Source organism: Elephas maximus, chromosome 13 (assembly GCF_024166365.1).
Source record: "Elephas maximus indicus isolate mEleMax1 chromosome 13, mEleMax1 primary haplotype, whole genome shotgun sequence".
NCBI lineage: Eukaryota > Metazoa > Chordata > Mammalia > Proboscidea > Elephantidae > Elephas > Elephas maximus.
In genome coordinates, this window is record NC_064831.1 from 21,182,250 (window position 1) to 21,470,607 (window position 288,358).

Below are 288,358 nucleotides of genomic sequence, written 5' to 3' on the forward strand. Positions count from 1 at the left end.
TGTCTACCATGGAAGACCCTGCTGGTATTTGAAATTTGAGTGGCATAGCTTCCAGTATCACAGCAACACACAAGCCACTACAGTTCAACAAACTGACAGATAAGTGGTGACTAAGAAGTGTACACACATAAAAATACATTAAAGCTACAAGTCCAGGGCAAAGTTGCAGGATACAATAACAGCACATAATAATCTGCTGTATATCTGTATGCTAGCTACAATACACCAAAAAGGAAATAAGGAAACAATTCCATTTACAATAGCACCCAAAAGAATACAATTCTTAGAAACAAATTTAATGAAGTCAATGAAAGACCTGTACACTAAAAAGTACAAAATATTTCTGAAAGAAAGAAGACCTAAAGAATTGGAAGGGCATCCATATTCATGGTTTGGAATACTTAATGCTGTTAAGATGGCAATACTCCTCAAAGCAATCTACAGATTCAATGCCACCGCTATCAAAATTCCAACGGTCTTTTTTTGCAGAAATGGAAATGCTGATCTTAAAGTTCATAAGGAATTACAAGGGACCCAAATAGCCAAAATAATCTTATTAAGAGAGAACAAAGTTAGAGGACTCACACTTGCTGATTTCAAAAGTTCCTGTAAAGCAACTGTAAGTAAAACAATGTGGCTAGACATATAGAGCAATAGAAAACAATTGAAAGTCTGGAAATAAACCCATACATCTCAGGTCAATTGATTTTTCTGCAAGAATGCCAAGAGCATGCAGCGTGGAAAGAATAATCTCTTCAACAAATGGTGGGACAACTAGGTATCCACGAGCAAACAAATGAAATTTGACTCTTACCTCACACTGTATATAAAAATTAAAATGGATCAAAGACCTAAATGTAAGAGCTAAAATTTTATAGTGCTTAGAAGAAAACATAAGGGTAAATTTTTATGACCTTAGATTGGGCAATGGTTTCTTCCAAAAACTCAAGCAACAAAAGAAAAAAAATTAATTGAACTTAATAAAAATTAAAAACTTTACGTGCATCAAAGAATACTATTAATGGAGTGAAAGGACAATGCACAAAATAGGAGGAAATATTTGCAAATCATATCTGATAAGTGTCTGGTATATAGAATATATAAAGAACTCTTATAACTTAAAGACAAAAAGACAAATAATCCAATTAAAATATGGGCAAAGGACTTCAATACACCTACTCCTCATTTATTGCCATGGTTAGGTTCCAAAGACCAAGTTGTTATGTGAAAATTAGTCTTACGCAAAAAATGGAGGATGACTATATCAGATCACAAAATGGAGTATGAAAACATCATTACATAACTCCCAAATTACATCATTACTTAAATGCCACATTACATCATTACATAAGTGCCAAACCACTGAGAATCATTGCCCAGCCAAGTTGACACATAACCTTAGCCATCATAGCCAGTGTTACTCTCACCTCGAACCTCAGCATTCGTTACTGCTAGACGTACACCATTACTGTGCAAAATAGCAATATAGTAGATTTTTTACTATTGTTGTACATGTGAAATGCAGGATAAAGAGAGAGCTGATAAGTGATGAGTAGGTGTACACATTTCTCCAAAAAAAAAAAAAAAATACAAGTGGCTAAACAAGCACAGGAAAAGATAGATACTGAACATCATTCATCATTAGGGAAATGAAAACCAAAACCACAATGAGATACTACTTCACTCTAGCTACGATGGATATAACATTAAAAAAATGCACAATAACAAGTACTAGCAAGAATGTGGAAAAACTGAAAACTTTGTACATTGCTGGTGGGAATGTAAATGGTGCAGCCATTGTTGAGGTAGCCTGGTGGTTCCTCAGTGAGTTACACATAGAATTACTATAACCAAAACCAAAACCAAACCCAGTGCCGTCGAGTCGAATCCGATTCGTAGTGACCCTACAGGACAGAGGAGAACTGCCCCATAGAGTTTCCAAGGAGTGCCTGGCAGATTTGAACTGCTGACCCTTTGGTTAGCAGCTGCAGCACTTAACCACTACGTCACCAGGGTTTCCAGAATTACTATATGACCCAGCAATTCCACTTCTAGATATATACTCAAAATAATTGAAAACAGGTGTTCAAACAAAAACTTGTACATCAATGTGCATAGAAGCACTATTTACAATAGGCAAAAGATAGATATTACCCAAATATCTATCAGTTGATGAATGGATAAATGTGGTATATCCTTATAATGGAATATTATTTAGCCATAAAAAGGAATGAACTCTTGGTACATGCTATAACATGAATATACTACTAAATGCTAGAAGAAGGAACAAACTGCCTTGTAAGAAGCACAAACAGACTGCTCCTTAGAAGCAAAGGTGGGGAGACTTCATCTCACAAACTTTGGACATGTTATAAGGGGACTAGTCCCTGGAAAAGGACATCATGCTTGGCAAAGTAGAGGGTCATCAAAAAAGAGGGAGACCCTCAGCAAGATAGATTGACACAGTGGCTGCAATGATTGTGAGGATGGCACAGGACTGGGCAGTGTTTCGTTTTGTTGTACATGGGTCACTGTGAGTCAGAACCAACTTGACGGCACCTAACAGCAACAACATAACACAGATGAGCCTTGAAAACAGTATGTTAAGGGAAAGAAGCCAGACACGAATGGCCAGATATTGTATGCTTCCATTTATATGAAATATCCAGAATAGCCAAATCCACAGGGACTGAAAGCAGATTAGTGATTTCCAGGGCTGGGAAGAGGGGAGAAAGGAGGGAATGACTTCTTAACGGGAACAAGGTTTCCTTGTGGCACAATAAAAAAGTTCTGAAACTAGACTGTGGTGATGGTTGCACAGCATTGTAAATGTACTGAACTTGTACATTTTAAAATGGTGAATTTTATAGGCATATTACTACAATAAAAAAGTTATATCTGAGGATGGTAAAAAAATAAAGAAAAAAAATTATATCCAATTGTATTGAACTGTGGTCAGTTTAGGCTGACCCTTGGTTTCAGACAGTGAGGCCTGCCTCCTGTGGGACGTTTTTAGTTTATGCATCAAAACCCAAATTCAGAGTTGCAGGTGTCTGCTGCCCAATAGATCCACTGCTTAGATCTGCTTATAATTTGTGTTGCCGTGACCAGCCCACAGAAAAGTTCACTTATTTTTTTCTTTATTTATTATTGAACTTTAGATGAAGAGTTACAGAACTAGCTTCTCATTAAACAATGGGTACATATATTGCTTTGTGACATTGGTTACCAAACCTATGACATGTCGACACCCTCCGTCCTTGAACTTGGGTTCTCTGTTACCAGCTTTCCTGTCCCCTCCTGCCTTCTAGTCCTTGCCCCTGAACTGATGTGCCCCTTTAGTCTCGTTTTTTTTTTTTTAAATTGTGCTTTAAGTGAGAGTTTACAAATCAAGTCAGTCTCTCTTATACACCTTGCTATGTACCCCTAGCTGCTCACCCTAATGAGACACCACACTACACCTCTCCACCCTGTATTCCCCATGTCCATTCAACCAGCTTCTGTCCCCCTCTGCCTTCTCATCTCTCCTCCAGACAGGTGCTGTCCACATAGTCTCGTGTCTACTTGAGCCAAGAAGCTCACTCCTCACTGGTATCATTTTTATGTCGTATTAAAAAAAAAAAAAAATTTATGTCTTATACTACAGTCTAATCCCTGTTTGAAGAGTTGGATTTGGGAATGTTTCCAGTCTTGGGCTAACAGTCGTCCCTCTAGTCTCAGTCAAACCATTAAGTCTGGTCTTTTTACGAGAATTTGGGGTCTGCATCCCACTGTTTTCCTGCTCCATCAGGGATTCTCTGTTGTGTTCCCTGTCAGGACAGTCATCTTCAGTAGCTGGGCACCATCTAGCTCTAACAGCCTCAGGCTAATGTAGTCTCTGGTTTATGTGGCCCTCTCTGTCTCTCAGGCTCATATTGACCTTGCGTCTTTGGTGGTCTTCATTCTCCTTTGCTCCAGGTGGGTTGAGACCCATTGATGCATCTCAGATGGCCTCTTTCTAGCTTTTAAGACCCCAGATGCCACTCACCAAAGTGGGATGCAGAATATTAATACATTTTGTTATGCCAATTCACCTAGATGTCCCCTGAAACCATGGTCCCCAGACCTCCGTCCCTGCTACTCTGGCAATCAAAGTGTTTGTTTGTATTCAGGAAACTACTTTGCTTTTGGTTTAGTCCAGTTGTGCTGACCTCTCCTGTATTGTGTGTTGTCTTTCCCTTCACCTAAAATAGTTCTTGTCTACTATCTAATTAGTGAATATCCCTGTCCCTTCCCCCCCCACCATAACCATCAAAGAATATTTTCTTCTGTGTTTAGACTATTTCTTGAGTTCTTATGATAGGGGTCTCATACAGTATTTGTTCTTTCGCACTTGACTAATTTCACTTGGAGCTCTGGTGGTACAGCGGTTAAAAGCTATGGCTGTTAACCAAAAGGTCAGAAGTTCAAATCCACGAGCTGCTCCTTGGAAACCCTATGGGACAGTTCTGCTTTGTCTTGTAGAGTCACTATGTGTCGGAACTGACTTGACAGCACCTAAAAACAACAAAAACAATTTCACTCAGCATAATGCCTTCCGGATTCCTCCACGTTATGAGATGTTTCACGGATTCATCATTGTTCTTGTTGCATAGTATTCCATTATGTGAATATACCATAATTTATTTATTCATTCTTTGGTTGATGAGCACCTTGGTTGCTTCCATCTTTTTGCTATTTTAAACAGTGCCGCAGTGGACATGGGTGGGCATTTATCTGTCATGTGAAGGCTCTTATTTGTCTAGGATAGATTACAAAGAGTGGGATTGCTGGATCGTCTGGTAGTTCTATTTCTAGCTTTTTAAGGAAGTGCCAAATCGATTTCCAAAGTGGTTGTACCATTTTACATTCCCACTTTCAGTGTATAAGTGTTCCAGTCTCTCTACAACCTCTCCAACATTTATTATTTTGTGGTTTTTGGATTAATGCCAGCCTTGCTGTAGTGAAATGGTATCTCATTGTGGTTTTGATTTGTACTTCTCTAATGGCTGATGATGGTGAGCATTTCCTTGTGTATCTGTTAGGTGCCTGATTGTCTTCTTTAGTGAAGTGTCTGTTCATATCCTTTGCCCATTTTTTAATTGGGTTGTCTTTTTGTTGTTGAGGTTTTACACTATCATATAGATTTTAGAGATCAGACACTGATTGGATTTGTCATAACCAAAAACTTTTTCCCGATCTGTAGGTAATCTTTTTACTTTTTTGGTGAAGACTGTGGAATAGCATAAGTGTTTGATTTTGTAGCTTTTCTTCTGATGTTTGTGCATTGTTACTAATGTTTTGCATACTGTTTATGCCAGGTGTCAGGGCTCCTAGAGTTGTCCCTATTTTTTCTTCCATGATCATCTTTATTGTTTTAGCTTTTGTATTTAGGTCTTTGATCCATTTTGCGTTAGTTTTTGTGCATGGTGTGAGGTATGGGTCTTTTTTCATTTTTTTGCAGATGGATATCCAGTAATGCCAGCACCATTTGTTCAAGAAACTGTCTTTTCCCCGTTTAACAGACTTTGGGCCTTTGTCAAATATCAGCTGTTCCTATGTGGACAGATTTATGTCTGGATTCTCAATTCTGTTCCATTGGTCTATGTATCTTTTGTTGTACCAGCACCAGGCCGTTTTGACTACTGCAGCAGTATAATAGGTTCTAAAATCAGGCAGTGTGAGGCCTCCCACTTTGTTTTTCTTTTTCAGTAATGCTTTACTTATCTGGGGTCTCTTTCCCTTCCATATGAAGTTGGTGTTTTGTTTCTCCATTTCCTTAAAAAATGTCATTGGGATTTGGATCAGGATTGCATTGTATCTGTAGATGGCTTTGGGTAGAATAGACATTTTTACAATGTTGAGTCTTCCTATCCACGAGCAAGGTATGTTTTCCCACTTATGTAGGTCTCTTTTGGTTTCTTGCAGTAGTGTCTTGTAGTTTTCTTTGTATAGGTCTTTTACGTCTCTGGTTAGATTTATTCCTAAATATTTTATCTTCTTAGGGGCTATTGTAAATGGTAGTGATTTGGTGATTTCCTCTTTGACGTTCTCTTTGTTGGTGCAGAGGAATCCAACTGATTTTTGTATGTTTATCTTCTATCCTGATAGTCTGATGAACTCTTCCATTAGCTTCAGTAGTTTTCTTGAGGATTCCTTTGGGTTTTCTGTGTATAAGATCATGTCATCTGCAAATACAGATACTTTTACTTCTTTCTTACAAATTTGTATGCCCTTTATTTCTTTAGCCTAATTGCTCTGGCTAGGACCTCCAGCACAATGTTGAATGGGAGTGGTGATAAAGGGCATCCTTGTCTGTTTCCTGTTCTCAAGGGGAATGCTTTCAGACTCTCCCTGTTTAGGATAATGTTGGCTGTTGCCTTTGTATAAGTGCCCTTTATTATGTTGAGGAACTTCCCTTCTATTCCTATTGTTCTGAGAGTTTTTTATCATGAGTGGGTGTTGGACTTTGTCAAATGCCTTTTCTTCATCAATTGATAAGATCATGTGGTTCTTGTCTTTTGTTTTATTTATATGATGGATTACATTGATTGCTTTTCTAATGTTGAGCCATCTCTGCATACCTGGTATGAATCCCACTTGGTCATGGTGAATTATTTTGTTGATATGTTGTTGAATTCTATTGGCTAGAATTTTGTTGAGCATTTTTGCATCTAAGTTCATGAGGGATATAAATCTGTAATTTTCTTTTTTTTGTGCTGTCTTTACCTGGTTTTGGTATCAGGGATATGCTGGCTTTGTAGAGTGAGTTTGGGAGTATTCCATCCTTTTCTATTCTCTGAAATACCTTTAGTAGTAGTGGTGTTAACTCTTCTCTGAATGTTTGGTAGAATTCTCCAGTGAAGCCATGAAGGCCAGGACTTTCATTGTGGGGAGCTTTTTAATTACTTTTTCTATCTCTTCTTTTGTTATGTTTAGGTAGGTAGTGTGTTTCTGGAAATTCATCCATTTCTTCTAGGTTTTCAAATTTGTTAGAGTCAATTTTTCACAGTAATCTCCTATGATTCTTCTAATTTCAGTGGGTCTGTTATGATATCGCTCATCTCATTTCTTATTCAGGTTATTTGCTTCCTCTTCTGTTTTTCTTTAGTCAGTTTGACCAATGGTTTATCGATTTTGTTAATTTTTTTCAGAGAATCAACTTTTGGTCTTGTTAACCCTTTCAATTGTTTTTCTGTTCTCTCTTTCACTTAATTCTGCTCTAATTTTTATTGTTTGCTTTCTTCTGGTGCCTGAGGGTTTCTTTTGTTGCTTTCTTTTTTTGTTCAGGTTGTAGCAATAATTCTTTGATTTTGGCCCTTTCCTGTTTTTGAAAGTGTGCACTTATTGCTCTGAGCACTTCTTTAGCTATATCCCAAAGTTTCTGATAGGAAGTGTTTTCATTCTCATTGAATTCTATGAATTTCTTTATTCCGTCCTTAATGTCTTCTATAACCCAGTGGTTTTTGAGCAAGGTGATGTTCGGTTTCCAAGTGTTTGATTTTTTCCCCCTGCTTTTACTGTTATTGATTTCTTCTTTTATGGCTTTATGGTCAGAGAAGATGCTTTGTAATATTTCAGTGTTTTGGATTCTGTTAAAGCTTGCTTTATGACCTAATATGTGGTCTATTCTAGAGAATGTTCCATGTGCTCTAGAAAAGAAAGTATGCTTGGTTGCTGTTGGGTGGAGTGTTCTGTGTATGTCTATGAGGTCAAGTTGGTTGATTATGGCATTTAGATGTTCCATGTCTTTATTGAGCTTCTTTCTGGATGTCCTGTCCTTCACTGAAAGTGATGTGTTGAAGTCTCCTACTATTATTGTGGAGCTATCTAACTTGCTTTTCAATGCTGTTAGAGTGTAAGTATCCTGAAGCCCTGTTCTGGGTGTGTAAATATTTAATATGGTTATATCCTCTTGGTATATTGTCCCTTTAATCATTATGCAGTGTCTTTCCTTATCCTTTGTGGTGGATTTTACTTTAAAGTCTATTTTGTCAGAAATTAATATTGCCACTCCTTGGTTTCTGGGGTCTTAAAGTCTAGCAAGTGGCCATCTAAGATGCATCAGTTGGTCTCAACCCACCTGGAGCAAAGGAGAATGAAGAACACCAAAGACACAAGGTAAATATGAGCCCAAGAGACAGAATGGGCCACATAAACCAGAGACTACATCAGTCTGAAACCAGAAGAACTAGATGATGTCTGGCTACAACTGATGACTGCCCTGAAAGGGAACACTACAGGGAATCCCTGATGGAGCAGGAGAAGAGTGGGATGTAGACCTCAAAATGTCGTAAAAAGACCAGACTTAATGGTCTGACTGAGACTAGAGGGGCCCTGGAAGTCATAGTCCCCAGATCTTCTGTTGGCCTAGTACTGGAGCCATTCCCACAGCCAAATCTTTAGACAGGGATTGTACTGTACCGTAAGACAGAAAATGATACTGGTGAGGAGTGAGCTTCTTGGCTCAAGTAGACCATGAGGCTATGTGGGCAGGTTTTGTCTGGAGGAGAGATGAGAAGGCAGAGGGAGACAGAAGCTGGCTGAATGGATGAGGGTAATACAAGCCCGGGAGGAGGAGTGTGCTGTGTCATTAGGGGGAGAGCAACTAGGAGTACATAGCAAGGTGTATATAAATTTTTGTATGAGAGTCTGACTTGGTTTGTAAACTATCACTTAAAGCACAGTAAAAAAAAAAAAAAATAGGTTAGACAAAAAAAGAAATTATATTACCACTCCTGCTCTTTTTTGATTGCTGTTTGCTTGATATTTTTTTTCCATCCTTTGAATTTTAGTTTGTGTCTTCAAGTCTAGGGTGTGTCTCTTGCAGGCAACGTTTAGACGGGTCCTGTTTTTTTAATCCATTCTGCCACTCTCTTTATTGGTGCATTTAGTCCATTTACATTCTGTGTAATCATGGATAGGTATGAGTTTAGTGCTGTCATTTTGATGTCTTTTTTTGTGTGTTGTTGACAGTTTCTTTTTTCACTTAATTTTTTGTGCCGAGTAGTTTTTCGTTGTATATTTTTTCTTGTTTTTCATTGTTGTTGATTTTGTTTTTGCTGAGTCTTTATGTTTTTCTTGTATTTTATTTTAGTGTGTAGGGTTGTTAGTCTCCTTTGTGGTTTCCTCAATATTTACCCCTATTTTTGTAAGTTTAAACCATACTTTTATCTCTCTATATCGCCTTCACCTCCTCTCCATATGAAAGATCTATGACTACATTTTTCTGTCCTTCTTTATTGATTTAATGTTGTCATCTTTGACATAATGACATCACTGTTTCCCTGTTTTGAGTGTTTTTGTAATCTTGATTTATCTTCATCATTTCCCTGTCTGGGTTGATATCTTGTTGCTCTATCCTGTGTTCTAGTCTTGGGTTAATACCTGATGTTATTGTTTTTCTAACCGGAGAACTCCCTTTAGTATTTCTTGTAGTTTTGGTTTGGTTTTTCAAATTCCCTAAACTTCTGTTTATGTGGAAATGTCCTAATTTCGCCTTCATATCTGAGAAACAATTTGCTGGATATATGATTCTTAACTGGCAGTTTTTTTTTTCCTTTAAGGCTTTGTCTATGTCACCCCATTTCCTTCTTGCCTGCATGGTTTCTGCTGAGTAGTCCAAGCTCATTCCTTTGTAGGTGACTTTTGATTTATCCCTAGCTGCTCTTAAAATTTTCCCTTTATCTTTGGTTTTGGCAAGTTTGAATATAATATGTCTTGGTGACTTTCTCTTGGGATCTACCTTATGTGAAGTTCGATGAGCATCTTGGATAGATGTCTTCTCATCTTTCACAATATCAGGAAGGTTTTCTGCCAACAAATCTTAAGCAATTCTCTCTGTATTATCTGTTCTCTCTCCCTGTTCCGGTACTACAATTATTTGCAGGTTATTTCTCTTGATAGAGTCCCACATAATTCTTAGGTTTTCTTAATTTTTTAAAATTCTTTTATCTGATTTTTCTTCGTATGTATTGGTTCCAAGTGTTTTATTTTCAATTTCACTAATTCTGACTTTTAATTCCTCAATTCCCCTCTGACTTTCTATTGAGTTGTCTAATTCTGTAATTTTATTGTTAATCTTCTGAATTTCTGATTGTTGTCTTTCTGTGGATTCTTGCAGCCTATTAAATTTTTTATTATGATCTTGAATAAACTTCTTAATTTCCTCAATTGCTTTATCTGTGTGTTTCTTGGCTTGTTCTGCATTTTGCCTGAGCTCCTTCCAGATCTCTTGAAGAGTTGTGTATATTAATCTTTTGTATTCTACCTCTGGTAATTCCAGGAATAACTCTTCATCCAGAAGATTCCTTGATTCTTTGTTTTGGGAGGTTTTTTTAAGCAGTAGTGGTCTGCTTCTTTATGTGATTTGATATTGATTGTTGCCTTTGAGCCATCTATAAGTTATTGTATTAATTTATTTTATGCTTGCTTACTGTGTCTTAGCTTCTTGCTTTTTTTTTGGTTTGATATGCCCAAATAGGCTGCTTGAGTGAGCTAGCTTGATTATTTGTGCTTTTTAAGCTCTAACGTCCTGTCACCTGATGGCTAGAGCTTTTACCAGGTATATGAGCCTAGGAGTCCATTCACTTTTCTTGTATGGATTCAGCTCTAGTGTCCAGGTAGTCAGTCACCAAGTGTGTGGTGTAGGCTCTGTCCTACAGTCTTAGAGGGCAGGGGTGATTGGTATAGGCACAGATATCTAGTTGCAGCAGGGGGTCACACTTTGAGCAAGGCATTGGGCTCACAAACATCCCCTGAGTGTCTGTGAGGAAAGTGTATCCTTGTTCCCTAGAGCACACAGGTGGGTTGGTTGGGCATTCAATGCTTTTGGCTGTAAGTACTGGGAGGCACCACTTATCCTCAAACCCCTGTTGTGGTGGCTAGGTGGTGTGGGTGGAGCCATCTTTCCTCAGGCTTGTGATGTGGGTAGGTGAGGACCCTGCTTAATAGGCAGAGCAGTGTAGAACTTCAAAAACTCACCTCTTCATTATAGAGCTGAAACTGTTGAAGTCAGATCTCATGCACACACATTGTTGCAGTCTGCCAACAAGGGCCTAAGCTGCTGAAATGGTCCCATACAGGTCCATGCAGGGGTGAAAAGCATTCAAAGTCTGTGGACCGTTTGTGTTTGGGTATGAGCCGCTTCTGCTCTGATTTTCCAGCTTAGAGAAGCTGACAGATTATTTTTCCCCCGTTTGTTAATTTGTTCCTTCTCCAAGGCCGGGAGAATGGCTCAGGACACACAGCAGGACCTATCTCAGGCACAAGGAAATAGACAGCTCCTGAAGCCACCTTGGGAGCTATGGGCATGGTAAATTAGATGCAAGTACTTATATTTTGCTGAGAGCGCTGTTCTTCACTGATCCTGGAGGCATGAGGAGACGCTGTGTGGCTCACTGTCTCTCCCTAAGGAAACCGCATCCTGAATGCTACCTCCAGCCCTGCCACTGTTGTGCTAGCGGATCCTGCCTGAGGTGTGCCAGTTCCCACCTAGTGAGGTCCAGCAACTGCTCGCCACTTCTGAACCATCTCTCCCTCCCCCTGCCACTCAGTCCGATTTCCTGACTTTGCATTTGATGTTCAGGGCTTCTAGCTTGTCATATATATAATCAATTCACTTTTTGGGGGGTGGGTCTTTTTTGTAAGAGGGATCACCAGAAGCGTCTGACTACTCTGCCAACTTGACCCCACCTCTTCACTTTTTTTTTTAAAGAGTGGCTGTTTTTAAAATCATCTCTTTCTATATTTCTTTTTGTTCTACTTTATGGGAGAGGGTAGGGAAGATCACAAATCATACACTTTTTTTTTAAGATTAAAATTTTCCTTAACCTAGTGAATAGCTAATTGCTAGCTGTCTTAGTTATCTAGTGCTGCTATATCAGAAATACCACAAGTGGTTGGCTTTAACAAAGAGAAGTTTATTTTCTCATAGTAAAGTAGGCTACGAGTCCAAATTCATGGTGTCAGCTCCAGGGCAAGGCTTTCTGTCTCTGTCAGCTCTGGAGAAAGATCTTTGTCGTTGATCTTCCCCTGAACTAGGAGCTTCTCTGTGCAGGAACCCCAGGTCTAAAGGATGTGCTCTTCTCCTGGTGCTTCTTTCTTGGTGGTATGAGGTCCCCAACTCTCTTCTTGCTTCCCTTTCCTTTTATCTCTTGTAAGATAAAAGGTGGTGCAGACCACACCTCAGGGATTCTCTCTTTACATTGGATGAGGGATAACCTTAGTAAGTATGTTACAATCCCACCCTAAAACTCTTTAACTTAAAATTACAATCACAAAATGGAGGACAACCACAGAATACTGGGAATCATGGCCTAACCAAGTTGACATATATTTTGTGGGGACACAATTCAATCCTTGACATTCTACCCTATGGCCCCCCCCAAATTCATGTCCTTGCTACATGTTAGACATATTCACCCCATTGTATCATAGCAAAAGTCTTAAATCAAGTGCAAGTCCAAAATCCAAAAATTCCTCTTCATCTGTGAAATCCAGAATACAAGTCATCTGCTTCCAAAGCACAATGGCAGAACAGGCACAAGCTAGACATTTCCATTACAAATGGGAGAAATTGGAGGGAAATAAGGCATAACAGGATCTAAGCAAGTCAGCAGAACACATTACATTAGCTGTCAAATCTTGAAAATAATCCTCTGTTCTCTGAGACCATTTATACGATAGCCCTGCCCTCCAGACTCTAGGTATTGGTCACATTCTCCAGATTCTGAGTGGAGGTACCTCAGCCCTGGACTTCAGCTCTGCCTTCCAGACCCGCTGGGACAGCAACTCTGCTCCCTTGGCTTTAGGTGCACCATTCTTTTCGTCCATCTGAATGGCGACTCCACCCTTAGAAATACCAGAGGCCATGGCTCCACCCTTTGAAACCCCAGAGGTCAAGGTCATACCTTTTGAGACTGAGGCAGCTTGGCTTCCTGTGTTTCCTGTCTCTTCAACTTCTGCTTTCTGGTTTCTTGGCTTCTTGGCCCTTGGGCCTCACACCGTCATCTGTCCTGCTAGGGCAAGTGTTCCAAAGGTCAGAAGCTCCACTGATAAGTGCCTGAGGGTACCCCACACCACCAGAAAGACTCCTGTGCACAGGTGCTCAGTTCTCTCACTCCGTGGGTTGGCTTCAGTGTTGTTTGCCTCTGGTCTCCTGGTTCTGCTGCTGCTGGTTTGCTGCTGCTGCTGCTGGTCCCCTGTTGCTGTTTTCCACCACCTACACCTTCTCCTGTGTTAACAGTTCTCCTCACTTCCTTCTGAGTCTTTTATCCATTCAAAATTTCAAAACTGCTTCCACATTTTAGGTATCTGCAGTAATCCTCTTTCCCCAGCTACTCCAGTTATTGCTCAATGGGTTCATGGACAAAGTGGCCATGGTAGCAAGGATGGAGGTTATGCATGAACCCAGAAACATGGACTTCCACTAACCACGGCTGACTTGGCTACAGCCACTGCTGACAGCCCAATTTGCCAGCAGCAAAGACCATCACTGAGTCTCTGATATGGCACCATCCTTCAAGGTGATCAGCCAGCAACCTGGTGGCAAGATGATTACATTGGACCATGTCCATCGTGGAAAGGGCAGTGTTTTGTCCTTACTGGAATAGACACTTACCCTGGGTATGGATTTGCCGTCCCTGTATGCCATGTTCCTGCCAAAACTACCATCTGTGGATATACAGAACACCTTATCCACCATCATTGTATCCCATACACATTGCCTCTGATCAAGAGACTCACTTCACAGCAAATGAAATGCAGCAATGGGCCCACGCTCATGGAATTCACTGGTCTTACCATGTTTCCCATCATCTCAAAGTAACTGGCTTGATAGAATGATGGAATGGCCTCCTAAAGACACAATTATGGTGCCAACTAGGTGGCAATACCTTGCGGGATTGGAGCAATGTTCTCCAGGAGGCTGTATATGCTCTAAAACAGTGACCAGCATATGGTGCTATTTCTGCCATAGCTGGGATTCATGGGTCCAGGAATCAAGGGGTGGAAATGGGAAAGGCACCACTCACTGTTACCCCTAGTGACCCACTTGCAAGATTTTTGTTTCCTGTCTCTGAGATCTTATGCTCTGCAGATCTAGAGGTTTTAGTTCCAAAGGGGGGAATGCTCCCCCCTTAGGAATCTAAGAATATCACCTGGCCACTTTGGGCTCCTTATGCCTCTGGATCAACAGGCAAAGAAAGGAGTTACCATACTGACTGGTGTGATTGATCCAGATTACCAAGAGGAAATCGAATTGATATTACATAATTGAGGTAAAGAAGAATACATCCAGAATGCAGGAGATCCCTTAGGGCGTCTCTTATTACTACCATGTGCTGTGATTAAAGTCAATGGAAAACTACAGCAAACCAATTTCGACATGACTGCTTAATGGCCCACACCCTTCAGGAATGAAGGTTTGGGTCACCTCCGTATGCAAAGAACCACAACCAGCTGAGCTGCTTGCTGAGGCCAAAGGGAATGTGGAATGGGTGGTGGAAGAAGGTAGTTCTAAATACCAGTTACGGCCACGTGACTAGTTGCAAAAACAAGGACTGTAACAGTTATGAATATTTCTGATCTGTATGTGTGCGTCAGGTATTTTGGCTTCTTCACTTATAAAATATAAGATGTAAATGGGGCTAGTGTGTTTTTGGTTGTACATGGGTTAATTGTATCATGTTAGGCACAAGTATGACTTTGTAATTGTGTATATTGAGAGATTATGTATGGTTTGGGGATATGCATACAGATGCCAAGTTCACAAGGGGTGGACTGTGATGGTTAAGATGTTAAGGTGTGTCAGCTTGGCTGGGCCATGATTCTGAGTGTCTTGGCAGTTGTATAATGCTGTTGATCACTTCCCTGTTGAAATTTGACATGTGATTACCTCCATGACGGAATCTGCTGAATGGTACCAGCGGGGTGGGGCCTGTGATGGCTCGCTGCCCCCTCAGCCTTCATCTCTCCAACTTCTGCTGCCTACTTCCTTCCTGCTTGCCTGGCCAAGGTTGTTGGCTTGTTCTGGATCCAGCAGCTATCTTTTGTCTGACCTCTGATTCTTGGGACTTGAGCTAGCAGCTTACCTGTCCATCTTGGGATTTGTTTATCTCCACAGCCTGCGAGCAAGAGTCCTGCTCCCCAACCTGCTAGTCTTGGGTTTGCCAGCCCCTGCAGCTACTTGAATCAGGAGATTGAATCTTGCCTGCTGAACTGGAGGATTCCTTGACCTTCACAGCCTGTGAACAGGGGCCCTGCCCTTCAACCTACTGATCTTGGGTTCATTAGCTTCTGCAGCTCTGTGAATTGGGAAAGGCCTCTATCCTGATCCAAGGACTTAGGATGTTCCATCCTCTAAAATTGTGTGAGCTGTTTCCTTGATATAAATCTCTCTATATATATTTGTATGCTTTACTGGTTTTGCTTCTCTAGAGAACCCAGCCTAAGATAGCAGCTCTACACAAATCTCAGAGGAATACTTAATATTCTGAGTGATGGAAATTTTTAAAAACCTCAAGGGGCTAATGTCAATAAGATGAATTTCTTAGCATTACAAATAATTTCTTTAGTTTAAAAAATTCTGACTGTGGAATATGTCAGAGGCACTATGCTGGAGGTTTATATACTTTATTTCGCATAACCTTCATGTCTGCTATGAGGAAAGTGATATTCCTGTTTGCAGAATAGAAAACAGAAACTGAGTTAAAATAATTTGCCTATCGGTCTGACTTGTCTACACCACACCTAGCTCTTGGTTAGACTTGTTCATATTTAGTTTTATAAGTTTATTACTCTCCCCATCCAAAGATGGAAATTATTTCTTCATTCATTCAGTCACCCATTATAGAATATTTGTGCAAGTAACTGTATGATATTCCATTATTTTTCCTAAGATTACTTTTTCTTGAAAGCTCTGAAAACCGTATATAGATTACCTGACTGGGTTAGAATTGGAATGCCAAAAACTAGTTATAAAGTTATTGCAAATATCCCAAGGAGACACAATGTTGGCCCAAACTAAGATGTTAGAAATCAGGATGGAGAGAAGTGAATGAATTTGAGAGATGTTTATAGGGTAGAATTGAAGGTGTGCTGGGTAATTTGAGATGGTGGATAAAGGAGAGGGAAGAGTCCATGCTGACTCAAATTTCTAGCTGGGCCATTGGGTGCCATTCACCAAGACAGGGCCTAGAGGAGGAGAATCAGATTTCAGAGTCCAGTCCCATTCATAATAACGACTTTAAAGAGCCAGTGAGATAATCCAAATGGAAATGTCTAATGGGCAGTTGTATACATAAGTGGACAATTCAGGAGAATGAACCAGGCTAATGGCAAAAATAAGGGAATCATCACTATATGTACAGTAATTGAAGCATATGGGAAGTAATGAGATTGCCAGAGTCTCTAGATAAGAAAAGAGTTTAAGACAGAAGAATGAGAGTAAATGAGGTTTCCAGTGAAGCTTTTTACTTCAAAAAAGATGCACTCTAGTAAAATTAACTGACTTTATTTGCATATTTTTGAGGTCTCTCACCTGAATTCAGCTGCTAACCAAAAGGTCGGCAGTTCGAATCCACCAGCTGCTCCTTGGAAACCCTATGGGGCAATTCTACTCTGTCCCGTAGGGTTGCTATGAGTCAAAGTTGACTTGATAACAACAGATAAACTAATAATAATGAAAAAATTGGATGTTCTCCTGATATATATTTTTAAATTTCAAAACAACTTTGGCCTGACTTAGATTGACTTGACCTTGAGCATGCTCTACACATTTCGGATAAAAAAATTTTATACTTTTTTTTTTTATTGTGCTTTACTTGAAGGTTCACAGAGCAAATTAGTTTTTCATTAAACAATTAATACACTTTTTTTTCTACTTTAAATATTGTTTTGAAATTTATAGTTAGAATTCATTCAGCTTTCAAAGAACTGTACCATCAGTTTCCTGGGGATGTTCGCCATTACTGAGGGGCTGAAATTCTTCACAATTTATATGTATGTATTATTGAAAAGTAGAACTAACTTTGACATGACAAATAATATTTTGTCTTTAAGTAAGGGTTTTACAAAAAACTTTATAACTCTTATATCACTAATTTTACAACATTTTCCTGAATTGAAAAGTGTGTTTAACTTAATTTATAAAAAACCAACTGCCAACTCATGGGCACCCCATGTGTTTCAGAGTAGAGCTGTTCTGCGTAATGTTTTCAGATGCTGATTTTCAGAAGTTGATTGCTGGGCCTTTCTTCTGAGGTGCCTCTGGGCTGACTCTAACTGCCAGCCTTTCGGTTAGCAACTGAGGACATTAACACTTTGCACCAATCAGGGACTCCAGATGAATTTATAGATGGCTAAGAAAAGGCATATAAAGAAATTAAGTGAACTATCCCAACACACATAACCAATCCTCAATACTTTGCTTTTCAATGCTGCATGCTTGTTTTCTACTTGAAGCACTGGATTGTGCTTTACAGGAAACGTAAAGTAAACTCTTAGATCAAGAATGTGACTTGATTCATTAAAACATATTTGTAAGTACTGTGCACTTTTAGCTCTACTTTATGAAAATTCATAAAGATTTTCATCCCTCAGTCTTCTTCTTGACATAGGTCCATTTCAGTTATAAAATAATCAGCATTTACTTTGCTGATTTAAGGTTTTTATCCAAAAATTCAGCCATGGCTCCTTTGTCTGCTGATTGAAGTAGTCTCTGAATTAGCTGATCCAGGCCCTTCTTACCACATAAAAAATTTTAATATCATGAACTTCATATGCTATCTTGTGGTCAGTGACTCTATCCTGGGTGAAATTATATGTCTGTGTTCTATCTGACTGGGCTTTTGTTCCCACCTGCAGTTTCCTAGCACTTTGTTGTTGACACTTGTCTTTCTCAACAACCTGCTGGTAGAGTTTAGATCTAAACACACACAAGGCAATTTCTTTATTTTTGTCCGTGATCATTCTTGTTGGCATTCTACTACCAGCCCTGTGGAGATATGGACAAGTCTAACAGCACTATTGGTTGTATTAACATGCTGTCTTCCTGCTCCTTTGGCTTGAAATATATCTACTCGCAAATCCTTGGTGTCCACTTGCACATCTATCTCACCTGGTTAATGAAGGTCGATAATTGACATTGTTCCTGTGTGAACACGCTGCATCCTTGATGACAGGCCAACCTCAGGAGTTCATTGACCTGGGTAAATCCCAGCTTCATACTTCAAATGGTTGTAGACATTCTCACCAGATACCACTGCATGATGTAGCTCACCATAATCAGCTGGCATATAATTCAGAAGTTCAAAATTCCAGTGTTTATAGCATGAATAACTCTGGTACATGTCAGATTCTTTGCAAATATCACCTCCAGTAGTTCTTCTAGATGTCTCCTCTAAAATCACATCATTTTTATCATATTTATCTTTTGGCACTAGACTCTGGAAAGTCTCATTGTGTAACACGTTGGTTTTTTCATCAATAGTTTGCCTCTTCTAATGCAAGTTCTTGTAACTGATTTTCAGCTTGTTTATTTAGATTTTCAATTGCTTGTTCAGCCTCCAGAATTTCTTGATAAATGGCTGCTAGTGATACCAACTCAGCATGCCTTTGGTTCAAGGACCTTTGATCACCTTCATTCACACAGATACGCTGCAAACACTGATCAAGTTTTAAGTACTCTTTGTTGAGGTCCTCCATATATTTCTGTAGTGCTTTATGCTTCCATAGCATCCTGGTATCTCGATGACAATGTCTTCTGGACCGGTTCTTATTTAACAGAGAATGGAGAATGTGATTCCTGTTTTGTCCAAAAATCAACATCCTTGTGTCAAGATGTATCTGTATAAACTGTTGAGAATGAAGGTGGATGTGACGCTGGTGGTAACCATTAAGAAATGTTTGTCTAAAAAGCCAAACGCACAGCATCTCAGCATCTGAGAACAGCAAATCTTCTCCATCACCTACCACAGTTAACAGGATTACTCTGAGACTCTAGGAACATTTCTCGGCATCAGAACTTCAGAACTGACCATACACGTGTTGTTTTTGACATCGGTTACCAACCCCATGACATGTCAACATTCTCCTCTTCTTGACCTTGGGTTCCCTATTACCAACTTTCCTGTCCCCTCCTGCCCTCTATTCCTTGTGTACCCAGGGCTGGTGTACCCAGTCTCATTTTGTTTTATGGGCCTGTCTAATCTTCAGATGAAGGGTGAACCTCAGGAGTGACTTCAGTACTGAGTTAAAAGCATGTCTGGGGGCCATACTCTTGGGGTTTCTCCAGTCTCTGTCAGGCCAGTAAGTCTGGTCTTTTTTTGTGAGTTAGAATTTTGTTCTACATTTTTCTCCAGCTCTATCTGGGACCCTCTACTGTGATCCCTATCAGACCAGTCAGTAGTTGTAGCCGGGAACCATCTAGTTATGCTGGACTCAGTTTGGTGGAGGCTATCATAGTTGTGGTCCATTAGTCCTTTGGTCTAATCTTTCCCTTGTGTCTTTGGTTTTCTTCTTTCTCCACTGCTCCAGATGGGGTGAGACCAGTGGAGTATCTTAGATGGCTGCTCACAAGCTTTTTTTTTATTACTTTTTTTTTTTTATTGTACTTTAGAAAAAATCCTCACAACTGGACCAATACGCCACATCATGATAAACAAAGAAAAGATTGAAATTGTCAAGATTTCATTTTACTTGGATCCATAATCAACACCCATGGAAGCAGCAGTCAAGAAATCAAAAGATGCGTTGCATTGGGCAAATCTGCTGCAAAGATCCTCTTTAAAGTGCTGAAAAGCAAAGATGTCACCTTGAAGACTAAGGTGCGCCTGACCCAAACCATGGTATTTTCAGTCACATAATATGCATGGGAAAGCTGGACAATGAATAAGGAAGACTGAAGAAGAACTGATGCCTTTGAATTGTGGTGTTGGTGAAGAATATTGAATATACCATGGACTGCCAAAAGAACAAGCAAATCTGTCTTGGAAGAAGCACAACCAGAATGCTCCTTAGAAGCAAGGTTGGCGAGACTGCATCTTACATACTTGGACATATTGTTAGGAGGGATCAGTCTCTGGAGAAGGACATCATGCTTGGTAAAGTCCAAGGTCAGCGGAAAAGAGGAAACCCTCAACAAGATGACTGTAAGGATGGTGCAGGACTGGGCAGTGTTTCGTTCTGTGGTACATAGGGTCGCTATGAATTGGAACTGACTCAGCAGCACCTAACAACAACAACGTACTTTAGATGAAGGTTTACAGGACAAACTAGTTTGTCATTAAACAGTTAATATACATATTGTTTTATAACATTGGTTAACAACCTCACGACGTGTCAACACTCTCCATTCTCAACCTTGGGTTCCCTATTACCAGTTTTCCTGTTCCCTCCTGCCTTCTAGTCCTTGCCCCTGGGCTGGTGTGCCCCTTTAGTCTCGTTCACTCACAAGCTTTCAAGACCCCTGATGCTACTCACCAAAGTAAGATGTAGAACATTTTCTTTACAAACTATGTTATGCCAATGGAGCTAGATGTCCCCCAAGAAAAATTTTATGCTTTTAAGAGAGAAAACTTTGATTTATATTTGGGTCAACTTAGTGCTTCTATTGCGTCTTCTATTCAAGCTGGTAAGAGCTAGGCTCATGTTGTCAGCAATTATTTATCAAATTAAATTAAATTAAATAGAACTACTGTATTTTGGAGTTGGAGGGTGAAAGAGTGAGTGGAAGGAGTAGACAGGAAGCCTACTCGCTTCTAGAAAATATTTTTAAATCATAAATATTTTAATACTAAAAGAGAGTTTCAGATGTATGTTTTAAAAATTGGATTTCTAAGACCCCTAAACATAGGTTGTTGTTAGTTGGCGTGGAGTCCATTCCGACTCAGCAACCTCAGGGTTTTTCAAGCCTGGCCTTTAGAAGCAGATCACCAGGACCGCCTTCCCGGGCTCCTTGGTTAGGATCATGTTTTCTGCAGGATTACAATTTATCTATCCCATCGTCATGATTACTGATTTTATTCTTTAGATATCTCTTATAAGGAAAATATTTTATCGTTCTATTATTTAATATCAGTAATAAGACTTCTAGATAATAAAGCCAAAAGAAAACCAAACCTGCTGTCATTGATAAATGTTTTATCTCTTCATTTTTGGTAGACTTTTTTGTTTGTTTGTTTTAACCAAATTTATTTCTCAGGTATTTACTCTGGCAAGTGAATAACCAAAAGATTCCTTTTAAAATAGTTTTGAATTTTAACAAGTGAGTGAATCTAAAGAAAATATTAACCAAATAAGACCCCGAGTACTGGATAGGGCAAAATCACAAGGATGAGAGTGGGCGCCTAGTTTGGGGGACATTTTGCCACCAGCCCCAGCCTCTGGCCTTTGCCTTTGACTTTCCAGGGTGCCCCTAGGTCCATTGTTAAGGGCAGAGTTCCTCCTTGTTCTTTCTGTTCAGGGCACCTCTTCCAGGCCAGCCCTGAGCAACCTCCTCACCCCGAGCAAGTGTGGCGGAGCACAGCTAGATCCCTCAGCAACCATGGGTTGTGCACCTGATCTATGCCAGGAGGTGAGGGGAGGGTGGTAGTCACGCAGGGGTTCTTGGCCAGCGTGAGTGCAGTGCTTAGGGAGGGGAGCAAAGATGTGGCCTTTCAAGAGGGAAAGTCAAGGCCACTCTCCTTGGCTGGACAGTTTGATGGTCAGCCACTCTGCAGGCATCGAAGCTGTCTGCGGACTGCTTCACACTGGTCTGTAACCCCCTCTCAGCCTCTGCCCACCATGTTCGTTGCCCAGTGCCCAGGACTGAAGCCAGACTGCTTCATTAGAGTTCTTTAATAAAGTTGTATAAATGCATTGTAATACATTGGATCCCTGGGTGGTGCAAATGGTTTGTGCTGGATTACTAACCACCAACCTAAAGGTCAGCTGTTTGAATCCACCTAATGGCTCTGTGGAAGAAAGACATGGCAATCTGCTTCCATAAAAGATTACAGCCAAGACAACCCTATAGAGCAGTTCTACTCTATAACACATGGGGTTGCCATTTGGTATGGTTTTAAGTAGTTATAACCAAAAAAACCCTATGCCTTCCAGTCGATTCTGACTCACAGTGACCCTATAGGATAGAGAACAGCCCCATAGGGTTTCCAAGGAGTGACTGGTGGATTCAAACTGCAGACCTTTTGGTTAGCAGCTGAGCTCATAACCACTGCACCACCAGGGCTCCTAAGTAGTTATAGTATTGGATATTATAAGCAGAGCTATGTTATTTTCGGATCATTATTTAAAGTGTACCACCTTCTTCATGTAGATAATTTATTATGGAGGTCATTCCAAATAAGAACAAAAAAGACACCAAGGGATCCATGTTTTCAATAGACTTAAAGTTTCGAATAATTTATTTTCAAATGCAGTATTTACAATTATCTGCTTAATAAATGCATTATGTTTTTGATTTCAGTATTTTCATGTTTCAAAAATTTTGGGTGTATTTAAAGCTACTTGAAACATTTTATTCCTGTCTAAAGGTTTTAAGTTATGAATGCAAAAAATTCCAGTGGCTCAGTTAGAGGCCAGAAGACCAACTAGCTAAAAGTAGTATCTTACGAACTGGTGGTGCAAACAGGAGGTAAATCTATCTTTTGTTGACAACTATTTTTTTTTTATTTTCTCCTTAGAGTAAAACATGTACATGTGAACCTTTCATTCCTGAAGTAAAGTTCCTGAATCACTGCATTCTAGCTTTGCTTTTCATTCAATAGCTTTATTAAGATATGTAATTGCGTTACAACACCATGCAGTTTACCCCTTTAAAGTGTACAGTTCAATGGCGTCCAGTATGAACAACTTTTAGTTGTTTATCCATCACCACAATCAATTTTAAAACATTTTTATTAGCCCAAGAAGATACCCTGAACACTCCTTAGTCACCCTCCCCCACCGCAATGCCCTTCTCCCCCTGCCCACTGACCTACTGTCTCTATAGATTTGCCCATTTTGGCTGTATTATATGAATGGAATCACAAAGTTCACCCATGTTGCAGCATGTATCAATACTTCATTCATTTTCATGGTCAAATAATGTTCCATTGTATAGACAGATAGACCACATTTCATTAAATGCATTTGGTTGTTTCTACTTTTGGGCTATTATGAATAATGCAGCTGTGAATATTCTTTTACAAGTTTTTGTGTGGACATGGTTTCATTTATCTTAGGTATATACCTAGTAATAGGTCATATGTTAGGAGTCCCTGTATGGTGCAAACAGTTAAGTGCCAGCTTTCAGTTAGCGGTTTGAATCCACCCAGAGGAGCTTCCAAGGAAAGGCCTGGCAATCTAATTCTGAATGATCACTGCCATTGAAATGCTAATGAGTACAGTTTTACTCCGAAGCAGCTGGGGTCACCATGAGTCTGAATCGATTCAACAGCAACTGGTTTGGTTTGGGATTTTTTTTAGGTCATATGTTAACTCCTTTAACCTTTTGAAGAACTGCCAGATAGTTTCCCAAAATGGCTGTACCATTTTACACTTCCACCAACAGTGTATAATGGTTCCAATTTTCAAGACCAGTTTGATATTATCTGTCTTTTTTATTATAGTGGGTATAAAGTGATATCTCACTCTGGTTATGATTGGCACTTCCATTATGACTAATGATGTTGAGCACCTTTTCATATACTTATTGGCCGTTTGTCTAACTTCTTTGGAGAAATGTTCAGATCTTTGCCCATTTTAAAATTTGGCTACTTGTGTTTTTATTATTAGATACTAAGTTCTTTCTATATTCTAGACGCACTTTTTTTTTAATCAAATATGTGATTTACAAAATTTTTTCCCATTCTATGCAATGTCTTCATTTTGTCGGTGATGTCCTTTGAAGCCCAAATTTTTAAATTTGAAGTTGTTCGATTTGCCTATTTTTTCTTCTGTTGTTTGTGCTTTTGGTGTCGTATTTAAGAATCTGTTGCTAAACCCAAGGTCACAAAGATTTACTCTTGTGTTTTCTCCTAAAAATTTTATAATTTAGTTTGTACATTTAGGTCTTTGACTCATTTTGATTTAATTTTTGTATATGGTGTGAGGTAGGGGTTGAATTTCATTATTTTACATGTGGATATCCATTTATTGAAAAAGCTGTTTCTCCCCCCTTTAGTTATCTTGGTACCCTTGTTGAAAATCAATTGACTGTAAGTGTGAAGTTTTATTTCAGAACTCTCAGTTATATTCCATTGATCTATGTATCTATCCTCATTCTAGCTGTTTTGATTCATTCCTTTGCAATACTTGTACTTTCTTATTGCAATCCCATTTGATGATGGTACTCACTTAAAGGAGAAAGACAACTGGGCAGGAAGTGACAGAGAAATGCTGCTTTGAATTTCTATCAAAGACTCTTTTTTTTTTAATAGTAATAAATATGTTGTATTGGCTCTCCAGTGTATGGAGGCTTGAGGAGATGCGATGGCTTCTTAAAACAATTTCTGTATTTTGCAGACAATCATACATTTTCTCTCATGTTATTAAATTGAATATTCAATATGTATATTTAAAAAGCCTTTATTTAAAAGTGCTGATATGCATGGCACACAAAGCTCTGCCTAATACTAGGAGCTGCAGATGGAATTTGTATATTCTGTTGTAATAAAACACAATTTTACTTTGCAAATTGGAAAGGTTCTGTACTGTCTACTTCCAGGATATTACTGGGTGCATACACATAGTGGGTGTTCCGTAAATGCATGCTAAAAGAATGAATGAATCTTTCAGAAGTAGATTTCTCTTAATTTCCTAAGCAAAATATGTGCAAGTATATACACATTATCAGTATAATTTAATTCCCTTGATATGGCCATCAGTTAATTTTATTCTTTCCCAGATAACAACCTTATGTACTTATAAACTAATTTGTCTTGGTCATTATTATAAACTGCTAATCTAGTGGTATTTATTTCATACCAGTAAATCCACAGTGAAACACCCCCAGTGTTCTGTGAAGAGATGGCTTTCAGAATCCCTTACGAATAGGAACTGAGTCTAGCTGACTGAGAAATCAGTGACATTTCACAGGGGTCTGTGAAAAGAGGCGGTTTCATTAACTCAGATGGCATCTCTTGTAGGGGCCACATTTCCACCCAAATAAACGATGGAGCATATGTTTTCTGACTGCCTTTGCTACTAACAGACCTTCTTTGTCTGTAGTTCAACCAAATCTGATGGACCATTTCTTTGAATGGTCTCGTGGTCAGAGTGTAGAGAATTGGATTCAAAGCACTGTTGATAGGCAGAATAAAAATCACTACCCAAGAGTTTATGGTACCTGAAAGAGAAAAATGAAGTAGTTTTAGCGTTTATATATGGCCTAGTTTATGATGTCTAAAAACACTTTTCCTTGTTTTTTCCCCATACTCCTTTAAAGTCTTAATTGTTTTTTTCCTTTGATGTTACGTAATTAAATACCAAGTGTATATGTGTTTCCAGAATGTCTTTCCAGAGTCCCAGTGTTGGAGGGCCATGGTGGTGTTGCAAAAGAACAGGAGCCTTTGCTAGGTAAATTTTCTTGAATATATCAACAAAAGTATACCATTAGGTAGAAATATATCCCTCAAAATCATTACATATTGTAACATGGTTCCACTTCATGAAAAACAATATTGTTTAGTATTTTAATCATACTGTTTTCAAATGTATAATTACTGGAAAGCACAAGTAGTGTTTCTCAGAATATGTACACTTATCCTTAATATCTTTTCTGCTATTTATTTTATTTTAAAAATAGATATGGCATTTTTAGGCTTTTGACCATTTATTTCAGCAAAACATCTTCAGCTAACACTACCTGGAAAATCATTGTAGTATGCATGCAACTACCAAATACTTGGATTTTTATTAGAATTTAATTGGTGATATTTTATTTCTTGTTGCTCAAAAAATGTAAGATACTATCACCAGCAACCATGGGATAAAAACAATTATGTGTTTATAACTTTTAAAATGTGAATATATGCTTTATTACAAAGGAAGGCAACGGGATATCTGCACATTCTTTTTAAACACCAAGAGTGTTTTTGTCTTTGATCTTCTACTCTCTAGGGCAATGCTCTCTAAATTGACATGTATTCCAGAAGAAATCTAGTCACCTTAATGAGTGTCTAAATGTGCACACACACACACACACACACACACACACAAACCCGCACCCACATATGACAACAGAAGTAAATTTCAAAGGTGTGATATCCTGATGTCATGTATTCACCATTACGGTATCAGGACATATTCATCACCATAAAAATCTCTTCATAAAAATCTCTTGTGCTCCACCTGTTCATCCCGCCTTTTCTCCCACCACACTCACCCCTCCCAAACCCCCTGGCAACCACTGATCTTTTTATTGTCCCTGTAGTTTTGCCTAGGGGTCGCTACGAGTCCGAATTGGCTTGACTGCATTGTTTTTTTTTTTTTTTCTTTTTAAATAGTTTTGCCTTTTTTAGAATGTCACATAGTTGGAATCATACAGTCTAGTCTTTTCAGACTGGCTTCTTTCACTTAGCAATATGTGTTTAAGGTTCCTTCATGACTTTTTGTGCCCTGATATCTCATTTGTTTTTATTGCTGAATAATATTCCATTGTATGGACGCACCTCAGTTTATCCATTCACTACAGAAGAACATCTTGGTTGCTTCCAAGTTTTGGCAATTATGAATATAGCCGTTATAAACATTTGTATGCATGGAATATTTCTCCGTTTATTTAGATCTTTGATTGATTTCTTTCATTAGAGTGTTCTAATTCCTCACATAGATCTTGCGCGTTATTTTGTTAAATTTATACCTAAGTACTTCATTTTTGGGGGAGGGAGTTGGCACAGTGGTTAAGAGCTCGGCTGCTGATCAAAATGTCAGCGATTGGAATCTACCAGGCACTCCTTGGGAACCCTGTGGGGCAGTTCTACTCTGTCCTATAGAGTCACTGTGAGTCGGAATCAACTCGACGGCAACGGGTTTGGTTTTGGTTAATGTAAATGGTGTTGTGTTTTAATTTCAAATTCTAATTGTTTTTTGCCAGTATATAGAAAAGTAATTTACTTCCATTGATTAACCTTGTATCTTGCCAACTTGCTGTAATTGCTTATTATTTCCAGAAGTTTTTATTTTTTGTTGATTCTTTGGAATTTTCTATAGACAGTCATGTCATCTGTGGACTAAGACAGTTTTATTTCTTTTTTTCCAATCTGTATACTGTTTCTTTCATTTCTTGTCTTATTGCATTAGCTGGGACTTCCAGTACAATGTTGAACTGGAGCGGTTAGAGGGGGGATATCCTCCTTGCCTTTTTCGCCCTGAATCTTAGGGAGAAAGCATCTAGTTTGCCACAATTAAGTATGATGTTAGCTGTAGGTTTTTGTTTGGTGTTCTTTATCAGGTTGAGGAAGTCTTCTGTTCCTAGTTCGCTGAGTTCTTATCATAAATGGGTGTCAGATTTTGTCAAATCCTTTTTGTACATGTATTGATATGATCATATGATTTTTCTTTAGCCTGTTGATGAGATGGGTTGTGTTAATTGATCGTGGAATGTTGGACCTTGCATATGTAGAATAAATTCTACTTAGTTGTGATGACTAATTCACTACACTGTAACACATGGGGTTCCCATGAGTCAGAATTGACTTGATAGCAGTTTTTTTTTTTTTTTTAATTCAATTTGCTAATATTTTGTCAAGGATTTTCCATCTATGTTCATGATATGTTGGTCAATAATTTTCCTTTCTTGTAGTATCTTCGGGTAATGCTGGTATCATAGAATGAGTTAGAAAGCATCACTCTGCTTCTACTTTATGGAAGAGATTAAAGAGAATTGGTGTCATTTCTTTTTTAAATGTTTAGTAGAATTCATCAGTGAATCCATCTGGGCCTGGCACTTGCTGTTTTGGAAGGTTATTAATTATTGATTCAATTTCTTTAATAGATATAGGCCTATTTAGATTATCTGTTTTTCCTTGTGTGAGTTTTGGTAGATTTTATATTTTAAGGAATTGGTCAATTTCATATAAGTTATCAAATTTGTGGGTATAGAGTTGTTCATAATATTCCTTTATTATCCTTTTAATATCCATGGGTTGAATAGTGATGGCCTCTTATTTCATTTATGATAGGAATAATTTGTGTCTTCTTCATTTTTTATTGGTTAGCTGGCTAGAGGCTTATCAATTTTATTGATCTTGTCAGAGAATCGGCATTTGATTTTGTTGATTTTCTCTGTTAATTTTCTATTCTCAATTTCAATGATTTTTGCTCTAATTTTTATTATTTCTTTTCTTTTGATTACTTTGGATTGAGTTTGGCCTTCTTTTTCTAGTTTCCTAAAATGCAAGCTTAGATTATTGATTTTATATCTTTCTTACTTTCTTTTTATTGTGCTTTAGGTGAAAGTTTACAGAGCAAATTAGTTTCTCATTAAACAATACACGAATTGTTCTGAGACATCGATTGCCAACCCCTTGATGTGACAACACTCTCCTCTTCTCCACCCTGGGTTCTTTGTTTCCATTTGTCCAGTTTTCCTGTCCCTGCCTGTCTTGGCTTTGCTTTTGCAATCCTATACGAGATTGAATAACAAAGCACATACCTCACGTGTGTTATTATTTGCCCTATACCTGTTGCCAATGAGGTGATTCCAACTCATAGTGACCCTATGTGACCCTATAGGACAGAGTAAAACTGCCCCATAGGATTTCTAAGAAGTGGCTGATGAATTCAAACTGCCGGCCTTTTAGTTAGCGGCCGAGCTCTTTAACCACTATGCTACCAAAAAGTCCCTTATTTGTCCTATCCAGTTTCTATATTTGTCCTATAGACCTGTTTAATCTTTGGCTGAAGAGTGAACCTCGGGAGTGACTTTATTACTGAGTTAAAAGGGTGTCTGGGGTCCATACTCTCAGTTTCTCTAGTCTCTGTCAGACCAGAAGGTCTGGGTTTTTTTGTGTGTGTGTGTGAATTTGAATTTTGTTCTACATTTTTCTCCTTCTCTGTCCGTGATCCTCTATTATGATCCCTGTCAGAGCAGTTGGTGATGGTAGTCAGGCACCACCTAGTTGTTCTGGGCTCAGTCTGGTGGAGGTTGTGGTCCATTAGTCCTTTAGGCAAATCTTTCCCTTGTATCTTTGGTTTTCTTCATTTTCCTGTGCTCTAGCCACGATGGGACCAGTGGATGTATCTTAGATGGCTGCTCACAGGCTTTAAAGACGCCAGACGCTACTCACATTTTTGGATGTAGAACATTTTCTTTATAAACTACGTTATGTCAGTTGAGCTGGATGTCCCCTGAGACCATAGTCCCCAGCAACTCGGTCTAGTAAATCAGTCCCTCAGGAAGTTTGGATGAGTCTGTGACTTCCGTGACTTTACCTTGGTCAAGTTATGCTGACTTCCTCGGTATTGTGTACTGTCTTACCCTTCACCAGTGTTAACACTTGTCTACTATCTAGTTAGTGTTTTTCTCTCCCTACTCTTCCCATTCCTTGTAACCATCAAATGTTGTCTTTCTGTGTCTCTTTCATGAGTTTTTATAATAGTAATCTCATACAGTATTTGTCCTTTTGTGATTAACTTATTTCACTCAACATAATGCCCTCCAGATTCATCTATGTTGTGAGATGTTTCACAGATTCATCGTTTTTATTGTTACATAGTATTCCACTGTGTGTATATACCATTGTTTGTTTATCCATTCATCTGCTGATGGACATTTAGGTTGTTTCCATCTTCTTGCTATTGTGAATAATGCTGCAACAAACATTGGTGTGCATATGTCTATTTATGTGATGGCTCTTATTTCTTTAGGATATATTCCTAGAAGTGAGATTGCTGGATCATATGGTATTTTTATTTCTAGCTTTTAAGGAAGTGCCATATCATTTTCCAAAGTGGTTGTACTATTTTGCATTCAGACTTGCGGTGCATAAGAGTTCCAAGCTCCCTGCAACTTCTCCAACATTCGTTATTTTCTGTTTTTTTATTCGTGCCAGTAATGTCAGGGTGAGATGATATCTCACTGTAGTTTCGATTTGCGTTTTTCAAATGGCTAGTGATCTCGAATATTTCATGTGTTTGTTAGCTGCCTGAGTGTCTTTGGTGAAGTGTCTGTTCATATCCTTTGCCCATTTTGTAATTTTTACTTTGTTGTAGGGGTGTTGGATTTTCCCACAGATTTTAGAGATCAGATCTTTGTTGGACATGTCATAATCAAAATTTTTTCCCAGTCTTTAGGTTCTCTTTTTACTCTTTTGGTGAAGTCTTTTGATGAGCATAAGTGTTTAATTTTTAGACAATCCCAGTTATCTAGCTTATCTTCTGGTGTTTATGTATTGTTATGGTTTGTATCCTATTTGTGCTGTATATTAGGGCCCATAGTGTTGTCCCTGTTTTTTCTTCCATGATCTTACAGTTTGTGGTTTTATATTTAGATCTTTGATACATTTTGTATTAGTTTTGGGTATGATGTGAAGCATAGATCCTGTTTTACTTTTCTATAGATGGGCATTTAGTTTTGCCAGTACCGTTTGTTAAAAAGACTGTCTTTTCGCCATTTAATGGACTTTGGGCCTGTGTCAAAGATCAGCTAACCGTAGGTAGATGTATTTTCATCTGGGTTCTCGATTCTGGTCCTTTGGTCAACTCGTCTGTCATTATACCAGTACCAGGCTGTTTGGACTACCATGGCTGTATAGCAGGTTCTGAGATTAGGTAGAGTGAGGCCTCCTACTTTATTTTTCTTCTTTGATAATGCTTTCCCTATAGGGACCTCTTTCATTTCCATATAAAGATGATGATTAGTTTTTTCATCAAATTAAAGAATGCTGTTGTTATTTAAATTAAGATTGCATTGTTTGTAGATTTTTTTGGGTAGAATTGACATTTTTACAATGTCAATTCTACCCATCTGTGAATGTGGTCTCTTTTTCCATTTATGTAGGTCTATTTTGGTTTCTTGCAGTATTGTTTTGCAGTTTCTTCCTGTAGTTCTTTTACATCCCTGTTAGACTTATTCCTAAGTATTTCATTTTTTTTAGGGGCTATAATAAATGATATTGCTTTCCTGATTTCCTTTTTGTAGTTCTTTTTATTGGCGTATAGGAATCCTACTGATTTTTGTATGTTTATATGGTATCCTGCCACTCTGCAGAAACTATCTATTAGTTTCAGTAGTATTCTTGTAGAGTTTTTAGGGTTCTCTATGCATAGTGTCTTCCTTATTCATCGTCCAGCTTTCGCATGCATATGAGATATTGGAAACACCATGGCTTGGGTCAGGCACACCTTAGTCCTCAAGGTGACATCCTTGCTTTTCAAAACTTTAAAGAGATATTTTGCAGCAAATTTGCCCAGTGCAATGCATCTTTTGATTTCTTGGCTGTTGCTTCCACAGGTGTTGATTGTGGATCCAAGTAAAAGAAATTCTTGACAACCTCAATCTCCTCTCCATTTATCATGATGTTGCTAATTGGTCCAGTTTTGAAGATTTTTGTTTTCTCTATGTTGAGGTGTAATCCATAATGAAGGCTGTGGTCTTTGATCTTCGTGAATAAGTGCTTCAAGTCCTCTTCACTTTCAGCAAGCAAGGTCGTGTCATCTGCATAATGCAGGTTGTTAATGAGCCTTCATCTTCCCCTCATGCCCCATTCTTTTTCATATAGTCCAGCTTTTCAGATTATTTGCTCAGCATACAGATTGAATGGGTATGGTGAAAGGATACAACCCTGACACACAGCTTTCCTGACTTTAAGGAAGACCGAAGAAGAGTTGATGATTTTGAACTGTGTTGTTGGCAAAGAATATTGAATCAAAAGAATGAACAAATCTGTCTTGGAAGAAGTACAACCAGAATGCTTCTTAGAAGCAAGGATGATGAGACTATGTCTCACATACTTTGGACATGTTGTCAGGAAGGATCAGTCCCTGGAAAAGGACTTCATGCTTAGTAAAGGAGACGGTCAGTGAAAAAGAGGAAGACCCTCAACAAGATGGATTGATACAGTGGCTGCAACAATGGGTTCAAGCATAGCAACAATTGTGAGGATGGCCCAGGACTGGGCAATGTTTCCTTCTGTTGTGCATAGGTGCGCTATGAGTTGGAACTGACTCGATGGCACCTAACAACAACAACAGCATGTATAGTATCATATCATCTGCCAATAGGGATAGTTTCACCTCTTCCTTCCCAAATTGGATGCCCTTTATTTCTTTTTCTTGTCTTATTGCTCTAGCTGGGACTTCTATCACAATGTTAAATAAGAGTGGTGGTGAACAGCATTCTTGTCTTGTTCCCATTCTCAGGAGGAATGTTTTCAGCCTCTCTCCGTTGAGAATGATGTTGGCTGTTGCTTTTGTATAACCCATTGTCATCAAGCTGATTTCAACTCATAGCGACTCTATAGACAGAGTAGAACTACCCCATAGGGTTTCCAAGGAGTGGCTGGTGGATTTGAGCTAAGGACCTTTTGGTTAGCAGTTGAATGCTTAACCACTGCACCACCAGGGCTCTGGTTTTGTATAGATGCCCTTTATTATGTTGAGGAATTTCCCTTTTGTTCCTATTTTATTAAGAGTTTTTATCAGGAATGGGTGTTGGACTTTATCGAATGCCTTTTTCGCATTGATTGAGATGATCACATGATTCTTTTCTTTCATTTTATTTATGTTGTGGATTACGCTGTTTGATTTTCTAGTGTTGAATCATCCTTGCATACCTGGTTGAATCCCACTTGGTCATGGTGTGTTATTATTATTTTTTATATGATGCTAAATTCTATTGGCTAGAATTTTTTTGAGAAATGTTTGCATGTATATTCATGAGAGATAATTAGTCTGTAATTTTCTTTTTTTTTTTTTTTTGGTGTCTTTGCATGATTTTGGTATCAGGGTCAGGGTGGCTTCATAGAATGAATTCTGAAGTATTCCTTCCTTTTCTATGTTCTGAGATAGTTTGAATAGTACTGGCACAAGCTCTTCTCTGAATGTTCGGTAGAATTCTCCAGTGAAGCCATCTGGGCCAGGGCTTTTTTGTTGTTGTTGTTGGGAGTTTTTTTTTTTTTTTTTTAATTACCTTTTCAATCTCTTCTCTTGTTATGTGTCTGTTCAGATTTTCATCCTTAGTTGGTGATAGTTTAAGTAGGTGGTGTGTTTCTAGAAATTTTCCCATTTCCTCTGGGATTTCAAATTTCTTGGAGTATAGTTTTTCATAGTACTCTCTTTTTTTTTTTCTCTTATGATCCTTTTTATTTCATTTGGGTCTGCTGTAATGTCCCCCGTTTCATTTGTGATTTGGTTTATTTACTTCTCCTCCTGTTTTGCTTGTCAGTTTGGCCAACAGATTGTTGATTTTGTTGATCCGTTCAAAGATCCAGCTTTTGTTGATTTTTTCCTATTGTTTTTCTATTCTCTATTTCATTTATTTCTGCTTTGGTCTTTATTACTTCCTATCTTCTGGTGGCTGTAGGCTTTTCTTGCTGTTCTCTTTCTATTTGTCTACATTCTAGGGCTAACATTTTGATTTTGGCCCATTCTTCTTTTTGGATGTGTGCATTTATTCTTATAAAATGACCTCTGAGCACTGCCTTTGCTGTGTCCCAAAGGTTTTGGTATGGTGTGTTCCCATTTTCATTTAATTCTATAAATCTTTTGATTCCATCTTTGATTTCTTCTGTTATCCAATTGTTTTTAAGGAAGGTGTTATTCGGTTTTCATTTTTGACTTTTTCCCCTTGCTCTTCCTGTTATTAATTTCTACCATTATGGCATTATGATAAGAGAAGATGCTTTGTGGTATCTCAGTGTTTTGGATTATGTTGAGGGTTGCTTTGTGGCCTAAGATGTGGTCTGTTCTAGAGAATGTTCCATGTGCATTGGGAAAGAATGTATACTTTGCTGCTGTTGGGTGGAGTGTTCTGTATATGTCTATGAGGTCAACATGGTTGATTGTGTTCTTTAAATCTTCTCTACCTTGGGTGAGTTTCTTTCTAGATGTTCTGTACTTTACTGAGAGTGGTGTGTTGAAGTCTCCTACTATTATTTTGGCACTGTCAATTTCTTCTTTCAGTGCTGTTAGAGTTTGTGTATTTTGGAACCCTGTATTTAGGTGCATAAATATTTATTATTGTGATGTCATCAAGATGGATTGTTCCTTTAATCATTATATAATGTCCTTCCTTGTCTTTTATGGTGGATTTTGGCTTAAAGTCTATTTTATTTGACATTGGTCTTGCCACTCCTGCAGTTTTTTTTGGTTGCTCTTTGCTTAATATTTTTTTTTTATCCTTAGATTTTTAATGTATTTTTTCCATCCTTAGATTTTTAATATATTTTAATATAATATAGTTAATATATTTATGTCTTTGCGTCTAAGATCCCTGTCTTGTACACAGCATATTGATGGATCATTTTTTTTTTTTAATTGTGTTTTAGGTGAAGGTTTACAGAACAAATTATTTTCTCAGTAAACAATTAATGCACATGTTGTTTTGTGACATTGGTTGTGAACCCCATGACACTCTTCCCTTCTCAAACCTGGGTTCCCCATTTTTATTTGTCCACTTATCCTGCCTCCTCCTGCCTTCTCATCCTTGCCCCTCAGCTTGTGTGTCTGTTTAATCTCATATACATGGTTGAACTGTGTGTATTATTGTTTGTTTTATAGGCCTGTATAATCTTTGGCTGAAACGTGAACCTCAGAAGTGACTTCAGTGTTGAGTAAAAGGGGTGTCTGGGAGCCATACTTTTGGGGTTTCTCCAGTTTCTTTCAGGCTAGTAAGTCTGGTCTTTTATTGTGAGTTAGAATTTTGTTCTACAATTTTCTCCAGCTCAGTCCTGGACCCTCTATTGTGATCCCTGTCAGTACAGTTGGTGATGGTAGCCAGGCACCATCTAGCTGTGCTGGACTCAGTCTGGTGGAGGCTGTGGTACTTGTGGCCTATTAGTCCCTTGAACTAATATTTTCCTTGTATCTTTGGTTTTCTTCATTCTCCTTTGCTCTAGACCAGGTGGGACCAATAGAGTATCTTAGATGGTCGCCCACAAGCCTTTAATACCCCAGACTCTACTCACTGCATATTCAAATATGAAACACTTTTTTTAAATAGACTATGTTATGCCAATTGAGCTAGATGTCTCCTGAGACCACAATCCCCAGCCTTCAGCCCCAGTAACATGGTCCCTCAAGGTGTTTGGATGTACGTGTCTATGAAGCGTCTATAACTTTGCCTTAGTCAAGTTGTGCTGACTTCCACGATATTGAGTACTCTCTTATCATTTACCAGGGTTACCACTTAACTATTGGATGAGTCATGTTTTTTAATCCATCCTGTCACTCTGTGTCTTTGTGGGTGCATTTAAGCCATTTACATTCAGTGTGATTACTGATAAGTGTGAGATTAATGCTGTCATTTTATGGCACGGAGGTTTTCTTCATTCATTCTTCTTACTCTCCTTTTATTCATGGAATTTCTTTTCATTTCTTTTGTTACGGCAGATTTTGTGTTTAATGAGACTTTATGTTTTTCTTCTTTATTCTGATGAGTAGGTTTCTTTACTTCCTTTGTGGTTGCCTTGAAATTTACCCTTATCTTCCTAAGTTTGAACGAGTCTTGTATTACTTGACATTTCCTTGGCTTCCTCTCCATTTGAAAGTTCTATGCTTATGCTACAGATCCCCCCTTTTATTGTTCTGATGCTGTCATCATTTACAGATTGACATCTCTAGTTCCCTATCTTGAATCTTTTAGTTTTGTTTTATCCTTGAGAGCTCATTACCTAGGTTGGTATTTGACCGATACTGACCTGTGTTCTAGATTCAAGTTGTCATCTGATGTTGTTTATTTTCCCATGGAGGACTCCCTTTAATAATTCTTGTAATTTGGTTTGGGTTTATGAATTTCCTTAATTTCTGTTTATCTGAAAATGTCCTAATTTCACCATCATATTTCAGAGAGAGTTTGCAGGTTATCTTATTATTGGTTGGCAAGTTTTTCTTTCAAGTTTTTTATATATCATCCCATTGCCTTCCTGCCTGCATGGTTTCTGCCAAATAACCAGAGGTTAGTCTTATTGTTTCCCCTTTGTATGTGACTTTTTTCTCAAGCTGCTCTCAAGATTCTTCCTTTGTCTTTAATTTTGCTGAGTGTGATTATGATATGTCTTGATGACTGTCTTTCACGGTCTGTCCTATATGGGGTTCGTTAAGCTTCTTGGATGGTCAGCTTTTCATCTTTCATGATATTAGGGAAGTTTTCTGTCAGCAGATCTTCAGTGATCCTCTCTGTGTTTTCTCTTTTCTCCACCTGTTCTGGAACTTCAACCACATGTAAATTTTTGCTCTTGATTGTATCCCATATCACTCTCATAGTTTCTTCATTCTTTTCTCTGATTTTTCATCTAACAAAGTGGTATCCATGCATTTGTCTTCAAGTTTGCTGATTCTGTCTTTCATTGCTTCAGATTCGTTCCTAATGTCTTCTATTGCGTAGTCCATTTCTGAAATTTTGTTGTTTATGTTTGGATTTCTAATTGCAGTTTCTGTATGATTTCAAATTGTTTATTTATTTTGACATTGTGTTCTTGTATCATTTTCCACATTTCTTCTATTGCTTTGTCTGTATTTTCCTTGATTGGCTGCATTTTGGTGGGTTTTATCTGTGTTTTCCTTGACCGCTTTTGTAAGCTTTTGAAGAGCCCTGAATATTAGACTATTGAATTCCCTATGAGGTAGTTCAGTGCCTTTTCTTCCGCTGGAAGGTCATCTGGTGCTTTATTTTGATCACTTACAGGAGCCATCTTGTGCTTTTTTAAAAATATGTTTTGATATTTTCTGCTGTCTCTGAACATTCGGGTTTTATTTTCTTTGTTTAATTGATTGTAGGTTTCTTTGTTTCATCCTGCTTTTTGTTTTGTTTGGTTGTGTTTGGGCAGGTGGGCTGCATGTGCTTTGTTGCTTGCTTGTCTGTAGGCACAATAATTCTTACCACCTTATCTGGGTGTGTAATAGTGGTCACTCTGCTATGGTGCAACAGGACAGGTCCAGTGGGGGAGGGGAAGGGGGGGAGATGTGTTTTTTGTCTACAGGGTGAACTGGGCTGGAGCCACGGGTTGGAGTGGGGCTGGTTCCCTTCAGTGCCATGTAGTGCAGTGGGGTGGGGCCTGAGCTGACTGACAGGAGATCTGGGGTCTGTGTTGGTTCTCCACAGGGCCACAGAGGACAGTAATGCAGTGGCCGAGCTGGCAGGGAGGGCTCCTGGACCTGGGCTGATTTTCCTTGGTGCTGTAGAGTATGGCAATGTGGGGGCTTAGCTGGCGGAGAGGTATGTGGGGTCTAGCCGGTGGGGCTGAGGAGACAAGCAGGAGGGGGGTGAAGGCAGGGGCAGATGTGGCTAGATGGAGGAGGGGAATAGGTTGGGTTAGTACAGTGGTTCCTGGAAGATGGGGCTGCCAGGATGGGACAGTTAGGAGGGTGGGGGTTGCAGGCATATGCTTCTGTGGTTACTGGATGAGAGAATCAGGGCTCCTCCTTGAGTTGCAGCCAGCAAATGTGGTCTTACTTAGCCCTGGGTGTGTCCATGCCATACCTCTATCTTCTATTGGGAATTCCATGGAGATGCCTTTCTGTGTGCAGGTTTGTTGAGTTTATTCCAAGATGACCATGCTGTGCTATGCCATTTGGCTGGGAACATCCACTGTCTATTTCTACTCCTTCATTGTTTTCTATCAGTTTCATCTTACCATCAGTGGCTTCTAATGTAATATTTTATCCCTTCATTTAAGGCTCAGGGTTCCAGGGTTGACATCTCTATCTGTTTTACTTGGTTTTTCAGGTCTTTGATGCAGAGGGATGGCTTAGTGTGTCTGACTAGTCTGCCATCTTGGCTCACCCTCTGCCTTCCTTATTTTCTAATGCATGCATTTGATGCTATAAATTTTCCTCTACCTCACACTTTGTGATAAGTTGTATTTTAATTTTCATTTACTTAAAAATATTTTAAAATATCTCTTGAGAATTCTTTAGCCCATATGTTATTTAGAAATCTGTTGTTTACTTTTTGAATATTTTGTGATTTTATAACTATTTTTCTGGTACTGATTCCTATTTTAATACCATTGTTTCTGAGAGCACACTTGGTATGATTTTTATTCTTTTAAATTTGTTAAGGTGTATTTTTGAATTTGTTAGAACTTATGGAACTTTACAACACAAAGGGTGAACCCTAATGTAAACTATGGATCTTAGTTAATAATAACATGTCAATATTGGTTAATCAATGGCAACAAATGTACCACATTAATACAAGATGTTAATAATAGGGAAAACTTTGTATGTGAAGAGGAGAGGGGGTATACGGGAACTCTGTACTTTCTATGCAATTTTTCTGTAAACTTAAAGCTGCCCTAAAAAAGTAGTTTATTAATTAAAAAAAAAAAAGAAACTAAATTCCTACAAAAATTCATCCCTAACATTCTGAAACAAAATCAACTATTTTATAATCGTTTTGGCCTGTTTTCCTTCCTGATCATCTCTAGTAGGGATAAATCATAGTTTCAACACTTTGTGTGCAATTTATTTGAGTCACTTTTCCTCTGTTCTAATTTTTTTTTTTTTAATTGTGTTATCAGGAATTTATGAAAAGAACTGAACAGCTTCCTCACAGTAAACACTTTATTCATGAACAGAGCCTGAATTACATATGCCGCTGACTTACAATGCTTTAAATGAGTCAGTGTTCAGGATCTTAACCTTCTAACTTAAAGGAACATCACACAAACGAGCTTATTTCGCTCCAGAAAGAAAAAAAAGAGTTGTACCTGGTATTTCTACTTGAAGCAGTGACATAAATTTCAGTATAAAAATGGGTATCCAGCATAACGCATCAGTAAATACAATAAAGAAAAACCGCTTGGCAAGCATCATCTCTTTGTTAACTTGATTCCGTATTTCAGTTGCTGTAATGGCACTTTGATGAATGCTATAAAACATGCTTCCGTAGGAAAAAACTATGATGATAAATGCTGCCAAGTTAATACCTATTTAGAACACAAAGAATATTATTAATGTATATAAATATTTTTTCAAAAAATACTCTTAGGTATTAAGAGGTATTAAAAAGAAGATAGGTCATGTTTGTTGTAATAAAGGATTATTACAGTTGCACAGAAATCATAAAATTTCTTTGAGTTGAAGTATCATTGCTAGGAATGATGAAAGGTTTGATTTTAAAATGAAATTATAGTGACTCAATGAAAATCCTCAGCCTGTTAAGCTTTCTAATATTTCTTTCGTATCAATTACTTTGTACTGTAGTTTGGGAATAATTTTACACTGCTGGTTCAGAACACTGTATGTTTACTTTCTTTGGCTACTTTGGCTACTTTGAATTTGAAAAGATAACAAATACTATTAAGTTCAAATAATAAAGGCAAAGAACCGAAAAATATTTTGCCTGATATTATGAGGGCAAATTCATGAAACACAAGTGTTTATTGTCTTATTAAGCTCTGTACCAGGTTGAAATTTATAAGATAAAGGAATAATTTGGACAAAAAAAAATCCCTCTAGGGGATACTAATAGAATCCACCTCCACTTTCACTGAGAAATATTGATTGAAAGATCTGAAATAAAAATTTATAAATATTAGAAAGTATAATGAGTTTCACATTCCTATTTATTGCACCATTTGAATAAAAGGACTTTTAATATGAGATTTCTTACCAAGAAAAATGGCCACTGAATAAATCTGGGCTCCAGTACTTTCTGTATCTTCCGAATGAAGAGGAAAACATACTCCGTTGGTGCCATAGTAGTTTTTGAAAAATTCCTTGTTGCTCAATGGAATGAACGCCACTATAAACCCAACAGTCCAAATGAGAATCAGAACCATAATTGTTCTGCATTTTCCAGGTCTTAAACATCTAAAAGGATATACAATGCAAATATATTTTTCCAGTGTCAGAAAGGTTAACAGTAACACGGATACTTCTGTGGACAAAATGGCCAAAGATCCCACAAGCTGGCAGTGAATGCTCTCGGTCCACAGCTGTGCATGCTTATTGTATTCTCCACGGAACTTTAGGTCGAAGGCTCCAATCACAAATAAATAGATTCCCATTAAGCAGTCGGCACCTACAGGGATCAGTAAGTTTCAAAATTTTGAGAAATAAATAGGTACAACGGAATTATCAACAAGCAGCAATATTTTTAATATTAATAAAAAATAGCCAAGTTTCTTCTGTTCTGGGAGAGGGGTAAATTTTATACTCCTAAGAATTTGTTTATGGGTGAGAAGCTCTTGATGAATTCTGCTTGATAACCATTTTTATATTATCCTCTACAGTTAATTACATAATAAATTTTTTAATGTCTGTTTTCCTCTAAAATACAGGTCTCTGGGAGCAGGAATCTTGTCTGTTTCATTTCCTATTTTAGTTCTATCACCTAGAAGTGTTGAATAAATAAAAAAAAATATATAATTATGTTGAGTATTCAGTTAGGCACTGAGACGGAGGTGTCATTACTTGGTTCAGCTCATCCACTGAAAGTCTCCTAGGCTAACAAGTTCAGGACATCATTCAAATTCCAGAAAAAGTAATTCAGAAGTGGCTATGATAAATCAATGACGACAGCTTTTGAAGTCTATAATTTGGAAGATATGAGTAATTATGAAGTGATTTTCAGTCAGTAAAATTTTGGGGGGATAAAATTATTTATACAAAACTGGTCTCTGTAAAATCACTCTCTATGCTTCCATAGCTTCCTGCTCTTACTTCTTTCTCTGCACATTTTTAGATTTTTTCACCCCAGAGAATCAGCTCTCATTGTGATATACTATGTGGTGTCTTTGCTTTTTAAGTAAACATTACCTATCAGAAGGTGCATGAGGTTTTTTAACTGCACAAGCATCCTACCCAAAGTTCCTAAAAGTGCATCACCATATCATATCTTGATTGCTAAACACTAAAGTTATACTCTAGCTGTCACTAGAGAAATTGAGCTTACTCAAAATTTGGTAGATAACAATACAAAATAGTAAACTATTTCTGAGTTGTCTCTCAGATAGCTTGCAATAAAAAAAATTCATTAGATAGTAGACTTTAGGAAGGATGAGGTGGGCCATTGGACAGCATACATAACAAAAGTTAACATGCGGATGCTGGTACTTGAGGGAGTGTGGGTAAATTTTTGGCCTCTTGACCCAGGCTATAAACTCTTTGTGGACTGGTTTCTTTCTTACTTTTCTTTGTAGTTCTTATTTAACACGATACTTTGCAATCATATTTCAAAAACTTAAAAAAACGAATACCACTCGAAAACATTTTCTTCCTATTTAAAGTTTTCAAATTATGAATGCAAAAGATTCTAGTAGCTCAGAGACCAGAGGAACAACTAGCTATTAACTCAACAGTTTTGAACTAGCCATGCAAGCAAAAAAGTAAATACTCTTGATGTTAAAATTTGACTATAGAAGGCTGCAATTTTATTAGAAATAAAAGATTATAGTTGCTTTAATAAAATATTACGACTTCAGAGCCACTGTATGAGAGAAAAACCAATAAATAAGAGCATCATTGTTCTGTGTAATGTGGCTGAATTGACTTGTTTTAAGAACTTCTTGTTTTCTTTCCTAAAGCAATTCTGTTTTCATTGTAGAAAATGTGGAAATGACACCAAAGACGAAAAATTTAAATCTCATAACTCTCCCTATCAGTTTACTTATTTTCCAATAGCAAATGCTTTTGGATATTTTAAAACTCTAATTTCTCTTCAACCAGGAGATACTCACAGCAGAGAGAAATGATTGACATGGCATGGAGCTTATTTTCAGAGCTGATATAAGGTCGCATACAAATAACAAAGATGTTTCCAAAGCATGTAACTGCAGATACAACCCAGACAAATATTCTCTGAATAATGCTTGCCAAGAGATTCTCTACAGATGAGATCCCGTCAGTGTTTGGTTTACAGCTGCGGACGTGAGGTGCATAGCCACAGTACTGGAATTTCTTAAAATATCTGGTGTACAAAGAGAGGGCAAAATAAGATTTTTATTTTACTTCAATACATTAATTTATTTCCCTACATTTCTCTCTGTAGAGAGAAAATGTACTAACCCAAGCCTCAGAGGAATGTAAAACATTAGGAATGGTGTCATAGTTATCTAGTTATGCTATAACAGAAATACCAAAAGTGGGTGGCGTTTACAAAGAGAAATTTATTCTCTCACAGTCTAGGAGGCTAGAAGTCTGAATTCAGGGTGCCAGCTATAGAGGAAGGATTTCTCTCTCTGTCGGCTCCAGGGGGAGGTTCTTGTTATCAATCTTCCCCAGTTCGGGAGCATCTCAGGCACAGGGACCCCGGGTCCATGGGATGGCTGTGCTCCTGGTGCTGCTTTCTTGGTGGCGTGAGATTTCCCTGTCTCTCTGCTTGCTTCTCTCTTTTATATCTCAAAAGAGACCGGCTTAAAACACAACCTAATCTTGTATATTGAGTCCTGCCTCATTAACATAACTGGTTCCAATCCTGCCTGATTAACATCATAGAGGCAGGATTTATAATATATAGGAAAATCACATCAAATGACAAAATGGTGGACAACCACACAATACTGGGAACCATGATCTGGCCAAGTTGACACACATTTTTGGGGACACGATTCAATCCATGACAAATAGTGAAGCTTTAAACTTAAGTTTAATTCTTACTGACTTGATTTTATTGTAAAAGAATGTGTGGGTGAAAGCTGGCATAATGAATATATAACTGTTAGACATGTCTTAGAATATAAACTGTTCAAAATAATTAATCTATCCAAGGAAACTTACATTGGATTTTAGTGTTTAGTGCATGTAAATACACTGGTACATAGCTCCTCTTATTGTTGCAGCTGATCTAAGTTAAGTGATTTCTCCTCTTGTGCTTCCATGGCTTCTCTATTACAGAATTTATTATGTAATCTGTCTACTACTCATCTGTCAGTTTGCGGTACTGTAGTGGCTTACATGTTGCTATGACTCTGAAAGCTACACCACCTGTATGTCAAATACCAGCAGGGACATCCATGTTGGACGGGTTTTAATGGAGCTTCCAGACTAAGACAGACTAGAAAGAAAGGCCTTGTGATCTCCTTCTGAAAATTAGCCAGTGAAAATCTTATGGATCACAAGAGAATATTGCCTGATGTAGTGCTGAAAGATGAGCCCCTTATGTTGGAAAACACCCAAAATACACAGTGGCCGTAACAATAGATTTGAACATATCAACCATTATGAAGATGGTGTAGGACTGGGCAATGCTTTGTTCTGTTGTACATGGGGTCACCGTGAGTCAGAGTTGACTCAGTGTAACTAACATGTTATCTGTTACTATTTGGTAACATGCCTATTTCTTACACTAGATTTTGGTACAGTAGGTATTCAATAAGTATTTATTGAATGAATTCTTTCATCAATAGAGAGACCACCCTTGTTCATAAAGACACTAGTTGGATAATCAATAATTGCTAGCAACATTAACATCATTTATTGAGCTTTTTCTAGGTATCAGGAATAAATTCTCACAACTCCATGAGGTAGGTATTAGTATCACCATATAAGAATATGAAATTTCAGTGAAGTCGAATTATTTGGTAAGAAATTTTCTTGTAAATGTAGAAATTGGAATTCAAATTAGATCTGTTTGTCTCTAAAGCCATGTGCTCTGGTAAAGAAGATAAAAGATCATTATAGTACAAACAGCTATAGTAATGAAAGATAAAAGCCTGATGATTACAGTATGTGGTCCTTTTAAATTCAAGTTCGGTTGCAGATATTTCCATCCTGTCCTATCCTGATCTGCCCACCATTTTCTCTGTGAGCTACTGAAGCGGAGGAGAGCAAGACATGAAGAAGGAGGAGGCAGTGATTGCCATTTCACTTTGTTTCACGTGTGTTAGGCTGAAGCTCTACTTTCACCAACAGAATTATAATGGATATTTGTTTGTTAGTTTGGCTGCCCAGCATCCAGTCACTTTTTCAGTTATAGCGTCCTCATTTCCTGTGAGGGAATTACTTCTCCATTTTGTGAGAAATCACAATAAGACCTTCATTGGAGGCATCCCCAACCACAGTATCCTAAGCAAGATCAATTAAGACTCTCTCCTGAAACTCTGCCTCTTACTGAATGGATTCCAGCAGTGCCTGGATCCTTAAATCCTTGCTTCCTAGATCCATGTTTTCTGCCCAAATCTAGTCTGTTTCTTTAGCTGTTTTTTTGATTCTGGGAGCTATACCATTTTCTTCTAATAATTCTATTTTGTTTAATTTAGCCAGAATGTTTATGTGGTGTGCAACCAAGGAACGTTTTATAAGCATTCTCTTTGAGGAATTATAGAAAACAAAAATGGAGTATCCTGTATTAGACTTAAAATATAAGCAATATTTTAGAGTTGACGGCTTACATAACACTTTCTAAATTGTCCAGTATTAATTACCAGGGCATTGAGATCTTTCTAGTACCTGCTATAAGATTGCATTTTATTAAAGTGTTTCTAAAGCATGTAATCAATGGTATAACCAGACACATTTTTTTGGATGAGAGAATTTTCAAGGTTTACCATTTTTCCATGCACACTCGATCAGACACCTGACAGACATTGGGGGAAATTTTCCCTGGGGAGGATTTCTCCCTGCTTCCCTTCATTTACGTAAAACATTTATTTATAATTATTTCATGTTGTTTACATAAATTTCTACATCTTCGCCCAGTAGAAGTTGTACTATGTGTACAAATTGCTAGCTTCCTAGGCAAACAGCGATATCTGGTGTCAGAACTGAGGAGAACTTCTTACAGAACTGAGGTGGGTTTCCTCCACACTCATGTTTCCTTTCATTCAGAAAAGTCCCCTATGAGATTTGGTCAAACTGTGGAAAACTAAAAATCACCCTATTGCAATATCAAAGTTAAAAAATTAATTATTGTTTAGGCAAAATAGTCAGAATATATTAATAGATGTGCTGGGTTATAGTAATACAAGTAGATACATAAAACATATTAAAATCAAAGTGAAGAACTAGAAAAATATTTACTTACATGTGGGAGAGATTCCTAAGAGGTCTAAACATCCTTCGTTGGATATTTGAAATTTCAATTCCTTCCAAGCTGCTAAAAATATCAAATTAATAATAAAAAATTAGCATGTATGTTATATATGGTATAATAAAAATGCTACAATAAAAACAATAAAATGCTTTTAACCCTTATTTTGAATAAAATGTTCACACTTCCCCAATTCCTCCTCTTTTTGGTTCTGTTATTTATATGTCTCCCCTATTTGATTTTTTTTTTTTTTTTGAAGTCTTCACAGATCATGGCACAATGCTGTATACATAGTAACTGTTGTTAGTTGCAGTCCAGTTGGCTCCAACTCGTGGTGACTTTGAGTATAACAAAATTAAACATTGCCTGGTCTTGTGACATCAGCATGATCTTTGATGTGTTTGAGCCCATTGTTACAGCTATTGTGTCAATCTGTCTTATTGAAGGCTTCCCTCATTTTCACTGACCCTCTACTTTACCAACCGCACGTGTCTGTCAGTTTGTTATACTGTGGTGACTTGGGTGTTGCTGTGATGCTGGTAGCTATGCCACTGGTATTTCAAATATCAGTAGAATCACCCAGGGTGGACAAGTTCCAGCTGAGCTTCCAGACAAAGACAGACTAGGAGGAAGGACTTGGTGGTCTATTTCTGAAAGGATTAGCCAATGGAAACCTTATGGATAGCAGCAGAACATTGTCTCGTATAGTGCCAGAAGATGAACCCCTCAGGTTGGAAGATGCTCAAAATACACCTGGAGAAGAGCTGCCTACTCAAAATGGAGTCGACCTTAATGATGAGTCTGGAATCAAGCTTTGGGACCTACATTAGCTAAAGTGGCCGGACTCAAAATGAGAAGAAACAGCTGCAAACATCCATTAATAATTGGAACCTGGAATGTACTACATATGAATCTAGGAAAATAGGAAATTGTCAACAATAAAATGGACTGATAAAGATAAATATTCTAGGCATTAGTGAGCTGAAATGGACTGATACTGGCCATTTTGAATCGAAAAATCATATGAGCTACTATGCCGGAAATGACAAATTGAAGAGGAATGACATTGCATTCATCATCAAAAAGAACATTTCAAGATCAATTCTCAATTACAGTGCCATCAGTTATAGGATAATATCCATACGTCTACAAGGAAGATTTTTTTTTTTACAAGGAAGATTAGTTAACGTGACTGTTATTCAAATTTACACACCAACCACTAATGCCAATGATGAAGAAATTGAAGTTGTTACCAACTTCTGCATTCTGAAATTGATCAAACACGCAATCAGGATGCATTGATAATTGGTGATTGGAACGCAAAGGTTGGAAACAAAGTAGAATGATTGGTAATTGGAAAATATGGCCTTGGTGATAGAAACGATGCTGGAGATTGCATGATAGAATTTTGCAAGGCCAACTACTTCTTCATTGCCAATACATTTTTTTCACTAGCGTAAATGGTTACTATACACATGGACCTCACCAGATGGAATATGCAGGAATCAAATTGACTACATCCATGGAAAGAGACGATGGGAAAGCTCAATTTCATCAGTCAGAACAAGGCCAGGGGCTAACTGTGGAACACATCATCAGTTGCTTGTATGCAAGCTCAAGGTGAAGCTGAAGAAAATTAAAACAAGTCCACAAGAGCCAAAGTATGACCTTGAGTATATCCCACTTGAATTTAGAGACTATCTCAAGAGCAGATTTGACGCATTGAACACTAACGAAGACCAGACTAGTTGTGGAATGACATCAAGAAGAAAGCATGAAGAAAGCAAAAGGCCATTAAAAAGATGAGAAAGAAAGAAAAGACCAAAATGGATGTTAGAAGAGACTCTGAAACTTGTCCTTGAAAAGAGACTAACTAAAACAAAAGGAAGAAATGATGAAGCAAAAGAGCTGAACAGAAGATTTCAAAGGGCAGCTTGAGAAGACAAAGTATTATAATTAAATGTGCAAAGACCTGCAGTCGGAAAACCAACAGGGAAGAATATGCTCGACATTCTTGAGCTGAAAAAACTAAAAGAAAATTCAAGCCTCGAGTTGCAAGGATTCTATGGGGAGAATATTAAATGATGCAAGAAGATGGAAGGAATACACAAGGTCACTGTACCAAAAAGAATTGGTCGAAGTTCAACCATTTCAAAAGGTAGCATATAATCAAGAATCGATGGTACTAAAGGAAGAAATCCAAGCTGCACTGAAGGCATTGGCAAAAAACAAGGCTCCAGGGATTGATGAAATCCCAACTGAGATGTTTCAACAAACAGATGCAGAGCTGCAAGTGCTCACTCATCTTTACCGAGAAATTTGGAAGACAGCTACCTGGCCAACTGACTGGAAGAGATCCGTATTTATGCCCATTTCAAAGAATGTGGAAATTATTGAACAGTATAGACAAGTAAAATTTTGCTGAAGATCATTCAAAAGCTGTTGCAGCAGTAGATTGACAGGGAACTACCAGAAGTTCAAACTGGTTTCAGAAGAGGACTTGGAATGAGGGATATCATTGCTGATGTCAGATGGATCCTGGCTGAAAGCAGAGAATATCAGAAAACTGTTTAATGGTGTTTTATTGACTATGCAAAGGCATTTGACTTTGTGAATCATAACAAATTATGGATAACATTACGAAGAATGGGAATTCCGGAACACTTAATTGTGCTCGTGCAGAACATGCATATAGATCAAGAGGCAATCATTCGAACAGAACAAGGGAATACTCTGTGGTTTAAAATTAGGAAATGTGTGTGTCAGGGTTGTATCCTTTCACCATACTTATTTAATCTGTATGTTGAGCAAATATTTTGAGAAGCCGAACTATATAAAGAAAAAGGGGCATCAGGATTGGAGGAAGACTCATTAGCAGCCTGTGATATGCAGATGACAGAACCTTGCTTGCTGAAAGTGAAGAGGACTTGAACACTTATCGATGAAGCCTTCAGTATGGATTACACCTCAACATAAAGAAAAGAAAAATCCTCACAACTGGACCAATGAGCAACATCATGATAAACAGAAAAGATTGAAGTTGTCAAGGACTTCATATTACTTGGATCCAAAATCAGTGCCCATGGAAGCAGCCATCAAGAAATCAAATGACACATTGCATTGGGCAAATCTGCTGCAAAAGTGTTAAAAAACAAAGATGTCACTTCAAGGACTAAGATGTGCCTCACCCAAGCCATGGTATTTTCACTTGCCTCATTTGGGTGTGAAAGCTGGACAATGAATAAGGAAGACTGAAGAATTGATGCCTTTTGAATTACGGTGTTGGTGAAGAATATTGAATAGACCATGGACTGCCAGAAGAATGAACAAATACGTCTTGGAAGAAGTACAGCCAGAATGCTCCTTAGAAGCAAGGATGGCAAGACTTCATCTCATATACTTTGGACATATTGTCAGGAGGGACCAGCCCCCGGGCATAAGGCTTGGTAAAGTAGAGGGTCAGTGAAAATGAGGAAGGCCCTGAACAAGATAGATCGACACCGTGGCTGCTGCAATGGACTCAAGCATGACAACAATTGTGAGGATGGCATAGGACTGGGCAGTGTTTGCTCTTTTCTACACGGGGTCACTGTGAGTCAAAACTGACTTGATGGCACGTAACAACTATTACTTTAGCAAACATGATTCCCATTTCTGGTGATTGGTCTTTCCTGATGAACATTGATCCAAGCAGAATGAAATTGTTAACAATTTCAAATTTTTGTCCATTTATCATAAGATTGTTTATGAGTTCAGTTGTGAGGATTTTCATTTTCTTCATACTCAAGTGTGATTCGTTCTGAAAGTTGTGGTCTTTTTCCTCTGTCATTAAGTGCTTGAGGTTGTCTTTATTTTTAGCAAGCAAGGTTGTGTCATGTGCATATTAAACATTTTTAATGAGTCTCCCTCCAATCCTGAGGTGGCAACATAGTGACTATGTATTTGTGGAATAAATAAAGAAGCATTATGTTTTGCATGATATTACAATAGGTGGGAGATATTTTATATCCTTAAAATTTTTCTAGTAATTTTAAAATAATAATAAAATGTTTTTTAAGAAAATATTCTATTAACGGAAAACAAATTGAGTGAACTGACACTTATCTTTTTTAATGCAATTCTTGTACTTAATAGAATTTTTAAATGATTTGCATAATCTAGACGGTTCCACCTTATGTTAAGGGTGCCTATAACAATTCTTAGTTACCCTATGCTAACTGAGGAATGAACATGCAAGATGCCTGCAGAGGATCAAAGCAAAGAGACCAATGTAAGTTGCTTGTGACACATAGCAAACTATAAAATGAACCATCATTACTTAATTTTTGGTTTATAAGTACATAAACCTCCATGCGTCCCTCAGTTTGTCGTACTGTGGGGGTTGCGTGTTGCTGTGATGCTGGAAGCTATTCCACCAGTATTCAGATACCAGCAGGGTCACCCATGGAGGACGGGTTTCAGCTGAGCTTCCAGACTAAGACTAGGAAGAAGGACCCAGCAGTCTACTTTTGAAAAGCATTAGCTGGTGAAAACCTCATGAATAGCAGCAGAACACTGCTATTGTTCTGCGGTGCATAGGGTCGCTATGAGTCAGAACTGACTCGATAGCACCTAACAACAACAAGTACATAAAATAAAAATAATAGCTGTCTATTTATTCTTCTTATAGTCCAGCAAGCACTGTTTTGGGGAAGAAAGTTTATCATGGGAAGCTTCTGATTTGAAAGAGCTTATAAAAAATAAACTCTTAATATTTACAAAAAAAGAAAACTGTTGCCACTGAGTCGATTCTCATAGTAACCCTGTAGGACAGAGCAGAACCACCCCATGGGGTTTCCAAGGCTGTATTCTTTTTTTTTAAAATTGTGCTTTAAGTGGAAGTTTACAAATCAAGTCAGTTTCTCATACAGAAACTTATAGAGATGCCTTGTTATGTACTCCTAGCTGCTCTCCCCCAATGGTCAGCATCCGAGTGCTTAAGCATGGCACCACCAGGGCTCGTTATTAGTATTTTGAAAATTATTAACGATAAAACTACCTCCTCAGGTGTTTACTTACAGAGACTTGAGCTTGACAAGATAATCAAATTGGTCTCCTTGGATATTCTGGATTGGGTTATAGGAAAGATTCCTGTTTAAAAAAAAAAAAAAAAGTTAGCATTGCTAGAAATTGCCTGAGTGAAGAGAAAGGGTATCGTTGACTTTGGGTTATTTATTTAATTATCCAAAAAAATGTAATAATAGCCCTGGTCTCATGGTGTTGATTGGACATTTAAATGAGTTAATAGGGATAGAAGAGAATCATGCTGGCTCTCAGTAAGCACTCTGTGACTGTTTGTGGTGGAGAGCTCAGACAACATGAGCACAAAGGCCCTCAGGAGGGCCACCAGAGAGATGGGAGGGTACCCAGAGAGAAAGGGAGGGTGCCCAGAGAGAAGTCACACCTACCTCACAGTTTGCCTGGAATCAAGAGTGGTTTAAATATAATAAAAAGAATCTTAGTCAAAATTTGAATTAACAGAATCACACCTAATATTGTTTTTGTAATAAATCATATCAAAGAGTGACATATCCTACTAATGATTTGCAAGGGATGGAATAAAAAAAGGCTATAGCTAGGGAAAACGGTCATAGATCAGAGTGACAGCACAGCTGAATTTAAAGGGAGAAAGTTTCAAAATCTTTGATGAGATCATTGATTAAACGGGACTTCTTTATTTTAGGACATTTATTGTACATTAGAGCATTGGTCAGGTGAGATGGAAGGAGCTGCAGGTGGAGAGATGGTTACATAAAGAAGGAAAGAGGAAGACTGAAAATGAAAAATGAGTTATACACACACAAAAAAAATGAAGTGGAGAAATTGATATCAGTCTTACAATTGTGAGAGATCCTTCAGGTCCTTAAACACATGTGGTGGAAGATTTTCAATCTTATTATTTCCTAAATCCCTAGGGAAATAATGGCAAACATGGCATATTATTTTCTGAAGACTTTATTCATTTTTCTAAAATTCACTAGTAAGCCATTATATGACTTTCTAATAATGCTATTGGTGAGTTATACTCCTCCCTCCCTTCCTCCCTCCCCCCTCCCTCCCTCCCTCCCTCCGTCCCTTCCTTCCTTCCTTGCCTCTCTCCATTTGTCTTGAAGTAGGAGTATGTTTTGGGGTCTTAATTTTTTTCTTTTACTTGGGTTTATTATGATTATTAAGCAGTGGATTATTTCACATGTGCCTACACAGGATCTCACATACTCCTAGGAGCAGTATACTTTGCATATATGAGTAGAGGTGGGGCCGCCTAACATGGTGTGGCCTTGTAGCTTGGTTATAAGAAGATTTGAGAATAGCAGCCCTTGAAGCAATGTTAATCACTCTGTGAGAAAAGTCTCCGATGCTTCTAAACAATATGAAGTTTCAGTAGGTTTCAAGCTATACACCTACTCCTCACTTATCAATTGTCTTGTTATCTGACATTTCACATTTACGGTAATAGTAAAAAACCTACTATCTGACTAGTTCGTGCATTAACGATGCATGTCTGGCAGTAATAAACACAGAGGTGTGAGGCGAGAGTAACACTGGCTCTGATGAAAGGTTATGTGTCATCTTGGCTGGGCCATGATACTCAGTGGTTTGGCAGTTACATAATGATGTAATTTGGCAGTTATGTAATGATGTAATTTGGCAATTTATGCAGTGATGTAATTTGGCAGTTACGTAATGATGTGATTTGGCAGTTACGTAATGATGCAATTTGGCAGTTATGTAATGATGTAATTTGGCAGTTATGTAGTGATATTACTTGGCAGTTATGTAATGATATGATCATCCTATATTTCTGCATAATGCCGATTTTTGCATAATGACCTGGCCTTTGGAACCTAACCATGTCAATAAGTGAGGAGTGAGTGTACATCTCTGAGCACTCTGAGGTGATCAAGAAATACTAAGAGGAAGGTAACCACCCTCCCTACCTATCTGATTGTATTAGTTACCACAGGAGAGGCTGGAGGACAGACCTACTTGTTACATAAACTGGGATGCTTATAAACTGAAGTTATTCAATTTTGAAAGGCAAGATAATTTTAAATTGAGTTTTTAAGACTAAAAATAAGTGGCTAACATAATCTGATATTATAAATGACTTCCCTGTAAATTTTTTTTTTTTCATACTGGTAGCTGAACCTTCAGACAAATTTTATGTTATTTACATATTTGTAGGAGAATTGCCTAGGCAAATTGGTTATTTTCATTCAACCACCATATGAGTCTTTCTAACATTTCATTTTCTTCTTAAAATCCTTCAATAGTTCACTGTTGCCTAGAAGATAAAATCAAAACTGCTGCTTGTTGTCGTTAGGAGCCGTCAAGTTGGTTCTGACTCCTAGCGACCTTACAGAACAGAGTAGAACTGCCCCATAGGATTTCCAAGGAGTAGCTGGTGGATTTGAACTGCTGACCTTTTGGTTAGCAGCTGAGCTCTTCACTACACCACCAGGGCTCCAAACTGCTTAGTGTGGCATAAAAAGCCTTTAAGTATCTGAATATCTTGCCATTGTCTATCTTTCCAGCCCCATTTCCTTCCACTTTCTACTCAGTCAAAATGAACTTTACCTGAATGCACCTCAGTATTATAACCTCCAGAGTCCTTGGAAACTCTGTGGGGCAGTTCTACTCTGTCCTGTAGGGTCGCTATGGGTCGGAATTGACTCGACGGCACTGGGGTTGGGTTATGCTTTTACATGGGTGCTTCCCTCTGTCTGTAATAAACTTTGTTCCTTGCCCTTCTGGCAAACTCTATTCATCCTTCAAAACTCTGCTCAAATGTCGCTCCTTTCTGAGACCTCTTATGCTCAGAGCGGTTACATGTTCTTTCCTGTGTTCTCGTATATACTCCTTTTGTACACTTCTACTGTAGCATGTATAACCTATATTGCACATAACATTATCTTTAAACTGCTTCCGTACTTATGTAACTAGCTTAGTTTTGGACTAGCTGTTATTTCCATTCCCTGTCAGAAGACTATTGATAGACCGAATCAATCTGCTCTATATTTAGGTAAAAGTAGGGCACAATTCTAATTCTTTGTATGGGAAACCAAATAAAATATTGATCATGTTAGAAAGGCGATATGCAAAATAGATTTAGAGTTGCCCATCAGAACATCCAAATATCAAAATAAAACTTCAGATATCACACTCAGTAGTTTCTGGTGGGAATGCATGGTTTTGGCTATCAGAGCCACTTGTGGGGTACAGTTCTTACAGCACGAATCATGTAATAGGATAGATCCTAGGTGACATTGGAAAAGATCATTATCTCAGCTTTAGCTTAAGAAGGTCGGTCTAAACTTAGACTTGAGGCCTACTTCTTAATTAACCTGTTGTTGTTAGGTATTGTCCAGTCATTTTTGACTCGCAGTGACCCCATGTGACAGTAGATCTGCTCCAAAGGGTTTTCTTGGCTGTAATCTTTATGGAAGTGGATTGCTGGGTTTTGTTTTGTGAAGCCATTGGGTAGGTTTGAACTGCTACCTTTGTGGTTAGCAGCCAAGAGGTTAACCGTTTGCATCACCAGGCTTCCTCATTATCAACTAACCAAAACCAAACCGATTGCCATGGAGTCGATTCCAACTCACAGTGACCCTATAGGACAGAGTAGAACTGCCTCCTAGGGTTTCCAAGGAGTGGCTGGTGGATTCGTATTACCACCAGACAAATGGTTAACCACTGAGCCGCCAGGGTTCCTCATTATCAACTAGTTTATTTTAAAAGCACAAATTAAAACAAGCATATGATGAAGATTTTCTGCCACCAGGACTACTTAAATTTCTCTGTGACATATGAAATCCTCTGTGACAAGTGGATCCTGATTATTGACAGTTTTTTTGCTCTTATTAATTCTTCTGCTAAGATCAAACCCTCTCTCAATGGACAGTCATCTTCTTTTTCTAGGTCTAGATCTATCCATTAAAAACTATCTCCTCTTAGAAAACATGCCATTTTTGTCCTTGTAAGTCTGTTCTTTCAGGCTAGGGTTTAATATGGTATTAAGCAGGCTTTAGGCAGCACTAACTGCTGACGCTGGTAACCCATTCTGCAATTTTTGTTAATCTTTCCTTGGATTAGCGCTGGCTATTGACTAAGCTATTTGTGTTGCATGTTCACTGCTGGTTACTGATATGTAAAAACTGCAACTTTCACCAAGAACGTCAGGATGTGGAGGAATTGTTGTCTGATGTTCAGGTAGTGATTTCAAGTTGGATAAAACTAGGGAAAGTATGAATCTCTTGACAAACTTATTTTTTTAATATGTTATGAATATAATTTTTACTTTCTTTAATAAAAATTTTATTTTTTCCTATTTTTTATAAGTGTGATTAAATTATGTAGCTTTTTCAAGGGAATGAAATTTATTTATTTAAAAAATTAAAACATCCACATTGTAGACCAAGACCAATCAAAAAATAGACAAGCAAAATGAACATAAACCCTCATAATATCCTTCCAGATAGATGTTTATGTTCAGTTGTGTGTGCTATGTATAATTTTTAAAAGGATCATGTCAACTATTTTGTTAGGTAGCTTGCATTTTTACTTAATACATCAAGACTATTTAATGGAAGTATCTTATTTCATTGTTTGGATGTTCAGTAATACTAACCAATTCCTTTTTGTTGACATTTGGGTTGTTTTTCAAAAAAAGGCTTTGAATATCATCTCTGTGCACTTGTCTGATTCTTTTTTTTAATAATATTGAGTTTTTGGTGAAAGTGTATTTTAATGGCTGGGTAATACCTTTGGGTCACCTGTCCCTACTATTGAGAATAAAATAATTTAATATATACTGATAACATGATTCAGTTGTCATATACCAGAAGTTGTTGCCACAAAGGAGTGCCTGGGTAGTGCAAATAATTTACCTACTTGGCTGCTAATCGAGTCTACCTGGAGGCACCTTGGAAGAAAGTCCTGCTGATCTACTTCCAAAAATCAGCCATGGAAACCCGTATGGAGCAGAGTTCTACTTGGACACACGTGGGGTTGCCATGAGTTGGAGCCGATTCATTGACAACTGGGTTTTTTTGGTTGCCACAGATGCTTGATTCTAATCTCTATTGATATTTTCCTGTGGATGTTGTAGATTATTGTTCCTGCCTCCCCCAAAATGTTCTAGGCTAAAATCCTTATGGAAAAAATATTGAGGTTTCAACGGCTTGCTCATTGATGTGTTGGAACAGAACTTTTCCTGAGAAATTTTCTTGCTCGTGGCACATGTATTCCCTCCACCTGCCTCAGTGTCCAGGTGAGGTGTCATAACACTATAGGTATGTCCTTTAATTTTTATAAAATGGTTTTTAATAAATCCAGATTCTGTCTAGAGAACACAAAATCAAACTAATTGTTAGTCAAACTTTAGCAAAAAACTCAATTGAGAAGAATAATGCTAAAAATTAGAAATTGCCAAAAGACACACTCCCTATTGTTCTGTCTATATTTTATTCTAACAAGTGTTGTTGTAAGGTGCCCTGGAGTCAGTTCTGACTCATAGTGACCCCATGAACAACAGAACGAAACACTGCCTGGTCTTGTGCCATCCTCACAATCGTTGTTATGCTTGAGTCCATTGTTTCAGCCACTGTGTCAGTCCATCTCATTGAGTGTCTTCCATCTTTTTCACTGCCCCTCTACTTTACCAAGCATCATGCCCTTCTCTAGAGACTGATCCCTCCTGATAACATATCCAAAGTACAGGAGACAAAGTCTCACAATCCTTCCTTCTAAGGAGCACTCTGGCTGTTCTTCCTCCAAGACAGATTTCTTCATTCTTCTGGCAGTCAGTGGTATATTCAATATTCTTCGCCAACACCGTAATTCAAATGCATCAATTCTTCTTCGGTCTTCCTTATTCATTGCCCAGTTTTCACATGCATATGAGGAAATTGAAAACACCATGGCTTGGGTCAGGTGCACCTTAGTCCTCAAGGTGATGTCTTTGCTTTTTAACACTTTGAAGAGGTCTTTTGCAGCACATTCGTCCAATGCAATTCATCATTTGATCTCTTGACTGCTGCCTCCATGGATGCTGATTGTGGATCCAAGTAACAAGAAAGCATTGGCAACTTGAATCTTCTCTCTCTTTATCGTGATGTTGCTTATTGGTCCAGTCGTGAGGATTTTTGTCTTCTTTGTGTTGAGGCATAATCCATACTAAAGGCTGTGGTCTTTGATCTTCATCAGTAAGTGCTTCAAATCCCCTTCACTTTCAGCAAGCAAGGTTATGTCATCTGTATATTGCAGGTGCTTAATGAGTCTTCCTCCAATCCTGATGCCTTGTTCTTCCTCATATGTTTCAGCTTCTTGGAATATTTGCTCAGCGTACAGACTGAATAGGTAAGGTGAAAGTATACAACCCTGATGCACACCTTTTCTGACTTTAAACCATGCAGTATCCCCTTGTTCTGCTAGAAAGACTGCCTCTTGGTCTATTTACAGGTTCCTCATGAGCACAACTGTGTTCTGGAATTCCCACTCTTCATGATGTTATCCATAATTTGTTATGATCCATAGAGTGGAATGCCTTTGCATAGTCAATAAATCACAGGTAAACAGCTTTCTGGTATTCTCTGCTTTCAGCCAGGATCCATCTGACATCAGCAGTGATATCTCTCATTCCACATCCTCTTCTGAATCCACGTTGAATTTCTGGCAGTTGCCTGTCAATGTATTGCTGAAACTGAGTTTGAATGATCTTCAGCAAAATTTTTCTTTTATGTTATATTAATGATATTGTTTGATAATTTCTGCGTTCTGTTGGATCACCTTTCTTTGGAATGGGCATAAATATGGATCTCTTCCAGTTGGTTGGCCAGGTAGCTGTCTTCCGAATTCCTTGGCAAAGACAACTGAGCACTTCCAGTGCTGCCTTTGTTTGTTGAAACATCTCAGTTGATATTCTGTCAGTTCCTGGAGCCTTGTTTTTCCCCAATGTCTTCAGTGGAGCTCGGACTTCTTCCCTTAGCACCATAAGTTCTTGATCATATGCTGCCTCCTGAAATGGCTGAATGTCAAGTGATTCTTTTTGATATAACGATTCTATGTATTCCTTCCAACTTCTTTTGATGCTTACTGCATCATTCAATATTCTGCCCATAGAATCTTTAACTATTCCAAGTAGAGGCTTGAATTTTTTCATTAGTTCTTTCAGCTTGAGAAATGCCTAGACTGTTTTTCCCTTTTGGTTTTCTAACTTCAGGTCTTTGCACATGTCATTACAATACTTTACCTTGTCTTCTCGAGCTGCCCTTTGAAATCTTCAGTTCTTTTATTTCATTATTTCTCCCGTTTGCTTGTTCAAGAGCAAGGTTCAGAGTCTTTTCTGACATCCATTTTGGTCTTTTCTTTCTTTGTGTATGATGTCCTTGATGTCATTCCACAACTCGCCTGGTCTTCAGTCATTGTGTTTAATGTGTTAGATCTATTCTTGAGATGTCTCTAAATTCGGGGTTTGGGTCTCGTGGACTTGTTCTAATTTTCTTCAGCTTCAAGTTGAACTCACATATGAACGATTAAAGGTTTGTTATGCAGGCTGCCCCTGGCCTCGTTCTGACTTATGACATTGACCTTTTCCGTTGTCTCTTTCCACAGATGTAGTTGATTTGGTTTCTGTGTATTCCATCTGAGAAGTCCACATGTAGAGTTGCCATTTATGTTGTTGAAAAAACGTATTTGCAATGAAGAAGTCATTGGTGTTGCAAAATTCTATCATGCGATCTCTGGCATCATTTCTATCACCAAGGCCATATTCTCCAACTAACGACTCTGTTGCTTCCAACTTTCTCATTCTGATCACCAGTAACTATCAATGCATCCTGATTGCGTGTTTGATCAATTTCAGACTGCAAAAGTTGGTAAAAATTTTATTTCTTCATCTTTGGCCTTAGTGGCTGGTTCATAAATTTGAATAATAGTTGTATTAACTGGTCTTCCTTGTAGGTATATGAATATTATCCTATCACTAACAGCACTGAACTTCAGAATAGATCTTGAAATGTTCTTTTTGATGATGAATACAATGCCATTCCTCTTCAGTTTGTCATCCCTGGCACAGTAGACTGTATGATTTTCTGATTCAAAATGGCCAATAGTAGTCCATTTCAGTTCGCTAATGCCAAGATATCGATATTTATGGGTTCCATTTCATTTTTGATGGTTTCCAATTTTCCTGGATTCATACTTCGTACATCCCACATTCTAATTACGAATGGATGTTTGCAGCTGTTTCTTCTCTTTTCAGTCATGCTTACATTAGCAAATGAAGGTCCTAATAATTATGTACTATATATACTTTTTTTTTTTTTTACTTGGGCCTTTTTATATACTTGGACCACATGGTTTTGTTTCATCCTAGAATTGTTTTAATGCCCTTTGACATTACATCACTGATCTTAAAAATGGACATTATAAAAATAGGTGTTTGAATGATCGCTTCCATTATTACAGGGAGGGATATTATCCATGGCAGTTTCTGATTTCCTTAAGAATCCAGGAGAAAGGTTATCCTTTGGTTTCAGAATCAGCAGGGGGGTGCCCTTTTGTCTTGTCTCTGAATCCTAAGCCTCTGGGGAGCTTAAAGACAAATTTGTTGTCCCTCTCTAGCAGTGGGACAGAGTGGAGTAGGATGTGTTTTATACATAAATTTTACTCTGGCTCTATTCTTTCCCCGTATCTGTGCTTCCTTTACCCTACTTCCCTCAAATATTTATTTTATATTTTTCTTTTATGTATATTAGTGTAAGATATCTGAATTCCTTTGTAGTCTACCACCACCAGTTGTCGTTGAGTCGGTTCTGACTCATGGTGACCCCATCAGCCAAGGATGACATAAATAATACTTGGGAAAAAGGAGATTATTAATATTTCTTAAATGTATGGAAGCGTATATGCATAACAAATATGAAATAAAGCAGTAGAGCAAGAAACCGTAATGATATATGTTTAATCAAACTTACAATTCATCTAGTTTCTGGAGAGATGCAAAAGTATTTTCATTTAAGTGATTAATTTTATTTTTCCTCATTATCCTGAAAGTGTAAAAAAAGCACATTGTAACTTCTTGAGTTAACAGATAATGAGTTGTTAGGGAAATGATTAATAGTCTGCAAAAACAAAGATAATTATTTATAGTACATTTTTCACATCAAGATACTTTGAACCAGTATGGAAAATGATCCAATTTAATTTTCATCTTAAATTTCCCAAATCTTTTAATGGTGATAACAATAAAATACAATTCAAATTGTTAAGTGCATAAGGAAAAGCTTGGGAAAGGAAATAATGAAAACCACAATTCTTGTGAATATAGACTGAATATCATGCGACTGATTGGGAGCTGTTTTCGAGTCACCTTTTCTGTCAGCATAGCACATGCCCATCTAGCAAACTGCCTACCGCACACGCTGTAGCGTGCATACACATTTGTTAGTTGATGTGATTCAGGGTGGAGCTGCCTGGTGAAGTCTAATCTAAGCTGGACTGATTCAGAAAATCTCTAGTTTGGGGTGTTGAATCATACTGTAACCCTCGACAGTTTATTTCTGCACTAGTATAAAGGATGGAAACCCTGGTGGCTTAGTGGTTAAGTGCCACAGCTGCTAACCAAAAGGTCGGCAGTTTGAATCCACCAGGTGCTCCTTGGAAACTCTATGGAGCAGTTCCACTCTGTCCTATAGGATCGCTATGAGTCAGAATCGACTCAATGGCAGTGGGTTTGGTTTGGGTTTTTAGTATAAAGGACAAATTCATAGAAAAGTTTTAACGGGTTTCTAATTCTGTAAATATTTTCAACACTCTGGAAGTTGGCCTTGTCCCATCCTTAGGTACTTAATTCCACTCAGCACTCCAAACCATTACCACCTCCTCTCTGGCCCTGCACCGGAAAAGCGCATGCATCTGCCGAGAGGAAGCCAAGTGATTTCTTTTTTCTTCTTTTTTTTTTTTTTAAGGTGAAAAATGTACTTAACATTATTTTTATTACACAATAATACATGCTTATTGTAAAAAAAAAAAACAAACAAAACTCAAGAACAACAATTCACATCACACAGAAGTATATAAAGAGAAGACACCAATTTTTACTCCAAAATTTTCAGTCTGACTTCCAAGAGCAAGCTACTATTAATCATTTTCTATGTATTGCTGCTGAAATTTTATGCCTATTTAAAGATATTTAAACATGTACATATAGAACACAAATGATTTCTTCATACAGAGATTTCCTTAAAAATGAATATGAGTAGAACCCAAAATAAATCCTGATTTTTTCAGGTATATATTTAATCTGTGCCCTTAAGGCACAACTGGGTTTCCTTCCGGGAATTAGCATGAGGTTTTTTTTTTTTTTACTGTGGTAAATATATAAATTTATATATAAAACATTTGCCATTTCAACCATCTTAACATGTACAGTTCAGTGACATTAATTACATTCCTCATGTTATTCACTCATAACACGAGCTATTTGGCATGACTGGCATAAGGCACCCTGCATCTGAAGATTACTGAACTCTGTCAGCAGAAGAGCTCAAACTTTTCAGTAGCTTTGAACCCACCGGAATGGGGGGCATGTTGGAGAAACTAGATTGCTGTAACAGTGATAGCTACTGCATTGCGTATACACAGGGTCCTACGTACCCTAGAATGGCGGTTTCCCAGCATTTTCAAAGGCAACCCCCAATAAAGAATTCATTTTACATCAGGACATAACATACACACACTCACACTACCCAAGGGTCATGAAACAACATCTTTATCATTTGCAATGCACTCTGATACTTTGTACTCAACTCAATTCTATTCTATTTCATCTAAAAAAGAGCTGGTCAGGACATACTAAATTGATCTTGCTATATTGCTTTCATCTCTCGTGAGTTGCAACCCACAGTTTAAAAAATATTGTTCTGGGAAAATAAGCAGGAATGAGGCAGTTGTATTTTTATATCGAAGGAATATCTAGCTTTCTTTGTTTTCATGGAATGTGCGTTTAAAAGGTGCCAGCGAGGCAAAGGGGAATTACTCTAAGGTTTATCCTGGTGTTCACAGTCATGTCTCTGGAGGTCTGAGAATTCTGCAGCATTTTTCCTCCATTTTGATTATATTTCATTTTTTCATTATTATAAAGAAAAACTTGATCTTTGCAGTAATAATTGCAAAAGACAAATATTCTTAAAGCCTAACACTTTAATTTAGTGCTTCTCAAACTGAAATCCAAGAACAGGTGCTTGATATTCGATGAAAAAAATTTTTTTTTCATTAAAATGGGTCTCAGACAATAGAGTGCCATTGTGGTAATTCATATATTGTTGTGAATCTGTGGTACCGCTTGGTTTGAACTTCAAAGGTTTTGACTGTATACTTCACTTTCTAAAAACTTCAAGTTGAGAATTTCTATGGGTGTTCATGCTGGCTTCTGTCCACATAAATGACTCACTTTGCTTGTAAAGGGATATAACATTACTTGGAAAGGATAGGACATTACTTACAAAACAGTTAAACTACTGCAGGAAATGAAAGTCACATTTCTTAAATTATGGATATAGTTGCCTTCAAAGTCCCTGGAAAATAAAAACAAACATTACAAAGCTGATTTTAATCATAAGCAGAAATAAATTGGTTAAGAATGATTTGCCTTTCTGATAAAATATCTTTTTTAACGTACTGTTTATTTCATATAGATTTTCACCTGTAGCCTTTTATGTGTTAGCTGAAATAGTATACATATTGAATGTTTCTTTTTCTGTGTTATTAGTAAAAATATTTTGGGATCCTTCTGTATAACGTGTTCATACAGGCACATATGCTATCCTGAGAAATGTGAACAGAGTAAGAAGCCAAACTGAAAATATTTATGATGGTAGATGCCCATTTTATTAACAGGTATTTATGAGCTGCATTGATATGAACCTTGTTAAACTTTTGGTCAGAGTTACTGTTATGACAAAATGTGTATCAACCTGGCTAGGCCATGATTCCCAGTACTGTGTGATTGTCTACCATTTTGTCATCTGATGTGATTTTCCTATGTGTTATAAATCCTACCTCTATGATGTTAATAAGGCAGGATTAGAGGCAGTTACGTTTATTAGGCAGGACTCAATCTATAAGATTAGGTTGTATTTTGAGTCAATCTTTTTTCAGATATAAAAAAGAGAAGCGAGCAGAGAGACGTGAGGATCTCACACCACCAAGAAAGCAGCGCCAGGAGCCGAGCACGTTCTTTGGACCTGGGGCTCCTGCATGAAGAAGCTCCTAAACCAGGGGAAGATTGATGATGAGGGCCTTCCCCCAGAGCAAACAGAGAGAGAAAGCCTTCCCCTAGAGTTGGTACCTTGAATTTGAACTTCTAGCCTCCTAAACTCTGAGAGAATAAACTTCTCTTTGTTAAAGCCATCCAGTTGTATTTCTGTTATAGCAGCACTAGATAACTAAGACAGTTACCTTTCCCTAAGTAGTATGACCCTATGTTACTACAGCTTACATGTGATTCTATTATTGCTGCATATATTGCTACTGCCATAAACAATGTTTAACCCCCATCTCCCCACGCTTCCCAGAGAAAAGTTTCAATAAATTTTTGTCACCAGAAAAACCCTTATTTGCTTTATTATAAGATCTAAAGTCAAGGGAGACTGACAGGCTGTCTTTGGATTCTTCACCCTCAGTTCAAAGAGCTGCATATATAGATCCAACTAGAGCTCCTCTGCTGTGTGACACTGAATCACCATGGAGTCTGGTCTGAGAACCAGAATTTGCCATCAAATTTATGTTTTACTGTCTCTTTTTCATAGTTATCATGAAGTTAAATTTTTTTTTTACAGGGTTTTTTTTTTTGGTGCAAATATGCACAGCCATACACTATTTCAACAATTTCTACACGTACAATTCAGTGACTGATTACATTCTTCAAGTTGTGCAAACATTCTCACCATCCTTCTCCAAATTATTCTACCACCATTGACTTAAACTTACTGCATCCTAATCTTCTCATCTAACCTTTCGAGTTGCTGTTGTCAATGTGCTCTCACATAGATGATTCTTTAAAAGAACACAATGCTCAAGGCAGACACATTTTACTTATTAAAATAAACTATTTTTTGGTTCAAAGAAGACATGAAGTTAATCTTTTATTGCCCTCTTCCCTTATCTGATCAGTAGGTAGCTAGTGGAAGTTTGTGGAGCAGCAACAGTGAGTTAGCTGAGGTTTTAGGGATACCTTCAGAAGTAAATAGCCCTTAAATCTACCAGGTCTATCCTAACACTTAGTTTACTCATTACCACAAAACATAGTTATTCAGGAATAATTGTGACTGAAATATATGAACTGAAGTGTATGCATTTACTAAAAGCTGTAAGGTAAACATGGCAAGTGTTAATAGAAGTACCTATACTCTGCTGGTAATCTACCTGTGGGATACCAAACTAAACCTGTTGCCGTGGAGTATATTACGACTCATAGTGACCCTACAGGACAGAGTAGAACTGCCCCATAGAGTTTCCAAGGAAGGCCTGGTGGATTCGAACTGCTGACCTTTTGGTTAGCAGCCGAGCTCTCAACCACTGCACCCCCAGGGCTCCACCTATGAGATAGTTGGCTTTACTTATTTATAAATACATAAATATATACACTGCATTAAAAATGTGTGTTGACAAATCAAAGAGTATCTAGAGGCATAGTGGTTAAGAGCTCAGTTGCTAATCAAAAGGCTGGCAGCTCAAATCTACCAGTTCCCCCTTGGAAATTCTGTATGGCAGTTCCACTCTGCTCTACAGGGCTGCTATGAGTCGGAATCGACTCAATGGCAATGAATTTGGTTTTTTGGTTTTGGTTACGTCTACACTACATTAAAAATAGATGTTTACAACTCAAGGCATGTCTGGAAGACCTAGAAGGTAGGATTAAGGGACCTGGAAATCAAGTCAATTGAAGACGATGATGTATTTATAACAGAAAAGAGCTAAATGGAGACATATATTTGAAGTCAGGCTGGAGAAGATATAGGATTTTTCAATGCTGCATTAGATTGTAAAATTAGATTTGCTGGTTGGAGGACACAAAACATTTCAAATTTAACCTCAAAATTTCTAATGACCTGTGATGTCCAGAGAATAAGCTTCTTGATACTAGAGATATTTAGCAGAGGCAATATATCATATCTCAAGAATTTTGTAGACAGGGTTTTTGTACTGTTTTATATTATATTTATTATATTATATTATATTATATTATATTTATTATATTATATTATATTATATTATATTATATTATATTATATTATATTATATTATATTATATTATATTATATTATATTATATTATATTATATTATATTTTATATTATATTATATTATATTATATTATATATATTATATTATATATATTATATTATATATATTATATTATATTATATATATTATATTATATATATTATATTATATATATTATATTATATATATTATATTATATATATTATATTATATATATTATATTATATATATTATATTATATATATTATATTATATATATTATATTATATATATTATATTATATATATTATATTAATTATATTATATTAATTATATTATATATATTATATATATAATATTATATATATAATATTATATTATATATATAATATTATATTATATATATAATATTATATTATTTATATAATATTATATTATTTATATAATATTATATTATATTATATAATATTATATTATATTATATTTATTATATTATATTTATTATATTATATTTATTATATTATATTTATTATATTATATTTATTATATTTATTATATTTATTATATTTATTATATTTATTATATTTATTATATTTATTATATTTATTATATTTATTATATTTATTATATTTATTATATTTATTATATTATATTTATTATATTATATTTATTATATTATATTTATTATATTATATTTATTATATTATATTAATCTTAAATCTGGATCATCCTCCTAAAGGAAATTTTCTGTTATTCTCTTTTAAAAAAAGCTTAAGCTTTTTTTTGTTGTTGTTATTAGGTTTGGCCAGGGCTCTTGGTTTCTGTTAGAATGTATGATGTCAATGGCAGAGACTGGCCATTTTATTACTAACTGTTACCACGAATCTACAGCCAGGTGGTGATGTTCTTCTCTTCAGCCTCACAAATTACCCTTTAGGTGAGTTGAAGTTCTTGTTTAGCTTCTCATGTAACTGTTTTTTTTTTCCCTGTTAAATTAGCAAAAATATTTAAGGTAGTACTAATTTACTGATACATCTAGACACAAATTAGGGGATTCTGAATAATTCAAAACAGTTTACTTTAACTTCAAGCTTAATTTGACCATGGGTTGCAAATTTGCTTTGACTTTTTCCCTAGAATTAGAGGTTTTTGGTCCTTGATATATAAGGGTCTGGTTTGCACACACGTATTAGCTGAGGCATACAAACCTGCTTCTTCCTCCTTAGCTTCAAGCCCTAATGAAGTTGACAGGGGGTGTTTTTCTTCCTGTGTGTCTAGGCCGCCTCTCCTATTTAATGAGCCTCTCAACCATTTATTTTTCCCTTTATACATGTCAGAACTAGCTGAAATGAACCTGTGGTTCTTTGATACGAAGTAAAACAAAACAGAAAACCCCAAAACACCGATAATCTTGCCTGTTCCTTTCAACTTCCTCTCTTATGCTGCAGTGGTATTTTAAATATGCAAATTTCTCTAACCTCCACTTCCTTCCCATCTTTTAAACATTTCTGACTCCAATTTAACAGAAAAAATTGAAACAATGGGAAAGGGGGACACTCTTGACTCTCTGCCTCTACATTCATAAACTTACCTTGTCTCCCTCTAGTCTCAGAGGAAGGGATGGCCCTTTTCTGGCTTTAGGCTAATACCTCCATCTCTTCTTTGAATTTGGTTTGAGTATGTGTGTGTCTTAAAATATACATTCAATTTTGGTGAATGTTCTTTGGGCATTCTTTGCTTTTAAGTTTTTATCTGTTTGGATTAGATACAAGGATATATGTGTATCTATCTGTCTGTCTGTCTGTCTATCTATCATCTGTCTCTATATATACACCAAACCCATTGCTGTAGAGTAGCTTCTGACTCATAGCAATTCTATAGGATAGAGTAGAACTGCCCCATAGGGTTTCCAAGGAGTGGCTGGTGGATTCCAACTGCTGACCTTTTGGTTAGCAGCTGTAGCTCTTAACCACTGCACCACCAGGGCTCCACAGGTACATATATAGGTACACACGATAATAGCATAAATACATAAGGATTTTGTTCTCCAGAAAAAAAATAAAGTGTAGAGTTAGGCAGTACAGGGCTGGCATGGTAGCTTCACAAAGTTGTTAGAAACCCCAGATCTTTCGTATTCACTGTTCACAAGTCCTTGTTTTCATTGCCCAAGATGATACTAAAGCTAAGTCATCATATCCATTTTTTCTGGATGAGGAAGGAAAGGAAAGGAAAGGGTCTACCTCTTACTCTTCAAGGAGACTTCCCAGAGCTCTCTACTTCTACTTATATCTCATTGGTTCCATGGTCATATCTAGAGGCAAAAAAGGCTGGAAAAATATAGACTTTCAGCTAGGCATATTGCTGTCCTAAGTAAATCACTTCTGGGGTAGAGAAGGGACACTCTAGTTTGATAAACATCAATTAGAGCTAACTTATTAATTATATTGTTTAGTTCTCCACCCCCACATGTCTGTCAGTTTGCCCTACTGTGGGGCCTTGCATGTTGCTGTGATGCTGGAAGCTACGTCACCAGTATTCAAATAACACCAAAGTCACTCATGGAAGACAGGTCTCAGCTGAGCTTCCAGACTAAGACAGACTAGGAAGAAGGACCCAGCAGTCTACTTCTGAAAAGAATTAGCAAGTAAAAACCTTATGAATAGCAGTGGAAGATTGTCTCCAGAAGATAAGCCCCTCAGGTTGGAAGGCACTCAAAATACGAATGGGGAAGAGCTGCCTCCTGAAAGTAGAAATCAACCTTAATGACATGGATGGAGTCAAGCTTTCAAGACCTTCATTTGCTGATGTAGAATGACTCAAAATCCGTTAACAATTGGAATGTGGAAGGTACAAAGTATGAATCTAGGAAAATCGGATCATCAAAAAGGAAATGGAGTGCATAAACATAGATATCCTAGGCATTACTGAGCTGAAATGGGCTGCAATTGGCCATTTTGAATTGGATGATCATACGGTCTACTATACTGGGAACGATAGCTTGAAGAGGAGTGGTGTTGCATTCACTGTTAAAAAGAGCATGTCAAGATCAATCCTGAAGCACAGTGCTGTCAGTGATAGGATAATATCCATACACCTAATGGAAACTCTGATGGTGTAGTGGTTAAGAGCTACTGCTGCTAGCCAAAAGGTCTGCATTTAGAATCCATTAAGTGCTCTTTGGAAACCCTATGGGGTAGTCCTACTCCGTCCTTTGAGTTGCTATGAGTTGGAATCGACTCGATGGCAATGGGTTTTACAAGGAAGACCAGTTAATACAACTATTATTTAAATTTAGACACCAACCACTAAGGCCAAAAATGAATAAATGGAAGATTTTTACCAACTTCTGCAGTCTGAAATTGACTGAACATGCAATCAGTATACATTGATAATTACTGGTGATTGGACTAAGAAAGTTGGAGACAAAGAAGGTTCAGTAGGTGGAAGATATGCCCTTGGAGACAGTAACGATGCTGGAGATCACCTGATAGAATTTTGCAAGATCAATGACTTCTTCATTGCAAATACCTTTTTTCACCAACATAAATAGCAACTGTATGTGTGGACCTGGTCAGGTGAAATACACAGGAATAAAATTGACTACACCTGTAGAAAGAGGTGATGGAAATGCTCAATATCGTCAGTCAGAACAAGGCTAGAGGCCTACTGCAGAATAGACCATCAATTACTCATAAGCAATTTCAAGTTGAAACTGAAAAAAATTAGAACAAGTCCATGAGAGCCAAAGTACGACCTTGAGTATATTCCACCTGAATTTAGAGACCATCTCAAGAATAGATGCATTGAACACTAATGATCCAAGACCAGATGAGTTGTGGAATGATATCATACACAATCAAGGATATCATACACAAAGAAAGCAAGAGGTTTTTAAAAAAAACAAGACAAGAAAGAAAAGACCAAAATGGATGTCAGAAGAGACTCTGAAAGCTGCTGTTGAATGTCAAGTAACTAAAGTGAAAGGAAGAAATGATGAAATAAAAGAACTGAACAGAAGATTTCAAAGGGCAGCTCGAGATGATAAAGTATTATAATGACATGTGCAAAGACCTGGAATTAGACAACCAAAAGGGAAGAATATGTTAGGTATTTCTCAAGCTGAAAGAACTAAAGAAAAAATTCAAGCCTTGAGTTGCAATATTGAAGGATTCTATGGGGAAAATATTAAACCACACAGGAAGCATCAAACGAAGATGGAAGGAATACACAGGGTCACTATACCAAAAAGAATTAGTCAATGTTCAACCATTTCAGGAAGTAGCATCTGATCAGGAACCGATGGTACTGAAGGAAGAAACCCAAGCTGCACTGAAGGCATTAGGGAAAAACAAGACTGTAGGGATTGACAGAATATCAATTGAGATGTTTCAACAAACAAATGTAGCACTCGATGTGCTCACTCATCTATGCCAAGAGATTTGGGAAGACAGCTACATGGCCAACCAACTGGAAGAGATCCATGTTTGTTGTGTCCATTCCAAAGAAAGGTGATCCAACCAAATGCGGAAATTATCAAACAATAACATGAAAGTAAAATTTTGCTGAAGATCATTCCAAAACAGTTGCAGCAATATATTGACAAGGAACTTCCAAAAATTCAAGCCAGATTCAGAAGAGGACGTGAAATGAGGGATATCATAGCTGATGTCAGATGCATCCTGGCTAAAAGCAGAGAATACCAGAAAGATGTTTACCTTTGTTTTATTGACTATGCAAAGGCATTCGACTGTGTGGTTCATAACAAATGGCTAACATTTCAAAGAATGTAAACCCTGGCACACTTACTTGTGCTCATGAGGAACCTGTACATAGATTAAGAGGCAGTTGTTCAAACAGAACAAGGGAATACTGCATGGTTTAAAGCCGGGAAAGGTGTCTGTCAAGGTTGTATCCTTTCACCATACTTATTCAATCTGTATGCTGAGCCAATAATCTGAGAAGCTGGACTATCAGAAGAAGAATGGGGCATCAGGGTTGGAGCAAGGCACATTAACAACTTGCATTATGCAGAGGACACAACCTTGCTTGCTGAAAGTGAAGAGGACTTGAAGCACTTACTGATGAAGATCAAAGACCACAGCCTTCAGTATGGATTTTACCACCACATAAAGAAAACAAAAATCCTCACAATTAGATCAATAAGCAGCATCATGATAAATGCAGAAAAGATTGAAGTTTCAAGGATTTCATTTTACTTGGATCCACAATGAACACCCACAGAAGCAGCAGTCAAGGATCAAAAGATGGGAGGTGAGACCAAGATGGTAGAGTAGTCAGATGCTTCTGGTGGTCCCTCTCACAACAAAGACCTAAACAAAAAAAAAATGAATCCATTATATATGACAATCCAGGAGCCCTGAACATCAAATTCAAAGTTGAGGAATTGGGCTGAGCAGCAGGGGAAGGGAGAGATGGTTTAGAAGCAGCGAGGAGCTGCCGGACCTGACCTGGCAGGAAATGGCACCCTGCAGGCCAGATCCACTGATGTGGCGCTAGCAACGTGAGACAAGTAGTGGCATTTGGGACACATTTTCTACATCCAGAGAGACTGAGCTGCGGAGAGTTCACTCATGCCTCTGGGGTCAGCGAAGAGCAGTGCTCTTGGCATAAGCACTTGTATCTAAATTACCATGTGGACCAAAAAACACCCCTTTGGGGGAAAAAAAAAAAACTCTTTCATTTAACTGACCACTCCCCGCGCTGCACTGGGTCCCCAGCTGGATTCAGTGATAATTGCTTTCCCTGGGCTGGAAATAAGATCTGTTGTGCCTGCTGAGTCATCCTCCTGCCCTTGGAAAAGGGAAAAATTAATGCACAGGGAAAAAATAATCTGCCAGCTCACCTAAGCTAGGAACTCAGGGCAGAAACAGTTCCTTTGCCTAGGCACAGGCATAAGTGGTCCATGGACTTTGAACACTTTCCCCCCTGCATAGACCTGTGTGGGCCCATTTCAGCAGCATAGACCCTCATTAGCACAGTACAACAGGGGTTATACCTGAAGTCTAACTTCAACTGTTTCAGCTATATGGTAGACAGGCAGGTTCGTGACATTTGACACAGCTCTGCCTATTAAGCAGAATCCTCACCTACCCATATCAGGGGCCTGAGGACTGGTGGCTCCACCAATGCCACCTAGCCACCCTCAATAGGGCTTCAAGGATAAGTGGTGCCTCCCAGTCCTTATAGCCAACAGCATTGAGTGTTCATAGTCTGGCTGCAAAACCCACCCACCTAGGCACTCTAGGGAACAGGGACACACTTTCTTCACAGACACTCAGGGGCAGTTGTCAGTCCCCTGCCCTGCAGCCAGATACCTGTGCCTACACCAATCACCCCTGCTCGCCTAGGACTGTAGGTAAGAGCCTGCACCACACACTTGGCGACTGACTACCTGGACACCTGAGCTGAATTCATATAAGAAAAGTGAAAGTACTCCTGGGCTCACATACCTAGTAACAACTCTAACCACCTGGTTACAGGATGTTAGAGCTTCAAGGCACCAATAACAAACTAGCTTGCTCAAGCGCCTATTTGGGCATATCAAAACAAAACAAAACAAAAAGCTAGGACATAGTAAGCAAACATAAAATTAATAAATACAATAGCTTATTGATGGCTCTGAGACAGCAATCAACATCAAATCACAAAAAGAGGCAGACCACGATGGCTTCAGCAAGCTCCCAAAACAAAGAATCAAGAAATCTGGATGAAGAGAACTTCCTGGTACTACCTGAGGTAGAACACAAAAGATTAATATACAGAACTTTTCAAGACATCAGGAAGGAGATCAGGCAAAATGCAGAACAAGCCAAGGAATGCACAGAGATAGTATTAGAGGAACTTAAGAAGATTAGAGAAGGCCATAATAACAAATTTAATAAAAAAAAAAAATAGGCTGCAAGAATCCATAGAGAGACAGCAAACAAATTCAGAAGGTTAACAATAAAATTTCAGAATTAGACAACTCAATAAAAAGTCAGAGGAGCAGAATAGAGGCAATGGAAGTCAGAATTAGTGAGACTGAAGATAAATCACTTGACACCAAGATATTTGAGAAAAGAATCAGGTAAAAGAATTTTAAAAAATGAAGAAACCCTAAGAATTATGTGGGACTCTATCAAGAGAAATAACATATGAGTGAGTGGAGTACCAGCACATACGGATAACAAATAATACAGAAGATTGTTGAAGGTTTGTTGGCAGAAATCTTCCCTGATATCTCGAAAGAGGAGAAGATATTTATCGAAGATGGTCATCGAACCCCACACAAGGTAGATCTCAAAAGAAAGTCACCAAGGCGTATTATAATCAAATTTGCCAAAACCAAAGACAGAGAATTTTAAGAGCATCTAGGGATAAAAGAAAAATCCCCTACAAAGGAGAGTCAATAAGAATAAGCTCAGACTACTCAGCAGAAACCATGCAGGCGAGAAGGCAATGGGATGACATATATAAAGCATTGAAGAAGAAAAATTGCCAGCCAAGAATCATATATCTAGCAAAACTGCCTCTCAAATATGAAGGTGAAATTAGGACATTTCCAGGTAAACAGAAGTTTAGGTAAATTGAAAAAAACAAACCAAAATTATAAGAAATGCTAAAGGGAGGCCTCCAGTTAGAAAATCAATAACATCAGATAATAACCCAAGACTAGAACACAGGACAGAGCAACCAGATATCATAAAATCACAAAAATAAAGCTAAAACACTCAAAACAGGGAAACAGAGACATCATTATGTAAAAGATGACATTAAATCAAAAAAGAGGGACTAAAAAATGTGGTCATAGATCTTTCATATGGAGAGGAAGTCAAGGTGATATAAAGAAATAAAAGTTTGGTTTAAACTTAGAAAAATAGGGATAAATATTAAGGTAACCACAAAAGAAACTAACATTCGTACACATGAAAATAAAAAACAAACCAGCAGGCAAAAAAAAAAAAAAAAAAAGACTCTGCAAGTACAAAAGCAACAGCAATGAAAAAGAGGAAAAGACAATATATAAAGAAAAACTACTCAGCACAGAAAATTAAGTGGAAAAAAGAAACAACAACACAAAAGACATCAAAATGACAGCACTAAACTCATACCTATCCATAATCATGCTGAATGTAAATGGACTAAATGCACCAATAAAGAGACAGAGAGTGGCAGAATGGATAAAAAAAAAATGATCCGTCTATATGCTACCTACAAGAGACACACCTTAGACTTAAAGACACAAACAAGCTAAAACTCAAAGGATCAAAAAAATATATCAAGCAAACGACAATCAAAAAAAAAGCAGCAGTGGCAATATTAATATCTGACAATATAGACTTTAAAGTCAAATCCACCACAAAGGATAAGGAAGGACTTTATATGACTATTAAAGGGTCAATATATCAGAAGGACATAAACATAATAAATATTTATGCACCCAATGACAGGGCTCCAAAATGCATGAAACAAACTCTAACAGCATTGAAAAGAGAGATAGACAGCTCCATAATAATAGTAGAAGTCTTCAACACACCGCTTTTGGAGAAGGACAAAACTTCCAGAAAGAAGCTCGATAAAGACACAGAAGATGTTAATTGCACAATCAACCAGCTTGACCTTGTAGACTTACACAGAACATTCCACCCAAAAGCAGCCAAGTATACTTTCTTTTCCAAAGCACATGGAACGTCCTCCAGAATAGACCACATATTAGGTCATAAAGCAAGCTTTAACAGAATCCAAACATCAAAATATTACAAAGCATCATTTCTGACCATAAAACCATAAAAGTAGAAATCCATAACAGAAAAAGCAATGAAAATAAAAAGTCAAACATATGGAAACTGAACCACACCTTGCTCAAAAACTACTGGGTTACAGAAGAAATTAAGGATGGAATAAAGAAATTCATAGTGAAAACACTTCCTACCAGAACCTTTGGAACACAGCAAAAGCAGTACTCAGAGGTCAATTTATAGCAATAAATGCACACATCCAAAAAGAATAAAGGGCCAAAATCAAAGAATTATCCCTACAACTTGAACAAATAGAAGAAGATCAGTGAAAGAAGCCTTTGGTCACCAGAAGAAAGTAAATAATAATTACAGCAGAATTAAATGAAATAGAGAACAAAAAAACAATTGAAACAGTTAACAAGATCAAAAGGTGGTTCTTTGAAAAGATCCAGAAACTTGATAAAACATTGGCCAAACTGACAAAAGAAAAACAGGAGAGGAAGCAAATAAGCCAAATAAGAAATGAGATGGGTGATAACACAACAGATCCAGTTGAAAATAAAAGAATCATAACAGAATACTATGAAAAATTATACTCTAACGAATTGGAAAACCTAGAGGAAATGGACAAATTTCTAGAAACATACTACCTACCTAAACTAATACAAACAGATAGAACAACTAAATAAACTTATAACAAAAGAAGAGATTGAAAAGTCAATTAAAATGCTCCCAACAAAGAAAAAAGCCTTGGCTCTGAAGGCTTCACTGGGGAATTCTACCAAACTTTCAGAGAAGAGTTAACACCACTACTACTAAAGGTATTTCAGAGCATAGAAAAAGATAGAATACTCCCAAACTCATTCTATGAAGCCAGCACAACCCTGATACCAAAACCAAGTAAAGACACCACAAAGAAAGAAAATTACAGATAAATATCCCTCATGAACTTAGATGCAAATATCATCAACAAAATTCTAGCCAACAGAATTCAACAACATATCAAAAAAAAAAAAAATTCACCATGACCAAGGGGGATTCATACCAGGTATGCAGGGATGGTTTAACTTTAGAAAAACAATCGATGTAATCCATCACATAAATAAAACAAAAGGCAAGAAACACATGATTTTATCAACTGATGCAGAAAAGGCATTTGACAAAGTCCAACACCCATTCATGATAAAAACTCTGAGCAAAATAGGGATAGAAGGGAAATTCCTCAACATAACAAAGGACATTTATACAAAGGCAACAGCCAACATAATCTTAAATGGAGAGTCTGAAAGCATTCCCCCAGAGAACAGGAACCAGACAAGGTCCTAGCCAGAGCAATTAGGCTAGAAAAAGAAATAAGTAAAAGTATCTCTATTTGGAGATGATATGATCTTATACACAGAAAACCCTAAAGAAACCTCAAGAAAACTACTGCACTTAACGGAAGAGTTCATCAGAGTATCAGGATACAAGATAAACATACAAAAACCGGGTGGATTCCTCTGCACTGATAAATAGAATGTCAAAGAGGAAATCGACAAATCAATACTATTTCCGATAGTCCCCAAGAAGATAAACTACTTAGGAATAAGTCTAACCAGAGATGTAAAAGACCTATACAAAGAAAACTATAAGACACTAGTGCAAGAAACCAAAAGAGACCTACGTAAGTGGAAAAACATACCTTGTTCATGGATAGGAAGATGCAACATTGTGAAAACATCTATTCTACCTAAAGCGATCTATAGATACAATGCAATCCTGATCCAAATTCCAGTTGAATTTTTTAATGAGATGGAGAAACAAATCACCAACTTGATATGGAAAGGGAAGAGGTCCCAGATAAGTAAAGTATTACTGAAAAATAGCAAAGTGGGAGGCCTCACATTCCCTGATTTTAGAACCTATTATACCGCCACAGTAGTCAAAACAGCCTGGTACCTGTGCAACAACAGATACATAGACCAGTGGAACAGAATTGAGAATCCAGACATCAATTCATCCACCTACGAGCAGCTGATATTTGACAAAATTCCGAAGCCCTTAAATTGGGGAAAATACAGCCTCTTTTTTTTTTTTTTTAACAAATGGTGCTGGCATAACTGGATATCCATCTGCAAAAAAAAAAAAAAAAGAAAAAAGACCCATACCTCACGCCATGCACAGAAACCAACTCAAAATGGATCAAAGACCTAAATATATAAAGTCTATGGAAGAAAAAATAAGGACAATGCTAGGAACCCTAATACATGGCATAAACAATATACAAAACATTACTAACAATCCACAAACACCGGAAGAGAAACTAGAAAACTGGGTGCTCCTAAAAATCAAACAACTATGCTTATCCAAAGACTTCACCAAAAGAGTAAAATGACAACCTACAGACTGGGAAAAAGTTTTTGGCTATGACAAATGTGAAAAATCAGTGTCTAATCTCTAAAATGTATAAAATCTATAAGATACTACAAAATCTCAACAAGAAAAAGACAAATAACCCAGTAGAAAAATGGGTAAAGGATATGAACAGGCACTTCACCAAAGAAGATATTCAGGCGGCTAACAGATACATGAGGGAATGCTCACAATCTTAGCCATTAGAGAAATGCGAATCAAAACTACAGTAAGATACCATCTCACCCCAACAAGGCTGGCATTAATCCAAAAAAACACAATAAATATTGGAGAGGTTGTGGAGAGACTGGAACACTTATACACTGCTGGTGGGAATGTAAAATTGTACAACCACTTTGGAAATCAATTTAGCTTTTCCTTAAAAAGCTAGAAACAGAACTGCCATATGATCCAGCAATCCCACTCCTTGGGATTCCTAGAGAAATTAGAGCCCTCACACAAACAGATAGATGCACACCATGTTTATTGCAGCACTGTTTAAAATAGCAAAAAGATGGAAACAACCAAGGTGCCCATTAATGGATGAATGGAGAAACAAATTATGGTGTATTCACACAATGGAATACTATGCATCGATAAAGAACAATCATGAATCCATGAAATATCTCATAACAGGGAGGAATCTGGAAGGCATTATGTTGGGGTGAAATCAGTGAGTTGCAAGAGGACAAATATTATATGAGACCACTATTATAAGAACTCACGAAAAGGTTTAAACAGACAAGAAAACATTCTTTGATGGTTATGAGAGTGGGGAGGGAGGGAGAGGGTATTCACTAATTAGATAGTAAATAAGAATTATTTTAGGTGAAGGGAAGGACAACATACAATACAGGGGAAGTCAGCACAACTGGACTAAACCAAAAGCTAAGAAGTTTCCTGAATACAACCAAACACTTTGAGGTACAGAGTCACAGGGGCAGGGTTCTGGGGACCATGATTTCAGGGGACATCTAGGTCAACTAGTATAACAAAAGTATATTAAGAAAATATTCTGCATCCCACTTTGGTGAGTGGCGTCTGGGGTCTTAAAAGCTAGCACGCAGCTATCTAAGATGCATCAATTGTTCTCAACAAATCTGGAGCAAAGGAGAATGAAGAACGCCAGAAACACAAGGAAAATATGAGACAGAAAGGGTCACATAAGCCAGAGACTCTATCAGCCTGAAACTGGAAGAACTAGATAGTGTCTGGCTAGCACCAATGACTGCCCTGACAGCGAACACAACAGAAATTCCCTGCTGGGGCAGGAGAAAAGGGAGATGCAGACCTCGAATTCTAGTAAAAAGACCAGACTTAATGGTCTAACTGAGACTGGAGGGACCCCACAGGTCATGGTCCCCAGACTCTGTTAGCCCAAAACTAAAACTATTCCCAAAGTGAACTCTTCAAAGATTAAACTGGAGTACAAGACATAAAATGATACTGCTGAGGAGTGAGCTTCTTAGCTCAAGTAGACACTCAAGACTATGTGCGCAGCTCCTGTCTGGAGGCCAGATGAGAAGGCAGAGGGGGATAGGAGCTGGTTGCTTGGACACGGGAAATACAGGGTGGAGAGGAGGAGTGTGCTGTCACATTGCGGGGAGAGCAACTAGGGTCACATAACGTGTATACATTTTTGTAGGAGAAACTGACTTGAACTGTAAACTTTCACTTAAAGCACAATTTTAAAAAAAGTGGAAAAAAAAATCAAAAGATGCATTGCACTGGACAAATCTGCTGCAAAAGACCTCTTTAACGTGCTGAAAAGCAAAGATGTCACCTTGAAGACTTAGATGTTCCTTACCCAACCCATGGTGTTTTCAATTCCCTCATATGCATGGGAAAGCTGGATGATGAATAAGGAAGACCAAAGAATTGACGCCTTTGAATTGTGATGTTGGTGAAGAATATTGAATACTCCATGGACTGCCAAAAGAATGAACAAATCTGTCTTGAAAGAAGTACAACCATAATGCTCCTTAGAAGCAAGGATAGTGATACTTTGTCTCACATACTTTGGACATGTTATCATTTCAATCCCTGGGGAAGGACATCACGCTTGGTAAAGCAGAGGGTCAGCGAAAAAGAGGAAGACATTCAGTGAGATGGACTGACGCAGAGGCTGCTACAGTGGACTCAAGCGTAACGATTGCAAGGATGGAGCAGGGGAAGGCAGTGTTCGTTCTGTTGTACACAGGGTTGCTATGAGTCGGAACTAACTCGTTGGCATGTATCAACAACAAGAAGTTCTCCATATCCTCAAGTTTTCTGTTTTACTTCATCTCTCAGGCACTGAAAAAAAGAGATTAATATTTCTTACTGCTTATGTATGTCTATTTTTCTATGTGGTTTTGGTTGCTATATAAATGCTATTTGATGCATACAGGCTCATAATATTATATATTTTATTGGTAGTTGTGCATTGTAGCATTAAAGTGTCATTCTTGTGTTATTTAATGTCTTCCTTTCAGTGGTTCCAAACAAGTATATTTTAAACCGCTACATCTAGTTTTCGTAACATTTATGTGTCTTGCTTTATTACCAGGTTACGTTTCCAGCTTCAGCTGCCACAGAGTCAAGTCGATTCTGACTCCTGGCAACCCCACATTTCACAGAGTGAGACTGTGCTCCTAGGACCTTCACGGTTGTGACCTTTCAGAAGCAGGTCGCCAGGCCCGCCTTCTGAGGCTCCTATGGATGGGTTGGAATTGTCAGCCTTTCAGTTAGTAGCATTTAGCTGTATGCCCCACCCGGGGACTCCTACCAGCTGTCACTTAATCTATGATCTGAAAAATCAAGCAATTGACCTTTTGAGATTTTCCTACAAAGTAGGAGACTGAGGGAGTTTTTATATGAATAAAGTCATGTATATGTAGTTTATCGATTGAACTCTTTAAGAGTTATTTTGGTTTTTATTTCTTCATTGTCTTCTGTATTCTAAATAGGCAAATTTACTGGAGATATGTAGATAATACTTAATATCACCAGCAAAGCTACCAAGTAAAAAATTCTATGCAACATATTCTATTGTGATAAGATTTAAAGAATAAATACTGAATATCATATTCTCATTATTCGGAATTTAGGGATGAAACAAAAGTGGCTATTCTTTGTGTAGCAGATTAGGAGAACAGATGAGTGGGGGAAAGGCGCCATGTTATGGGAGTGTTATCCATTCTATATTCCTTCTGCCTTCTTTCTTTCTGACTTGAAAAAAGGTTGTTTTGAGTTGTTTTATTTCGGTGAGCATTTAGAGGAGTTAGTGTAGATAATATGGATAAAAATCATGCTCAAATAATTTGAAAAAAATGTAATATGATATTAACAATTTATCATTATAAAAAACCCTGATATCTGAAGTGGATTAGGCAAAATAGAAAAATTAGTTGACCTTAAAAAGAGATACAGTAACTTACAGCCAATGTAGTCTTGGCATGTGCTGACAAAGAGGTTTGTCAGGCAAATGGGTGAGGGCGTTATTCATCAGCACTCTGAAAAAGAGAAGAAGCAAAAGTCATATTTCTGTGAATCTTTTCTCATCTTAAGTCAAATGTGGTATTATTATGATTATTATCGTTATTACTATGAAACCATGAATATCAACTAAGTTAGCTGTCTTCTACTTCTAATTTGCTCTGTAAGTCCTGTCATATTTATGTGATTATTAGTAATAAAATTTGACAAGTGTTAGTTATAATGTGGGAGGGAGCAGCAATGTTAGTAACTGAAATACAGCCCCTTCAACAGTGGGTAGTGGAAAAGAGTAACTTTAGATGAATGTTAGTTTTCTTTACCAAGATTAACATAGGACACTAACGGTTGGCTTAAGAATACTTCCATAAAAGATGGCAGAGGTTATATTCAGTTTTGATGGACTGACATTCTAGAAGACAGAAGGCCTTACAAAATTGTTCAAATTTTCAAAACTACAGAACAGCCTTGTAGATATAATGAAGAAATGGTTTTCAGCTGAAAAGGCCTTTTTGGGGTTTTAACAATTTCAAATTTTGTAGTATTAAAATTGACGCAGTAATTTTTATTCATGTCCTTTGCTTCAACTGAAATATTTGTTTTAGTTTAGTACTTACAAGAGAATAAGAGAATTTAGTCCATAAAACGTTAGTGGGGAAATTTGATTGAGGTGATTATCTTCAATTATCCTGCCAGCCAGAAGAAAAGAAATTGATTCATTTATATACTTTTAGATTATAATAACTAATATCATAAAATACCACATAAATAAAACATACAGCCACTCTAATCTGTGGAGATCTTCAAAAACACCTGGCTTCAAGAAGGTTATTCTGTTATGACTGAGATACCTGAAAATGGAGAAATGAATAGAATAAAATTGTACCTTCTTGATGCTTTACAGTAAGAAAAGCTAACAAAAAAAAAACCATCTTAAATTTCCCTATATATGAATCTCGTCATGGTATTCCTCCTCCACTGAATCTCTGAAAGTTTCTTACCATTTACCTTATCATGTCTAGCTTCAAGTTTTTTCATAATTAGTTAATATAATAACATATATTATTGTAATATAATATATAATTATAACATAAAAATATTATAAAATAATATTATATAATACATTATATAATCATATAATATAACATAATTAATAATAAATTAAAATCTATCCATTTATCTATTCATTTACTCATCACATTGTTCTGAGTGCCTGCTCTATGGCACTGGGCTCGCTATGGCATTCCTTTCTTTGAGGGGCTTAGAGTCTAGAGGGAGACTGCCTGTTGAACAGGTTATTATTACAGCAACATAGGAGAAAGGAGGAGCATGTATGATGTACGGTTGCTCTGCCACCGCTGAGGAGAAAACACCTGAATTGGTGGGGGGTGGGCACTGTGAAGCACTGAGCCTAAGCATAGCAAGGGGTGATGCCACATGTTAGAGCCACTTCCTTCCTTCCCTTCCAAACATAAGGTGTCAACTGGGCTCAGGAAGGTGTAAGGAACAGCTTCAATCTTTCCCCTTTAACATCTCAGGGGCTTCTCTTAAAAGGCAAGAGAAGAGACCCACTCCATCTGGGTAGAAGGCACTGGATCCACTCCTGTACTTATGCTCATCTGTTTAGCCCGATCCTACTAATTTTTTGGGAGTCCCTGGGTCGGTTCAAATTGTTAACTTGCCTGGCTGCTAACCAAAAAGTTGGAGGTTTGAGTCACACAGAGGCACCGCGGAAGAAGGGCCTAGTGATCTCCTTCTGAAAAGATCGGCCATTGAAAACCCTATGGAGCACAGTTCTGCTCTGGCCACAAGGGGTCATCATGAGTCAGAATCAGCTCCACAGCAACTGTTTTATTTTAACTCATTTTTCAGAGTCAGCCTTCAATGCTCTGGACTCCTTTCAATGAACTGTAATAGCAGTTTTGGTCTGAACAACACAGGTTTAAGAATTAAGTAAACTCCTCGTTCTCTAATTGTTGAATATACGTTGGTGTTATTTTCTCACCTAAGACAATGAGCTTCTAGAGAGCAAGAGGTCTGGCTCTCCCCAGGGACAGGACAGTGCCCCACTAGAAATTCTAGGGTGTGAGGTGTTTGAAGGCAGTGTGTCTGATTTCTCCTCCTATCCCCATGATATCTAGTTGAAGCAGTTGCACACTCTAAGGACTAATGAATATTTATGGATGAGTGACTAGCAAGTATTTAAAGATTATTTATGAAAACTAGAAGCAGGTGATGACCCAACAATATTCCAGTGCTATGAAAAAACAGATGGAGGACAGTTTTAACTTTACTCTCTGGTTCCATACAGACTTTCAAGAGTTTCCTCTCTACGTCTTAGGCATTAAACCAAGCAGATGCTGTTTAGCAAGTTTTGAATAAGTCCCTGGAGGGTTAGAAAGAAAATCAGTCAGGATTCAGATGAGAATGAGTTCAATATTGACTTTGGGCAGTTTGCCAAGACATGACAGAGGAAGGATAGGGTAGAAGGCAAGAGGACATGGGGAGAGTGGTTACTGTGAACGTCTTGAGCCTCTTGTGGTCTTCTTCCATTTTGCTAGTAAATGATTAGGTGGCCCTTTTAACTCTTTCCCAAACTCTGATACCACAATCTGATTGGGATGAGCTTTTTGGGTTAGGATAAAATGGGGTTAAAAGCAAGGGGACAGGAATAGAAATACAGGGAGTTGTTCATTTATGTAATGTGTGGTTATATTTCTATTCAGTTACTTCTAGGAGATTGGGTTCAACCACTTGGCAGAACTCAATGAACTGGAACTTTGTGAAAATCTATTTTTAAAAGCTTTGCTCTTTCATCCTTTAGTACTTTATATGTTATTTACGGATAAAAGCAGGGATAATGGAAAAATAATAACTAGGGAAGTCTGAGTATTCTGCTACATAAATATTATCACACCAAAAAGCAAAAACAAAAAAACATTGCTGGTGAGTCAATTCCAACTTATAGCAACCCTATAGGACAGACTAGAACTGCCTGCATAGGGTTTCCAAGGAGTGCCTGGTGGATTCGAACTGCCGACCTTTTGGTTTGCAGTCTGAGCTCTTAACCAGTGCACCACCAGGCTTTTAAATTTTAATTTTATTCAGTAATCATCCCTGTCACCATGGCTAATACATATTGAGTTCTTGTGCTAGGCACAGTTATACAGTATAAATAATTTTCCCCTCATTTTGTCCTTACAACAGCCCTTCAGGTAGGAACCATATTAATTTGTGTTTTATAGTAGAGGGAATGATGCTTAGAAAGGAAAACAAATTGACCAATTTCATTTCATTTTGTTCTATCACATTCATGTTCATAGTATCATTTGAACTAGGTCTAATGACTTGATTTTGTAAGTGATGAACTCAGGACTCAGATATCCATGCCTATTTGACTCAAAATCTCACGCTGCCAGCCTCTGTGCAGAAGGACTCGTGGGCTGGACTAGGCTGGGCTGACAGGCCACTGAGGAATGGGCAAATTAACTGGCACTGATACTTACAGCTTAGTGAGATTGTGCAGCCCTCTGAAAGCATACATGGATACAGACCTAATTTTATTGTTTTGCAGATACCTGTGAAAAAGATTATTAAAAAAGTTAAATACAATGAAATAGACTACTGAAAGTAGATATTCATGGCATTTTGTTTTGATATAAAATTCATGGATAATTGACTGGTTATTTAGAAGTTCTAGTCATAAAGGCAAACACATAGCTAAAAATTAATATTTGGACTTTATAGGAATAAAAACTTTAATGCAAAGTAAAGCACTCACTAATCAGTCCTAAAGGTCAGACGTTTTAACATCCCTTTCCTATAATTCTTCAATCTTATGAGTGTTCAACACAATGCTACCAAAATTACAAGCATGTGACATCTTTAATGTCCCAAACCATGTCCCATGTTGATTACATGTCTGCCAACTAAGTTAACTTTTTTTACTTTTATAATTTTTATTGTGCTTTAAGCGAAAGTTTACAAGTCAGTCTCTCACACAAAAACTTATATACACTTTGCTACATACTCTGAATTAAAAAAAAAAAATTTTTTTTTTTAATTACCCTCCCCTTAATGAGAGAGCCTGCTTTCTCCCTCCACTCTCTCTTTTCGTGTCCATTTGGCAACTTCTAACCCCCTCTACCCTCTCATCTCCCCTCCAGGCAGGAGATGCCAACATAGTCTCAAGTGTCCACCTGATCCAAGAAGCTCACTCCTCACCAGCATCCCTCTCCAACCCATTGTCCAGTCCAATCCATGTCTGAAGAGTTGGCTTTGGGAATGATTCCTGTCCTGGGCCAACAGAAGGTCTGGGGGCCATGACCACTGGGGTCCCTCTAGTCTCAGACCATTAAGTCTGGTCTTATGAGAATTTGGGGTCTGCATCCCACTGCTCCCTCAGGGGTTCTCTGTTGTGTTCCCTGGCAGGGCAGTCATTGGTTGTAGCCAGGCACCATCTAGTTCTTCTGGTCTCAGGATGATGTAGTCTCTGGTTCATGTGGCCCTTTCTGTCTCTTGGGCTCATAATCGCCTTGTGTCCTTGGTGTTCTTCATTCTCCTTTGATCCAGGTGGGTTGAGACCAATTGATGCATCTTAGATGGCTGCTTGCTAGCATTTAAGACCCCAGATGCCACTCTTCAAAGTGGAATGCAGAATGTTTTCTTAATAGATTTTATTATGCCAAATGACTTAGATGTCCCCTGGAACCATGGCCCCCAAACCTCTGCCCCTGCTACGCTGGCCTTCGAAGCATTCAGTTTATTCAGGAAACTTTTTTGCTTTTGGTGTAGTCCAATTGTGCTGACCTCCCCTGTATTGTGTGCTGTCTTCCCCTTCACCTAAAGTAGTTCTTATCTACTATCTAATTCGTGAATACCCCTCTCCCACCCTCCCTCCCCCTCTTGTAGCCACGAAAGAATGTTTTCTTCTTAGTTCAAACTATTTCTCAAGTTCTTATAATAGTGGTCTTATACAATATTTGTCCTTTTGCGACTGACTAACTCAGCCTAATGCCTCCCGGATTCCTCCATGTTATGAAATGTTTCACAGATTCCTCACTGTGCTTTATCAATGCGTAGTATTCCATCGTGTGAATATACCATAATTTATTTATTCATTCATCCGTTGATGGGCACCTTGGTTGCTTCCATCTTTTTGCTATTGTAAACAGTGCTGCAATAAACATGGGTGTGCATATATCTGTTCGTGTAAAGGCTCTTATTTCTCTAGGGTATATTCTAAGGAGTGGGATTGCTGGATAGTATGGTAGCTCTATTTTTAGCTTTTTAAGGAAGCGCCAAATCGATTCCCAAAGTGGTTGTACCATTTGACATTCCCACCAGCAGTGTAGAAGTGTTCCAATCTCTCCACAGCCTCTCCAACATTTATTATTTTGTGTTTTTTGGATTAATGCCAGCCTTGTTGGAGTGAGATGAAATCTCATTGTAGTTTTGATTTGCATTTCTCTAATGGTAAATGATCGTGAACATTTCCTCATCTATTTGTTAGCTACCTGAATGTCTTCTTTAGTGAAGTGTCTATTCATATCTTTTGCCCATTTTTAAATTGGATTATTTGTCTTTTTGTAGTTGAGTTTTTGCAGTATCAAATAGATTTTAGAGACAAGGTGCTGATCGGGAATGTCATAGCTAAAAACTGTTTCCCAGTCTTTAGGTAGTCTTTTTACTCTTTTGGTGAAGTCTTCGGATGAGCATAGGTGTTTGATTTTTAGAAAAAAAAAAAAAAAAAAAAAAATTTTTTTTTTTTTTGATTTTTAGAAGCTCCCAGTTATCTAGTTTTTCTTCTGCATTCTTATCGTTTATGCCATGTATTAGGGCTCCTAACGATGTCCCTACTTTTTCTTCTATGATCTTTATCGCTTCAGGTTTTATATTTAGGTCTTTGTTCGCTTTTGTGCATGGAGTGAGGTATGGGTCTTGTTTCATTTTTTTTGCAGGTGGATATCCAGTTATGCCAGCACCATTTGTTAAAAAGACTGTCTTTTCCCCATTTAACTGTTTTGGGGCCTTTGTCGAATACCAACTGCTTATATGTGGATGGATTTACGTCTGGATTCTCAATTCTGTTCCATTGGTCTACGTATCTGTTGTTGTACCAGTACCAGGCTGTTTTGACTACTGTGGTGGTATAAACCAAACAACCCAAACCAAGTGCCATCGAGTCAATTCTGACTCATAGCGACCATATAGGGCAGAAGTAGAACTGCCCCATAGAGTTTCCAAGGAGCGCCTGGTGAATTCAAACTGCCGACCTTTTGGTTAGCAGCCGTAGCACTTAACCACTATGCCACCAGGGTTTCCACTGTGGCAGTATAATAGGTTCTAAAATCAGGTAAAGTAAGGCTTCCCACTTTGTTCTTTTTCAGTAATGCCTTATTTATCCGGGACCTCTTTCCCTTCCATATGAAGTTGGTGATTTGTTTCTCCATCTTATTAAAGAATGTCCTTGGGATTTGGATCGGAATTACATTAAATGTATAGATCGCTTTTGGTAGAATAGACATTTTTATATTGTTAAGTCTTCCTATCCACGAGCAAGGTATGTTTTCCCACTTATGTCAGTCTCTTTTAGTTTCTTGCAGAAGTGTACTGTAGTTTTCTTTGTATAAGTCGTTTACATCTCTGGTCAGATTTATTCCTAAGTATTTTATCTTCTTGGGGGCTACTGTAAATGACATTGATTTGGTGATTTCCTCTTCATGTTCTTTTTGTTGACTTAGAGGAATCCAACTGATTTTTGTATGTTTATCTTGTATCCCGATACTCTGCTGAACGCTTCTATTAGTTTCAGTAGTTTTCTGGAGGATTCCTTAGGGTTTTCTGTGTATAAGAACATGTCATCTGCAAACAGAGATACTTTTACTTCTTCCTTACCAATCTGGATGCCCTTTATTTCTTTATCTAGCCTAGTGGCTCTGGCTAGGACCTCCAACACAATGTTGAATAAGAGCAATGATAAAGGGCATCCTTGTCTCGTTCCCAGTCTCAGTGGGAATGCTTTCAGGCTGTCTCCATTTAGGGTAATGTTGGCTGTTGGCTTTGTATAAAAAAATGCCCTTATTATGTTGAGGAATTTTCCTTCTATTCCTATTTTGCTGAGAGTTTTGATCATGAATGGGTGTTGAACTTGGTCAAATGCCTTTTCTGCATCAATTGATAAAATCATGTGATTCTTGCCATTAGTTTTATTTATGTGGTGGATTAGATTAATTGTTTTTCTAATGTTGAACCATCCCTGTATACCTGGTATGAATCCCACTTGGTCATGGTGAATTATTTTTTTGATATGTTGTTGAATTCTATTGGACAGAATTTTGTTGAGGATTTTTGCGTCTACATTCATGAAGGATATAGGTCTATAATTTTCTTGCGGTGTCTTTACCTGGTTTTGGTATCAGGGATATGCTGGCTTCATAGAAAGAGTTTGGTAGTATTCCATCCTTTTCTATGCTCTGAAATATCTTTAGTAGTAGTGGTATTAACTACTGAAGTTTGGTAGAAGTCTGCAGTGAAGCCGTCCGGACCAGGGCTTTTTTTTTTTGTTGTTGGGAGTTTTTTGATTACCTTTTCAATCTCTTCTTTTGTGATGGGTCTATTTAGTTGTTCTACCTCTGTTTTTGTGTTTTACCTCTGTTTGTGTTAGTTTAGGGAGGTAGTATGCTTCCAGGAATTCATCCATTTCTTCTAGGTTTTTCAAATTTGTTAGAGTACAATTTTTCATAGTAATCTGATATGATTCTTTTAATTTCAGTTGTGTTTGTTGTAATATCGCCCATCTCATTTCTTATTCAGGTTATTTGCTTCCTTTCCTGTTTTTCTTTTGTTGGTTTATCAATTTTGTGGATTTTTTTCCAAAAAACCAGCCTTGGGTCTTGTTAATTCTTTCAATTGTTTTTCTGTGTTCTATTTCATTTAGTTCAGCTCTAATTTTTATTATTCGCTTTCTTCTAGTGCCTGTGGGTTTCTTTTGTTCCTCCCTTTCTATTTGTTAAGTTGTAGGGATAATTCTTTGATTTTGGCCCTTTCTTCTTTTGGATGTGTGCATTTATTGATATAAACTGGCCTCTAAGCACCCCCTTTTTTTTTTATTAACTTTTATTAAGCTTCAAGTGAACGTTTACAAATCCAATCAGTCTGTCACATATAAGTTTACATACATCTTACTCCATACTCCCACTTGCTCTCCCCCTATTGAGTCAGCCCTTTCAGTCTGTCCTTTCGTGACAATTTTGCCAGCTTCCCTCTCTCTCTATCCTCCCATCCCCCCTCCAGGCAAGAGATGCCAACACAATCTCAAGTGTCCACCTGATATAATTAGCTCACTCTTCATCAGCATCTCTCTCCCACCCACTGACCAGTCCCTTTCATGTCTGATGAGTTGTCTTCGGGGATGGTTCCTGTCCTGTGCCAGCAGAAGGTCTGGGGACCATGGCTGCTGGGATTCCTCTAGTCTCAGTCAGACCATTAAGTATGGTCTTTTTATGAGAATTTGGGGTCTGCATCCCACTGATCTGTTCCCTCAGAAGTTCTCTGTTGTGCTCCCTGTCAGGGCAGTCATCGATTGTGGCCAGGCACCAACTAGTTCTTCTGGTCTCAGGATGATGTTAAGCACCCCTTTTGCTGTGTCCCAAAGACTCTGATAGGAAGTGTTTTCATTCTCATTGAATTCTCCGAATTTCTTTATTCCATCCTTAATGTCTTCTATAATCCAGTCTTTTTTGAGCAGGGTATTTTGCAGTTTCCAAGTGTTTGATTTCTTTTCCCTGCTTTTCCTGTTATTGATTTCCACTTTTTTGGCCTTATAGTCAGAGAAGATGCTTTGTAATATTTCAGTGTTTTGGATTCTGCTAAGGCTTGCTTTATGACCTAATATGTGCTCTATTCTAGAGAATGTTCCATGTGCACTAGAAAGGAAAGTATACTTGGTTGCTGTTGGGTGGAGTGCTCTGTATATGTCTATGAGGTCAAGTTGGTTGATTGTGGCATTTAGATCTTCCGAGTCTTTACTGAGCTTCTTTCTGGATGTCCTGTCCTTCACCGAAAGTGATGTGTTGAAGTCTCCTACTATTATTGTGGAGCTATCTCACTTTTCAATGCTGATAGATTTTGTTTTATGTATCTTGCAGCCCTGTCATTGGGTGCATAAATATTTAATATGGTTATATCTTCTTGGTGTATTGTCCCTTTAATCATTATATAGTGTCCTTCCTTATCCTTTCTGATGGATTTAACTTTAAAGTCTATTTTGTCAGAAATGAATATCTCCACTCCTGCTCTTTTTTGATTGTTGTTTGCTTGATATATTTTTTTCCATCCTTCGAGTTTTAGTTTGTTGGTGTCTCTAAGTCTAGGGTGTCAACCAAGTTAACTTTGATTTTGTTATTTTACATGCCCAACCTTGTTCTAAAAAAAGAGTTTAAAGTGGCTTATAAGGCGTATACTTAAAAAAAAAAAAAAGTAATTAAAAAGGATTAGGGCTAGAAAAATATGTTAGACTGTCATGTCAACACAAGATGCAGGCATACATAGTTAACTGAAGTAATATGGAAGTTTGGCCTTGAGTTAACTGGCGGTAAAAGGAAATAGATACAAGGGCACAGGCAACTAAAAAGCTTTGTTTGCACTTCTGTGTGTACTTGCCCCAGGCTGTGGGGAATGATAAGCAAGGGGTTCAGGCCTGACTTCTTGTTCTGAATGAAGGTCACCGACTTCCTTCTGTTAGGGTGTCCCACATTTATATGCAATCTGCTATAAATTTTAGGAGTAACAAGGGAGAAATCAACACAAGTGGACTCCCATGTAATTAGAAATTTTGGCTAAAAGAGAGTATAAAGGTTCCTATGCATTTAACAATTTCACCGAATTTGCTCTGGGCGCAATCATGGAGTAGGTATGCATCTGTCCCATTAATGCACAGAAAGACTTTGATATGTATTTATTTATTTGTTTTTAACTGTTTTAATCATCTGCTAAGCAACAGACTGCGTGCATTATCTAGAGGTTGAATCAAGCTGCACCTTTGATAACAAAATGAGAAATATTTTTGTAATTGGGTTATTATGACTGTTTTATTGTTTGACTGTTCAGGAATTTAGTTCAATGTTCGTTGTCCAAAACGCTAAAGTACTTTATTATTTAAAACTGAATTTTGGCATTTAGATTCACACTCGTAACTCCTTTTAAACATGCGGACATAAGGTGGTGCTACAGATCAGAAAACTTCATTTTCTTGAAATCAGATAATAGAATAAGAAAGCATCGTCTTGAAGTTTCTGTATCAGGCCTGTTTTTGAAAAGTTCTTCTCTGCTGATTGAGAATCAAGTTCTGACAATACATTTTCATTATAATTTTTATTTTCAAATATGAAATATATTTAAGCTATTCTGTCAAATATCTAGGTTTTCAGAACATTTCATTGAGTGAAACTGATTAATTTTTCTTCTGATTCCTCTATACTCATACCTGTTATTTAAAAAAAAAAGCGAAGATATTATCTATCTACCAGGTTTCTCAAGTGTAAAACCAACACAGGTGTGAAAAACAAAATTAGATTTAGAGCACAGAATATTTAAACTCAACAGTTCAGTAGTATGATTTGGTTACAAAATTGACCTAAATAACAGGTAAATGTCACCTGGGCCATTGTGGAATTTGAGAGTGAATACATGACTCTAAACTGAAGGGAAGCTACTTAAGGCCAAACTAAAACTCAACCTGCAAGGGGGGTGTGAAGATGAAGTCCAAGAATAATAAGCTTCAAGGTTTCAGACCACCACAGCTTGCTATCTTAAGTGGAGTATGGATTTGCAAGCACAGGGAAGAAAATTCTTCACTATCTGATCTTGATGGCAGATCTGGCAAAAGATCATTACCTCTTTGTCTGAGGTGGGCCCTGAAGCACACCATGCTAGAATACTGTCAGAAAGTAAGAAGATCCTGAGTGCCTCCATTTCGGCCACTGTGGCAGGAGGATTCGCAGTGCACTTACTCCAGTCTCTTTAGAGATATAAGGCATCTGAGATTTTTCTATAATGACTTCCAGAACTACTCAGGAAAATGTTACCTGCAGTCTCTAGCTAACAGCTAAACAACTCTCAGAAGCCAGATTAGGCTCACACAGTGGTACAGTGTTGATCTCTGTGGAGTGAGGAGAAAGAGATATGCCAAAAAATTGGTAGTTAATTATTTTAATATTAGAAATTAGAATTTTTCTTACAGCTTCTGAAGATCAAGGTACTTCTTGAAGCCATCAGGAGGAAGCTTTCTTAATAAATTCCACTGAAGTGACCTGAAATAAATGTAAATTTTTTCTTACCTAAAGTTTTTTTTTTTCATTACTTTTAAACTACCACAGCAATATGGATAATTATAAACTGCATTTCCTTTACTACTTGGATTTTAGGAAACACTCTATTTCATTATATCACATTCATATCCATAGTATCATTTGAACTAGTTCTAATAAATTGATTTTGTATTATTAAAGGGTATTAATCTTTTCTAAAAATTAGGTCAAAACACTATAATTGTATACTTATCCCTGATAAAAATTCTCAATAAAATAGGTATAGAAGGAAAATTCCTCAACATAATAGTGGGCATCTATACATATACATCTTCTTACACAAAACCAATAGCCAACATCATTCTCAACAGGAGGATGAAAGCATGATAAGGATGACCTTTATCACTACTCTGCTTTAACATTGTGCTGGAAACCCGAGATAGAGCAATAAGGCAAGAAAAAGAAAGGGTACCCAAATTGGAAAGAAAGAAGTAAAACTATCCCTATTCGCGATGATATGATCCTGTACATACAAAACCCTAAAGATTCCACAAGAAAACTACTGGAACTAATGGAAAGATTCAACAGAGTAGCAGGATACAAGATAAGCATACAAAAACCAGCTGGATTCCTATACGTCAACAAAGAGAACTTTGAAAAGGAAATCAGGAAAACAATACCATTTATAATAGCCCCCCCGAAGATAAAATACTTAGGAATACATCTAACCCAAGCGTAAAAAACCTAAACAAGACCTAAACAAAGAAAACTACAGAACACTATGACAAGAAACCAAAAGAGACCTATTTAAGTGGAAAAACCTACCATACCATACTATACTTCCTATCGTGCATGGGAAGACTAAACATTGTAAAAATGTCAATTCTACCCAAAGCTATCTATAGACATAATGCAATCCTGATCCAAATACCAACAGCATTCTTCAATAAGATGTAAAAACTAATCACCAAATTTATATGGAAAGGGAAGAGGGCCCTGAAAAGCAAAGCATATTGAAGAGAAAGAACAAAGTAGGAGGCCTCTCACTGCCTGCTCTCAGAATCTAGTATATAGCCATGGTAGTCAAAACAGCCTGGTACTGGTACAATGGTCATACAGACCAATGGACCAGAATCAGGAACCCAGATGTAAACCCATCTACCTATGGTTAGCTGATCTTTGGCAAAGACCAAAGTCCATTAAATGGGGAAAAGACAGCCTTTTTAACAAACTGTGCTGGCAAAGCTGGGTGTCCATCTGTAAAAAAAATGCAATAGGACCCATTCCTCACACTGTACCCAAAAACTAACTCAAAATGGATCAAAGACCTAAACATAAAAACTAAAATGATAAAGATCATGGAAGAAAAAATAGGGACAACACTAAAGACCATAATACATGGCATAAATACAATACAAAACATAACTAACAATGCATAAACACTAGTAACTAGGAGCTCCTAAAAATTAGCCACCTAAGTGCCCATCAACAGATGAATGGATAAGCAAGTTACGGTACATACACACAATGGAATACTACGCAAAGATAAGAACAATGATAAATCCGTGAAACATCATACATCGTGCTGCATGAATCTCGAGGACGTTATGCTGAGTGAAATAAGTCAATCACAAAAGGACAAATATTGTATGACACCACTGTTACAAAAACCCAAGAAAAGGTTTACACACAGAAAAAAACAATTTTTGATGGCTGGGAGGGAGGTAAGGTGTGGGGAGGGGAAATCACTAACTAGATAGTAGACAAGTATTAACTTAGGTGAAAGGAAAGACAACACACGATATAGGGGAAATCAGCACAACTTGACCAAGGCAAAGCCATAGAAGCTTCGTAGACACATCCAAACACCTTGAGGGACCCAGTTACTGGGGCTGAGGGCTGGGGACCATGGTGTTAGGGGACATCTAGTTCAACTGGCGTAACATACTTCATAAAGAAAATGCTCTACATCCTACTTTTGATGTATATCTTTTGGTCCTATCATGTTCAGAGCAAAGGAGAATGAAGAAAACCAAAGACACAAGGAAAATATTCGTCCAACGGACTAGTGGGCTACATGAACCACAGCCTTCACCAGTCTGAGTCCAGAGCAGGCCGCTGACTACTCTGACAGGGCTCATAATAGAGGGTCCTGGAAAGAGTGGGAGAAAAATGTAGAACAAAATTCCAATTCACAAAAAAAGATCAGATTTACGGGCCTTACGGAAACTGGAGAAACCCCCTAAACTATAGCCCCTGGACATTCTGCTACCTCGGAACTGAAGCCACCTTTGAAATCTACCTTTCAGCTAAAGATTTGACAGGCTTAAAAACCCAACAATAACACACGTGAGGAACGTGCTTCTTAGTTCAATCAAGTATACATATGGGGAACACCTGCTCAAACACAGACCAGAAAGAGGAAGGAGCAGGAAAACTGGAGAAATGGACATGGGGAACCTAGGATGGATATGGGGAGAGTGCTGGCATATTGCACAGATTGCATCCAATGTCACAAAATAATTCGTGTGCAAATGAGAAACTAATTTGTGCTGTAAACTTTCACTTAAAACATGATAAAATAAAAAATTATAATTCTGATCATTAAAAAAAAATAAAACGGAAAATAATTGATACAGTTAAGTTCTCCTTTTCCATATTATTTTATTTAACAAATGTTAGAAAACGTCTGTTTTTGAGTGCCAATAGTTTTCCATTTAAAATACATCAAGAATTTAAATAACTTTATATTCCTCAAAATTTTTATTCCTCACATTCCATTATTGTTTCTTCCTTTTCAAATTAGTTTTGAAGGAAGCTATCAGTTGGTACATATAATTGAACCGTCTTTGTTCAATAAGTGATTCTATTTCAAATTCCAATAAATTGTATAGAAAGGTTTCTTTTGTATCAGAATTGATAAGCAACAGACTGAAAACCCATTCCCGTTTCTGTTGATTTGATTCTGACTCATAGGGACCCTATAGGAAAGAGTAGAACTGCTCCAAAGAGTTTCCAAGGAGCAGCTGGTAGATTTGAACTGCTGATCTTTTGGTTAGCAGTCTGAGCTCCTAACCACTGTGCAACCAGGGCTCCAAGGCTAAGTCCACTTAATTGTGGTTGTTTTGAATGGGACCCAAACTGAATTTTCTAGAAAAGCAATGTAGTAGTAGCAAAATAAAAAATTCAAAACCGTTGTACCTGGGATCCAGACGTCTGTCTGTTGGTAGCTAGCTAAGCTTGCTTGCGTGAATCAGAGTTGGGGTTGGGTGGATGAAGCTCTTTGGTTGAGTCCACTGGAAGTGCATGTGTGTACAGTATATAAGAGATACTGCAAATTCAAAACTGCTGTTCTATGGCTTTGATTCTTTTATTTTTATTGTAGTAAAAATGTATAGCACAACATTTGCCAACTCAACATTTTTCAGGTGTACAATTTAGTGCTATCAATTACATTAATCATGTTGTTATAGCTTTGATTCTTGAAGGATAGCTTAGCTGGATACTAAGTCTTTGGTTAGTGCTTTCTTCTCTTAAATTTTTTGAAAATGCTGTTCCTTTTTTTGTTTGTTTTGTTTTTTTCTTTGAGAGGCCTAAAGACAGTCTAATTCTCTTGATTTTTAAGTTATTTGATGTTTTTACCTGGAGAACCCGAGGACTTTTTTCTTCATCTTTAAAGTCTAATACTCTCAGATATGTCTCAGATTTGATCACTCTATGCCAATTTTCTAGGGTACTCCCTGGCTTTTTCAATATGTAGATTCAAATTATCTTTTATTTCCAGAAAAGTTTTCTTGAATTATGGTTTTAAATTTTCATTTCTTTTTCAGGGACCCCAAGTAAACATGTTTATGTTCATCTTTCCATCACTCATCTGTCATTTTGTTGTACTGTGGTGGCTCGTGTATTGCTATGATACTAGAAGCTATTCCATAGGTATTTCAAATACCAGCATGGTTGTCCATGGTGGATAGAGTTCAGCAGAGCTTCCAGGTTAAGACAAACTAGGAAGAAAGGCCTGGCAACCTGCTTCTGAAAATTAGCCAGTGAAAACCTTATGGATCACAACAGAACATTGTCTGATTCTCTTGGATCAAAAGGGATCAATCGCTAGAGGAGGACATCATGTTTGGTGAAGCTAAGGGCCAATGAAGGTGAAGGAAATGAGATGGATTGACACAATAGCCACAAGGATGGACTCTAACATGCCAGAGATCATGAAGATGATGCAGGACTGGGCAATGTTTTGCTCTGTTGGAGTCAACTCTACAGCACCTATCTGTCTGTCTGTCTGTCTACCTACCTATGATCTATGTTCTTCTGCCCCACTTCCAAGACAAAAATGCACTTTCTGGTCTTTTTTTGTTTCTTTCTTTAACTTATTTTCATTTTCTTGTTTTTCTCCCCCCACCTCCCGACAATGCTTCTTGTTCAATTTTCATTAGACTCTATTCTCCTTCGAGCAGCTTGTGATCTAGTCTTCATATTTTTCATATTCTTTTGATTGAGTTTGGACTTTTGTGCTATGATTTTCTTTTATGCTGATGCTGGTATTTTGGGAAAGAATTTTCATCATATGAACTGTTCTGATTCATATTCATAGCTTTGTTTTCTTATCATGGTTTTGTATGGAAATGGTTTAAATTTTTTTCTATTCCTTGTCATTTTATGGACAAGACTCTTAGTTCCAGAACTAAGCAGTTAAGTGCTATTTTTTAATGTGTAACATTGCTGGTATGAAAATGAGGGGGAGAGAGTGGTCATGTCATGTTTCTCTTCTGTTTCTGCAGGATAATTAATTTTCCTTTCTTATTTACTTCTTTTCATCATTACCACACCCCCAAATACCACCACTCCTTCACTATCTGAATTTTCTCTAGAAATAATGCTTCTTTGAGCCTACCACGTCTGGCCCTACTCATTTTCAAGCCCCTTCCCTTTGCCAGTGCTATGAACCACCACGTTCCAGATTTGTGTTCAGTATTTTGCTGCTTAGTGCTGAAATTTCTCCCAGTGGGCATGACCTCATATCTGCTTCATTGTCCCCAGCCTCTTTCTTTTTTTCACGGAATTCTTATGCTTTCCTTCCTGCTTATAAGTTTGAAGTGGCAGGAGCTCTGTTGGAATTTGGTGTTTTGTTTTTCCTATATTTACAGGTAACTTGAGGATTATGGTATTCTGTGTTCTAATAATGCTGATTGGTAATGCTGAAGGTGTGGACCATGTATATTTTTATTTGTGCTCCTTTTGGATTTTTTTCATTTTGGGGGGAAGATCTATGAGGAGATTAAAAATCAAACAATTGCTGTTATTCTCCAGTCTAAGAAATTCCTGTTGTTGTTGTTGTGTTGAGTTGATTCTGACTCATAGCGACTCTGTAGGACAGAGTAGAACTGTTTCATATGGCTTCCAAGGAGTGGTCAGTGGATTCGAACTGCCAGCATTTGGTTAGCAGCCTGAGCTCTTAACCACTTTGCCACCAGGGCTTCAAGGAAATCCTAGTCTCTCTTAAATTTACTTCAAAAGGATTTGATCCCATCTACCCATGGAAGCTTCTCTTGTTAGAGCCACCATTGACTTCCAAATTGTTAAATCTAATGGTCAATTTTCAGTCATTATTTTATTTCATCTATTAGCAGCAGCCTTTGCAGTTGATCTCTCCCTTTCTTTTAAAGATTTTCTTCATATGGCTCCCAGGACACTAACTTTTTGAATGTTTCTTCAAATAATTGGTTGTTCCATACATCCTTTCTCTTTGTTCTTCTTTTCTTCGTGTAGGAGTGTCCAGTCTAAATAGCAATATATATTGATGATTTCTAAATTGGTCTTCAGCCCAAATAAATTCTAAATTCACATATCGAATTGCCAACTTGTTATCTCTACTAAAGTATCTAGTAGATATCTCAAAATTAACCTGTTTGCAACTGACCTTCTAGTCTTCTTCCCTATGAGGAAGCTTTTCCCATCTCAATTGATGTAAACTCCAACCTTCTCATTGTTTGGCCTAAAAACTTTGGAATCCTTGACTCCTCTTTCACTCTGTCATACATCCAGTCCATCCAGAAATCCTGTTGGCTCTACTTTTAAAACATAACAAGAATTGGACAATATCCCATCATCTCCACAGGTACCACCTTGGTATAAGCCTCTGCCATTTCTTGCCAGGTTACTACAATAGCCTAACTGGTCTCTCAGCTTTTACTTTTGCCCCTTTTACCTTTGCACCTTTGTCTATTCTTAACAAGTAGCCAGAGCTACCCTTTAAAAATCTAAGTCATAGCATGTAACTCCTCTGCGTAGAACCCTACAATGGCTCTCATTTTACTTAGAATAAGAGCTAAAGTTCTTACAATGACCTAAAGGTCCTAGGTGATATGCCCAACCTCTACACCCTTTTTGTTCACTGATGTATTTCAAGAGCTTATGTATTTCAATTATTTATAATTATAGGCAAAAAATCAGGAAAGGTGTGTCTCAAGGTTGTATTCTTTCACCATACCTATTCAATCTGTATGCTGAGCAAATAATCCAAGAAGCTGGACTATATGTAGAGGAATGAGGCATCAGGACTGGAGGAGGATTTATTAACAACTTGCATTATGCAGATGACATCACTCTGATTGCTGAAAGTAAAGAGGACTTGAAGCACTTGCTGATGAAGATCAAAGACCACAGCCGTCAGTATGGATTACACCTCAACATATAGAAAACAAAAATCATCACAACTGGACCAATAAGCAGCATCATGATAAATGGAGAAAAGATTGAGGTGGTCAAGCGTTTCATTTTACTTGGATCCACAATCAACAGCCATGGAAGCAGCAGTCAAGAAATCAAAAGATGCATTGCACTGGGCAAATAGGCTGCAAAAGACCTCTTTAGAGTGTTAGAAAGCAAAGACATCACCTTGAAGACTAATCACATCATGTGCATGCGAAAGCTGGACAATGAATAAGGAAGACTGAAGAAGAATTGATGTCTTTGAATTGTGATGTTGGTGAAGAATACTGAACGGACTGACAAAAGAAGGAAAAAATCTGTCTTGGAAGAAGTACAACCAGAATGGTCCTTAGAAGCAAGGATGGTGAGACCATGTCTTACATACTTTGGACATATTGTCAGGAGGAATCAGTCCCTGGAGAAGGATATCATGCTTGGTAACGTACGGGGTTAATGGAAAAGAGAAAGACCTTCAAGGAGATGGATTGACACAGTGGCTGCAACAATGCGCTCAAGCATAACAATGATTGTGAGGACGGAGCAGGAACAGGCAGTGTTTTGTTCTGTGGTACATAGGGTCGCTATGAGTGGGAGTCGACTTGACAGCACCTAAGAACAATAACAACAACATATATTCCAAGGTACATGGTAAACAAAACAAAACAAAAAAAAACAAAACATGTTGCTGTCAATTTGATTTTAACTCCTGGTGACCCATATACTAAAGAGTAGAACTGAGTTGCATAGGGTTTTCTTGGCTGTAATCTTTATGGAAGTAGATCTTCAGGCTTTTCTTCCGTGGCACTAGTTGGTGGGTTCAAACTGCCAACCTTTCAATTTGTAGCCGAGAACAGTTTATGCCACGTGGGGACCCGCAAAACAAACACTGGGTATTGAGTCAGTTTCAACTCCTGATGACCCCATGTGCTGGAGAGTAGAACAGCTCCATATGGCTTTCTTGTCTGAAATCTTTATGGAAACAGATAGCTAGGCCTTTCTTCCAAGGTGCTGCTGAGTAGGTTTGAACCATCACCCTTTCAGTTAATAAAAAAAAAAAATAGCCAAGAGCAAATTGTTTGCGCCACCCAAGGATGGATCGCATGACTGGTGCTCAATAGATATTTATTGAATGAAGGGATAGAAAAGCATTACTTAGCCTTTGAGCGAGCTCAGTTGGTTAAGAACCTCCATATCTTAAAGTCAACTTTAAAAAAAAAAATCAATATTTATGGAATTACTGTCATACAGAGATAAAAAGTAAGTTTCTTTGTTTAAAAAAATAAAAAACTTCAAGGAAAATGCCAGTTCCATTGTTGATGATAGAAATAAAGAGAAAAAGAAAAGTTCTAAGACTGTAGTGGAGATTATGTACCATAGTAGTGTTCCAGAACTTAGTGATTTTTGAAGCATTCTATCATCTATAATCTAAAGAGAAGTGTGGCTTATGGTGGATAAATTATAGGCCTTGGGGTTGGGAAAATCTGGGTTTAATTCCTGGATTTGCTATTTATTATCTCCATGCCTTCGGGCAAGTTTGTTAGTATGCTTAGGCCTCATTTATGTCATCTTTAAAATGAGGATATTTATGTAACCTGACCCTACGAATGCCAGTAAATTTCCATTAGTCCTTAAACCAGCCCAAGCCAGATTTGGCCTGCCCCAGAATGCACAGAAGGGCTAGCTGTGACTGCAGAGGTCGCAGCAACAGGAGGAATGAATCAGAAGGAAAATCATCACCTAGACCTTATTCCCAAACAAAAGGTCCAACAAGAACCCTGCCACCTCCTATTTCCTGGCCACCTTCTAGAATTTCCCGTCCCCAGTATGTCTGCGTGGCTGCCATCTTGCCACCCAAATCGCATATAAGCCTTGCTTCCCTGTTTTTTTTTTTTTTTTTCCCTGTAGCTTGGGGAGCTGGATCTGAGGAACCTCCTTCCGATTCCTTGCTGTGTGCATTGCCATAAATTTATTTTCTTTTTCTCAAAGGCTGGTGTCCAGATAATTGGCAAGTCTGAACGCGTCAGACAAGGACCCACCTTCCCTTATTCAGTAACATTTATATGAAATAATTATTTCTGTAAGGTCTTTGTAGTGCACTAGCATATAAGAGCTCTATCAATGTTAACTGATGATGACTTTATATATTCATGTGTATATGTATTTATAGAAAAAAAATAGATATGCATACAAATAAACACACACATATATGGTGTATGTGTGTGTACATGTGTATGAAACTTCCTAGCCTTATCATCTTTGTCAAAGCCATCTGTAGAACCTAGTTCTTAAAAGAAGCTCTTTCCATGGGATCATGTAGTTTGAGTTATTAACCCCCTCCCCCCCAAAAAATGTCACTTTGAAGGACTAAGGTGTTTCTAACCCAAGCCATGGTATTTTCAATCTCCTTATATGCATGCAAAAGCTGGACAATGAATAAAGAAGACCAAAAAAGAATTGATGCCTTTGAATTATGGTGTTGGCGAAGACTATTGAACATACCACAGACTGCCAGAAGAATGAACAAAGCTGTCTTGGAAGAAGTACAGCCAGAATGCTTCTTAGAAGTGAGGATGGAGAGACTGAGCCTCACATACTCTGGACATGTTATCAGGAGGGACCAGTCTCTGGAGAAGGACACTATGCTTGGTAAAGTAGAGGATCAGCAAAAAACAGGAAGACCCTCAACAAGATGGATTGAAACAGTGGCTGCAACAATGGGTTCAAATATAGCAATGATTGTGAGGACAGCACAGGACTGGGCAGTGTTTCATTCTGTTGTGCATAGGGTCGCTATGAGTCAGAACCAACTTGGCGACGTCTAAGAACAAGTAATTAAAGTCCAGAATCTTAAAGTTAGCTTTCTAAACAGTCAATGTTTGGCAAGCTAGAACAATCCACAGATATTCACTTTTATCTGTGTTTGCTTGTTTTGCTCATTATCATTTATGTGAAATTAAAAAAAAAAAAAATCCCTAACTTCGATCAGCATTACTTGGATTATTGACTTTTTTAAAACTCATTTTACTTGTCCACAATTTAGTCCATTTCTTACATTATTTCCCTATAACAGTTTCAACTCACAACGTGGAAGGAGTTCAGTAATAAAATCTAGCATTTACCCTCCCAATGCATTTGCTGTAAAGCTAGAGTTTTTTTCACTACGGAATTGGACAAAAAAAGAATGGGAGCTGGTATGATACTGAGAGCCAGTGCTCAGCAGTGAAGGGTATAAACAGACAACCTGAACCAAGCTGCTCAACCCAAAACAGAAGAAAATGTCATTTTCTTAATAAAAAAACATAATGTTGTAGAAATAAATTTTAAATTGACCTCACTCCTTTATTCCTACATCTCCAAATGCCTGTTGGAAATTTCTACCCAGTGGCCTGTAACCTAATAATGAAAGCATCTGAAGTTGCAGTCCTAGTCCTCCTCACTTACCGCCACCAAGTCTTCCCCACTCTCAGATCACTCTATTGCTCAGGATAGAAACCTTGATGCTCTGAAGCTCCTTCTCCCTCACTATCCTGTAGCCAATCACTCATGAGGATCTCAGTTTTTTCTTTTAAACTGGTGGTCCTCACACCTGTCCACGTCTCTTTATGAGTGTATGTATGTGTATGGATGTCTGCCATTACATACATATATGTATGAATTGGGCCCGAACAGTGTTTTTTTCTTTTTTATAGAAATCTCAGTGCCTGTAGGTGGGGCGTGCACCCTCTTGTTAGTCTCTACCTCATACCCTGCGTTCTTCAGCCCTTTCCCTCCATTCTTTCCTTTTATGAAGGTTCCTTGAATTGAAGAGTAGACTCAAACCTTCCTTGTGGGAAAATGAAAAGGGGGGCTGGCGTTACCAGGGTATTCTTTGATTTAGATTTTCTAGTAATTTGATACGAAGTAGTGCAGATAATAAGAGATTTTTCCCCCCTAAAAATAGAATGAGACCATCACAAATTCTTATACTCAGAAGTTCCAATCATAGAAACTCTCTAGAGAATCTCAGATCCCTTTTGGGATTATTGTTATTTTCTACTAAGGCTAATTTCTATAAAAAAGAGCTGTTGTGGGACTGGGATAGGACAGAATGTTGAAAAGCTCTACTTTTGCCTCAGTGTAGGTGGGAATGTCATCTCCTTTAGAAAACAAGTCTTTGTGGCTTACGCTGCCTGATGCTCTCAGCTCATACTCCCAGACACCTGTCAGTTGGGTAAGCTCCCAGACTCTGAATTTGGTGGTACCACTATCTATCTACAAAAGCTCTGGGCTGTAGCTCTCTCTCCTATATTTAAGCACATAAATGCTGCGTTAAGTGGTTTGGGAAACAAGCAGCACTTGCCAATACTTGTAAACCACAATTACTCCTATTTTGTCCTCATACATTGGGAAAAGTCAGAGCTGCAAGGCCCTAAATCATCTGGTAAAAACAAATAAAAAATCCCAGTAAGCATATTGATTAAAATATCCATCTAAGAAATCTGAACTCCCCCTTTCTGATGTCTTTTTCAAAGTTTAAGCCAAACGTTTACATCTTGTTGGTACGAACGTGCACGCGCGTGCACACACACACACACACACACACACACACCCCAACTGGGGTGTGTTAGATTCAAATTAATATTAGATCAACAAAATAGCTATTAGATGTGAGAAAATGTTTTTCTTTTCTATATATAAATTTGAGTTAAGAAACAACTGAACAAATCTCTGACTCAAAATGTGATCCAGAAGAGTTGGACTTTAAGTATTAATTACTTAATAATATTTTAATCACTTTATTTACTTATTTTCTTTTTTTTATTTATACGTAACAGTATGTTAAAAACTGTGTCCAGTAAAGTCTAAAAGAGTTTATTGAATAAGTGTCAAATAAAAGTCTATGTGATAGGAAAACATATAGTTTTAATAGTTTAATTGGCAGCTTCCCTCCCTTATTTTTTAGTAGGACAGACAATTGATGGAATCTTTTGTTTAGATAAAATATGATGATAGTAAATATTTTGAGAATTCTCATGAGGCATTAAATAATATATGAAATAAGTTAGAATAGGGTCTAACATTTAATCAACAGTAAAAAAAAAAAAAAATCAGCATTCTTTATAATAGACCAAGGAAAAATGACATCACCTTTGGATAAAAATGCATTATTATTAACAACAAGGCTTAATTATGATACAGTTCTACAGGTGCTATTCTGACTGTCAGGATGAAGTCATTCTTTTCTACTTACATTAAAGTCACATTTGAAGAAACTGATGGGACAGCTCGCAAGTTGGCTTCATCACAGCCAAGCTCTAGACCTTGGCAAAGACATTTCACGGGCACAGAACCGGCCACTGAATAAAGAGAAGGTAGTAAGAAATGATGACAGTGAGGGACCAGGAAAAGAAGCAGGCAATGAGAAGAATGAAACAAAAAGCTATGAGAAAATTATTTAGTATAGAAGTATGCCATGTTTTAACCTAAGAAATTTAGGCAGTGCTTTCAGTAAAGGCTCTTACGTTTGCTTCCGATTTAACCTTAACATGGTGCTAGAGCATCAGCACTGGAAACGTGTATGTTTACCACGGCATGCATTTTTTTTTTTTTTTAATAGCAGGCTGTTCTTCTCCATATGTTGCAGAATGAATGAATAATCTGTTCTTACACGTCCTAAGGGAGTAGTTATGTCCAAGACAGACCTGATAGTGTGTGCTGAAGTTTTATGTTCACATTAAAGCTATTATTTAAGAGTAAAGTTCTATTAATAGCCTAATCAGAAGCTGTAATGTTGAATCATTTTTAACTAGTGAGAAAGAGAGAGAAGAACCAAACATTAAACTATAGTGTTGTTGTTGTTGTTAGGTGCCGTCGAGTTGGTTCCAACTCATAGTAACCCTATGAACAACAGAACGAAACACTGCCTGGTCCTGCACCATCCTCACAATCATTGCTATGTTTGAGCTCACTGTTGCAGCCACTGTGTCAATCCGTCTCATCCGGGGTCTTCCTATTTTTCACTCACCCTCTACTTCACCAAGCATGATGTCATTTTTCAGGGACTAGTGCCTCCTGATAACATGTCCAAAGTACGTGAGACACAGTCTCATCATAGTGTTGGTGGAATTTTTTCCCCCTTTTCTGAATATTCAGGAGTTCTTCAAAGGACTTTGATGGGCTTGCAATTTTCTGATTCTCCTTTGGCTTATGCAAGGGTATAAGGATATGTAAAACTTGATTTATGAGAGTGAGCGTTTCTTCTGCACACTTGTGAGTTCTAAAAGAGGGAGAATGGAATGTATGCTTTTGGTTTTCTTGTGGGGCTGTTGTGATAGTCTTAGGGTAGTGATTCAACATTTATAAGGTATATTACAGACTCTCAGTGATGTGCTCACAGAGTTGAACAGTGTAAAGGGATTATTACCTCGTATAATATAAGGAACCTTATTGGTGCAACGGTTAAGCACTTGGTTACTAATCGAAAGGTGTGTGGTTCAAATGTACCAACTCTTCCATGGGAGAAAAGGCCTGGCGATCTGCGCCCATAAAGATTACAGCCTAGAAAACCCTGTGGAGCGGTTCTACTCTGTCACATGGAGTTACCATGAGTTCAAAATCTACTGGCTGGCACCTAACAGCAACATAGTAAATAGAGTCTGATTCCTGCCTTAATGAAGAATAGATGACTAGTAAGAGCAATGAGGAATGCTTCCCCTCTACGTTTCCTTCTGGAGCCTACACTGTATAGATTCAGATGTCTACAGGAGCTAGGCAGATAGCACAAAGAAGAAGTTAAACAGGTTTAGAGTGTCCCAATATTTCAGTCTCCTACTAACTGTTACATATAGGATGGGGGGCCCTTTATGGCCAAGTCCACCAACTTTCTAAAAGACAGAACTTAAAAACTTTATGTGTGATTACCTATTTTAAAAATAACAATAAATTTAAAGTATTCCAAAACATCATAGAATAAACAAAACTTTCTATGAGAATGTTCTGCTTCTAAGCTTCCAGTTTTTGACCTTTATGGTAAAACTTCCAGAGAGTAGTCAAGTATCTGAATGAAGCAGAGACCCTTGTGAGAGGCTGGTGGCATGACTGTGAATGAGCACAGTTGGCTATCGGCTGTGAGCTAATGAGGTGCCCCTTTGTTCAGATATGGGGTGACAGATGTGTTTTCTCTCCTTCTACAGAATGCTACAGACTCTTTTATAGGGTTATAAAAGATCAAGATCAGGTTTTATGCTTTATGTAAACAGAGTACCTGCCAAGGATCTTTAAACAGCTTTGTAGTTCTCAGTATCCATTTTGGCAATGTAACTCTGAACACTGATTCTGCCTTTTTAAGTTGAAGTCATGTCTAATATGTGACTGTGTGCTTATGTTGTGGGCACGGTATGGTGAGCGTTGGGAAAGAAGGTGAGGGTACTGAGGGCAAGCGTAGGAAGAGCAGAAGAGGCATGAATGTGAAAATAACATTAATTCCAGGGAACATTTTCCATGTATATAGGCTGAATTAAAATAATCCATATATTCGATTAGTATATTATCTGTAACACGGAAAAAAAAAAAAAGCACCTAAGTATCCAGCAACAAAACAAGAATTAAGTAAATTATGTCACTTATAAGATAAAAAAAAAAAAATGTAATATTATATAGAATATTTTAAAAGAACTTGTAATAACATGAATACCTGATTATGCTAAAATGCTAATTTTAAATAGGATAAAAACGGTTTTTACAGGATATTTCAACTATGTTAAAAAAAAAGAACCCCAAAATTAAAGATGGGTGTTATGGATTGAATTGTGTCTTCCCAAAATATGTGTTGTAAATCCAAATCCCTATACCTGTGCTAGGAAACCCTAGTGGTGTAGTGTTTAAGAGCTATAGTTGCTAACTCAAAGGTTGGTGGTTCGAATCCATCAGGTGCTCCTTGGAAGCTCTATGGGGCAGTTCTACTCTGTCCTATAGGGTCACTATGAGTCAGAACTGATTCAGTAGCAACAGGTTTTATACCTGTGGTTATGATCCCATTCGGAAATGGGTTTTCTTTGTTATGTTAATGAGGCAATGTTAGTGTAGGGTGTGTCTTGAGTTAATATTTTTTGAGATATAAAGGCAGATTCAGCAAGCACGCAAGCAAGCACAAATGGGGGTGGAGGGAGATAGACGCTATGCCACATGAAGATTCCCAAAGAACAAAGGAACAGAAACTGGAGACAAAAACCTTCCCTCCAAGCTGGCAGAGAAAGGGAAAGCCTTCCCCTAGAACCAGAGCCCTGAATTTGGACTTATAGCTCCTAAGCTGTGAGAAAATAAATTTCTCTGTGTTAAAGCCATCCACTTGTGGTATTTCTGTTATAGCAGCACTAGATAACTAAGACAGAATTTGGTGCCAGAGAGTGGGGTGTTGCTCTAATGAATACCTAGAATGTGAAAGTGGTTTTGGAATTGGTAAGGGGTAAAGGCTGGAAGAGTTTTAAGGTGCCTAATTGTGAAAGCCTACTACATTGCCTTGAAGAGACTGTTGGTAGAATTATGGGCATCAAAGGTGATTCTGGGGAGGGATCAGAAGGAAGTGAGGAGAGCTATAGAGAAAGTCTCTGTCATCTTAAAGAATACATTTGGCACCATCAACAGAATGTTGCTAGAAATGTGGACATGAAATGTGCTCTGATGAGGCTTTAAAAGGAAATAATGAATATGTGATTGGACAGTGGGGGAAGGGTGATACATTTTATGCAGTGGAAATGAACTTGCTTGAATTATATTCAAATATTTGGTGGAAGGTAGAACTTGTAAGCGATGAACTTGGATTTATGGCTGAGGAGATTTCTAAGCAAGATCTTAAAGGAGCTGCATGTTTTCTCCTTGCCACTAAAAGTAAAATGAGGAAAGAGGCTTAAAAATGAACTGTGCAGAATGAAAACAGCTGGAAGATTTGGAAAATTCTGTTGTACAAACTAAGGACATGTGTCTTAGAACTTTCACCAAGGACGTGGCTACACTATCTTTTGCTAAAGAGATTAAGCCTGTAACTGATGGATCGAACCAACTACTACAGCAGAAAACCCATCAGCTTACACTGAAGGGAACAGAGAAGGATGAAAGGAAGGAAAGCTGTCTGCCTCTTGGAATTCTATGGGTAGGAAATAAGCCAAAGAACTACATCTGTTGTCCTCCAAGAAAAGAAAAGGATCATCCCAGGAACAGCTCAGAGATCAGCAGAACTTTTGGAAGAAGCATGAGAAGCAGGGCGGCTGAGCAGCCACAGCCTCCTGGGTTTCCAAGGGTGAAGCTCTCACCTCCCGGGTTTTAAAAGGTAGAGCCATGGCCTCCGAGGTTTCAAAGAGTCAGATCTCTACCAACTCGGTTCTGGAGAGTAGGGCTGCCACTCAGGTTGGCCAAAAGGATGCAGTTGTTTTTAGGTGCCGTCGAGTTGCTTCCAACTCATAGTGACCCTAGGCACAACAGAACGAAACACTGCCCTATCCTGCCCAATCCTCACAATTGTTGCTATGGTTGAGCCCATTATTACAGCCACTGTGGCAGTCCATCTCATTGAGGGCCTTCTTCTTTTTCTCTGACCCACTACTTTACCAAGCATGATATCCATCTCCAGGGACTGGTCCCTCCTGATAACATGTCCAAAGTATGTGAGGTGTAGTGTCGCCATCCTTGCTTCTAATGAGCATTCTGGCTGTACTTCTTCCAAGATAGATTTGTTTCTTCTTTTGGCAGTTCAAGATATATTCAATATTCTTCACCAGCACCACAATCTCAGGTGTCAGTTCTTCTTTGGTCTTCCTTATTCATTGTCCAGCTTTTGCGTGTGATTGGAAACACCATGGCTTGGGTCAGGTGCACATTAGTCCCCAAGGTGACATCTTTGCCCTTCAACACTTTAAAGAGGTCTTTTGCAGCAGATTCGCCCAATGCAATGGGTCTTTTGATTTCTTGACTGCTGCTTCCATGGCTGTTGATTGTGGATCCAAGTAAAATGAAATCCTTGACAACTTCAGTCTTTTCTCCTTTTATCATGACGTTGCTCACTGGTCCAGTTGTGAGGATTTTTGTTTTCTTTATGTTGAGGTGTAATCCATACTGAAGGTTATCGTCTTTGATCTTCATCAGTAAGTGCTTCAAGTCCTCTTCACTTTCAGCAAGTAAGGTTGTGTCATCTGCAAATGCGGGTTGTTAATGAGTCTTCCTCCAATTCTGATGCCCTGTTCTTCTTCATTTAGTCCAACTTCTCAGATTATTTGCTGAGCATACAGATTGAATAGGTATGGTGAAAAGATACAACACTGACTCACATCTGTCCTGACTTTAAACCACACAGTATCCTCCTGTTCTGTTTGAACCATTGCCTCTTGGTTCATGTACAGATTCCTCATGAACACAATTAAGTGTTCCGGAATTCCCATTCTACACAATATTATCCATGATTTGTTATGATCCACATAGTCAAATGCCTTAGCGTAGTCAATAAAAGACAGGTACACATCTTTCTGGTATTCTCTGCTTTCAGCCGGGATCCCTCTGGTATCAGCAATGATATCTCTGGTTCCACATCCTCTTCTAAATCCGGCTTGAATTTCTGGCAGTTTCCAGTCGATGCTGCATGTGCTTTTGAATGATCTTCAGCAAAATTTTGCTTGCATGTGATATTAATGATATTGTTCAAAAATTCCCACATTTTGTTGGATTACCTGTCTTGGAAGTAGGCATTAATATGGATCTCTTCCAGTCAGTTGGCCAGGTAGCTCTCTTCCAAATTTCTTGGCATAGACGAGTGAGCATTTCCAGCTCTGCATCCATTTGTTGAAACATCTCAGTTCGTATTCATTCAATTCCCGGAGCCTCATTTTTCGCCAATGCCTTCAGTGCACCTTGGACTTCTTCCTTCAGTACCATTGGTTCCTGATCATATGTTATCTCCTGAAATGGTTGAATGTCAAACAATTCTTTTTGGTATAATGACTCTGTGTATTGCTTCCATCTTCTTTTGATGCTTCCTGCATCATTTGATATTTTCCTTGTAGAATCTTTCAGTATTGTAACCTGAAGCTTGAATTTTTTCTTCAGTTCTTTCAGCTTAAGAAATGCCGAGTATGTTCTTCCCTTTTGGTTTTCTATCTCCAGGTCTTTCGAAAACATGTCATCATGATACTTTACTTTGTCTTGTCAAGCTGCCCTTTGAAATCTTCTGTTCAGCAATTTTTTTTCTTTTTTGCTTTAGCTACTCGACATTCAAGAGCAAGTTTCAGAATCTCTTCTGACATCCATTAGGTCTTTTCTTTCTCTCCTGTCCTTTGAACGACCTCTTGCTTTCTTTATGTATGATGTCCCTGATGTCATTCCACAACTCATCTGGTCTTTGTTCATTAGTGTTCAACGTGTCAAATCTATTCTTGAGATGGTGTCGAAATTCAGGTGGGATATACCCAAGGTTGTACTTTGGCTGTCGTGTACTTGTTCTAATTTTCATTAGTTTCAACTTGAACTTGCATATGAGTAATTGATGGTCTGATCTGCAGTCAGCCCCAGCCTTGTTCTTACTGATGATATTGAGCTTTTCCAATGTCTCTTTCCACAGATATAGTTGATTTCATTCCTGTATATTCCATCAGGTAAGGTCCATGTTTATAGTTGCTGTTTACGTTGGTGAAAAAAAGTATTTGCAATGAAGAAGTCGTTGGTCTTGCAAAATTTAATCATGGGATCCCCTGCCTTTTTTCTATCACCAAGGCCATTTTTTCCAACTACCAATGCTTCTTGTTTCCAACTTTTGCATTCCAGTCACCAGTAATTATCAGTGCATCCTGATTGCATGTTTGATTTCAGACTGCAGGACTTGGTAAGAATCTTCCATTTCTTCATCTTTGGCCTTAGTGGTTGGTGCATAAATTTGAATAACAGTCATATTAAGTGGTCTTCCTTGTAGGCGTATTGATATTATCCTATCACTGAGAGCATTGCACTTCGGGATAGATCTTGAAATATTCTTTTTGATGATGAATACAACGCCATTCTTCTTCAAGTTGTCATTCCCCACATGGTAGACCATATGACTGATTCAGAATGATCAATACTGGTCCATTTCAGCTCACTAATGCCTAGGATATCAATCTTTATGCATTCTGTTTCAAAAGGATTGGGTCACCTAAATTCTCACCCATATTTGATTTAGATGCTTCAGAAGATGAGACTTTGGAATTGGAGTTCATTTAAGACTCTTGGGATGATGTGGTGGAGCAAATGTGTTTTGCACGTAGCAAGGGCATGAATATTTGGGAGGCAAAGAGTGGAATGTTATGCATTGAATTGTGTCTTCCTAAAACACATGCTGTGAATCCTAATCCCTATACCTGTGGTTATAATCCTGTTTGGGAATGAGTTTTCTTTGTTATGTTAATGAGGTAGTATTAGTAAAGGGTGTGTCTTAAGTCAATCTTTCTGAAATATAAAAGCAGGTTAAGCAAGCAAGCACAATGGGGCAGGGATTTGGGGAGATAGATGCCATGCCACATGAAAATCCCCAAAGAACCAATGAAGAGAAGCTGAAGCGAGACAAGAACCTTCTCCCAGAGCTGGCAGAGAGAGAGAAAGTGTTACCCTAGAGCTGATGCCCTGGATTCTGACTTCTGGCCTCCAAATTGTGAGAAAATAAATTTCTGTTTGTTAAAGCCACTCTCTTGAGGTCTTTCTGTTATAGCAGCAATTGATAACGGAGACAAAGGTAATCCACCAGCAAGTTAATGCTGGTGGCCTCTGGTAGTGAAATTATGGTAGAGTTAATAATTCTTTCCAAATTTATGTACTTTCAAAATCCCCCCAAATTTAAGCTTTATTCATATATTGGTTAACACTGGATATTATATTTTTCCCAATCATGCTCTTGAGAAGTGATTTTATAAGTGTAAATTCCTTTCATTCTTTCACTTAATCAAAAATGATTGTAAGCCATTCTCACTAGCTTAATTTCTCATAAATCCCTATAATAATCTGATTTAGATAAAGGGGCACAATACCCATTATACTCATTCCTGTCAGTTCAGCAACCCTGTAAGACAGAGTAGAACTGCCCCACAGAGTTTCCAAGGAGCGGCTAGTGGATTCCAACTGCTGACTTTTTGGTTGGCAGCCGACCTCTTAACCAGTGCACCAGCAGGGCTTCAAGTTTCAGTCATAAATTTTACACTACACTTTCCATTCAATTTTTGTACTGATATCAAGTTTGAAAAATATATTAAATTATTAATTATTCTCCCTCAGGATTGTCTTTAAAAAACTCTAACTAAAAATTATGTAATTTATTCTTCACTAAGCACTGAAAAATTACCTCTGTACCAAAACCAAAACCCATTGCCTTCGAGTCGATTCTGACTTATAGCGACCCTATAGGACAGAGTAGAACTGCCCTTTAGGGTTTCCAAGGAGCGCCTGGTGGATTTGAACTGCCATTCTTTTGGCTGGCAGCCATAGCTCTTAACCAGGATTTCCAATTACTTCTGTATATGTTAATATATCATTTATTGTGTAGTTCTATTTCTCTTAGATAAATATACTTGTAAAAAATTCTTCCCAGAGCATGCATGGCATCAGGCAAAAACCAGATTTCTGAAAGTCATGTGACCCATTGTGCTTCCTTCTTTGACCTAGTGACCACAATGTTCAGAACTAAGCTCTGTACTCAGGTGCTGAGCTTTCCTCACCGAGGATTTCCATATATATATATTTCCCTCTATTTCTCTTCCCTTCTACCACCTGTTTTTTGCCTTTTATATCATGTTAATGGTTTATGTCTGTTAAATATTTTTATTATAAACCAGCTAAAATTCCTTTGGGAATAAGATGAGTTATAAAAGAATTAATTAAAATTTAAGAAATAAACAGAAAACAATATATAATAAAACAAACAAAAAAAAATAAAAACTACTTTTTGAGATATTGCAGCCTAATCCCTTGAATTTTTTTTTATTACATTAGCAATTAAATTCTATCTGTTAACTTTGTTTTTCTCAAAAGCTTTTGACTTTTTAATGACCAAATAATCTGCTGTCCATGATCTTGGGAATTGGTAGAATAGATAGCTGCTGAGTAATCTGGGAGACTCACAGGCAGATATGTATTATCTCCTGAAAATGGGGGTTGTTAGTAGTTTTTTAAAATTAATCTCACTTGTATAGTGAAGATAAAGATACCAAAACTTAGAAAAGGTGGGCTTTGTAGTAGAACATAAAGGAAAATATGTAGTAAGAGTTCCTCCCCTCACTCCCTTCTTTTTACCCAGGTCTTGAAAAGCTAGGGTCAAAATTACAACACCAAGGCACAGATTTATGGTTGAAAAATTTATGACAACAGATAAAATTTGTTTAAAAGGAGTTCTCTTTCATAGGTATTTCTGATATAAAATATTAGAGAGTTATGGCCCACCTCCCCACCCCCCACTCCCCACCCCAAAGCCCTTCCATATTTTTGCAAGCTTTAGGTATATGGCTAAACGCAGCAAGTTACAATTAAAAAGGCTTTTTTAGCTCTAAAATATAGCTTAGTTCCTGGGCGATTTTTCACTTGCAAATATTAAAATCCATACAGCTTCTCCATGCTTCTGTTTTCTCAGTTTCCTTTACATCAGCGTTTATAAGGTTGTTAGTGATTGTGAAAAGGGGATTTATGTAAAAACAGCAATCCCGACTGACATTAATTTTGTTCACAATAATACTTGATATTATTTTTTACTTTTACACTTAAAGTCCCTAAGTCATTTTAAAGTAAAATTCCCATACTAAGGCTGCATTTCTAATGAAGGTTGCAACTAGAAAAGTATAAATAACTTAAAAAAATGAAATGAAATTTTTAAAAACATGATGTCTTATGAACTCATGGGAAAAGAGACTCACTTCTCAGGTTACTTACAGCATTCAGATGTTTCTGTCTCAGATGGATTCAGGGAAGTAGTAATTTTGTAGTAATTTGCAAAATATTTGTCGAGTTGCATAGGCCATCCATTGCCGTCTCCTAAAATAAAAATCAGATAGTAGAATTTTTTTTTAAAGAAATATTCTGACGTATTGGTGAAAATAAGGCCTTTTTTCAACATGATTGGCAACTATACATGTAGACCTCACTGAATGGAATACCCAGTAATCAAATTGACCATATTTGTGAAAAGAGACTATGGAGAAGCTCAATATTATCAGTCAGAACAAGGCTGGGGCTGACTGCAGAACAGATCATCAGTTGCTCATATGCAAATCGCAGTAGAAGTTAAGATTAAAACAAGTCTGCAAGAACCAAAGTACAACCTTGAGTATGTCCCACCTGAATTTAGAGACCATCTCAAGAACAGATTTGACACTTTGAACACTAATGACTGAAGACCAGACAAGTTCTGGGATTATATCAAGGATATCATACATGAAGAAAGCAAAAGATCATTAAAAAAAGACAGGAAATAAGAAAAAGACCAAAATGGATGTCAGAAGAGACTCTTAAACTTGGTTTTGAACGTAGAGCAGCTAAAGCAAATGGAAGAAGTGATGAACAGAAAGAGCTGAACAGAAGATTTCAGGGAATGGCTTGAGAAGACAAAGTAAAGGATTATAATGATAGGTAACCTGGAGACAGAAAACCAAAAGGAAAGAACACTCTCAGCATTTCTCAAGTTGAAAGAACTGAAGAAAAAATTCAAGCCTCAAGTTGCAATATCAAAGGATTCTACAGGCAAAATATTGAATGACGAAGGAATCATCCAAGGAAAATGGAAGGAATACACAGAGGCACTGTTCCAAAAAGAATTGGTTGACATTCAACCATTTCAGGAGTAGCATATGATAAAAGATCAATGGTATTGAAGGAATAAACCCATGCTGCACTGAAGGCATTGGCAAAATACAATGCTCCAGGAATTAATAGAATACCAATTGAGATGTTTCAACAAACGGATGCAAAGTTAGAAGCCCTCACTCATCTATGCCAAGAAATTTGGAAGACAGCTACCTGGCCAACTGACTGGAAGAAATCCATATTTGTGCCCATTCCAAAGAAAGGCAATCCAACAGAATGCAGAAATTATCAAACAATATCATTAATATCACAAGCAAGTAAAATAATTTAGATAAACAAAAAATGGTTACAACAGTACATCAACTGGAAACTGCCAGAAATTCAAGAATGATTCAGAAGAAGACGTGGAATAAGGGATATCATTGCTGATGTCAGATGGATCCTGGCTGAAAGCAGAGAAGACCGGAGATATGTTTACCTGTGTTTTATTAACTATGCAAAAGCATTTGACTGTGTGGATCATAACAAATTATGGACAACACTGCAAAGAGTGGGAATTCCAGAACACTTAATTGTGTTCATGAGGAACCTGTACATAGACCAAGAGGCAGTCATTCAAATAGAACAAGGAGATACTGAGTGTTTTAAAGTCAAGAAAGGTGTGGGTCAGGGCTGTATCCTTTCTCTGTACTTATTCAATCTGTATGCTGAGCAAATAATCCTAGAAGCTGGACTACATGAAGAAGACCAGGGCATCAGGATTGGAGGAAGGCTCATTAACAACCTGCAATATGCAGATGACACAACCTTGCTTGCTGAAAGTGAAGAGAACTTGAAGCACTTTCTGATGAAGATTAAAGACTACAGTCTTCAGTATGGATTACGCCTCAACATAAAACAAAAAGGCTCACAATTGGATCAATAAGCAACATTATGATAAACAGAGAAAACACTGAAGTTGTCAAAGATTTCATTTTATTTGAATCCACAATCAATGCCCATGGAAGCAGCAGTTAAGAAATCAAAGGACTTAGTGCATTAGGTGAATCTGCTGCAAAAGATCCCTTTAAAGTGTTAAAAAGCAAAGACATCACTTTGAGGACTAGGGGGCCATGATGCTTTCATTTGCTTGATGTGCATGAGAAAGCTAGACGATGCATGAGGAAGACTGAAGAAGAACTGATGCCTTTGAATTATGGTTTGGTGAAGAACACTGAATGGAAGAACAAACAAATCTGTCCTGGAAAAAGTACAGCCAGAATGCTCCTTAGAAGCAAGGATGGCGAGACTTCGTCTCAGGTACTGTGGACATGTTATCAGGAGGGACCAGTCTTGGAGAAAGACATCATGCTTAGTGAAGCAGAAGGTCAACAAAAAAGAGGAAGACCCTCGACAAGATGGATTGACACAGTGGCTGCAATAATGGGCTCAAACATAGCGATGATTGTGAAGATGGTGCAGGACTGGACAATGTTTCATTCGTTTGTACATAGGGTCGCTATGAGTCAGAAATGACTTGGTAGCACCTAACAACAACAACTTTAAACGAAACCAGTGTCTCTCAAACTGTGAGATTAGAATCATCCGGGAGCTTGCTACAAATGTGAATTACTGGGTCCTCCACCTAGAGATCCCAATTTCATCATTCTCAGATGAGACCCCCTAGTCTGCATTTTTAACACTTCTTTGGCAGTTAGTGTTTGGATCACACTTTGAAAAACAATACTATAAAAAACATACTGAAATACATGACACTGTTCTTAGCATTTTAATTATGATTTTCTAACTTTTACATTAATTTAAAGTGATGTTAAACAAAACAACAACAATAACAAAAGTGATGTTAGAGATGTATTAACATGGATAGATGGACATGATGCATTATGTAAAAAAGAAAGTTAAAAAATAAGGGGATCAGCATGATCATACTCCTGTTTTTTTTTTTTTAAAAGGCGCCGCCATGTTAATGGTGATTATCTTCTGGGTGCTTATGTATGTTTTCATATATATTTCATATTCTTATATTAAAGTCCTATATCACTTTTTAAACAAAAAAACAAAGAATAGTTAGTCATCACTTTTGAGGAAAGTAATTTTTCTTCACAAAATTCCTCAAGATTTTTAAATTATTTTTTTAAACATAAGAGACAACAAATTTAACAGCAGCAACAACCAAAATATATATGTAGGGTTGCATATGTATGTATGTATGCATATATGTGTATTAAAAAAACCAAACCCATTGCTGTCCAGTCGATTTTGACTCATAGCGACCCTATAGGACAGGGTAGAATTGTCCCATAGGGTTTCCAAGGAGTGCCTGGTGGATTCGAACAGCTGAACTTTTGCTTAGCAGCCATAGCTCTTAACCACTATGCCACCATGTGTGTATATATACATACATGAGTGTATAGGTGTATCTTTATGCATATATATGTACACATATGTGTGAATATGCATATACATTCATACATATAATAATACACATAGGTGACACAGTTAGACATAACCACACACCTCGTGGGAGTGGTTTACTGGGTTTGAAGGCTTCAGACCATAGTCTTGTGGGACAACTCAGTCGATTGGCATAATATAGTTCATAAAGTTTATGTTCTACATCGTAATTTGGTGAGTAGTGTCTGGGGTTATAAAAGTTTGGGAGCAGCCATCTAAGATACAACTCTTGGTCTGTAGTAATCTGGGACAAAAGAGATAGAAGGAAATCAAAGACTCAGAGACAAAAGTAGTCTACAGGACTAATAGTCTACCTGAACCATCTTCTCTGAGACTAGAAGAACTGGATGGTGCCTGGCTACCACTACCGAGTGTTCTGATCAGGGCCGCAATAGATGAACTGTGATAGAACAGGAGAAAATGTAGAACAGAACTCAAGTCCTTAAAAAGTCCAGACTAACTGGTCTGATTGAGACTAGATGACCCCTGAGACTATCACCCTAAGATACCCTTTAAATTTTGAACTGAAACTACTACCGGAGGTCACCTTTCAGGTAAATAACAGTTTGACTCATAAAATAAAGAATATCACCCATGTGTACTATGCTCCTTAAAAAAAAAAAAAAAAGTTTACAAATAGTCAACGCTTACTCTAAAGCAAAGATGAGAAAGTAAGGGGGGCAGGGAAACTCGGTTACTGGAAAAAGAACAACTGGAATGGAAATTCTGAGAATGCTGACACATTGTGAAAAAAATAACCAATGTCACTGAACTGTATCTGAACTGTATAGAAAATGTTAAATGAGAACCTAATTTGCTGTGTAAACTTTCACAGAAGATACAAAAAATTATTATTAAAAAAAAAAAGAGACGATATATCCCATCATGTGACAGAAAGGACTAGTGAATGAAGATGCAGGCTCAGCCGCTTTGGAGGTATCAGCAAAAGGCACAAGCCCTCACTCCACTGGGACAGCTCAACGCGATTCTCGCCCCAGGTCCTAAAGTTTTTCAGAATGCTGCCGGGACTGTTGAAGGGTGCACAAGCATATAAACCGATGGTAAAAGTGGTAAATGTCCATCCTATTTCTGCAGGTAAGTATTAAATCAAATCTAGCATTGATTTTATAAGTTATTTCTGTCATGTAGTCCATTTCTGAGATCTGAGTTCGGGTGCATGAATTTAGTGAAGCTGACTTTAACCGTAGTCAAATGAGAACTTCCAGATTATCGCTCCGACTCACAATTTTTCTATTTAGTGTGCATTCAGTTCCTTATAAGCACTTCAAATCCAACATTTCCAAAATGGGACTCGTTATCTTTCCCTGTACCAGCTGGCTACTACTGCTACATTCTCTGGATTGCGGAGCGGTCCCCGCGGTCCACCAAGTTGCCCAAAACACAAGGTCAAGTTTATTGGAGCATGCTCATACCTGATTTAGCGTAATTTGTGCAACCCCTCCGCACACACTTTTTCAGGTTATTTTCTTGTTTTTCCTTTCCTCATTAACTCCTCCATGGTGATACTTTTGGGAAAGGAAAGGTAATTTAACTTTAATGTATGTATAATTGTAAAACTGACTTCCTTTTAGAAGTCTCACTAAAAATGAAAAATTGGAAAGAAGATGATTTAAACATTATGTTTATAACATTCTCCTTCCTTTAGCATTTCTCATTTGTTTTAAAGCTATTTTTTTTAATTAAGGAGGATTTCAAAATAAACAAAAGTAGCAAAGTAGTATAAGGATACCCCAGTTTAGAAGGAGACAGCTGAATTTTACCAGCTGCAGACTTTGGCAGGAGACACCAGAGGGGAATTTAATAAGTGCATGGACGGGAGATATCACACCAGACATACCCAATACCAGCCACTGAACACCCAGGAGTCAGTTTAAGCCTCCCTCCGCCACCCCGCATCAGGAGGCTGACATATTAGGAGGGAGAGAGAATCTGAGAGACTCATCGGGCCCAGCCCAGCAGAGGCTACGACTTGTCAACAGTGTGGCAGACTCTGTGGATGCTTGCTCTTCCATTCTACCCTCATTTCAGAACGCTTTTTTCTTTTGCACTTTAGAAGTTGGTAGCTTACATCTATGCTTTCCAGATCCTAAGCAGGTAGCGTTCTTGTTATACATAAGCTTCTACCAATTGGATACAGTAATGTGAGACTAGAAGTTTATCTGGGGCGGGTGGTGGGGAGTTGGGGCAGTTAGAGCAGGCAGTCTCAGGGTTCTGCTTCACACGTGTGAGGAAACGATGAGCAGCGGCAGGAGCAGATACTTCTTGATCTTGGGCTTACAACTATGGTAGTGTGTTCCCCTCCTCTCATCCTGCTTTCGTATAGCCTTTACAATTATTTTATAAACACACTATTCTCTGTGTGAAATCTCTTTTTTCTTAAGCAAAAAAAAAAAAAAATCTAGAGTGGTGTATATTACTTCCTTCTAGAAGAGTTTGCAGCTAACAGACTCTCAAGGACAGAAACATTGGGTTGGTTTTGAAGATAATGGCAATACTGTTAGCATTGGAAAATGGAATTCTCATCGTTTATGGCACGTAGTGACAAAAAAAAGTTACTTAAATGATCACTTAAGGTTTCCTGGAATTAAGTGCGTATCAGAAGGCTAGACCCTAGTAAAGTGGTTGTTATAGTAAATTATTAGAATGAAAAGGAGAAGTTTCAAGGGTTATGGGATGGGATGGCTACTTATGACTTCCCTGGAGAGATTAAACAAATAAAATGATAATCTCAGGGGTTTACATTATCAGTTCAAAACAAGTTCAGAGAACCAAGGAGCTTCCAGGACTGCCCTAAGATAACCTTTTGTCTATTGTGGCCTCAGAGCTGATGTAGCCAAAAATCAGATAGAACTTCCGATAGGCTGTTAAATTACCATATAAGTTGAATTCACATTTTACCACATTTTTTAAGTGAACATTAGGACACTGATTTGGAAAGAAAGGAACCCTGAAAATTGTAACTGGACATTCAAGTGTGTTGAGTTGAGTCTCAGTACCCCAAGTCCCCTTCTCACCAATCCTCTCTCGCCAGCAGAAGAAGCTTCCCTCCCCCGTCTCATGAAGTTAGTTATAGTTTGCTTGGAGACATGCTAGTTACTTCACACAGAGAAGTAACTTGCCAATTCTCCTCAGGCCCTTTCATTACTATGCTTCTTTGTCTCCCCACCTATTATAACCAGAGTCAGATCACAGCAGGTACCAGGAAAAATGTACAAGTTGAACCTAGGAAGAGAAGATTGATATACTGAAAGATTTTGCCATTTTTATATAAGCAGAAACCCAAGGAATTTGTGTGGGATTGGATTCTAAGGGGAAGGAATATAAATTTATTTGGTCAACTAATAAACATGGGAATTCTACCATAGTTTCTTAAGCAGTATTTTGTTAGATTGTTGACTGAAATCCAGAGCCATTTTTGGCCTAGGTTAAATGAAGTAAAGAGGCAAAGATGGAGGTCAAATTGCCAAAGGGATAGATTGTGAAGGAAATGGCCATTGTAGTATAAAATTGCAATCTACCTGTGGTGGATATTGTAGGTTGTTCGTTCAACCTGTAGTCTACTCCCCTTCATTGGTGCATTCCTATAGAGTAGATACCAAAAGTCTTAAAACAATATTTCACATCTTTTTTACAGTCAGGATTTGGGATACACTCACATATGTTTTGGTTGGTAGAAGTGGGGTAGGGGCCATTTTTCTGCTGCCATGTATAAAACAGAGACATAAGCGTTAAGAAACAACAGTGGTAGCGGTCGGGGTGTTGTCAGCTTTGTAGGTATCGGGTTTTTACGGGAGCAGCAGGATTTTGAAAGTGGGGGTGGCAGCGACTGTCTCAATTTCCAGATTGAAGCTGTGGTGGTGTGCTCTTGAATTCAATGGCTCCAACGGGGACCCTACTGACTCCCACTCTTCCACCCCTTCTGACAATTTTGTGAGTGTCTGATTCCTCTAATTAATGTCTTTCTGTTTAACACACCTAGAGTGCTTTCTGTTTCTTCCCTAAACCCAGATGGGTATGCGGATGACTTGAATTACTGGATTAAAGTATGGTTTAAATATGATAGGGCATTTAATTAATTTTGGAAGCTCAGGCAGAAGCTCATGAGGAGAACAAAGCAGTGCAGTTTTTTTCTAAATACAGAGTTTCGTGTAGTTTAGTTTTGTGACACCACTACAGAAATGTTAGTGACACGGTCAACATTTTTCTGTATCTGCCATATTGGTTCATACTGGTTCTGGGGACAGGGTCAGGAGTCTTATGGGATGTTCTGCTTTACTGGGCTTCATAATCATCTATTTGTTTCCTTGGCTGTCAAGTTCTGAAGTTTATAGCAATGGATTGTCTCCCTTTCCTGGTTTGGTGGATTTATTGACTTCCCCCCCATCAAGTTCTCATTTTTTAAAAAAAATTGGTTCATATCTTTAGATATGTGAGGGGAGAATTCTGTGAGAGATATTGATTTCCCCATCTTAACAGAGAAGTTGAATATTATTAACACTTCAGCACTGAGAGAACTAACATTTAGCAAGTACGTACTGTACTAGGTAATTTATTTGATCCTCATTATAACTCTATTTGGTCGTTATTATCCTCTCCATTTGCAAATGGGAACACTGATTCTGAGAAGGCTAAGTGATTTGACCAAGAAACAGAATTATTAAAAATAACTAAAGAATTAGTATATTAATATTTATTGAAGGGTTATTTTCAATAGCTAAAAGGTGGAAACAACCCAAGCATCCATCAACAAAAAAAAATTTTCTTTTTTAATGAATAAATAAAATATGTTATATACATACAATAGACTCAAACATACCAATGATTACGAAGATGGCATAGGAACAGGTCACCATGAGTTGGAGCAGGCTCCACAGCGATTAAGAACAACATATACATGCAATGGAATATAATTTAACCAAAAAGAGAAACAAAGCTCTGATAATGCTACAACATGGAAGAACTTTGAAAGCATTATGCTGAGTAAAATAATCACACACAAAAGGATAAATATTGTATGACCTCACTTACGTGAGACATCCAGAACAGGTGACTCCATGGAGGCCGAAGTTTATTAGTTGTCAGTAGGGCGGGGGGAAGGTGGAAATGGGGAGGTACTGTTTAAGGAGTACTGGCTTTCTGTTAAGGGTGATGAAAAATTTGGAAACAGATAGTGGTGTTAGTTGCACAATGCGGGGAACGTAAATAATGTCACTGAATCGTACCAGTAAAAATGGCTGAAATGGCAAATGTTTTGTTAAACATATTTCACCACAATAAATAAATAAGTAAAACTAAAGAATGCAAATAAGATCACTTTTGTGTTTTGTTTTCAGTCTGTTATATAAACTGGGCAAAGAAATTATTGATTAGTTACATTCTACCTATCCACCACCCATCTGCTAGTTTGTTGTTCTGTGGTGGCTTTTGTGTTGCTATGATGCTGGAAGCTATGCTACTGATATTTCCGATACAAGTAGTGTCTCCCATGGTAGACAGGTTTCAGCAGAGTTTCTGTTTTAAGAAAGACTAGGAAGAAAGTCCTGGCAATCTACTTCTTAAAATTAGCTAATGAAAACCCTAGAAATCACAACAGAATAATGTCTGACATAGTGCTGAAAGATGAGCCGCTGAGGTTGGAAGGCACCCGAAGAACACAGGGGCTGCAGCAATGGACTCAAGAATACCAATGGTCATGAGGATGGCACAGGGCCGGGAAATGTTTTGTTCTGTTCAACACGGGGTCATCATAAATTGGAGCTGAGTCAATGGCAACTAACAACATTCTATCTATACAATTCTAATGTTTATGTGACTTTGACTTTAAATATTTAGCTGTTCCTTTTTGATTCCTGTTTTTCTGTTGTCTGTTTCATTTCTGTCATTGCCTCTCTTAAATCAGAATTGTGTGAATCATACAAAAATTTATTTAAAAGCAACCAGAAGTAACTATTAAAAATGATAAGTTCATTATCATTTTTATTCATGGAATAAATGACAGCATTACAAATCATTAAGGTTTTACTAAAACTATGTACCAAATTAATTTTCTTATTAGTGTTATATATTGTTACATATTTATAAATGTTATAAGTAAAACATGTAAGTGTAAGGGGGAGGGGGAGAGCTTCCACTCAGGAAAGAAAGAAAGGAAGTGGTCCCTCCAGGGGTCCCTGATTTGGCAGTTAAACCTTAAACCATCAGAGTGGTCCAGCCCATAGAAAGTCAACAAAAGGGAAGGCAGCACCATGAGAAAGATGTAAGGGGGAGGTAAAAGAAAAGGGTATAAAACTCTAAGAAAGCGACTGTATTGGGGCACTCAGACTCTCTCTGTCTGAGTAGCCCGCTTGACGCTCCCTAGCCAAATGTACTTTTGCTACTAACCCTCTGCTAGCTAATAAACCTCTGCTCACTTGGCACTACTTGTCTCAGTGTTTGAATTCTTTCCTACACCGAAGACAAGAACCGAGGCATTCTCTCCGGTAACATAAGTAGATAAGTCATTTGGCTCTGGATACATTGAGGCATTGACTGCCCTTGCAAACATGTACCAGTTTGTTGTGTATCTACAAAGCATGGGTGAAAAGTGGGGTTGCAATGTTCTGAAGACTTTAACCTAGTAGCTCCCAGGGCCTTGTTTGACCTTGTGGAGCAGGTGAACACTGCATGCCCATGCTCGTGAGTTCCCACATATCTACCTGTACCTCAGGAGGTAGTAATGGAAATGAGGTGCGATGACAGTGTTCCAGAATGTAGGGTTGTTTTTTGTGGGTAGTGTTTCAATTCATGAGATGAGTTGCTGGGAGACTGGCAGAAGAGGCTGATTTTCTTTCACTCTGGTTTCTCTGCAGGCCGCATATGTAACTGAGCTTTTACAAGCGGGCTATTCCAGTTTGCTACGTTTTGACCATGAATAGATGGTGCAATGTTTAAAATCATGAGCTTTGTGCTCTTTTCTAATCCCTGTCCCTCACCATTGCTCTCTTGCCCTTCTTCTGTTTTAAGGGATACCATATATATGGCCTGTCATGGAGTGAATTATGTCCCCCCAAAAATGTGTGTATCAATTTGTCTGGGCTATGATTCCCAGTATTGTGTGGTTGTCCTCCATTCTGTGATTGCAATTTTATGTTAAGAGGATTAGGGTGCGATTCTAACACCATTACTGAGGTCAAATCCCTGATCCAATGTAAAGGGAATTTCCCTGGGGTGTGGCCTGTACCACCTTTTATCCTACAAGAGATAACAGGAAAGGGAAGTGAGTAGAGAGGGGACCTCATACTACGAAGAAAGCAGTGCTGGGAGCAGAGCGTGTCCTTCAGACCCAGGGTTCCTGCACAGGGAAGCTCCTAGTCCAGGGGAAGATTGATGACAAGGACCTTCTTTCAGAGCCAACAAAGAGAGAAAGCCTTCCCCTGGAGCTGTTACCATGAATTTGGACTTCTAGCCTACTGGCCTGTGAAAGAATAAAATTCTCTTTGTTAAAGCCATACACTTGTGGTGTTTCTGTTATAGCAGCACTAGATGACTAAGACATGGCCTTAGTTGCAACATTTCAGCCCAAAATATCCAAATTACGTAGCTGCTTTTGCTTCTTCTCTTTACTTTCTCTTTCTTAACACTACCCCCTTTCCCTTCCTTGTACCTCGGCATAAACACACTCACAAGGTGGGGAAAAAAATAGAGGGAAAGGAGAGAGAGGTGTTGTCAGGATGGAAGTGGAGAACTTTAAAATATCAAACAAATTTTGTCTATGTTTAGTTAGAATAGCAGGACAAATCTGCTTAAACTTTTCAAGTCAGAGCACATAGTTTGTGAAGAGAGCTCTTTTTAAATAGCAAAATCTTCAAGATTTTTTAGTAATTAGTTTTTACCTTCTTTTGCAGTTTTCCCAAAGCATTTTCTTCTTCTTCCCACCCATTACCCCCTCCCACCGGAAGGCAAGAATATAGAACATAGGAAATGCAGCCAACATTGCAAAGTTGGGAAGTTAGCATATTTAACAAAACAGCTTTTAGTATATGTGTTTCTGTGTTTTAATAGCATTCTTATTTTAAGGGTGTATGGAGCAATGACCAGAACTGCTTTCCATTTAATTTTACTTTATTATCTATCTCACTGAAATCTGACTGTCTGAGTTTTCATAAGGCAAGACAGCGTAGTGTAAACAGTACCGTGCTAAGAGAATATTGTTTTACAGTACCTGGTTTCTGGTATGTATTTGTAGTGTTGTATGAACAGCATCAATCAAAATAACTTTATTTTTACTAAAAAAAGATTTTTTTTTAACTAAAAATGATATAATGATGTCATGAATAAAAAACATCTTGCATGCTGCATGAACTCAAAAAATATTTACTCATCGAATGAATCAGTGGAGCTCTGCCCACAAAGATGTTTCACAGAAAACCTACTCTTTTATACTAAAACCAAATTTGGAAACTGGGCACCAGTCAACAGCATAGGTTTCCAGGCTTCTCCACTGGAGTTCTGATTTATTTGGGCAGTGTCTTAGCTATCTAGGGCTAACCCCAAAAAGAAAAAGCACCCACCATCAACCAAAAAAACCAAAATCTGTTGCCATTGACTTGATTCTGACCCATAGCAACCCTATAAGACAGCATAGAATTGCCCTATAGGGTTTCCAAAGAGTGGCTGGTGAATTCAAACTGCCGACCTTTTTGTTAGCAGCTGAGCTCTTAACCACTACACCACCAGGGCTCCATCTAGTGCTGCTAACAACAGAAAAATCACAAGTGGATGGCTTTAACAAACAGAAATTTATTCTCTCACAATTTTAGGAGGCTAGAAATCTGAACTCATGGTGCCAGCTCCAGGGGAAGCCTCCCTCTCCCTGTTGACTCTGGGGGAAGGTCCTTGTCATCAGTCTTCCCCTGGTCTAGGAGCTTCTCAACACAGGGACCCTAGGTCCAAAGCACGTGCTCCACTCCTGGTGCTTCTTTCTTGGTGGTATGAAGTCCCACTCTTCTCTGCTTGCTTCTCTCTTTTATATCTCAGAAGAGATTGACTCAAAATACAACCTAATCCTGAAGATTGAGTCCTGCCTCGTTAACATAACTGCCTCTAATCCTGCTTCATTAACATCAGAGAGGTTAGGATTTACAACACATAGGATAATCACATCAGATCACAAAATGGTGGACAACAACACAATACTGGGAATCACGGCCCAGCAAAGTTGACACATATTTTTGGAAGACATAATTCAATCCATAGACAGTATGGGGCCTGCAGATATGTATTTGCAATAAGTGCTCTCAGGGATTCTTAGAGCAAGTTTTGGAAGCACTGCATTATGGGATCCTTTCAAGTCAACTAAACCCCCTTTTGCACTTCAGTGGACAGTTAGATTTAGTAATAGGAAAAAAAAACTGTCTATGCGAGGGGGTATCTCTCCTTTTTAGCAAAGTTGCCCATTGTAACCATCAGTGACAATCAGGTTTATTGCAATCTGCATCATATTATGCTTATTTATGTATGTGCATAGTTTTGCATGTGAAAGCTGGACAATGAATAAGGCAGACAGAAGAAGAATTGACGTCTTTGATTGTGGTGTTGGTGAAGAATATCGAATATACCACGAATTTGCAAAAGAACGAACAAATCTGTCTTAGAAGAAGCACAACCAGAATGCTCCTTAAATGCAAGGATGACGAGACTGCGTCTTACATACTTTGGACATGTTGTCGGGAGGGATCAGTCCCTGGAGAAGGACACCATCCTTGGCAAAGTACAGGGCCAGCAGAAAAGAAGAAGACCCTCAGTGAGATGGACTGATACGGTGGCTGCAACAATGGGCTCAAGCATAACAACAATTATAAGGATGGTGCAGGATTGGGCAGTATTTCCTTCTGTGGTATACAGGGTCGCTATGAGTCAGAACCAACTGAACAGCACCTAACAACAATAACATGTACATAGTTTATCTTCTTATTAGAGTATGGTAGGAAATAATTTTCTTAACGTGTATTTTTGTATACCTCAGTGACTACTAAGGTGTTTTTAACATAGTTAAAGTATGTCTCTTTCTAGCTCTCACAAAGTGTGTCAAGTATATAAAAGCCTAAAGCACTGTTTTCGTTAGTTAAATTTAGTTCTATGGGAAAGTGGGTTGGGCACGCCAACTGAGTTCTGAACAGTGGGTCTGTCTTCTCCAGTGTTATCAGAGTCCCCTGGAATTGGCTCTGGGGGCAAGGAGTAAGGTCTGGATAGGGACGAGGAAGGTCCAAGTTCCCTGGGTGCACTAACTTGTCATGGTGCTATATCAAACTTTGCTCAGGTAGTTTCCAAGGATTCTCCTTGAAGAGAGAGTTCTGTAGTAAGATATGTTTGGCAAATGCTGCATCCTATATACTCACTTGGAAATTAATAACGCACGCTAATATGATGAAGCAACAACTCCGGAACCAAAGAAATGTCTTTAAGTTTGTTGAACCCTTTTAATATGAGAGTTGGGAAAACATCGTGGAAAGTATTTGCTTTTGCATTTGTATAAACTTATCTGTCTAGTTCAGTGGTTTGCGAAGTGTAGATCTGGGACCTTGGCATTAGTATCACCTGGGAACTTGAAAGAGAGATTCTCAGGCCCCACAGCAAGGTACTGACTCAGAAACTCTACAGGCGGGGGCTAGAAACCTGTGTTTAACATCCCTACAGGTGACCTGAGGAGCCTTGGTGGCATGCTTGGCTGCTAATGGAGAGGTCAGGGTTCTAATCCCCCAGCAGCTCTGAGTGAGGAAAGATAGGGCTATATCTGTTCCCTTAAACAGCCGTAGGGCAGTTGTACTCTGTCATATAGGGATGCTAACAACAACAACAGGTGATATGAAGCCTGCCAAAGTTTGAAAATTTCTGGTTTAGAAAAATTTCTTTCCAGGTACTCTGTGTGGGTAATAAAATAAAATTGTCTTCTTTAGAAAGTAAACCATTAAAAAGCTTGTTACAGGCTTGATAGTCACCAGGGGTGTTCATTAAAAAAGGCAGATTCCTGGGCTCCATTCCTTTCTATTAAATCAGAATTTCTGGGGGGTGGGGTGGGACTCAGGACTCAGCTCTTTCATCAGTATAACCGCCCCCCCCCGCCAGGTGGTTCTCCTGCAGGTAGTCCTCAGAGTACACTTCAGAAATGTTCCTATAGATTGTAGGGCTGAGAACACCACTCCCGGATTCCTTGATGTTTGGATTTTGAATAATCAAAACTTGAGGAACTGGTGCCTCTGTCAAGAGGGGTCCAGAACAAACGAGGATGTGACGATGCTCATGTGTTGAAAGGTCTCATCTTTTATTAAATGAAAGAATAAATACTACAGTTATGACGTGTACATGCTTATTGATGAATGAAAGAAGAGGGAATTAATTAACATACAAAGTCTGGAATTGTGCAAAGTGTAGCGTTGCTGATTCCAATGTATTTACTCAACTTTCAGCACCCTTTCTTGGGACCCACTGGAACATCTTTTGCTCAGAAAGTAACGGTCCCTAAGACTAGAGGTGCTCTGGTCCGTTAGAGTAAACCTTGGGATGCAGCCTGGCCAGGCAGAGCAATTCATCGATGGAGTCGTGTGGCACCTCCTGAAGTTTAATGACAATTACAGCTTGCTGGGGTCTTTCTGGGCTCTTAGCATCTTTGGGGAATCCTTCAGTAGTGCAGATGGTTAACATGTTTGGCTGTTTACCAAAAGCTTGAAGGTTCAAGTCCACGTAGAGGTGCCTCAGAAGAAAGACTTTGTAATCTACTTCTGAAAAATCAGCCATCGAAAACCCTACGGAGCACAGTTCTACTCTGACACACGTGGGGCTGTCATGACTTGGAACTGATTCAACAGCAGCTGGTAACTGGTAGTATCTTTGGAGGCAACTCAAAAGAAATCAAGGGACGTAATATTATCCTGGACAACTTATAAAGAAAATCAAGGCCGCTAAGACACTGCCTTTTGTGTTCTATCTAATAGGAAGTGCTCCAAGAAGAAAGTGTGTATGGAGGTAACCAACCCAAGCATCACTGAAGAAACACAGATAAATGTATTTGAGGTTTAAAGTAGGTCTGTATTTTTTGAAAAGGCAAGAGTTCAACTACTTCAATATTCCCAATGTTATTTTGAGAATAAATAGCCATTTTTAAATGTATTTTAATACATAGTACAGGATTGTATACTAATACATGCTATCCTCCTGTTTTTAAGCTTAAAAAAGACAAACCATCAACTTTAATGTAATATGCTAAAATGAGAATAGCTAAATCTATATCAAACTGCCTGACATTGTCATCATTGTGATGTTTTTATTTCTGTGTGGCTTCGAGTCAATTCCGACTCATAGTGACCCTATAGGACACAGTAGAATTGCCCATAGGGTTTCCTAGGCTGCGTTCTTTATGACAGCAGATAACTGTAAAAAAAGTGTATTTAGGAAATGATGGGATATTTAGTGTTCTAGAATTTTAAATGCAGTGTCAATTAAAAATTGAAAGAGTCCTTGAATATGCTTCAAATATTCTTATTTTCCCACTTAAAAACATATATTATCACCATCACCCTCATAAATAAATACTGCTTTTCTAATCTCATAGATTAGTAAATGCCAAGCCAGTGACAGGAAAATATTCTGAGATATTGACAAAGCCTTTCCTTTCTCAGATCCCTTGCATTCCCCGCCCCTTTTCCTATCCTAGGCAGCTAGAGTTTTCTCATTGCCTTAGGGAAAGGATGACACAGAAGTCTGCTGATAACAAAGAAGTCAGATTTTTGGTATTTGATTTTCAAAGGCGTAGGCTGCATTATTAACAATTGATTTGGGAAAACAAAAAAGATTTAGAGCTGGGCTTTGCTGTGTCCAGACTGGATAAGAGATGTGGCCCAGAAAGGGGAGCTAAGGGAGTTTTTTCTCTCTCTTATTCCCAGACTGAACCTAGGGGAAATCACAGTTTCCACGTTGATTTCTGGGCTCTGAGAGCAGTGGTGGTCTGGGCTTTGTTGCTAAGTAAATTTTTAGCCTACAGATATGGCATGACCCACAGAATTGTTGCACACTTTGGCTTGATATGGGAATGATCGAGTAGACAAGGCCAGAATGAAAGTCGCCAGGTCCTATACCATTCCATGATCGGTTTGGGATCAGACCATTGTGGTCTGCAGGGTCTTCACTGGTGATTTGTCAGAAGTAGATCACCAGGCCTTTCTTCCCAGTCTCCCTTGATCTGGAAGCTCTGCTGAAACCTGTTCAGCATCATGTCAACACACAAGCCCCCAGTGATAGACTTGAGGTTCATTGGCTAGGAATCGAGCCCTGGTCTGTCACGTGGGAAGCAAGAATTCCACCACTGAACCACCAATATAGATGGACTTAAATATGACCGTGAAAATTCTCCAGGGGTTGAGCCTGGCTCAGAAGTAGCTAAGTGTTTCTGTGAGTCCTAGAGTACCAAGGATGTAGCTGGGAGAGGTATTAGATGTGATGGGTCTAAGACAGACATGATATGACAGCAGTGACCTATGGCAGAGGACTAGATGGATTGATGTGCATCTCAGGGGATGCTGAAATCTCCAGGTGATGTCAGAAAACCCGGTGCTCTGCCCTACAACCGTTCATGTGATGTCTAGGTGCTGTAGAGACTACTGAACTGAACTGTGACTCCAGGGAAGGGAAATGAGCAAGGCCTTCAGCTGCATTGGTTTAAGATTCTACCACTTGTAACAGAATAATAATAAAAACAGGTTTATACCTCTTATTTACCTGACAATGTGGCCTAACTGCCAGATCCACCTTGTGTGGTGCAGTGCTTCAATTTTCCCATTTTTAAAGGGAACACAAACAGTTCTTTTCTCATGGGTTGTCATGGAAATTTTATGGGGTAGAATATAGAGAGCACTTAGAACTGTACCACGTACATTGCTATAAAAATAATAACCATTCTTCTTATTATTGTGTCTTATTATCATACTTGTCATTTTTATTTTGGAAATTCATCTGATCTCTCACATACTACATTCTAAAAGAAAATTAATGGCTTATTTTTTTTTTTCTACCAAGATGCTGAAGACACGATTTAAAGGGAGGCCCTGAGAGTTCAAATTTTGTCAGTTGGAGATTTGTTTGAAGGCAATACCATAAAATGATTATTATGGGTTGAAATATCCCAAAAATATGTGTTGGAATCCTAATTCCTGTACTTGTAAACGTAATTTTGTTTGCAAGTAGAGTTTTCTCTGTTATGTTAATGAGGTCATACCAGGGTGGGTGTGTCCTAAACCCCACCAGTTCTGCGTTATAAAAGGAGCAGATGAGACACAGACACACACACACAGGGGAAGACAGGCACCATATGAAGACTGTGTATGTGCCAAGGAACCAAAGAGCACCCTGGACTGCCTACAAGGAAGGAATTGATACATCCAAGACCCCGATTTGGACTTTCAGCCTCTAGAACTGTGAGAAAATTAGTTTCTTTTCTTTAAAGCCACCCACTTGTGGTACAGCAGCCTTAGGAAACTAAGACAATGACTAGTATCATGGGTATTGTCTCCTCACCTGATCAAAAACCAAACCAAGACGAAACAACCCAAGCATTTATTTGAATTCCATGGTAACCGTGATGTCAGAAAATTTATGGAACTTTTCTGAGCTCCCATGTTCCTTAGCAGTAGGATTGTTGTTGTGTGCTATCGAGTCCATTTCGACTCATAGCAAAGCCTTGTGACAGAGTAGAATTTCTGCATATGGTTTTCTTGACTGTAATCTTATGGAGGCAGATTGCCAGGTCTTTCTATCTCAGAGCCTCTGGGTGGGTTCCAACTGCCAACCTTTCTGTTAGCAGCCGAATGCTTAACAGTTTGCACCACCAAGGATCCTTATCCAATTTATAGTGGGGACGAAATGAGACAATGCATTGAAAGGATTAGCACCAATATACCGAGTGTTAAAATATAGTAGGTGTTATTAATTTTATTATTAGAGCTCTTATTAGCAAAAGCAAATGGGTTAAAAAGAAGCGTCACAGATAGTTATCCAAAGACTAATACAAGTTGGATTTTCAAGATGTAGACCGAAAATATCCACCGAATAGAACAATATTCAAATAGAGAATTGATAATAATGACACCTAAATGGGGTAGGGGAAGCCAAAGTATAAGAGATTTTTGGAAGGCATTGGAATAGAAAGCCTTACTTCTGTGCAGTGACTTTCATACTGGCAAGCAGTTTGCAAAGTTTTGATAAGCTGAGTCTTTGCTATGTTGGTAAAATATGTGTTCTATTATTTTATCTTATTTTAACTTTGCGTGTGTGTTTGTGAGCAAGGAGACAGGGAAAAGTTAGTGATGTTGAACTCCAGAAAGACCCACAAAAAGCATATGGTTTGAGTTTGGGACAAGCCAGAAATGAACGTGAACAGAGGGTTTTATGACATATACTATTATGAGTAAGAACTGCTCTTTGAAAATGGTGTCTAGAACTCACTATAACCAGACTCAGGACTGCTTCCATGTGGACCAGGACTTCGTGTTGGTTTTAATATCACTGTAGATATCACTCTCTTCTCCACCCGCATCCAAAATCTGGAGATGTAGTAGAAGAAGCCTTCTGTTTCCTCTATGGGTTACTGAAATACTAGCATGGAAACAATGACAAATGCCCTTTTCCCATAGACAGGCTGCTGAAGTGCAGAGTTGGTGAGGGATGTTTAAAGAAAAGTCTACAGAGGAGAGGCTCTGCACTCATGCCTTTGCAGAAGATTAATTCAACCTACCTCCAACAGGTCGATGAGGTTGGGTTAGTGTAACCTTGAGGGGAAACCCTCTTTTCTCAGCCATCATCTTATGATACAGAACAAGGAACAGTAGAGAAATTCTAACTCGGAAATGCAGAGTTCTTTAAAAAAAAAAAAAAATCTATGGATCAAGTAGTCACTTGAGATTATGTTGGCATCTCCTATCTGGAGGGGAGATGAGAGAGCAGAGGAGGTCAGAAGCTGGCGGAATGGAGAGGAAAAGAGAGAGTGGAGGGAAGGAGCGGGCTGTCTCATTAGGGGGAGAACAATTAGGTGTATATAGCAAGGTGTATATAAATTTTTATATGAGAGACTGACTTGATTTATAAACTTTCACTTAAAGCACAATAAAAAAATTTAAAAAATCTAGATAGAGTGAATTAAATATTTACTGAAAATCTGAGGCTATCTTAGTATTTTATCTTGACTACTGAGTCAGTATTGAATTTAAAATGAGAACGAACGATTCCTAAATGAGAGACCTCTGCTTTCTGTAGTTAGGTTTCCTTGGTGTTCACTCAGACTTAACTTCTCTCAGGTATCTGAGAGTTTTATCAGGGAAATTGAAAGGCCCTCAATGCCACCCCCCCTTTTTTTGGTTTGTCAGTGATGAATCACATTACTCTGGGGACTTTTTTTTTCATCTTCTACTCTATTTGAGTTGGTCTGATACTGGTTTAAATAGAAATAAAAAATGAGTTAGTGGCACATGGCGAAAAACATACAAATATTACATAGGAATTATATCAAATAGTCTACAAAAACAGTACATTTCCATATTAATTTTTTTCAATAAGAATAAAAACTATTACAGAAATCATATAATCAATTTATGTGTGTGTGTGTATATATATATATATATATATATATGTACACACATACCCATTGCAGTTGAGTCTATTCCAACTGATAATGACCCTATAGGACAGAATAGAACTGCTCCATAGGGTTTCTAAGGCTGTAAATCTTTACAGAGCAGCTATACATATACAAGGAGCCCTGGTGGCACAAATGATTATGTGCTCAGTTGCTATCTGAAAGGTTGGCAGTTCAAACCCACCCAGCAGCTCCATGGGAGAAAGGTTTGGTGACCTGTTTCTATAAAGATTACAGCCAAGAACATCCTATAGGGCAATTCTATTCTGTCATACGGGGTCGCTATAAGTCAGAATCAACTCGACAGCAATGGGTACATAATTTTTACTTTTAGAAAGTCAGAGATTCCCATGAATTCAACAGTCCATGAAAAATGTTCAGTGATTATTCGAGTGTTCAGTTATAGGGAAATTACTTCATAGGTTGTCTAAGAAAACTGGACACTTAATACCCAAATAAGAGTACTTGTTTAATATGTTCTTGATGATACAAAGCAGCAGTTCTTTCTAATATAATTAGTTCATGGTATAGTTCAATATATAGGAAATCAGTTTAATTTATTTGATGGTTTCATTTTTTTTGGTGACCCCAAAATTTTGTTTCCATTACTTCCATTTGATTTACTTCTCCATTTTTATAATTATTGTTGATGTCAGTGTTTAAGTAGCTTAAGAGAATAAGGAAGAGTTTGTGGAGCCAAGTTTTAGAACCTATCCTTAAAGGTCTGATTAAGAAAGCATTCCTCCCTTACATTAAAAAAGATTTTTACTTGACAATTGTCTTACCTAGTGCTTGCAAAAATGCCACAAATGGGTGGCTTTAAAGAACAGAAATTTATTTTCTTCCAACTTCTGGAGGCTCAAGATTTGAATTCAGGGCATGCTTCTAGGGAGAGGCCATTTCCTGTCTATTTCAGCATCTAGTACCTGCCAGAGGAACCAGTGACACAGTGGTTAAAGCGATCTAATGTCAGCCAAAAAGTCGGCGGTTCAAAACCACCAGCCACTCCATGGGAGAAAGGTGCTTCTGTACAGATTTACAGCCTTGGAAACCCTATGGGGTCGCTATGAGTTGGAATTGACTCCATGGTGGTGGGTTTGGTTTTTAGTGCCAACAGGGTCACTATGAGTTGTAACTGACTCCGTGGCACCTAGCGACAACAGCCACAACAACAACTGTTGGTATTCCATGGTATCTGTCTTCCCCTTGTGTGGGTTTCTATGTCTATTCTACTCTTTCTTCAGCCCAGAAGTGATTAGTCTTAGGACCCATCCGGCATTGGTATGACCTTATTAACACATCAAAAGAAACCCCCCTATTTCCAAGCAGGATCATATCCACAGGTACAGATAGCCAAGTCTTCAATACATATTTTTTGGGGACATAATTCAATCTGTAACAAAGATATACTATTGAGTTGTAAATAAACATTCTAAAAGTGATTTTTACCTGGTTTTGCTTTTATTTGTACGATACGATATTGGTATTTTTACGTGACTGCAAATATACTTAATGCTACTTATTCAAATATGCATGAGGCTTACATATTCTGAAAAGAATCAACTTTCTGACTTAATTAGCATTAAACAGAATTTAAATAAGGATATTTTAAAAATGAATTAACTGAGAGCATGAATTATCCAGATATTATAAAATGAAACACACACACACATACATCACACACAGCTGGCAAAGAAAATTAAAGCAAAGAGGAACAAGCAAAAATTACTATATCTCATAATTTTACCACCTGAACCCTAAAGATGGTGATGAAATTCTGCCACTGTCCTGACAAGTTCCAACCTACTCACCTGTGGTCAGCAGCAGCATGCCAAGCAGCCATCTTTGAAGTTTTGCACAGAGTTCACAAAATTTTTTTTTTTTTTTTGTATTTCTAAATGACAACAGCTGGTAGAGTGTCAGCTTTTCTTATAGAAATGCAACAAATCTCAGCTAATTGATAATAAAAAAAAAAATAGTGGAGTTTATTTGCAAGTTGAAGAATGCTTTCATACCCTATTGAAAACTTGATTCTCATTTTATTTCTGCTGTTGCTACCACTTTGCATAAATTCCTAGTTTTTGCTCACTTGTTTAGGTCAGTGGTCCTCAACAGTTAGTGGGCATTAGAATGACCTGAAGAGCTGGTTGCAGCAGAAGACTGAGTCACCAGCAGCATGTCTGATTCAGTAGGTCTGAGATGTGCTGGGAATTTGCATTTCCAGCAAGTTCCTGGGTGACACTGATGGGTTTGGTTTGGGGACTACATCTGGAGATCAGGCGGTCAAGGTCAATTTTAGGAGAGTTAAGTGATTCTGGCATAAGAACACCGGTAACTGTTTGAAATAGTATTTGTTCTACAGACATCTCTTCATAAGAGTGACTTATGATTTTCCCCATACTTCTAAAACTAGTCTTGGGGGTTTCCAAACATTGAGAATGGCAAATGAAGATGGTATTAATTCCAAAACTGGAAGCAGGAGTTTTCAAATATTGACCATAGGGAAGAAAGAGTGTCTTAAAATGTAAACGCTTTTTGTCTAATGAAAATGTTTTCATAATAATTGCTTTTCAAATATCACCTGTGTTTCTAATTATCAGTATTAGTCGATTAAACAAATAGAAGACACATGCACACATACACACATGCAGCTCATTTTCATATGACGATGTCTGGAGTATTTTAATGCACATATAGCTAGAGCTTGAGCTCTTCAATATTCCATTTTTATAAAAGTCTGTGGTAACACCACCATTCCCCACTCATGCCATAAGTCCCTAAGCCAACAAATTGGCAGGTGCCTTACTAACAGATTGCTTGTGCTATCTCGACTCAACTTGCTTCATACGTCCTTGGTTTAGAGTCCAATTAAATCAAATATAAGCACCTTCAGGAATAGGACTGAAAAGAACTCCAGGGTACCTGCCCCATATGATAGTCAGTAATCTGACCTGCACACATTTATTGATTGCCTACCGTATGAGAAGTCCCTGGATGGCACAAGTGGCTAGTGCTCATTTACTAACCTAACGGTTGGTGGTTTGAACCCCTTCAGTGGCACCACGGAAGAAAGGCCTGCTTCTGTAAAGATTACAGCCGAGAAAACACTATGGAGCAGTTCTACTCTGTAACTCATGGGGTCCCTATGAGTTGGAATTGACTTGATAGCAAAGGTTTGCTTTGGTTTATTATATGCCAAGTTCCTGGGTGGTACAAATGGTTAAATGCTTGGGTAATAATGCTATGAGTCAGAATCCACTCGGTGGCAACGGGTTTGGGTTCGTGGATTTACTGACCAAAAGGTTGGTGGCTGGAGTTCATCCGGAAGTGTTTCCGAAGACAGATCCGGTGTTCCATTTCTGAAAAAATCAGCCATCGAAAACCCCATGGAGCACAGCTCTACTCTGACACACAGGGGGTTGCCATGAGTCAGAGAAGACTTGGGGACAACTGCTTTTGCTTGTTATGTTTTAAAATTATACGGCAAGCATTTTTACACATGCATCTCACTTAATTCTCACAATAAGTTTATTATCCCTGTTTCATAAATGAGAAACTTGGGACATACCTAAAAGTTGAGGGATCTTCCTACAACCCTCTAACTGTTCCCATTTTAAAAGAAATCAAAGTAAGTGTGGACAAGTTGTTGTTGCTGCGATTGTTTTCTGAACTACTGGCAATATAACATTTTATGTTCATACCTTTCGGAGTGGGAGCCCTGGTGGTGCTGTGGTTAGGTGTTCAGTTGCTAACCCAAAGGTCGGCAGTTCCAACCCACCAGCCGCTCCTTGGAAACCCTAGGGGGCAGTTCTACTCTGTCCTCTACAATCGCTATGAGTTGGAGTCGGCTCAATGGCAACAGGTTTTTCTCCCCCCGCCCCCGCCCCCGCGCAGGATTAAACAGTTTGTTAGGAGATTTCTATTTTAGCCAATGGCAGAGATGGGGAAACTCTTTGCCTTTTAATACTACAAATCGTTTTTGCAAAGCTGATAGTTACGGACACCTTTCTCATTGAAAATGCACATGTACACAAGTACACGCCATTTTACAAACAGTTCTCAGGTGGTTCACAGACCCACCGAAGGTTCTTGTGTCTCAAAGAGTCCATTGACTATAAGATACAAACCACTATTCAGAAACACTTAGCCCAAGAGGTTGGGATAGCAGCAATCGATTACTGCCACATAAAAATGAAAAGTAATGGTCAAGAGTTTGTTTTCTTTTGAGTACAGATTCCTAAATGGTTGTAACAGCCAACTTATAAAATCAATGAAGTGAGCTAAATAATGATTAAATCCTAATTTATGAATATGGTGGTGACTTGGTTTGAAAGAGAAAAGAAATAGGGGAAGAGGTAAGCATGGGAGAGAAAGGGAAGTTGAGACAGAGTAAAAGGGGCTGGGAGACAGTCTACGAGGCAGACTGGAAGAGGGAGATGAGAGACAGACAGAGGTCTAGACCAGCGGAGGGCAGAAAAAACCCTGCAAGGAAGAAAAAGTCCACCAGAAAGTGAAAGAGGAAAAAGGAGAAACCATTGTAGGCAGATACATTTCTAACCAGATTTTTGTCCTGTTTAAGTACTGTTTTCACAAGAATTAAACCAATGCTTGTTGTCAGAAGTAAAATCTAAGTACAAACAGAACTTTATGTTTTTCCTACTACTATATTGCTTTCTGTTAAAATTCATCAGCATTTAAGGTAATGAACATAATAAAGGGCTAAATGCAGAAATCTGCACATTTTATCTCCCTAAATAACAAACTTTAGGTATATTTTCAGAAGAAGTGGGAAAACTCACCCATTTCCCAAGTACCCCAATCAGCAGAATACACATGCACGCATATATACACATACCTACGAGCGCACACACATTCATATACACAAAACTGCAAAATCAAGAGTGTAGAAAACTATTATGCCTTCAGGTGTCAGCTACTGTTTCAATAAGTAAATAAGCAACCCATGGTTGTTCCCAGGAATTTTTAAATTGTTTAACAGAGTGGGCTTCCTACAGCCACGCAAGCTGGACTCTGAGTCACCGAGAGTTGTTGGTAAGAAAAGCAGTTATAATATCAGCTGTGGTAGGTTTTGCAACAGTGGGTGCAATTATTGCCCTTACTGGATCCATGCGCCTTGCAGTGAGACTTTGTAGCACCTCCCATTGAAGGTGGGGGCCTATTTCCCACCTTTTGGAACAGGGCTTGCCTGGTGACGTGCTTTGGCAATGACTTGGAAGAGATAGTGGGCCAGTTCTGAGCCTAGACTTCAAGGAGGCATGCATGCTTCCACTTGCATGGTTGGGTGTCATGTGTCCACCATTAGAACAAGTTTGGGCTAGCCTTCTGGAGGATAAGAAAACACATGTTAAGAGCTTGGTTGCTAACCAAAAGGTTGGCAGTTCGAATTCACCAGCAACTCCTTGAAAACCCTATGGGGCAGTTCTACTCTGTTCTACAGGATCGCTATGAGTTGGAATCAACTCAACAGCAACTAGTTTGGTTTAGAGTGGAGTCATCCCAAATATCCCAGCCAAGGTCCCAGGCACCATAATGAAGCTGATCCACAGATGACTGCAGATGCAGGAGAAATTTCAGCTGAAACCAGAACTGCCCAGCTGATCTCAGCCGAGTCCAGCCTAAGCTGCTGATCTACAGAATTATGAGCTAAATAAATGGCTATTATTTAATCCACTAAGTTTATTATATAGCATTGGTTAAGTGCTCAGCTGCTAACCAAAAGTTCAGTGGTTTGCACCCATCAGCCACTCCTTGGGAGAAAGATGTGGCAATCTGCTTCTGTAAAGAGTAATCTTGGAAACTCTATTAGGCGGTTCTACCCTGTTAGGGTCACTATAAATTGGGATCCACGCGAAGGCAATGGGTTTAGTAGCTAACTAAACCAAACCTGTTGCTCTCATATTGATTCCAATTCATGGTGATCCCAAGTATTTCAGAGTAGAACTGTGCTGTGTAGGATTTTTCTGGCTGTAATCTTACGAAAGTAAATCGCCAGGCCTTTCTTATGTGGCCTTGCTGGGTAGATTTGAACTGTGAATCATTTGGTTAGCAGTAACTGTTTGCATCACCCAGGGACTACAATAGTTAACTAAATAACGTCTATATGCCATGTACCCTGTTAAGCATCTTAGATACATTATCTTACTAAGTCGTTTTAACACTCCGTGGACAGATACTCTTATTGTTCCCATTTTTATAGGTAAGAGAGCAGCCAGTTTTACTTCCTTCATAGCCAGATTTTCAACCGCAGTCTCTATCTGTAAACCTCAATGTTGTATTACCTTTGTCTGAATTTGCTGGATGGAGGTAATACAATGCATCAAGAGCCATGGTGGCATGGTGGTTAAGCTGGTAACCGAAAGACTGGCAGTTCTAACGCACCAGCCACTCCAGGGAGAAGGGTGTGGCAGCCTGCTTCTGTAAAGAGCTCAGGCTTGGAAACCCTATGGGCAGTTTTACTCTGTCACGTGGAGTTGAGACTCAAGGACACCCAACAAGAACAACAACACAATGCATGCATGAGAAAGTTGCATGACTTCAAGGATTATTACTTGAAGAATTGTTACTTGGTCTCTTTAAAATTAGCACCAAAGCCAGAGTTTCCAGATTTTTTTCACTGAGAAACTGCTTTTGGGGTGAACTTGCTGCTCCTACTAGGTTTCTTTTCCTGCTTCCTCCTGCCTTTTCCATTGGTTGCCAGTGGGAAGCTATCACAATACAATATCTAGGACTCCCTATCTGCATTGCCAGCAGGTTGAGGACAAGCGGTTGGCAGCGGGCAGATAATTCTTCCAGATTTTTTTTTTTAAGGATTTGCTTAGTATTAAGTTATATTAACAAGCCATTTTCTTTTTAAAAGAGAAAAACACATAGCTAACCAAATGAAAGGGACTTGCAGCTTAAGCTCACAAGTTTATGTACTGTGGGTCTGCTTGGTCTACTGCTACCACCTAGAGATAATGTTCTAGACTAAAAAGTTTAATTTTTCCGAGGTGGTGCCTTAAAAAGTGAGTAATACTTGAGGCAGTGATGACTGCAAGGCTTCTTTAGTGTAGCAGTTAGTTATGTAGAACTTTGAAAACTAACACTGTTTTGCATGATTTTGTCCTCCAAAAATAGAACCTTATTTCTCTATGAGCAAGAAAGCTTATTATTTTATAATATTAACCAAGACTCTTATTTCTATAGTGAGTCAAATTCTGGCAGTTCAAGTTCTTTTATAAATTTGTGTTTTCAAGGCTGCAGAAATTTTAACAAATTCTAACTGAAAGCCAAGTTTCCCCAGGTGCTCTGGTTGACTGGAAGTCTCACTATTGACTTTAGAAGATCATAGGTATGGTTGCTGGCTAAATTGAGCTTACATATTATTTTTTCTCTTGTAGGAGGCCTCACTTTCCCTCTTTAACTGTTGTAAGCAAAAGTAAAGAAAGAATAATAGCATCTAACACTTGCATTAAAAAAAAAAAAAAACCAACCCATCACCATCAAGTCAATTCTAATTTATAGTGACCCTATTTTTTTTTTTTTTTTTTTTATAGGACAGAGTAGAACTGACCTATAAGTTTTCCAAGGAGTGGCAGGTGGATTTGAACTGCTGACCTTTTGGTTAGCAGCCTGAGCTCTTAACTACTGTGCTACCAGGGCCACGAGATACAGGTAAAGCTGGTTAAAACTATACCACGGCGGTGTAGCAGTTAAGAGCTCGGCTGCTAATCAAAAGGTTGGTAGTTCAAATCCACCAGTGGCTCCTTGGAAACCCTATGGGGCAATTCTACTCTGTCCTATAGGATTGCTATGAGTCAGAATCAACTCCACGGCAATGGGTTTGTTGTCAAGTTTACATAATTGGTTATTATTGAATCCTGGTTCAAACCCTGGCAGTCTGGCTCTAAAGTCCATATTCTCAATTTCTATACCATTCTGCCGGTAAGAGACAGGTTTTCTGGGTTAAAATACTATACATGCAATAACTATTTTCCTGAAATACTGTCTGCCATACTATTCCATAGAAATAAATTTCATTTAAGCTAATGAAATAAATGTAAGATTTCCTTAAGCAACATATATTTTATATTTAAATTCAGTTTTCTCTTTTCCCATTTATCTTTTTGTTAAAAGGAGTCTCAGTGACTTCCCCTCAGTCCTTTTGCCCGTTCACAAGTCTTTTTGCTTCTTGCTGTGACTACAGCTGGCTTCACTCACCACAGTTGTCCTCATCGGCCCGATTTCCACAATCATCCACACCGTTGCAGTGAAGAAACTGAGGCAGACACTTTGTGATATTCCCACAGGGGAAATAGCCAAGGGAGCACTTGGCATCCTGTCCACTCCCGTGAGCAACTGTGATGAAAAGGAGAGAGAAGACACAGTATTTGAAAAAGGTAATACAAAGACATCATGTCATAGACAATTGGCCTTCTCATCCTGATATGTACCACTCTCCATATGGCAGCCTCACTTTACTTACTAATCTGATGCGAACTACTTTCCAAGAACCTCCAACCCAAATAAAATGTTCATTTCCATGTCTCCCAGAGTTGCCAGGATTCTCCTCTCTTTGCCTCTGTTCATGCTGTTTCCCACCTGGAATGTCTTCCACATCCATCTTTTTCTATGAAATGTATGCTCATCCTTTATAGTTCAGCTCGATACCCTTCTTCTCCTTAAATTTCTTTTCAGCAATCATTCTAAAAATCAGGAGTTTATTGCACTCTTACTAATGGCTTAGAATCAAGGCTAGTCTGGTACTAAAGGAGGAAGAAGACAAAGCATGTGCCATGTGTTCATTCATTTTTTGAATAGTTCCTATATGGGAGGGCCTAGCATGCAGCATTGAATGAAATAGAATTCCTGCCCTCATGGAGATTACCATCCAGCAGGGAAGATACACATCAAACAGGTCAACTAATTATTACAATTATGAGAGTTTCAAAAGGAAAGAAAACAGGTTCTGCAATGGAACATAACTGAGTGCTGGGGCTTTATACAAGGGGAGTTAGTGGGGGGCGGGTTCTGTAACAAGGTACCATTTAAGCAGAAACCTAAAGGAAGAAGAGGAGGAAATCAGCAGTGGGCATGGGGGAGGTGGAAAGTGGTGAGGCTGGTTGAAATGGTGACGGAGAGGCTCAGGCAGAGGATCAGGGAACGGAAGATTGCTACAAGAGCAGAGTGAGCAAGGGCGAGTAATACGAGCTGCATTGATGAGGTTGAAAGGTATCTTGTGGTCGAGTTAAGGAGTTTGGATATTATTTAAAATGCCAAGAGACCACTTGGGAAACATGTGTATTTTAGTAAGATCACCCTGGCTGCTAAGGGTGGGGTGTCAGTGGGTAGGAGATTAGGGAGGGAGAAAGTGAAAGCTGGGTTGTCAGTCTAGTCATCTGGGTGAGAGATGATGGTGCCGCTTCATATGAGAAAAGCGGACACATTTGAGATGTAGTTTAGAGGCAGAATGGACAGAATTTACTGAATTGGCTTGAGAAGCTAGGCGCATGGAGTGCCATTACCGAGATCCTCTGGTGCTGTACAGTAGGGTGTAAGAAGGGATACGGCTCACTTTCCCCATTTCCATCACATCTACGAGATTTTCACCACATGAGCTTTCTAACTTAGCTCAACACCCAGTTCCATTCACCACCGCTTGGCCTTCTCAAGGCCCCATTCTCATTGCAGAGGCCCCGTTAGGTTTCTCATCTATTCCCCAATTCCTGGAACAACACTGTCATCACCATCACTTTCCCCCAATATTCGGGCTCCAGCCTTGTTGGAATTCCTGCTTCAAATTTTACTGCTTTCAGATAGGTAAGAGTATACTACTATTAAGACAGATAATTCATTCTTTTTTGGGGGGGTGGAAATTAGTCACCATTTGTAATCCATTTTCCTAAGGAAGAATGTGTGGTGAAGACCAAAAACTACTTTTAAAATTAAAGTTTTGGAATATCATCTGACTTTATATATTTATACCTCTATAAAGAAATATTAACTAGAATGAGGAGGACCATGAAAACTTTGGGACTTCAGAAAGCAGTTCACATTAATCTTTCCCAGCAAACTTCCAATCTACACCAACAAGCAATTAGTTCAATTTCAGCACTTACTGGTGCTCAAATTGTGCTGAGCGTTTTAATCTTATCTCCCCACCCTGCAAGGAATAACTCATTGTAAATGAAGTCTGGGTCATTATTTGTTAAAAAAAAAAAAAAAATTTTTAGTTTTTTTATTTGTTAAGGACCCTGCAAATTACTTGTTCAATAGAAAAAGTGATATAATTTAAGCAGTAAGAATTGTTCCATGGAAGGTATTAAAAAAGGAATGGAAATGGACCAATAGTTGGTAACATTCTACATGGCTGTTGTATTCTGACATCGAAGGGTAACTATGCCACTTTTTAATCTCAGATTTATATAATTTCAAAGATTATTGTAAACTCCAAATATAACCCTGTTGCTCATTATCCTTACTAAGTTTGTAAATCTTTGGAAATTTCTAGAATATTCGTAAGTTATGAAGAAAATAAAAACAGAATAGTTTGAACAGTCAATAAATAGTTTATTATGTAAAAATATATTTACAGTCTATGTTAGTGCATGAAAACAATGAAAGTAACCATTTCATTTGTAAAATACAATGGGACTTTTTAATAATAGGGCATGCAACATTCTCATAGAGAAGTGACTCATCTGTAACAGACTTTGGCTGCGCACTGTTGTTGCAGAGTGCATAATTTGATGAAGGAAATAGTGAAATTTATGTAATAATGAGTTATGCTGTAAAGAGTGTTCTCACTTGTGAAATTATTTAAAAATTATTTATTGATATTCTTTCAACCAATTGATTAAAACAAAGTCAAAACAATATACTTGTATGCCAGAGGACATCAATTCTAGGACATCACACACTTCTGAGATTTCAAGTGTACATATAAATACATTGATCTGCGTTGAGGTTGATTTTTTTAGGAATACACTTCAAAAATTGATGTTTTCGGAAAAACCCTTTGATGAATTGTCAGCCTTCACCCAGAGACACTGTTTGGAGGTATTTTAATTAGACATGGCTGCCTCTGTTTTCATGCTGCTGTCTTGAAGAGTCTTCTCCTAATAATTTACTTTTATGAATGTTATGCTTTTATGTCCTTTCTATTTTTTTAAATTTATATTTGGAGGTAGATACAGCTTTTCTACGATTGTGTCATGAAATCAGTCCTACATTTTCATAATATTATGATTCAACAGACGTATTAGAAATCTGAAATAGGAAGCGATATTTTTTTAAGTGATTTTTTATTTTGAAATTATCTCAAGCTTACAGAGAAGTTGCAAGTACAGTGTAAAGAACTTTTTTCACCCTGATCCATTTCAGAGTGAGTTGCTGACCTGATGTGCCACCACTCCTAAGCACTTTAGTGTGTATTTCCCACAAGCAAGGACATTCTTCTACATAACCGCAGTAGAACCACAAAACCAGGAAATTAGCATTGATACCATACCAAAACCAAAACTCATTGCCATCAAGTGAATTCTGACTCATAGTGACCCTGAAGGAGAGAACCGCCCCATAGGGTTTCCAAGATTCATATCTTTAGAGAAGCAGACTGCTACATCTTCCTCCCACAGAGCAGCTGGTGGGTTCAAACAGCCGGCCTTTTGGTTAGCAGCCAAGCACTTAACCACTGCACCACCAGGGCTCTTTTATTGATACATTACTACCATTTAAATCTCAGAACTCATTCTAGTTTCACAAATTGCCCAAAAATGTCCTTTAGAGTAGAAGGACCTAGGTAAGAATCATTATTTGCATTTAATTGTCACGTTTCTTTACAGTGCCTGCCACCAGCTCTCCCTATGGACAAGCTCCTCACCCCACTTGGGTTCCAGAATTCCTCTCTGGGCCTCCGTGGCTCCTCTATTACCCCCAGCATGGATGAATACCCTGCTTTGAACCACCAAACGGCTTTTAGACCCAAGTTTTCAGGAAGAGAATTAGAAGGGCAAGTGGCTAGAAAGTTATAAAAAATTAGATGTGGGAAAGTTTTTTTTTCCTTTTACTGTGATTTCTCATAGAATTATATCCTTAAGAACAACAAATAGCCATACTGTAATAGCACTAATAAATAGAAAAAAAATTGAGTCCCTCTGGAAAAGTATGCCCGAAGAGGTACAGAAGTAATAGTTCCTAGTGGAGCAAGTAAGCATGCGACGGCAGTGCGACCCGGCTCTCCAGCTGACCCGAGTGCTGTCTGTTTTGCCCTGAGTTAACCCCGGTGAAGATCTTGGTATATTTTCATGTTTCCTAAGATGAATTATGGTGGTGTGACCCAGCTCTCCAGCTGACCCGAGTGCTGTCTGTTTTGCCCTGAGTTAACCGTGGTTGACAATTTTAAAGGAGTGAGATAGAAAAGACTTTATACTTCAGTGCAAATTATCTAACTATCCTTTCAGACTGACACTTCTCAAAAAGTCTCTCTAGCTGTGGTGCTATAGGAGGTTCAACTTTTTCATCCCTGTGTAACTTCCAGCCTCCCTTGGCTGTAACTTTCCTTAGAGTTTGGATCTCCCCTCAACCTTTTTATCTCTTACTTCGTCCACCTACAGGGTAACAGCCTTCTTCCAAATGTTTGAATACCCATACCTAGGATCTTACCAGCTCAGATCTTACTATCTCAGATCTCCTTATAAGGCAGCTCAGACCTCCTTACAAGGCAGCTTCTCCCCACAAGCTTTTCCAAAGGATTTTTACGTGTGGAACTGTGAGAATACGGGTGGGAATTTGAAAAGATACTGTTATTAGAATGTGAAGGGTTACTAGTTGCATTGGATAGAACCATTCAGGTGTGGTTGAAAGGTCAGCTTTTGAATAGTTTTGCATTTGAATTGTCATACTTAGGATCTATAAGTGTGTCGGTTGGGAAAATCAATAACTGGATTAGTAAAATCAGAATGCTGACTGACTCAGAGCATTGAATTTTGATAATCTAGTAAATTTATACTGGGGATATCGATAACTAAGATTGGAATAGGGTGTGCTATGGTAAGAAAACTTGCTACTGACCAGCCAGTATGCCATGCTTACCAACTCCTGAGAGGGAGCTTCAATGTCCTGGCACAGAATACTAAATAAATATATTACATATTGGGAGTTGAAAATCAAAAGTATCAAAGAAATCGAGAATCACAAGAATGAAAGAGTAAGAAGAATCTAAGCTCATGAGGTATCTGTGGTGTGTCTCCAGTGCTGTGAGTACAGGCAGAGTCAGAGAAAAGCAGGAGATACTCAGAATCTATGAGGATTCCACAAAAACAGAATCGTGGTCCTACCAGACAGAAGGAATAAGAAAAGAAGGAATTTAACCAGGCAGTGAAGAAATTAGTGAAGAAGTTGGCTACACCTTCGTTGGAGGCACAGAACTCAGCCTACTATCTAATTAGGTCATAAAGTTGAAAAAGGTTATGGATAAATGAGGTAATGGTAGGCCAGAAAAATTGTGAAAGGCTGAAATGGGCAACAAAGATCAGGATTATTGTGCCACATTGTCTCCAGTTTACATTGTCTTTGAGCTATTTATAACTCTGTAAATTGTAGAAAATTTACAGTGCAGCAAACTATGTTTGCTCATAGAATGTGTGATGGAGATACAACTGATTATTGTCCAGTGGATATTGGTCAGTTTTGCATCTATTAAGGAAGTTTATTTCAGCATAGCCTATGGATCTGTATACCACATTTTTATGCAAATAGGAAACCCTGGTGGTGTAGTGGTTAAGTGCTATGGCTGCTAACCAAGAGGTTGGCAGTTCGAATCCGCCAGGCGCTCCTTGGGGCTCTACTCTGTCCTATAGGGTCGCTATGATTCGGAATCGACTCGACGGCAGTGGGTTTTTTCGGGTTTTATGCAAATAACATGCACCTTCTTCATTTGTTTGCCAACCGTGCCCTCCTATCATACTTCGAGGTATTTTTGTAAGCTCCACTATGCCAATTTTTTTTTTTTTTTTTTTACATTTGCTGGGCACAATTGGCAAACAAATGTAGAAGGTACACATTATTTGTGTAAAAATACAACGTGTGTGTTTTTTGAATTCTCCTTCCAATGGGTTGTAACATCTTATTGGTTCTCTCATTGGTACTGTGCTAAATAAAATCTCTGAGACATATTCATATATATATATATATACACACACACACACACACACACACACATATATGTACCAAATGAGACCTGGTTAAGGCAGTTCGAATCCACCAGCCACTCCTTGAAAACCCTGTGGGGCAGTTCTACTGTGTCCTATAGGGTCACTATGAGTCAGAATTGACTCAACAGTAATGGGTTTGGTATTTTTTTGGTTTGGTTTTATATATACCAAAAAAACCCCAAAACCAAACCCACTGCCATCAAGTTGATTCCAACTCATAGTGACCTTTTGGACAGAGTAGAACTGTCCCATTGGATTTCCAAGGCTGTAATCCTTATCAAAGCAGACTGCCACATCTTTCTCTTACAGAGCAGCTGGTAGGTTGGAACTGCTGACCTTTGGGTTAGCAGCTGAGTGCTTTAACCACTGCACCACCAGGGCTCATATATATATATATACATATATATGTAAATAAAATTTTTCTTGAATACGACTAACTTGAACACAGTGGAGGTGGACTTTGAAACCAACTGCCACCAAAGGGAGTGCACTTAGAATTCCCTACCGATGAAACTACAGGTAGAATCACCAGGATACATAAGAAACTCCAGATGCTGTGTCCTGTAAAAAAAACTGTTGGCTGAGTTAACCTCAGGTTGTTTGAGAAGAGACCCCTGTTCATCTGGTATGGTAAAATTCTTCCCTTAATGGATACGTGTATTTTCAAGCATTATAAATTTTACAATTAAATATAGAGATGATGAGATCAATTTTATATATATATATATACATATATATATAGTGTTTATACTGTATTTTAATGTAGGAATAATATCTGCTAATTGGGTGTTTAAATATTTTTAATGTTTAAGAGAATCAGGCAATAAAAGAATAACAGCCTACTAGTTTCAATTAAAAATGGATAATTGTATTTAAACATGATTTTATATTGAAAAGTATATAAAACTAAGTTTATAAGCAGTATTGGATATTTAAGAGAACTTAAGATTTACTACATTTAAAATTTATTACAGAGTTTTTAAGCAATTGAAAAGGTTTTGTTTGCTAGATTAAGTATTTAAAATATTTAAAACAAATTTAATCATTACATTTAAAATGCAGTTTAAAATAGTGAAGTATATATAACTAATTTAGCCTTGAATGGGACTGACTGTTAAAAGTTCAGTTTGTTACACTTGAGTTAAATATTAATGAAACAGGAAGTAAAGATGATTGTTCTTATTCTACAAGATTTATAAATAGGATAATAAGGTTTATAAGTTGAAGTTAAAGACTTAAGGAGAGGAGGGGGCCAAGATGGCCGACTAGGTAGACGCTACCTCGGATCCCTCTTGCAACAAAGACACGGAAAAACAAGTGAATCGATCACATACATGACAATCTACGAACCTGGAACAACAAACACAGATTTAAAGAGTTGACCTGAGTGACAGAGACGGAGAACAAACAACTACAGGGAAGCAGCGACTGTTTTCGGAGCTCGGAGCCAGCATCCCAGTCAGGTAACCTTGGCGCTGGGCTTAGGACTGGGCGCAGGGGAGCTGAACACAACATCCTGTGACAGCGCAAACACGGGGTGCAGCCCTACCCCCCTGAACTGATGCCGGGAGGGGGCCCAGCTGGTCCGCGGGGACGGCGCAGTGAAAGAGAAGTCCCCGGGAGGCAGTGACTGGTTTTGGAGCCAGGAGTGCAGCGTCCCAGCCAGGGAACCTTGGCGCAGGGCTCTGGACTGGGCACAGGGGAGCTGAGCAGGACATCCTGTCACAGCACAAACACGGGGCGCAGACCTACCCCCTGAACTGACCCTGGGAGGGGGCCCAGCCGGTCCACGCAGGTGGTGCGGTGACAGGGCTGGCGGGAGGAGAAGTCCCCGGGAGGCAGCGACTGGTTTTAGAGCTGGAAGTGCAGCGTCTCAACCGGGGAACCTTGACGCTGGGCTTTGGACTGGCAGCAGAGGAACTGACCGCAGCTTCTGCTGGCCAGACCCTCGGGGGGCAATCTCTACCCAGCCAGCACACATAGGCGACACGCCCCTTGGGAATGTCAGATAAAATAGTCATCCCAAGCAAGATAAGCAACTTTGGCTATATTCTGGGGTGCTACTCTCTCCTGTTTTTCTGAACCCTCCCCTCCCATTCCCAGGCGGCTTCATTAACATTGGAATTTCCTGAGCCAGAGGGAGAATGGCTCCGGCTCCGCAGCTTTTCTTTTCCCTTTTTTTTGTCTTTTCCTAACCCATTCTTCCAGCCGGAGAGAAGCAACCACAAAAAACCCAGGGACCAAAAATCCTTCCCTGATTGGACTAAAAACACAGAACCAGCTCCAGCCAAGCATATGTGATCCATACCTCGGGCTTTCATCCCTACAGGGAACAGGGTGGCTATTATAATGCAAAGACATTTCTGATAGGGATCTGACTGCATTTTTTTTAAGCAGATTTACTGGAAAAACAAGTTTCCCAGGTCTGATATCTCTGCTTATTCAACAGAGCCCTAACTGACCCACAACAGGGAACTGAGGGCTGAAGCTCCCCCCAGACCACCTAGCCTCCTGCCTTAGGGGTCTAAGGAGGGTGACACCTACCAATCTGTAGAGGTACTTGCATTGGGGGCGTAAGGCACAGCTTCAGAGCCCTCCCACCAAGGTGCTTTAGGAATAGAGACACACCTACCTCACTGACACTTGGGGGAAGCCTGTCAGCATCCTGCCCCCCCCGGAGGGTGAACCCCAGCTGCTAATAGAATCTGGTGCACACAACTATCACCACTACTTCTCAAGGCGGATAGGTGTTAGGGTGCATCACACACTTGATGACCCAAAATCAGATTCTACTCAAGAATAGTGAATAGACTCAGGCATATATATCTGGCAACAGCCCAAACCAGCTGGTAATAGGTCATAAGTAAGTCAAGGGCTACAACAATCAAGACAGCACAATCTAGTAGCCCATCCATGTATATTGAAAGAAAACAAAACAAGATAAGACTCAGTGAGCAAATATAAAATAAATCACTACAATATCTTAGTGATGGCTTGGAGACAGCAGTCGATATCAAACCACATAAAGAAGCAGACCATGACAGCTTCTACAACCCCCCAAACAAAAGAATCAAAATCTTTCCCAAATGAAGAAACAATCCTGGAATTATCAGGTACAGAAAATAAAAAACTAATTTACAGAATGCTTCAAGACATCAGGGATGACCTCAGAAATGAAATAAGGCAAACTGCAGAAAAAGCCAAGGAACACACTGAAAAAACAGTTGAAGAACTCAAAAAGATTATTCAAGAACATAGTGGAAAAATTAATAAGTTGCAAGAATCCATAGAGAGCATGTAGAAATCCAAAAGATTAACAATAAAATTACAGAATTAGACAACGCAATAGGAAGTCAGAGGAGCAGACTCGAGCAATTAGAATGCAGACTGGGACATCTGGAGAACCAGGGAGTTAACACCAACATAGCTGAAAAAAAATCAGATAAAAGAATTTAAAAAAATGAAGAAACCCTAAGAATCATGTGGGACTCTATCAAGAAGGATAACTTGCGTGTGATTGGAGTCCCAGAACAGGGAGAGAGGACAGAAAACACAGAGAAAATAGCTGAAGATCTGCTGACAGAAAACTTCCCTGACATCATGAAAGACGAAAGGATATCTATCCAAGATGCTCATCGAACCCCATTTAAGATTGATCCAAAAAGAAAAACACCAAGACATATTATCATCAAACTTGCCAAAACCAAAGATAAAGAGAAAATTTTAAAAGCAGCCAGGGATAAAAGAAAGGTTTCCTTCAAGGGAGAATCAATAAGAATAAGTTCAGACTACTCAGCAGACACCATGCAGGCAAGAAGGCAATGGGATGACATATACAGAGCACTGAAGGAGAAAAACTGCCAGCCAAGGATCATATATCCAGCAAAACTCTCTCTGAAATATGAAGGTGAAATTAAAATATTTACAGATAAACACAAGCTTAGAGAATTTGCAAAAACCAAACCAAAGCTACAAGAAATACTAAAGGAAAATGGTCAGAAAATCAATAATATCAGATACCAGCACAACACAAGGCCACAGAACAGAACATCCTGATATCAACTGAAACAGGGAAATCACAAAAACAAATTAAGATTAATTAAAAAAAAAATGCTCAAAACAGGGAATCATTGAAGTCAATGTGTAAAAGATCACAATAATCAAAAAGAGGGACTAAATACAGGTGGCATAGAACTGCCATATGGAGAGGGATACAAGGTGATATAGGACAATACAAGTTAGGTTTTTACTTAGAATAACAGGGGTAAATATTAAGGTAACCACAAAGAGGTATAACAACTCCATAACTCAAAATAAAAACCAAGAAAAACGTAATGACTCAGCAAACATAAAGTCAAATACTATGAAAATGAGGATCACACAATTTACAAAGAAAAATGTCTCAGCACAAAAAAGTAAGTGGAAAAATGAAATTGTCAACAACACACAAAAAGGCATCAAAATGACAACACTAAACACTTACTTATCTATAATTACGCTGAATGTAAATGGACTAAATGCACCAATAAAGAGACAGAGAGTCTCAGACTGGATAAAGAAACACGATCCGTCTATATGCTGCCTACAAGAGACACACCTTAGACTTAGAGACACAAACAAACTAAAACTCAAAGGATGGAAAAAAATATATCAAGCAAACAATAAGCAAAAAAGAAGAGGAGTAGCAATATTAATTTCTGACAAAATAGACTTTAAACTTAAATCCACCACAAAGGATAAAGAAGGACACTACATAATGATAAAAGGAACAATTGACCAGGAAGATATAACCATATTAAATATTTATGCACCCAATGACAGGGCTGCAAGATACATAAATCAAATTTTAACAGAGCTGAAAAGTGAGATAGACACCTCCGCAATTATAGTAGGAGACTTCAACACACCACTTTCGGAGAAGGACAGGACATCCAGTAAGCAGCTCAGTAGAGACACGGAAGACCTAATTACAACAATCAACCAACTTGACCTCATTGACTTATACAGAACTCTCCACCCAACTGCCGCAAAGTATACTTTTTTTTTCTAGCACACATGGAACATTCTCTAGAATAGACCACATATTAGGTCATAAAACAAACCTTTGCAGAATCCAAAACATCGAAATATTACAAAGCATCTTCTCAGACCACAAGGCCATAAAAGTGGAAATCAATAACAGAAAAATTAGGGAAAAGAAATCAAATACTTGGAAACTGAACAATACCCTCCTGAAAAAAGACTGGGTTATAGAAGACATGAGGAGGGAATAAGGAAATTCATAGAATGCAACAAGAATGAAAATACTTCCTATCAAAACCTCTGGGACACAGCAAAAGCAGTGCTCAGAGGCCAATTTGTATCGATAAATGCACACATACAAAAAGAAGAAAGAGCCAAAAGCAGAGAACTGTCCCTACAACTTGAACAAATAGAAAGTGAGCAGCAAAAGAACCCATCAGGCACCAGAAGAAAACAAATAATAAAAATAAGAGCTGAACTAAATGAATTAGAGAACAGAAAAACAATTGAAAGAATTAACAAAGCCAAAAGCTGGTTCTTTGAAAAAATTAACAAACTTGATAAACCACTGGCCAGACTAAAGAAATACAGGAAAGGAAACAAATAACCCGAATAAGAAACGAGAACGGCCACATCACAACAGACCCAACTGAAATTAAAAGAATCATTTCAGATTATTACGAAAAATTGTACTCTAACAAATTTGCAAACCTAGAAGAAATGGATGAATTCCTGAAAAAACACTACCTACCTAAACTAACACAATCAGAGGTAGAACAACTAAATAGACCTATAACAAAAAAAGAGATTGAAACAGTAATCAGAGAACTCTCAACAAATAAACACCCTGACCCGGATGGCTATACTGCAGAGTTCTACCAAACTTTCAGAGAAGAGTTAACACCACTACTACTAAAGGTATTTCAAAGCATGGAAAAAGACAGAATACTACCTAACTCATTCTATGAAGCCACCATCTCCCTGACACCAAAACCAGGTAAAGACATCACAAAAAAAGAAAATTACAGACCTATATCCCTCATGAATATAGATGCAAAAATCCTCAACAAAATTCTAGCCAATAGAATTCAACAACATATCAAAAAATTAATCCACCAAGACCAAGTGGGATTTATACCACAAGGCTGGTTTAATATTAGAAAAACCATTAATGTAAGCCACCATATAAATAAAACAAAAGTCAAAAACCACATGATCTTATCAATTGATGGAGAAAAGGCATTTGACAAAGTCCAACACCCATTTATGATAAAAACTCTCACCAAAATAGCAACTGAAGGAAAATTCCTTAACATAATAAAGGGCATCTATACAAAGCCAACAGCCAAGATCACTCTAAATGGAGAGAACCTGAAAGCATTTCCCTTGAGAACGGGAACCAGACAAGGATGCCCTTTATCACTGCTCTTATTCAACATTGTGCTAGAGGTCCTAGCCAGAGCAATTAGGCTAGACAAAGAAATAAAGGGCATCTGGATTGGCAAGGAGGAAGTAAAATGATCTCTATTTGCAGATGACATGATCTTTTACACAGAAAACCCTAAGGAATCCTCCAGAAAACCACGGAAACTAATAGAAGAGTTTGGCAGACTCTCAGGTTATAAGATAAACATACAAAAATCACTTGGATTCCTCTACATCAACAAAAAGAACATCGAAGAGGAAATGACCAAATCAATACCATTCACGGTAGCCCCCAAGAAGATAAAATACTTAGGAATAAATCTTACCAAGGATGTAAAAGACCTATACAAAGAAAACTACAAAGCACTACTACAAGAAATTAAAAAGGACTTACTTAAGTGGAAAAACATACCTTGCTCATGGATAGGAAGACTTAACATAGTAAAAATGTCTATTCTACCAAAAGTCATCTATACATACAATGCACTTCTGATCCAAATTCCAATGTCATTTTTTAATGTGATAGAGAAACAAATCACCAACTTCATATGGAAGGGAAAGAAGCCTCGGATAAGGAAAGCATTACTGAAAAAGAAGAAGAAAGTGGGAGGCCTCACTCTACCTGATTTCAGAACCTATTATACAGGCACAGTAGTCAAAACAGCCTGGTACTGGTACAACAACAGGCACATAGACCAATGGAACAGAATTGAGAACCCAGATATAAATCCATCCACAGATGAGCAGCTGATATTTGACAAAGGACCAGTGTCAGTTAATTGGGGAAAAGATAGTCTTTTTAACAAACGGTGCTGGCATAACTGGATATCCATTTGCAAAAAAATGAAACAGGACCCATACCTCACACCATGCACAAAAACTAACTCCATGTGGATCAAAGACCTAAACATAAAGACTAAAACGATAAAGATCATGGAAGAAAAAATAGGACAACCTTAGGAGCCCTAATACAAGGCATAAACAGAATACAAAACATTACCAAAAATGATGAAGAGAAACCAGATAACTGGGAGCTCCTAAAAATCAAACACCTATGCTCATCTAAAGACTTCACCAAAAGAGTAAAAAGACCACCTACAGACTGGGAAGAATTTTCAGCTATGACATCTCAGACCAGCGCCTGATCTCCAAAATCTACATGATTCTGTCAAAACTCAACCACAAAAAGACAAACAACCCAATCAAGAATTGGGAAAGGATATGAACACGCACTTCACTAAAGAAGATATTCAGGCAGCTAACAGATACTTGAGAAAATGCTCTCGATCATTAGCCATTAGAGAAATGCAAATTAAAACGACGATGAGATTCCATCTCACTCCAACAAGGCTGGCATTAATCCAAAAAACACAAAAAAATAAATGTTGGAGAGGCTGCGGAGAGATTGGAACTCTTATACACTGCTGGTGGGAATGTCAAATGGTACAACCACTTTGGAAATCTATCTGGCGTTATCTTAAACAGTTAGAAATAGAACTACCATACAACCCAGAAATCCCACTCCTCGGAATATACCCTAGAGAAATAAGAGCCTTCACACGAACAGATATATGCACACCCATGTTTATGTTTATTGCAGCTCTGTTTACAATAGCAAAAAGCTGGAAGCAACCAAGGTGCCCATCAACGGATGAATGGGTAAATAAATTGTGGTATATTCACACAATGGAATACTACGCATTGATAAAGAACAGTGACAAATCTGTGAAACATTTCATAACATGGAGGAACCTGGAAGGCATTATGCTGAGTGAAATTAGTCAGAGGCAAAAGGACAAATATTGTATAAGACCACTATTATAAGATCTTGAGAAATAGTATAAACTGAGAAGAACACATACTTTTGTGGTTACGAGGCTGGGAGGGAGGGAGGGTGGGAGAGGTTTTTTTACTGATTAATTAATAGATAAGAACTGCTTTAGGTGAAGGGAAGGACAATACTCGATACATGGAAGGTCAGCTCAACTGGACTGGACCAAAAGCAAAGAAGTTTCTGGGATAAACTGAATACTTCAAAGGTCAGCGGAGCAAGGGCAGGGGGTTTGGGGACCATGGTTTAAGGGGACTTCTAAGTCAATTGGCAAAATAATTCTATTTTGAAAATTCTGCATCCCACTTTGAAATGTGGCATCTGGGGTCTTAAATGCTAACAAGCGGCCATCTAAGATGCATCAATTGGTCTCAACCCACCTGGATCAAAGGAGAATGAAGAACACCAAGGTCACATGATAACTAAGAGCCCAAGAGACAGAAAGGGCCCCATGAACCAGAGACCTACATCATCCTGAGACCAGAAGAACTAGTTGGTGCCCAGCCACAACCGATGACTGCCCTGATAGGGAGCACAACAGAGAACCCCTGAGGGAGCAGGAGATCAGTGGGATGCAGACCCCTAATTCTCACAAAAAGACCATACTTAATGGTCTGACTGAGACTAGAGGAATCCCGGCGATCACGGTCCCCAAACCTTCTGTTGGCCCTGGACAGGAACCATTCCTGAAGACAACTCATCAGACATGAAAGGGACTGGACGGTGGGTAGGAGAGAGATGCTGATGAAGAGTGAGCTATTTATATCAGGTGGACACTTGAGACTGTGTTGGCATCTCCTGTCTGGAGGGGGGCTGGGAGGATAGAGAGAGTGGGAAGCTGGCAAAATTGTCACGAAAGGAGAGACTGGAAGGGCTGACTCATTAGGGGGAGAGCAAGTGGGAGTACGGAGTAAGGTGTATATAAACTTATATGCGACAGTCTGACTTGATTTGTAAACGTTCACTTGAAGCTCAATAAAAGTTAAAAAAATAAAAAAAATAAAAAAAAAGACTTAAGGAAAACTAGGTTTTTGTTAGTATAATGGACAAATGTTAATTTGTAATCCAAGTGTGGTAGACACTATTGGTTTGCTCATTCAATAGTAATTCACAAAACCTGCTTCTCTCTGTTGCCCTTCCATTACAGACATTGGAAAAGCAAAATATTTTCTTCCCCAGCTGCCTTTTTTCTAGGTGGCTAAGTGACACAGTTCTGGCCAATGAGATAGCAGCCTGTTTAGGAGGTTCTGGTAGTGCTAGCATTGCTGATACAAGGGATGGATGGGGCTGTTGTCATGCCTTCCACCTTTGTGCTGCCTTGAACATGATATGATGCCTAAAATACAGAAACTGTCTTGCAACTATTAAAAAAAAAAAAAAATTAGGTAACAAATACGAAGCCAAGGTAGAAAACAAATAAATAAATAAAATCATGGGTATCTGAGAAATTCCAGCCCTGCAATCATCAGGTCGCTCCAAAAAAAAAAATCATTGAGTCAATTCTGACTCATGGTAACCCCATGTGGGCAGGGTAGAACTGCTCCATAGGGTTTTCAAGGCTGTGACCTTTCTTCTGAGGGCCTCTGGGTAGGTTCAAACAGACAACCTTTCCAATTAAGGTTAAGTGTTTAGCTGTTTGTACCAGAGACCCTATCAGACCACGAACCCATTTTCATCAAGTCGTTTCTGACTCATAGTGACCCTATAGGACAGAGTAGAACTGCCTCATATGGTTTCCAAGGAGTGGCTGGTGGATTCAAACTGCCGACCTCTTGGTTAACAGCCATAGTTCTTAACCGCTAGACTCCTCCTAATGTGAGAAAAACCCCTCTATGTTTAGAAATGGTAGTTCAGGTTTTCTCTTGTTGCAAGAAAAAACATTCTTACTGATAAATTCTGTTGAGGGTAACATGACTATAGCTGTCATTCATAACCACTGTTTCAACATTTTTGTGTGTTTAGCTTGGCCTCATTATTCTTATTGGTTTTATAATAAATATGTTTATAACACTTAAAAAAAGTTTTAAAATCATTGATCACTTAGCTTGCTTCTTCGATTATAGTATTATAAGTTTATGACTTTTCTGCACCCCAAAAGCTCATTTGCCTATGCATGACCAGCTCCTTGTTGTAGAATTCATTTAAATTCAGTGTTTCTTAAGCTTTTAAAATCTTTGCCCAGTTTTCATGATCAAAAATATTTCACATGCTTTGCCTGAGATTCTGATATATTTCCCAAGGGGTGAATATAAGGAAACCCTGGTGGTGTAGTGGTTGAGTGCTACGGCTGCTAACCAAAGGGTCAGCAGTTCAAATCCGCCAGGCGCTCCTTGGAAACTCTATGGGGCAATTCTGCTCTGTCCTATAGGGTCGCTATGAGTCGGAATCGACTCGACAGCACTGGGTTTTTGGTTTTGTGGCTCCCCACCAACTGAGAAAATTTGGACTGGCTTCATTTTTATAGTTAGTATGAAAGAATAGTTTTTTCAAATATAAACTTATAAAATATTGGATATGCTATGTTAAGCCATATATACCCTATCTACCCACTCCTCAATTCTGACAGGGTTTCTCTTTATTAAGAATCTCTGTTTTCATGGTTCTGTGTGGTTTGGCTAAAAATAAGGAAGGTTCAATGATTTCTTGATGTCAAGCCTAAATGGAAAAGGTACTATACTTTCCATTCTCTCTATTTCCTGGGGGAATATCAGCACAAAGGGTGAGGATAGCCACAAGGAAGTAGATGGTTTCCTTCGAGTCCTTTCTTGCTTATTTTTTAATTAAAATTATTTAGTCCTAAAGGTGATAGTTATGCCAAGAAATATGGAAGACAGCTTCCTGGCCAACTGACTGGAAGAGATCCATATTTATGCGTATTCCCAAGAAAGGTGATCCAACTGAATGTGGAAATTATAGAACAATATCAATAATATCACACGCAAGCAAAATTTGCTGAAGATCATTCAAAACTGGCTGCAGCAATGTATCGACAGGGAACTGTCAGAAATTCAGGCCAGCTTCGGAAGAGGACATGGAACCAGGGATATCATTGCTGATGTCAAATGGATCCTGGCTGAAAGCAGAGAATACCAGAAGGATGTTTACCTGTGTTTTATTGACTATGCAAAAGCATTCAACTGTGTGGATCATAACAAATTATGGATAACTTTGCAAAGAATGGGAATTCCAGAACACTTCATTGTGCTCATGAGGAACCTTTACATAGACCAGGAGGTGGTTGTTCGGACAGAACGAGGGGACACTGATTGGTTTAAAGTCAGGAAAGGGGTGCGTCAGGGTTGTATTCTTTCACCATACCTATTCAATCTGTATGTTGAGCAAATAATCCAAGAAGCTGGACTATATGAAGAAGAATGGGGCATCAGGATTGGAGGAAGACTCATTAACAACCTGCGTTATGCAGATGACACAACCTTGCTTGCTGAAAGTAAAGAGGACTTGAAGCACTTACTAATGAAGATCAAAGGCCACAGCCTTCTGTATGGATTGCACCTCAACATAAAGAAAACAAAAATCCTCACAACTGGACCAATGAACAACATCATGATAAACAGAGAAAAGACTGAAGTTGTCAAGGATTTCATTTTACTTGGATCCACAATCAACAGCCATGGAAGCAGCAGTCAAGAAATCAAAAAATGCATTGCATTGGGTAAATCTGCTGCAAAGGACCTCTTTAAAGTGTTGAAGAGCAAAGATGTCGCCTTGAAGACTAAGGTGCTCCTGACCAAAGCCATGATATTTTCAATTGCATCATATGCGTGGGAAAGCTGGACAATGAGTAAGGAAGAAGAAGAATTGATGCCTTTGAATTGTGGTGTTGGTGAAGAATATTGGATATACCATGTACTGCCAAAAGAACGAACAAATTTGTCTTGGAAGAAGTACAACCAGAATGCTCCTTAGAAGCAAGGATGGCAAGACTGTGTCTTACATACTTTGGACATGTTGTCAGGAGGGATCAGTTCCTGGAGAAGGACATCATGCTTGGCAGAGTACAGGATCAGCAGAAAAGAGGAAGACCTTCAACGAGGTGGACTGACACAGTGGCTGCAACAATGAGCTCAAGCATAACAACGATTGTAAGGATGGCTCAGGACCGGGCAGTGTTTCGTTCTGTTGTGCATAGGGTTGCTATGAGTCGGAACCGACTCGACAGCACCTAACAACAACAACAACAAAGGTGATAGCAAGCTCTTTTTAAGGAATGAATAGACGAAATTGAAAAGTTTAAGAAAATGAGATTTAATGCAAATATTGCTAGATTTATCTTATAGGGAAAATATGTGGCTTAGAAGTAGATGTATTTATAAATAAGTTTCTGAAGCTTTCTGACTATGAAAATGATGAGGTGTTAAATATATCTGTATCTATCTATTTATGAGAATTTGTAAGGCACTGGGTCTAGAATATTAATAATACACCAGAGACTTGTAGCAAAATAGACTCAGAATTGGATCCAAGCCCTGGTGGCACAATGGTTAAGAGCTCGGCTGCTAACAGAAATATTGGTGGTTTGAATCCACACAGTGGCTCCACAGGAGAACGATCTAGCAATCTGCATCCTGCTTCAGTAACAATTACAGGCTGGGGGAGGGGGACGGGGTGGATCCAACACAGGACCCTAGATAGATGCATCACGCTGTCCCTCTGCAGCAAAGACCCAAAAAACTAGGTAAAACAGATACAAACGTCAATCCTGGAACCCTAACCATCAAATGAAGGGATAAAGAACTTGATCAAAAACCGAATAGAAGAAACTGCAGGAAAACAAACAACGAGGAGAGCGATGGAATGGAGTTCCCCTGCCAACTAACATGGCACAGCATTGCCATCTTGGAGCACAGCCAGCAGTGATCCCGGACAGGGAGCACAGAAAGGCAACTTCATGGAGCTCCCAACAGGAGACACAGCATCTGGTAATCAAAGAAACATGCTTTCCTACCCTTTACCCTTCTGCCCCGTATGCCATCTCTGTGCCCTTTCCCACTGGGCCATGCTGTGCCATCTTGGCCAGAGTGACACTGACCTGCTGCCAGCCTGAGTCTGCCCCACCCCCACCTGTCAGCTCCCAACATGCCATTTTTTTCCCCTTCCTTTTCTTTCTCCCCCTGACCTGTACCCACACGCTACCTTCACCCCTTCCTGCTGCACCACCACAGCTAGAGGAACACTGGCACACTGCCCCATCCCCGCCCACCAGCTCTTGCTGCATCATTCCTCTCCCTCTTTCTTCTTTTTCTTTCTGCCTCCCACCTAGCCCTGTACACCACCAACCCCCCTTACCATTGGGCCACACCTCACTGCCCTCGGTAGAGATCCACTGGGGCCCATCACCACCCTGTGCCCCCACTGGCCAGCTCTTGCTGTGCTATTTTTTTTTTTTTTTTTTTAGCTTTTTCTTTTTCCTTCCCACTTCCCCTTCTTTCCAATCAGCCCTTGGGTCCACCCTGCTCCCACTTGCTGGCCCTCATAGCACTGGCAGTTTAAAAAAATTTTTTTCTTTTCTCTTTCATCCTTTTCTTTCTTCCTCCCATCTAGCCCTGTACGCCACCTAAACTGCTTCCTGCCAGGCTAGGGAGCCACTAGAGTACTAGCCTGCCATTGTCCTGGGTTTGCCCCACCCCATCCATGGTCCCCACCGTGCCACCATTATTTTTTCACTTTTTTCTTTTCTTTCTCCTTCCTACCTAGCCCAGTCCATCACCTCCCCTCCCTTCCCACCAGCCCCTGGCTCCTCCCTGCCTCCACTCACAGGCCCCCACCATTTTCTCTCTTTTTTCCTTTTCTTTCTCCCTCCCACCTAGCCCCTATGCCACCTTTGCCTTTCCTACTAGCCCTGCCATGCCACTGTAGATACAGTACCACTGGTGCACCAGTCTGCTGCTGCCTGGATCTGCCCCACTCCACCTGCTGGCCCCCACCATGCCGCCATTTATTTTCTTTTTATTTCTTTCTACCTTTCACCTAGCTCCATTTGCCATCCCATTGACCCCCAAGTCTGCCATGCCCCCACCCACAAGTTACCTTTTTTTCTCTCTCTTTCCCCCCACCTCCCAAATAGCCCCGTACACCAGCTCCTCTTCCCATCGGCTATCATGGTGCTGCCATTGCTAGAACACACCTGTTGCTCAGGCCTGCCACTGCACTGGGACTGAACTGCCTTCCCTCACCCCACATGACCAGCTTCTGAAAGGTGGGAAGTGAGCCTGTACGACTCCCCATCCAACATCCACACCTATCTGGTGAGGGGCTGTGAACACTCCCACACATCTGGACCAATATCAGGAGGCAGACAGCACCCATGCAGTTTGCCATCAGCCACCTCACCAAACAGTATAAAATGAAGTGGGCTTGCCTGCCTGCTGGTGCCTTGCCCACTTAAACAAGTTGATGAGAGCTACCATGCCCACAGAGGAGCAAGCAGCAAAGCATGCCTGGCCCATCTGCCTTGACATACCAAAACAAACCAAAAAGTGACACAAAACAAATGAACATACAATCAATAACTGAAAAAAAAATACATTAATGTCTTGAAGATAGCAGACAATGTCAAAACATATAAAAAAGCAGGATAAGTTGGCTCCAGCAGAGGTGGAGCCAAGATGGTGGAATAGACAGATGCTTCTGGCCAGCCCTCTTTACAACAAAGACCTAAAAAAACAAGTGAAACGAATATATTTAGGACAAGCTAGGAGCCCTGAACATCAAAGGCAAGCTCAGAAAATGAACTGAGGGGCAGGAGGAGGAAGAGACAGTACAGAAGCAGAGAGGAGTTACCAGACTTGAATGACTGGGAGCCCTCAGGCACCATCCCTGGGAGTGGCAGTGGTGGGCTGGTTCTAGCATTCAGCCGCAGTTTCCTCAGGGAGAAGCAGCCAGCCACACAGCCTACTCACACCTCCGGAACTAGAGAAGAATGGCGCTCTCGGCAAAGCTAAGTACTTGCATTTATTTTACAATGCCCCTCCCCTCCGCTCCCAAGTCAGCTTCAGCAGCTGACTTCCCTAGGTCTGAGTTAGGCCCTGTTGAGCACCTAGAACCATCCTCCCGACCTTGGAGAAGGAATAAATTTGCAATTGGGGGAAAAGATAATTTGCCAGCTCCACTAACCAGGGGAGCTCAGGACAGAAGTGGCTCCTGTCCAGGCACAAACGATCCATGGACTTTGAGTACCTTTCCCCTCTGCATGGACCTGTGTGGGCCTGTTTCAGGAGAATAGGCCCTTGTTGGTGGACTCTAACCATTTCAGCTGTGCAGAGGAGAGGGGGTGTTTAAGGTTTGATATTGCTTTGCCTATTAAACAGGGTCCTCACCTACTCACATCAGGGACCTAAGGACTGGTAGCTCGACTCAGGTCACCCAGCCACCCACTACAGGTGTCCAAGAATAACTGGTACCTCCCAGTACTCACAACCAAAAAATTGGGTGCCATGGTCTGTCTGCAAAACCCTCCCACCTGTACGTTCTAAGGAACAGGGACACGCTTTCCTCAGAGACACATGGGGGATGATTCTCAGCCCCCTGCATTGTTCAGAGTGTGACTCCCTGCTGCAAACAGATACCAGTACCTACACCAATCACCCCTGACCCCCTAAGGCTGTAGGACAGAGCCTGTACCACACACTTGATGATCAGCTACCTGGACACCTGAGCTGAATTCATACAAGAAAACTGAATGGACTCCTAGACTGATAAATCTGATAACAGCTCTAGCCATCTGGGGACAGGATGTCAGAGCTCCAAAGGTGAAAATAAACAAGCTAGTTCACTCAAGCAACACATTTAGGTATATCGAAACAAAACAAAGCAAGAAGCTACGACACAGCAAGCAAACATAAAATAATACAATAACTTATAGATGGCTTGGAGACAACAGTCAATATCAAGTCACATAGAGAAACAGACTATGATTGCCTCAACGAGCTCTCAAAACAAAGAATCCAGGGATCTTCTAAATGAAAGTGCCTTCCTGGAATTACCAGAGACAGAATACAAAAGTTTAATGTACAGAACCCTTCAAGACATCAGGAAGGAAATGAGGCAATACACAGAACAAGACAAGGAACACACAGATAAAGCAATTGAAGAAATTAAAAAGATTATTCAGGAACATAATGAAAAATTTAATAAGCCAGAAAAATCCATAGACAGACAGCAATCAGAAATTCAGAAGATTAATAATAAAATTACAGGAGTAGACAACTCAATACAAAGTCAGAGAAGCAGATTTGAGCAAGTGGAAGGCAGAATTTCTTAATTTGAAGCTAAAGCACTTGGCATTAATATATTTGAAGAAAAATCACATAAAAGAATTTTAAAAAGTGAAGAAACCTTAAGAATCATGTGGGACTCTATCAAAAGAAAGAACGTATGAGTAATTGGAATACCAGAACAGGGAGGGATAAAAGAAAATACAGAGAGAATTGTTGAAGATTTGTTGGCAGATATTGTGAAAGATGAGAAGATATCTATCCAAGATGCTCATCAAACTCCACAGAAGGTAGATCTTAAAAGAAAGTCACCAAGACATATTATAATCAAACTTGCTAAAAACAAAGATAAACAGAGAATTTTAAGAGCAGCTAGGGATAAATGAAAAGTCACCTACAAAGGAGAGTCAATAAGAATAAGCTCGGACTACTTGGCAGAAACCGTGCAGGCAAGAAGGCAATGGGATGACTTATTTAAAAAAATGAAGGAAAAAAATTGCCAGCCAAGAATCTTACATCCAGCAAAACTGTATCTCAAATATGATGGTGAAATTAGGACATATCCAGATAAATAGAAGTTTAGGGAATTTGTAAAAACCAAACCAAAACTACAAGAAATACCAAAGGGAGTTCTTTGGTTAGAAAATCAATAATATCAGGTATCGACCCAAGGCTAGAACACTGGGCAGAGCAATGAGAAGTCAACCCAGACAGGGAAACCAAAAAACTAAATCAAGATAAAAACATCATCCTAAATGGAGAGAGCCTGAAAGCATTCCCCTTGAGATCGGGAACCAGGCAAGGATGCCCTTTATCACTGCTTTTATTCAACATTGTGCTGGAGGTCCTAGCCAGAGCAATTAGGGTAGATAAAGAAATAAAGGGCATGCAGATGACATGAACTTATATACAGAAAACCCTAAGGATTCCTCAAGAAAATTACTACTGAAACTAATGGAAGAGTTCATCAGAGTATCAGGATACAAGATAAACACACAAAAATCAGTTGGATTCCTCTACGCCAACAAAAAGAACATCAAAGAAGAAATCAGCAAATCCATACCATTTACAGTAGCCCCCAAGAAGATAAAATACTTAGGAATAAATCTTACTAGAGTTGTAAAAGACTTATACAAAGAAAACTACACAACACTTCTTCAAGAAACCAAAAGAGACTTACATAAGTGGAAAAACGTACCTTGCTCATGGATAGGAAGACTTAACATTATAAAAATGTCTATTCTACCAAAAGCGATCTATAGATTTAATGCAATTCTGATCCAAATTCCAATGACATGTTTTAATGAGATGGGGAAACAAATCACCAACTCCATATGAAAGGGAAAGAGGGCTCGGATAAGTAAGGCATTACCAAAAAAGAAGAACAAAGTGGGAGGCCTTACTCTACCTGACTTGAGAACCTATTATACTGCCACAGTAGTCAAAACAGCCTGGTACTGGTACAACAGATACATAGACCAATGGAACAGAATTGAGAATCCAGACATAAATCCATCCACGTATGAGCAGTTGATATTTGACAAAGACCCCAAAACAGTTAAATGGGGAAAAGACAGTCTTTTTAACAAATGGTGCTGGCATAAATGGATATCTATGTGCAAAGAAATGAAACAAGACCCGTACCTCACTCCATGCACAAAAACGAGCTCACAATGGATCAAAGACCTAAATATAAAATCTAAAATGATAAAGATTATGGAAGAAAAAATAGGGACAATGTTAGGAGCCTTAAATGTAGAATGTAGAAGAAAAACTAGATAACTGGGAGCTCCTAAAAATCAAACACCTATGCTCATCCAAAGACTTCACCAAAAGAGTAAAAAGATTACCTATAGACTGGAAAAAGTTTTTAGCTATGACATTTCTAATCAGCGCCTGGTCTCTAAAATCTACATGATACTGCAAAAACTCAACTGCAAAAAGACAAATAACCCAATTAAAAAATGGGCAAAAGATTTGAATAGACACTTCACTAAAGAAGACATTCAGGTAGCTAACAGGTAAATGAGGAAATGTTCACGATCATTTACCATTAGAGAAATGCAAATCAAAACTACAATGAGATTTCATCTCACTCCAACAAGGCTGGCATTAATCCAAAAAACACAAAATAATAAATGTTGGAGAGGCTGTGGAGAGATTGGAACACTTATACAGTGCTGGTGGGAATATAAAATGATACAACCCCTTTAGAAATTGATTTGGCGCTTCCTTAAAAAGCTAGAAATAGAACTACCACACGATCCAGCAATCCCACTCCTTGGAATATATCCTAGAGAAATAAGAGCCTTTACATGAACAGATATATGCAGACCCATGTTTATTGCAGCACTGTTTACAATAGAAAAAAGATGGAAACAACCAAGGTGCCCATCAATGGATGAATGGATAAATAAATTATGATATATTCACACAAAGGAAAACTATGCATCGATAAAGAGCAGTGGTGAATCTGTGAAACATTTCATAACATGGAGGAATCTGGAAGGCATTATGCTGAGTGGAATTTAGTTGTAAAAGGACAAATATTGTATAAGACAACTATTATAAGAACTTAAGAAATAGTTTAAACCGATGAAAATATTCTTTGATGGTTACAAGAGGGGGGGAGTGAGGGAAGGTGGGAGAGGAGTATTCACTAATTAGATAGTAGATAGGAACTACTTTAGGTGACGGGAAAGACAACATACAATACAGGCGAGGCCAGCACAACTAGACTAAACCAAAAGCAAAGAAGTTTCCTGAATAAACTGAATGCTTCAAAGGCCAGTGTAGCAGGGGCGGGGATTTGGGGACCATGGTTTCAGGTGACATCTAAGTCAATTGGCATAATAAAATCTATTAAGAAAACATTCTGCATCCCACTTTGGAGAGTGGCGTCTGGGGTCTTAAACGCTAGCAAGAGGCCCTCTAAGTTGCATCAATTGGTCTCAACCCACCTGGATCAAAGGAGAATGAAGAACACCAAGGACACAAGGTAATTATGAGCCTAAGAGACAGAAAGGACCACATAAACCAGAGACTACATCAGCCTGAGACCGGAAGAACTAGATGGTGCCGGCTACAACCGATGACTGCCCTGACAGGGAACACGACAGAGAACCCCTGAGGGAGCAGGAGAGCAGTGGGATGCAGACCTCAAATTCTCATAAAAGGACCAGACTTAATGATCTGACTGAGACTAGAAGGACCCTGGTGGTCATGGCCCCCAGGCCTTCTGTTGGCCCAGGACAGGAACCATTCCCAAAGTCAATTCTTCAGACAGGGATTGGACTGGACAATGGTTTAAGAGGGATGCTGGTGAGGAGTGAGCTTCTTGGATCAGGTGGAGACTTGAGACTATTACGGTGTCTCCTGCCTGGAGGGGAGATGAGAGGGTAGAGGGGGTTAGAAGACAGTAAAATGGACACAAAAAGAGAGAGTGGAGGGAGGGAGCGGGCTGTCTCATTAGGGGGAGAGCAACTGGGAGTATGTAGCAAGGTGTATATAAGTTTTTGTGTGAGACTGAATTGATTTGTAAACTTTCACTTAATACACAATAATAATAATAAAACATGGCTCTAGCAAGCAACCAAAATAAAAACTCAGATGACCTCTGGTATAAGAAAAGGCAGTGGAACTAACTGATACAGAATTCAAAAAACTAATATTTAGGGCTCTCGAAGAGATTAGGATAAGATCAAGGAAAACACAGACAAAACCAAGGAAAAAAATAGACAAAATCATGGAAAACACAGAAAGTAACAGAAGAATCCAGGAAAATAATACAAAAACAAAATGTCATAATAAAGCATTAGAAAACATACAAAAACAGCAACTAGAAATCCAAAAGATAAGCAAGAAAATTGCAGAAGTAGACAGCTGAATAGAAAGTTTTAGAGGCAATTTTGAAACAATGGAAGACAGAATCAGCGAGATTGAAGACAAATCATCAGATGCCACATTGTTTTAGGAAAAAACAGAGAAATGAAGGAAGAAAGCCCAAGAATTACATGGGGCACAATCAAAAGCAAAGCTTTGCATGTGATTGGAATCCCCGAACAGGAAAGAAAATGGTAAACAGAGAAGACTGTTTAAGATTTGCTCACAAAACTTCCCAAATATCATGAAAGATGAAAAGCTGACCATCCAAGGAGCTCAATGAACCTCATGTAGGATAGACCCCAAAAGGAAGTCATCAATACACATCAGAATCACACTAGCAAAAATCAAAGATACAGAAAGCATCCTGAAAGCAGCTAAAAAAAAAAAAAAATCAATTACAAAGGGAAACAATAAGACTAAACTCTGATTACTCAGCAGCAATTATGCAGGCAAGAAGACAATGGGATGACATATATAAAACATTGGAAGAAAAAAAACTGCCAACCAAGAATAATATAACCTGCAAAACTCTCTCTCAAATATGATGGTGAAAGTAGGACATTTCCAGATAAAAAGAAATTGAAGAAATTCATAAAACCAAACCAAATTTAGAAAAAATAGTAAAGGGAGTTCTTCAATTAGAGAACAAACAATATCAGACAACAATCAGAGTCTAAGACACAGGACATCAGCCAGACACCAACCTAGGTAAAAAAAAAAAACTCAATAATAAAACAAAGCTGAAAGATTTAAAATAGGGAGACAGAGATATCAATCTGTAAATGACAACAACATCAAAACAATAAAACAGGGAATAAACAGTGTAGGTATAGAAATTTCAAATGGAGAGGAAGTCAAGGTGATATCAATTTATAAAACACAAATTCAAAAGAAGAAATGGACAAATTTCTGGAAACACATTACCTATCTAAACTAACACAAGCTGAGACAGAAAATCTGCACAGACCCATCGCAAGAGAAGAGATTGAAGAGGTAGTAAAAAAACCTCCCAACAACAACAACAAAAAGCCCTGGCTCAGACAGCTTACTGAAGAATTCTACAAACATTCAGAGGAGAGCTCACACCAGTTCTACTCAAACTATTTCAGAGCACAGAAAAGGAAGGAATACTCTAGCACAACCCTGATACCAAACCCAGGGAAAGATACCACGAAAGGAAAAAAAAATTACAGACCAATATCTCTTCATTAACACAGATGCAAAATTTCTCAACAAAATTCTAGCCAGTAGAATTCAGTATCATATTAAAAAAAAATACACCCTGACCAAGTGGGATTCATACAGGTATGCAAAGATGGTTCAACGTTAGAAAATCAATCAGTGTAATCCACGTCATATATAGGACACAAGAAAATGAGCGTTTCAATTGATGCAGAAAAGGCAGCCGATAAAGCCCAACGCCCATTCCTGATAAAAACCCTTGATAAAATAGGAATAGAAGGGAAATTCTTCAATATAACAAAAGGCATTTATACAAAACCAGGAGCCCTGGTGGCACAGTGGTTAAGAGCTCAGCTGCTAACCAAAAGGCCTGCAGTTTGAATCCACCAGCTGCTCTTTGGAAACCCTCTGGGGCATGTCTACACTGTCATATAGGGTCGCTATGAGTTGGAATTGAATCGATGGCAATAGGACGGTTTTAATTAAAAAAAAAAACAACTACAACAACAAAAAACCCCAGAAAATAACAAATGTTGGAGAGATTTTGGGGAGATTAGAACTCTTATGAACTGCTGTTAGGAATGTAAAATAGTGCAGCCACTATGGAAAATGAAATGATACCTCCTCAAAAAGCTAGAAATACAAATACTGTATGATCCAGCAACCCCACTCCCAGGAGTATGTCCTAGAGAAATGAGAGCTGTCACGCAAATAGATACATGCACACCCATGTTCCTTGCTGCATTATTCATAACAGCCAAAAGATGGAAATAACCTAAGCGTCCACCAGCAGGTAAACAGATTAACAAAAGTACATACACACAATGGGATACTATGCAAAGATAAAGAAAAATGACAAATACATGAAACATCTCACAACGTGGAGGAATCTGGAGGATGTTATGCTGAGTGAAATAAGTCAATCACAAAAGGAATAGTGTATGAGACCACAATTATAAAAACCTAAGAAAAGGTTTACACACAGGAAAAAACAGTCTTTTATGGTTATGAGGAATGACAGGGGTAGGGAGGGGAAATAACTAACTAGGTAGTAGATAGGTGTTAACTTTGGTGAAGGGAAAGACAACACAATATAGGTGAGGTTAGCACAACCTGACCAGGGAAAGTCGTAGGAACTGCCTAGACATATCCATATGCCTTGAGGGACTGAGTTACCAGGGCTGAGGGCTGGGGACCATGGTCTCGGGGGGACATCTAGGTCAGTTGGTGTACCATAGTTCATAATGATAATGTTCTACATCCTACTTTGGTGAATAGTGTCTGGGGTCTCAAAAGCTTGTGAGCAGCCATCTAAGATACATCCATTGGTTCCATCATGTTTAGAGCCAAGGAGAATGAAGAAAACCAAGACACAAGGAAAACACTTGTCCAGAGGACTAAAGGACCACAAGAACCACAGCTTCTATGAACCTGAGCACAGAAGAACCAGATGGTGCCTGTCTCCCATCACCAACCCCTCTGATAGGGATCACTTTAGAGGGTCCAGGACAGAGTGGGAGAAAAATATAGAAAATTCAGATTCATAAAAAAAGGACCAGACTTACTGGTCTGACAGGGACTGGAGGAACCCCCAAGACTACGGCCCCCGGTCACCTTGCTAACTCAGAACTGAAGCCCCTGCTGTAGTCCTCTGTTCAGCCAAAGATTAGACAGGCCTGTGAAACCAACAACAACACACGTGAGGGACGTGCTTCTTAGATCAATCAAGTGTAATAGAACAAATGGGCAACACCTGCCCAAAAGCAAAGACGAGAAGGCAGGAAGGGACAGGAAAAGTGGATGAATGAACAGGGAAAACCAAGGTGGAAATGCAAAGGGGAAGAGTGCTGACACATTGTAGGGGCTGCAATCAATGTCTCAAAATAATCTGTGTATGAATTTTTGAATGAAAAACTAATTTGTGCTGCAAACTTTCACCTTAAATGCACGTGCGCGCGCACACACACACGCATAAGATTACAGGCTAGATAATTCTAGGGAGCAGTTCTGTTCTGTCACAAACTGCCTTGAGGGCATCCAACAAAACTGCAAACAGAGTTGCGGCCACGCGGCGGTCAGCAAAGGGGACTCCATCACGACGGTGAGGCATTTGGCTCCCTTAGCAGGGAGTAAGTCGGTATGTCACGCGGACATAACACGCGTTTTGCTTTTGTCATTATAGTTTTTAATTTTAATACTCTCATCACATAGAAATCATACACAATTTAAGAAATTTATTAATTTTTTAAAAAAGCATCTTAGCTGAAAAATCGCCCCAAAGCACAAGAACTCAAATAAAGTTCACTGTTAAAAATCTGAGAGCAGCTAGGAAAAAAGTTTAATAATTTTAATAACAACGACAGAGACATTTTTGATGAACCACTTAAATCCTTTCTTTCTCCTAAAAATCCTTTGCAATTAGATGAATGGAAAAACAGAGGAATAGTCACCTCTGCTGATTGCCAAGTGAGATATAAGTACAAAGTGAGCATCAGTGACTTTTTTTATTGGAGGGTGAGTTCTTGCCATTCCTTTCTGACAGAAAAGCCTATGTGCACTGTAAAAAAAAATGAATTTTTTTTTTTATTACTGTGAGCATTTCACAGGCACTGTGTGAACCATGGTGCACAGAGGAGCAAAAGTTGGTCCAGGCTTTGTGGTGGCTCTCTCTGTGACTTAATTGGGTTACAATGTAATTCAAGGTCCAAAGCCAAAGAGCAATATCAGGGAAACATTTTTCTAATGCGGTTTTGAGAAAACTGCACCAGTTTCCATTCAGTAAGGTGACTGGTATGACTGGCTGGCTGTTTTTTGGGAGACATGATTTGACCCGGGATATGCTCAGATCTTGAATTCTTCCTTTAGAACTAAAACCTTAAGGGTTTCAATAAATATCTTCTTGAAAGCTAAACTCCAAGTGGTTTATGTTTATCATTAGTAGACTAAAGCTTAGCTTTTAGTCTCTGACCTTGACAGAAATGCACAAGCACTTATAATTATGTCTAGGGAACTCATGAACACACCATCGTAGTAAAATTACAGCCCTCGTTCTGTAACGACATTAAACGTTAATGTGGAAATTTTAACATGGCTTGAGTAAGCTGCTCTGAAATCAATGCAGTCTCTGCATTAAAGGTAGTGCTGTTAAATTAAAAATAAAACAAGGGGGATGTACTTACTACATTTAATTAAAATATTTACAGTACTGGACAGCTATGGCCTTCGCAAAAACTAAGCGTTTTTTAGACTTCTTTATTTCCAACATTTGAAATCCTTTTTACAATCTGTAGAAAATATGCAATATCCTTATTTTCTTAATTTCCCATTAAAAACAAACAAACCCATTGCTGTTGAGTCGATTCCGACTCATAGTGACCCTATAGAACAGAGTAGAACTGCCCCCATAGAGTTTCCAAGGAGTGCTGGTGGATTCGAACTGGGGGACTTTGGTTAGCAGCCATAGCTCTTAACCACTTTTGCTGAAGATCATTCAAAAGTGGCCGCAGCAGTATATGGACAGGGAACTGCCAGAAATTCAAGCCAGATTTAGAAGAGGACATGGAAACGGGAATATCATTGCTGATGTTAGATGGATCCTGGTTGAAAGCAGAGAATATCAGAAAGATGTTTACCTGTGTTTTATTGACTACGCTAAGGCATTTGACTGTGTGGATCATAACAAATTATGGATAACATTGTGGAGAATGGGAATTCCAGAACACTTAATTGTGCTCATGAGGAGCCTGTACATGGATCAACAAAGGGATACTGCATGGTTTAAAGTCAGAAAAGGTGTGTGTCAGCATTGTATCGTTTCACCATACCTATTCAATCTGTATGCTGAGCAAATAATCCTAGAAGCTGGACTATATGAAGAAGAACTGGGCATCAGGATTGGAGGAAGACTCGATAACAACCTGCATTATTCAGATGACACAACCTTGCTTGCTGAAAGCGAAGAGGACTTGAAGCACTTACTGATGAAAAGAAAAAAACACAGCCTTCAGTATGGATTACACCTCAGCATAAAAAAAAAAAAAAAATCCTCACAACTGGACCAATAAGCAACATCATGATAAACAGAGAAAAGACTGAAGTTGTCAAGGATTTCATTTTACTTGGATCCACAATCAACATGCATGGAAGCAGCAGTCAAGAAATCAAAAGACCCATTGCATTGGGCAAATCTGCTGCAAAAGACCTCTTTAAAGTGTTGAAAAGCAAAGATGTCACCTTGAAAACTAAGGTGCCCATGGTGTTTTCAATTGCCTCATGCATGCTAAAGCTGGACAATGAATAAGGAAGACTGAAGAACTGACGCCTTTGAGTTGTGGTATTGATGAAGAATATTATGAAAATACCGTGGACTGCCAAAAGAATGAACGAATCTGTCTTGGAAGACGTACAACCAGAATGCTCCTTAGAAGCAAGGATGGTGAGACTACGTCTCACATACTTTGGACATGTTATCAGGAGGGATCAGTCCCTGGAGAAGGACATCATGCTTGGTAAAGTAGAGGGTCAGTGAAAAAGAGGAAGACCCCCAATGAGATGGATTGACACAGTGTCTGCAACAATGTGCTCAAGCACAGCAATAATTGTGAGGATGGCGCAGGACCAGGCAGTGTTTTGTTCTGTTATGCACAGGGTCGCTATGAGTAGGAACTGACTCAATGGCACCTAACAACCATGGGGTTTCCAATTTCCCATAGCATCAAGAATGTGTGGGCAGTTCATTCATTATAAGTATCATTATTAATAGAGAATTGGTTATATAAATTATATGGTGCAATGATGGAATTATATCTATATACTGTATGTATATAGATATATCTGTATATATACGTATATGTATGAGGGTGTATATGTGTGTGTATACATGTGAGTGTATGTATATATATATGTGTGTGTGTATATATACATATATAAATAAAAAACCAAACCCATTGTTGTTAAGTCGATTCCAACTCATAGCAACCCTATGGGACAGAATAGAACTGCCCCACAGGGTTTCCAAGGAGTGCTTGGTGGATTTGAACTGATGACCTTTTAGCAGCCATAGCATTTATATATTATATTTTATATATATATATAAAAACCAAAACCAAACTTGTTGCCCTTGAGTCATTCCAACTCATAGCAACCCTATAGGACAGAGTAGAACCACCCCACAGAGTTTCCAAAAAGTGCCTGGTGGGTTTGAACTGCCAACCTTTTGGTTAGCAGCTGTAGCGCTTAACCACTATACCATTAGGGTTTCATATATAGACATATGTATATATAAACATAAATCTTCGGGTGGTGCAAACAATTAAGCACTTGGCCACTAACTGAAAATGTTGGAGGTTCGAGTCCACCCAGAGGGGCCTCAGAATAAAGACATGGTGACCTACTTCCAAAAAACTGGCCACTGAAAACCCTATGAAGCACTTTTCTACTCTGACACACTTGAGGTCACCATGAGTCATAACCTACTCAATGGCAACTGTTTTTTTTCTGTTGCTGTTAATATATATATATTGTATATTCTGTACATGATATATATGATTTCAGATTGGCTTAAATAAACCCAGCAAACCCAGATATTCTGCACATGATGTATATGATTTCAGATTGGCTTAAATATACATATATTTTATGTAAATAAACTTATAAGTATTTATATGTATATGTAGACATAATTATAAGGGCTTGTGCATTTCTGTCAAGAAAGTACACACATGTCTACCTAATATAATAATGTACTCAAGGCATATCATAAAGTTGCAGAAAGTATGTTGAACAGTTTATACAGTTCGATTCTTTTTGTACAGAATAAATTATATATGTGTGTGTATATATATGTATACTATGTTCATGAAATTCTGGTTTGTTAACAAGAAACTGTTAACAGTGCTCACCTTTGGAAAGTTAGATCAATAGTGACAGGAGAAAGGGGATTTTACTCTTCGGTTTAAATCCTTAGGAAATTAGGAATTTTTTTTAAAGTGAGTATTCCTTTAATAATAAAAAATAATTTGATGCTAACCAAACCAGGACCATTGCTGTTGAGTTGATCCCGACTTACAGTGATGCTATAGGACAGAGGAGACCTGCGCTGCAGGGTCTATAAGGCTGTAGTCTTTACGGAATTGAGCTGTCACGTCTTTCTCCCAGAGTGGCTGGAAGGTTCGAACTGCAGACCTGTTGGTTAGCAGCCAAGAACTTAGCCACTATGCCACCAGAGTTCCTTTAATCTGACACTGTTTATAGATAATTCAAACGTGTGAAAAGGGGTTTCTTAGCTATAGATTTAAAATCCACTGATTTTTAATATTATTTTATTTTTACAGCTTTTAAGATAAGGTAAGGACTAGGCCTGTAGTGGAGTTCTGGGTGGTACAAACCATTAAAACTGCTTGGCTGCTAACTGAAACGTTGGAGATTGGAGTCCACGCAGACGTACCTTGGAAGAAAGCCCTAGCGATCCACTTCCAAATAACCAGACATAGAAAACATTATATGGAGCATAGTTCTACTCTGACACACATCGGGTTGCGATGAGTTAAAATCAACTCAGTGGCAATTGGTCTTCTCCGGTCAGGCCAGTGGTGTTCATTTGGGTATGATTTTGCATTCCAGGGGACATTTGGTAATATCTGGAGACATTTTTGATGGTCATAACTTGTGTGTGCGTGTAGAGGGCTCTACTGGCACCTAGTGGGTAGCCAGCAGGAATATTGCTAAACATCCCACAAAGCACAGGACAACACCCCCAGATGAAGACTTTTCTGTCCTAAAATGTCAATACTGCCGAAGCAGAAAAACCCTGGATGAGGCACAGGTGAATTATAGGTGGGAAAAGGCTCAGTATCGGACTGCTAACTCAGGAGCTCACTTGTGGAACAGGTAATTAGTTATTTCTGTGGCTGATTTTATAATAGATTGCAAGAGATTTTAGAAGTAGATGGACATTATGAAACAGAGGGCATTATCAAAGAGGCACAGATTAAAAAAAACACAAAAACAGCTATTTTCTCTCTTCATTTGGTGGTTTGGTGGCAGAACTCTCACTTCCCCGCAGGAGACCCGAGTCTGATCACCAGCCAACACACCTCAAGTGAAGCCACTACCTGTGTGTTAGTGGCGGCCTGCATGTTGCTATGGTGCTAAACAGGTTTCAGTGGAATGTCCAGACTAAGATGGACTCGGAAGAAAGGCCTGGTGATCTAGTGCTGCAAATCAGGCAATGAAAACCCTGTGGATCACATCACAATGGTCTGAGCTACAACAGATTGTGGAGATGGCCGGTACCAGCAGTTTTGTTCCATTGTGCTCGGGGTTGCCATGAGTTGGGGCCAACTCTACAGCAGCTAACAATAACTAAGCAGGTTGTGATTGCTGTTGTTTTTGACAAGTAACTCAGCGAAGATGCTCCTGTTTGTTATGTCACTAAGGTCAGCTAGGATATTCACGTTGCTGTTGCTGTTAAGTACCGTCAAGTCGGTTCCTACACATAGCGACTGTGCGTACGACAGAACAAAACACCGCCCGGTCCTGTACCTTCCTCACAATCTTTGTTATGCTTGAGCCCGCTGTTGCAGCCACTGTGTCAATCCATCTCGTTCAGGGTCTTCCTCTTTTTTGCTGACCCTCTACTTTACCAAGCATGATGTCCTTCTCCAGGGACTGATCCCTTCTGATGACATGTTAAAAGTGTGTGAGAAGTTTCATCATCCTCACTTCTAAGGAGCACTCTGGCTGTACTTCTTCCAAGGCAGGCTTGTTCGTTCTTTTGGCAGTCCATGGTATATTCGATATTCTTCTCCAACACCATAATTCAAGGCATCAATTCTTCTTCAGTCTTCCTTACTAATTGTCCAGCTTTTTCGTGCATATGAGGCGACTGAAAACACCATGACTTGGGTCAGGAGCACCTTAGCCCTTAAAGTGACATCTTTGTGTTTTAACATTCCAAACAGGTTTTTTGCATCAGATTGCTTAGTGCAATGCATCGTTTGATTTCTTGACTGTTGCTTCCATGGGTGTTGATTGTAGATCCAAGTAAAATGAAATTCTTGACAACTTTAACCATGTTTATATATATATAGATACACATGTATATATATTCATGTTAGGTATAAGGAATAATTTCTTAACTACAACAATTACTAAAAAATGGATTGGATTAGTGAATAATCTTTGGAGGTTTTGAAAAATTGGATAGATAATTTAAATATACTCTGTCAAAAGTAAAGCCATCAGTCATAAAATATTTTCACAACCCTTGAACTAGTTCCATGAATCTATAAATAACATTAACAGATGTTTAAAAAGAAGCTTTTATTTAAAGGAACATTTTAGACTTCAAATTTGAAATTTTAAGGTGTGTGTACTATGTATACGCAAAACATCTTGAGAAAAATTACATTGTCTTAATAAAAGCCAGGCATTCAATATCTCTTCGTGATACTGCCTTAGCTCGGTTTCACATTTTAAACGTTCTGTTATTTTTTTCTCATAACTCCTGCTGCTCCAGATAAATTGGGTACTTACTTTCTGAAGAATTATGCTTTTCTTATTGTTTGTCCTAGTGTCAGCCTGGCTTAAAGCCTCACACAGACCTGACCCCAAATCAGAACAGTCTATGTTCCCCAAATGTGCCACGCACACAATTCCCACATCTAATTTCTAAGCATTGCTGCCTCCCAGCACTAAAATAGGAGCCCTAGTGGTACGACAGTTGAGCACTTGGCTGCTAACCCACCAGCCGCTCCAGGGGAGAAAGATGTGGCAGTCTGCTTCCTTGGAAACTCTATGGGGCAGCTCTCCTCTGTCACATGGGGTCAATATGAGTCAAAATCAACTGATGGCACCTAACAACAAGCACTAAAATGGCAGTGGGAGTGCGGTGGGGTGTGGTTTCCTTGTTTACCTGCGTATTCTTTCTTCAGGACTCAGATGTCTCCTGGTTCTGAAAGCTTCACTCACCTCTGCTATGCCTCTCCCGTTACAGCCCCTTCTTGTTCTTCACTCTAACTGCTGTCCACATGGCTCTCTGTGAACTCCCTGAGGGCGGAGACCACGTCTAAATCACGCTTGTATTCCCTGTGCCTAGTATGGAGGTATGGGAAGGTAACGAGTACTTACAGAGTGAATGAATGAGAATAAAAGAAGTATGTTGAATTGAACTGAAGACAGGGACTCAGTTTTCAGTAGTCCTATCCATTTATTGTTACCAGCTTAATAACCCATGCTATATTCCTTTCATACTCTCCCTGTAGTGGTAGAACATGAGGAAATGCCTGTCACAAATAACTTCCCATGAAAACCAGGTTAAAAGTATTTAGACAAGCTAGGCAGAATATGTTAAATTTTTAAAGGCCTATGCCTTGATCTCTATTAAATTTGTCTTGATTTCTTTTAAATCTTGGGCATATGATCTTGGCTTAGTTTGGGGGTCTTATAAGTTGGTGGGATAAAGTTTGAAGATGATGACTGAAGCTTTTTTCTTTCCCTAAATTTTTTTTTTTTGGGGGGGGGGCCTGGCTCTTCACTCATTTTCTCAGTGATAGTCACCAGTTTCTGGGGAGAACCGAGAAATACATTTCTATTTGAATTAATTTATAAATGTTTAAGCTGAAGCCATATTGTTGAAAGCCTCAATTTTTCATTGCAAGAATCAAGCTTTTGAGAGAGAAAAAAGGCTCCTTTTTCTTCAAGCTCCCAAAGCTGAGTTATCTGGAAGACTCAGAGCATAGCGTTTATACATAAGCCACGGAGTGAGACGAATGCATATGATGGGATTGGAGGAAATGAATCAAAGGGTACCTCTATTCCCCTGAATTGAGACCACACAGATAATCTAGAGGGAAGACCAAAAGCAGTAGGAACTTTTGCCCAGAGTGGACTAAAAGGAGACCAGGAATCTTCCTGGACCTTCTGTATCCCTCAGTACGTAGTGTAGCCACAGTAGAATAGAAAAGCACGTGTGGAATGTCAAAGCAGAGGCAGTTCCTCCGTTGTGAACATCCGATTTGCGGACAACTCATACTTAAGAACGGACTGCTATAAAGCCTATTATATGAAAAATTTGAGTTAAATACATATGGTGGTTCATAATAATGAGCGTACTACTTTGTGACTCACGTGAAAACATTGCACAGTTTGGAAATGTTTAAGCTTTCTATACACATAGAAAGGTAAAATATGTACTATACACTAAGACAAATATTTGACTACCTGGTGCTAAATAAAAATCGTAAGTACAGCTTCTGACTTACCTACAAATTTGACTTAAAGACAGATTTAGGAAAGGATCTCATTTGTAACCCAGGGACTGCCGGTATGGAGACTTAGGGTCCCTTTTTACATACTCTTACTTCATGAAACCTGGACTGGAATGGAAGAGTCTCCAGAAGTTTCCTTTGCTCCCCGGGCGGGGGGACAAAATTATCTGAGAATGAGCCCACCGACCAGGTGAGGTCTCACGAATGGGAAGAAGAAGATGCAGAACGATCTATGTGAGGCAGCCAGCAGGAGAGCATGGGGAAGCAGATGCTTTGGCGACAGAAATGGTAGGGGTGCAGGTCCATGAACCAATGATAGGAGGTATGGGTTATGGCATGAATTCCCCAGGACTGGCCACCGCTGCAAGGACCAAAGCAGATGGCCTTCCCCTCCAGTGCCTAGAGGACACAAAAAACATGCTGGGACTTAGATCAGTCCTGGGGAGAAGAGAAGGAGATGCAGGAAGTGGATAGTACTGAAATAACAAAGCATTAACCCAAAGATATTGAAGAAAAAGAAAACAGAAGTGCTAAGTAGATTAAATTTTCTGCTGTATGCAGAAGTTGACACTTGTTAATTTTAGTTACAGAGAAATAAAGAAAGTTCCATTATTCTGGCCCTAAGTTCCTAATACAAGCTTTACTATTTCTGTTTTACTTGTGTCTAAATTGTATGTTTTTCAATATGAATGGGTAGAACCATATTTAAAAACTGTGATATTCTGTGTATATGTATTTTAAACAGATTTGAATTGGACAGTGTGAAGTTTAAAATATATTTTAAATGAGTTATTTCTAGAATTATAGATTTCGGAGATGAATTCTAACTTTCGTAAACTCAAAAGCTACTAAGCTGCTACCATACAAGTCCTTCTTGGAGGAAGGTAATATTTCACGAAGAAGACCCTCAATGAGATGGATTGACACAGTAGCCGCAACAATGGACTCAAACATAGCAACGATTGTGAGGATGGTTCGGGACCAGGCAGTGTTTCATTCTGCTGTACCTAGGGTTGCTGTGAGTTGGAACTGACTTGATAGCACCTAACGACAACAACAACAATATTTTAAGCAAAATGTGTAGGTTAAGCTCATCAGACATCACTGGGAAAAGGAACTTCTCAACTTACTGTGACTGCACAGTGGTGCCCTATATCTGGAAAGCATTCAGCAAATCTTTATTGAGTGAACAAGTAGATCTCCAAATAGAATTGTAGAGATTTGTGAATCTGGTTTTTTATTGATTTGCAGCATATAAAATGTACCTCTTCTAGATTTAAAGCCTTTTTCCCTTTTGTGAGAAAGTCACATGCCTCAGTTAAATCCATCTGTTTTTCCTAGACTTGCACCTGTGTGGCTAAACTTGGCAGGAGACCCTTGGACTCACTTTAAATACGCAATCCAAACCATAAAAAAAAAAAAGAGGGCCCTTAATGCTGCTCAGCCACTGTTCTTCCTTCTACTTACTTTCTCAGTATCCTAGATGACAATTTTATGCCCTCTCTTTTCTTCTCAAACCTCCATCATGACCTTTCCTCTCCTTTTAAAAACGGATGCCATCAGAGGAGCCTCACCAGCCCCCTCACCGCATTTCCCCCAGGACCACACTCACACACATGCGCCGTCTCCTTACACGTTGTTCTGAATGAGCTGCCTTGCTCCTGTCTAAAACCAGTCCTTCACCTGAGCACCAGATTCCATACTCTCTTTCTCTTAGTCAAGGCACATCCACAGATTCTCCCTTCTCTCTTAAACATCATCAGTTTTTACCTCTTTCCTGCATCATTCCCAACAGTCTAAAAACATGCTATTATGTCTCCCTTTGCAAAACCAAGACAAAACAAAACAAAAAGAAAAACTGTTTTCTTGATCCCAGTTCTCACACCATTTATAGCCCATTTCTTGTCTCCTTTTTGCAGCAAAACTTGTCAACATTTCTCTATTGGTGTCTCAGGTATGGTTTTTTTTTTTAAATTAACTTTTATTAAGCTTCAAGTGAACGTTTGCAAATACAATGTCCGTCACATATAAGTTTACATACATCTTACTCCGTACTCCCACCTGCTCTTCCCCTATTGAGTCAGCCCTTTCAGTCTCTCCTTTCGTGACAATTTTGCCAGCTTCCCTCTCTCTCTATCCTCCCATCCCCCCTCCAGACAAGAGCTGCCAACACACTCTCAAGTGTCCACCTGATATAATTAGCTCTCTCTTCATCAGCATCTCTCTCCCACCCGCTGACCAGTCCCTTTCATGTCTGATGAGTTGTCTTCAGGGATGGTTCCTGTCCTGTGCCGACAGAAGGTCTGGGGAGCATGGCTGCCGGGATTCCGCCAGTCTCCCATTAAGTATGGTCTTTTTATGAGAATTTGGGGTCTGCATCCCACTGTCTCCTGTTCCCTCAGGAGTTTTCTGTTGTGCTCCCTGTCAGGGCAGTCATTGATTGTGGCCAGGCACCAACTAGTTCTTCTGGTCTCAGGATGATGTAGGTCTCTGGTTCATGTGGCCCTTTCTGTCTCTTGGGCTTCTAGTTGTCATGTGACCTTGGTGTTCTTCATTTTCCTTTGCTCCAGGTGGGTTGAGACCAATTGATGCATCTTAGATGGCCGCTTGTTAGCATTTAAGACCCCAGACGCCACAATTCAAAGTGGGATGCAGAATGTTTTCAAAATAGAATTATTTTGCCAATTGACTTAGAAGTCCCCTCAAACCATGTTCCCCAGACCCCCGCCCCTGCTCCGCTGACCTTTGAAGCTTTCATTTTATCCCGGAAACTTCTTTGCTTTTGGTCCAGTCCAATTGAGCTGACCTTCCATGTATTGAGTGTTGTCTTTCCCTTCACCCAAAGCAGTTCTTATCTACTGATTAATCAATAAAAAACCCTCTCCCTCCCTCCCTCCCTCCCCCCTTCATAACCACAAAAATATGTGTTCTTCTCAGTTTTTACTATTTCTCAAGATCTTATAATGGTGGTCTTATACAATATTTGTCCTTTTGCCTCTGACTAATTTCGCTCAGCATAATGCCTTCCAGGTTCTTCCATGTTATGAAATGTTTCACAGATTCATCACTGTTCTTTATCGATGCGTAGTATTCCATTGTGTGAATATACCACAATTTATTTACCCATTCATCCGTTGATGGACACCTTGGTTGCTTCCAGCTTTTTGCTATTGTAAACAGAGCTGTGTGCATATATCTGTTTGTGTGAAGGCTCTTGTATCTCTAGGGTATATTCCGAGGAGTGGGATTTCTGGGTTGTATGGTAGTTCTATTTCTAACTGTTTAAGATAACGCCAAATAGATTTCCAAAGTGGTTGTACCATTTGACATTCCCACCAGCAGTGTATAAGAGTTCCAATCTCTCCGCAGGCTCTCCAACATTTATTATTTTGTGTTTTTTGGATTAATGCCAGCCTTGTTGGAGTGAGATGGAATCTCATCGTAGTTTTAATTTGCATTTCTCTAATGGCTAATGATCGAGAGCATTTTCTCATGTATCTGTTGGCTGCCTGAATATCTTCTTTAGTGAAATGTGTGTTCATTTCCTTTGCCCACTTCTTGATTGGGTTGTTTGTCTTTTTGTGGTTGAGTTTTGACAGAATCATGTAGATTTTGGAGATCAGGCGCTGGTCTGAGATGTCATAGCTGAAAATTCTTTCCCAGTCTGTAGGTGGTCTTTTTACTCTTTTGGTGAAGTCTTTAGATGAGCATAGATATTTGATTTTTAGGAGCTCCCAGTTATCGGGTTTCTCTTCGTCATTTTTGGTAATGTTTTGTATTCTGTTTATGCCTTGTATTGGGGCTCCTAAGGTTGTCCCTATTTTTTCTTCCATGATCTTTATCGTTTTAGTCTTTATGTTTAGGTCTTTGATCCACTTGGAGTTAGTTTTTGTGCATGGTGTGAGGTATGGGTCCTGTTTCATTTTTTTGCAAATGGATATCCAGTTATGCCAGCACCATTTGTTAAAAAGACTATCTTTTCCCCAATTAACTGACACTGGTCCTTTGTCAAATATCAGCTGCTCTTATGTGGATGGATTTATATCTGGGTTCTCAATTCTGTTCCATTGGTCTATGTGCCTGTTGTTGTACCAGTACCAGGCTGTTTTGACTACTGTGCCTGTATAATAGGTTCTGAAATCAGGTAGAGTGAGGCCTCCCACTTTCTTCTTCTTTTTCAGTAATGCTTTCCTTATCCAAGGCTTCTTTCCCTTCCATATGAAGTTGGTGATTTGTTTCTCTATCACATTAAAAAATGACATTGGAATTTGGATCAGAAGTGCATTGTATGTATAGATGGCTTTTGGTAGAATAGACATTTTTACCATGTTAAGCCTTCCTATCCATGAGCAAGGTATGTTTTTCCACTTAAGTATGTCCTTTTGAATTTCTTGTAGTAGAGCTTTGTAGCTTTCTTTGTATAGGTCTTTTACATCCTTGGTAAGATTTATTCCTAAGTATTTTATCTTCTTGGGGGTTACTGTGAATGGTATTGATTTGGTTATTTCCTCTTCGGTGTTCTTTTTGTTGATGTAGAGGAATCCAAGTGATTTTTGTATGTTTATTTTATAACCTGAGACTCTGCCAAACTCTTCTATTAGTTTCAGTAGTTTTCTGGAGGATTCCTTAGGGTTTTCTGTGTATAAGATCATGTCATCTGCAAATAGTGATAACTTTACTTCCTCCTTGCCAATCCGGATGTCCTTTATTTCTTTGTCTAGCCTAATTGCCCTGGCTAGGACTTCAAGTACGATGTTGAATAAGAGCGGTGATAAAGGGCATCCTTGTCTGGTTCCCGTTCTCAAGGGAAATGCTTTCAGGTTCTCTCCATTTAGAGTGATATCGGCTGTTGGCTTTGCATAGATGCCCTTTATTATGCTGAGGAATTTTCCTTCAATTCCTATTTTGGTGAGAGTTTTTATCATAAAAGGGTGTTGGACTTTGTCAAATGCCTTTTCTGCATCAATTGATAAGATCATGTGGTTTTTATCTTTTGTTTTATTTATGTGATGGATTACATTAATCGTTTTTCTGATATTAAACCAGCCTTGCATACCTGGTATAAATCCCACTTGATCATGGTGAATTATTTTTTTGATGTGTTGTTGGATTCTATTGGCTAGAATTTTGTTGAGGATTTTTGCATCTATGTTCATGAGGGATATAGGTCTATAATTTTCTTTTTTTGTATAATGTCTTTACCTGGTTTTGGTATCAGGGAGATGGTGGCTTCATAGAATGAGTTGGGTAGTATTCCGTCTTTTTCTATGCTTTGAAATACCTTCAGAAGTAGTGGTGTTAACTCTTCCCTGAATGTTTGGTAGAACTCTGCAGTGAAGCCGTCTGGGCCAGGGCTTTTTTTTGTTGGAAGTTTTTTGATTACCGTTTCAATCTCTTTTTTTGTTATGGGTCTGTTTAGTTCTTCTACTTCTGAATGTGTTAGTTTAGGTAGGTAGTGTTTTTCCAAGAATTCATCCATTTCTTCTAGGTTTTCAAATTTGTTAGAGTACAATTTTTCGTAGTAATCTGAAATGATTCTTTTAATTTCATTTGGTTCTGTTGTGATGTGGTCCTTCTTGTTTCTTATTCGGGTTATTTGTTTCCTTTCCTGTATTTCTTTAGTCAGTCTAGCCAGTGGTTTATCAATTTTGTTAACTTTTTCAAAGAACCAGCTTTTGGCTTTGTTAATTCTTTCAATTGTTTTTCTGTTCTCTAATTCATTTAGTTCAGCTCTAATTTTTATTATTTGTTTTCTTCTGGTGCCTGATGGGTTCTTTTGTTGCTCACTTTCTATTTGTTCAAGTTGTAGGGACAGTTCTCTGATTTTGGCTCTTTCTTCTTTTTGTATGTGTGCATTTATCGATATAAATTGGCCTCTGAGCACTGCTTTTGCTGTGTCCCAGAGGTTTTGATAGGAAGTATTTTCATTCTCGTTGCATTCTATGAATTTCCTTATTCCCTCCTTGATGTCTTCTATAACCCAGTCTTTTTTCAGGAGGGTATTGTTCATTTTCCAAGTATTTGATTTCGTTTCCCTAGTTTTTCTGTTATTGATTTCTAGTTTTATTGCCTTGTGGTCTGAGAAGATGCTTTGTAATATTTCGATGTTTTGGATTCTGCAAAGGTTTGTTTTATGATCTAATATGTGGTCTATTCTAGAGAATGTTCCATGTGCACTAGAAAAGAAAGTATACTTGGCCGCAGTTGGGTGGAGAGTTCTGTATAAGTCAATGAGGTCAAGTTGGTTGATTGTTGTAAGTAGGTCTTCTGTGTGTCTATTGAGCTTCTTACTGGATGTCCTGTCCTTCTCCGAAAGTGGTGTGTTGAAGTCTCCTACTATAATTGTGGAGGTGTCTATCTCACTTTTCAGTTCTGTTAAAATTTGATTTATGTATCTTGCAGCCCTGTCATTGGGTGCATAAATATTTAATATGGTTATGTCTTCCTGATCAATTGTCCCTTTTATCATTATATAGTGTCCTTCTTTATCCTTTGTGGTGGATTTAAGTCTAAAGTCTCTTTTGTCAGAAATTAATATTGCTACTCCTCTTCTTTTTTGCTTATTGTTCACTTGATATATTTTTTCCATCCTTTGAGTTTTAGTTTGTTTGTGTCTCTAAGTCTAAGGTGTGTCTCTTGTAGGCAGCATATAGATGGATCGTGTTTCTTTATCCAGTCTGAGACTCTCTGTCTCTTTATTGGTGCATTTAGTCCATTTACATTCAGCGTAATTATAGATAAATAAGTTTTTAGTGTTGTCATTTTGATGCCTTTTCATGTGTGTTGTTGGCAATTTCATTTTTCCACATACTTTTTTGTGCTGAGATGTTTTTCTTAGTAAATTGTGAGATCCTCATTTTCGTAGTGTTTCTCTTTATGTTAGTTGAGTCGTTACGTTTTTCTTGGCTTTTATCTTGAGTTATGGAGTTGTTTTACCTTTTTGTGCTTACCTTATTATTTACCCCTATTTTTCTAAGTAAAAACCTAACTTGTATCGTTCTATATCGCCTTGTATCGCTCTCCATCTGGCAGTTCAATGCCTCCTGTATTTTGTCCCTCTTTTTGATTATTGTGATCTTTTACCTATTGACTTCCATGATTCCCTGTTATGTGTATTATTATTATTATTTTTTAATTAATCTTAATTTGTTTGTTTTTGTGATTTCCCTATTTGAGTTGATATCAGGACATTCTGTTTTGTGACCTTATATTTTGGTGGTATCTGATATTATTGGTTTTCTGACCAAACAATATCCTTTAGTATTTCTTGTAGCTTTGGTTTGGTTTTTGCAAATTCTCTAAACTTGTGTTTATCTGTAAATATCTTAATTTCGCCTTCATATTTCAGAGAGAGTTTTGCTGGATATATGATCCTTGGCTGGCAGTTTTTCTCCTTCAGTGCTCTGTATATGTCGTCCCGTTCCCTTCTTGCCTGCATGGTTTCTGCTGAGTAGTCTGAACTTATTCTTATTGATTCTCCCTTGAAGGAAACCTTTCTTTTCTCCCTGGCTGCTTTTAAAATTTTCTGTTTATCTTTGGTTTTGGCGAGTTTGATGATAATATGTCTTGGTGTTTTTCTTTTTGGATCAATCTTAAATGGGGTTCGATGAGCATCTTGGATAGATATCCTTTCGTCTTTCATGATGTCAGGGAAGTTTTTTGTCAGGAGATCTTCAGCTATTTTCTCTGTGTTTTCTGTCCCCCCTCCCTGTTCTGGGACTCCAATCACCTGCAAATTATCCTTCTTGATAGAGTCCCACATGATTCTTAGGGTTTCTTCATTTTTTTTAATTCTTTTATCTGATTTTTTTTCAGCTATGTTGGTGTTGATTCCCTGGTCATCCAGATATCCCAGTCTGCATTCTAATTGCTCGAGTCTGCTCCTCTGACTTCCTATTGCGTTGTCTAATTCCGTAATTTTATTGTTAATCTTTTGGATTTCTACATGCTGTCTCTCTATGGATTCTTGCCACTTATTAATTTTTCCACTATGTTCTTGAATAATCTTTTTTGAGTTCTTCAACAGTTTTATCAGTGTGTTCCTTGGCTTTTTCTACAGTTTGCCTTATTTCGTTTGTGATGTCTTGAAGCATTCTGTAAATTAGTTTTTTATATTCTGTATCTGATAATTCCAGGATTGTATCTTCATTTGGGAAAGGTTTTGATTCTTTTGTTTGGGGGGTTGTAGAAGCTGTCATGGTCTGCTTCTTTATGTGGTTTGATATGGACTGCCATCTCCGAGCCATCACTGGGAAACTAGTTTTTCCAGAAAATCCGCTGACTGGTACGCTGGCTCCAGGCTCTGAAAACAATCGCTGCCTCCCCGTATTTGTTCGTTTTCCGTCTCTAAATCTGTGTTGTTGTTCAGGGTTCGTAGATTGTTATGTATGTGATCAGTTCACTTGTTTTTCGGAGTCTTTGTTGCAAGAGGGATCCACGGTAGCGTCCACCTAGTCCGCCATCTTGGCCCCGCCTCTCAGGTATGGTTTTTTTATGTTTAGCTTTACTTCTGAAGTTGTGGAGATCTACTGAACATATTAACTTTTTCTTTGTGAACTTAGGTTACCACATTGAACAATACAGTGATGTCTTTGGACCTTTTGAGGCAATTTTCTGTCCTTTAAATGTGATCATAGTTGCTCGTGATTTTGGAGTGATGCCAACTTTTCATAGTTTTTCTCCATAATTATTCATCAGTTGTCACATCCACTATCAACAATTTGTCTGCCATTTGTAGTCTTACTACTCTAATTTCCGTTTCTAATTCATTACTTTAATTTGCTGTGGCTAAAAATCCAGATACTGAAACACATTAAAGTTCTGGGTAGAGTTAAGAACAACTAAGACATGAGGGCTTGAAAGTATACAAGATTTTTTTTTTTCTTTTCCTTTTTTTCCCCGAATGCCTGGGGCTTTAAGAATAAAAATATTTGAGGTTCTAGGGTAAGTGATCATCGTTGGGTGAGATGTTATTGTAAATATTGCTTAGGGCTCAGTGTCCTGCCATAATAACCATTCAACAAACTTTTATTGAAGGAATACATACGTTTCCCAAAATATAGAGTAGCCAAGGTTTCTGAATTGTGTGTTTGTACATTTGTGGCGTATGTCTCAAACTGTGACAAAAACTCCTATTGACTATCCAACTATTACTTTTCAATTTCTACTCACTGGTGTGACGGGAGTTTGATTGATTATACTGGTAGTACAGCCGAAAAATAAGGTTCGTACACCAAAGGAAGTTGTATTTCTTCTTAATAGCTCTTCCATTCAAAATTTAGTTTCCATGTCCATTCCGACTGCCTCAACCCTGACTCCAGTCCTTATCATCTCATGTCCAGGTAATAAATGTTCAATGGCTTTATTTTGATTACACTTTAACCTTACATTCAAAGCATCCCCAACTAGCCACAGCTTACTTTTTATTCCTTGTAGTCCATTACAATAACCCTTCACTCTGGTTAGTAGTTTTTCCTTTCAAGTTTTTGAGCCTTGACTCTATTTCATGCACTAGGCTAAGTACTTTACATGCCTTATCTCATTTCTTCTCATTACAGCCCCATTAAATAAATATTAATAGTATTATGATTTTACAGTTTAGGAAGCTAAGGCATTGCTTATGGCATAGAACTAGTAAGTGGTGGAACTGGGCTTCATATCCAGGTTTGCCTGATTCCCAAACATGTGATCCTAACCACTGTGCCTCTACTAGTCCCCCATGTCCATTCACTTATTAACCCCTGAAAAATCATTCTTACTTCTGCCTTCCTTTTTTGCTTTATGGCACTCCCTCTGCATATTTACTTTTTCACCTACGTCTTACCCTTCAAGATCAGGTCAATTATACCTTATAACTGACTTTCTCTCTGACCAGTTTTTTTTTTTTTTTTAATGGGGATCTGTCCCTGTTTTGAAATCCTATGGAACTCAGTGACTACATGATGGCTCCGCAAGATTTTCTTGTATAAATATATAACTTTATATGTGATTCTGTTGAGCTTCACCAAAAATTGTTCTTGGGGTTGGGGATCCTTCTTGTTACACTCTTGAACTTATGTAGTGAAAAGGCCACCGTGACCCCTTACTACATAAACAGGTGAAATAAAATTTAGAAGCTGTAAATAAGTTTTCATAAAAATATTCATAAAGAAAACATGTAAAATGTTTATATGATCAAAATAGAGCTGCCCTGCATGTACACACGAAAAGTAAACATTTCAGGATCAGATGCTGCCTCATCATTGTATTGCCCTAGGTATTCCAAGATATTTACCCACAAAGTCAGAAACTAATACGTCGTTATTGTTGTTAGGTGCCATCAAGTGGATTCTGACTCATAGCGACCCTGTGTACAACAGAACAAAACACTGCACATTTCTGCAGCATCCTCACAATCATTGCTATGTTTGAGCCCATTGTTGCAGAGACTGGGTTAGCCTATCTCATTGAGGGCCTTCCTCTTTTTCGCTGAACTTCTACTTTACCAAGCACAATGTCCTTCTCCAGGGACTAGTCCCTCCTAATAACAAGTCCAAAGAAGAATTCTGGCTATACTTCTTCCAAAACAGATTTGTTCATTCTTCCGGCAGTCCATGGTATATTTAATATTCTTTGGCAACATCATAAATCAAAGGAATCAATTCTTCTTTAGTCTTTCTTACTCATTGCCCAGGTTTCACATGCATATGAAGCAATTGAAAATACCAAAGCTTGGGTTAGGAGTACCTTTGCTTTTGAACACTTTAAAACGGTCTTTTGGAGCAGATTTGCCCAATGCAATACATCGTTTGATTTCTTGACCGTTGTTTCCATGAGCGTTGATTGTGGATCCAAGTAAAATGAAATCCTTGACAACTTCGATATTTTCTCCATTGATCATGATGTTGTTTACTGGTCCAGTTTTGAGGATTTTTGTTTTCTTTATGTTGAAGTGTAATCCATACTGAAAGCTGTAGTCTTTGATCTTCATCAGTATGTGCTTCAAGTCTTGCTCACTTTCAGCAAGCAAGATTGTGTCATCTGCATATTGCAGGTTATTAATGAGTCTTCCTCCAATCCTGATGCTGCATTCTTCTTCATACAGTCCAGCTTCTCTGATTATTTGGTGAAAGATACAGCCCTGAAGTATGGTGAAAGAATACAACTCTGACACACACCTTGTCCAATTTTAAATCACACAGCATCACCTTTTTTGTTTGAATGACTGCCTCTTGGTCTATGTACCATTTACTCATAAGCAGAATTAAATGTTCTGGAATTCCCATTCTTTAAAAAGTTATCCATAATTTGTTATGATCCACACAGTAGAATGCAGTGGTGGGATGTCAACCAATGCCTTTGCATAGTCAATAACCCACAGTTAAACATCTCTCTGGTATTCTTGTTTTCAGCCAAGATACATTTGACATCAGCAATGATATCCTGCATTCCATGTCCTCTTCTGAATTCAGCTTGGATTTCTGGCTGTTCCCTCTCAATGTGCTGCTGCAACCGCTTTTGAACTATTTCTAGCAAGATTTTATTTGCGTGTTATTAATGATATTGTTTGATAATTTCTGCATTCTGTTGAATCACTTTTCTTTGGAATGAGCACAAATATGAATCTCTTCCAGTCGGTTGGCCAGGCAGCTGTCTTTCAAATTTCTTGGCATAGACTAGTGAGCACCTCCAGTGCTGTATCCATTTGTTCAAGCATCTCAATTGGTATTTCGTCAATTCCTGAAGTCTTGTTTTTCACCAATGCCTTCAGTGCAACTTGAACTTCTTCCTTCAGTACCATCGGTTTATCATATGCTACCTCCTGAAGTGGTGGGATGTCAACCAATTCTTTTTGGTACAGTGACTGTGTTACTTCCATCGTCTTTTGAAGCTTCCTGTGTTGTTCTATATTTTGCCCATAGAATCCTTCAAAATTGCAACTCGAGGCTTAAATTTTTTTTCAGTTCTTTCAGCTTGAGAAATCCTGAGCGTGTTCTTTCTTCCCTTTTGGTGTTCTAGCTCCGTTATAGTATGTTACTTTGTCTTCTCGAGCTGCCCTTTGAAATCTTCTATTCAGCTATTTTACCTCATCATTTCTTCCATTCGCTTTAGCTACACTACATTCAAGAGCAAGCTTCAGAGTCTCTTCTGACATTAATTTTTTAGAAAATAATTTTTATTGTGCTTTAAGTGAAAGTTTACAAATCAAGTCAGTCTGTCACATATAAGCTTATATACACCTTACTACATACTCCCATTTGCTCTTCCCCTAATGAGTCAGCCTGCTCCCTCCTTCCGGTCTCTCCTTTCATGACTGTTTTGCCAGTTTCTAACCCTCTCTACCCTCCCGTCTGACATTCATTTTGGTCTTTTCTTTCTTTCCTGTCTTTTTAGTGACCTTTTGCTTTCTTCATGTTTGATGTACTTGATGTCATTCCACAACTTGTAGACGTCTTTGGTCATTAGTGTTCAGTGCATCAAATCTATTCTTGAGATGGTCTCTAATGTCAGATGAGATATACTCAAGGCCATACATTGGCTCTTATGGACTTGTTTTAATTTTCTTCAGTTTCAACTTGAACTTGCATAGGAGCAATTGATGGTCTGTTCAGTAGTCAACCCTTGGCCTTGTTCTGACTGATGATATTGTGCTTCTCCTTTGTTTCTTTCCACAGATGTAGTCGATTTGATTCCTATGTATTCCATTTGCTGAGGCTCAAGGGTATAGTCATGACTTATGCTGTTGAAAAAAGGTATTTTCAATGGAAAATTCTATCATGCGATCTCCGGATTCATGTGACCAAGGCCATATTTTCCAATTCTCAATCCTTCTTTTTTTCCAACTTTCACATTCCAATCACAGTAATTTTCTATGCATCATTTCTTAAATTATACTTTAGATGAAGGTTTACAGTGCAAATTAGTTTCTCATTAAACAATACACATATTATTTTATGACATTGGTTGCCAACCCCATGACATGTCGACATTCTCCCCTTCTCTACCATGGGTTTCCCATTACTGGCTTTCCTATCTCTGCCTGCTTTCTCATCCTTGCCCCTGGGCTGGTGCGCCCATTTAGTCTGGTTTTGTTTTATGGGTCTGTATAATCTTTGGCTGAAGGGCGAACCTCAGAAGTAACTTCAGTACTGAGGTAAAAGGGTGTCCAGGGGCCATGCTTTGGGGGTTGCTTTGTAGCCTGAGATGTGGTCTATTCCAGAGAATGTTCCATGTGTTTTGGAAAAGAATGTGTCCTTTGCTGCTATTGGGTGGAGTGTTATATATATGTATATAAGTCTATGAGGTCAAGTTGGTTGCTTGTGGCCTTTAGATTTTTTATATCTAGATGTTTCTTTCTAGATGTTCTGTCCTTTACTGAGAGTGGTATGCTGAAGTCTCCTATTATTATTGTGGAAAGGTCAATTTCTCTTTTCAGTGCTATTAGAGTTTGTTTTATATATTTTGGAGCCCTGTCATCCGGTGTGTAGATATTTATTATGGTTATGTTCTCATGGTAGGGTGTCACTTTTATCATTATATAGTGTCCTTCCTTGTCTTTTTTGGTGGATTTTGTTTTAAAGTCTATTTTATCTGAGATTAGTATTGCCACTCCTGCTCTTTTTTGGTTGCTGTTTGCTTGATATTTTTTTCCATCCTTTGAATTTTAATATATTTATTTCTTTGTTTCTAATGCATGTCTCTTGTAGACAGCATACTGATGAATCTTGTTTTTTTTTTTTTAATCCATTCTGTCACTCTCTGTCTCCATGGGTGTACTAAACCAGTTATATTCAGTGTGATTATTGATAAATGTGAGTTTATTGCTGTCATTTTGCAGTGCTTTTTTTTTTTTTGTGTGGTGCTGTCGTTTTCTTTGTTCCTCTCACTCTCCTCTGCTGAATTTCTTTTGTTTGTGGATTTTTTTTCTTTTCTTTCATTTTTGTAGATTTTGTGTTTACTGAGACTTTATGTCTTTATTCTTTATTTTGATGAGTAGGTTTGTTAACTTTTTTTGTGGTTACCTTGAAATTTGCTCCAATCTTCCTAAGTTTGAACCAGCCTTTTATTACTTGATATTGCCTTGACTTCCTCTCCATTTGAAAGTTCTATACCTACACCATGTATTACCTCTTTTATTGTTCTGATGTTGTTGCCATTTACAGATTGACCTTTCTGGTTCCCTGTTGTAAATATTTTGTTTTATCCTTAAGAGTTCATCATGTAGATTGGTATCTGGTTGATGCTGTCCTGTGTCCTAGATCCAAGACATTGTATGATGTCGTTGGTTCTTGTCATGGATTGAATTGTGTTCCCACAAAATATCTGTCAACTTGGCTAGGTCATGATTTCTAGTATTTTATGATTTTGTCATCTGATGTGATTTCCTTATGTATTATAAATCCTATCACTATGATGTAATAAGATGGATTAGAGGCAGTTATATTGATAAGATCTACAAGATTAGATAGCATCTTGAGCCAATCTCTTCTGAGATATAAAAGAGAGAAATGAACACAGAGAGAGGGGGGAACCTCATACAACCAAGAAAGCAGTGCCAGGAACAGAGCATGTCCTTTAGGCCTGAGGTTCCTGCAGAGATGCTCCCAGACCAAGGAAAACTGATGAAGAAGACCTTCCTCCAGAGTCAACAGAGAGAGAAAGACTTCCCCTGGAGCTGGAACCCTGAATTCAGACTTCTAACCTGCTGGACTGTGAGATAATAAACTTCTCCTTCTTAAAGGCATCCACTTGTGGTATTTCTGTTATAGCAGCACTAGATGATCAAGATAGTTCTCTAACTGAAGGGACTCCCTTTAATAATTCTTCCAAGTTTGGTTTGGTTTTTACATATTCCCTTAATTTCTCTATCTGGAAATGTCCTCATTTCACCATCATATTTGAGTGAGAGTTCTGCAGGATATATTATTATTGGTTTGCAGTTTTTTTTCTTTCAAGATTTTATATATGCCATCCCATTTCTTTCTTGCCTGCATGGTTTCTGTCAAGTAATCAGACAATCTTATTGCTTCCCCTTTGTATGTGGCTTTTCTTTTTTCTCGAGCTGTCTTTGGTTTTAGCAAGTATGATTATGCTATGTCTTGGTGATTTTCCTTTGGGGTCTATCCTATTTGGGGTTTGTTGAGCTTCTTGGATGGTTGGCTTTTCATCTTTCATAATATTAGGGAAGTTTTCTGTCAGCAAATCTTAAATGATCCTCTCTGTTTCTTCTGTTTTCTTCCCCTGTTCTTGAACTCTGATGACACACAAATTTTTGTTTTTGATTGTATCCCACATCATTCTCAGGGTTTCATTTTTCTTCATTCTTTGATTTTGCCTCAAATAAAGTAGTATGCAAGGATTTGTCTTCAATTTGGCTGATCCTGTCTTCTATTGTTTCAAATGTGCTCCTAAAACTTTCTATTGCACAGTCCATTTCTGAAATCTTGTTGTTTATCTTTTGAATTTATAATTGTTGTGTTTGTATGATTTCTAGTTGTTTATTTATTTTGGAATTTTGTTCCTGTATTATTTTCCTTAATTCTTTCATTGCTTTGTCTCTATTTTCCATGATTTTGTCTATTTTTTTCCTTATTTTTATCTGCATTTTCCTTCATCTCTTGGTGAACCCTGAAGATTAGAGATTTGAATTCCCTATCAGGTAGTTCCAGTGCCTTTTCTTGTACCAGAAGATCATCTGGTGTTTTATTTTGGTCACTTTCTGGAGCCTTTCTGTCCTGTTTTTTTAAAATATGTTTTGATATTATCTGTTGTCTCCAGGACATTCAGGAATTAATTTCTTCATTTATTGATTGTAGATTTGTTTGTTTCATCCTGCTTTTTTGTTTTATTTGGTTAAGTCTGGGCAGATGTGCTGGGTGTGTTTTGTTGCTTGCTTGCCTATAGGCATGATACTTCTCACCACCTTTTCCTGGTGGGCATGGCTGATCACTCTGCTATGGTGCAGCAGGGTGGGTCCAGTGGGGATGCAGTGGAGGGGTTGGGTAGTTTGTGGCATGAGCTGGGGCTGGCAGGATGGGGCCAGGGAACAGTACAGGGCAAGTTCTGGGGGACTGTGTCACTGCTTCTCAGAGGCATGTTGTTCGGTGCATAGTGCAGATGGGCAGAAGGGAAGGAAGAGAATGTGATGTGCAAAGCTAAGTGGGTCAGTGAAAGAAGAGAGAAACAAAAGCAAAAAAAGTGAAGGAAAAAAGTAAAATGGTGGTGTGGTAGAATTTGGCATGTGGGGCCAGGTCTGACCCAGCAAGGCCTTGTGCTGGTGGCTGTCTAGCCGAGCATTGTGGCTTGGCCTGTCAAGAAGGGGTGTGGGTGGCACATGAGGTTAGGTGGGCAGGAGAAAGGAGAGGAAAGAGGGGAAAGAGAGGGAAGAACCAAAAAATGACAACAACAAAAATAAATAAATATGATGATGGGGGAGCTGGCTGTTGAGGGCATGGCAGAATTGGAGTGAGAGTGAGCTGATGTCTCTCCCTCTCTGGGGGGCATGGCTTGGCCTTTCAGGAAGGGGTGGAGGCAGTGCAGGGGCTAGATGAGAGGGAAAAGGAAAAGGGAGAAGGGGAAATATAAAAAAATAAAAAATATGGTGCTGAGGGAGCCAGGCTGTGGGAGCTGTGCAGAATCTTGAAGGCTGTGTGCCAGAGGCTCTCCAGCCAAAAAGGTGTGTGGGACAGAAGGAAGGAAGGGAGAAAGAAAAGAAACAACAGCAGCAACAAATAAAATAAAAACAAAAAAATAAATACATAAAATGACACTGAGGGAGCCAGTTGGTGACAGTGGTGCAGACCCGGAAAGGCCATGTGCAGTGACTCTTCTGCCAAATTCAGCACAATCCCCTGAGAAGGGTCAGAGGCAGTGCACAGGGCTGGGTGGGTGGGAGAAAAGTGAGAGACAGAAAAGAAACTGAAAAAAAGAGAACAAAGTAAACAAATAAAAAAATCACAGCCCATCAAGAAGGCAAGGGGACGGCACATGGCACTAGCTGGGCAGGAGGAAGGAAAGGAAGGAAGGAACAGAGAAGCCAAAAAAACAAAAACAAAACAAAAACAAAAAATGGTGCTAAAGGGACTGGCTGGTTGGGGGGGGGCAGGCCTGTGCAGCAGTGAGCTGGTATCTCTCCAGCCAAAAGGCCACGGCTCTTTGGAATGCAGTGAAGGCTGCATAGAGGGAACAAGGGTGGGGGGTGGGAAAGTGTGTATCCCTAGTTACCAGGTGCTCTGTCTCCTGTTGGGAGCTCCATTAAATTGCCTTCCCGTACTCCCTGTCTGCATTCTTTGGTGGCTGTAGTCCAAGATGGCAAATCCATGCTACATTAGCTGGTAGGGGACCTCCACTCTGTAGCTGTCCTTGTTCGCTGTTCTCTGTCAGTTTCTAATTCCATTTGGTGCTTGATCGAGTTTTTTATTCCTTCATGTGATGCTTAGGGTTCCAGGGTTGATGTTTGTGCCTGTTTTTCGGGTCTTTGCTGCAGAGAGATGGCATGGTGCTTCTGTCTATAGTGTTGTGTTGGCTCTGCTTGCAGATAATAACCTCTATCAATGCATCTTGATTGAACATTTGATCGATTTCAGATCGTAGAATTTGGTAAAAATCTTCAATTTCTTCATCTTTTGCTTTAGTGGTTGGTATATAAATTTGAATAATATTTGCATTAACTGCACTTCCTTGTAGGCCGATGGATATTTTCCTATCACTGACATCATTGTACTTAGGATAGATCTTGAAATGTCTATTTGAATGTTATTCTTTTTGATGAAGAATGAGACGTCATTCCTTTTCAATTTGTCATTCTCTGCATAAGTAGACTGTATGATTGTCTAATTCAAAATGGCCAATACCAGTCCATTTCAGCTCACTAATGCCTAGGGTATTGATCCTTATGTGTTCCATTTCATTTTTGATGGCTTCCAATTTTCCTAGACTCATATTTTGTACATTTCATGTTCTGATTATTAGTAGATATTGCAGCTGTTTCTTCTCATTTTGAGTCTTGTCACATCAGCGAATGAAGGTCCTGAAAGCTTGACCCCAACCACGTCATTAAGGTTGACTCTACTTTGAGGAGGCAGCTCTTCCCCAGTTGTATTTTGAGTTCTTTCCAACCTGAGGGGCTCATCTTTCAGCATTTTAGCAGACAATTTTCCACTGCTATTCATAAGGTTTTCACTGGCCAATTTTTTTTTTTTAGAAGTAGAACACCACATCCTTCTTCCTAGTCTGTCTTAGCCTGGAAGCTGCTATGAAACCTGTCCACCATGGGTGACCCTGCTGGTATTTGAAATACTGGTGGGATAGCTCCCAGCATAACAGCAACATGCTAACCACCACAAACTAACAGACAAGTGATGGGAGACAAACATACTATATCTAAACAGACATTTTCATGTATTGTCTCTAGAAGAAAGAATTGGAGGTGGCAGCTTTTTAAACTCAGACTTATGGTTCATGTGACACAATGATTTTTGATGAAGACAATGGATTTATTACCCTATCTTCTTCTCCCTTTATATTCACTGAAGGGGAAAATATGATTCTCTCATTAGTTCTTCTCTTTAAAGAAGTCTTCATAAATAAACAGATGAATTAGTTAAGCATCACAGGGAATGTTATAGATTTAAACAGCCAAGGAATGGGAAAAAGGGGCCAATCCGAGCATAATGCAAAAATATATACCGAGTGGCAGTTACCGCAGACTGATACTCCTTAGAGTTTTATTTTATTCTTGAGTGTTCCTCTAAATTGATGGGTAAATTTGGGCAAGTCACTTTACCTTGCTGGACTTAAGTTTTTCCTCACGTGTAAAATGAGGAGGCAATACTAACTGATGTAATATTATGTGATTTTAGGTTGAAAATGGAGTGTGAATAAAAAAGCTTGAAAGTTCAGTTTTCAAAAGGAATGTACTAGGGAGAGAAGAAAAATGAAAACTTGAGAGGAAATATGGAATGGAATTGAGAAGACATAGGGAATGAATAAGCTGAAGTCCTGATTGGGAGGTGTCAGAGAAACTACTAGTGGTCTATTGAGTATCTGTTTTCCCCTTTTCCTCTGATAATGGAATCTCCATTTTGTTTGTGGTGACAATGGCTAGTATCAGATGATAAGATGATGACTGGCTGAAAAAATAATGATACTCTTATTTCCTGCTTTCCCTGCTTATCTTGCAGTTTGGTGTGGCTGTGTGACAAAATTCTAACCAATGAGACCTAAGAGGTAGAAAGAAGTCTTTTGGGGGGAATTTCTGGGAAAGCTTTCCTGATAAAAGGGGAAAGATGGACCGTCATGCCACTATTCCCCCTCCTCTTCCTACTTCAAACATTAACTCAGTGTTGGGATCTACAGTAGCCATCTGTCCCTCCATTAGGAGGTAAGCACAGCATGGAAACCGATTTGCGCAGTATGATGGAACAGGGAAGTTAGAAGGAGTCTAGGATACTGAAAGTATAGTTGAAAAGCCGATCCAACGCCACAAGCAGTTACTTCTGGACTTCTGCTTATGTTAGAGAAATAAATTCATATTTATCCAAGACACTGCTGCTTGGGCTTTTCCTGTGTTTCATCTAAAATGCATTTCTAATCGACACAGAAAGGATTGATGAAAATAACAACATAGACTCTCCACCCTGGAGGGAGCAACAGAGCAGTAAGTGTATCTAGGTAAAGGAACCCTGAAAATGATTGTCAAAAGGTGAAGGCAAGGAGCGGAATTTAGGGTTAAGGTTTTAAAAATGACTTTGAAAGTTAGTCAAGGTAGATAAATACTATGTTTTCCTTTGGAGATTAGCCGAGAACAATTAGAAGAAGAAGCGAGATGTGAAAACAGGAAGCCTTGTGAGTCATACTTTTAGAGAAAAACTGATGCAAATGTGAAGAGACGTTTTAACAGGAGATCAGCCCCAAAACACAGCCCGTTGCTGTCCTCTGGTATATTTCCATGACAAATTTTGTAACAGTCCTGTGTATGCAAAAGGTGCACTTTTTGGTATATCTTAAAGAATATGCTTGGAATCAAACAAACCCAAATTAAGGAATTTTCTATGGAGTGAATGGCTATCATTCTTTAAAACTCTCAGTGCTACCGCCTCCACATTAAAAAAAAAAAAAAAGGACTGTAAAAATGTGGTTGCTGAATGAATGTGTGATTCTGGAGTGGAGGTTGGATTAGGAAAAAAAAAAACATTGATTTTTCTATAAAGGCTGTAATTGGGGGCAACTGATGAAATATGAACATGGACTTTATATTAGTATTATATAAATTTAAAATTGCATTTACTAGTTGTATCAGGGCTAAGAGCTATGGCTGCTAACCAAAAAGTCAGCGGTTCGAATCCACCAGGTGCTCCTTGGAAACTCTATGGGGCGGTTCTACTCTGTCCTATAGGGTTGCTATGATTCGGAATCGACTCAACGGTAATGGGTTTGTTTTTTCTTGTTTTTTATTCAGGGCTAAGGAGCCCCGGTGGTGCAGTGGTTAAGAGCTATGGCTGCTAACCAAAAGGTCAGCAGTTTGAACCCACCAGCTGCTCCTTGGAAACCCTTTGGGGGCAGTTCAAGTCTGTCGCAATGGGTTTGGGTTTGGTGGCTTTGGTTTATCAGGGCTACATCAGAGAGATAATTCTTAGGAAATGCATGCTGAAATATTTAGGAGTAAAGGGTCATAATGCCTGCAATTGTCTCTCAAATCATTTAGCAAGAAAAGAAAAATGTGTAAGTCTGTTTGGCAAGAGATAGACAGCAAATGTGGAAAATGATAATAATGGGAGAATCCAGATGTTCATTGTACTACTCTTGCAGAATTTCTTAGGTTTGAAAATTTTCAAAATAAAAAAATTTTTGTAAGTAAATTTGGTAAATATCTTTACATTCTTAAGTTATTGTAGCTGAAATGGTTTGTAAAGTTTCCAGGTTTAAAATATATATTATTTGGAGACTTTCTGACTTTCCTCTTCCCTTCTGCTTGGTATTTGTGTGTACACCCACACAGTTTTGGAGTAAATATGGAATTACCCGGACATTGTGTGTGCGTGTGTGTGTGGCGGGGGGGACATTCTGAGACTTATGAGAATGAGACACAAAGAGTTTTAAATGCCAGGAATAAAAAAAAAAATTTTTTTTTTCAGTCCATATATCATGTGTTTATGATTTGGAGTCTGATTTTTTTTTTTTTCTATCTGTAACCAAGGCATTTAGAGGCTCTGAGAGTTGGACCATGTTTCACTGGAAGTGACATAGATGTCTCATGGAACATAGAGGAGATACTGCCTTTCGGGAGAGCATACAATAAGCCGGACTATAGATGGCATCAAGGGGCAGCTCAGGGCGGTGGCTGCTGGCTGACCTTTTGTCCACAGGCTGCAGATAAGAGACCGCTGACTGCTCCTATTTTAGGATTCACATGGTGGCTATTATTTTGCTAATGACATCTACTGTGGAGTTAATGCTTTCCCATACAACTACTTGGTATTCATCAAAATCAAAGAGGCTTGTTTAAATGTGAGTGTTGTATTTCATTGCTGTTGTTTTTCCCTGGAAAAACCACAACCTCAGACAACAGCGTATCCGTACTGAATGTTCACAGCACAAGCTACAAGTGGCTGCTTCATGGCAAGGCAGGTTATTCTTGGACGATCCCAGTTGTGCTATTGTGGACTTGGTGCAGGTTTCTTAATTTTTCTGTTTCTTCTTCTAGAACAAAGGATTGTCAGGTATGAAGGTCCTGGATGTAAAAGGGCCCTCATACTGCCTTTCACAGAGGTTACACATGTTAAATGTCAATTTCAGTTTTTTTCTAAGAAGTAACTTCCAGTTGTTATAACTAACAGCTGTGCTAAAAAAATATTCCATGGAGTAATATCATATAATCAATCATCAACCCATGAAATTCTAGACACCACGGCCCTAATACTGGCTGAGATGCCAAGAGCTGTCTGTGGTCCATTTTGATGCTAAGACTTCTCTTACATCAGGTAGATTAGCTTGTCTTTCTCTTTTTTCCTATAAATGCCTGTTTATGAGAAGAACTAGCAATATCCTTCCTAAATCTTTTGTAGAGCACTCCACACCTTTCTTGATTGGCTTGGTGACTTAGAGGATGTCACTAACTGCCTATTTCTGTCTATGCTGCCATCTCAATTAAGGATGAAGCCTGTGGTGGGGAAAAAAAAAATTTTTTTTTTTTTTGAAGTGGCCGATAATTCAGGTCAGCAGATTAGGCAGGGAGGAAAGATGCATTTTCTCCCTCTTTGGTCATACACTGTTATTGCTGTTGCCATCTGGATTTGCTTTGAATGGCTGCCTGCTACCAACCTTTTGATGAGTAGTTGAGAACTTAACCGTGGAGCACTGTCTGTGCCATCCAGGTACCTCCATATCTACTCTAGGCGCCACACATTTTATCTATGGAACAACTATACTAAGGGGCCTTACCTTTTTTTTTTCAGGGAAAGGGGAGAAAAAGACAAAGGGATGAGATAGTTAAGGAAAGAAAGAGACAAAAAGAAATATTTTAAGTCAGCACTACCCCCAAGATTCAAACCCATTATTGTCAAGTTAATTCGGACCCACGGTGACTATACAGGACAGGGTAGAACTGCCCCATAGGGTTTCCAAGGAGTGGCTGGTGAATTTGAACTGCTGACCTTTTGGTTACCAGCCAAACACTTAACCATTGTGCCGCCCGGGCTCCTAAGGCAGCATTAGCTCTCCAGTAAAGGCCGTGTTGGGGATAACTCTGTATTACAATTGTAGTTTGTCATCAAATTATGGTGAAAACCCTAAAGACAGCTTGGATTTTAGGTTTAGATTCTAGAACATATACGTGGATTAATCAAGTGAACAAAAATCTATTTCCCTGAATTAGTTAGGTTTCAATACATTGACAAATGTGCATGGAATTCATTCATTCTGGGAAATAGTGAACAAACCATTGTGTCTTCCACAATACGGAATTCTTTCAGCTCACCACGTAAACTCTATTTAGTACACAGATGTCACAAATCCTAAAATGTGTTTGGTGCCCTGGCCTATGTTGTTTTTAAAGAATTAATACAGTTTCCAAATGTGCATTTAATATACACCAAGAAATAATGTGGAAAATGACTTAGTCCAGGTAAAGGTGAATCACTACCGTTTCATAACTGTACTCAATCTATGTTTTAGTTTTCTGTGACCTGTTATAATGTTTCTACTCAGAAGTTATTAGCCATGATTTTTATATAATGCATACAGTACTAGAAAAAAGAGCCTATTTTCAGTCACACGTCTCTTTTAGTTCAATGTTTGCGTTAATAATTACCTGCAACAATGATATAATGTATTCTTATTTTAAAGATGTTCTGGGCAAATTATGTCTTTAAACGTCTTGCCTAGGATTCTGAAAGGAAGATTAAAAATGTGCTGAAGGGTGAGGGTATCTGTGAGACATTTTCAATAGTGTGTCTTAAACTTTCAGCATCGTTTCATCCTGCTCTTGCTGAGCTTGTCACAAAGGAAGATCCAAGTGAGACAAAGCAATGATGCACGTAAAATGTACCATGGGCAGTGTTACTCACTGACGTGCAAACAAGTTAAAACAGAGAGAATAAAATTATATTTATATAGATATTCGGCCTTGACACAGGGAACATAATATTTTAAATACTTTTTATATGTGCTGTTTTATTCACTGCTGTGAGGTTACTGTTACTGAGTAAGATCTCCTAAGTTTGTTGACTGATACTTTCAGTAACAGCCTTGAGTTACAAAGTTACTTATTGAGGACTGATCGTACTTCTAGATAGTACATTCCATTTGATCCAAATGATTGCAGTATAAACACTCTGTCCACCTATTATCCATTATTTGTGGGTACCTTTGTTAACAATGTTTTCTGTGATGTTTTTATCTATTGCCTTATTTGAAAACTGGATTCAAAGGCATTAAGCAATTATGGAAAACATTCAGTGAGACAATAAATAACAAAAGAAAAATAGGAAGCATGGGAAATATGGACACAAACTAGGTCACAAGAACTCATTCTGAGAATGAGACAAGAGTTAGATGTTTGTGCAGTGCAGTGTCAGAAAAGCCAGCCCTGTCATATTTAGGGTATTAAACAAAAACTGACTATCATATTCTGCACGTATTTTTGTGTAGTTTATAGGTGCTAGTTAGGGAGAAAATATATTAAAATTGGATTAAGTTTCTAGGAAAATAATGTAAAACCAGCCGCTGGTTTGACTTGGCATTGCCTCTTGGTTGCTTAGTGAATGGTCTGAGTGTGAATAACTGGCCACGCCTGCTTTAGGGGTGGCTTTCAAGTTCTCACATTCTAGTCCATTCTTGGTATAGTTGCTAGAGTTTCTTCCTAATTAATGAGTCTCCCTATATCATCCCATGGAGCCTCTGGGTGGTGCCAATGCTTAATGTGATCAGCAGCTGTTAACTGAAAGGTTGGATGTTCCAGTCCACCAGAGGCTCCTCAGAAGAGTGGCCTGATGATCTACTTCTGAAAAATCAGCCATCAGAAACCCTATGGAGACGGTTCTACCTGACACACATGGGGGTCTCCGTGGGTCACAGTCGACTCAGTGGCAACTGGTGCTTGTATGTCATTCCATACAGAGCCTCCATTCACATTTCGTGCTGACCGCAGTCCAGACTCTTGAGCTGGCCTACGAAAATCTTCACGATCTGGTTCTCATCAACATCTCTAACTTTGTCTTCGAACATTTGCTTCAGCCCAACTCTTAAACCACCCTGAACCTCTCATCCTTTTGTAACCCTGCCCTCCTCTGTCCTTACTCTGTGGACTTGCATGTGCAGTGCTCTTCCTGCAGTGCTCCTTCCCCCTTCCCTGCCAAGCAACAGGTAAGTCTGAATTGAGTGAGACTTACTTGGTCAGTTTCCTCATCTATAGATGGGAATAAGAATAGTTGTCCTATAAAATGAGAGATCATATACATGACTATTTGTCAGAGTTTTTGTGTTTGTATGGTGAGTGGAAAGAATTCAGACTGGGAATTGGATACACCTGAGTTCAAGTCTGGGATTAATCGTTTAGGAGCCTGGGATCCTCAGTAAATTCCTAAATCTCCCTGAGACTTAGTCTCTCATCTTGGGGAGTAAGGCTACATGTACCCTTCTGGGTTCATGTGAGGATTTAATTAGGCAACACTTAAAATTATTTATCATTTAACCAGGACCTCAACAACTTAACTGTAACTATACAAATTATTCATATCAATGACCACAGTATAATAAATTTGGTCTAGCATATTTTGTGTATCTAAGTACATAGGATACAGTGCATTATAATAGATGCTAAAAAATTTCAACAATTTCCCCATATTAAGTTTAAAATAATGTCAGTTCTTGGGAGACCTATTAGAGAAGGGTGTTTGGGATAGCATAGTTTCTGAGCAGGATGAAAGTATCTGTCAAACGGTTTCATGCTTCTTCCTAATACATAGCTCAGGTTCTATTGTTCCAGGTACTCCATCAGAAAGAACTTGTGGAAGAAAGTTAGTAGATAAATCTAAGGGTTTTTGATTGTTTACATTTTGAATAACACATTACATTTTGGTGTTTTCTTCTATAATTTTATGATTAGTGTTGGTTAGAAAAACCAGAAAACATAGTAAAATGTAGAAAAAAGAGATTAAAAATGCAAATTACACAAAAGTGGAAGTGAAATAAGTGGAATCAGTTTGTATAACAAAGTGGAAGAGTGGGAGAAAGCGGCACCCAGGAAAGTATAGGATGTTGAGTCAGATTATTTGAGTTAGGATTTAAATAGGATGAGTACATTTCGTGTGACTTAAAAACTAACCAACTGATATACCCTTTTGATAAGGTGAATGACCGTACCCACTATTATGTAAGTTTTGAAAATTCTGATTCTCCAGTGCAGTTTCTTGGATGTGAGGACACTCACCTGTGTCCACTTAACACTGTTGGGAAATACAATTAAGTATTTGATATTATATGTTTTGTAAGTTCTTAGAAATTTCATACTTTGCTAAGGTGTGTCACTATAACTATTACCTCAAATCTCTATGTTTTTGTGTTTATAATTCCTGCTTACCAAATACTCTGTGTTTTTATTGTACGTCCAGGAACACTTCCTTCTTTTTACCCATCTGTCACTAAAGCTAGGCAGTTAGGCAGTACTTGAATGTCCAGGGAGGGTAAGGCATAAAAAATGTGTTTCTAGAGGAGTCAAATTCTTACCTTTGAATTCCAAAGCTTAAAGCCGTGGTGTTCAACTACAAAAGCCAGATGCTTCCTTATTTACTTAAAAAATTCTACCATCTTGGCTTTGAATATTAAGACCAGTTCTCAGTGATACAGAGCATTGAGTTTTTCCACACCCTGCAGAGGGGTTAAGAATGTGTAATGCCCTAAAAGCAGTTTCCCTGAACTTGGTGAAAGTTAAGTGTGAGATTGCAATATCCTGCCTCCTTGGGATGTGAAACCCCTTAGGGGAAGAGAGGGAGTGGAAATCACCAGGGGAGTGTGGGGGCTGCCGCAAGCAAGCAAGCAAACAGTTTGCTGAGTAGCTTCTGACCCACAGCAACCCCATGTGTGCAGAGTAGAGCTACTCCATGTGGTTTTCATGGCTGTGACCTTTTGGAAGCAGATCACCAGGCCTTTCTCCCGAGGCATCTCTGGGTAAGCCTGAATCACCAACCTTTTGGTTAGTAGCTCAGTACATGTTTGTGCCCAAGCAGAGGTGATTCTTGTCTCACATCTTACCATTCAGCCAAAGAGAGGGCAAGTCTCTAAGAGATGCCACATGCCCTGAGTCATGTGACAGAGTCCGGTACCCAGGGTAGAAGGGGAATCTAGAGACAGGGACTGAGCCAGCCCTGCATCTCTCTTGGTGCCAGACAGGGACAAAGGGCATTTTAGGATTTCCTATCTTTCCTGAGAAGTCTGGCTATGAGTCAACTGTCAGTGTAACGAGGCATGTTCTTTGTGTGAAATGAATGCGAAGTATCTGGACCTGGCAGCTGGAGGATACGGAAGTGTGTTTAAATGCTTCAGTAAGTGCTTGTTACGGGTTTTGTGACTCCCATGAAGATATGCTGAAGTCCTAACCCCTCCCCCTCATACCCGTGAATGTGACCATCTTTGTAAATAGGGCCTTTGAGGATGTTATCAGTTAACTGATGGGCTAATAAGGTAATATTGGAGTAGGGTGGTTGCTATTCCTATATGACTGGTGTCTGTATACAAAGAGACACAGAGAAACACAGAGGAACACAGAGGGAAGACGGCCATTTGAAGATGAAGGCAGAGATTGGAATGATGCACCTACATGCTAAGGAACCCCGAAGATTGCCAGGAGCCACAGAAGCTAGGAAGAAACAAGAAAGGGTCTTCCTCTAGAGTCTTCAAAAAAAACATGGCCTTGCTGACACCTTGAATTCAGGCTTCTAGCCTCCAGAATTATGGGACAATACATTCTGTTATTTTAAGCCACCCACTTAGTGATACTTTGTTACAGAAGCCCTAGGAAACTAAGATAGTGCTGATGCCAAGACCCAACGGAATGTGCTAAAACTCAGGAAAGTTTGGCAGAGTTATTGCAGATGTTCATCTGGCTACCCGTGCCGCTCCTGCCACTTCAGCATTTCAAAAGATGCCCAGAACCTGGATATGACTGGGCAGAGGGGATGGGCATGGAGGGGTGAGAATTCTTACGGGGTTAAGATTATATATTTTAAAGCAAAAGCTACTAAATTTTTTTAAACCAAGCTACTTTGAATTAGCAAATTTAAATTTCTTATCATCTTATGTAGGAGTCATGCCCTCTGAATTGCACTACAGAGATATTAAGTTTCACTTTTGCACACCTTACAAAAAAATTGGTCTAGTATAAAGCCAACTTTGTGCCCAAGAGCCTCTGTGCAGCAGCGCTGAGTGTTGGGTCATTAGGAGTGGGGGCTGGGAGACAGAGGGAAATAAGAGGGTAGATAATGGGTCCAGACTGCCGTGGACCAAAGGGACAGAAAACTTTTGGCTGAAATGAGTAAAATGCTCTTGAAGATTGAAGAGTGATAGGAAGAGGAGAGGGCGTGAAACTTTAATTAGAATTGTGTAGATTGTGTTTGTTTAATGAGTCATCCTTTTTGGAGGCATGGATAAAGAGGAGTACCCTTCTTTTGGATAAGTTTTTAAAAATTTGATTCTATTCTAGACTAGACAACATTAATGGTTTTATAAGGGTTATACTGATACCATCGAAACCCTGGTGGTGTAGCGGTTAAGAGCTATGGCTGCTAACCAAAAGGTGGGCAGTTCGAATCGACCAGGTGCTCCTTGGAAACTTTATGGGGCAGTTCTGCTCTGTCCTGTAGGGATGCTATGAGTCGGAATTGACTCAAGGCAATGGGGTGATATTATCAGCAACACATGTGTCTTAGCTTGTTCCTTACCCTGTCTCTGTATCATGGACTGCTGGGCAACCTCATTGAATTCTTCTTTAACCTTTAAGGGCTTGCTAAAAAAGGGCTTGCTACCTGGCTGCAAATCTTTTTGTATTTGTTCAACACCACTTAGCACCATCCTTCTATGACTCCCCCTTAGCAACCTGCCTTGTTAATTTTCAATCTTACTGATCTGTACCACAGTCATTCATTCTTCATTTATCTATTTGGTTATCTATTATAACTCTAAAAAAAAAAATAGGCAAAATGTTGAGGGGATATAATACTGGTAAAATATTTGGCCTTGACCCATCTGTCCCCATTTTAATGAAATAATTGTTGTCTGTATCTATTCATATTTGTCAGTCTTGTATGAAGGGGGAAAGAACAAGTCTATTTAATTCTTTGTGCAACTCCCTCTAGTTAGCAACTCTAATGGACCTGAGAATAATAACGAATATACACTAGATGTACTAGAATAGAAATTTTGGAAAAAGATGCCTAAGAACCAGCAGTACTACAAAAAGAATAGAACAATTTTTTCCATTAAAAAGGATTTAATTGACAAATAATTTTCCATATTATTTCAGGTCATCACTGGAGATGAATGCTTGGTTGTTGAGAAAAGTTACTGAAACTTGACAAACGAAAACAATCCCTTTTTCCAGGGAGCTTAAATTGTGCTGTGAGCTCACAGGATCAGGGGTAAGGACGGCAATTAGAAGGGTAGAAATAAAAATCTAAATTTAACTTAGTGAAACTAGCCACCTCCCTGGATCTTAACACAAAGCGAGAGGTTAAACGGAGGTTAAGAGAAGCTAGCGGAAAGCATGATTGATGACGTCTTCTTATCTAAGTTTGACATGTGTGTGAAAGGAGAAATATTTATAAATCAAGAGGCATTTTCACAATTCCCAACAAATCAGCCACCACTAAATACTAAAAAATGGTAAATCTTCCGGATGATTGAAAACGAGTCAAATATTTCTAGCCAGTTCTGGGAAAAACCTACTAAAATATCAAAAGGCTGGGGTAAACAGTGAGAAAAGAGGATAAAAAAGAAAGATAAGGATCGGGGTTTTGTGAGTGAGCAAAAAGACTGAGTGACTTGTGCTCTGTCTCAGGAGCGAGTGTCTGAAGCACCTGAAAGCTTCATCAGTTACTTTCATTAGTCTATACTAGCAACGTGTGGCCTGGGTGAGAGCTTCCAGAAAAGCTTCATAGGTGGCTTCTCTCTGATTTCTCTCAGTAGCTCCAGACACGTTCATTTATAAGTTTTGTTCAAAATTTGTTAACTTATATGCATTTGCATGTTTTATTCCAAAATGCCTCAATTTTGAATCTGTAAAATAATATTTATCTGTTTAAATAACCAGCAGGCCTACAACTGCATTTTACTATGAGGATCAGGTATTGGAGCACTTTACTGAATAATGAAAAAATCTGCCCAGAATGTCCAGGAATCCAGGTAACTGTGCAAAAGCGGATGGGCCTCAGGAATCTCACTGGGCATGTTTAACAGGCAGCTGTCTTCTCTGTTAGTACCAATTCCTGAGAAAGAGGTAGGAGGGAGAAGAGGTGGGTAGAATTAAGAATTCTGGCTGCAGGGTTTGGACCACATAGAGGAAAGCTCCTCTTGGTGTGTTTTTGTCAGGGGCTATGGTGATCCTAAGGAACAGAGAGAACGGTTAGGACAACAAGGAGATACCAAGTGCTATGGAAGAAAGAAGAGCTAGCTGATTAGAAGTAGAAAGCCATATCTGGGCCACTGGGAGGACAGGAAAGGAAAGGCTGCTGAGATTCCATTTGGCACAAAAGAGATTATAGGTGAGAGAAGAAAGAGAGACTGAGCACATAGTAGACCTTCAGGGAGATATTTCATTTTCACATATCCAGTCCATCTCAATGGCTGGAACCAAAACGTAAAGACAGTCTTAGCCCACATGATAAATGGGAAATCAGACCATCATCCTAACAATTTATTCCCAAGGTGGCATCATTTGTACCAATCATGAATTGTTAATACTTTGGATAGCCTTACACAATAATGAAGATGCATTGCATTGTCTCTGTAAGTGTTCTTTCAACCCCTACAGGGCTGGGGAGCATGTCACTCCCGTCTGAGGAGACAGTGTGTGCTGAGGGTGGGAGAGGGAGGGAAACAGCACTTTTAGGGTGACTCCGGGAGTCCTTGGGTGGTGTAAATGGTTAAGGTACTTGGTTAGAAGTTTGAGTCTATCTACAGGCACCTCGGAAGAAAGGCCTGGTGATCTACTTTAGAAAAATCATCCATTGAAAACGTATTGAACACAGTTCTACTCTGACACATGTAGGGTAGCCATGAGTTGGAATCGACTTGAAAGCAACAGGATTTTTTTAGGGTGACTCCACTCCACCTGAGCAGTCCATCTCACCTCCACCTCATTTCTCTGGCACCAGCCACAGTACAGGCAGAAAGAAGAGACGGTAATCTTCTTTTTGCAGAGGAGGAGGCATTATGGGAGAGGTTAAGCATAGGTAATGTTGCTCCTGCTGTTGGAGGCTTTTAGAGAAAAGAAGGCACCTATTTGGAAACTGAAGTGTCTTGAGAGATTATGAGAATCTACAAATTATTCCCAAAAGCTGGCAAATTTTTCTTCCTCGTAGCTTCACGGTATGCCTGTATAGCAACCCTCAGTCTCAGTTTTCAACCTGTAGCACACAAAGACTACTTCACTTTAGGTGGGGTGGCCCCAAGAGTCAGATTACTTATCTGCACAGCATGTGATAGAAAGGACTACATCTTTAGAGACAATTTCGTTGCTTGGGAATAGGATAGGGGCGTGAGCTGGAGAAGGAATGTAAACAGTGAGAGGTCCACTGGATCTTATCTGTTCTGAGAACTGTAAAAGCCCCTTATAATAAAGAACACTTTGGGCCTGACTTTGAACATGGACTTGTGGTGATGTGATGAGAACCCTTCTCTCCCTGCCCCATCCTCTCCTCGGTTGTGAGAAAGATCTGAAGTGTTTAGTTACTAGGCAGATACTTGGCAAATTATACTAGCTTGGTGTATAGGCAAGGTCTTAATCTTTGAGGCTAGAAGTTTGGTGGATAATGAATTTCTTTTAATAACTTCAGTCTAAGGTCTTTCTATTTTAAGATGACATTTCACCATTCTGATATATCCTGCCCTTCTTATCCTCCATATGAATCTGGAGACTCGCTTTTAAAAGCAAATAAAGAATAATAGAGCTGAAAATAAGAGTGAACACAGCTATAGCCTTAGTTCCTTCATACATAGAACTGAGGGCATTTACTTTATACGCTATAAGTTTCCTTCTAACTAAAAAAAATCTAATTTCGTGAAACTGAAATTTTAAAACAGTGCTTGAGAAACATAAGAGGAAATATTCAACTAGATAGCAATGCATTTGAGACTCAGATTGCTGGAGGCAGAAAAAGAAACTTCATATTGTTGCTATCATTTTCTAACAAATTAGAACTAAGAGAAAAGATTACTAGAAGCCAACATCGTAACTACGAGTTCTAATCAGTGAAGGAGTCCACAGAATCGTGTGGCTTTCCAGTTCAAGCTCTTACTCAATCTTCTAAAAGAAACAAAAAATTATTTAAACTCTCAACCGCCTTCTAAAAAGGGTGAATCCTGCTAATAAAGACTCTCTCAGGCTATTGGCCGTCCCTTGCTGTCGCTACTCGGGTGGATGACATTTTGGTCTGGCTGAAGACCTTGCCTAACAGTGGACCAGCAATTAAATTTGGAAACAGGGGCTAGAAGAGAGAGCTGTGTTGTTCTGCAGTACAGAATGAGAACTTGAGCTGGGGCAATGTGGGACGAGAAGCTGAGGGAGAAGGACGGGGAGAGACAAGTGGGGAGAGGAACTGTGCAACTGCAAGGGCTCCACCTGGTACAGGGAGGGACCCTGAGGCCACCCCCCCCCCCGGGACAACTCTCAGACACTTTCTGAGGGCACTGAATACTTTAAAAAAGACGTATCCGTTATTACATAAGACTTAAGTAATAGGGTGACTCCAGTTAGCTTACTTATTTTAGAAATAATTATAAAATGAATCTATTTAACAAAAAATAAAATATCCAAATTAGTATAAAATACAACTGTTTAGTAAGAAAATAGCAATTTCTAACACAAATAGCAGGAGACTTCATTTTATCCTGTCTTTTTGTTTTGTTTTGTTTTTTTCTTGACCTTTATGAGTATGATAGAGAAGAAACCTAAATTCAAAATATTCTCAACTTATTCCTGCTTGTCTCCAAAGGAGGGGGCAGTTTTTGGTTTCAGTGATGGGCTCTTGGTGTTCTCATCAGGGTTATGGGTGAAGCTGTAGAACTGAAAAGGATAAGAGTATTTGGTTACTATGTATACAATGGGAAGTAGAGCTCCTGGGATTGTGGAGATGACGAAGGGAGAGAACATCCAAGTGGAAGGAGAGGTAAGCTAAGATAGGAATTAAGTCAATTCAGTTAGCAAATATATATTGGTGCTTGCTAGGTGTATAGGTCTGTGCCATGTTCTGCAAACAAAAACATTTTCTAGGTAAAGTCGGGTTGAGCCTAATTTTCTATACCTGCAAATTCTTCACATGTACCTATTAGTCCATCAGTGGTTGGCGTACACTGAGGAATGTGTGTAGAGCAGATAGTGCCAGCTCCTGTACGGGGGTCCATTAGCACTGAGCAGCAATTGGTTGAATGTAGAGCCATTGATTTACCACTTTGTGACCTCTGACTGTCGATATTTCTTTATTACTTAATCTCTAAAATGGAGAAATCTCTAACTTGCCTGAAGGCTGGCGGGCTAGATCAGATGATATGTTAGGCCCCCATCTAATGATAAGATATTATAATTTTAGGAAGTATTAGCATGGAGTCATGTTTTATAAGGGGCTTCTCAAGGAGACAGGCTTGTATCCGAATCTCGTTTGTAGCACTTACTGGTGGGTGACACTAGGCGAGCTACTTCACATTTCTCATTTTCTGTTTCCTCTTTGTAAAGGAGGAATATCTCACAGGTTTGTTACAGAGATGTTGTTGTTGTTAATCGCCGTGGAGCTGGCTCCGACTCACGGCAACCTTCTGTATTATAGAATGAAACATTGCCCGGCTCTGCGCCATCCTCACAATTGTTGGTATGTTTGAGCCCATTGTTGCAACTACTGTGTCAATCCATCTCACGGAGGGTTTCCCCCATTTGTTTTAGGTGTGAACTGAGATAATATTTGTAAAGCACTTAGCACAATTCCTGGTTCCTGGAAAGCTCTCCATACATGGTAAGTATAAAAACAACCACACCTGGAACTGAATTACCTGGAGCTGGATGTTCTAGATAGGTTTAAACACTTACTGTTCTTTCATATAAAAGATAAACCTAACTAGAACACCCAGCTCCAGGTATTTTCATTTAAGAAGTTTGTCCTGATGTGTGCAATTATGCTTGCTCAAAGATGTAATAATTTCATTCCCTTTATACAGATGATGATGCTATTTGCACTGATTTATTAATTTTCTTTCTACTTGAAACTTAAAACTGTGATTCCAAGTTTGTAGTAAGAACAATACAAAATCATTAAAAAAAAATTATTAGCAACCTTAAACATACAAGATGGAATACTAGACAGTTCTGTAGCCTGGGTATTAGAATGTTTATTCTCCGATTTTTTGGAGGTAGATAAATACGCCAGCATTCTCCTTTTTCACGTACTGATCAAGCTAACGGTCTGTTCTCGGAGTGTCTCTTTCCTTCCCCTTTTCCGTCGTGATTAGAGGAGAGAATTAGAATTGCCAGAGACCCTATGTGCTGGTGCTGGGATTCCAGGCAAAGACCAGGGGGTCTCATAACTATCCATATGGAGTCTAAAAGTGAGGACCTTTCCAGCTGGACCAGTCCTTGGAAAAATATTAAAGTAGATCAAGTTTATGTTTGGGCCCCTTCTATTTCATACTTCCTCACTTTTGTTCCCTGACTATCCAAAGTGTAAGCAAAATATTGTTTTTACTTAGTGATTGTTTAAGTAAAAATTAAGGCCTTTGCTGATAAGTACTTATGAGGCAACTCCTCCTGGGCTTTAATTTTGAACTAAGCATAGACTCACAAAAAGCTGCATATAAGTGAAACCTGTGAGAGCTGGAACTCCATGGGACTGCCTTGTTTTTCTGGGACTCGAAAGTTTTCCACCTTTAACAGGGTGCAGACTTACCACTTTTCTATTGCTGCCTATTAGTGGAAAATAGTTGAGTTTTCCTCCCCTGACAGGTTTGAGCCTTGCATAGGTCCTGGCTTTCACAGGTTTTACTGTATGTAAATTTTTTTTTTTTTTATATACATATTGCAGAAAAGAGAGGTCCCATAAATTTTCACCCAGCCCCCCTAATGCTCAACTCTCACATAATTATAATACACCCTCAAAATCAGGACATGGACAATACGATTAACTAGGCTACAGACAGAAGAATTTTTAAAAAAACAAAAAATTCTCAAGGCTAAAAGGACCCCTCTGAAGCCTTCTGCTGCCCCTTTGTGTGTGTACCTCGGCTTCTGCGCTTGTCTGTCTGTCTGACAACCCTAGATTAATTTGCTGTCTTCCTCACTCCATCCCTCCAGAGCAGGGATTATGCTGTGTTCATCCTTTAGTCCTACTTCTCATTAAAGTACCTGACATTCAATAGTGGATTTGGTTAAAAGGATGACTAATAATTGCTTAATTCTCAAAGCTTATTTATACACATTATCTCTACAAGAATGTCCATGGTTTAGGGGAAAGAGCATTCAAATCTTGGTATTTATTAGCTTGCATCTTGTGACAAGGCACTAAATATTCCTGGGTCTGGCCTTTCTCATGTTCTTAATTGTATCTACATCACAGAATTGTTGTGAAGATTCAGGGAGATAATCTATGAAATAAAGAACCAAATGCAGGGGCTCTGAGAAGTAGGTAGGGTAAAGGATGTTAGTGCTATTTTATAAATTAAGGCCCAGAGAGGGTGAGTCATTTGTCAAAAATCACAGAGTTAGTACATAGCAGTGCTGCTAAGCACCTTAGGTCAGGCTTCTCCCATGATATCACATTGCCTTTCCCAGGTGACCAGAGAATGGATACAAAACCAAAACCACCACCATGAGGGGAGTCAACGGAGGCTTAAGAATTGGTCCTTATGTGTTCTGTTGACCTCCTTTGCTATGTGCACTGGAATGCTTCTCTCAGGTGGGGCTGGGTGACATGCTGAGCTAAAAGGTGAGCTGTGGATGTGGGCTGCTATTGCAGGGGTTCCTGCCAAGTGCCTGCCCCAGACCCTGGTTAACGCCGGGAAGCCAGAGATCCAGCTTGTCCATCTCTGCTCAGATGTTTATGCCTTCATCCCCTGTGGAAGGCTTGGGGCTTCCAAGAACTCACATTGCATTATCGAATTAAAAAAAAAAATCAAAACAAAACTTAAATTAAAAAAAATGGACAGATTAGGGAGGGATCATCCTTACCGTCACCCCCATCCTCATCATCTCATTTTCTATTTCCTGCTCAAGCAAATAACTTCTTATTAACCAAAGAGAACACGCAGACAGGGAACTTTTTTACTAACCTGAAATGACTGGTAACACATTAGCCAAAGTTGCTTCTCAACCTGCCCTGAGCACCTTCTACATACTTTTCAGTTCCTTATGCTAGAATGTCTAGGCAGTTTACTCAGTCTATTCAAATATGTTACTGATGTAGGATGTTGTTGGCTACAGACGCCAAAGACTCTGGTGGTGTGAATGCTGGGTTATAATTAGAAATATCCAACTTCAGGTGGCGGTTTGCAATTTGACTTTTTCTCCTCCACTTAAAAAATGGAAATGTCGGTAAGCAAGAATAAGAGAGAGAAAAAGCTAGGAACTAGAATATTTCTTTAGGATGCTGAGTGCTTTTCCCATTTTGATGCTGCCCCTACTGTGGACCGCCTAGGTAAGGTGTGCTAGAGGCTAGGAATGGAGAATGAGAGACAAGGAAAGGAATCACTTGGTGCAGTACTGGCCATCGGAAGGGGAAGAACCAGGATCGAAATTCATCTGGTGACACTCCTCCATAGAATATCTTAGTGGAAACAAAAGTTTTGCAAGCTTTTATGAGAAAGAGGAATATAAACATGCTTGTGAATTCTAGATGCTTTAAAGCTTAATCATTTCCCAACATCACAAGGAATTAAAGGTACTCAGAAAGTTTTCTTTCTTGATTTCCTAAGAAACAAAAGTGTTTCATTTCTGTTTCCAAAAGGGGCTTTATGCAGACCAGCCCGTCCCCTGAGTGAGAAGATTCTCTGAAAAATAAACTGTGGCACACACAGAGAAAGCAAAACTTGTCATGGTAGCGAAAGGGCAACATCCACTGGGAGCTCATTGTGTGTACATGTGCGTGTGTTTGGTTGCTTTTCTTTCAAGAAATACTGAGAAATCTTGCTAAATAATAATAAAAAAAGTTATCTGCATCTCTCTGAGAGGAAGCACACCTGTGATATCAGCCCACAAGGGCAAGGAAAACAAGGTAACTGCAACAACTGTAGAGGCTTCCTCAGCACATTTCATCGGACGTATTCCTGGTATAAAACCTTGCCTTTAAGGACTACTATTCTTTAAACATTATAAAAACAAATAAACAACAACAAGAAAAAACCCAAACCCACTGCTGTCAAGCCGATCCCGACTCATAGAGACCCTACAGGACAGGGTAGAACTGCCCCACAGGGTTTCCAAGGCTGTAAATCTTTATGGAAGCAAACTGGCCCATCTTTCTCCTGAGCAGTGTCTGGTCCATTAGAACCACCAAACTTTCGGTCAGCAGCTGAATGCTTAACCACTGCACCACCTGAGCTCCTTAAACATTATAAAATTGCTTATAAAATAATTGCTTATTTCAATCATGCAAATTGGCTGTTATGAAGCATAGCTCTATGTAACACTATTGACTATTAAAATAAATACCAGACATTTATTAAGAAGAACAAACCTGAAATGAGACTACAATTTTATCATAAAAAGTATTTTTATATATTAAAAGCATTAAAAAAAAAATTGTACTTGTCCTCATTACTGAAAATACTAAAATATACATAAATTAAATACTGAGCATACTTACGATATTTTCCAATAACCAAGATGTAGAAGAAGACAGGACCAGATGTCATTTCTTTCTTTCCGAGCAACTGATTAATAGAAGTGAATAGAATTCAGTCTTAGTTTCTGAGTCACATACAGCTCACCGTGATTGTGAGCTATTTCTGTCTGCAATCTTAGCAGTTCTGAAGCAGCCCTCCCTCCTTCCTCTTCCATCCCCTCTCCCTCCCTGTTTCCATTCTTCTTTTCTTTCTTCCTTTCTCAGAATCTCCCCTCCCCACCCTCCTTCTCTGAGTCTTAATCTCACACACACACACACACACACACGCACGCACACATGCACACACGCATACACACACACACGCTCTGAGTGGCAAGGAAAAGTTTCAGACAGAGAACACACAGTCTTTCCTGGTTCATTCAAACATTTGTCTACATCCTGTGATGTAGAGTGTGTATGAACACTGAGAGATGTCTGAGTGGGTTGAGATCTCACTACTAGAGAGAAATTGAGCTACAGGTACATTATAAACAACAACAGAACATTTTATTTTTCCTATTATCTGGGTCTAGAAAAAGAAAAGACCCATACCAGGCAAAATACCTTTGTGGAGTTAACTATCAGGCAGGAATTAAAGTATAAGCAATCTTACATGATCTGTCCAAATTTAGGAATTTGAACAATACAATATCGTTCAAAGAAAAACACAGAAGAATTAAAAGGAAAAAAAAAAAAAGATCCTGAATTCTCTTGACCTGGTGACATGTTATTGGCTGTGGAGTAAAGTCTTCCCGGGCTTGACTCATGCCGTGACTTTATAGCTATGCAGTTGCCTACTCTTGGTGAACCCTGCGTGGCTTCAGTCTCCGTAACAGGAGGGAGCTATCTCTCTGACAGGTGGCTGGAGTTACCAGCACACTGAATGTCTGGTAGAGGTTCTAGTGCATAATAGGTGATTAATAAATGGCAGCCATTAATATGATGATGATTTTTATTGTTTGATCAGTGGGAAAATACATGCAAATGAAAATAACATTTTGTAGAATGTGTTTTAACCAGGCTGCGTCACTCTTATTTTGTGACGGGGTAATGTGTTGCTAGAATAAACGGGGAGCGCATTGATGGGAGAGATTTGTTTGTGAGGTTAATGCCTCCTGACAACTCTGCAAGCAGAGTCTGATTATATGTCTTTACATCGTTGACTCCAAATTAAGGAGCCTGTTTCTAAAAAAATGGCCAAAAGTTGATAATAAAAGTGATTTTTTTTTTTGTCTTTTGTACAAATAATTTGAAGTCCTTGTATGGTGCAGACGGCTGACATGCTCAGCTGCTAACCAAAAGATCGGTGGTTCATGTCCACCCAGAGGTGCCTTAGAAGAAAGGCCTGGAGATCAACTTCTGAAAAGTCAGCCACTGAAAATTCCACAGAGCACGTTCTACCCTGACACATATGGGTAACCAGGAGTTGACTGGACAGTGACTGGTACTGGTAGATATAACTCATTCCATGAGACAGGAAATGAAGTACAGAAATCTTGACAAATCCTTTATTTAGAACTAAAAACCAAACACCAAACCCACTGCCGTCAAGTCAATTCCGACTCTTAGCGACCCTATAGGACAGAGTAGAAGTGCCCCAAAGTTTCCAAGGAGCACCTGGCAGATTCGTACTGCCCACCTCTTTTTTAGCAGCCGTAGCCCTTAACCACTACACCACCAGGGTTTCCTATTTAGCACTGGATTTATTTAATGAAGACACAGTTCTTTGAGTAGAAATACTTGTGGAATTTGAATGCCAATAATATGTTCAGTATTCTTCTTAATTATTGAATGTAGTGTGGGTGGTGAATGGGTTACTTATGTATTTTAGGAATAGTTTTTCCTGGAAGGATGTCTTGGGACATTATTGGGGCAATGCCTGAAGAGGGACTGAGGAAACTTCTCAATGGTAAAGTTAGGGAGCTTCCTTTTTGAGTTGCCCTGGTATAATCTGGTGATTCAGAAGTCCTCAAAGTAATTCTGATTTTTTTGTTAATCTTTGAAAATTTCACCTGAGCCAATATCACAGACATAAACAATTAGAGGGCAAGTAGCCAGGAGGTACTTTTTAACAATATATGCACAAATGTATTTTTATTCTACTCAAACCATCAGTAAAAAATTTCAAAAATCATATTTCACACCTCATAAAATCATACTTCTTTTATTAAGAATATATTAAACTTTGATGAAATAGGTATTTACTTGAGGGAACAATTTTAGACATTTGTTTTCTAAGGGTGACACTTCTTTTTTTAATTTTCGCTAACGGCATTAAACCTAGTTTTATATCAATATGTTAGTGGAAAAAACCCAACAGTGAACATAAAGTATCCCTCCCCTACTTTGTAGTGGGGTTTCTCAACCTTGGCACTGTTGATTTTTTTGGCCAGAAGATTCTTTATTGTACGGGGCTGTCCTCTGCATTGTAGGATGTTTAGCAGCATCCTTGGTCTCTACCCACTAGATGCTGGTAGCTCTCCCCAGTTATGACAATTAAAAGTGTCTCCAGACATCGCCAGGTGTCCCTGGGAGGGGAGGGAGGCCATCACCCCTGATTGGGAACCCCTGCATTGTAGCGAAATACTCCCTGAATGATGTTTAGCTAGTGATTTTTACCAGATAATTAAAATAGAGTTCTTCTGACCTAAAATTTGTATTAAAGTGTGGTTTCTCATTCTCTTGTTTTGTAGTTTGAAGACATGCACTGGAGAATTTAAAAAAACAAACAGGTGGCGTATGTTCCTAGCCTTCTCTTCTTGCCCACATTGTTCAATTATAACTTGCACCAGGAACCTGATAGAATCTGTGGCGTCAGTGCCTCTATGTGGCTGAGCATCTCAGGGTTTTCTTCCCTAGATTTGGTGATGACAGGCTAATAGAGGTTAACACCCTTTCTTAACTCGAAATCTCTGAATAATAAAATTTTCTGTTTGAAAATGACTTTTCATAACAACCTTGAGAGTCAAGGCAGACAAGCAATGGAGTCCCTGGACGGTGCAAATGTTTAAAATGCTTTGATGCTGACTGAAAGGTTGGTGGTTCTAGTCCACTCAGTGGCACTTTCAAAGAAAGGCCTGGTGGTTTACTTTTTAAATATCAACCATTGAAAACCCTATGGAGTGCAGTTCCAGTCTGATGCCATGAGTTGGAATCGACTTGTTTGGTATTTCTTAATATACATTCAAGTTTCTAGCATTGTCCAGTGATCTTGCCTTCCACCATGACTGAAATAGACCATTACACTCTTCAGCACCATGCTTTAAAATCAGATAATGACACTTGAGGTCTTTTGTCCATGCTTCTGAACATACTCACCACCTTCAATTCCAACGGTAGAAACAGCCATTTTATTAAGTGTTTCTTTGATTTGTAGAGCTGCAGAAGTCCCTATGAAAAAGGCTGGTAAAATCCCAATCAGAACCTTATAATGTAAAGATGTTCAGGTAATAGTACCTCAACTCATAAATTAAGAATATTAAGTACAATCCAAGAGTAAAATGCATGCTGAAAAATTGTTCAACCTGTGGATCCATTTCTAGCTGACAGCTGTCAGTCAGGCAAGACTCTTAAGACACTCGTTACCTCTAAGTCACACCAAAAGGCAATTTTAGCTGCCTTGATTTAGCATTAATTAAGCAATTCTGAAATGAATGACTTCTGGGGAATGATATAAGGCACAGCAACCAATAGGCACAGATATTCCAAGAAATATTTTATGCAAAGTCTAAATAATTTTGCCCCAGATGAAAAGCAACCAGAAGCAATGATATGATTTCAACAGAAAATCAATAATTAAATGCTAAGCAAATTTCCATGCGAATTCATGTGCCGCCAAATACCCCATTGAGGGGTATGTGAAAAAAATCAGACTTTAGTGACCCTATGCAAAATTGGTTGTGGGAAGAAAATGAGGACAGGACCAGTAAACTGGCAGCCCAGTGGTTAAGGCTTAGCTGTTAACCAAAAGTTTGGCAGTTCAGATTCACCAGCCATTCCTTGGAAAGACTACTGGGTATTTCTACTATGTCCTGTAGGATTGCAATCAACTCAGAGGCAATGGGTATACATTCCAGTGGCTGTTGAGTCAACTTATGGTGACTTCATGTATGTCAGAGTAGAACTGTGCTCTAGAGGGTTTTCAATGGCTGGTTTTGCCAAAGTATATCTTCAGACCTTTCTTCTGAACTGCCTCTGGGTGGACTTGAACCTCCAACCTTTTGCTTAGTAGCTGAGTGTGTTAATTGTTTGCACCATCCAGGGGCTCCAAACATTGCCTGATCCAGTGCCATCCCCGTGATCAGTTGTGAATTGGACCATTGTGATTCATATATATCACTATAGCTCTCTCTACCTCTGTTTCTATCTTCCTATCTATCTATCGCAGGAAATACCAGTCGGTAGTATTTGTTTAGGGCAAACTACTTGCAGAGTTCAGTATTATCAACTCTGTTTTATTTAATTCCCTTAAACTATTGTAATTGAAGACATTCAAGCTTCAGGCTCATTCTATCTAGATTGAACCTACCTGGTTTAAGACTGAAGCCCTGGTGGCACAGTGGTTAAGAGTGGCTGCTAACCAGAAGGTTAGCAGTTGGAATCTACCAGCCACTCCTTGGAAACCCTATGGGGCAGTTCTATTCTGTCCTACAGAGGAGTTGCTATGAGTTGGAATCCTGTCAAGGGCAATAGGTTTGGTTTAAGGCCAACAGTAATAAAAGGTGTAATACAGTCAGTCGATTGAGCCACTGAATGGGATCTGGAAATTCACCTTGCCGTTTCGTGTCTAATGACCTGGGTAATCCCTGAGCAACCATCTCCCTCTTCCCTCACAGCCCCACTGTGCCCTTGATTGCACTTCAGCTTGCCTGATATGGCAGGAGCCTTGCCTCTAACCCCAGCCCACTCGCCTATCACTTAGCTTGCGCTTAATCCCCTGGAGTCAACCCTGCAGGAAATTTAGTCCTCTTAGCCCTAGCCTAACGACCACAAATTCCTCCTCTTTTAGTACTATCATACCTCACTTGAGACTACCTGATTTATACGAGGGCATCTCCCACATGCTGGACGGGAGAAGAGAAGAGAAACAGAAAGGTGGTTTGTTCCAGTAGTACCAGGAGTGGACTGGGAGTTCCAGTCCCGGTTTTGCTCTTGATTAGCCAGTAACCCCTGATAAGTCATTTAAATGCTCTGGTCTTCAGTTGCCTTATTTGTAAAACGAGGCTGCTTTGTTGACCTTTAGATCAATTATAGCTTTCTCATGTTATGAAAGTAAGTTTCTAAATTAGTTATGGAGACAGCGCACATACATAAATTACCTGAAATATGTTTTTACGAACTCTCTCACAGACGTCACACTGGTTCCATGCAGGCCAAGCATTAGAGGAGATGTGAGCAGGAGACAGAGAGCAAGGCAAGGTCGGGGCGGAAAACCTCTCAGGGCTGAAAGGCTGTGTCTGTGTCATGAGTGTGGGAGACAGAGGAGGACATGGACTGGCGGGAAGTAATAGAAACACATTTCCTGTCAAAGGGGAGTGAGTGCAAAGGAGAAGCACGCAGAAGCAGCAGGACTGGATGGGCCTTTTCCAAGAAATGACACGAACAGTGTTGGAGAGCAATGGGGTACTCAGGTGTTGGAGAGTGCCAGACATCAGGTAGATTAGTTTAGATAATAGGAAATAGGATGTGAAAGTTGATACCAACTTGTGAGAATGGAAGTGGCGTAGTAAAAAGGAGACTAATAAAGACCAGCCTCATGGCTGTGAGATGGAAAAGATGAGGGAGAAAGCAGAGGCTTTAGCCCGTGAGATGAGACTGTTGACTAAAAGATGTAAATCAACTGTAATGGTTTGGCGTGCCTGCAAAGTCCTGCAAACACAAGCCATTACCAGAAAAAAACACAGCTTTAATCGTGGTTAGTCATGAACGCGCTTTGACTTTAGGGCGGCAGCGTCCACTAGAAAGACAGGGCGTGCCACATATGTATTTAAGAGTTTTCTAGTAGTGATGTTAAAAAAACAAACAAACAAAAAACAGTGAAATTAACTTTAGTTATGTATTTCATTTAACCCAATATATCAAAAAATCATTTCAACATGTGATCAATACAAACTTTATTAATGAGATGTTTTATTTTATTTTTTGTATTAAGTCTTTGAAATTTGGTATGTGTTTTATACAGATAGCACATCTCAATTTGGACATCTCAAAAGTGCTCAGTAGCCACATGTGGCTTGTGGTTACTATACTGAACAGTGCAGTAATTTGTTTAAGATTCCAGTAGGTTATGTTTTATTATATTAAAAATAATCACAGGCTATTATACATATAAAGATTTACAGTCCTTCAATAGTTCTCAGGCCTGATGGTTAAGTAAAAATAGGAGTTTCCATAATTGAGTAAAATACAGTGGGGACAACCTAAGTTTCCTAAACTTACTTTTGTCAAGTGCAAACAATGACGATGACAAAAACCCTATCAGATTTTTCACCATCTTTTTATAAACACAAGGATGTTTTCATACCGCACTTCTAGGCTATAATGTTCAAATACAGAACAGCTCTCTAAATTGAATAGTTTCATTAAAAAATGATTACACTGTCTTTATTTTTCTCCTTTCACTGTACAGGAGTAAAAACTTCTCAATTGCTCCTGCCAAGGAACATGATTGAGAACCACTGACCTAGTTCAAGAAGTCTCTGGATGGCACAAACAGTTAAGCACTTGACAACTAACCAAAAGGTTGGTGGTTCAAACCCCCCTAGAGGTGCCCTTTGGAAGAAAGGCCTGGCAATTTGTTTCCCAAATATCACAACCTTGAAAACATTATGGAGTGTGATTTTGGTAACTGGTTTGTTTTTGGATCAAGTTCAGGCTCTCTGGTAATACCAGACCTTTACAACTCCAAGAGGCTGCCAGTGGCTGCATCTTTGGTATACCCTGTTAGCTATGAACAAAGTATTTTAGAGTCATGGTCAAGGAACCTAGGCACTGTCTTTGTAGGTCTCCTTTAACATCTGCTGGAGTCCCTACCTCCCAGTTTAAAGGCTGCTATTATGGCTCTCCTTCAAGGCAAGGGGAATAAGTAGCTGGGTTCATGCGGCAGAGATAATTGTCCTGAGGCACATCTCGGGGAGAGGCTAGGAAGTCAGGGTTTCCTCACATCTCTGGCTCCTTGCAGGTATTCCTCTTCCTTGCCAGGGCACTAGCTTTTGGTCTGGGTACAGAATTGGATTTCTGCAATGCTTCTTTTTTTTTTTTCAAGGAATATCACTATCTGACCTAGACTAGTCTTTGCAGAAAAGGCCTCTATTAATAAAGTTTCTTGTTTTATCCTTCTGCTTTGAGAAGGTCTATCAATCAGTGTAGATTAGTGTATGCTGTCATAAAATACAGTCACAAAATCTTAGTAGCTCAAATCAACCGGTTTATTTCTCAGCCACTTAACATAACCACCATGGGCCAGTAGGGGGCTCTGCTCACCAGTCTCTCAGGCACCAGGCTGAAGGCGGTTCCATATTGACACACGCCTCATCAAGGCAGGAAAAAGGCAACATGGCAAATTGTGCACCAGCTCTTAAATATTCCACATATCACATCTGCTCACACTTCACTGGGGAGGGGAAGGACAGCCCAGCCAGGTGCCTGCAAGGAGGAAAGCCAGAAATAATTGGATGAGCAACAAAAATGACGAAGCCGGTCTGCCTTCTGGTCACCTGCAGACACGATCCATCAACCTCCTTGTCAAGGAAGACGGTCCAGAAGCCACAGAATATTTCTGGTTTTGCCAGAAGGCAGCCCAGGCACAACATCAAGTGCAAAGTTCAGGATCTCTCGGTGATGTATAGTACCGTACGGTGTGGAGTTCCTACATGATGCCCAGATGTGGGTTCTCTTGACTAAACAGTTAGAATTAAAAAGACCAACTACCTGCCACCCTAATATACAATAGGGGAACAGACACAAGAACCCTGTCATACACACTCCCTGAGAAAGGGGAAGGTTAGGAGAAACGCCCAAGACACTCGTCTGTAGACTTCTGAAATCCTGCTGGACAGACAAGGTGAGGTTCTCCACACTGATAGGAAGCGACCCTTAGTTAGACCCAGGATGTGCTCCCTGAGAAAGTCTCCTCAGTCCCTTGTTCACTGTGGCCCTTGGTCCGGAAAGTCCTTCCTTTGCACTGTCCTAATCAGCTACACTGGAGCCCTGGTGGCACAGTGGTTAAAGCTCGGCTGCTGACCAAAGGGTGGGCAGTTTGAATCCACCAGCCGCTCCTTGGAAACTCTATGGGGCGGTTCTACTCTGTCCTATAGGGTCGCTACGAGCCAAAATCGACTCGTCAGCAATGGGTTTTGGGAATATGGCTATATCCAGAGTTGACACTGGAGCATATGCTTTCCTTGGGGGATAAGCAGATATCACAGCCTCCTTTCTGTCTTCACTTGACTGGGGACCCAAGGTTGTTTTATGAATAGGACAGTGACTCTCTTAAAAAAAAAAAAAAAATTCAAGCAGATAGCTTTCATAGTAGTGTAACTTTTGCAAGGACTTAGTTGGCTTACTTATTTTATTCCAATCAGTATACTGTGTCAATAGCCACCTATACAGTTCTTTTCTCAGAAAAGTTTTGAAGACATAGTTTCCTGATTTGTTATGTCACTTTCTTCCCCCCATATTCTCTCTATCTCTGTCCATTTAATGACTTAGTTACAGGTAATGTGAGTCTATTAAGTTTTGGTGGGAAAGCCATTTCATTTGTCTTTTCCCTAAGCCGTTTGGTCCAATTGACAGGATTTACAGAATCACACTCTTAGCTAGGTCTTTACTTTTCGAAGTTTTAGATTCTTCAGAGGTTTCAATAATGGGTGAAATGGTCATAACTTTAATTTGATCCTTACTGCAAGGCTGTTTTTTTTTTTTTGTGGTAACTATTTTTTTTTTTTTAATTTTTGAACTTTAGATGAAGGTTTACAGAACAAACTACTTTCTCATCAGTCAGTACACACGTTGCTATATGACACTGGTTAACAACCCTATGACATGTCAACACTCTCCCTTCTCAACCTTGGGTTCCCTATTACCAGCTGTCCTGTTCCCTCCTGCCTTCCAGCCCCTGCCTTAGGGCTGGTGTGCCCCTTTAGTCTTGTTTTGTTCCATGGGCGTGTTCAATCTTTGGCTGGAGGGTGAACCTCAGGAGTGAACTCATTACTGAGCTGAAAGGGTGTCTGGTGTCTCAGGGTTTCTCCAGTCTCTGTGAGGCTGATTTTGATTGTTCTTTGTTGCTAAGAGAAGTTTTCAGTTTTATCTTTCACTGCTTGTGGTTGAGAAGCATTTGAGAAACAGTTCTGATTCTGCAAGTCTTGAATTTCTGGGCTCCATTTCATTTCTTTTTTCCAAACGGCTAATTCTTTACTAAGCTCACTGGCTTTCTGTAAAATCTTGTGAAGTTATAGACAACAGAAACCAGCACCCAGTGCAAAATTTCTATAATCTCTTGTCCTGGGGATATAAATAAGTTAGGTACATTATCTACTTGCCGGGTTATCGCAGGTGGCAATATTACCAAATGCTTTATCACTACTTAACATAGATCATTATCCATACATCTTCTGGTAACAGCTTCCTTCCTGCCTGCCATCTGGTCTTTAAACATTTTGTTTTTGTTGTTATGACAACACCCCACACCGAGTTACCAATTTCTGAATCAACCAGTATATACCAGGTTGTGCTGCAGTAAAAAACAGATCTCACAGGAACCTAGAATGATAAGATTCTATCTTGATAAACACTTGTATAGTTGTTGTGTGGGAAAAAAGAGAAGGTGGTGAACCACGCCCTAGTCCTAAGACCCAAGGTGTAATAGTTTAATCAGGTGCTTTTTTACCGAATAACTAAATTACCAACTTCCAAGACTGGCATGGAGGAAGATAAATATTTGTGGGGCTGTTTTTTTTTTTTTTTTTGTACAGTAGTACAACCTAGCATATATTGGAATGGGGGAGGAATCCTCATTGCTTCCCACCCCTTATCAACTCAGTTATTTCCACGTTTTGTCTTCTCTTACTTATGACAGTCCACTTTCTGTTTTGTATTAATCAGGACTGATTGGGATGCAGGTGATAGAAATCCAACGCAACTCAGGTCAGAAGGTCTCTCTCTCTCTAGATGTATCTGTCTCTGTTTCTGTCTGTCTTTCCCTCCTTTGTTCCCTCCCTCTCCCTCATTATTTCTTGCTTCGGCTTTTCTCTGCCTTATTTTCTCCTATGTTAGATAGACTTTCTCTATGGGGTGGGACAATGGCTGCTGGTAGACTCTGGTTCTCATATTTTCAGGTCCAGGATCTCCAAAGCAAGGAATCATCTCCTAGTGTAATTCGAGAACTCTTCGTGCAAGTCTCTGATTTAAGGTAACGTGCTCAGCCCTAAACTAAGTATTGTGTCTAGAGGAACGGGGTCTTGTTATTATCTGAGACTAGATAATATGTTTATCCTGATGACTAGAAGGTAGTATAGAACCGTTGCCTTCAAGTCAATTCCAGCTCATAGCGACCCTATAAGACAGAGCAGAGCTGACCCATAGGGTTTCCAAGGAGCACCTGGTGGATTAGAAGGTAGTGTAGGACACATTATTAGAAAATGGCAGATGGATAGGATTGGTGCACAGATGAAAACTATAATAGTTTTTTTTTTTTTTTTCTCCGCAGTCTACAACATTCAAAAAGTTTCGTGGGCCACTAATTATAAAAGGAAATAGTACTGAGGCTGAAAATAATCTTGAGAAGTTCGGTGTAAGTGAGTGTGAATAAGAGAAGAATGGGTTGGGGAGAGGGATGAGGACTGAGGAAAAGAAAGAGGATATAAAGAGGTAGTCAAAGAGATGGCAAATAAATGGATTATTAACTAATGTTAAGTTGAAAGAGAATATTGTCAGGGTTTATGAGATGGTGAGTGCGGAGTTTGTAAAAACCATAAAAAGTAACTGCTATCATCACAATAGTAATAAATGCAAATATTAAAAAAAAGTAATATATAATTATGCCATTAAGTTTATGATTTTGCCCTGTGAAGACAGATTGATTTTGTCGTATTGCTTTCCTCCTGGTGAGATAACACCCTTCAGGCTGTGGTACTGAAACAAGAAGGTGTTGGAATAAGGAATCCTAGTTGTGAAAATCAAAATGTGTCTCTTATTTCTCAGTTCATCTTCTTTTAGGATTACTAGAGTTTGAATGAGTTCCTGAGGTTTCTGTATTACAACCCAGATAATTGGCTATTGCTTGTGTTAGGTCCTGAGGAAATGGCCACCGAGAATTTCTTAGCTAGTGTATCTTTGAGAGACTATTCAAACACAACACATAATTGAACATACATGTGAAAAGCTTAAGGAAGGCTGGTCTTGGCAGCTTCTCATTTCTATCATGTCTTGGCAGCTACTCCACAGCTCGTCCCTCCGTAATCACGTCAACTATTCAGATACTTACACATGTCAAATATCTCACCCGACCTGCTATAGGGGTACAGGAAATTTGCTGAGTGGAATGCCGCAAGACTGAAGCCAGGAGTGTCTAAGTGTTGGGACCCAGAGGTAGGGGAAGGGAAGTCCCAGAGTGACAAAGCTTCAGTCCCAGTGCAAAAGGTGAGTCAGGGAATAAAGCCAAGTGGATTTTGGGGGAATTAAAATCAGAAACACCAACCATTAAACAGAGACTTGAAAACTTAGAAGAGAATTAGGCAGTAATGACAATAAAGAGAAAAGGAGGGCAGGCAGGAGGAGGATGGGGTTTAACAGGCTGATCTAGTCGGCTGTTTCTGAGACTATTAACCAGGAAATGGGCCACATTCTGCCCTGGCACCTTTTATCTGGTGGCTTCCTGGAGTACAGGTGCCTGGGAAGATAGTGATGCATTAAAAGGTCAGGAAAAGTAGAGTTGGAGAGAGGATGATGAATCCAGGTGCGTTATATCCAGCTTAGTTAATTGACAGGAAACTTTATTCACTTGGGTATCCTTGATGACGATAATTAATTTTGCCTTTTTTTTCCCTCCCAGGCTAAACGATAACTATTCTTCAACTCCAGCAATTTACTCATCTCTGTTAATTTTGCTCAAATGCTTTGCAAGTCACCACTCCAGAGCAGTAACATATATCCTTCTAAAAGTTCTAGAACTGGTACTCTCAGCGTCGTTAAAGGGGATTTCTGAGCAAGGCTGTTATTAAGATCGTGCTTGGCTATTAAGCAACACAGCAAGAAAACGAACACAAAAGCAAACTGTCTGAAGTCATCCTTGTCACAACACAATTCCTTTTCTCTGTGTAAGTCAGGGGATGGCATGTGGCAGAGAATCTTGTTTACAGAGCCCAGCAGCCGGGGGGTGGGGTTGTACACACGTGTGTTGTTACTCTTTAAAAGTAATTCAAACAGACGTACAAATACACCAGGCCTGAAAGAAAAAAGAATTCTTAGGGAAACATGCTTAATAATTTGTAGTTTCAAGTTCTTAACTAACGAATGAAAAATATTTCCCTTGGGTGTAAATTTATACCACAACAATTAGGAAACTGATGTAGAGTACAAATTTATTGCAAGAAAAATCTTATTTATTTTCTAATATGGTATGTATATTTAGTACTCTAAGCTAGCTTGATCTTTTGATTAGATGCTCTTTACTACATTACCACATAAATGGTGATATAATAATAAATGGTGCAAATTGGAAAAATTTTAAAATGTGGCTTTAACAAGAGGTACAAATGATTGGTAACAAAGTACACCCATATAGTCACATATGAATTTAGAAAAAAGTTAACTTTATACATGGTCAGAGTTTGCTTTGAAATTTTTCTTGGAAAATCTATAAGCCTAAGTGTCGGATTCGACTTCATGGCACTGGGTTTGTTTTTTTTTTTAAGTGAAATAAATTTTAATTTAATTGCTTTTTAAAGATAATACAGTATCTTTAATTTTGTGTTGTTCTGAAATGAAAGACATATGTTCTTTGAAAAATTGTCTACAAGCTAAACTAAAGTTTCAAATATGTGTAAACTTTTAAATATGAAGGCAAAAAATAAATATGACAGACATATTTTTGATACTTTGAAAAGTGGATATTTATAATATTACTAAAATTCCTTTTTTTCATTGTGCTTTTGGTGAAAATTTACAGAGCGAATTAGTTTTTCATTAAACAGTTAATACACAAATTGTTTTGTGACATTGGTTGCCATCCCCGCAATGTGTCAGCACTCCCTCCTTCTCCACTCCAGTTTCCCTATTTCTATTCGTCCAGTATTCCTGTTGCTTCCTGCCTTCTCGTCTTTACTTTTGGGCTGGAGCGCCCATTAGTCATGTGTATGTTATTGAACTAGGAAGCATGTTCCTCACGTGTGTTATTGTTGACCCCACAGACCTGTCTAATCATCGGCTGAAGGGTGAACCTCAGGAGTGACTTCAGAACTGAGTTAAAAAGTATCTGGGGACCTTACTCTAGGGGTAAAATTCTTAAAATAAATATTGTGAGGTCATGATTACAGTGAGAAATATGAGTGCTTTAATTTTCTTTAATAGCAATTTAAAGGTTATTTTTTTTGTAAAAATTTTTCTTTTTTTTATCTGACCTCTAGCACAGCCTACAATAGTAGTTTTCATAGTCCAGTTCTGGGATTGGTTAAAAATACAGATTCTGAGGCTCTAATCCATATGGTTAGACATACAGTTCTCAGGCTCCAACCACTTTTACTAAAGCAGAAATCCTAGAAGGAGGCCATGTGTGGTTTAAAGAGGCCTTCAGGTGATTCTGATAAACTCTCAAGTTGATAACCACTGGTCTAGAAGAACGCAAGATCTTTCTTGTCTCACTTGATAAATGAAAAATTAATGAAGAATTTTTGTCCGCAGGCATAGGTCCTGGCCCTTTGAGTGGTTAAGACCAAACTGGCAAAGAATAACTGCAGACACTGATCACCATACAAAAGCCATGAGAGTTTCCTCATATGGTGGATTTTCTCAAGTTGTTGGTTTGGAGGACAAACCACAGTAATGATGCAAGAGGACTCAGGGAAGAAGTATTGTTTTTTTTTAATTTCCAGAAAAATGAATCTTGAAAATGGTAAAAATTATCACAGGCTTTGTGAGAGATGCTAAAAAGAAATCAAGATGGTCTGATATAAAATCAAATAGTGACCAAAAATAGAAATTATTTTATCCTTTTAATTGTTTATTTTGGGGAAATGTCTTAGGAATTGAAGACTAGGAGTCTTAGGAATGTTAAATGTTCTTTTATATCAGTAACACAGGGAGCAGTGGAGGAAAATATGTAAGAGCAGAAGAGATTGGTTTTACATTGCCTATTTTTGGTGGGAGCAAGCAAATATTGAATTTTACATAAAGTACTGATGGCGCAGTGATTTTAGAAAGTACTGCTGTGAAGACCTAAAGCCAAGCTCTATTGTTGAAACCAAACCTGGAACGGTATCTTTAACTTCAAGTTGAACACCTGTTCTGGAATTGCGTTGTCAGGTCAAGTGTGGTGAAGTAGATGTAATTGTGAAGCCCTCTTGTAGAAGAACTTTAATAGTGATGGGAGTAAAGAATTTGGCAGAATGTCCTGTTCCATCCTGCTTAAATAGTCACCAACTAATTTGCATAAATGATTTACTTTTTTCAAAAATCATACAGAGTCCCTAAAGAACCTCCAAATCAATGTGTGGCTTCTTCCACTGAGCTGCTGAACGTGATTCCAGTTGTTCCCATGGCTGTGGTTACCAGTGGGATAGATGTTCTCTGTTTAGAGGCAAACCATGTAAACAACAGTTACTGAATGCCTAGTATGTAATGGCGTTTGTTCTTGCCGAGTTCGGAATTCTAATTTAAGTACTTTCCTGTGCTATTGAAAAGAGGGTTTGGAATTTTGCAGTTAAAAGAAGCTGTGTGACTTGGGATTTAAATTGAAATTGTCTAATTTGAAAAGGTAATAATAGATGTGGGTAGATTTCTTTTTCTTTTTTGAGTTCTAGTAAGAAGTGCTCATGCAGAATATAGCCCAGGCCCAGCAGGTATTGGCAAAGATGTGGAGAAATTGGAATACCCACACACTGCCGCCAGGATTGTAAGATGGTACAGTCACTGTGGAAAACCTGTTTGGCAGTTCCTCAAAAAGTTAAACGTAGAATTAATTACCTTATGATTCACTAATTCCACTCCTGGATTTATACCAAAAAGAATTGAAAGAAGGAATGCAAACAGATACTTGCACACCAATGTTCACTGCAGCATTATTCACAATAGCCAGAAGGTGGAAACAGCCTAAATGTCCATCAATGGATAAGTTGGTAAACAAAATGTGGTAATATATACAAAAGAACTTTACTCCGCCATAAAGAGAAATGAAGCCCTGATACATGATACAACATGGATGAACCTTGAAAACATTATGCTGAGTAAAATAAGCTAGTCACAAAAGGACAAATATTGTATGATTCCACTTACATGAACTATATCAGATAAGCAAGTGTATAGAGATCAAAGTTTATTAGTGGCTACCAGGGGAAGGGAGGAAGGAGGGGAAAAGGGAGACTCACTGTTTACGGGACACTGAGCTGTTAAACCAAAAAAAAACAAACCTAAAGGTGATAGGAAATTTGAAAACGGATAGTGCTGATGGTTGATCATAAACATAACTAATGTCACTGAATTATACACATGGAGAATGTTGAAATGGCAGATGACTTGTCACATGTGTATTTACCACAATAGGAAAAGATCAATTGGAAAAAAAAAGTGGTTATGAAGCCAAAGCAAGAAATGTTACATTCCCCTATTTTTCTAAATTAAATTAAGTCTGGTTCTATATCCACATCTACCTGGCTCTATTTTTTCCTTTATTGGATGGCACAAGAGTCCTGGGCCCTGGATGTCCACTGAGTCACCATTATTACCATTCCTTTTTTGCTACATCATCACTGATGTCGACAACTTTGCAGCCATGCTACTCCAGACAGTGATGCCCCCTCTGGAGTCCACTGTGCACCCGCCCACAGTGGACATTTGCCTTAGCTCTCAAAGCTAAGTGCATAAGGCTCAGAGCCCAGGAATCGTTCTTTCTGCATTAGAGCTTCTCTCCACCCCTCCCCCCCAAAGATGCTGTTTTTGGGGCCAGGCTCAGGTCTCACCATCTTCCTTACTTCCCAGTCTCTGGAGTCCAAACCCCTCTCACATAACCTTGAGCCATGCCCTCTTCTGGTCTAGAGCAGTCTGCTTCCCTACGTCCCTCAAGATCCAAAGAGCTTCAGTGTATTTCCTCGATTGGGCCAGGCAGGTTATTATTATCACTAATTTTTTTTCCAAGAGAAGCTTCTAAAATACAAAGAGGTAATTTCTCTCCCTCCTTCAGTCAAGGAGAGACCGAGGACACAAAAGTTCAGTCGTTCTTTAGGAAAACGTGGAGGTGGGGAGGAGTGGAAGGGACAGGATTTTGTTCTTTCTGTGCCTGTGAAGAGCAGGTATGGTTCCCAGGTGTTCAATGGTGAGTGGCTGGAACGAGGAATACAAGGAGTGATGGGTACTGTCCTTGTTATACACCCCCAGCCACTCTCAGTGGGAGTCACTGGGTTAGCAGGCTCAGACCCACCTAACACGAAAACTAGGCCAGGCCAGAGCAGGGCACATGTTACCAGCCTCAACTCATCTGCTGGTGTGGGCTTGATCAGTGTTGTCACAGGTCCCCACTGAGACTGGGCCTCTGCCTCAAGCTGGCCATGACCCTTGGCCTAATGCTGCCATCTTCCCCTGGAGGTCAACCTCCTCCCAGGTGATGGTTAGTTAAATATTTACTTTAAATTTATTTTAGATAAATCAGAAGTGGATAGAATAGGAACTGAAAAATTTCCCTTCTCCCTCTCCAATCCACTTCTCAGCAATAAACCATTTTAGGTAATATCAAAAACACAAACCAAACACGTTGCTGTTGAGTCGATTCCAACTAACAGTGACCCTATAGGACAGGGTAGAACTTCCCCATAGAGTTTCCAAGGAGCGGCTCATGAATTTGAACTGCCGACCTTTTGGTTAGCAGCTGAGCTCTTAACCACTGCTCCACTAAAAAAAAAAAAAAAAAAAACTCCTTTTTAGATGGGTTTAAATTCTTATGTACTCATCGTGCGTGTAGTTTTCTGTAAAGAAATCAGGCTATATGTATTGTTCTGCAATTATATGTGTATCTCCAAATTCTTTGCTTTTTAACACTTTAAATAGGTCTTTTGCAGCAGATTTGCCCAATGCAAGATATTATTTTGCTTCTTGACTGGTGCTTCCATGGGCATTGATTGTGGATCCAAGTAAAATGAAATCCTTGACAACTTTAATATTTTCTCTGTTTATCATGATGTTAAAAAGCAAAGATGTCACTGTGAGGACTAAAATGTGCCTGACCCGAGCCATGGTATTTTTGATTGCCTCATATGCATGCAAAAGCTGGACAATGAATACAGAAGACCGAATTGATGCCTTTGAATTACGGTATTGCCAAAGGATATCGAATATACCACAGACTGCCAAAAGAACCAACAAATCTGTCTTAGAAGAAGTATAGCCAAAATGCTCCTTTGAAGCAAGGATTGGGAAACTTCCTCCTTCTTACTTTTCACGTTATCAAGAGGGACCTATTCCTGGAGAAACACATCATGCTTGGCAAAGTAGAGGGTCAGTGAAAAAGAGGGAGACCCTCAATGAGATGGATTGACACAGTGGCTGTAACAATGGGCTCAAACATAGAAATGATTGTGAGGATGGCACAGGACTGGGCAGTGTTTCCTTGTGTTGTGCATAGGGTCACTATGAGTTCGAACTGACTCAATGACACCTAACAACAACTAACAAAATATCCAAATATAAATATAATTTTACTTAACAATTTATCATGGGCACTTTTCAAGCAGCACATACATTTACCTCATTCTTTATGATGGCTGCATATTGCCATTAACCATTGTATAAATCTAACATAATTTAACTGTTTTCCTTTGAAGGACACTTAGGTTGTTGCTCTGTTCAATATTATTAAAAATGATGCTGCAGTGAACAGCTTTATGTGTTTAACTTAGACCAGAGACTGGCCCTTAGGTAACTAGACTAGTTGTTTGAGGACATTAAACAGCTGTTAGTCCTGACTTCTAGGACACCCGCTATCTAGATTTCTCTTGCTGAGCCCACCTGTGGATTAGATCGCCTCAGGTGACAACTGCCTGAACCAGGCCAAGGTGGCAGCACGGCCTCAGACACTCAGCATGGGTTTAGCCTATCCCTGCAGAGACCAGCTCTGTAACTGGGTCAGTTTCTCCAGCCTCCTCCCCTTCTCACCTTGCCTGAGCTGCTTCTTCCTCCCTAACGTTAGTGTGCCTGAGTTCTCAGCAGGATTCGTGCCAGAAGCTGCCTGACTGTGACTGGTATGGTTAAAAAAAAAAAAAAAAGATAACTCTAATTCCAATAACCTGAATTAGCTAAGATTTATGGTAATGCTTGAAATTCCAGTCTGAGAAGTGAATCAAAATTCCTACGTCTACGGTCCTGAAAATATTCCATATATATTTCTAGGGATAAAATAAACAGCTGATCAGGGGAGTGAGCTGCCTTTTTTAAAATCTGTAAAACACGTATTTTGTAATCTTTTTTGATACTGTCTTGAACACGTAACGTTTTCAAATATGAAAAAAAACAAAACAAAACCCCAAATTCCCAAAAACAATCCAATGGGCTTAGAGGCAGCATTAGCTGGGGCAGCACGGCAGGGGGTCAGCCTTGTAGCCTGCTGGCCATGGAGGTGGGCTGGCGCACAGAGGTGGAAGAGGAGCAGGGTCACCAGTGGTGAGCAAACTCACCCAGCTGCTCTCCTCTCACTTGTTCTCCTGCCCTGGTCTTCAGGGCTCTTGTACTGCTGGAAAACTCTTAGGCTCAGTCATTCATTCACTCACTCATTTGTTTAACAAATGTTGTCTGAGGGCTCCCCATTCCCCCTGCACTATGCTAGGTGCCCAGGATTCAGCGATGAACCAGGATCCTCTGCCTTCCAGTGGTACAATGTCTGGGGTGGGGGTGGGGGTGGGGAGGTGAGGGTGGGGACAACAAACAACTACAAGCCAGTGTGGCAAGTGCAGTATAAAATGGAGCCACAGCAGAAGGGTGGCAAATGTGCCCAGGGCCTGTGTGACCTCTGCAGTTGCTTCAGGCTCTGAGGTCAGGAGGGCCCCACGCTTGGTGTAAGTCTTTGCTGTTGCCAACATTTGAATGTGTGTCTTGTGAGTCAAATGGGACCATGAAGCATGCACATGAGCAGAGGAGACGCATGCAATCTATGTGTCTGCCATCCTCTGCCGCCCCATTCAGAGAGCGTGCACAATGCCCCCCGACGCAGAATTCCAGTGGACACTCACATCATAAGGAGTTCAGTGCATTCAAAGCGAATGCAAAATAAGTGGGCCACACGTCTGACTGAGGAAGTGCCGACAGCCTCCAGAGGCCACACTCTGCGTTTAAGCCACAACTCGTTTTGAAAGAAGGTGGTCACATTCTAAGTATCACCAGTGGCCAAGGACCCCTAGCATCTCCTTTCCTGCTCGCATGACTTCCCTATCTAGCCAACCATCTACACTGAAAATCATGAGATAGAAGGAAAGGGAAAGATAGGGCGACCACAGCGCCTTTTCCGTTCAGCCCTTCCCTTTTCATCAGTAAGCCGAAGGTAGAGCGTGTTGGTAGGATGTGCGCATCAGGAATTCAAAAAATAACAACGGAGTTAGCTTTATGCAGCATTTCCACTGTTCCGACATTGCACAATATAAAGACGAACACTAAAATTCATGCTAATAATTCAAAATTTTCACTTTTCTTTAACCAGAACAACATTAACTAGCAAATAAAAAAAAACACCATGATGTAACCCGATGAGGGTGGGTCCTGCCCGGTGTGACCCCTGGAGCCAATTGCGAGACATCAGGCCTTTGAAAAACAGAAAGTAGACTTTATTGTAAGCCTGTCAAGCGAGGAGCTCGGAGACTAAGTCCCAAATCAAGCTCCCAGAGGTTGGGGATTCTAGAGCAGTTAAAGGGTTCAGGATGGCGACCTTGTGCAGAATCCATGAAATTTCTGGGAGTAGGCGGGCGATTTCATGAACTGAAGGGGTTACAATATGGCGGCTGGGGGCATGTGTTTTTTTGGTGGGTTTATGACGTATGAAGTTTACCTAAGGACAGCTTTGCGGCTTATTGCTCATGTCCAAATTAGGGGGAGGGGGCAGTTTGTGAGCAGTGAAGTGGCCGTGAGCGGAGAAGCAGTAAGACGACCTTGGGCTGTAACAGAGAGACGCCTTACCGGGAACTCACAGGTGGGGGCTGGGGGCTGGGTGGGTAGAAGGGTGGGTGGGGGGAGGTGATCGGAGGAGGGGGAATGGTTTAACCCCGTGGGTTTAGAGGAGTAGAGAGAGAGAGTGTAGAAGTTTGGAAAAAGCTTTACATTTTAGCACCTTTAGTGGCACTTCTTTTCTGCTTTTTGAAAAAGGGGCTCTTTATTTTCATTTTGCACTGGGTCCTAAGAGTTACGTAGTTGGTCTTGTGCCTGTACCAGCATTACAGATCTCGTGCACAGATCTCAGCTCTCCTTTGTCCTTGCGTGGCTCTATGAGGCTGAACACGATTTAGGACATGGCACCCGCTTCGAAAACACGGTTGTCCCTCCGGTATTGAAGATGACTATTTTTAAAACGTAGCCGTTTGCTATCAGAGACTATCGTCTGCTTACACTGAGACACAAATGCTTTTCTTCCTGTCGGATGCATGGATTTGATGTATTCTACCTGCATTTCAGAAGGTAGAGTTTGATATTCTCTAATCCAATTCAAATGTTATTATGAATCTTGAAAGAGGATGTGTGAAATACTTTGCCTAAGGTGAGGTTTCTTCTTGTTTTCTAGTTTATTGAAAGCAAATAGGAAACATGGCTTAAATACTAAAAATGAGGAAACATATACTCAATAATGTAGTTTTCTAAAACAACTCTAAGGAACAAAATATTTTGTCGGAGACAGTTGTGTTGCGTTAAGTCAAAATTGCTGGAATGACTTTTGATGCTTTAATTCAAGTTGGCTGGTAAAGCAGGCTTTATTTTTCCTCAGGAAACATTTATAGCCTAACGTCGTAGGACATTACCTAAAGACCTGAATTGTCCAGTATATTCGGCTTTTAGAGGTGATAAAGTGAGATAAACTTTATATCACATAAATAATAATGACTTTATTAACAAACAAGAAAACTGACTAATGTCAGTGACTAATTCTTTTAGTTACCTTATTTTTTATTTGTCTGTTTTATTCTCATTTTCTGCATTTTACAGTGGCACTCTGCCTATATTGTTATTTGTAGTAAAGGAGAAGATATATTCGCTCACTTGTTCATTTAGCCATTCAGTGAAAAATATTTATTGACCACCTGAATTAACCTATTTTTGGAACAAGAAAAGGAAAAAAAAAAATGGAATTAAAAAAATGCAGATTGTCTCCAGTGCATTTGACAATTATGTTGTTTACGTGCCAGCACTGTTCTCGGCACTGAGGAGTCAGGGTTCCTGCCTGCAGCGGGCTTTGTTTCTAGCGTGGGAGAAATACGCTCAGCCTGTATGCACGTATTAGCTAAGTGGACAGGAAAGGCCTTGCTGACAGCTGACACTGAGCCCTGCCTGATAAGCTGGGGTACTCTAATAGATACCCAGAGATGCCCAACCTGCAAGTTCTTCTCTAGGAACCTGCAGATTCAAGGTGGAGACAGACATAGTTAGCAATTTCCATAGTAAATCCATCTTCCTTTCACAATCAAGCTCTTAGAAAAAGGTTCCATCTTCTCTTCCTCGCTTTACCTTCCGTGGTGTCCTGTGATCGGGTCCTGGCTATCTTTATTACATCCAAAGCTTTTTCTCATTCTTGTTTTCCCTGGTGTCTCCATTTAAAATGTATTTACTTGAAACCCTTTCCTCTCTTGGATCCACCTTACAGCTCTCTGCTTCTCTTACTATTTTGCCGACAGTTCCTTTTCAGGCTTCATCTTGGCCCCTGTTCTCTATGTGCATGAACGTTCAGGGTCTTCAGGGCGTGCTTCCTGGATATATTTATTTCTCAGTCTAGATTTCAAAATATTTTTGGGTAATGAATTCTTTAGAATCCGATGAAAGATATAGAGACCCTTTTCCCAGATAAACTGAACATGCTTACAAATTTATATGCAACTTTTAGGGGATTAAAGGAACCCCCTGAAGACTACTCAGGGAATATATAGCGGTGTTATGAATTCCAAGGACGTCTCTTTTACCTGCTCTTCCTGGACAGTTTCAACCACACCTGACTTCAGCCACACCAAGAATTCCTAAGCCTGTGTCTGCAGCCCAGTCTCAGCTCTTTCTATCCAGCTGCCTCCGTGACATTTCCACGGCACACCCGAAAGGCACTTTGATTTAGTGTGTTCTACGCAGAACTCGTTTCTCCCCACTGTCATCACCATTTCTCCTTCCACCTCCTGCCTCCTCCTGCATCGTAATTCACTGAGCTGTGCAGTCCAGAGACCTCTGTGTCAGCGGGCACTCTCTCTCTCCCTCTCCCTGTGCACTGTGAATCAGCCATCCTGCCCTATTCCAAAAAGCTGCCATATTTATCATCTTTCCCTCCTTCCCGATGCCACTCCTGCTCCTTAAACCCACTCACATTACCTTTATTTATGCCTTTTATTCTCTTTGTTGGATATTCTCAGTAGGAATGGGACAGAAACTTTGAAGAAATTAGTACATGCTTGGAATAGCCATTGAGAGAATAAGTGAGTTTGCTGACCTGGGATTGCTGAGAGGCGCTGGGCTCCAAGCAGTTCTCATTGCCTGCTTCTCTCCTTACTTGACTCCTTCCCCATATAGCAGAAGTTACAAAGTTATTACCTTATCATAGTTTTTTTCCCTAAACTGAAGACAGTCATTAAGTTTCTCATTGCCTTTTCCTTGACCGGTTAAATAGATTTACATCCTTTAATTTCCACACATTTGTCATCTGTGTCATTGTCTTCTGAATACTCTTAATATTTTCCTCATACATTTTAGTATTTAGTCAGCACTGGACGTTGGATTCTGGTAATTTAGTCAATGCGATAATCATATATTCTTTGTCTTAAAAGAATAGGAAATTTTATGGGAGAAGGAAGTGAAGGAATGCTTATTAGATTTATGCATGGCACAATTAGGGCAAGTAATTTATGGCAATAAAATACAGACTAATAAAAATGCTGACCTATATATGTATGCATATGTGTGTACATACATACAGTTCCACATTTTTATGCATATATATACCGTAATCAAACATCAACATGTCTGGCATTAGGAGGGTTAGAAAAAAGTAGATCAAGCATAAACTATCAGCTGAGCGTTGACTGTATACAAATCAGTCATTTTTGGAGTTTCAGGAAAGTGCTGATGGGAAACTAGGAAAGAATGGCTGTCTGGGGAGACTGACTTTCCCTGTGATACTTTTACCGACGCTTCAGTCTTCAGCCATGTTCTGAGGCGCCCCCTTGAAGAAGGCGAATGCAGGTGGAATGAGGACTGGGCTCCCACGTCTTTCGTCAACAGGGATAGTTCTGGTTTCATTTGTTTTATAGGCTCTCTGTAAGACTGTATTGAAATACAGAGTTACATGAATGAAAAGGAAAGTTACTATTATGGGTGATGAATACAGTTACCCCCAGTACTAAATATTTCTTTTGATTGTTTGGGTTCTTCCATCAGAAGTCAGAATTTTAAACTTCACTATAAACAGCATAATTTATGTTGCTCTATGACAGTACAATGCGCCTAAGTACAATGAGGGTTCTAAGACTTATAAAATTTTAATTTTGGGGTCTCAACTATAAAAATTAACTTCGTTTTTTTAGCTGTAATTTTTCAGAATCATATACTTGAGCAGTGAAAGTAAACCCAAGGAAATGTCTAGTGCAGCCTCTGACTTTGGCAAATAAGTTATAATTATTTATGTTTTATAGATGTTACACCCAATCTCAAAAAGTGCCTTACCCAAGATTTGTTACGAGTATGAGTAGCAAAGAAATTAGATCCTTCGTGTAAGTTTGTGTAGATTTTGCATTTAATGTGCTTCTTGAACAACATATTGCTAGCTAATATCCAGCAAATATGAACAAATTAATGAGTTAAATTTTCCAAATTTCAACAGCAGCTGTGATCTCTGTAAATTCTCTAATGAGTATGTCCCTCCCCTTCTTTCTTTAATAGAAGCTACCTCTCACTTGCAGCTACTGATTTTCCCCACAGCCATTGAACCGAAGCCTACAAACTTGCCCTTCAGGGAGGCAGTAGAAGCCTGCCTTGCATTTTCTTTTTTTCTAGCATCATTTACTGATCTCCCTCTCAATTAAGTCATACATCTACCCTTCTGAGGTATATTCTATCCAGAAACCCCTCTCTCTGCCCCTCTATATTCTGTCATCTACAGCCTCCTGGCTAATCCCTCTCATTCGAAGAAGACTAGCCAACTGGTTAATTGTCTTCCTCTATCCGAAGTGTTGCCCTTGTCCTGGGTGACTTCAGGGTCCACACAAATAACTCAACCCATTTTCTAGAAGTTTCTTAACCTCCGTTGACCTTCCTCCCCACTTCATTTTAACCAACTCTTTGTGGATATATCCAGGACATCACCAAGAATTGTTTCACCTCAGACTAAAAACATACACCCCTCTTTAGACCAATTCTCCAATCCTTCTAGATCCCTTTTTGACACATTCCCACTCTGTGCTCCTCAACGTTATAGGTTTGTGTCTGAGATAGTTATCTAAGTAGCAAAGATTCATATTCCCCTTCCTTGATTTAGAGTTTTTATTAGGAAGAGGCTGCCCAGCCAGGTATTATATTTCTTAGCCCTCTTGCATTTTGGCATAGTGGTTAATATTTCAGCTGTCAACCAAAAGGTCAGCAGTTCGACTCTACCAGCTGCTCCTTGGAAACCCTCTGGGGCAGTTGTATTCTGTCCTGTAGGGTCAGTATGAGTTGGAATCTTCTCAACAGCAGCGGGTTTCTTGCCCGTGACTAATTCTTGTCCAAGGACCCTGAATGTAAGTGATATGAGAGTTCTAGGTCCAGGTGGTAAAGACGCAAGTCGATCTTCTGTAGTCTGCTGGCTGAATCTATGCCTAGGAGTGACCTTGGAAAGCATATACTGAAAATGTTAGTTCACCTGTTAACCACATCCCTGAATGAATGGTGGGTGTCAAGAATACTTAAGTAAGCAAGTTATTGCATTAAGCCAGTGGAATGTTGATGATCGTTACAGCAGTTAGTATTGCTCTGATTATTATTGATAACTAAATATCTATTGTCTTGATCTTCCCTGTCAACCTTCTTCATTTTTCTTTGTATTCAGTTTAGGTTCTTTGTACACAGTTTAGCATTTTACATTCTCTTATTAACCTTGAATGAGGTGAACCTTTGTCCTTGTCTCCTTCTTGCCAGGAAAAACCATAAACGTGGATCAGCCCAACCATGTCTATTTTGTTTGCATCTTTGCTGTTCTGTGCTGCGGGAGAATATTGCGTAACCATGCAAATGAGTAATGTATACTTTGGGATTACTAGTTTCTTCACCCAGCAGAAACTGGGCACTTTTTCACGACATCATGGCACCATCTTGAGTGGCAGTTCCATCCTTGAGTTCCATTTTCTCCTCAGTTACCAACACACTCCCAGAAACTGAACACCTTTATTTCTGCACTGAAGTTTTAAAAATTGATGTTAATTTTTCAGCTTTTCTTTGCTTGTATTTTTTTATGAACATGGAAAATTGCATTTCATTTTTAAAATGTGTACCATTTTTATTAATTTCAGATAACATGGCCAAAAAATTACTTCTACAGGAAGTCTAACACAACATGTATGAAATAATTAGACACCAATAATAATAGTAACTAACATTTGTATGAAGTTTACTGTACGCCAGGTATCATCAAAGGAATTTAAATATACATTTAATACCACAAAAAGAGTCTTTGGGTGGTGTAAATGGCTAACGTGCTTGGCTGCTAACAGAAAGGTTAGAAGTCCAAGCCCATCAGAGGTACCTTGGAGGAAAGGCCTACTGATCTACTCCCAAAAAAATCAGCCATTGAAAACCCTGTAGCATATAGTTCTAGTCTGACATACATGGGGTCACCACTCGAATAATCCAGGGTAATTGCATTTTGAGATCCTTAACTTAATTACCTCTGCAGAGACCCTTTGTCTAAATAAAGTCGCATGTACAGGTTCTGGGGTTTAGCATGTGGGCATAGCTTTTTGAAGGTTACCATTCATCCTACTACATTAGCCTTAATTTTTTTCTTGGAAGAGCCAGAGTATAAAAAGTATGCAACATTCAGTTAATGCTTGTAAAGAGAATGAAGAAGCCTTACCTCAAAAAAAAGAAAAAGAAACCAAACTACAGAATATAATCCCTATTTAATTCAGAACAATCTGTGAGAGCTGACTCCACAAAATTAAATGCAGTCAAATATTCGTCCAGTGAGCATTGTAAGCATTTACTGTGTTAGATAAGAGATGAACAAGATACAGTCCTGGGCCTCAAGGAATTTAAAATTCAGAGAAATAAAATAAATAAATAAATAACCACATTGACAACTGTAATACAAGGCATACTGTTCTCTGCTGTTATGCGTAGGAAGTCAAATTCTGTGGAAGCAAGAGAAGAAATTATTTCTTACTGAGAAAGTTATGAAGAGTTGATATTTTATTTGGGTCTTAAAGAACGTGTAAGATTCTGACAGATGGAGAAGTCAACAAGTCACATGGTGACCTAGACATGAAGTTGGCAGAACCTGGGGATTGGGGACAGACCAAGAGTGTGAACTGTGTTGTTAAATTGGCAGATGAGAATATGACTGAAATACCAGAAGAGGAGCCAAATGGCTAAACAGAACTGAATACCAGGAGCAGCCTCACAATAGCTGAGGAGTGGCAGAGAGCTTAGACACCAGGGATCTCAGCTAAGTCCAAGACCAAGTGGTATCCGTTCTTACAAATAATAGTTGCGATAGTGTTTGTGGTGGTGTGTATGTTTGCAGTTGTGGGCAGGAAGACCAGACAAACTCTGTTGGCAATATAATTGGCACTGCAGTTGCCTTTAATTGTCTTCAGCCTCATGCATGGCTCCTCCAAGTTGCACTTAAAGGTACAGAACCTGAGTAGGCTTCTGTTGGAGGGTCTGTTTTGGCTGTTTAGCTGCAGCTGGGATGAGAGAGAGAGAGAGGAAGAAAATTAGACAAATAGGTAGGGAGTTGAATGTTGTAGACATCATTATTTAAGAAATTTTTTTAAAGTTTTATAAAAAATAGAATAGGTAACTTGGTTGAAAATCAAAGAGTACCTAAAGGTTTATAATGAAAAACAATAGCTCTTGATTCTCTACTTTTAGGGAAGCCACATTTAATTACTTTTAACAGTTTCTTCTAGTGGTTTCAGCCAATGGCCATATAGCATGCATACATCACTATTATTTGATTTATTAATTTTAGGTACAATCTATTGGCTTTCTGCTATAATAAATAACATTTAGCTCACTTGACTAACTTATTCAACTTACTTTTCACTTCGTAACAGAATTGTTATTAGGCTACTTTTGGTTCCTCCTGGTAAATTTAAATAATACACTTATTTTAAATTCTCGTTCCATAAACTATAGGCAATAAATCTGGACACGCCACATTGAGATGTGACTTTCCTTCACTTTCTCTTCCCTCTTTCACCAAAGTTTTGGCATTTAACCTCCAAGTCAAGCTGTTAAGATATACACTGTATTTAGTAATCATAATTAATTCTTCTGAATTTTGTCTAAAGATTGCTTATGAGATTTGAAAATCAGTAAATACATTTTTTTTTTGTTGTTGTTATAGGCAGGCAATTACTTTTTTTCTGGCTTCCACATGCTATATTTCTGTTTGGGGAAAAATTCTTATTTTTTTTCTGAAGACTTCATTTACATTTCTAGTTTGTTGTATTAACGCTTCTTAGTACATTTTTTTATGAGAGACTGATTTAATTTGTAAACTTTCCCTTAAAGCACAATAAAAATTACAAAAAAAGGGGGGGGATTGACAATCTATAGGAAAAAAAAAAAAGAAATCCAGACTCCTTAGCCCAATAGTAAAGGCCTGCTGTCATCTGATTCCAAGACATTTTAAAAGAGAAGAAAAAAAAAAGAATAGAAAATATACACAGTGAAATTTTTGGTATTCCAACAGTTTTTACGTGTACATCGATTACATGGTGTAGAGTGACATTGATTACACGCTTTATGTTATGCAACCCTTAACTGTTTCCTAATTATTCCACCACCTTTAACATAAATTTAATGCCCCCAAGCAAAAACTCCCTCTTTTTCCCATCCTTCCCACCCCTGATAATTGCTAGTAAGCTTCAGTTTCTATGTGTTTACTTACTTTATATAAGTGAAGTCATACAGTGTTTGTCTTCTTGTGTCGGACTCATTCACTCAGCATGGTGCTTTCAAGGTTTATCCACGTTGTGCTGTGTATCAGCACTTCATTTCTCTATCTGACTAATATTCCATTGCATTGCATATATATACGTCACATTTTGCTTATCCATTCATTTGTTGATGGTCATTTAGTGTAAAAGGTCTTGATACAGAGCAAAGAGGGATACCTTTGGTAAGTTCTCCATTTTGACCTTTGTTACTTGCTACAAGCTAATTCTAACCCAACTTCTCTTTGGATTTCTCAGGCTCCTCAAACTCTGTATGTGTGAAACAGCACCTAATCCCCATCCCAAACTGTACTTCTTTAAAATGCAAATATTAAAAAAATAATTTTTTATCTTTATTTTTATTGTACTTTAGATGAAGGTTTACAGAACAAACTAGTTTCTCATTAAAGAGTTAGTACACATACTGTTTTATGATATTGGTTAACAAACCCACCACATGTCAACACTCGCCCTTCTCAAACTTGGGTTACCTATTACCAACCTTCCTGTCCCCTCCTGCCTTCTTGTCCTTGCCCCCCGGGCTGGTGTCTCCTTTTCTTTTATGGGCCTGTCCAGTCTTTGGCTGAAGGGTGAACCTCACCAGTGACTTCATTACTGAGCTGAAAGGGTGTCCGGGGGCCATACTCTCAGGGTTTCTCCAGTCTCTATCAGGCCAATAAGTCTGATCTTTGTTTCGATTTATTTATTTTTATTGAGCTTTAAATGAAGGTTTACAGAACAAGCTAGCTTCTCATCAAACAGTGCACGTATTGTTCTATGACATTGGTTAACAACTCCACGACAAGTCAGCACTCACTTCTCAACCCTGGGTTCCCTATCACCAGCTTTCCTGTCCCTCCTGCTTTCCAGTCCCTGACCCAGGGCTGGTGTGCCTCTATAGCCTTGTTTTGTTCCATGGGCCTGTTCAATCTTTGGCTGAAGGGTGAACCTCAGGAGTGACCTCATTACTGAGCTAAACGGGTGTCTGGGGACCATACCCTCAGGGTTTCTCCATTGTGTGTCAGACCAGCAAGTCTGGTCTTTTTTTTTTTTTTTAGTTAGAATTTTGTTCTACATTTTTCTCCAGCTCTGTCCAGTACCCTCTACTGTGATCACTGTCAGAGCAGTCAGTGGTGGTAGCCAGGCAACATCTAGTTGTTTTAGACTCAGTCTGGTGGAGGCCATGGTAGATGTGGTCCATTAGTCCTTTGGACTATTCTTTTTCTTTTCTTTAGTTTTCTTCATTCTTCCTTGCTCCCGAAGGGGTGAGACCAGTGGAGTATCCTAGATGGCCGGTCACAGGCTTTTAAGACCCAAGATGCTACTCACCATTGTAGAATGTAGAACATTTTCTTTATAAACTATGTTATGCCAGTTAAGGTGGATGTTCCCCGAGACCATGGTCTCCACAGCCCTCAGCCCACTAATTCGGTCCCTCAGGGAGTTTGGATGTGTCTGTGGAGCTACCATGACCTTACCTGTTACAGGTTGTGCTGGTTTCCCCAGTGTTGTGTACTGTCTTACCCTTTACCAAAGTTATGACTTACCTATTGTTTTTCCATCCCCACCTCTCCCCTCCCTTGTAACCATCAAAGACTGTTTCTTTTTGTATGTAAACCTTTTCAATGAGTTTTTACAGCAGTGGTCTCATACAACATTTGTCCTTTTGTGATTGACTTATTTCACTCAGCATAATGCCCTCCAGATTCACCCATGTTATGAGATGCTTCACAGATTCATTGTTGTTCTTTATCTTTGTGTAATACTCCATTGTGTGTATGTACCACAATTTGTTTATCCATTCATCTGTTGATGGGCATCTAGGTTGTTTCCATCTTTTTGTTATTGTGAACAATGCTGCAGTGAACATGGGTGTACTTATATCTGTTCACGTGATGACTCTTATTTCTCTAGGATATATTCCTAGGAGTGGGATTACTGGATCATATGGTATTTCTATTTCTAGCTTTCTAAGGAAGTGCCATGTCGTTTTCCAAAATGGTTGTATCATTTTGCATTCCCACCAGCAACGCATAAGAGTTCCGATCTCCCCGCAGGCTCTCCAACATTTGTTATCTCCTGTTTTATTGATTCGTGCCAGTAATGCCGGGGTGAGATGGTGTCTCATTGTGGTTTTGATTTGCATTTCTCTAAAGGCTAGTGATTGTGCACAGTTCCTCGTGTCAGTTAGCAGCTTGAATGCCTTCTTTGGTGAAGTGCCTGCTCATTTCCTTTGCCCATTTTTTAATTGGATTATTTGTCTTTTTGTTTTAGGGGTGTTGGATTTTCTTGTAGGTTTTAGAGATTAAACATTTGTCTGATTTGTAATAGCCAAAATTTTTCCCCAGTCTGTATGTTCTCTTTTTACTCTTTTGGGGAAGTCTTTTGATGAGTGTGTTTAACTTTTAGAAGATCCCAGTTATCTAGCTAATCCTCTGGAGCTTGTGTTGTTGGTTGTGGTTTGTATCCTGTTAGTGCAGTGTATTAGAGCCTCTAGCGTTGGTCCTATTTTTTCTTCTATGAACTTCATAGATTTTGGCTTCAAATTTAGGTCTGTGATCCTTTTTGAGTCAGTTTTTTGCATATGGTGTGAGGTATGGGTCCTGCTTCATTTTTTGCAGATAGACATCCAGTTTTGCCAGCACCATTTGTTAAAAAGACTGTCTTTTCCCCATTTGATGGACTTTGGGCCCTTGTCGATGATCAGGTAACCATAGGTGGGTGGATTTACACCTGGGTTCTCAATTCTGTTCCATATGTCAATGTATCTGTCGTTGTACAAGTACCAGGCTGTTCTGACTACTGTAGTTGTATAGTAGGTTCTGAGGTCAGGTAGTGTGAGTCCTCCTACTTTATTCTTCTTCAGTAGTGCTTTACTTATCCAGGTTTTCTTCCCTTTCCATATAAAGTTAATGATAAGTTTTGCCATCACTTTAAAGAATGTTGTTGGTATTTGGATCAGTGTTGTAAATCACTTTGGGTAGAATTGTCATTTTCACAATGTTGAGTCTACATATCCACGAGTGTGGTATGTTTTTCCATTTATATACATCTCTTTTGGTTTCTTCCAGTAGTGTTTTGTAGTTTTCTTTGTGTAGGGCTTTTACATCCCTGATTAGATTTATTCCCAAGTATTTTCTTTACTTTAGGGGCTATTATAAATGATGTTGTTTTCCTGATTCCCTTTTCATCATTCTCTTTATTGGTGTATAGGAATCCAACTGACTTTTATATGCTTATCTTGTATCCTGCTACTCTGCTGAATCTATGAGTTCCAGTAGTTTTCTAGTGGAGTCTTTTGGGTATTTTATGTATAGTATCGTATCATCCACAAATAGGGACAGTTTAACTTCTTCATTATCAATTTGGATGCCCTTTTTTTTCTGTTTCTTGCCTTATTGCTCTAGCTAGGACTTCTAGCACAATGTTAAATAGGACTGGTGATAAAGGGCATCCTTGTTTTGTTCCTGTTCTCAAGGGGAATGTTTTCAGCCTCTCTGCATTAGGAATGATGCTGGCTGTTGGTTTTGCATAGATGTCATTTATTATGTGGAGAAATTTCTCTTCTATACCTATTTTATTGAGTATTTTTATCAGGAATGGGTGTTGGACTTTGTCGAATGCCTTTTCTGCATTGATTGAGATGATCATGTGATTCTTTTCTTTCCTTTTATTTATGTGATGGATTATGTTGACTGATTTTCTAATGTTGAACCATCCTTCTATACCTGGTATGAATCCTACTTGGTTGGGGTGTATTATTTTTTTGATATGATGCTGAATTTTATTGGCTAGAATTTTGTTGAGAATTTTTACATCTATTCATGAGAGATATTGGTATGTAATTTTCTTTTTTTGTGGTGTCTTTGCTTGTTTTTCTATCAGGTTTATGCTGGCTTCATAGAATGAATTTGGAAGTATCGCTTCCTTTTCTATGTTCTGAAATAGTTTGAGTAGTACTGGTGTAAGCTCTTCTCTGAATGTTTGGTAGAACTCTCCAGTGAAGCTGTCAGGGCCAGGGCTTTTTTTGTTGGGAGTTTTTTTAAATTACGTTTTCAATCTCTTGTTACGGGTCTGTTCAGATTTTCAACGTCATTTTGTGTACGTTTGGGTAGGTAGTGTGTTTCTAGAAATTCATCCATTTCCTCTGGGTTTTCAAATTTGTTGGAGTATAGCTTTCCATAATACTCTGTTATGATCCTTTTTATTTCAGTTGGGTTTATCGTAATGTCCCCCATTTCATTTCTTATCTGCGTTATTTGTGTCCTATCCTGTTTTTCTTTGGTCAGTTTGGCCAGTGGTTTGTCCGTTTTGTTGATCCTTTCTAAGAACAAACTTTTGGTTTTGTTGATTCTTTCTATTGTTTTTCTAGTCTCTATTTCATTTATTTCTGCTCTGATCTTTATTATTTCCTTTCTTCTCGTGGCTGTGGGCTTCTTTTGCTGTTCTGTTTCTATTTGTTCAAGTTGTGTAGCTAATGTTTTGATATTATTCCTTCCTTTTTTTTTCAATGTGTGCATCTATTGCTGTAAATTGACTTCTGAGCACTACCTTTGTGGTGTTCCAAAGATTTTGGTATGATGTATTTTCATTCTTGTTTGATTCTAGGAATTTTTTTTTAACTAATTTTTATTGTGCTTTAAGTGAAAGTTTACAAATCAAGTCAGTTTGTCACCTATAAGCTTATATACACCTTACTCCATACTCCCACTTACTCTCCCCCTAATGAGTCAGCCTGCTCCCTCCTTGCAGTCTCTCCTTTCGTGACCGTTTTGCCAGTTTCTAACCCTCTCTACCCTCCTATCTCCCCTCCAGACAGGAGATGCCAACACAGTCTCAAGTGTCCACCTGATACAAGTAGCTCACTCTTCGTCAGCATCTCTCTCCAACCCATTGTCCAGTCCCTTCCATGTCTGATGAGTTGTCTTCGGGAATGGTTCCTGTCCTGGGCCAGCAGAAGGTTTGGGGACCATGACTACCGGTTTTCTTCTAGTCTCAGTCAGACCATTAAGTCTGGTCTTTTTATGAGAATTTGGGGTCTGCATCCCACTGATCTCCTGTTCCCTCAGGGGTTCTCTGTTGTGCTCCCTGTCAAGGCAGTCATTGGTCGTGGCCGGGCACCATCTAGTTCTTCTGGTCTCAGGATGATGTAAGTCTCTGATTCATGTGGCCCTTTCTGTCTCTTGGGCTCATAGTTATCGTGTGACCTTGGTGTTCTTTATTCTCTTTTGATCCGGTGGGTTGAGACCAATTGATGCATCTTAGATGGCTGCTTGTTAGCATTTAAGACCCCAGACGCCACACTTCAAAGTGGGATGCAGAATGTTTTCATAACAGAATTATTTTGCCAATTGACTTACAAGTCCCCTTAAGCCATAGTCCCCAAACCCCTGCCCTTGCTCCACTGACCTTCGAAGCATTCAGTTTATCCCAAAACTTCTTTGCTTTTGGTCCAGTCCAGTTGAGCTGACCTTCCCTGTATTGATTATTGTCCTTCCCTTCACCTAAAGTAGTTCTTATCTACTAACTAATCAGTAAATAACCCTCTCCCACCCTCCCTCCCTCCCCGCCTCGTAACCACAAAAGAATGTGTTCTTCTCAGTTTATACTATTTCTCAAGATCTTGTAATAGTGGTCTTATACAATATTTGTCCTTTTGCCTTTGACTAATTTCACTCAGCTTAATGCCTTCCAGGTTCCTCCATGTTATGAAATGTTTCACAGATTCGTCACTGTTCTTTATCGATGCGTAGTATTCCATTGTATGAATATACCATAATTTATTTAACCATTCATCCGTTGATGGACACCTTGTTTGCTTTCAGCTTTTTGCTATTGTAAACAGAGCTGCAATAAACATGGGTGTGCATATATCTGTCCGTGTAAAGGCTCTTATTTCTCTAGGGTATATTCCGAGGAGTGGGATTTCTGGGTTGTATGGTAGTTCTATTTCTAACTTTTTAAGAAAACACCAGATAGATTTCCAAAGTGGTTGTACCATTTTATATTCCCACCAGCAGTGTATAAGAGTTCCAATCTCTCCACAGCCTCTCCAACATTTATTATTTTGTGTTTTTTGGATTAATGCCAGCCTTGTTGGAGTGAGATGGAATCTCATCTTAGTTTTAATTTGCATTTCTCTAATGGCTATGATCCAGAGTGTTTTCTCATGTATCTGTTAGCTGCCTGAATATCTCCTTTAGTGAAGTGCGTGTTCATATCCTTTGCCCACTTTTTGATTGGGTTGTTTGTCTTTTTGTGGTTGAGTTTTAACAGAATCTTATAGATTTTAGAGATGAGGCACTGGTCGGAGATGTCATAGCTGAAAATTCTTTCCCAATCTGTAGGTGGTCTTTTTACTCTTTTGGTGAAGTCTTTAGATGAGCATAGGTGCTTGATTTTTAGGAGCTCCCAGTTATCTGGTTTCTCTTCGTCATTTTGGGTAATGTTTTATATTCTGTTTATGCCTTGTATTAGGGCTCCTAAGGTTGTCCCTATTTTTTCTTCCATGATCTTTATCGTTTTAGTCTTTATGTATAGGTCATTGATCCGCTTGGAGTTAGCTTTTGTGCATGGTGTGAGGTATGGGTTCTGTTGCATTTTTTTTGCAAACGGATATCCAGTTACGCCAGCACCATTTGTTAAAAAGACAATCTTTTCCCCAATTAACTGACACTAGGACTTTGTCAAACATCAGCTGCTCATATGTGGATGGATTTATATCTGGGTTCTCAATTCTGTTCATTGATCTATGTGCCTGTTGTTGTACAAGTACCAGGCTGTTTGGACTACTGTGGCTGTGTAGTATGTTCTAAAATCAGGTAGAGTGAGGCCTCCCACTTTCTTCTTTTTCAGTAATGCTTTACTTATCCGGGGCTTCTTTCCTTTCCATATGAAGTTGGTGATTTGTTTCTCCATCACATTAAAAAATGTCATTGGAATTTGGATTGGAAGTGCATTGTATGTATAGATGGCTTTTGGTAGAATAGACATTTTTACTATGTTAAGCCTTCCTATCCATGAGCAAGGTATGTTTTTCCACTTATGTAGGTCCCTTTTAGTTTCTTGTAGTAGTACTTTGTAGTTTTCTTTGTATAGGTGTTTTACATCTTTGGTAAGATTTATTCCTAAGTATTTTATCTTCTTGGGGGCTACTGTGAATGGTATTGATTTGGTGATTTCTTCTTCGATGTTTTTTTTGTTGATGTAGAGGAGTCCAAGTGATTTTTGTATGTTTATCTTATAACCTGAGACTCTGCCGAACTCTTCTATTAGTTTCAGTAGTTTTCTGGAGGATTCCTTAGGGTTTTCTGTGTAAAAGATCATGTCATCTGCAAATAGAGATAATTTTACTTCTTCCTTGCCAATCCGGATGCCCTTTATTTCTTTGTCTAGCCTAATTGCTCTGGCTAGGACCTCTAGCACAATGTTGAATAAGAGCAGTGATAAAGGGCATCCTTGTCTGGATCCCATTCTCAAGGGAAATGCTTTCGGGCTCTCTCCATTTAGAATGATGTTGGCTGTTGGCTTTGTATAGATGCCCTTTATTATGTTGAGGAATTTTCCTTCAATTCCTATTTTGCTGAGAGTTTTTATCATGAATGGGTGCTGGACTTTGTCAAATGCCTTTTCTGCATCAATTGATAAGATCATGTGGTTTTTGTCTTTTGTTTTATTTGTATGGTGGATTACATTAATGCTTTTTCTAATATTAAACCAACCTTGCATACCTGGTATAAATCCCACTTGGTCGTGGTGGATTATTTTTTTGATATGTTGTTGAATTCTATTGGCTAGAATTTTGTTGAGGATTTTTGCGTCTACATTCATGAGGGTTATAGGTCTGTAATTTTCTTTTTTTGTGGTGTCTTTACCTGGTTTTGGTATCAGGGATATGGTGGCTTCATAGAAACAGTTAGGTAGTATTCCATCCTTTTCTGTGCTTTGAAATACCTTTAGTAGTAGTGGTGTTAACTGTTCTCTGAAAGTGTGGTAGAACTCTGCAGTGAAGCCGTCCGGGCCAGGGTTTTTTTTTTGTTGGGAGTTTTTTGATTACCTTTTCAATCTCTTTTTTTTTGTTATGGGTCTATTTAGTTGTTCTGCTTCTGATTGTGGTAGTTTAGGTAGGTGGTGTTTTTCTGAGAATTCTTCCATTTCTTCTAGGTTTGTAAATTTGTTAGAGTACAATTTTTTGTAATCTGTTATGATTCTTTTAATTTCAGTTGGGTCTGTTGTGATATGGCCCATCTCGTTTCTTATTCGGGTTATTTGTTTCCTTTCCCGTATTTCTTTACTTAGTCTGGCCAGTGGTTTATCAATTTTGTTCATTTTTTCAAAGAACCAGCTTTTGGCTTTGTTAATTCTTTCAATTGTTTTTCTGTTCTCTAATTCATTTAGTTCAGCTCTAATTTTTATTATTTGTTTTCTTCTGGTGCCTGATGGATTCTTTTGTTGCTGGCTTTCTATTTGTTCAAGTTGTAGGGACAGTTCTCCAATTTTGGCTCTTACTTCATTATGTATGTGCACATTTATCAATATAAATTGACCTCTGAGCACCACTTTTGCTCTGTCCCAGAGGTTTTGATAGGAAGTATTTTCATTCTCGTTGCGTTCTATGAATTTCTTTATTCCCTCCTTTATGTCTTCTATAACCCAGTCTTTTTTGAGCAGGGTATTGTTCAGTTTCCAAGTATTTGATTTCTTTTCCCTGATTTTTCTTTTATTGATTTCTACTTTTATGGCCTTGTGGTCTGAGAAGATGCTTTGTAATATTTCGATGTTTTGGATTCTGCAAAGGTTTGTTTTATGACCTAATATGTGGTCTATTCTAGAGAATGTTCCATGTGCACTAGAAAAAAAAGTATACTTTGCAGCTGTTGTGTGGAGTGTTCTGTATGTCTATGAGGTCAAGTTGGTTGATTGTAGCAATTAGGTCTTCTGTGTCTCTATTGAGCTTCTTACTGGAACTCCTGTCCTCCGAAGGTGGTGTGTTGAAGTCTCCTACTATAATTGTGGAGGTGTCTATCTCACTTTCCAGTTCTGTTAAAGTTTGTTTTATGTATCTTGCAGCCCTGTCATTGGGTGCATAAATATTTAATATGGTTATATCTTCCTGGTCTATTGTCCCTTTAATCATTATGTAGTATCCTTCTTTATCCTTTGTGGTGGATTTAACTTTAAAGTCTATTTTGTCCGAAATTGATATTGCTGCTCCTGCTTTTTTTTGCTTGTTGTTTGCTTGATATATTTTTTCCATCCTTTGAATTTTAGTTTGTTTGTGTCTCTAAGTCTAAGGTGTGTCTCTTGTAGGCAGCATATAGACGGATCGTGTTTCTTTATCCAGTCTGAGACTCTCTGTCTCTTTATTGGTGCATTTAGTCCATTTACATTCAGCGTAATTATATATAAGTATGTGTTTAGTGCTGTCATTTTGATGCCTTTTTGTGTGTGTTGTTGACAATTTCATTTTTCCACTTACTTTTTTGTGCCGAGATGTTTTTCTTTGTAAATTGTGTGTTCCTCATTTTCATAGTAGTTGAATTTATGTTTGCTGAGTCGTTATGTTTTTCTTGGTTTTTATTTTGAGTTATGGAATTGTTAGACCTCTTTGTGGTTACCTTAATATTTATCCTTATTTTTCTAAGTAAAAATCTAACTTGTATAGTCCTATATAGCCTTGTTTTCCTCTCCATATGGCAGTTCTATGCCTCCTGTAATTAGTCCCTCTTTTTGATTATTGTGATCTTTTACATATTGACTTCAATGATTCCCTGTTTTGGGCGTTTTTTTCTTTTTAAAATTAATCTTAATTTGTTTTTGTGATTTCCCTATTCGAGTTGATATCAGGATGTTCTGTTCTGTGACCTTGTGTTGTGTTGGTATCTGATATTATTGATTTTCTGACCAAACAATTTCCTTTAGTATTTCTTGTAGCTTTGGTAAGGTTTTTGCAAATTCTCTAAGCTTGTGTTTATCCGTAAATGTTTTAATTTCCCCTTCATATTTTAGAGAACATTTGGCTGGCAGTTTTTCTCCTTCAGTGCTCTATATATGTCATCCCATTGTCTTCTTGACTGCATGGTTTCTGCTGAGTAGTCTGAACTTATTGATTCTCCCTTGTAGGAGACCTTTCTTTTATCCCTGGCTGCTTTTAAAATTTTCTCTTTGTCTTTGGTTTTGGCAACTCTGATGATAATATGTCTTGGTGATTTTCTTTTTGGATTAATCTTATATGGGGTTCAATGAACATCTTGGATAGATACCCTTTCGTCTTTCATGATGTCAGGGAAGTTTTCTGCCAACAGATCTTCAACTATTCTCTCTGTATTTTCTCTTATCCCTCCCTGTTTGGGGAATCCAATCACACTCAAGTTATTCTTCTTGATAGAGTCCCACAGGATTCTTAGGGTTTCTTCATTTTTTAAAAATTCATTTATCTGATTTTTCTTCATCTATATTGGTGTCAGTTGCTTTATCCTCCACCTCCCCCACTCTGCGTTCCAGTTGCTCAATTCTGCTCCTCTGACTTCCTGTTGAGTTGTCTAATTCTGTCATTTTGCTGTTAATCTTTTGGATTCCTGAATGCTCTCTCTCTATGGATTCTTGCAGCTTATTAATTTTTCCACTATGTTCTTGAACAATCTTTTTGATTTCTTCAACTGCTTTATCAGTGTGTTCCTTGGTTTTTTCTGTAGATTGCCTTATTTCATTTCTGAGGTCATCCCTGATGTCTTGAAACATTCTGTAAATTAGTTTTTTATATTCTGCATCTGGCAATTCCAGGATTGTATCTTCATTTGGGAAAGATTTTGATTCTTTAATTTGGGGAGTTATAGACACAATCATGTTCTGCTTCTTTATGTGGTTTGATATCGACTGCTGTCTCCAAGGCATCTCTAAGATATTGTAGTGATTTATTCTATATTTGCTCACTGAGTCTTATCTTGTTTTGTTCTTTTTCAGTATACGTAGATGGGCTACTAGATTGTGCTGTCTTGATTGTTGTAGCCCTTGACTCAAGTCCTATTACCCACTGGTTTGGCCTGTTACCAGATATGTAAGCCTAAGAGTCCATTCACTATTCTTGAGTAGAATCTGATTTTGGGTCACCAAGTGTGTGGTGCAGTCTGTCACCTATCCACCTAGAGGAGTAGTGGTGATAGTTGTGTGCACCAGATTCTAGTAACAGCAGGGGTCACACTCCGGGGGGGGGGCAGGATGCTGACAGGCTTCCCCCAAGTGCCAGTGAGGTAGGTGTGTCTCTATTCCTAAAGCACTTTGGTGGGTGGGCCCTGCAGCTGTACCTTAGGCACCCAATGCATGTACCTCTACAGATTGGTAGGTGTCACCATCCTCAGACCCCTATGGCAGGAGGGTAGGTGGTCTGGGTGGAGCTTCAGCCCTCAGTTCCCCGTTGTGGGTCAGTGAGGGCTGTGTTTAATAGGTAGAGATATCAGACCTGGGAAACTTGTCTTTCTGGTAATCGGCTAAAACAATTACAGTGAGATCCCTATCAGAATTGCCTTTGCATTATAATAGCTACCTTGTTCCCTGTAGGGATGAAAGCTCAAGACTGTGGGTCTCATATGGTTGGCTGGAGCTGGTTCTGTATTTTTAGTCCAATTTCGGGAAGTCAGGGAAGGATTTTTGGCCCCTGGGTTTTTCGTAGCTGCTTCTCTCAGGCCAGGAGAATGGGTTAGGAAAAGACAAAAAACAAAAAAAACACACAAAAAAACCGCAGAGCACTTCACGTTCTGGCTCAGGAAATTCCAACGTTAATGAAGCCGCCTGGGAAGGGGAGGGGAGGGATCAGATAGATGGGAGAGAGTAGCACCCCAGTATATAGAAAAAGTTACTTATCTTGCTTGGTGATGACTGTTTTATCTGAGATTCCCAAGGGGTGTTTAGCCTGTGTGTGTTGGCTGGGTCGAGATTGCCCCCAAGGGTCAGGCCCGTGTCCTGTGCTTGTGCTATCTCAGAAGCTATGGTCATTTCCTCTGCTCCTGTCTAAAGTCCAGTGCCAAGGTTTTCCGGCTGGGACGCCGCACTCCAGGCTCCAAAAGCAGTCTCTGCCTCCCGGTGACTTCTCTGCCTGTCAGCTGCGTCGCTGCGCTGCCTGCGTGCACTGGCTGGGCTTCTGCCGAGGGTCACTTCTGGGGGCTAGGGCTGTGTCCCCTCTTTGCGCCGTCTCAGGATGCCGTGCTCAGCTTCCCTTCGCCCAGTCCAAAGCCCAGCGCCAAGGTTTTCTGACTGCGATGCTGGCTCCAGGCTCCGAAAACAGTCGTTGCTTCCCCGTGGTTGCTCCTTTTCAGTCTCTGTCACTCAGGTCAGCTCTTTAGATCTGTGTTTGATCGTCAGGGTTCATAGATTGTCAGGTATGTGATTGATTCACTTGTTTTTCTGAGTCTTTGTTGCAAGAGGGATCTGAGGTAGCCTCTACCTAGTCAGCCATCTTGATTCTAGGAATTTTTTATTTCCATCTCTGATTTCTTCTAGGTTTTTAAGTAGGGTGTTTTTCAGTTCCCATGTAATTTTTTTTTCTTTGCTCTTCCTGTTGTTAATTTCTACTTTGATGGTGTTGTGGTCAGAGAAGATACTTTGTATTATCTCATTGCTTTGCATTTTGTTGAGGGTTGCTTTGTGGCCCAAGATGTGGTCTATCCTGGAGAAAGTTCCATGTGTGTTGGAAAAGAATGTGTACTTTATAGTTGTTGGATGGAGGGTTCTATATATGTCTGTGAGGTTCAGTTGGCTGTTTGTGCCCTTTAGCTCTTCTGTATCTTTGTTGAGTTTCTGTCTAGATGTTCTGTTCTTTACCAGGGTGGTATGTTCAAGTTTCGTACTGTTATTGTGGAACTGTTAATTTCTCTTTTCAGTGCTGTTTCAGTTTTTTTTTTTTTTTTTTAATGTGTTTTGGAGCCCTGTCATTGGGTGCATAGATGTTTATTATGATTAAGTCATGATGGATCATCCCTTTAATCATTATATAGAGCTCTTCTTTGTCGTTTATGGTGGATTTTGTTTTAAAGTCTATTTTATCTGAGAGTAGTATTGCCACTCCTGCTCTTTTTTGGTACTTATTTGCTTGATATATTTCTTTTCTATCCTTTGATTTTTAATAAATTTACCTCTTTGTTTCTAAGGTGTGTCTCTTGTAGATAGCATATTGATGGATTCTTTTTTTTTTTTTTTTACCCATTCTGTCACTCTCTGTCTCTTTATGGGTTCATTTAGGCCACTTGCATTCAGTGTAATTTTAGGTGTGAGTTTATTGCTGTCATTTTGTAGTTTTTTTTTTTTTTTTGGTGCTGACATTTTCTTTGTTCCTCTTCCTGTCCTGTGCTGAATTCCTTTTGTTTGTGGATTCCTTTTTCACTTTTTTTTTTTTTTGTAGATTTTGTTTTTACTGAGACTATGTTTTTCTTTTTTGTTTTGATGAACAGGTTTGTTAACCTTGAAATTTACCCTTATCTTCCTAGGTTTAAACCAGTGTATATTAACTTGGTATCGCCTTGTTTTCCTGTCCATTAGAAAGTTCTATACCTACACCGTTTATTCCCTCTTTTATTGCTCTGACGTTGTCATTTACAGATTACCCTCTCTGGTTCCCTGTTGTAATTCTTTTTTTTTTTTGGATAGTCTTTGAGAGTTCATTTCCTAGGTTGGTATCTTGCTGGTATGATCTTGGGTCAGTATGATCTGGAAATGTCCTAATTTCACCATCATATTAGAATGAGAGTTTTGCTGGATATATTTTTCTTGGTTGGCAATTTTTTCCTTTCAAGATTTTATATGTATCATCCCTCTTCCTTCTTGCCTGCATGGTTTCTGCTGAATAATCAGAACTTAGTCTTCTTGTTTCTCCTCTGTGTGTGCTTTTTGTTTTTCTCTAGCTGCCCTCAGGATTTTTTCTTTGCCTTTGGTTTTAGCGAGTGTGATTATGATATTCCTTGGTGATTTTCTTTTGGGGTCTGTCCTATATGGGGTTGGTTGAGCTTCTTGGATGATCACCTTTTCATCTTTGATGATACCAAGGAAATTTTATGTCAGCAATTCTTCAGTGAGCCTCTGTGTGTTTTTCCTTTTTCTCCCCCGTTCTGGAACTCTGATCACATGGAAACTTTTGCTTTTGATTGTATCCCACGTAATTTTCAGGTTTTCTTCATTTTTCTTTGTTCTTTTTTTCTGATTTTTCCTCAAAACAGATTTATATCCAAGTGTTTGTCTTCAATTTCTCTGATCCTGTCTTCCATCATTTCAAACCTCCTTCTCACCCATTCTATGACACTGTGCATTTCTGAAATCCTGTTATTTATCTTTTGGATTTCTAATTTTTGTTTTTGTATGATTTCTAGTTATGACTTTATTTAGGCATTTTGTTCCGGTATTATTTTCCTGAATTCTTCCATTGTTTGCATTTTCCATGAATTTTTCTGCCTTTTCCAAAAATTTGTCTTTTTTTCGTCATTTTTGTCTACTTTTTGCTTCAATTCTTGGATAGCTCTGAATATTAGAGATTTGACTTCCCGGTCAGGTAGTTCTAGTGCCTTTTCTTCTACTGGAAACTCATCTGGTGTTTTATTTTGGATTCTTTTTGCAACCATCCTGTCCTTTTTTTTTTTACATGGCAATGAGCATTTATTCTCAAGGATGGGCAGGTCAGCTGGGGCTTGGTGATCTAAGTTCAGTTGGGTAGCTACACCAGAGGGCAGCTGTGCTTCTTGGTGGATGACCAGGGTTGGTGAGGGCAGCTCTCCTCCAAGTGTCCTGTCCACCCAGAAGAACCGGCTAGCTGGGGCATGGTCATTTCAAGGTGGTGGTGGAGGTGCCAGAGGAGATGCCCAACCACAGAAACAGATTTCATGCCCCTGCTTTTGTCATGTCTGCTAATATTTCATTGGCCAAAGCAAGTCACATGACCCAGCTCGAAGTCAAGGGACAGGGAAGTAAACTCCACGTTCATGAGGCCATGGCAAGGATTAGATGAATGAAGAATTGAGCCCATATTTTAATCTACCGAGTGGGTTCCCATCATAGTCATTGTTGTTAGTTGTTCAATTGGCCTGACTCATGAACATCTCTATATAACGACCTTATGCTGCCTAGTCCTGTGCCATCTTCATGATCATTGGTATGTTTGAGCCTGCTTCATTGTGTCAACCCTTTTAATTGAGGGCTTTCCTCGTTTTCACTGACCCTATACTTTTTTTTTTTTTTTATACTTTAGCGACCATGATGTCCTTTTCTAGTTATTAGTATTTTCTGATGATGTGTCCAAACGAAGCAAGCCCATAGGACTCCAGGATGACCTGAGTCGAGGAGTGGACCAGGGGTGAGATGAATGAAGGTGTTCACACCTGCAGCCTTGTGCTCCTTAGAGTTTTATGCTCCATAAGGTTTTCTTTCTTTTTTTAAATCAAGTCAGTCTCTCACACAAAAAATTATATACACCTTGCTACGTACTCCCAATTGCTCTCCCCTTAATGAGACAACCTGCTCCCTCCCCCTACTCTCTCTTTTCTTGTCCAGCTTCTGACCCCCTCTATCCTCTCATCTGCCCTCCAGGCAGGAGATGCCAACATAGTCTCAAGTGTCCACCTGATCCAGGAAGCTCACTCCTCACCAGCATCCCTCTCCAACCCACTGTCGAGTCCAATCCCTGTCTAAAGAATTGGCTTTGGGGATGGTCCCTGTCCTGGGCCAACAGAAGGCCTGGGGGCCATGACCACCAGGGTCCTTCTAGTCTGAGTCAGACCTTTAAGTTTGGTCTTTTTATGAGAATTTGCCATCTGCATCCCACTGCTCTCCTGCTCCCTCAGGGGTTCTCTGTTGTGTTCTCTGTCAGGGCAGTCATTGGTTGTAGCCGGGCACCCTCTAGTACTTCTAGTCTCAGGCTGATGTAGTCTTTGGTGTATGTGGCCCTTCTTGTTTCTCCGGCTTGTGATTACCTTGTGTCTTTGGTGTTCTTTGCTCTCCTTTGCTCCAGGTGGGTTGAGACCAATTGATGCATCTTAGATGGCCGCTTTCTAGCTTTTAAGACCCCAGATGCCACTCTCCAAAGTGGGATGCAGAATGTTTTCTTAATAGATTTTATTATGCCAGTTGACTTAGATGTCCCCTGAAACCATGATTCCCAAACTCCTGCCGCTGCTACACTAGCCTTTGAAGCATTCAGTTTATTCAGGAAACTTCTTTGCTTTTGGTTTAGTCCAGTTGTACTGACCTTTCCTGTATTGTGTGTTGTCTTTCCCATCACCTAAAGTAGTTCTTATCTACTATCTAATTGGTGAATACCCCTCTCCCACGCTCCCTCCCTCCCCCTTCTCGTGACCTTCAAAGAATATTTTCTTTTCTGTTTAAACTATTTCTCGAGTTCTTATAATAGTTATCTTATACAATATTTGCCCTCTTGTAACTGACTAATTTCACTCAGCATAATGCCTTCCAGGTTCCTCCATGTTTTGAAATGTTTCACAGATTCATCACTGTTCTTTATTGATGTGTAGTATTCCATTGTGTGAATATACCATAATTTATTTATGCACTTATCCGTCGATGGGCACGTTGGTTGCTTCCACCGTTCTGCTGTTGTAAACAGTGCTGCAGTGAACATGGGTGTCCTTATATCTGTTCATGTAAAGGCTCTTATTTCTCTAGGATATATTCCAAGGAGTGGAATTGCTGGATCGTATGGTAGTTCTATTTCTAGCTTTTTAAAGTGGTTGTACCATTTTATATTCCCACCAGCAGTGTATAAGTGTTCCAATCTCTCCACAGCCTCTCCAGCATTTATTATTTTGTGTTTTTTGGATTAATACCAGCCTTGCTGGAGAGAGATGGAATCTCATTGTAGTTTTGATTTGCGTTTCTCTAATGGCTAATGATTGTATTTCCTCATGTATCTGTTAGCTACCTGAATGTCTTCTTTAGTGAAGTGTCTGTTCGTATCTTTTGCCTATTTTTTAATTGGGTTGTCTTTTTGTAGTTGAGTTTTTGCAGTATCTTGTAGATTTTAGAGATCAGGTGCTGATCGGAAATGTCATAGGTAAAAACTTTTTCCTAGTGTGTACGTAATCTTTACTCTTTTGGTAAAGTCTTTGGATGAGCAGAGGTGTTTGATTTTTTGGAGCTCCCAGTTATCTAGGTTTTCTTGTGCATTGTTAATAATGTTTTGTATACTGTTTATGCCATGTAGTAGGGCTCCTAACGTTGTCCCTATTTTTTCTTCCGTGATCTTTATCATTTCAGATTATATATTTAGGCCTTTGATCCACTTTGAGCTCATTTTGTGCATGGTGTGAGGTATGGGTCTTGTTTCATTTTTTTTCAGATTGATATCCAGTTATGCCAACACAATTTGTTAAAAAGAATGTCTTTTCCCCATTTAACTGTTTTGGGACCTTTGTCCAATATCAACTGTTCATATGTGGATGGATTTATGTCTGGATTCTCAATTCTGTTCCATTGGTCTATGTATATGTTGTTGTACCAGTACCAGACTGTTTTGACTACAGTGGCAGTATAATAGTTTCTAAAATCAGGTAGAGTAAGGCCTCCCACTTTGTTCTTCTTTTTCAGTAATGCTTTACTTACCCGAGGCCTCTTTCTCTTCCATGTGAAGTTGGTGATTTGTTCCTCCATCTCATTAAAAAATGTTGTTGGAATTTGGATCGGAATTGCATTGCATCCATAGATCACTTTTGGTAAAACAGACATTTTTATAATGTTAAGTCTTCCTATCCATGGGCAAGGTATGTTTTTCCACTTATGTAGCCCTCTTTTGGTTTCTTGCAGAAGCGTTTTGTAGTTTTCTTTGTATAAGTCTTTTACATCTCTGGTAAGATTTATTCCTAAGTATTTTATCTTCTTGGGGGCTACTGTAAATGGTATTGATTTGATGATCTCCTCCTTGGTGTTCTTTTTGTTGATGTAGAGGAATCCAACATGATTTGTACATTTGTCTTGTATCCTGATACTCTGCTGAACTCTTCTATTAGTTTCAGCAGTTCTCTTGAGGATTCCCTAGGGTTTTATGTGTATAAGATCACTTCATTTGCAAATAGAGATACTTTTACTTCTTCTTTATCAATTTGGATGCTCTTTATTTCTTTATCTAGCCTAATTGCTCTGGCTAGGACCTCCAACACAATGTTGAATAAGAGTGGTGATAAAGGGCATTGTTGTCTGGTTCCCAGTCTTTAGGGGAATGCTTTCAGGCTCTCTCCATTTAGGATGATGTTGGCTATTGGCTTTGTATAAATGTTCTTTATTGTGTTGAGAAATTTTCCCTCTATTCCTATTTTGCTGAGAGTTTTTATCATGAATGAGTGTTGAGCTTTTCAAATGCCTTTTCTGCATCAACTGATAAAATTATGTGATTCTTGTCTTGTTTTGTTTATATGATGGATTATATTGTTTTTCTAATGTTGAGCCATCCCTGCATACCTCATATGAATACCACTTGGTCTGATGAATTATTTTTTTTTTTTTTTTATAATAACTTTTATTAAGCTTCAAGTGAACGTTTACAAATCCAATCAGTCTGTCACATATAAGTTTACATACATCTCACTCCCTACTCCCACTTACTCTCCCCGTCTTGAGTCAGCCCTTTCAGTCTCTCCTTTCTTGACAATTTTGCCGGCTTCCCTCTCTCTCTATCCTCCCATCCCCCCTCCAGACAAGAGTTGCCAACACAATCTCAAGTGTACACCTGATATAATTAGCTCACTCTTCATCAGCGTCTCTCTCCCACCCGCTGACCAGTCCCTTTCATGTCTGATGAGTTGTCTTCAGGGATGGTTCCTGTCCTGTGTCAACAGAAGGTCTGGAGAGCATGACCGCCGGGATTCCTCCAGTCTCAGTCAGACCATTAAGTTTGGTCTTCTTATGAGAATTTGGGGTCTGCATCCCACTGCTCTCCTGCTCCCTCAGGGGTCCTCTGCTGAGCTCCCTGTCAGGGCAGTCATCGATTGTGGCCGGGCACCAACTAGTTCTTCTGGTCTCAGGATGATGTAGGTCTCTGGTTCATGGGGCCCTTTCTGTCTCTTGGGCTCTTAGTTGTCATGTGGGCTTGGTGTTCTTCATTTTCCTTTGCTCCAGGTGGGTTGAGACCAATTGCTGCATCTTAGATGGCTGCTTGTTAGCATTTAAGACCCCAGACGCCACATTTCAAAGTGGGATGCAGAATGATTTCATAATAGAATTATTTTGCCAATTGACTTAGAAGTCCCCGCAAACCATGTTCCCCAGACCCCCGCGCTTGCTCCGCTGAGCTTTGAAGCATTCATTTTATCCCGGAAACTTCTTTGCTTTTGGTCCAGTCCAATTGAGCTGACCTTCCATGTATTGAGTGTTGTCTTTCCCTTCACCTAAAGCAGTTCTTATCTACTGATTAATCAATAAAAAAACCCTCTCCCACCCTCCCTCCCTCCCCCCCTCGTAACCACAAAAGTATGTGTTCTTCTCAGGTTTACTATTTCTCAAGATCTTATAATAGTGGTCTTATACAATATTTGTCCTTTTGCCTCTGACTCATTTCGCTCAGCATAATGCCTTCCAGGTTCCTCCATGTTATGAAATGTTTCACAGATTCGTCACTGTTCTTTATCGATGCGTAGTATTCCATTGTGTGAATATACCACAATTTATTTACCCATTCATCCGTTGATGGACACCTTGGTTGCTTCCAGCTTTTTGCTATTGTAAACAGAGCTGCAATAAACATGGGTGTGCATATATCTGTTTGTATGAAGGCTCTTGTATCTCTAGGGTATATTCCGAGGAGTGGGATTTCTGGGTTGTATGGTAGTTCTATTTCTAACTGTTTAAGATAACGCCAGATAGATTTCCAAAGTGGTTGTACCATTTTACATTCCCACCAGCAGTGTATGAGAGTTCCAATCTCTCTGCAGCCTCTCCAACATTTATTATTTTGTGTTTTTTGGATTAATGCCAGCCTTGCTGGTGTGAGATGGAATCTCATCGTAGTTTTAATTTGCATTTCTCTAATGGCTAATGATCGAGAGCATTTTCTCATGTATCTGTTGGCTGCCTGAATATCTTCTTTAGAGAAATGTGTGTTCATATCCTTTGCCCACTTCTTGATTGGGTTGTTTGTCTTTTTGTGGTTGAGTTTTGACAGAATCATGTAGATTTTAGAGATCAGGCGCTGGTCGGAGATGTCATAGCTGAAAATTCTTTCCCAATCTGTAGGTGGTCTTTTTACTCTTTTGGTGAAGTCTTTAGATGAGCATAGGTGTTTGATTTTTAGGAGCTCCCAGTTATCGGGTTTCTCTTCATCATTTTTGGTAATGTTTTGTATTCTGTTTATACCTTGTATTAGGGCTCCTAGGGTTGTCCCAATTTTTTCTTCCATGATCTTTATCGTTTTAGTCTTTATGTTTAGGTCTTTGATCCACTTGGAGTTAGTTTTTGTGCATGGTGTGAGGTATGGGTCCTGTTTCATTTTTTTGCAAATGGATATCCAGTTATGCCAGCACCATTTGTTAAAAAGGCTGTCTTTTCCCCAGTTAATTGACACTGGTCCTTTGTCAAATATCAGCTGCTCATACGTGGATGGATCTATGTCTGGGTTCTCAATTCTGTTCCATTGGTCTATGTGTCTGTTGTTGTACCAATACCAGGCTGTTTTGACTACTGTGGCTGTATAATAGGTTCTGAAGTCAGGTAAGGTGAGGCCTCCCACTTTCTTCTTCTTTTTCAGTAGTGCTTTGCTTATCCGGGGCTTCTTTCCCTTCCATATGAAATTGGTGATTTGTTTCTCTATCCCCTTAAAATATGACATTGGAATTTGGATCGGAAGTGCGTTAAATGTATAGATGGCTTTTGGTAGAATAGACATTTTTACTATGTTAAGTCTTCCTATCCATGAGCAAGGTATGTTTTTCCACTTAAGTATGTCCTTTTGAATTTCTTGTAGTAGAGCTTTGTAGTTTTCTTTGTATAGGTCTTTTACATCCTTGGTAAGATTTATTCCTAAGTATCTTATCTTCTTGGGGGCTACCGTGAATGGTATTGATTTGGTTATTTCCTCTTCGGTGTTCTTTTTGTTGATGTAGAGGAATCCAAGTGATTTTTGTATGTTTATTTTATAACCTGAGACTCTGCCAAACTCTTCGATTAGTTTCAGTAGTTTTCTGGAGGATTCCTTAGGGTTTTCTGTGTATATAATCATGTCATCTGCAAATAGTGATAACTTTACTTCTTCCTTGCCAATCCGGATACCTTTTATTTCTTTGTCTAGCCTGATTGCCCTGGCTAAGACTTCCAACACGATGTTGAATAAGAGCGGTGATAAAGGGCATCCTTGTCTGGTTCCCGTTCTCAAGGGAAATGCTTTCAGGTTCTCTCCATTTAGAGTGATATTGGCTGTTGGCTTTGCATAGATGCCCTTTATTATGTTGAGGAATTTTCCTTCAATTCCTATTTTGGTAAGAGTTTTTATCATAAATGGTTGTTGGACTTTGTCAAATGCCTTTTCTGCATCAATTGATAAGATCATGTGGTTTTTGTCTTTTGTTTTATTTATGTGATGGATTACATTAATGGTTTTTCTGATATTAAACCAGCCTTGCATACCTGGTATAAATCCCACTTGATCAGGGTGAATTATTTTTTTGATGTGTTGTTGGATTCTATTGGCTAGAATTTTGTTGAGGATTTTTGCATCAATGTTCATGAGGGATATAGGTCTATAATTTTCTTTTTTTGTAATGTCTTTACCTGGTTTTGGTATCAGGGAGATGGTGGCTTCATAGAATGAGTTGGGTAGTATTCCGTCATTTTCTATGCTTTGGAATACCTTTAGTAGTAGTGGTGTTAACTCTTCTCTGAAAATTTGGTAGAACTCTGCAGTGAAGCCGTCCGGGCCAGGACTTTTTTTTGTTGGGAGTTTTTTGATTACCGTTTCAATCTCTTTTTTTGTTATGGGTCTATTTAGTTGTTCTGCTTCTGAATGTGTTAGTTTAGGTAGGTAGTGTTTTTCAAGGAATTCATCCATTTCTTCTAGGTTTTCAAATTTGTTAGAGTACAATTTTTCATAATAATCTGAAATGATTCTTTTAATTTCATTTGGTTCTGTTGTGATGTGGTCCTTCTCATTTCTTATTCGGGTTATTTGTTTCCTTTCCTGTATTTCTTTAGTCAGTCTAGCCAATGGTTTATCAATTTTGTTAATTTTTTCAAAGAACCAGCTTTTGGCTTTGTTAATTCTTTCAATTGTTTTTCTGTTCTCTAATTCATTTAGTTCAGCTCTAATTTTTATTATTTGTTTTCTTCTGGTGCCTGATGGATTCTTTTGTTGCTCACTTTCTATTTGTTCAAGTTGTAGGGACAGTTCTCTGATTTTGGCTCTTTCTTCTTTTTGTATGTGTGCATTTATTGATATAAATTGACCTCTGAGCACTGCTTTTGCTGTGTCCCAGAGGTTTTGATAGGAAGTATTTTCATTCTCGTTGCTTTCTATGAATTTCCTTATTCCCTCCTTGATGTCTTCTATAACCCAGTCTTTTTTCAGGAGGGTATTGTTCATTTTCCAAGTATTTGATTTCTTTTCCCTCGTTCTTCTGTTATTGATCTCTAGTTTTATTGCCTTGTGGTCTGAGAAGATGCTTTGTAATATTTCGATGCTTTGGACTCTGCAAAGGTTTGTTTTATGACCTAATATGTGGTCTATTCTAGAGAATGTTCCATGTGTGCTAGAAAAAAAAGTATACTTTGCAGCAGTTGGGTGGAGAGTTCTGTATAAGTCAATGAGGTCAAGTTGGTTGATTGTTGTAATTAGATCTTCCGTGTCTCTGTTGAGCTTCTTACTGGATGTCCTGTCCTTCTCCGAAAGGGGTGTGTTGAAGTCTCCTACTATAATTGTGGAGGTATCTATCTCGCTTTTCAGTTCTGTTAAAATTTGATTTATATATCTTGCAGCCCTGTCATTGGGTGCGTAAATATTTAATATGGTTATGTCTTCCTGATCAATTGTCCCTTTTATCATTATATAGTGTCCTTCTTTATCCTTTGTGGTGGATTTAAGTCTAAAGTCTATTTTGTCAGAAATTAATATTGCTACTCCTCTTCTTTTTTGCTTATTGTTTGCTTGATATACTTTTTTCCATCCTTTGAGTTTTAGTTTGTTTGTGTCTCTAAGTCTAAGGTGTGTCTCTTGTAGGCAGCATATAGATGGATCGTGTTTCTTTATCCAGTCTGTGACTCTCTGTCTCTTTATTGGTGCATTTAGTCCATTTACATTCAGGGTAATTATAGATAAATAAGTTTTTAGTGCTGTCATTTTGATGCCTTTTTATGTGTGTTGTTGACAATTTCATTTTTCCACATACTTTTTTGTGCTGAGGCGTTTTTCTTAGTAAATTGTGAGATCCTCACTTTCATAGTGTTTGACTTTATGTTAGTTGAGTCGTTACGTTTTTCTTGGTTTTTGTCTTGAGTTATAGAGTTGTTATACCTTTTTGTGGTTACCTCATTATATACCCCTATTTTTCTAAGTAAAAACCTAACTTGTATTGTTCTATATCGCCTTGTATCACTCTCCATATGGCAGTTCAATGCCTCCTGTATTTAGTCCCTCTTTTTGATTATTGTGATCTTTTACCTATTGACTTCCATGATTCCCTATTATGTGTATTTTTTTTTAATTAATCTTAATTTGTTTGTTTTTGTGATTTCCCTATTTGAGTTGATATCAGGACGTTCTGTTTTGTGACCTTGTGTTGTGCTGATATCTGATATTATTGGTTCTCTGACCAAACAATATCCTTTAGTATTTCTTGTAGCTTTGGTTTGGTTTTTGCAAATTCTCTAAACTTGTGTTTGTCTGTAAATATCTTAATTTCGCCTTCATATTTCAGAGAGAGTTTTGCTGGATATATGATCCTTGGTTGGCAGTTTTTCTCCTTCAGTGTTCTGTATATGTCGTCCCATTCCCTTCTTGCCTGCATGGTTTCTGCTGAGTAGTCAGAACATATTCTTACTGATTCTCCCTTGAAGGAAACCTTTCTTTTCTCCCTGGCTGCTTTTAAAATTTTCTGTTTATCTTTGGTTTTGGTGAGTTTGATGATAATATGTCTTGGTGTTTTTCTTTTTGGATCAATCTTAAATGGGGTTCGATGAGCATCTTGGATAGATATCCTTTCGTCTTTCATGATGTCAGGGAAGTTTTCTGTCAGAAGTTCTTCAACTATTTTCTCTGTGTTTTCTGTCCCCCCTCCCTGTTCTGGGACTCCAATCACCCGCAGGTTATCCTTCTTGATAGAGTCCCACATAATTCTTAGGGTTTCTTCATTTTTTTTAATTCTTTTATCTGATTTTTTTTCAGCTATGTTGGTGTTGATTCCCTGGTCCTCCAGATGTCCCAGTCTGCATTCTAATTGCTCGAGTCTGCTCCTCTGACTTCCTAGTGTGTTGTCTAATTCTGTTATTTTATTGTTAATCTTTTGGATTTCTACATGTTGTCTCTCTATGGATTCTTGCAACTTATTAATTTTTCCAGTATGTTCTTGAATAATCTTTTTGAGTTCTTCAACAGTTTTATCAGTGTGTTCCTTGGCTTTTTCTGCAGATATCCTAATTTCATTTGTGATATCATTAAGCATTCTGTAAATTAGTTTTTTATATTCTGTATCTGATAGTTCCAAAATTGTATCTTCATTTGGGAAAGATTTTGATTCTTTTGTTTGGGGAGTTGGAGAAGCTGTCACGGTCTGCTTCTTTAAGTGGTTTGATATGGATTGTTGTCTCCGAGCCATCACTGGGAAACTAGTTTTTCCAGAAAATCCGCTAAAAAAAAACTGCAGTCAGATCCCTATCAGAGTTCTCCCTCTGGCTCAGGCTATTCAGATGTTAATGAAGCCGCCTGGGGAGGGTGGGGGAGGGAACAGAGAGATAGGAGAGTAGCACCTCAGAATATAGCCAGAGTTGCTTGTCTTGCTTGGAATGACTATTATATCTGAGATTCCCGCGGGCGCGTCGCCTATGTGTGCTGTCTGTGTGGAGATTGCCCCCGGGGGGTCTGGCCCGCTGGAGTCACGGTCAGATCCTCCGCTTCCAGCCCCACGCCCAGCGTCAAGGCTCCCCTACTGGGACGGTGCACTCTCGACTCCAAAATCAGTCGCTGCCTCCCGGGGACTTCTCGTCCCTCCAGCCGCGTGGCCGTGCCGCCCCCGTGAACCAGGTGGGCCCCCTCCCGGGGTTAGTTCAGATGGGTGGAGTAGCTCCCCGTGCTTGGGCCGCGACCGAGTGTCCCGGCTGGAACGCTGTTCTCCCCGCTCCAATACCAGTCGCTGCCTCCCGGGGACTTCTCCTACCGGCTGCGTCCCACGCCGCCCGCGCGACCCGGATGGTCACCTTCCCGGGGTTAGTTCAGGGGGTGGAGCAACTCTCCGTGTTTATGGCGTACCTGCGTGCAGTCCAAATCCCTGTGGGACGGTTCCCCGGCTCGGATGCTGCTCTTTCTGCTCCAAGATCAGTCACTGCCTCCCGGGGACTTCTCCTAACGGCTGCGTCCCACGCCGCCCGTGGAACCGGCTAGTCCCCCTCCCGGGGTTAGTTCAGGGGGGTGGAGCAGGTCTCTGTGCTTGTGCCGTACCTGACTGGTATGCTGGCTCCAGGCTCTGGAAACAATCGCTGCTTCCCCGTATTAGTTCGTTCTCCGTCTCTAAATCTGTGTTTGTTGTTCAGGGTTCGTAGATTGTTATGTATGTGATCGATTCACTTGTTTTTCCGTGTCTTTGTTGTAAGAGGGATCCGAGGTAGCGTCTGCCTAGTCCGCCATCTTGGCTCCGCCTCTTGAATTATTTTTTTTTATATGTTTTTGAATTCTATTGGCTAGCATTTTGTTGAGGATTTTTTTATCTAAGTTCATGAGCGATATATGTCTGTAGGAAACCCTGGTGGCATAGTGGTTAAATGCTACGGCTGCTAACCAAAGGGTTGGCTGTTTGAATTCACCAGGTGCTCCTTGGAAACTCTGTGGGGCAGTTCTGCTCTGTCCTATAGGGTTGCTATGAGTCGGAATCGACTCGATGACACTGGGTTTGGTTTTGGTTTTATAGGTCTGTAATTTTCTTTTTTTGTGGTGTGTTTACTTGGTTTTGGTATCAGGGATATGCTGTTTTCATAGAATGTGTTTAGGAGTGTTCCATCCTTTTCTATGCTCTGAAATACCTTTAGTAGTAGTGGTGTTAACTCTTCTCTGAAAGTTTGGTAGAACTCTGTAGTGAAGCTGTGCTAGGGCTTCTTTTTTGTTGGGAGTTTTCTGATTACCTTTTCAATCTCTTTTGTTTTGTGTCTATTTAGTTGTTCTACCTCTGTTTGTGTTAGTTTAGGTAGGTAGTGTGTTTCTAGGAATTCACCCATTGTTTCTAGGTTTTCAAGTCTATTAGAGTACAAGTTTTCATAGTAATCTGATATGATTCTTTTAGTTTAAGTTGGGTCTGTTGTAATATTGCCCATCTCATTTCTCATTAGGATTATTTGCTTCCTCTGCTGTTTTTCTTTGTCATTTTGGCCAGTGGTTTATCAATTTTGTTGATTTTTTCAAAGAACCAGCTTTTGGTCTTGTTAATTCTTTCAGTTGTTTTTCTGTTTTCTATTTCATTTAGTTCTGCTCTAGTTTTTATTATTTGTTTTCTTCTGATGTCTGAGGGTCTCTTTTGTTGCTTTTTCTGTTTGTTCAAGTTTAGGGATAATTCTTTGATTTTGGCCTTTAATTTTTTTTTTCTTTTTGTATGTGTGCATTTATTGGTATAAATTGACCTCTGGGCACTGCTTTCGCTGTGTCCCAAAGGCTCTGATAGGCAGTGTTTTCATTATCATTGGATTCTATGAATTTTTTTTATTCCATCCTTAATGTCCTCTACAATCCAGTCTTTTGAGCAGGGTATTGTTCAGTTTCCAAGTGTTTGATTTCTTTTCTCTGTTTTTTCTGTTATTGATTTCCTGTTTTAAGGCCTTATGGTCAGAGAAGATGGTTTATAATACTTCAATGTTTTGGATTCTGCTAAGGCTTGCTTTATGACCTAATATGTGGTCTATTCTAGAAAATGTTCTGTGGGCACTAGAAAAGAAAGTATACTTGGTTGCTGTTGGGTGGAGTGTTCTGCATATGTCTATGAGGTCAAGTTGTTTGATTGCGGCATTTAGGTCTTCAGTGTCTTTATTGAGCTTCTTTCTGGATGTCCTGTCCTTCACCAAAAGTGGTGTGTTGAAGTCTCCTACTATTATTGTGGAGCTGCATAAATATTTAATATGGTTATATCTTCTTGGTATGTTGTCCCTTTAATCATTATATAGTGTCCTTCCTTATCCTTTCTGATGAATTTAACTTTAAAGTCTATTTTGTCAGAAATGAATATTGCCACTCCTGCTCTTTTTTGATTGTTGTTTGCTTGATATATATTTTTTCCATCCTTTGAGTTTTAGTTTGCTTTTTCTCTAAGTCTAAGGTGTGTCTCTTGTAGGCAGCTTGTAGACAGATCATGTTTTTTAATCCCATCTGCCACTCTCTGTCTCTTTATTGGTGCATTTATTCTATTTACATTCAGGGTAGTTATGGATAGGTATGAATTTAGTGCTATCATTTTGATGTCTTTTTTTGTGTGTTGTTGACAGTTTCTTTTTCCCACTTAATTTTATGTGCTGAGTAGATTATATGTTGTCCTTTCTTCATATTTGTTGTTGGTGATTTTATTTCTGAGTCTTTATTTTTTTCTTGTATTTTATTTTGATGAGTAGGATAGTTTTTCTCCTTTGTGGTTATCTTATTATCTCACCCTATTTTTCTAAATTTAAACCTAACTTTTATTTCTTTGTATTGCCTTGTCTTCCTGTGCATATGGAAGATCTATGGCTACATTTCTTAGTCCCTCTTTATTGTTTTTATATGGTTTACTTTTACATAATAACATTACTGTTTCCCTGTTTTGAGTGTTTTTTTTTAATTTATTTTTGTGATTTCCTTGTCTGGGTTGACTTCTTTTTGCTCTGCCCAGTTCTAGTCTTGATTTGATACCTGATATTATTGATTTCCTAACCAAAGGACTCCCTTTAGTATTTCTTGTAGTTTGGGTTTGGTTTTACGAATTCCCTAAACTTCTGTCTATCTGGAAATGTCGTAAGTTCCCCTTCATATCTGAGAGACGAGTTTTGCTGGATATGAGATTCTTGGCTGGCAATTTTTTTCCTTCAATTTTTGATATAAGTCATCCCATTGTCTTCTTGACTGCATGGTTTCTGCCGAGTAGTCCGGGTTTATTCTTATTGACTCTCCTTTGTAGGTGACTTTTCATTTATCCCTAGCTGCTCTTAAAATTCTGTTTATCTTTGGTTTTGGCAAGTTTGATTATAATATGTCTTGATGACTTTCTTTTAAAATCTACCTTATGTGGAGTTCGATGAGCATCTTGAATAGATATCTTCTCATCTTTCACAATATCAGGGAAGTTTTCTTTCCACAAATCTTCAACAATTCTCTCTGTGTTTTCTGTTATCCCTCCCCGTTCTGGTACTCCAATCACTGGTAGGTTATTTCTCTTGATACTGTCCCACATGATTCTTAAGGTTTCTTCATTTTTTAAATTATTTTATCTTGTTTTTCTTCAGATATATTAGTGCCAAGTGCTTTATCTTCAAGTTCAGAAATTCTGCCTTCCACTTGCTCAATTATGCTCCTCTGATTGTCCATTGAGTTGTCTACTTCTGTAATTTTATTGTTAATATTTTGAATTTCTTATTGCTGTCTGTCTATGGATTTTTCTGGCTTATTGAATTTTTTGTTATGGTCCTGAATAATCTTTTTAATTTCTTCAGTTTCTTTATCTGTGTGTTCCTTGGCTTTTTCTGCATATTGCCTCTTTTCTTTCCTGATGTCTTAAAGGGTTCTGTATAGTAATCTTTTGTATTCTGCATCTGGTAATTCCAGGAAGGCATTTTCATCTAGAAGACCCCTTGATTCTTTCTTTTGAGAGCTTGTTGAGGTGATCATGGTTTCTTTCTTTAGTGACTTGATATTGACTGTTGTCTCCGAGCCATCTATAAGTTATTGTATTAATTTATTTTACGTTTGCTTACTGTGTCATAGCTTCTTGCTTTGTTTTGTTTTGATATGCCCAAATGTGTTGCTTGAGTGAGCTAGCTTGTTTATTTTCACCTTAGGAGCTGTGACATTCTGTCCCCAGCTGGCTAGAGCTGTTATCAGGTATATCAGTCTAGGAGTCCATTCACTTTTCTTGCATGAATTCAGCTAAGGCATCCAGGTAGCTGATTGTCAAGCATGTGGTGCAGGCTCTGTCCTATAGCCTTAGAGGGTCAGGGGTGATTGGTATAGGTACTGGTATCTGGTTGCAGCAGGGGGTCACACTCTGAACAAGACAGGGGGCTGAGAATCATCCAGCATGTGTCTCTGAGGAAAGCATGTCCCTTTTCTCTAGAGCATACAGGTGGGTAGGTTCTGCAGATGGAGCATGGGTGCCCAGTGTTTTTGGTTGTCAGGACTGGGAGGTACTAGTTATCCTTGGGCCCCTGTCGCAGGTGTCTGGGTGACCTGAATGGAGCTACCAGTCCTTAGGCCCCTGATGTGGGTAGGTGAGGTCCCTGTTTAAAAGGCAAAGCAATGTCAGACATCAAACACCCACCTCTCCGCCGCACAGCTGAAATGGTTGGAGTCTGCCAACAAGGGCCTATTCTTCTGAAGTAGGCCCACACAGGTCATTGCAGAGGGCAAAGGTACTCAAAGTCCACGGACCGTTTATGTCTGGACAGGAGCTGCTTCTGTCCTGAGCTTCCTGGGGCAGTGGAGCTGGCAAATTATCTTTTCCCCCAGTTGCAAATTTATTCCTTCTCCAAGGCCGGGAGGATGGCAGTAGGCACTCAACGGAGCTTATCTCAGGCCCAGGGAAATCAGGTGCTGAATCTGGCTTGGGAGTGGTAGGTGGGGGGACGTGGTAAAATATATGAAAGTACTTAGCTTTTGCTGAGAGCACCATTCTTCTCTTGTTCCGGAGGTGTGTGTAGGCTGTGTGGCTGGCTTCTTCTCCCTGAAGAAACTGCAGCTGAATGCTAGTATCAGCCCGCTGCAGCCACTCCCTGGGATGGTGCCTGAGGGCTCCCCATGATTCAGGTCCGGTAACTCCTCTCTGCTTCGAAACTGTTTTTCCCTCCCCCTGCCCCTCAGTTTGTTTTCTAAGCTTGCCTTTGATGTTCAGGGTTCCTAGCTCATCATAAATATACTAGTTTCACTTGTTTTGGGGGGTCTCTGTTTTAAAGAGAGCTTGCCGGAAGCGTCTGTCTATTCCACCATCTTGGTGCTGCCTCTTTTTTAAACATATTTTTGTACTGTCTGCTGTCTTTGAGATATTCAGTAGTTATTTTCTTTATTTATTTATTGTAGATCTGTTTGTTTCATCCTGGTTTTTTGTTTTATTTTGCTGTGTCTGAGTAGGTGGTCTGCGCATTCTTTGTTGTTTTTCTCATACGTGGTCATGGTATTTTCTCCTCTTTGTCACAGGGCTAGTCACTGAGCAGTGGCACAGCAAGGCAGGTCCAGCTGAAAGGGAGGGGCTCGGATGGGTTGTTTGTGGCATGTTCTAGGTCCACCAGGCCTGACTGGAAGTCAGTACTGGGGAGGTTCCAGTAGGCTGTGCCTGTGCTGCCCAGGGGTGTGATGTTCAGTACACAGTGCAGGTAGGCAGGAAGGAGGAGTGAGGTTCTTATTTGTGGAGCTTATATGGGTATGGGAAAGAGGAGAGAGAAACGGAAGCCAAAAACAAAACAAAAAAAGTGTGCTAAGAGAGGTTGCTGTTGGAATGGAGAGATGAGAAACCAAGAAATGGGGAAAAAGAAGAAGGAAAAAAAAAGGGAAAAAGAAAAAAAGAACTGGATAAAAACTTGGAAAAAAAAAAAGACGGAAAAGAAAAGCCCCCAGGAGTCCCACTAGTGTGGCTGCAAAAACCGGGGAATTGACTCCCAGACTGTGCAACATAGCCTGGCTAGCGGGGGTATAGATGTCAAACAGTGCCAGGTATTCAGGAGATAGGAATTGAAAGTAAGTAGAGAGAGGTGAGAACTGAGTAATGAAGAAAGATAGAAAGTAAAAAAGAGAAAGAAAAAAAGAAATGCCTCTAGGGATTCCACCTACGTGGCTGTGCAGATTAGGGGAGTGGCTCCTAAGCCGTGCCCTGCAGCCTGGCTAGAAAGGCCTCCCAATCCATGAAATGAAAGAGGAAACAAATAAGCAAAACAAATCAGAACAAAGCCAAACAAAACAAAACAAAAAAATAAAAAAAGCCTTGGGGATCCCACCAGCATGGTGTCATGGGCCGAGGTAGTTCTCACAGCTTTTCAAGAGGAAGCAAAGATGGCATATGGAGCCAGGTGTTGGAGAGAAAGGAGGGGGAGATGGTGCAAAGCAGGAAGAATCCAAAAGAAACAGAAAAAAGCTGCACTAGCAACAGACAAATGGCACTCAGGGAGCTGGTCAGTATGGGTGAGGTGGACCTAAGTGGCCCGGGGCCAAAGAAGTTGCCTCTGGGCCAAGAGACTGCAGCTCGTGGGAAGCAGAGGAGGCAGAGTGGGAGGGGGAACAAGGGTGGGGGATTAGGAAACCATATATCGCTGTTTACCTGGTGGTTTGCCTCTGCTGGGAACTTTGTGAAGTCGCTTTCTGGTACTCCCTGGCTGCCCATCTCTGATGTGGGAGGGGCAAATGCAAGCAGCATGGATGCTGCACTTCCTGGCTGGCCAGGTCCTCGCAGACAGCCGGGAAGCACGGAGGTAGAGCAGCAGGGAGAGAATGGGTGTAGGGGGTGGAAAAGCGTGTATCACTGGTTACCTGGTGCTCTGTCTCCTGCTGGGTGCTCCATGATATTGCTTTCTCATGCTCTCTGTCTGCCCATCTCCAACAGGAGCCCTAGATGGCGAATCCATGCTGTGTTACTGATAGGGGACCTCTGCACCTATCTCTACTCGCTCTCTGTTCTCTCTCAGTTTCTTATTCCATCCGGTGCTTGGCTGAGTTCTTTATCTCTTCATTTAACACCTTGGGTTCCAGGACTGATGTTTGTCTCCATTTTGGTTAGTTTTTTTTGGTCTTTGCTGTGGAGGAAGTCCACAAAGGTTTCTGAAGGAGTTAAATCTCCTTCATTCTCAAGCTTCTGTCCTAAACCTTATTCTCATCTTATTTTGTAGATTTTCTGAAAAATTGAGTTAGCATCCATTTGCCAATAAGTTTTTAATCAAGGTTTCTAGCTAAGATTTCTCTGGAGCAACATGCTTGCCTACCAGTCTTTCTTCTGGTAGTCTCACAGCAAGCACAGAGCCTCACGTATTACCTTTCCTCCTAAATCTGCTCCTCCTCACATGCGCCTGGACTCACAGAGTACAACCAACATCTGTTTGCTCAAGCCAGAGATCTGGGATTCACTCTCAACACATTCCTTCCCCTCATTTTTCTGGATCTAACTAAACATTAATTGCTGTTGAATCTGTCCCACGAACATCTCTCAAGTCATTAAAATTTCTAATCACCACTACTACTACTTTAGTTGATGCCACTATCTGAATTATTCCAACAGCTTCCCAACTACATTCTTTGACTCTCTTTTCCCCTGTGTAGAACACACTTCCCTCTACATTTCTTCTTACTAATCCCTATTCATGGTTTAGCCAATCTTCCTTTAGGAAGACTTCCCTTACTACATCACACATGAGCTTAGATGCTTTTGTTAAATGTTTGCATATTTCTCTAAGCTTCTCCTGTCCACTCCTATTCTGTATCTCACACTGTAGTATAACTTTTCCCAGTGGCCTGTTCCATTAATTAATTAAAATTGTGTCTATCTTATTGAATACTGTATTCCTGGTGCCTAACACAATGTCTGGAACACAACAGAGGCTTAACACATATTTTTGAGTGTTGAGCAAATGAATGAATGTTGTATTTTGTATTCCTTTGGAAGCACTTTTCCTATTTTTGATCTTTTTAGCATCTGAATATCATATTAGGTTAATTATTAAGTTAATCACATTCCAAAAGACGGTTCTTACCTAGAACATGTCTCAGTTGTTTATTAAACATCCATTATCCTGAATTTCACTCGCGAGTAGAATTTTATCTTTTAATGCCTGCAAAAGTATTTCTCACTTCCAAGGTTTTTTTTTGCTACCTACATATCAGGACTATGAATGTGTTATGATTTGCTGTTCTCTTGGGCCTCCTTATTGCTCAGTACTCTTTTGTAGTAATTAAGCCTTTTAAAAAAAATCCTTAAAGATATATTTCATGTAGAAATATAGTAAAGGGTTTTATCTATAAAGGCAAAAAACAATTGAATAGAGATAAAAACCTTGCAAAAAATATCTGGCAAATAAGGTCGTATAGTGTGTAGTAAGCTTTGAATCTTTTAATTATTACCCTAATCAAACATATCCAAGTACCTACCATTTAAATTCTAAAATGTAGAAACTGCCTCGGCCTTAAAGTTAAAACATGGAGTGACGCATATGTGATGGCATGAAAGGCACATCATTTAATGACCCTTTATATAGTTTGGAAAGTTATATCCTGGTGCTCTCTGATTATTTTATTTGGAGTGGGAAATATGGGCAAACCAGCATAGGCTATAAATGTCACCGTTTTCACAACTGAATATGTGGAAAAAAATAATTTAAACACTCTGTGAGAAAGAAAAAGTGGAATCACTATCAAAACTGTTTGAAAGCCACTGTTTAGTGAAGGGTCATTAAATGATGTGCCTTTCATGCCATCACATATTCGTCACTCCATGTTTTAACTTTATGGCCAAGGCAGTTTCTACATTTAAGAATTTAAATGGTAGGTACTTGGATGTGCTTGATTAGGGTAGTAATTAAAAGATTCAAAGCTTATTTCCCTTCCAGCCCCCAAAATAATTTTTTCAGGATGATAAAATCTTTGCTCGTTTATGGGCACAGGGGAATGAGTCAATGGAAAATGAAAGGCGAAAATGCTAGAGAGAGAAGATATAAGCGGGTTTGCAGGTCCCTCAACAGTTGAGGGTGATTAGAAGGCTGGAAGTACAAAGAACAGGTGAGGAATTATATACAACAGAAAGGTGAAGAAGATGGTAGTTAATGGAACTTTCACCAAATGGGCCTTGTTTTTACACCAAAGTAAGAGGAAAAGGCCTCCGCTTCCACTGCAGAAGGTGGGAGATGGTGTTAGGCTGGGTCTTTTATTCTCAGTGTTTAGCACTGTAACTGGCCATGGTAGTAGGAAATTAATACTTGCTTATGAATTGATGAATGAATGAATGAATAAATGCATGGATAAATGGAGCAATGACTCTGGGGGTTTAGGAGGACAGAAAAAATTTCAGTCATTTTTTGAAGTTTTCTCAGAGAATTGAAATTATACTAGAGAGTTAGGGTTTAGTTGATGATTTGGAGAGAACAGTAAATTTAAAACTCAAATGAAGATAAAGAAGGTGATAAATTAATAGTTTAGAAATGAGGAGGTGGAACAAGGCAAGATAAAGCTTTTTCCCATCCCACAGAATTGAAGTGGAATTGGAGATATTGACCCTTTAACAAAACGAGCAGCTGGGAATATGATATAGCAAAATTCTCATTATCTTTTCTATACTAGATTTCAAAAATCTACATTGAGGGTCATTGAAGTACTCAGGCAGATCTCTTTTAAGCTATAATCATCCAGAAAGCAGTTGGGTGACAGGCCAGGAGCCCAAATATGTGTGTGTGTGTGTGTGTGTGTGTGTGTGTGTGTGGTGTATGCATTTTGACATTCTTTTTGAATAGGTTCTTTGGCTATTTCCCCATTATCTAACTTGACAAAATACTGAATGTTTTCAGAAGAACTTCCTCACATCTCTTTCCGTGCTTTGAACTCACAGTGCTATGCTGTAGAGGCCAAGAGGAAAATACAAATACATGTTGAGGGGTTGCCCAGAGATCTGGTGGTTGATTAGGTTCCCTCCCAGCAGGCTCACAAATGCCTCGGGTCAGGCCATTTGAGAACCAATGAAACTTGGTGAGAAACAAATTTAATGCCTCTAAATTATCAGGTTATTAATATTATTTATTATTTTAGCTAATGTGTGTTGAGTACTTACTCTGTGCTAAACAGCAGTGATAAATGTCAGTTTGTTGTACTGAGGGGGCTTGCATGTTGCTATGATTCTGGAAGCTATGCAACTGGTATTCTCCCATGGCAGACAGGTTTCAACTGAGTTTCCAGACTAAGACAAACTAGGAAGAAGGACCCGGTGATCTACTTCTGAAAAGAATTAGCCAGTGAAAACCTTATGAACAGCAGCAGAACACTATCTGATATAGTGCTGGAAGATGAGCCCCTCAGGTTGGAAGTCATTCAAAAGACAACAGGGGAAGTGTTGACTCCTCAAAGTTGAGTCACCCTTAATGACCTGGATGGAGTCAAGTTTTCAGGACCTTCATTTGCTCATGTGACACGACTCGAAATGAGAAGAAACAGCTGAAAACATCCATTTATAACTGAAACATGGAATATACAAAAAGTATGAATCTAGAAAAATTGGAAGTTGTCAAAAATAAAATGGAACACATAAACATCGATATCATAGGCATCAATGAGCTGAAAATGACTGGTATTGGCCATCTAGAATGAGATAATCATATGGTCCACAGCGCTGGGAATGACAAATTGAAGAGGAATGGTGTTGCACTGATCATCAGAAAGACATTTCAAAATCTATCCTCAAGTACAAAGTTGTCAGCGATAGGATAATATCTATATGCCTACAAGGAATACCAGTTAATATAACTATTATTCAAATACACACCAACCACTAAGGCCAAAGATGAAGAAATTGCAGATTTTTACCAAATCTGCAGTCTGAAATTGATTGAAGATGCAATCAGGATGCATTGATAAATACTGGTGATTGGAATGTGAACACTGGAAACAAAAAAGAAAGATTGGTCTTTGAAAAATACGGCCTTAGTGATAGAAATGATGGTGGAGATTACATGATAGAATTTTGCCAGACCAACGACTTCTTCATTGCAAATACCTTTTTTCAACAACAAAAATGGCAACTGTACATGTGGACCTCACCAGGTGAAATACACAGGAATCAAATTGACTACATCTGTGGAAACAGACGGTGGAAAAACTCAGTATTAGTCAGGATAAGGTTAGGGGGCAACTGTGGAACAGATCATCAATTGCTCATACGCAAGATCAAGTTGAAGCTGAAGAAAATTAGAACAAGTCTGTGAGAATCAAAGTACCATCTTGCGTATATCCAGATCTTGAGTATATCCCACCTGAATTCAGAGACCGTCTCAAGAATAGACTTGACATGTTGAACGCTAATGTCTGAAGACCAGACAAGTTATGGAATGACATCAAGGACATCATACATGAAGACAGCAAGAGGTCATTGAAAAGACGGGAAAGAAAGGAAAGACCAAAATGGATGTCAGAAGAGACTCTGAAACTTGCTCTTGAATGTTGAGTAGCTAAAGCCAAAGGAAGAAATCATGAAGTAAAAGAGTTGAATGGAAGATTTCAAAGGATGGCTCAAGGAGACAAAGTATTGTAATGACATGTGCAAAGACCTGGAGTTAGAAAACCAAAAGGGAAGAACCCAACCTTTTCAAGCTGAAAGAATTGAAGAAAAACTTCAAGCCTCAAGTTGCAATATTGAAAGATTCTATGGGAAAAATATTAAATGACACAGGACATATCAAAAGAAGATGGAAGGATTACACAGAGTCCAAGAAGAATTGGTTGATGTTCCACCATTTCAGGAGGTAGCATATGATCAGAAACCCACGGTACTGAAGGAAGAGGTCCAAGTTGCACTGAAGGCGTTGGTGAAGAACGAGGCGCCAGGAATTGATGGAATACCAATTGAGATGTTTGAACAAAAGGATGCAGTACTTTAAGTGCTCACTTATCTATGCCAAGAAATTTGGAAGATAGCTACCTGACCAAACGACTGGAAAAGATCCATATTTACGCCTATTCCAAAGAAAGGTGATCCAAGTGAATGTGGAAATTATCGAACAACATCATTAACATCACAGGTAAGTAAAATTTTGCTGAAGATCATTCAAAAGCTGTTGCAGCAGTATATCAACAGGGAATTGCCAGAAATTCAAGCTGGATTCAGAAGAGGATGTGGAACAAGGGATATCATTGCTGATGTTGGATGGATCTTGGCTGAAGGCAAAGAATATCAGGAAGATGTTTACCTGTATTTTATTGACTATGCAAAGGTATTCAACTGTGTGGATCATAACAAATTATGGATAACATTATGAAGAATGGGAATTCCAGAATACTTAATTGTGCTCATGAGGATCCTGCACATAGATCAAGAGGCAGCCTTTCAAACAGATTGGAGGAAGACTCAATAACAACCTGTGATATGTAGGTGACACAACCTTGTTTGCTGAAAGCGAAGAGGACTTGAAGCACTTACTGATGAAAAGAAAAAAACACAGCCTTCAGTATGGATTACACCTCAGCATAAAGAAAACAAAAATCCTCTCAACTGGACCAATAAGCAACATCATGATAAACAGGGACAATATTGATGTTGTCAAGAATTTCATTTTACTTGGATCCACAATCAATACCCATGGAAGCCACAGTCAAGAAATCAAATGACGTATGGCACTGGGCAAATCTGCTGCAAAAGACATCTTTAAAGTGTAAAAAGCTGAGACGTCACCTTGAAAACTAAAGTGTGCCTGACCCAAGCTATGGTATTTTCAATTGCATCATATGTATGTGGAAGCTGGGTGATGAATAAGGAAGACCGAAGATGAATTAATGTCTTTGAATTGTGGTGTTGATGAAGAATATTGAATTTACCACGGACTGCCAAAAGAACGAACAAATATGTCTTGGAAGAAGTACAGACAGAATGCTTCTTAGAAGCAAGGATGGTGAGACTATGTCTCACATAGCCCGGACATGTTATCAGGAGGAACCAGTCCCTTGAGAAAGGCATCATACTTGGTTAAATAGAGCGTCAGTGGAAAAGAGCAAGACCCTCAATGAGATGGATTGATGCAGTGGATGCAACAGTGGGCTCGATCATAACAGTGAATGTGAGGATGGTGCAGGGCTGGGCAGTGTTTTGGTCTGTTGTACGTAGGGTCACTATGAGTTGGAACTGATTCGATGGAATCTAACAACAACATTATTATTCCTATTTCTCAGATAAGAAAATTAGGGCTTAGAGAAGTTAATCAACTTGCTCAAGGTCACAGAGCATAAATGGCATTTTGATCATCAGGATTTGAATGTAGGTCTTAATTTATAGCTTGTGCTCTTGACAAGGGAAATACTCTTTGTTGTTATGTTCCATATAGAAATGGTGGACTCAACTGCTGTCAGAGAGCAAATATCTTAGCCCTTGCTCAGAAGGTGAGGGCAGTAAAACTCAGTCTCCTTCTCTGGCTAGCTGCTTGGTCTGCATTTAATTTGGCTTCACATTTTTAGAGATGTTTCTTATGAATGTTGTTTCCAGTTTTAAGTTGATGTCCTGATTCTGTGTTCATTTCAAAGGTTATAACACCTCACTTTTGTCCGAGGGAGTGGTTTTTTGTTACATAAGAATAAAGGGACATCTGAGGTTGCCTCATGAAACTATAACATAACCTGTCCTACCTCCTGCACAGTAAAGGATATGAACTTAGATGACCTTGGTTATTATTCTAAGCATGATTTTAGGAGGATTATTGCACGTGTGTATGTATTTATGTGCATACACATTGGGAAAGCAAGGATAAAACATGATAAATTGTTTTTAACCTCAAGTTCTCTTTATTTTCTCTAGTAATTGCGCAAGAATGCAAGAATCACATGTGAAACTAATTACAGAAGGTACTGAGTAGTGCACCAGTTGAAATACTTTGCGTTTGAAATATTCATTAAAAGGTTGAGTATGGGGGAAAATTCTGATTTTTTATAAATTATTTTTATTATTCTTTCAGTCAAGTTTTACAGAGCAAATTAATTTCTCATTAAACAATTAATACATATTGTTTTGAAACATTGGTTGCCAACCAGGTGACGTATCAACACTTTCTCCTCCTAGACCTTGGGTTCCCCATTTCCATTCATCCAGCTTTCCTGTCCCCTCATGCCTTCTTGTCCTTGCCCCTGGACTGGTATGCCTGTTTAGTGTCATATACATGGTTGAGCTAAGTGTATTATTGCTTGTTTTATGGGCCTGTCTAATCTTTGGCTGAAGGGTGAATCTGAGGAGTGAGTTCAGTACTAAGGTGTCCAAGGTTTCTCCAGGCTCTGTCAGGCCAGCAAGTCAGGTCTTTTTTTTTTTTGTGTGAGTTTGAAAAAAATTCTGATTTTTTTAGAAGTTATTTCCAAAAGAAGTCAAATAATTCTATTTAAAATCACTACTGGTTGGATGTCCTCCTATTTCAATAAAATGATTCTCTGAAAAATGCACATCTCATTTTGTTTACAAAGATCTCTAGTGTGTTTTGTTTGGCCTTTTTCTATCCACTTTACTTAGCACATTGGTTTTTACCCAAATGTTTTATACGTGCTGTATTCTTTGGACCATCTGTTGTCTTTGACACATTGTTTTTCTCTCTAAGGTTTTTTTTTTTTTTTAAATGTTGTCTCTCAGTGAGTTGCCCGTTTAGTAACTTGTAGAGATATTCAGGTTTGCATGTGAAGTAAAGACAATTTATTGTCTTTCAAAGAATTGCCATCATTATACTTGGTAAATATGCACAATTTTCAGCTTGTATTTAATATGCACTTTCATGTGCAGCTATCAGTCCTAGGTGGTGACTTACAGTGCTGACTGGTCAGGGCAAAATGTCCCATGCACCCAGAGAGCTTGATGGATGAGACACAGAGGGCGAAGCATAAGGTTACAAGTTGAAGAAGGCAAAGTGAGTTAACATTGCAATATGAGAAAAGCAAGTTTCATAAATTCAGAGGATGAAGCTTACATCAGAGTCAAGGGACAGTGACATCAGAGCCAAAAATGCCATGGAAAGACTACTGAAGCGTTGGAGCAGAGACCTAGAGGTGGTGGTGCAATTCAGACAGAGTTCAGGGAATAGAATTTAACAGAACACGAATATGGACGCCAGGAAGAATCTTAGAGCCCTAATAACAATTCACCAGTCCGTATAGTCATTTTATATGGATACAATTCCTCTTCTCTGGGAAAAGGAAGGATGATGTCTAGAAGATGTGTGGTACTTGTCAGCCTAGAAGAAGCCATGGCACTGAGATGCTTTGGGTAAATAGTATCAATAAGAGGAAGCCTAAATCCTCCTGAAATATTGACTTCTTGAGTGACATATTCCAAGGGCTAATGGTGTACTAAGGCTTCCTTGTGACACAATGGTTAATTGCTCAGCTGCTAACCCAAAGGTTGGAGGTTTGAACCCACCTAGCAGCTCTGTGGGAAAATGATCTGGTGATCTGTTCCTATACAGATTACAGCCTAGAAAACCCTATGAGGTAGTTCTGCTGTTGCACGTGAGGTTGTTATGAATTGAAATTGACTTGATGACACCTAACTAACAATGGTATAATATTGGTGGTTGGTAAGGCCGTCTTGGGAATAATTTCATAAAATAAATACTAAATGTCAGTTATTTTGGTGCCAGATCCCAGCTAAATTCTCTATGATCAGGAGTTGCAAATATAAATATTTGCCCACCTTCTGAACAGTATTATTGAGTTCTGCTTTTCAGTAATCTTAAAATGTATCTTGGTGGTAAATAAAAAGGAAACCATGAAATTGCTATAGAAGTTCCAATCTGAGGCTGGTAGTGTCAGGAAATTAAGCAGCCTATTTTCCCTGCGCAGCCCGCTCCCAATCAGCTCTCATGGCTCTTGCTGTGTCAGAAGACTCCCGCTTGGCCTGTGAGATCGGAGTTGCCGACCACGTGATGAGGTCAGCAATATGATTCATGAATGCAAAACAGGCCGCATTTAGAAAGACCAGGTGCTCGTTTATGCAACTGGTCTGATGACACACTCAGCAGATGGCTCAAAAAGGCAGACATTGGAACACTACATGTGGATCTTTTCATAAACACGAATCCTTCTTGAAAAATTTATTTCTTTTATTGGATGTGGTAGTATTCTTCCCCATCAGGGATGAATATTTCCATTCACCAATGTCAAAAGACTAAATCTCACCATTAGTTTTAGGAATTTCAAAGGATAGACCTTTAAAAGAAGTGCAAGTGTTTTCATATTTTAAGAGATATTTGAAACCCTGGCAAAAGCCTTGAACTATAATTCATATAAATTGAGATGCATTCATGGAAAAAGGTTTTTTGCAAAATACTGGAATTCTGAGATGCTTTACATAAAGATTAGTAAACTTAGGTTTTCTTTCTTCCTATACACTGGTTGAATTTACTGTATGACCTTAAATTAGTCATTCAGTGACTTTGTACCTAACCTTTCTCTTTGGAAAATGTAAATGAAGTTGACACAGTCCAAATCACAGTCTATTTCCAATCCCTGGATCTGTAGATTTTATGTATATATTTATATAAGCAAAACATTTTGTGTCTTCCACCTGAATTCACAAATAAAATCAGATTTTGGAACAGACAGATGTGAAGATGGAAACCCTATTTACTTCTTATTTGAAACTGGTCCATAACAGATAAATAGTTTGATATCATTGCTTTTTTTTCTCTTTAAAATAACAATTTTCTTGATCAAACCAAAATTACTGTTTCTTTTTTTTTCTAGTTATTTTTTCAAGAACTATTTGAATTTTCTCATTATGTTTTCATTCTGAATAAGTCATAAGTCATATATGTTGTTAAATGGGTTCTCCCCCTATTTGTCATGGATTGAATTGTGTATCCCCAAAATATGTGTCAACTTGGCTAGGCCATGATTCCCAGTATTTTGTGATTGTCCACCATTTTGTATTGTAAATCCTACCTTTATGATGTTTATGAGGCAGGATTAGAGGCAGTTATGTTAACGAGGCAGGAATCAATCTATAAGATTAGGTTGTATTTTAAGCCAATCTCTTTTGTCATATGAAAGAGAGAAATGAAGTGAGCAGAGAGACATGGGGACCTCATACCACCAAGATACAAGAGCCAGGAGAATAGTGTGTCCTTTGGACCCGGGGTCCCTGCACTGAGAAACTCCTTGACTGGGGAAGACTGATGACAAGGACCTTTCCCTAGAGCTGACAAGAAAGAGAACACCTTCACCTGGGAGCTGGCACCTTGAATTCAGACTTCTAGCCTCCTAGACTTTGAGAGAATAAACTTCTGTTTGTTAAAGCCATCCATTTGTGGTATTTGTGCTATAGCAGCACTAGATTTTGAAGGCACTGGTTTATAAGCAATTCTAAAATTGTTTTTATTAGAATCTGTGGTCCTTTTATTTTAATGATTTGACTCTGAAATCTCTCTCTAAATTTGAAACCAAAACTATGAAATTTCTTGAAAATCTTCCTGAATAAATTAATAATAAAGGATTTTATGTAATTTCACTCAGTTTAAAATTAAGGTACTAATTCAGGTTTTGTTGTTGATTTCAGCACAAAGAGAAATCACTAGAGAAAAGAGGACATATATTACCAAAAGTGAACTCCCTAAATTAAATTCTTGATTGATTGGGCTATTTTACTTATTATGTAATGAGATTTTTTTTTCAAATTACGCATAATTTAAGAAATTTAATTTTTAATTTTACATGAAGTTAGATGTCAAATTTAGCTGCTTAATGGAATTACCTGAGGAGATTAGCATTTGATTTTTAGGTCCTGTCTCCAGGTGTTCAGATTTATTTGGTGTGCGATCTGGCATCAGGAGTTTTAAAAGCTCTAATGTGCATCCACTGGTCTAGAGACAGGACGTGATTGGTTATCAGGAGACATCAGCTCCAATAGCAACCTTCAGTGAGTAGTCTTGAGCTCCACAGCTGTTTACCACAAAGGTGGTATGACATGTGCCATCTCCTTAAACCCTTAAACAATCTACTGCCATTTAAGCTCTCCTGAGAATAAGGCGCAAGACAGAGGGCAAACACCACGCTTAGCACACCACCCATAGCTAAGATTAATTAAATCATGACAGATTATGATTTAATTCTTTTCATCTAGAAGGTCTGACCTTGCAAAATATAGCCTTGGCTTGGCAGTAATTAAATTGCCCCAGGCTTCCTCTAGTTTACCTATTGTGTACAGTTTCTGTGTTGCTGTAATAGATAGAACTAAGTCTTTGGTCTTTTCTAATCATAGTCTTCTGGCAACATCATCACAAGAACAACAGGAGAATAAAACCATTTTTTGAAGACTCGAATATAATTTCTCTATAGAAATCTTTAAGAACAACTTTTCTTTAAGTATAATGAAAAGCGTTGCTTTCTTTGTCATGAATAGTGAATATTTAAGACGGTCTGAGAGACACTCTTGCCCTGGACAGATTTTGAGGAATTTCTGGAGAAAGCTGGATTTACTTTAATATAAACATAATTATTCAGAAAATATCCTTCTGACCCAATGAGAAGTTAAAACATTGCATTTTTTAATAAAAATAAGAGCTGCCACTCTGGGAAATAAGAATAGGAGAGGTGGCATAAATCGGTGTTTCTATGATTACAAACGTCATCTGGGTGCTTCGTCCCGTGCAAACCCATCCAGAGGCACCTCAAAAAACAGTAATTGACTGTCACCTCATTTCCAGCCTAACACGTGTAAACAAGCAAGATGCTCACTACTGGTTCCTGAGTTAGAAAAATTAGGAAGGTAGAGTGAACTACAATTGAGGTTTGTTCTGAAGGTGACACCTCTGATTGCAAAATTAACCTCTAAGTTTAGTTTTCAAAAGACTCAAGAATAATTGTGATGATGACCTTCCAATTTTTTTGGGGGGGGGCTGAATATTAAAAATACTTTGCACTTATGAAATAGTACTCAGAAATGATTCCAGTATGATCTAATAAAGTACAATTTCAGTAAATAAAAATCCAAATGAAGGACAATATAAAATAATGAAAGACAGGGAAGAAGGCATGTAAATATGTTGGTCATGGAGTTCTACATAGTTGCTAAAGTTGGGCAACAGATATGGGTCTAAGCTTCCTGGTTTTCAAAGACAAAATGGAACAGGGAAAATTTTGCATATTTTATGTCATCTATTTTTTTTTTTTATAAAGAGAAAGAG

General features: G+C 38.9%; 1 protein-coding gene and 1 pseudogene across 1 annotated transcript; both read right to left on the reverse strand.

Moving 5' to 3' along the window:
• Nucleotides 1-17,665: 17,665 nt before the first annotated feature.
• Nucleotides 17,666-18,951, reverse strand: LOC126057305 (peptide chain release factor 1, mitochondrial-like; annotated as a pseudogene).
• A 6,092-nt stretch (nt 18,952-25,043) lies between these two features.
• On the reverse strand, nt 25,044-159,677 carry RXFP1 (relaxin family peptide receptor 1). The gene is made up of 19 exons (XM_049852805.1): nt 159,604-159,677; nt 144,087-144,244; nt 140,196-140,333; nt 111,974-112,075; nt 102,300-102,405; nt 90,281-90,352; nt 82,547-82,618; nt 79,820-79,891; nt 79,658-79,729; nt 78,986-79,060; nt 61,678-61,749; nt 59,149-59,220; nt 51,012-51,083; nt 50,192-50,263; nt 45,128-45,199; nt 41,844-42,073; nt 39,776-40,186; nt 38,871-39,089; nt 25,044-25,345 (listed from the first exon to the last, which is right to left on the reverse strand). The coding sequence occupies exons 1-19, from the start codon at nt 159,675-159,677 to the stop codon at nt 25,044-25,046; spliced, it is 2,463 nt and encodes an 820-aa protein (XP_049708762.1).
• Between the last annotated feature and the right edge of the window lie 128,681 nt (nt 159,678-288,358).

Coding starts and splice junctions, on each gene's coding strand:
- RXFP1 (XM_049852805.1), bottom strand. CDS start 159,677: ATGGGGCAGTGTGCCAGTGTTCCTCTAGCTGTGGTGGTGCAGCAGGAA. Junction 90,353..102,299: donor TCTTCAAATGTGACTTTAAT/GTAAGTAGAAAA, acceptor CATTTATTTCAG/GTCACTTCAGTGGAATTTAT. Junction 51,084..59,148: donor CTCCAGAAACTAGATGAATT/GTAAGTTTGATT, acceptor TTATTTCCCTAG/GGATTTAGGAAATAATAAGA.